The 288,358-nt window shown below is 45.3% G+C and overlaps 7 protein-coding genes, 15 non-coding genes and 1 pseudogene across 25 annotated transcripts; 8 read left to right on the forward strand and 15 right to left on the reverse strand.

The window, feature by feature from the left end:
• The window catches only part of LOC144485743 (uncharacterized), a 1,087-nt pseudogene extending 157 nt beyond the window's left edge, over nucleotides 1-930 (forward strand).
• Nucleotides 931-12,724: 11,794 nt separating this feature from the next.
• LOC144485736 (uncharacterized) lies at nucleotides 12,725-15,346 on the reverse strand. Its single transcript, XM_078203838.1, has 2 exons — nucleotides 13,861-15,346; nucleotides 12,725-13,686 (listed from the first exon to the last, which is right to left on the reverse strand). Exons 1-2 carry the CDS (start codon nucleotides 15,344-15,346, stop codon nucleotides 12,725-12,727), a joined length of 2,448 nt encoding a protein of 815 aa, XP_078059964.1.
• Nucleotides 15,347-30,948: 15,602 nt separating this feature from the next.
• Nucleotides 30,949-34,203, forward strand: LOC144485742 (uncharacterized). Its single transcript, XM_078203847.1, has 2 exons — nucleotides 30,949-31,053; nucleotides 32,347-34,203. The coding sequence occupies exon 2, from the start codon at nucleotides 32,685-32,687 to the stop codon at nucleotides 33,522-33,524; it is 840 nt and encodes a 279-aa protein (XP_078059973.1). The 5' UTR covers nucleotides 30,949-31,053; nucleotides 32,347-32,684; the 3' UTR covers nucleotides 33,525-34,203.
• An 8,282-nt stretch (nucleotides 34,204-42,485) lies between these two features.
• On the reverse strand, nucleotides 42,486-181,031 carry LOC144485737 (uncharacterized). Its single transcript, XM_078203839.1, has 5 exons — nucleotides 180,788-181,031; nucleotides 180,126-180,233; nucleotides 175,658-177,598; nucleotides 99,248-99,565; nucleotides 42,486-43,139 (listed from the first exon to the last, which is right to left on the reverse strand). The coding sequence occupies exon 3, from the start codon at nucleotides 177,247-177,249 to the stop codon at nucleotides 176,044-176,046; it is 1,206 nt and encodes a 401-aa protein (XP_078059965.1). The 5' UTR covers nucleotides 177,250-177,598; nucleotides 180,126-180,233; nucleotides 180,788-181,031; the 3' UTR covers nucleotides 42,486-43,139; nucleotides 99,248-99,565; nucleotides 175,658-176,043.
• LOC144485741 (uncharacterized) lies at nucleotides 64,936-68,885 on the forward strand. Its single transcript, XM_078203846.1, has 2 exons — nucleotides 64,936-65,132; nucleotides 66,832-68,885. Exon 2 carries the CDS (start codon nucleotides 67,191-67,193, stop codon nucleotides 67,944-67,946), a length of 756 nt encoding a protein of 251 aa, XP_078059972.1. The 5' UTR covers nucleotides 64,936-65,132; nucleotides 66,832-67,190; the 3' UTR covers nucleotides 67,947-68,885.
• On the reverse strand, nucleotides 76,335-105,290 carry LOC144485746 (uncharacterized). The gene is made up of 4 exons (XM_078203851.1): nucleotides 105,242-105,290; nucleotides 101,221-101,640; nucleotides 88,503-88,579; nucleotides 76,335-77,120 (listed from the first exon to the last, which is right to left on the reverse strand). Exons 1-4 carry the CDS (start codon nucleotides 105,288-105,290, stop codon nucleotides 76,335-76,337), a joined length of 1,332 nt encoding a protein of 443 aa, XP_078059977.1.
• Nucleotides 148,711-158,209, forward strand: LOC144485740 (uncharacterized). The gene is made up of 3 exons (XM_078203845.1): nucleotides 148,711-148,773; nucleotides 149,875-150,030; nucleotides 156,827-158,209. The coding sequence occupies exon 3, from the start codon at nucleotides 157,178-157,180 to the stop codon at nucleotides 157,850-157,852; it is 675 nt and encodes a 224-aa protein (XP_078059971.1). The 5' UTR covers nucleotides 148,711-148,773; nucleotides 149,875-150,030; nucleotides 156,827-157,177; the 3' UTR covers nucleotides 157,853-158,209.
• A 5,929-nt stretch (nucleotides 181,032-186,960) lies between the features above and the next one.
• Nucleotides 186,961-194,879, reverse strand: LOC144485738 (uncharacterized). Of its 4 annotated transcripts, none has more exons than XM_078203841.1 (4): nucleotides 194,681-194,879; nucleotides 193,931-194,042; nucleotides 193,572-193,724; nucleotides 186,961-188,434 (listed from the first exon to the last, which is right to left on the reverse strand). In XM_078203841.1, the coding sequence occupies exon 4, from the start codon at nucleotides 188,323-188,325 to the stop codon at nucleotides 187,129-187,131; it is 1,197 nt and encodes a 398-aa protein (XP_078059967.1). In that variant the 5' UTR covers nucleotides 188,326-188,434; nucleotides 193,572-193,724; nucleotides 193,931-194,042; nucleotides 194,681-194,879; the 3' UTR covers nucleotides 186,961-187,128. The 4 variants fall into 4 exon arrangements, with proteins under 4 accessions (XP_078059967.1, XP_078059969.1, XP_078059970.1 ...); XM_078203843.1 differs by having other exon boundaries at nucleotides 186,989-188,434; nucleotides 193,931-194,039; nucleotides 194,681-194,868; XM_078203844.1 differs by lacking the exon at nucleotides 193,572-193,724 and having other exon boundaries at nucleotides 187,027-188,432; nucleotides 193,940-194,042; nucleotides 194,681-194,868.
• Nucleotides 194,880-204,180: 9,301 nt separating this feature from the next.
• On the reverse strand, nucleotides 204,181-204,253 carry trnav-aac (transfer RNA valine (anticodon AAC)). Its single transcript has one exon. It is a non-coding gene; the product is annotated as a tRNA-Val (tRNA).
• A 1,149-nt stretch (nucleotides 204,254-205,402) lies between these two features.
• Nucleotides 205,403-205,475, reverse strand: trnav-aac (transfer RNA valine (anticodon AAC)). The gene has a single exon. It is a non-coding gene; the product is annotated as a tRNA-Val (tRNA).
• A 2,612-nt stretch (nucleotides 205,476-208,087) lies between these two features.
• trnav-aac (transfer RNA valine (anticodon AAC)) lies at nucleotides 208,088-208,160 on the reverse strand. The gene has a single exon. It is a non-coding gene; the product is annotated as a tRNA-Val (tRNA).
• A 1,390-nt stretch (nucleotides 208,161-209,550) lies between these two features.
• Nucleotides 209,551-209,623, reverse strand: trnav-aac (transfer RNA valine (anticodon AAC)). Its single transcript has one exon. It is a non-coding gene; the product is annotated as a tRNA-Val (tRNA).
• A 2,341-nt stretch (nucleotides 209,624-211,964) lies between these two features.
• trnav-uac (transfer RNA valine (anticodon UAC)) lies at nucleotides 211,965-212,037 on the reverse strand. Its single transcript has one exon. It is a non-coding gene; the product is annotated as a tRNA-Val (tRNA).
• A 2,790-nt stretch (nucleotides 212,038-214,827) lies between these two features.
• trnal-uag (transfer RNA leucine (anticodon UAG)) lies at nucleotides 214,828-214,909 on the reverse strand. Its single transcript has one exon. It is a non-coding gene; the product is annotated as a tRNA-Leu (tRNA).
• Nucleotides 214,910-226,517: 11,608 nt separating this feature from the next.
• On the reverse strand, nucleotides 226,518-226,591 carry trnan-guu (transfer RNA asparagine (anticodon GUU)). The gene has a single exon. It is a non-coding gene; the product is annotated as a tRNA-Asn (tRNA).
• Nucleotides 226,592-227,843: 1,252 nt separating this feature from the next.
• Nucleotides 227,844-227,916, reverse strand: trnat-ugu (transfer RNA threonine (anticodon UGU)). Its single transcript has one exon. It is a non-coding gene; the product is annotated as a tRNA-Thr (tRNA).
• A 3,930-nt stretch (nucleotides 227,917-231,846) lies between these two features.
• trnak-cuu (transfer RNA lysine (anticodon CUU)) lies at nucleotides 231,847-231,919 on the forward strand. Its single transcript has one exon. It is a non-coding gene; the product is annotated as a tRNA-Lys (tRNA).
• A 2,749-nt stretch (nucleotides 231,920-234,668) lies between these two features.
• trnac-gca (transfer RNA cysteine (anticodon GCA)) lies at nucleotides 234,669-234,740 on the forward strand. Its single transcript has one exon. It is a non-coding gene; the product is annotated as a tRNA-Cys (tRNA).
• A 5,111-nt stretch (nucleotides 234,741-239,851) lies between these two features.
• Nucleotides 239,852-239,925, reverse strand: trnan-guu (transfer RNA asparagine (anticodon GUU)). Its single transcript has one exon. It is a non-coding gene; the product is annotated as a tRNA-Asn (tRNA).
• Nucleotides 239,926-259,007: 19,082 nt separating this feature from the next.
• Nucleotides 259,008-259,097, forward strand: trnap-ugg (transfer RNA proline (anticodon UGG)). Its single transcript is given in 2 exon segments — nucleotides 259,008-259,043; nucleotides 259,062-259,097. It is a non-coding gene; the product is annotated as a tRNA-Pro (tRNA).
• A 16,939-nt stretch (nucleotides 259,098-276,036) lies between these two features.
• trnal-aag (transfer RNA leucine (anticodon AAG)) lies at nucleotides 276,037-276,118 on the reverse strand. The gene has a single exon. It is a non-coding gene; the product is annotated as a tRNA-Leu (tRNA).
• Nucleotides 276,119-284,191: 8,073 nt separating this feature from the next.
• Nucleotides 284,192-284,265, reverse strand: trnan-guu (transfer RNA asparagine (anticodon GUU)). The gene has a single exon. It is a non-coding gene; the product is annotated as a tRNA-Asn (tRNA).
• A 947-nt stretch (nucleotides 284,266-285,212) lies between these two features.
• trnai-uau (transfer RNA isoleucine (anticodon UAU)) lies at nucleotides 285,213-285,307 on the forward strand. The gene is made up of 2 exons: nucleotides 285,213-285,250; nucleotides 285,272-285,307. It is a non-coding gene; the product is annotated as a tRNA-Ile (tRNA).
• The last annotated feature ends 3,051 nt before the right edge of the window (nucleotides 285,308-288,358 follow it).

Genomic DNA, 288,358 nt, shown 5'->3' on the forward strand with positions numbered 1-288,358 from the left:
CCTGCCCCGAGTGTGGGAAGGGATTCACTCGGTCGGCAACCTTGCTGAATCACCGGCGTGTTCACACTGGGGAGAGGCCATTCACCTGCTCTCAGTGTGGGAAGAGATTCACTCAGTCATCCCACCTGCTGACACACCAACGTGATCACACTGGGGAAAAGCCATTCACCTGTTCCGTGTGTAGGAAGGGTTTCACTCGGTCATCCCACCTACAGACGCACCAGCGAGTTCACTCTGGAGAGAGACCATTTACCTGCTCTGAGTGTGGGAAGGGATTCATTCAATTATCCAACCTCTTGGTTCACCGGCAGGTTCACACTGGGGAGAGACCGTTCACCTGCTCCGAGTGTGGGAAGGGATTCACTCAGTCCGGCAGCCTGCATTTACACACAATGACTCACACTGGGGAGAAGCCATTCACCTGCTCCGAGTGTGGGAAGGGATTCGCTCGGCCATCTGACTTGCTGATACACCAGCGAGTTCACACTGACGAGAGACCTTTTAAATGCCCAGACTGTGGGAAGTGCTATAAAAGTTCCAGCCAACTGATGTCCCATCAACGCGTTCACACGGACGAGAGACCATTCAAGTGCACTGACTGCGGGACTGGGTTCAGGAGATCAACAAACCTGACTGTTCACCAATGAATTCACACCGGGGAGAGACCGTTCACCTGCTCCGAGTGCGGGAAGGGATTCACTGATTTATCCACCCTGCTGAAACACCAGCGCACACATACTGGAGAAAGGCCATTCACCTGCCCTAAATGTGGGAAGGGATTCACTCAGTCAGCCAACCTGCAGAAGCACCAGCGAATTCACACTGGGGAGAGGCATTCACCTGTTCCCAGTGTGGGAAAGGATTCATCGAGTTATCCAATCTGCTGAGACACCAGCCAGTTCACGAGTAACTACCACGATTTGGTTTTGCTGTTAACCACATCCATGTTCACTGGGATCTGGGTGTTTTTCTTCCTCCTCTTCCCATTGTACTTGGAATCACCACAAAGCTGCTTCACCATCTCCTCCTGTCAGTCACCATCCCTCTCCCAATCCCCAATCCCACTGTATTTCTGATTCTGTCCACCACATCTTTCCATCTGGTCTTAGACATCCCTCCTCTCCTTCTTCCTGACAGTCCCATGTCCATCACTCCCCTCACCACATTTCCTCCCTCACTCTCCATAACAGGTGTCCAGACCATTTCAATCTCTTCTCCACTACATAGAAACATAAAAACTAGAAGCAGGAGTAGGCCATTCGGCCCTTCGATCCTGCTGCGCCATTCATTATGATCATGGTTGATCATCGAATTCAATATCCTGATCCCTTTAGTCCCAAGAGCTATATCTAATTTCTTCTTGAAATCACACAATGTTTTGGCCTCAACTACTTTCTGTGATTGTAGATTCTTTCTTTTCAAGTTCAGTGATAATTTTCTATCACAGAATATTCCACTGCACATCTTCCAATTACTGCAGCCAGAGCTAATCTGTTTCTTCATTTCCAAATTTCCATCTCCTCCCATCACTGACCCCAGGAACTTGAAGCTACTCATATTCTTCAAGTCTTCCCCCATAATCTTTACACCTTCACTCTGATCCCCTTCCCTAATCTCAATTTGACAGTCCAGAAATTGGATCTTTGGTTCATTAGTGTCCTTGAGGGAGGGAAATCTGCCATTCTTACCTGATCTGTACAGACTTGAAACGTTAACTCTGTTTCTCTTTCCACAGATGCTGCCAAACCTGCTGAGTTTTTCCCAAATTTTCTGTTTTATTTCAGATTTCAAGCATCCACAGTAATTTGGGTTTACTTAATCCAATCTTCTTATTGCATTGACCTTCCTGATATTTTTCTATCATTTGTCTTAAAAAATACCTTTGTGCTCTGTTTCTGCTGATGTTGATAAACTCGATCCCGATCATATGTGTTAATATTCTGGATAAAAGTCAAATAAATCAGCTTTGTGTTGGAACAGCCAGTGTGGTTAATAATTTTAAAACATCCTCGGTATCCCCAGTCTCCTCCATTCTTGCCAAAACAACGAGTGTGAGGAGCTCATGGAATCATAGAATCCCTGCAATGTGGAAGGAGGCCATTCGGCCCATTGAGTCTGCACCAACTCTCCAACAGAGCATATTACCTCGGCCCTATCCCCATGCATCCATCATGGCCAATACGCCCGACCCACATATCTTTAGACACTAAGGGGCAATTTAGCATGGCCAAGCCACCTAACCTGCACATCTTTGGACTGTGGTAGGAAAGCAGAGCACCCGGAGGAAACCCACACAGACTTCAGGAGAACGTGCAAACTGCCCACCTGGTCTGGAATTGAACCTGGGTCTCTGGCGCTGTGAGGCAGCAATGCTACCACTCTGCCTCTGTGCTGCCCCATTGTCACTAAGATTGAGACAATCTGATCAGCTGCCTCTGCTGCTTTCCTCCCGTCCACTACCCCGGAAGTTCAAAATTGTTCTGAAGATCTGCCCAGCCCAGGCCTTAAACTGACTTCTTTCTTTAGTTTCTCTCCATCTCCCCATATCCCTTCAAGAGCTAATCTTGTCCATGAAACCCATCTTCCGTTCTATTCACTCTTTCCCACTAAACTGCCAACCATCCAGAGAGTTCTGGAGGAGGGTAAGTTTATGGAGAATGGAAGATGGGGGATCGGTCAGAAGAGCGTTGGAATAGTCAAATCTGAAAGTAACAAAGGCAAGATGAGAAGTTCAGCAGCAAATGAACTGAGGCAGGATGGATCTAATTGTCTTAGAGGTGGAAACAGTAATATTAGAGACGGTGAGGATATGTCGCCAATAGCTCAGCTCAAGGTCAAATAGGAAAGGAAGATTGCAATTGGTCTGGTTCAGACTGTGGTCAGGGAGGAGGATAGTATCGCTGATGAGGGTGACAAAGTTTGTGGGGTGCACGGTGGGGGAGTTCATGGACCTGAGTATTAACCCTGCACCTGGAAACTAACTTGTGATTCACCTGCCAAGGCACCCAGATTGCTCTGTACCTCAGAGTTCTGTCTGTGATATATATAAATGATTTGGAAGAAGATGTAGCTGGTCTGATTAGTAAGTTTGCGGATGACACAAAGATTGCTGGAGTTGCGGATAGTGATGAACATTGTCAGAGAATATAGCAGGATATAGATAGGCTGGAAAATTGGACGGAGAAATGGCAGATGGAATTTAATCCAGATAAATGCAAAGTGATGCATTTTGGTAGATCTAATGCGGGGGGGAGCTATACAATAAATGGCAGAACCAAGAGGAGTACAGACACACAGAGGGATCTGGGTGTGCAAGTCCACAGAACCTTAAAGGTGGCAGCACAGGTGGAAAAGGTGGTGAAGAAGGCATATGGCATGCTTGCCTTTATTGGACGGGGCATCGAGGGTAAAAGTTAGCATATGATGTTGCAGTTATATAGAACGTTGGTTAGGCCACATTTGGAATACTGCGTCCAGTTCTGGTCGCCACACTACCAGAAGGACGTGGAGGCTTTGGAGAGAGTGCAGAGAAGGTTTACCAGGATGTTGCCTGGTATGGAGGGTATTAGCTATGAGGTAAGATTGAGTAAACTCGGGTTGTTCTCTCTGGAAAGATGGAGGTTGAGGGGCGGCCTAATAGAAGTTTATAAAATTATGAAGGGCATAGATAGGGTGAACAGTTGGAAGCTTTTTCCCAGGTCAGAAATGACAAACACAAGGGGTCACAAGTTCAAGATAAGGGGGGCAAGGTTCAATACAGATATGCGGGGGATGTATTTTACACAGAGGGTGGTGGGGGCCTGGAATGCACTACCAAGCAAGGTGGTTGAGGCAGACACGCTAGGATCATTTAAGACTTATCTAGACAACCACATGAACAGACTGGGAATAGAGGGATACAAACGGATGGTCGAGTTAGGAACACATGATCGGTGCAGGCTTGGAGGGCCGAAGGGCCTGTTCCTGTGCTGTATTGTTCTTTGTTCTGCAATTCATTTAAATAAGCTGCTGCTTTTTCTGTTCTTTCTGTCTGAGTGGACAAGTTCACATTTTCCCATGTTATACTGGATCACCAGTCTAATACCTGGGAAGGTGTTGTGTTATTGGGAACGGTTGAGCCTGTACTCATTGGAGTTTAGAAGAATGAGGGGTAATCTTTTTAAGTTTAAATTTTATTTATTAGTGCCACAAGTAGGCTTACGTTAACACTGCAAAGAAGTGACTGTGAAAATCCCCTAGTCGCCACACTCCAGTGCCTGTTTGGGTACACTGAGGGAGAACTTTGTTTGGCCAGTGCACCTAACCAGCACGTCTTTTGGACTGTGGGAGGAAACTGGAGCATCTGGAAGAAACTCTCACAGACACGGGGGGAATGTGCAGACTCTGCACAGACAGTGACCCAAGCCGGGAATTGAACCTGGGTCCCTGGCGCTGTGAGGCAGCAGTGTTAACCACTGTGCCACCGTGCTGCCCAAGGTAGCTTGACAGATGAAGAGAAGTTATTTCCCCACATGGGCAGAATGCCAAATATAAAGGGTTTCTCATTTTGAATGGAGATGAGGAGAAATTTCTTCCCTCAGGGGGTCTTTGGAATTATTTTCCCCAGGGAGCAGTGGAGGCTGCATCAGGCTGAGTTAGGCAGACTGTTATCCACAAGAGTTATGGCCGACAGGCGGGAACGTGGAGTTAAGGGCACAATCGGATCAACCATCATCTTATTGAATGGAACAGCAGGCTCAATGGGCCGAATGGTCTATTCCTCCTACTTTCCATGATGTTATGGTCTCTGTGTTGAGGACAGGAAGCATTATGTATTGATCTGTCAATCAACATGAATTAGCATCTTCAGGAGTGTTGGAGGGACAGCAGACTGAGAATGGAGGAAAAATAGACAGATTTACAGCTTTGGGGGAATGAGAGGACAGATTGTTCCAGAGAAACTAAAACTGTCTGTTCTGAATTTTTATCCGACACTAATAGTGGTGACTTTTGTGAACTCCTTTTACAGGATATTAGAAGGGGAGAATTTTGAGACAGAAATCTCGAAACAAACATCACGTCAAGATCTGATTCACTCAATTCACTGGGATGTGAAACCATCGGCCATTCTAACATCAGTGTGACTGGAAAATCACCGAGACACACACACACCCGAGTGAGAGTGTTCCAGTGCACTGAGTGTGGAAAGAGCTTTAACCAGTTACACAGCCTGAAACAACATCGCAGCATTCACAGTGAGGAGAAACTGTACACGTGTTCTGTGTGAGATTTAACTGATTGTTTAACCTGGAGAGTCACAAGGACACCCGCACCATGGAGAAACCGTGGAAATGTGGGGACTGTGAGAAGGGATTCAGGTCCCCATCTGAGCTGGAAACTCATCGACGCAGTCACACTGGGGAGAGACCATTCACCTGCTCCAAGTGTGGGAAGGGATTTGCTCAGTCATCCACACTGCTGACACACCAACAGGTTCACAGTCGAGAGGCCATTCACCTGCTCTCAATGTGGGAAGGGATTCACTAATCCATCTCTTCTGCTGAGGCACCAGCGAGTTCACACTGGGGAGAGGCCGTTCATTTGCTCTGACTGTGGGAAGGGATTTAAAGACTCCTCCACCCTGCTGACACACTGGCGAGTTCACACTGGGGAGCGGCCGTTCACCTGCTCAGAGTGTGAGAAGGGATTCAGTGATTTATCCACCCTGCTGACACACCAGCGGGTTCACAGCGGAGAGAGACCATTCAGATGCTCCCAGTGTGGGAAGAGATTCGCTCAGTCTTCAAATCTGCAGAAACACCAGCGGGTTCACTCTGGGCTGAAGCCGTTCACTTGCTTTGAGTGTGGGAAGGGATTCCGTGATTCATCTCACCGACTGAGACACCAGAGAGTTCACACGGGAGAGAGGCCGTTCACCTGCTCAGTGTGTGAGAAGAGATTTACTCACTCATCCACCCTGCTGAAACACCAGCGAGTTCACTCTGGGGAGAGGCCGTTCACCTGCCGTGACTGTGGGAAGGGATTCACTCAATCTTCAAACCTGCTGAAACACCAGCGAGTTCACTGCGGGCAGAAACCATTCACTTGCTCTGGGTGTGGGAAGGGATTCCGTGATTCATCCCTCCTGCTGAGACACCAACGGGTTCACAAGTGATGACAGGGGTTGGATTCTGCTGTTATTGCTGCTGTTAATCACATCCGGGACTGAACCATGTTCATTCTGACAGTGGGTGAAATGGCTTCCGCCAATCGTCTGACCTGTTGAAACACAAGTCACACTGGGCAGAAACTATGGGAATGTGGGAAAGGATTCAGTTACCTGTCAGTGCTGGAAATTCATCGACGCAATCACACTGGGGAGAGGCCATTCCCCTGTCCCGACTATGGGAAGCGATTTGCGAGTTCATCTACCTTGCTGACACACCAGCGAGTTCACACTGGGAAGAGACTTTTTAAATGCCCAGACTGTGAGAAGTGCTTTGGAAGTTTTTGGGACCTGAGGCATCATCAGCTTGTTCACACTGACGAGAGACCGTTCAGATGCTCTCACCATGCGTCACATTCCGATGATTAACCAAACTCACTGCACCAGTGGATTCACACTGGGGAGAGGGCATTAACCTGCTCTCAGGGTGGGGAGGGATTCACTCGGTTTACCCCACTGCAGACACATCAGGAATCTCTCACTGGGGAGAGACCATTCACCTGTTCTGTGAGTGGGAAAGGATTCACTCAGTCATCCACCCTGCTGAATCACCAGCAAGTTCACACTAGGGAAAGGCCGTTCACCTGCCCTGTGTGTGGGAAGGGATTCACTCAGTTATCCAACTTGCGGACACACCAGCAGGCTCAGACTGGGGAGAGGCCATTCACCTGTTCTATGCGGGAGGAGATTTTCTCAGTCATCCACCCTCCTGAGACACCAGCAAGTTCACAAGTAACTACAGTGGTGACTGAACGGAGTTCACTGAGATCTGTTTCAGTTGATATTAATAAATCCCAGCTCTAGTTGGAGTGCTTAATATTCAAAGAATCAGAGAGTCATAGAATTCCTACTGTGCAGAAGGAGGCCATTCGGCCCATCGAGCCTGCACTGACAACAATCCCACCCAGGTCCTATCCCCGTAAATTCATATATTTACCCTGCTAATCCCCCTGACACTAAGGGGCAATTTAGCATGGCCAATCCACCTAATCCACACACCTTTGGACTGTGGGAGGAAACCGGAGCATCCAGAGGAAAGCCACGCAGACACAGGGAGAACGTGTAGATTCCACACAGTCACCCAAGGCCAGAATTGAACTCGGGTCTCTGGTGCTGTGAGGCAGCAGTGCTAACCACTGTGCCATCCCTTTTATTATGGATGAAAGTCAAGTAAATCAACTTTGTGTTAAATGCACAGTGTATTGAATCTTTTGAATATCTCATTTTGAACGGCTCTTCCTCTGTGAGGAGCTCATGGAGCTTCTTTGTCACTAAGATTGAGACAATTTGATCAGCTGCCTCTGCTGCTTCTCTCCCTTCCACTAGTCCACCAGGCCAATCTGTCTCTGACATTCTCCTGTCTTAGATCTGATCTCTCAGCCTTCTCCAGATTCTTTGCAGGGTTTCCTTTTTCTCTCCAGATCGGGTGATTAGTTGAAACCTCGTCCACAGAACACAGACATCAGAGTGAGACTGGGGTGGGGGTGGTGTAAGAGTTGTGGGGGCAGGGCAGAGTTAGTAAGAATTGTGGAAATGCTGGGAGGAACGAGTTGAGAGAGCAGTGAGGGGTGGTGCAGCAGTCAGTTGTTCACTGGTCTTTATGACTGAGGCATTGATGGGGCCTCAGGCCTGAGCCTTCATTCTCTGGACACGTGAACCAGCAGCAAGAACACTTGCATGCAGGTCATGGAGCCTCAAAGCAGGACTGTCCAAACTGAATCTCTGCCCCACAACCACCATTGCTGCCCCAAAGGTCACGACACCAATACCTCAGCCCGTGGCCTCACCAGGAACACAGTTCATGGTTCGGGAGCCCCTGCTGTAAGATCTTGTTAAGATTTTTGTTTGAATTTTCTGTCTGCAAATCCTCACTCTCTAATATCCTGCAAAAGGAAAGGTTGGACAGACTCAGCTTCTCCGAGCTGGAGTTTAGAAATGTAAAAGACAACTTGACAGAGCGGATGTGGAGAGAATGTTGCCTATTGTTGGACAATCTAGAACTAGGAGTCACCATATAAAAATGTAGAGTTTTTTATTTAAGACAGAGATTAGGAGACGTTTTTCTCTCTCAATGGATCGTGAGTCTTTTGGAACTCTATTCCTCAAAAGGCAGTAGACGCAGATTCTTTGCATATTTTCAAAACAGAGGTAGATAGATTCTCGATAATGTCCGGAATTTAATTAATTGTGTTCCTGGCTTCTAAATTAAACATCTGGAGATTGTTAAACATCTGGAGATTGTAACCTTCTTAAGATAGATGTTTCAATGCTTGTTACATTGGTTGCTGCCTGGTAACAAGAGTGGAACCTTCTGGGAGTGTTGGGGGGGGGTCACCAGATCATTTCAAGGGTCAGTGATCAGTACTTCTTGATGCAGCTTCAGGGAGTTTGATAGCCAAGAAATACCACAGAGATAGGCTGAGGTCCCAGTAAAGTTGAGCCTAAAAAGTTGGAGAAAGACTGCGGGGAGCAGACTTTAAGTAAAGAGGGCCATTGGGGCAAAGGTACCCCTTTGGAGCAGAGATGTTCTGCTTGGCACGACAAGAGATCTCAAAATATGTTTGAAAGCTGGTGTTTGAGTGCACTCAGGAATCCAGGGAGAAAGAATTTCAGGAGCTGAGATTGAAACTCTGAGGTGGGCAATTATTAAAAGCATCTGACTGGGTCTAATGTTTAGAGACAATTCCATGGAGAGATATTCAAAGATGCTGTTGGAAAACCCTCATGAGAAAGGTAAAGCTTTTGTGAGATTGGTTGACTCACAGCGGGTCTGATGTCTGGAAAGGTTGTGGAGAAATCCATGGAATTGATTTTGATTGCATCTGTCATTTTATTTTACAGTGTGATGTGTCCGACCACAGTTTGTTAATTCACATGTACCTCATTTACCATGAATGTCAGAGAATAAAATACATATTGTAAATTTGTTACCTCTCCTACCTTGCATAGTAAAGTTTATTTTGTTTGTTCTGAATCTGTGGAATCTTGTGCCTTTATTCATTTGCTAAACATGGGCGGCACGGTGGCACAGTGGTTAGCACTGCTGCCTCACAGTGCCAGGGATCCAGGTTCGATTCCAGCCTTGGGTCACTGTCTGTGTGCAGTTTGCACGTTCTCCCCGTGTCTGCATGGGTTTCCTCTGGGTGTTCTGGTTTCCTCCCATAATCCAAAGATGTGCAGGTTAGGTGGATTGTCCATACTAAATTGCCCCTTCGTGTCAGGGGTCTAGCAGGGCTAGTGGGGTTACGGGGATAAGGCCTGGGTGGGATTGTGATTGGTGTAGACTCGATGGGCCAAATGGCCCCCTTCTGCACTGTAGGGATTCTACTTAAATGTCTTGTCTCAAATAATATCTATTTTAACTGGATTTCTCCTTGTATCCTGTGGTCTGGTCAAGGATCGTAACAATAAATAAGGGGGTGAAAGGATATTGGGGTTGGTGGGTTTATGGAGTTGAGGTTACAATCAGACCAGACATGATCTTATTGAATGGCAGACCAGGCTGAGTGGCCGACTCCTGCTCCTAATTCATATATCCGGATATATGTTTTGACATAGCCATGCAATTGATATATATGTATATCACACAGTAAGTGATCAAATCTCACTGAATTATGACAGAAGTTGTGTCTGAGTTACATTTACACAGACTCACTCACTCAGTAAGTGATCAGATCTCACTAAACTCTGACACAAGCTGTGTCTATCTGAGCTATATTTACACAGACTCACTCAGCAAGTGATCAGATCTCACTTTTAGTTGTAGTGAGCTTTTCACTTAATAAAATGTCCTAAGCAGTTTCACAGAACCATAAGGACATATTGGGACAGATGATCCAAAGTCTTGGTCAAAGAGATCAGTTATAAGGAGAGTCTTTAAGGAGGAAAGTGAAGTGGAAAGATGGAGAGGTTCAGGGAGGAAATTCCAGAGTTTGGGGTCCAGGCAGCTGAAAACACGGCTACCAATGGTGGAGTGATTAAAATTAGGGATAAAGGACACCCAGGAATGTAAATTCATCTTCAGTTTATTGTCATTTTCTCCTTCCTTACTCCAGTTTTTTTTCTATTCTCAAACCTTCAGTTGCAATTCCCAGCTCCTCAAACCTGGCACTGAATTTCCTTTCTCACTGCACTGTGTAATTTCCTGAAATGATCCCTGCTGTCTCTGTTGAATGAATCTATCTCAGTAACGAATGTTGATGTGTTTGCTCCGCACCCACAGGGCTCCATCTGTTTGCTCCGCACCCACAGGGCTCCATCTGTTTGCTCCGCACCCACAGGGCTCCATCTGTTTGCTCCACACCCACAGGGCTCCATCTGTTTGCTCCGCACCCACAGGGCTCCATCTGTTTGCTCCGCACCCACAGGGCTCCATCTGTTTGCTCCGCACCCACAGGGCTCCATCTGTTTGCCCCGCACCCACAGGGCTCCATCTGTTTGCTCCGCACCCACAGGGCTCCATCTGTTTGCTCCGCACCCACAGGGCTCCATCTGTTTGCCCCGCACCCACAGGGCTCCATCTGTTTGCCCCGCACCCACAGGGCTCCATCTGTTTGCCCCGCACCCACAGGGCTCCATCTGTTTGCTCCGCACCCACAGGGCTCCATCTGTTTGAAGCCACAAACAGAAAGGTCCAGTTTTCTCCTGGAGTTTGACACAAAGCAACTTTCACAATGATGCAGAGCTCAGCCCCGCCCCTCATTTACTCTGGTTGGAGGACCAGCCGCTCCCGCTCGGTACTCCAGCCCCGCCCCCTCTTGCTATTGGTCCGGAGCTGCCATCAATCACTCGGGTATTGTGACCTGTCAATGACTGAGCATGCGCCATCCACCCGGCCAGCCTGCGGCAGATAGAACAGTTTCTACAGCGCGGGGGATTGTGGACAATCTGGCTGCCATTACAGATGGACTCTCAGTTAGTCTTTGTTTGAATGTGGGAAAGTGAGGATGAGATCCTACCATAGGTCATCACAGTGGTTAGGACTGCTGTCTCACAGCACCAGGGACCCGTGTTCAATTCAGTCCTTGGGTCATTGTCCGTATGGAGTTTACATATTCTCACCGTGTCTGTGTGCGTTTCCTCTGGATGCTCCGGTTTCCTCCCACAGTCCATAGATGTGCAGGTTAGGTTAATTGGCCATTCTAAATTGAGCCTGGTGTCAGGGGGATTAGCATGGGTAAGTGGGGATAGGGCCTAGTTGGGATTGTGGTCGGTGCAGACTCGATGGGCAGAATGGCCTCCTTCTGCATTGTAGGGATTCTCTGAAAAAGTACATATGCACATACGAATTAGGAGCAGGCCACCCAGCTTTTCGAGGCTATTACATCATTCAATATGATCATGGCTGATCTGATTATAACCCCAACCCCACTTTCCTTCCTCCCCACCCCCTCCCCCTACCTCACTCTGAAAAATTTCACCATAGGGTACAAAGCCCAAGTTCCAGCTCCGACCATTCACACCGTGTGATGATTGTTCATGTCCATCCTGACAATCAACCTCTGTCAATATGTCAGTAACAAACCCACACACCATTGTTTGCTAGTTTCCCATTTCAAATATTTAATAGAGTCAGGGTAACACCTGGAAAGTGAGAACAATCCCAGTTTACGTGGGTAAGTTTGGCGATCAGCAATTTGGGGTTGATGGCCAATTGTTACAGCACAGAGGGTGGCCATTCAGCCCTTTGAGCACACGGTGGGTCTGATGGACAAGATGGGCATGAAGGGATATGAGAGAGAAACTAGGGGAAGATGTGGGTTCAGGGCTCAGACAAGGGGAAACTGTAGAAGCCGTTCAGCCCAATGGGCCAGTGGAAGGGAGGGACGCAGCAGAGGCAGCTGATCAGATTGTCTCAATCTTAGTGACAGAGAAGCTCCATGAGCTCCTCACACTTTTTGTTGGAGGTGAGGATGGAGGAGACAGGGGAGGGGAGAGACCTTCTGACTTGATGTCGGAGATAGTAAAAAGAATACAAGTTTATTTGATGCAAAGTTGACTTATTTGACTTTTAGCAAGAGGATCAGCCCCTATAACTAGGGTGGGGTTTACTAACGTCAGCAGAAACAGACCCCAATTAACATGATTCAATCCTGAACATGATCAACAGCAAAGTCTGATCACTGTAGTTAATTGTGAACTCGCTGGTATCTCAGCACATGGGATAAATAAGCAAATTCCTTCCCACATTCAAGGCAGGTGGAGGCTCTCCGCACTGTGAAATTTCCGGTGTACAGTAAGTTGAAATGATTTCTTGGACGCATCTGCAGTGAAAGCACCTGAACGGTATCTCATCATTATGAACATGTAGATGTTGCAGTTCCCAGGAACATTTATTGTACTTCCCACAGTCCCGGCATTTAAAGGGTTTTGTCCAATGTGAAATTACTGGTGAATCGAAGCAGGCAGGATGACTGAGAGAATCCGTTTTCTCATGTAGAGCAGATGGACAGCACCTCCCTAGTGTGAACTCTCTGGTGTTTCAGCAGACTGGATAACTGAGTGAATCTCTTCCCACACTCAGAGCCACATGGATGGTCTCTCCTCAGTGTGAAGTCGCTGGTGTCTCAGCAAGTCATTTGACTGGGTGAATTCCTTCCCACACTGGGAGCAGGTGAATGGTTTCTCCCCAGTGTGAACTCGTTGGTGTCTTACCAGGTGTGATAACTGAGCGAATCCCTTCTCACACACAGTGCAGGGGAACGGCCTCTCCCCTGAGTGAACTCGCTGGTGTCTCTGGAGATGTGGTAACTGAGTGAATTTCTTCCCACAATTGAGGCAGGTGAACGGCCTCTCTCCAGTGTGAACTCGCTGGTGTCGCAGCATGTTGGTGGAATTAATAAAACCCTTCCCACACTCTGAGCAGAGGAAGGGCCTCTCCCCAGTGTGAACCCGTTGGTGTGTCATCAGGTTGCATAACTCAGTGAATCCCTTCCCACACTCGGAGCAGAGGAATGGCCTCTCTCTAGTGTGGACTCGCTGGTGTCTCAGCAGGTTGGTTGACTGGGTAAATCCCTTCCCACACTCGGGACAAGTGAACTGCCTCTTCACATTGCGACCTTGCTGGCGTGTCAGCAGGTTGGATGACTGAGTGAATCCCTTTCCACACTTGGGGAAAGTGAGGAGCCTTTCCCCAGAGTGAGTGCATTGGTGTTCAGTGAGGTCAGACGATCGCATGAACGCAGCCCCACAGTGAGAGCACCTGAATAGTCTCTCGTCAGTGTGAACACATTGATGGGACACCAATTCCACAGAACTTTGAAAACAAGTCCCACTGTACGGACATTTCAAAGGTCTTTCATCGGTGTCGTCTCGCTCGTCTGTCAGCAGATTAGATAATGGAATGAATCCCTTCCCAGACTCTGTGCAGGTAACTGGACTTTCCTCAGTGCGAACTCTGTGGCATCCCTGCTGGCTGGATGACTGAATGACTCCCTTCCCAGACTCAGAGCAGGTAACTGGACTTCCCTCAATGCAGGTAACTGAACTTCCCTCAGTACAGGTAACTGAACTTCCCTCAATGCAGGTAACTGAACTTTCCTCAGTACAGGTAACTGAACATCCCTCAGTGCAGGTAACTGAACTTTCCTCAGTACAGGTAACTGAACTTTCCTCAGTACAGGTAACTGAACTTCCCTCAGTACAGGTAACTGAACTTCCCTCAGTACAGGTAACTGAACTTCCCTCAGTACAGGTAACTGAACTTCCCTCAGTACAGGTAACTGAACTTTCCTCAGTACAGGTAACTGAACTTTCCTCAGTGCAGGTAACTGAACTTCCCTCAGTGCAGGTAACTGAACTTCCCTCAGTACAGGTAACTGAACTTTCCTCAGTACAGGTAACTGAACTTTCCTCAGTACAGGTAACTGAACTTTCCTCAGTACAGGTAACTGAACTTTCCTCAGTACAGGTAACTGAACTTTCCTCAGTACAGGTAACTGAACTTTCCTCAGTACAGGTAACTGAACTTCCCTCAGTACAGGTAACTGAACTTCCCTCAGTGCAGGTAACTGGACTTTCCTCAACCTGAACTCTCCGGTGTCCCTGCTCCTTGGATGACTGAATGACTCTCTTTCCAGACTCAGTACAGGGAACTGGACTTCCCTCAGTCTGAACTCTCCGGTGTCCTTGCTGGCTGGATGAGATTGTGACTCCCTTCCCAGGCTCGGTGCAGGTCAAAGTTCTTGCTTCAGTGTGAACTCGCTTGTGCCCCTGCCAGCTGGATGAGGTAGTGAATCCCTTCCCACACTCAGAGCAGATAAATGGTCTCTCCCCAGTGTGAATTCTCTGGTGATCCAATAGGTTCGATGACCGAGTGAATCCCTTCCCACACTCAGAGCAGGTAAATGATCTCTCCCCAGTGTGAACTCGATCGTGTCTGAGCAGGTCATTTGATTGAGTGAACCCCTTTCCACACACAGAACAGATGAATGGCTTCTCCCCAGTGTGAAATCGTTTGTGTCTCAGTAGGTCATTTGATTGAGTGAATCCCTTTCCACACTCGGAGCAGGTGAATGGCCTTTCCCCCGTGTGAACTCGCTGGTGTCTTAGCCGGTGAGATAACTGAGTGAATTCCTTCCCACACTGAGAGCAGGTAAATGGCCTCTCCCCAGTGTGAACTCGCTGGTGTCTCTGCAGATGGGATGACTGAGTGAATCCCTTCCCACACACAGAGCAGGTGAACGGAGTATCCCCAGTGTGAACTCGTTGGTGTCTCTGCAGGTTGGATGAATTCATGAATCCTTTGCCACATGCAGGGCAGGTGAAAGGCCTCTCTCCAGTGTGAACCCGCTGGTGTGTCAGCAAATTAGTTGAATTAATGAATCCCTTCCCACATTCCGAGCAGGTGAACAGCCTCTCCCCAGTGTGAGTGTGTTGGTGTGTTAGCAGGCAGGATAACTGAGTGAATCCCTTCCCACACACAGAGCAGGTAAATGGCCTCTCCCCAGTGTGAACTCGCTGGTGTCTGAGAAGGGTAAATGATCGAGTAAATCCTTTCCCACAAACACTGCAAATGAACAGCCTCCCTCCAGTGTGAGCTCGCTGGTGTTTCAAAAGGGCAGATGATTGGCTGAATCTTTGTCCACACACACAACACGTGTACAGTTTCTCTCCACTGTGAATGGTGCTTTTTCCTTCCATGTTGAAAGTCCTATGATATTCAGATTATGACAAATTGGACAATTCTCAGATTCTGGTGTGATGTTTGATTTGAGTTTCCCGATTGCAAATCCTCCTCTTCTACAATCCTGTGATTTAAAACAGAAAAAAGGGAGTGAGAGAGAGTTCACAAAAACACAAAGGCAGGTTGAGAAATTGAGCTGAATGAATGTGGTAATTTGTGGGGCCAGCAGGAGGAAAACGTGATCATGAAAACTGCTCAATATTCACAAAAACCCAACTGGTTCACCAATGCCCTTCAGGGAAGGGAGGTGTGGGTCTACACATGACGATTGGATCTATGGGAGGAGAGAGAAAGATGTTGGAGAGGCAGGAGGTGAAGTATAGGGATTTTATTTACCCATCACTAACCAGAACCTTGACAGAATCTTCCAATCCCTCAAACTCCACCCCCAAGAAGGATCAGAGGAGCTGATCTGTGGAGAGAGAACAGAGCCAACGTTTCAAACTTTGGCTCCAACTCCACAGATGCTGTCTGACCTGTTGAGATTTTCCAGCTTTTTGTTTTTGTTTCATAATTGGTCAATCTTGTTTCTAAAGTTGGTTCTGTGAGCAATGCCTACAATAAAATACTATCAAAATATTGCAGCTGCTGGATATCTGAAATAAACAGAAAAAATGCTGGAAATACTCAGCAGGTCAGACAGTGGGTAAGATTCTCCGGCCTCCCGCAGTGTGTTTCCCGCGGACGGGAAAAGGCGCGATGTTTGCTAGCAGCAGGATTCTCTGGTCCCACTGCTGTCGATGGGAATTCCCATGAACATCACCCCACGCCGGCGGGACACCCATGGGCGGGGGTGTGCTGCCAGCAGGAATGCAGAATCCCACCGGCATGAATGGCCAGAGAATTCTGGTCAGAATCTGTGGAGAGAGAAACAGAGGAAAGGTGGTAGAGGCAGGAAATCTCACAAGTAAAAAGTATGTCATTGAGTCATAGAGGTTTACAGCATGGAAACAGGAATCTAACTCATCCATGCCACCCTTTTTTTAAACCACTAAGCTAGTCCCAATTGCCCACGTTTGGTCCATATCCCTCCACAGCCATCTTATCGACGTAACTGTCTAAACGCTTTTTAACAGACAAAATTGTACCTGTCTCTACTACTACCTCTGGCAGCTTGTTCCAGACACTCACCACCCTCTGAGTGAAACAAATTGTCCCTCTGGACACTTTTGTATCTCTCCCCTCTCACCTTAAACCTATGCCCTCTAGTTTTACCTTTGGGAAAAGATGTTGACTATCTAGCTGATCTATGCCCCTCATTATTTTATAGACCTCTATAAGGTCACCTCTCAGCCTCCGACACTCCAGAGAAAAAAATCCCAGTCTATCCAGCTCTCCTGATAACTCAAACCATTAAGTCCCATTGGAATCCTAGTAAATCTTTTCTGCACTCTTTTTTGTTTAATGATATCCTTTCTATAATAGGGTGACCAGAACTGGACACAGTATTCCAAGTGTGGCCTTACCAATGTCTTGTACAAATTCAACAAGACGTCCCAACTCCTGTATTCAATGTAGACGGCTTTTGAAACACCACAGCACACGAGGCCATGGATCATGTGCTGGAAAATGCGAGCTAGCTGTTTGCTGGCTGGCACAGACAGGATCATTCTTTCTGAGCTGTCAGACGCTGAGCAACGTTCTCTCCTCCTGCTGACAGGGCTGTCCACGCATGCGCACCGCTGCACACTGCCCCCTCTCAAGATGGCGGCTGTTGAACCAGGGTCTGTAACGGCTGGAAGCAGTGTGATTCCGGACAACCGCGGGGCTGGCCTCGAGCTTCTTATTCGGAGTTTAATGCTTTCACTTGGTATTTATAAAGCTTTTCCGATCACCCCCCTGCGCCCTACGATCGCTCGGACACGCCGCTACCTTACCCGTTGCAGAGACAAGAAAGAAGCAACTTCCTTTCCCGAGCACTCCCAATGCGCATGCTCCAGACAAGGGGCAGTACTGCGCCTGCGCAGTGCTCTCGTGTGGATAGGAGACATTCACCGCCGCTAGCGATGCTGGGTAAACACCCCGCCATTGAACAGAACAAATAGTTTTTTGATTTGATTTATTATTCCCACATGTATTAGTATCCAGTGAAAAGTATTGTTTCTTGCGCTATATAGACAAAGCATATCATACATAGAGAAGGAAAGGAGAGGATGCAGAATGTAGTGTTACAGTCATAGCTAGGATGCAGAGAAGGATCAACTTAAGACAAGGTAGGTCTATTCAAAAGTCTGATGGCAGCAGGGAAGAAGCTGTTCTTGAGTCGGTTGGTATGTGACTGCAGACTTTTGTATCTTTTTCCTGACGGAAGAAGGTGGAAGAGAAGAGAATGTTCGGGGTGCGTGGGGCTATTAATTATGCTGGCTGCTTTGCCAGAAGTGTAGACAGAATCAAAGGATGGGAGACTGGTTTGCGTGATGGATTGAGCTTAATTCACGATCTTCGGTAGTTTCTTGTGGTCTTGGGCAGAGCAGGAGCCATGCCAAGTTGTAATGCAACCAGAAAGAATGACTTCCATGGTGCATCTGTAAAAGTTGATGAGAGTCGTAGCTGACATGCCAAATTTCCTTAGTCTTCTGAGAAAGTAGAGGAGTTGGTGGGCTTTCTTCACTATAGTGTTGGACCAGGACAGGTTGGTGATGCGGACACCTAAAAACTTGAAGATCTCAACCCTTGCTACTTCGTCCCTGTTGCTGTAGACAGGGGCATGTTCTCCTCTACACTTTCTGAAGTCAATGACAATCTTCTTCATTTTGTTGACATTGAGGGAGAGATTATTGTTGCCGCACCAGTTCACCAGATTCTCTATCTCAGTCCGGTATTCTGTCTCATCATTGTTTGAGATCCGACCCACCATCCGGTGGTGTCGTCAGCAAACTTGAAAATCGAGTTGGAGGGAAATTTGGCCACACAGTCACAGATGTATCAGAAGTGTAATAGGGGGCTGAGAATACAGCCTTGTGGGGCACCAGTGTTGTGGATGATCTTGGAGGAGGTGTTGTTGCCTATCATTACTAATTGTGGTCTATGGGTTTGGAAGTTCAGGATCCAATCGCAGAGGGAGGAGCCGAGGCCCAGGCCACGGAGTTTGGAGATGGGTTTTGTAGGAATAATGGTGTTGAAGGCTGAGCTGTCAATAAATAGGAGTCTGACATCGGTGTGTTTGTCATCTCGATGTTCCAGGGTTGAGTGCAGGGCCAGGGAGATGGCGTCTGCTGTGGACCTGTTGCGGTGCGAGGCAAACTGTAGTGGATCCAGGCAGTCCGGGAGGCTGGAATTGATTCGTGCCATGACTAACCTTTCAAAGCATTTCATAATGATGGATATCAGAACCACTGGATGATAGTCATTAAGGCATGCTGCTTGGCTTTTCTTTGGCTTTACTGAGGTTCATTAGCAAACTTGAAAATCGAGTTGGAGTGATTTCTCTGTGATTATTGGGTGAAAAACGGCGCTGAAGGACCATTAATAAAATTAGGGAACATAGAAATTAAAATGCAAGGTCTATTATCCAAGTTCAAAGAAGGGGGGTTGGAACTGTCAGAAATCGAGAATCAGCAAAACGGTGGAAATAATTGTAAACATCCATGATAGTCACAAATGAACTCACTAATATTTCGGCAGGTGTGATTAACAAGTGAATCTCTACCTATACATGGGACAGTGGTTAGCACTGCTGCCTGACAGCACCAGGGGCCCAGGTTCAATTGCCAACTTGGGTCGCTGTCTGTGTGGAGTTTGCATGTTCTCCCTGTGTCTGCGTGGGTTTCCTCTGGGTGCTCTGGTTTCTTCCCACAGTCCAAAAGACGTGCTGATTAGGTGCATTGGCCATTCTAAATTCTCCCTCAGTGCACCTGAACAGGCGCTGGAGTGTGGCGACTCGAGGATTTTCACAGTAACTTCATTGCAGTGTTGATGTTAGCCTACTTGTGACACTAATAAACAAACTTTAAACTTGAAACATATAAACAGCGTCTCTCCCATAAGAATATGCTGTCCATGCATGAAAGCCTTTGAATCCTTAATGTGTGAACAGTTGGGAAAATAACAAAACGAGCTCACTAACGTGAAATATGTGAGTGGTCTCTCTCCAACAGCTGTTCTGTCAGTAAATGGGATGATCGAGTGCTTCTCTTCCCACATTCAGCTGCTGAGTGGTCAATCTGCTGTGTGACTGTATCGTCTGTTCTGAGCTCAGACAGGGAATTCAGTCTTTTTCCACAGGATATTACTTGCATTTTTATAGCACCTGAACAATAATCAAAACGTTTCAAAGGAGTGTTAATTGTCCCTATCTTAAAATAGCTGATTGCTGACATTTTGATAGTTGTGTCTCCAATTTAATCCCAAAACATTGCTGTTATTCCCATATAATCAACACAGAAATGCACAGATTTTACCGACATAAATCAATGGCACTGAAAAATGGTGTAAAACATTCCGTAACAGTGTTGATTGTGAAACTGCAGATCCTTTGGCACCCTCAGCTAGGAAAACACAATAAATGCACTTTGTTTGTATATTCCATGTTTATTACATCGCACATGTATTTTAATCATTTTTTTTAGCTAATTGTCTCCAAGACACATTTATTCCAGTACTATTAATGATCGATATTTCATGTCACCCAGTTTTTTATCACTCCAGCAGTCAACCAACCTCAGTCTTGTGTTCATGTGTCCTTTCTCACTGCTGTTTCTCTCACTGCTGTTTCCCCTATTGCTTTCTTCCCTAGACTATTTCTAAATCAATTTCCCATTGGCTTTATGTAGCACCATCCTGATCATACAGACAATGTTCCCAGAGTTGTTAAGGATGTAAGATGTTCCAAGCAGTATGATATATACGTTCTATCTGCGATGTGTCTGCCAGGTTTGCCAATCTCTCTGACCTCCTGAAGTTTGTTACTGTTCTCCTCACTGTTTCCTATATCTCCATTTTCCCCAGTCTCTGTCCTCCTGAAGTTTGTTATTAACCTTTCCATCTATTTTTCCATTTCTTCCAATCTCTCTATGTTCTCCTGAAGTGTTATTATCCTCCTCACTATTTCTCGTATATCTGAGTTTTGAATCCTGTGAAAAAATTGAAGTTCTGTCCTGTGTTCCAAGTCCAGGTATGAATATGTATCAATGAGAGCAATGGTGCCAACACTGAGCCCTGGGGGTCACACTGCTGAAAACTTCCCTCCACTCTGAAAAACAAACTTCTCCTTTCTGGCCCTGAATGTATTTCATATCTTTGGAGGCCTATGACTAGTGGCGTGCCTCAGGGGTCGGTGTTGGGAGCCTTGTTATTCACCCAATACAGCAAGAAGCTATAAAAGGTCGTGAATTAAGCCCAATCCATCACGCAAACCAGCCTCCCATCCATTAACTCTGCCTACACTTCCCGCTGCCTCGGCAAAGCAGCAGCATAATTAAGGACCCCGCGCACCACGGGCATACCCTCTTTGATTTGATTTTGATTTGGTTTGATTTATTATTGTCACATGTATTAACATACAGTGAAAAGTATTGTTTCTTGCACGCTATACAGACAAAGCATACCGTTCATAGAGAAGGAAAGAAGAGGGTGCAGAATGTAGTGTTACAGTCATAGCTAGGGTGTAGAGAAAGATCAACTTAATGCAAGGTAAGTCCATTCAAAAGCCTGACAGCAGCGGGGAAGAAGCTGTTCTTGAGTCAGTTGGTACACGACCTCAGACTTTTGTATCTTTTTCCCAAAGGAAGAAGGTGGAAGAGAGAATGTCCGTGATGCGTGGGGTCCTTAATTATGCTGGCTGCTTTGCCGAGGCAGCGGCAAGTGCAGACAGAGTCAATGGATGGGAGGCTGGTTTGCGTGATGGATTGGGCTACATTCACGACCTTTTGTAGTTCCTTGCGGTGTTGGGCAGAGCAGGAGCCATGCCAAGCTGTGATACAGCAGAAAGAATGCTTTCTATGGTGCATCTGTTAAAGTTGGTGAGAGTCGTAGCTGACATGCCAAATTTCCTTAGTCTTCTGAGAAAGTAGAGGCGCTGGTGGGCTTTCTTAACTATAGTGTCGGCATGGGGGGACCAGGACAGATTGTTGGTGATCTGGACACCTAAAAACTTGAAGTTCTCGACCCTTTCTACTTCATCCCCATTGATGTAGAAAGGAGCATGTTTTCATTTACGCTTCCTGAAGTTGATGACAATCTCCTTTGTTTTGTTGAAATTGAGGGAGAGATTTTTGTTGCCGCACCAGTTCACCAGATTCTCTATCTCATTCCTGTACTCTGTCTTGTCATTGTTTGAGATCTATCCCACTACGGTGGTGTCATCATCAAACTTGAAAATTGAATTGGAGGGGAATTTCTCCGCACAGTCATAGGTGTATCAGGAGTATAGTAGGGGGCTGAGAACACAGCCTTGTGGGGCACCAGTGTTGAAGATGATCGTGGAGTAGGTGCTGTTGCCTATCCTTACTGATTGTGGTCTATGAGTTAGGAAGTTCAGGATCCAGTCGGAGAAGGAGGTGCCGAGGCCCAGGCCACGGAGTTTGGAGATGAGTTTCGTGGGAATAATAGTGTTGAAGGCTGAGCTGTAGTCAATAAATAGGAGTCTGACATAGGTGTCCTTGTTATCTAGGTGTCCCGGGATTGAGTGTAGGGCCAGGGAAATGGCATCTGCTGTGGACCTGTTGCGGTGGTAGGCAAACTGTAGTGGATCCAGGTAGTCCGGGAGGCTGGAATTGATTTGTGCCATGACTAACCTTTCGAAGCACTTGATAATGATGGATGTCAGAGCCACCGGCCGATAGTCATTAAGGCATGCTGCTTGATTTTTCTTAAGTACCGGGATTATGGTCATCTTCTTGAAGCAGATGGGGACCTCAGATTCTTGTAAAGAGAGGTTGAAGATGTCTGTGAATACCTCTGCCAGCTAATCCATGCAGGATCTGAGTGCATTTCCGGGTACCCCACCTGGGTCAGTTGCTTTCCGTGGGTTGACCTTCAAGAAAGCTGCTCTGACATCTGAAGTGGTGACCCCCAGATACAGGTTCATCCAGGGCTTCCAGGGTGGAGGGCATGCTCTCGCTGACCACTTTCTCAAAACGGGCGTAGAATGCATTGAGCTCATCAGGGAGAGGTGCGTTGGAGCCGGCAATTTTACATGCCTTCATCTTGTAGCCTGTTATGTCTTGCAGACCTTGCCATAATTGGGGTCGGTGTGGCTTGCCTGGGACTCTAACTTGGTCTGGTATTGTCTTTTCGCATCTTTGATGGATCTCCTTCGATCGTATCTGGCTTTCTTGTGTAGGTCAGTGTCCACCTTCCACCTTCTTCTGTCGGGAAAAAGATATAAAATCTTGAAGTCACGTACCAACCGACTCAAGAACAGCTTCTTCTCTGCTGCCATCAGACTTTTGAATGGACTTACCTCGCATTAAGTTGATCTTTCTCTACACCCGAGCTATGACTGTAACACTACATTCTGCACTATCTCCTTTCCTTCTGCATGAATGTTATGCTTTGTCTGTATAGTGCGCAAGAAACAATACTTTTCACTGTATATATTTGACAATAAATCCAATCAAATCAAAACAAATTTGGATGTGAATGTACAATGCATGGTTAGTAAGTTTGTGGATGATACTAAGTTAGGAGTATTATTGATAGCGAAGATGTACAATGTCAATGGCACCTGCTAGGTATTGTGCAATACATCTAATCCTATCAGATTAGAGCAGCAAGGATTAGGGCCAAGGGAATATTGGACTGCAGAGTTACAATAACATTAGATTTTGTTTCTCCTTGTAAACTGTCTTAGAATTTCCTTCAATAACGAGACGATCACTATTTCCTTCAACAACTAGATGATCAATATGAGAGGATGAGCATTTCTGTAATTACAAAAGGAAAATGAGTGGCTGCAATTATCCTGAGATATTCTGCATTGTCTACTATCTCCAAATGGGCCTGATAACATAGGGTGGGAACGGAATGTTCAATGTTAGTGTTTGTTGTTGTTTCTGTGCTGAATGTAAGATTCTGTTTCAGAGAAGAAGGTAGAATATTGGATGGTCAAGACTGCTCGTTGTCCTTGGAGGGTCATTTTTCCCGAAATTTCTTGAACTTTGTGGCTTTATCCCGAATATTAGACAGATGGGTGAGCGTTGTCCGCCCCAAAGGACAGTAAGTGTCCCGTGTGTATATTTGTGTGTGAGTAAGTGTATCCATGAGTGTATGTGTGTATCATGGAGTATATCTGCATATATCCTGTGTGCATGTACCTGTTGATATACGTGGGTTTCTGTGCGTTGAGAAGATGTCCGTTTGTGTGTGACTGCGGGAGAGAGTGTGTGGGCCTCTGTGTTTAGCTGTGTGCTGCTTTTCATTAACTGTACTACAAGCCTTCCTCTCCAAACAAACAATGTGGTTCCTGAGAATTCCATGGAGTGATTTGAATGATGCAATTCGGAGATTCTCCATCCAGGGTGAAACCACAGGCTGCCCGTGTGCTGTGTAAAACCTGACATTACACAGGCCTCACTTCACGAGAATAACCTGAAGTGTCTGCTGCTTTTCAGATCCCTTTCTTTCCGCTCATCTGTTTGAAGCCACAAACAGAAAGGTCCAGTTTTCTCCTGGAGTTTGACACAAAGCAGCTTTCACAATGATGCAGAGTTTCAGCCAATGAGGGAGATCCTGGCTCAGCCCCGCCCCTCATTCACTCTGATTGGTTGGAGGACCAGCCGCTCCCCTCATTCACTCTGATTGGTTGGAGGACCAGCCGCTCCCGCTCGGTTCTCCAGTCCCGCCCCTCATTCACTCCGATTGGTTGGAGGACCAGCCACTCCCGCTCGGTCCTCCAGTCTCGCCCCCTCTTCCTATTGGTCCGGCGCTGCCGTCAATCAGTCCCCGGGCATTGTGATGTGGAGCATGCGCAGTGTCATTGCTATCCTTGGTGCTTGTTTGTCCCGGAGAAGCGGAGTCAGCGTTAGGCGGTGGCTGGGAGGATTTGGAAACACTTTGTGGATCCGCAAACCCTTCAGAATCATTGTCAGCTCCCTGGTTTGCAGCTGCGGGGCTTCTCCCTCCCTCCCTCCCTCCCGGGAACAGGCCCAGGTTAACGGCCCCATCCTGGCTCAGCCACTGGAGGATGGTTCACATCAGAGGATGGGGGAGGGGGACAAGAAATAAGAGGTTACACTTTGGCCTCAAATCAATGAGGACTCTGATCTCTGGGAAGGAAGGAAACCCTGGGAGGTGGGCGGGGAGGATTCACAATCACCCGCTGGAGGCCCCAACACCCCCACTAAGACCCATTGGTTTTATTGTCAGTCTGCAGCCAGGAGCTGGAGAACTGAATCCAGACAGAGGAGAGGGAGGGAGAAAACTGGGAGTGGAGGAAAGAAATGGTGAGATGGGTTTGGATTTCAGCCCAGGGAGGAGGGAGAGTGTGTGGGACGGGGATTTACAGATTTTGGGGAACAAGAGAGGAAAAAATGTTCCAGAGAAACTAGAATTGTCTGTTCAGGATTTCTATCCTGGACTGACGCTGATGACTTTTCCAAATTTTTTTTTAAAGGATATTGGAAGTGGAGGATTGGCAGACAGAAAACTCAAACCGAACATCATGACTGGCAAAGTCATTTTGTTCATTAGGAGCTGAATATCATTGGTCTTTGAATGTGGGAGGAGAAATGTTTGACTCTTCTGTCTGTCGGCAAAGATTTTAAACATCAGTGTGACCGGAAAAGCATTGAAACAAACACACACCCGATTGGGAGTGTTCCAGTGAACTGACTGTGGAAAGAGCTTTAACCAGTTACACAGCCTGAAAAAACATCACACAGTTCACAGCAGGGTGAAATTACATGTATGTTGTGTGTGTGGACGAGGTTTCAATTGATCATCCAACCTGGAGAAACACAAGGGCACCAACACCATGGAGAAACCGTGGAAATGTGTGGAGTGCGGGAAAGGATTCCATTTCCCATCACAGCTGGAAGTTCATCGGCGCAGTCACACTGGGGAGAGACCGTTCACCTCCTACGTTTGTGGGAAGGGATTCACCCATTCACACAACCTTCTGACTCACCAAAGGGTTCACACTGGGGAGAGGCCGTTCACCTGCCCTGTGTGTGGGAAGGGATTCACTCGCTCATCCAACATTGTGACACACCAACTTGTTCACACTGATGAGATGTCAGTGTTTACATGTTCTGACTGTGAGAAGAGTTTTAAATGCAAAAAAGATCTGCTGACACACCAACGTATTCACACTGGGGAGAGACCGTTCACCTGCTCTGTGTGTGGGAAAGAATCCATTCAGTCATCCCACCTGCAGACACATCAACTTGTTCACTCTGACAAACTTTTTAATTGTTCTGACTATGAGAAGAGTTTTAAAAACAAAAAGGATCTGTTAATGCACCAATATACTCACACTGGGGAGAGGCCATTCACCTGTTGTGTGTGTGGGAAGGGATTCAGCCGTCCATCTGCCCTATTGAACCACCAGAGAATTCACACTGGGGAGAGGCCCTTCACCTGCTCAGACTGTGGGAAGGGATTCATTAATTCATCCAACCTTCTGATACACCAGCAACTCCACACAGGGCATCGACCGTTCACCTGCTCTGAATGTGGGAAGGGATTCACCCGTTCATACAACCTTCTGACACACCAGCAGGTTCACAGTGAGGAGAGGCCATTCACTTGCTCCATGTGTGGGAAGCGATTCACTCGTTCATCCAACCTATTGAATCACCAGCGAGTTCACACTGGGGAGAGGCCGTTCACCTGCTCCATGTGTGGGAAGGGATTCAGTCAGTCATCTAACCTGCTGACACATCAGAAAATTCACATTTACCTGCTCTGTCTGTGGGAAGGGATTTTCTCATTTCTCTTATCTTCTGAAACACCAGCGAGTTCACACTGGGGAGAGGCTGTTCACCTGTAATGTCTGTGGAAAGGGATTTATTCAGTCATCCCACCTGCTAACACACCAGCGAGTTCACAAGGGACTGCAAGGTTTGGATTCTACACTTATTGATGCTGTTAATCATATCCAGGTCTGAATCATCTTCACTCTGACTTTTTTCTTCTGTTGAGGTTTGATATTCTGAATAAATGTGAAATCGACATTTGATTGAATCATTGTTGTAGATTTTTGTCTTTTCCATTTGAGTGTTTAACGTCACCAGGCTGGAGCTCAGAAAGGGCAATCTGAGGGAGGATCATACAGTAGGAACAGAACTTCATTCTTGACACAGTCCTTCAGGGTCACGCTGAGAGGGACAAACAGCACTTTGGTCTTTTTCGTCACTTTTCACTGACAGCAAAGTCCCCGCGTGGGTGAATCCTGAGGTGTGTAAAAAATGTGTCCCAGTCGTTCTTTTCCATGGTTCCGAGCTCCTAGACACGGAAAAGAAGCTCCTTTACAACTGTGTTTAGAGTCAGGAAGAACAATGGTGAATGCTGGAAACGTGCTGTCAAAGATTGGTGTAAAACTGGGATCTATTCCTGACTGAGAGTGAAACGGCAGGTTTAGGTTTCCAGACTAAAAATGCAAAAAAGTCTAAAACATTTTAATGTGTGTGTGTCAGTCCTGGTTTATTGAACAGAAACTGGCTTAAAATAAATTGGTTGAAGTCTGCATCAAAGTAGCAGCTGGAGACGTTCAAAGGAGCCTGTTAACTGCTGGGACAATTAGACAACAATTTGATTCCCAAATAGAGAAGGAGCTGCAGTGTGTGTCCAAGAATTCTCAGTTTTGTTGTGTGCTTCCCATCCACTATCCTTCTAAATAAACCTCACTCCTATCAGCCTTTAACCATTATAAACAGAACAGAGAGAAGCTGAGCAGCATCAGAGCCCTGACTGATCATTTAAGAATGAGTGATGTGTTCAGCTGAAGTTTCCTGTTGGTAGTTTTCTGGGTGATCTCCTTATTTTGATCATTCTCAGTGACCCCTGGGTGTGAACCTGCTCTCCTCTCTTTCAGACATTCAGTCACTTAACATCTCCTCTCTCTCAGAAACTCAATCGCTCAGCATCTCTCATCTCTCTCACACTCACTGAATTGTCTCTCTCTCTCTCCAGGCATTCACTCACACTTACCTCACCTTCCACCTCTCTTACACTCTAACCTCGCTCCTCTCTCATTTTCACTTAACCTCTCTCCTCTCAGAAACTGTCTTCGTCACTTAATGTCTCTCTATCGTTCTTTCAAACACTCACTCATTTAACCTTCCTATTTCAGATCTGCTTAAACTTATTCATTGTTTTCTCTCTCTCGTTATCTCTCTCTGAAAAAGCACAAACACGCTTCATCTCTCTTCGCTGTCTGAGAAAACAGCTAATTGATGGAGATTCAATCCTCTCTGTTTCTCTCTCCCACTTTCTCTGACAGGCCCTGACTCACTTTAAATCTCCTCTTTTCTAATAACCCTCTTTGGGAAAACTCATTTGTTCTCTAATTCCTCCTCATTTCTCCCAGTGATGACCCTCAGTCCATCTCCCAATTCAGTGAATGTGTTAAAAGTCCAAATAATCTCCTTTATTGTTTAAAATAGGAATGGAGGTGACTGTAATGCTGAGACTGGCAGCAATCTGTGTGGTTGTTCTTGATGCTGTCAGAGTGAGTTCACCCTCACAGACAGGAAGACTGTTCACGGTGATAACATCAAACTGACGCCGGCTGTTTCACTCTCAGGTAACACAACTTCCTGTTTCTCTGCTGCCGGTTCCAAATCTCACATCTCACTTCTGAGCAGAAAATAAATCCAGGGACCACAATCTGGTGAGAACATCTGTCAATGCGACCGATATCTGTCCACAGAGTTAGGGCAGAGTCACACAGATCACATTGTGGTGACATTTACAAATGAGTCAGTTATTTCTGTTCAGAGTTTCCATTTGCAGATAAAACCAGCTGTGTCTGTGGATCAGTTTCTAAATCATAGAAACCCTACAGTGCAGGAGGAGGCCATTCGGCCCATCGAGTCTGCACCGACCACAATCCCACCCAGGCCCGACCCCCATATCCCTACATATATTTACCCGCTAATCCCTCTAACCTACACATCTCAGAACACTAAGGGGCAAATTTAGCATGGCCAATCAGCCTAACCCACACATCTTTGGAGGAAGGAAGGAGCACCCGGAGGAAACCTACGCAGACACGAGGAGAGTGTGCAAACTCCACACAGACAGCGACCCGAGCCGGGAATCGAGCTCAGGTCCCTGGAGCTGTGAAGCAGCAGTGCTAACCGCTGTGCTTCCGTGCCGCCCACTGAGTTCCCTCTGCTCTGATGTGGAGATGCCGACTCTGCTCCCCATAGCTGGGAACTGATAGCCTGCTCCCTTAAATTCTATATCATTCTCTCTATTGCTTGTTTCCTCTGTTTCTCAGCTTTTATCTTCGATTGCTTCCTTTCTACTTTTTAAAATCTTTCTAAATTTTTCTCTCAGTCTTTCTGTCTCTCCCTCTGTACCTCTCTCAGGCTCTGTGTGTTCCTATTTGATCAAGATGTTCAAAATCATGAAGAGTTTCTGATTGATTATAGAAGGAAAAACAGGGAGAAAAGCAGAAAAACCCGGCAGGTCCGGCGGCATCTGTTCAGAGAGAAACAGTTAACATTTTGAGTCCATATAATTCTTCAGGGCAGGAAAAACATGGGTTATCCATCTTAGATTAGGGAATGTGATGGGGCGATTTAATAGAGATGTTTAAAATGACAAATGATTTATTATAGTGTCAATGGAGAGTAATTATCTCCCAGGAGCAGGAAGTCTGTCGATGGAGAGAATCTATTTCCCAGGTGCAGGAGGGTCTGTAAGCAGATGATACAGAGGTTTAACATAACTGACAACAGAACTGGAGGGGGTGATAAGGAGAATTTTTTACACAATAACTTCATATGATCTGGAATGCGCAAACTGACAGGTGCTAGAAGCAGGTTTAATAGTAACTTTCAAAGGGAATTGGATAAATACTTGCAGAAGGTAAATTGGCAGAGTTCTGGTGAATGGGATTAATTGGACAGTTCATTCATCTTTGTGACATTCTGAATGTTTCTCTCCTAAGGTTTTAATGTTTGATCTTTTCGGTCATAATGTGTCTCAAACAGAAGATTAAAATATTGGGTTTGATGATCTGTCAGATCTCTTTCCTGTGTGTCTGTGTAACTTGCGAACTGGAGATAACCATGAGGAGGAACTGATTATTTTCAGTTCCTCCAACAGATACACCTCAGATATCAGAAATCCCTGGAGTTCGCCATGTCCTCATTATTCTCGCCTCGACTATAACAGCTCTCAGTCAGGCCGAGTCAGTCACATGTATCTGTCCTGATGTTTCCACTTCTATTTTATCACTCACCTCCCAGTGACACTCACCACAACACAGACACCCTAAAATATCATTGCTCCCTTACACCTTGTCCTCCTATTGTAATCGAATGTTTGTTGGGCCTCTTGTCTCCCTTGTCAGATTACCTGCAGTTAAAATGACCTCAGAGACACTGAAACCAACCTTTGTGATGATTATACCAGACTCCAATCAGCCCCAGGAGCTGCAGTTGTAAAATACAGTAAGAGTTTTAACAACACCAGGTTAAAGTACAGCAGAAATACAGCAGAATGTAAAATACAGCAGAATTGGAATAACAGACAGGTTATTGTCTGATACTGACAGTGGCAGAGTAACACACACCGGAATCTAAATACATTATATCAATAGACCATGACTCACTCACACTATCAAATGAAACCTAAACTTTGGTTCTGGTGCACTAGATACTGACTGTATTACCATTACATTGGATCTAATGCTGTGTTCGCTAACATACTGCAACGTGACTCTTATTATTTGAACAAACATTGTATTTGTTACACTCAGAGTAAGTCAGTGCTTTGCTGTGTTGTCTCTGTGCTCCATCCCCACTCTGATTGTATTGGAGCCTGTGTGTGTCATTGTTACACTCAGAGTAAGTCAGTGCTTTGCTGTGTTGTCTCTGTGCTCCATCCCCACTCTGATTGTATTGGAGCCTGTGTGTGTCATTGTTACACTCAGAGTAAGTCAGTGCTTTGCTGTGTTGTCTCTGTGCTCCATCCCCACTCTGATTGTATTGGAGCCTGTGTGTGTCATTGTTACACTCAGAGTAAGTCAGTGCTTTGCTGTGTTGTCTCTGTGCTCCATCCCCACTCTGATTGTATTGGAGCCTGTGTGTGTCATTGTTACACTCAGAGTAAGTCAGTGCTTTGCTGTGTTGTCTCTGTGCTCCATCCCCACTCTGATTGTATTGGAGCCTGTGTGTGTCATTGTTACACTCAGAGTAAGTCAGTGCTTTGCTGTGTTGTCTCTGTGCTCCATCCCCACTCTGATTGTATTGGAGCCTGTGTGTGTCATTGTTACACTGAGACTGTCACTGTGATTATTGGACAAGCAGCAAGTCACCGTCACAATGCCCGGCTGATTGACGGCAGCGTGGACCAATGGGAAGAGGGGGCAGAGCTGGAGGACCGATCTGGAGCGGTTGGTCCTCCACCAATAGGAGCGAACGAGGGGCGGGGCCAACTTTGACTCGAGCATGCGCAGTGTGAGTAATGGCGATGGAAAACGGTTTTTATTTTGGGCTCGGAAATCTGTTCGAGGTGATTGGCGGTACGGAGAGAGCAATGGATCGTCCAGGTGGGTGGAAACGCTGCGTAAGCATGTTGTGAGAGTCGCAAAATGCGGAAGAGAACTTCCCGGACCCAGTTTGCACCGAGCAGGGCTGCAGCTCCTCATGTTCGTCCCGGGTTAACGTTCGCCATCTTTATTGGGGGCAATATGCAGCAGTGCGCACGTGCGGCCGCCATGTTTGTAGAGGGCAATGTTGTCAATGAGTGGGAGGAGCTTGTTCCCCAGTGTTCAGAATGGAGACAACTTGTCCATCAAACTGCATCAACCCTCTGAGTCCCAATGTCTTATTGATGAGGCAGAGCGGTGACACAGAAGGAAAAAGAAAGGGAAAGTAAAACAGTAAATGCTGGAAAATCTCAGCAGACCTGACATCATCTGTGGAGAGAGAATAGAACCAATGTTTCGAGACTGGATACGCCATAGTCAGAGCTTGTACACGTGTAAACAGAGCATGTAAACTTTGACACCTCCATGTACCCTTGTACACCTCTATCAATCTACTTTGCTCCAAGGAGAATAACCCCAAGTTATCCAGCCTAACATTGAGGTGTATAAAATTCTGAGGGGCACAGATAGGGGGGACAGGAAGGAACTTTTCTCTTTCGTAGAGGGGTCAATAACCAGGGGCCTGGATTTAAGTTCAGGGGCAGGAGGTTTATAGGAGATGTGAGGGAAAGCTTTTTCACTCAGACGGTGGTGGGAATCTGGAACTCACTGCCTGAAAGGGTGGTAGAGGTGGGAATCATCATCACATTTAAGAAGAAGTTAGATAAGCTCTTGAAATGCCACAGTATGTAAGGTTACACATCACGTGTGGAAAATGGGGTTAGAATAGAACGGTGCTTGATGGCCGGCACAAACACGATGGGCCGAAGGGCCTCTTTCCATGCTGTAAAACTCTATGATCACCCACGTTGGCAGCAAGTTCAATATCATCATCAATCACAACCCCCCTGTATCTTCACTCACTGAAACAATCCATTTAAAACATTCTTAGTCAAGAATATAGCCATATTTCTGTTAGGCTGGCAGCGTGCATGGAGATTTCCAGCTCTCTGTGTCCAGGACAGGAAGCAGTGAGCATGGATCTGTCAATCAGCCTCAATCAGCATCTTCAGGAGAATTGGGAGGGTGAATATTAGATACAGCAGAGTGAGAATGGAGGGAGAGTGTGTGGGATGGAGATTTACAGCTTTTGGGGAATGAGAGAGGAAAGAATGTTCCATAGAAACTAGAATTGTCTGTTCTGAATTTCTGTCCTGTACTGACACTGATGAATTTTGTGAATTGTTTTCACAGGATATTAGAAGAGGAATCACACAGAGAAATCTTCACGATCACATCTCGATCTGACAGAGTCACTCAATTCCTTGGAAACTAAATATCCTCAGCCTCTGAATGGGAAGGAGAAATGTTTGACCGGTCTGTCCACTGCAAGATTTTAAGCAGCAGTGTGACTGGAAAAACACCGGGACACAAACACACACCTGAGTGAGAGTGTTCCAGTGCACTGACAGTGGAAAGAGCTTTAACCAGTTACACAGCCTGACAATACATCGCAGCATTCACAGCAGGGAGAGACCATACCGTGTTCTCTGTGTGGACAAGGCTTCAAATGATACAAGGAGACTGAAAATATGGAAAAACCGTGGAAATGTGAGGACTGTGGGAAGAGATACAAAGCGCCCTCTCTACTGGAAGCTCATCGGCGCAGCCACACTGGGGAAAGGCCGTTCACCTGCTGGGTGTGTGGGAAGGGATTCATTGATTCATCCACTCTGCAGAGACACCAGCAAGTTCACACTGGTGAGAGTGCATTCACCTGCTGTCAGTGTGGGAAAGGATTTACTCAGATATCAAGCCTGCAGACACACCAGCGAGTTCACACTGGGGAGAGGCCATTCACCTGCTCTCAGTGTGGGAAGGGATTCAGTAAGTCATCCAACCTACAGAAACACCAGCGTGTTCACACAGGAGAGAGGCCATTCGGCTGCTCTACATGTGGGAAAAGATTCACTCAGTTATCTCATCTGCAGTCACACCAGCGAGTTCACACTGGGGAGAGACCATTCACCTGCTCTCAGTGTGGGAAGGGATTCACTCAATTGTACAGCCTGCAGACACACCAGCGAGATCACACTGGGGAGAAGCCATACAGTTGCTTTCAGTGTGGGAAGGGATTCATTCATTTATCAAACCTGCAGACACACCAGCGAGTTCACACTGGGGAGAGGCCATTCACCTGCTCTCAGTGTGGAAAGGGATTCACTCAGTTATCTAATCTGCGGAGACACCAGCGAGTTCACTCTGGAGAGAGGCCGTTCACCTGCCCCGTGTGTGGAAAGGGATTCACTCGGTTATCCACCCTGCAATCGCACCAGCGAGTTCACACCGGGGAGAGACTGTTCATCTGCTCTCAGTGTGGGAAGGGGTTCTGTGATTCATCCGCCCTGCTGACACACCAACAAGTTCACTAGTGAATATGGGGATTAGATTCTGCTGTTATTGTTTCTGCTCTCAATTACATCCAGGACTGCATTTTGTTCATTCTCACGTTGGTCAATGGGGAGGGTCGGAGGGTTTCTTTCTGCTGGACTGGCCGGTCTCACAACTTTGCCTCCAGTGGGCTGATGCTCTTTGAGTCTTGTTGCGAATACCTGGTTTTAAATTTCACAAGGATCACAGAGTGACAGGGTGTTGAGAAGTTCAGAGATATTTAGTCAGCATTTATTTTTGAAATGCCCCAAATGCCCATCCAATTTCCTTTGTAATTGTTTATTGTCTCCACTTCCTCCACCCTCGTAGGCAGCGAGTTCCAGGTCATTACCATTCGCTGCATCAAAATATTCTTCCTCACATCCCCCCACTGCATCTCTGACCCAAAACCTTAAATCTGTGTCCCCCCTCGTCCTTGTCCAATCGGCTAATAGGAACAGCTTTTCTTTGTCCACCTTATCTAAACCTGTCAGAATCTTGTCACCTCTATCAAATCTCCCCTCAACCTCCTTTGCTCCAAGGAGAATAACCCCAGCCTGACATTGACAATAAAGAACAAACTAACAGAACATGTTAATACCTGAAATCAAACGGGAATGTTTAATTTCTGTTTTAAAGATACTGTGAAGATATTGTCCTGGACAATAAAGGAATTTGAATAACTCACCTTGAGTGTGGTTAAACATGTTGTGACCCAGGTCAGAAACTCCAAAGTGTTTTACAAAGTCAGCCTAGCCAGAAGTTTTGCACTTTGATTTTGGCATGGGTGAGCATAAATATTTCACTCCAGGTACGATTCAAGTGAGCCACGAGGAAGCTTTTATCAAACAAAGTGTATTTAAGAACACAGTTAAAGTATAAGAAGAAAAATTAGCATAACTTTTACCAATTGCAATAAAAAGCAACCATGATCTTGTATCAACCAGCACAGCTAAGTATACAGTTGCAAATCAAATAATCCCTTCAAACATACACCCCGTTCTAGGTTTTGCCCAGAAAGCAGGTATGCTCACGTGATGCTGGATTTGGCAGCTTTTTAACACCTGTTGTGAATTAGTCCTTTAAATGTTGAATTCAAACTTTGACTTCCCAGTCCTGGAACTTTCAGGACCTTGAGAGAGAGATAGAGAGAGAGAGACTGCTTGCCACTATCTTCCAGCTGGCAACTCGCAGGCAGCAGAATCTTCACTCCACAGAGAGAGATGAGAAACACTGCTCTCAGTCTGCAGTCCAAAGAGCTTGTTACGAAAGAAAACTAAAATCTTTCTCCTGTTTAAAAAAATGTCCAAAGAGAACGCTGACCTTTCAATCAGGCTCCACCCAACAATTCCAAAAGGGTCATAAAACTCCAGGTTACTGTATTAGCCCAGGCTGAAAATAAACAAGATGCCCATTACATTGCTTCATTATATTCATAGAATAGAATCCCGATAGTACAGAAGGAGGCCATTTGGCCCATCAAGCCTGCACTGACAACAATCCCAGCCTATATCCGTAACCCCACATATTTACCCTGCTAATCCCCCAGAAACTAGGGTCAATTTAGCACAGCCAATCAACCTAACCCACACAGCTTTGGACTGCAGGAGGAAACCGGAGCATCCGGAGGAAACTCATGCAGACACGGGGAGAATGTGCAAACTCCACACAGACAGTGACCCAAGCCAGGAATCAAACCTGGATCCCTGGTGCTGTGAGGCAGCAGTGCTAACCACTGCGCCACCATGCCGCCATATTGTTCTTTGTATTAGCGGAGTTGTAAATCAGTGAAGGCCAGCATAATACTTGGTCTGTGAAACACTCCGCCATCCATGAACTTTGTTTTAAAGAAATCTACATTTGAAAGCTCGGTCATTGCATGAAATATCAGACAATAACGGGGAAATAAGAAAGACAGACACTGACTTTGATCCTTTCGTCAGCACATCTGAGAGTTAAGAATGTGTGACATGATTTTGGGACACCGGAGTGAGTGTGCAGATGTGATTTGTTACGTGTGAAAAATAGCAAGCCTAAATTCATGGTGAGATGGAGTGAAGAGCGGGTTCCAAACACACACAGCTACTTGAGACACAGCAGGAGATGAAATGGTTAATGTGGCCAGGGCATTGAGACAACATTGTGACATCATCAAGGCACTGACACTCCAGAGAGAAACTGAGTTCAAAACAATCAGGATCCAATTAAACACACTGCACATGCTCACACAGTAAGGAAAATTACAGTAAAATGAATAATATTATAGATTGGGACAATTAAGGACTTGGGGGAAATAACACAGAGTAAGAACTGTCCACAACTTGGATAGGGGTAAAGAGAGAGCTGGAGAATCTTTTACATCCATGCTTGATATGTTGCTTGAAGCATCTGTCCTTATGTACAAGTAACCTAGAACTCACGGTGCTCCTTCAGGAGAAAAGATCGAGTAGAAAAGTTCGATTCCCAGCTCGGGTCACTGTCTGTGTGGAGTTTGCACATTCTCCTCGTGTCTGCGTGGGTTTCCTCCGGGCGCTCCGGTTTCCTCCCACAATCCAAAGATGTGCGGGTTAGGTTGATTGGCCAGGTTAAAAATTGTCCCTTAGAGTCCTGGGATGCGGAGGTTAGAGGGATTAGCGGGTAAAATATGTGGGGGTAGGGCCTGGGTGGGATTGTGGTCGGTGCAGACTCGATGGGCCGAATGGCCTCCTTCTGCACTGTAGGGTTTCTATGTTTCTAGATGTTTCCCCAGGCGGGACCAGAACAGAACTGGAAAATAACGGAGTGAAGTTGAGTGAGGGATCAGAGAGAGAGCCTGTTTAACAGCTGTCTTGAAAGCCCAGCATGTTAAAGAGCCTGCCAACCCCTCTCACCCACTTTCCCGAAAGTGCATCAATCTCTTCAGGAAATGTCCAGAAAAATCAAATATTTTTACTGATAAAAGTTTATTAATGAAACAGAACATGGTTAAAACAAACAGAAAATGACTTGAGGATCAAAGACAACCAGAGTAAAAGGATGTTCACAATGTTCTGGACACAAATGGTTTCTTTCAGCTCCTCTGTACCCTGTTCCCGTAACTCCCCGCTTTGGACACAGGGACACTGAACCCCGGGGGTCACGTCACCATCAGCCCCAGTCACTCCCTCCCGTGTCCTGATTGATTGGAGGCCCATTTCCCACTCCAGTACCTTCCTGTCTCTCTATTAGTGCGATGCCCAGGGCAGTTTCCCAACTGGGGCACAGGCCTCATTATTCTCAGCTAAATTCAGCCCTCAGCTCCGTCGCCTGGCTGTCATTGACACCAGCAAGAGAGAGACAGAAAGGTGCCTGAGGCTCAAATGGGAAGTCGAAACTTGTGTCTCTAAGCCAACGTTTCAACATTTGTCAGTCAAATCCATGTTATTTACACTGGGGGTTTTTATGATGAGATTAATTGAAGTGTTCGGCTGGTCAGCAAGCTCGAGAAGCACTGATTCCAGATTGTTCAATACTTCTGCCTTGAATCACAAAATCTTCTCACTTTATCCCCTTCCTGAACTGAATTCCATCATCCTGAGCAGCTGTGGGTGTCGCCTCTCTGTGTAAACTCCTGCCCCTTTTTATAAGGCTCTCTCATTCCTGATTGTGGGTCAATTCTTTAATGGTTGAGGATCGCTCTATGATGCAGTGAGTGTTTATCCGGTCAATCAATGTTTCTGATGTCAGTCGGAACGTCCATCGTTACTTTTCACCTGTTTCTTACTCTGTGTTTTATAAAAATAAAGTTTTCAAACTTTTACAGAATGGTCAGCTTTAAGGTTTCTGTAGTTCATGATGAGGTCATCCAAAGGTCAAATCCTCTCTTTTCTCCTTCCCGTTTAACGAAGGGTTGTGTGGAATATTCCATTCAGGGGGAGGTGGTGGGAATGTCTCTGGCCGAGTAATGCAGAGACCCAGCAAAGGATCTGGGGACAGGCAGCCGGTGGGATTTGAATTCAGTGAATCAATCTGGAATTATATAAAGTTAGTCTCAGAAACGGTGACCATGAAACTATCGACTGTTGTAAAAACCCGTCCAGTTCACCCTCTTCATGCTCCCTATCAAAGAACAAAGAACAATACTGTGGTGGACCTCAGTTGTGCCTTTGTCCTATATGGACCACCGTTGTGTGTGTTTGTCATACCTGGACACATCCCCTTCCAGTTTGGTTCCTCCCCTCAGCACCTAGTATAAAGGTGGCTGTCTCCTCCCCCTTGTTCAGTCCAGGTCGGTTAATTGTTGGGATCTGCTCCTGATTCTGTTGTGAATAAAAGCCTACACTTATATTGGCATATCGGTAGTCTTTCGCCTTATTGATAGTGCATCAAATACAGCACAGGAACAGGCCCTTCGGCCCTCCAAGCCCGCGCCGCTCCCCGGTCCAGGATTGAATCCTGAATCCAGGATCCCCGCCCAATTTTCCAGCCTATCTACATACCAATATCCTATCCACCGAGCTGTCCCTCACAGCTACGATGCTTTGTTCATTACAACCTATTAACTTACCCCCACCCCGCCATTCCAGACCATGTGATCTCCAGGGAGAGGCGAAAACCCAGAGTGAAAAACCCCAGGGCCAATATGGGGAAAAAAAAATCTGGGAAATTCCTCTCCGACCCCCTGAGGCGATCGAAACGAGTCCAGGAGATCACAATGGCCCCGATCGGAAAATGCTTCCCAACCCTAGTCATTTCCACTTCCACGAACACCATATGAATTCCCTGCCCCCGAGACAGGTTCCCAACTATCCGCAGTCTCACTCTGTACTGGCACCAGCAAGATGATCATAGAATGAAGCCTTGAAACGAGAAACCAGGAACAATTAGCCCGCGCCGCTCCCTGGTCCAAACTAGACCACTCTTTTGTATCCCTCCATTCCCACTCTGTTCATATAGCTGTCTAGATAAGTCTTAAACGTTCCCAGTGTGTCCGCCTCCACCACCTTGCCCGGCAACACATTCCAGGCCCCCACGACCCTCTGTGTGAAATATGTCCTTCTGATATCTGTGTTAAACCTCCCCCCCTTCACCTTGAACCTATGACCCCTCGTGAACGTCACCACCGACCCGGGGAAAAGCTTCCCACCGTTCACCCTATCTATGCCTTTCATAATTTTATACACCTCTATTAAGTCTCCCCTCATCCTCCGTCTTTCCAAGGAGAACAACCCCAGTTTCCCCAATCTCTCCTCATAACCAAGCCCCTCCATACCAGGCAACATCCTGGTAAACCTCCTCTGTACTCTCTCCAAAGCCTCCACGTCCTTCTGGTAGTGTGGCGACCAGAACTGGACGCAGTATTCCAAATGCGGCCGAACCAACGTTCTATACATCTGCAACATCAGACCCCAACTTTTATACTCTATGCCCCGTCCTATAAAGGCAAGCATGCCATATGCCTTCTTCACCACCTTCTCCACCTGTGACGTCACCTTCAAAGATCTGTGGACTTGCACACCCAGGTCCCTCTGCGTCTCTACACCCTTTATGGTTCTTCCATTTATCGTGTAGCTCCTCCCTACATTATTCCCACCAAAATGCATCACTTCGCATTTATCAGGATTGAACTCCATCTGCCATTTCCTTGCCCAAATTTCCAGCCTATCTATATCCTTCTGTAGCCTCTGACAATGTTCCTCACTATCTGCAAGTCCTGCCAGTTTTGTGTCGTCCGCAAACTTACTGATCACCCCAGTTACTCCTTCTTCCAGATCATTTATATAAATCACAAACAGCAGAGGTCCCAATACAGAGCCCTGCGGTACACCACTAGTCACAGGCCTCCAGCCGGAAAAAGACCCTTCCACTACCACCCTCTGTCTTCTATGACCAAGCCAGTTCTCCACCCATCTAGCCACCTCCCCCTTTATCCCATGGGATCCAACCTTTTTCACTAGCCTACCATGAGGGACTTTGTCAAACGCTTTACTAAAGTCCATATAGACAACATCCACGGCCCTTCCTTCGTCAACCATTTTGGTCACTTCTTCAAAAAACACCACCAGGTTCGTGAGGCATGACCTCCCTCTCACAAAACCATGTTGACTATCGTTAATGAGTTTATTCCTTTCTAAATGCGCATACATCCTATCTTTAAGAATCTTCTCCAACAACTTCCCCACCACGGACGTCAAGCTCACCGGCCTATAATTACCCGGGTTATCCTTCCTACCCTTCTTAAATAACGGGACCACATTGGCTATCCTCCAATCCTCTGGGACCTCACCTGTGTCCAGTGACGAGACAAAGATTTGCGTCAGAGGCCCAACTATTTCACCTCTCGTCTCCCTGAGCAGCCTTGGATAGATTCCATCAGGCCCTGGGGATTTGTCAGTCTTTATATTCTCTAACAAACCTAACACTTCCTCCTTTGTAATGGAGATTTTCTCCAACGGTTCAACACTCCCCTCTGAGACACTCCCAGTCAACACATCCCTCTCCTTAGTGAATACCGACGCAAAGTATTCATTTAGGATCTCCCCTACCTCTTTGGGCTCCAAGCATAAGTCCCCACTTTTGTCCCTGAGAGGTCCGATTTTTTCCCTTACAACCCTTTTGTTCCTAACGTATGAATAAAATGCCTTGGGATTCTCCTTAATCCTGGGAAGGAAATCAGGGAAGGAAATCTGCCATCCTTACCCGGTCTGGCCTACATGTGAATCCAGACCCACACAGCAATGTGGGTGACTCTTAACTGTCCCTCTGAAATGGCTGAGCAAGTCACTCTATTCAGGGGCAATTAGGAGCTGAGCACCGTGTGCTGGGGCTTTGCCAGCAGTGTCCACATCCCAGGAAAGAATAAAGAATATTGCAGGGAAAGTGATGGGTGATTTGAAATGAATTGAAAGTAGGTCAGGAGGTGCTCGTATCGTCCAGAGCTGCTTTTCAATGGATCCCCCTGTTTAAAATAAAAACACATCAGTGTGCCCCTTTCCCAGACACAGTTGACCTTGAAATATCATAATGCCATTTTTAAACAAATCAGTCCTTTAGAATTGTGAAACAGACAGAAATTAAATGTTCCGTTTTTCCTGGGATCCTCCTGTGCCTGGCACCGGTGTCCTGAACAAGGTTATTAACATTCTCTGTGTTAAAGGTTCCTGGTTCTTGCTGTCTGTTGTGTCCTTTGTCACAGTCGGTACCAGGACATTTCTATTGAAAGGTTGTTAAGAAATTCCAGTGAATTCCAGCCCCTTGTGTACATAGAAACATAGAACAGTACAGCACAGAACAGGCCCTTCGGCCCACGATGTTGTGCCGAGTTTTATCTAAAACCAAGATCAAGCTATCCCACTCCCTATCATCCTGGTGTGCTCCATGTGCCTATCCAATATCCGCTTAAATGTTCCTAAAGTGTCTGACTCCACTATCACTGCAGGCAGTCCATTCCACACCCCAACCACTCTCTGCGTAAAGAACCTACCTCTGATATCCTTCCTATATCTCCCACCACGAACCCTATAGTTATGCCCCCTTGTAATAGCTCCATCCACCCGAGGAAATAGTCTTTGAAACGTTGTGTAACGTTCCATTTGGTGTGCGTCAGATTCAGAGATGTCCACGTGTGTGTGAAAAGGGTTCTGGGTAAGGGTTTTAACCCTTCTTTCCCCGTTAGTAACAATGAGCCCTGTATTCAATTCTAAAGTATAAAGTCCTCATTAGATATCAATTCTACCTGTTATCTACATTTCACCAACCAGTCTATATTTTCATCACAGGACTGCAGTGGGAGCACCGTCAACATCTTACTAACTGGATTGATTTTATCGAGGAGATGATGAAGGTGATCGATGAGGATAGAGCAGTGGATGTTGTGAACATGGATTTTAGTGAGGCTTTCAATAAGGTCCCTCATTGTCGGCTCATCCAGAAGATTGAGATGCATGGGATTCACGGTCACTTGGCCACTTGGATTCAGAATTGACTTGCCCATAGAAGTCAGAGAATAGTGGTGGAGGGTATTTTTCTGGCTGGAGGTCTGTGACCCGTGGTGTTCCACAGGGATCCGTACTGGGACCTGCGCTATTTGTGATATATATAAATAACTTGGATGAAAACGTGGATGGGTGGGTTAGTAAGCTTGCAGACGACACAAAGCTAGATGGAGTTGTAGATAGCGTGGAAGGTTGTCAAAGGATGCAGTGGGATATAGATCAGCTGTAGATATGAGCGGAGAAATGTCAGATGGATTTTAATCCAGACATGTGTGAGGTGCTGCACTTTGGGAGATCAAATGTTAAGGGTAAGTATACAGTTAATGGCAGGCCGCTGAACAGCACTGATGTACAGTGGGATCTTGGGGTTCAAGTCAATAGCTCACTGAAATTGGCCACACAAGTAGACAGGGTGGTAAAGGAGGCATATGGCATGCTTGCCTTTGAGCACAAGAATCAGGATGTCAAGTTGAAAGATTATTTACTCTGACTTGGAAATATATCGCCATTCCTTCCCAGTCGCTGGGTCAAAATCCTGGAATTCCCTCCCCAATGGCATTGTGGATCAACCCACAGAACACAGACTGCAGCGTTTCAAGAAGGCAGCTCACCATCACATTCTCAAGGGCAACTAGGGATGGACAATAATGGACAATGGCCAACCAGCAACACCCATGTCCCATGAACTAATATTAGTGTCACAAGTAGGCTTACTTTAACACTGAAATAAAGCTATTCTGAAAATCCCCTAGTCTCCACACTCCAGTGTCTGTTCCGGTCACACTCCGGCACCTGTTCGGGTTACACTGATGGAGAATTTAGCATGGTCAATGCGCCTAACCAGCACGTCTTTCAGACTGTGGGAGGAAACCGGAGCACCTGGAGGAAACCCACGCAGACATGGGGAGAACATGCAGATTCCGCACAGACAGTGACCTAAGCCAGGAATCGAACCCAGGTCCCTGGCGCTGTGAAGCAGCAGTGCTAACCACTGTGCTACCGTGCTGCTTTATGTTGCAACTTTTATAAAGTTAGGTTAGGCCGCACTTAGAATATTGCATTCAATTCTGGTCACCACATTACAGGAAGAATGTAGAGGATTTGGAGAGGGTACAGAAGAGGTTTACCAGGATGCTGCCTGGATTAGAGGGCATGAGATATAAGGAGAGGCTGGACAAACTAGGGTTGTTTTGTCTGGAGTGACGAAGGCGGAGGGGAAACCTGATAGAAGTCTATAAAATTATGAGACACATAGGGTTGACAGTCAGAATCTTTTTCCCAGACTTGAAATGTGTAATACTAGGGGGCATGCACTTCAGGTGAGAGGGGGAATGTTCAAAGGAGATGGGAGGGGCAAGTTATTTACGCAGTGAGTGGTATGTGTCTGGAATGCACTACCAGTGGTGGTGGTGGAGGCAGAGACGATAGGGATGTTTAAGGGGCTTTTAGATAAGCACATGAATATGTGAGGAATAGAGGGATATGGATGAACGACAGGCAGAAGGGATTAGTTTAAGTTGGTATCATGTTCGACACAACATCATGAGCCGAAGGGTCTGTTCCTGAGCTGTACCGTTCTATGTTCTATTTGTGATCTCCATTTAGAAAAAGGAAACAGAGGCACTGGAGAAGGGGCAAGAAAGATTCACAAGAATAATCCCAGAACTGTCATCAGTTGTGAACTCACCGGTGTTTCACCAAGTTTGCTGACTGAGTGAATCCAGAGCAGAGCAGGTGAACGGTCTCTCCCCAGTGTGAACTCCCAGTTCCCGAGATCTTTTGAAGCCACTCCCACAGTCAGAGCACTAAAAGGGTCTCTCCTGGCTGTGAGTGACTTTGTGTCTGCGCAGGCTGGATAACCAAGGAAATCCTTTCCCACACACAGAGCAGGTGAATAGTCTCTCCCCAGTGTGAACTCACTGGTGTTTCAGCTGAAGATATTCTAAACGTCTTTGTGCAGTGAGAGCAGCTGAACAGTCTCTCCTCAGTGTGAATGCCCTGGCGGGACACCAGTTAGTCAGAGCTTTTGGAGCCATGCCCACAGTCAGAGCAGCTGAACGGCCTCTCCCCTGTGAATGCGCTGCTGGATCATCAGTTCCTGAGAGCTTTTGAGTCCAGCCTCTCAGTCAGAGCATTTAAAGAGTCTGTCCTTGGTGTGAGTGGCTTTGTGTTTCAGCAGCTGGATGTCCGAGTGAAGGTGAATGGTCTCTCCCTGGTGTGTACTCACTGGTACATCAGCAGGCAGGATGACTGAGTGAAACCTATCCCATACACAGAGCAGGTGAATGGTCCATCCCGAGTGTGAACTCGATGGTGTGCCCGCAGACTGGATGAATCACTGAACCCTTTCCCACACACGGAGCAGCTGAGCGGCCCCTCCTCAGTGTGAATGCGCTGGTGGATCATCAGTTTCCAAGAGCTTTTGAAGCCACTCCCACAGTCAGAATGTTTAAAGGGTCTCTAATTGGCGTGAGTGGCTTTGTGTGTCAGCAGGTTGGATGAATAAGTGAATCTCTTCCCACACACGGAGCAGGTGAATGGTCTCTCCCCAGTGTGAACTCCCTGGTGTTCCCACAGGGTGGATGACCTTCTAAATCTCTTTGTGCAGTGAGAGCAGCTGAATGGTCTCTCCTCAGTGTGAATGCGCTGGTGTGTCAGCAGGGAGTACGACGTTTTAAATCTCTTTAAGCAGTGAGAGCAGCTGAACAGTCTCTCCTCAGTGTGAATGCGCTGGTGTCTCATCAGATACTGAGAGCTTTTGAAACCACTCCCACATTCAGAGCATTTAAAGGGTCTGTCCTGGGTGTGAGTGAGATTGTGATTGTGCAGACCGGCTGAAGTAGTGAATCCCTTCCCACACACAGGACAGGTGAACGGCCTCTCCCCAGTGTGAATGCGCTGGTGTTTCACCAGTTCCCAAGAGCTTTTGAAGCCACTCCCACAGTCAGAGCATTTAAACGGTCTCTCATTGGTGTGAGTGAGATTGTGTGTCAGCAAGTGGGATAACCGAGTAAATCCCTTCTCACACACAGAGCAGGTGAACGGTCTCTCCCCAGTGTGATTGTAATGGTGTGTTTCCAGCTCACATGGGAACCTGAATCCCTTCCCACAATCAGAGCAGGTGAATGGTCTCTCCCCGGTGTGACTGCGTCGATGAGTTTCCAGCAGAGATGGGAACCTGAATCTCTTCCCACAGTCCCCACATTTCCATGGTTTCTCCATGCTACGGGTGTCCTTGTAACTCTCCAGGTTAAACAATCAGTTAAACCTCACACAGAACACGGGTACAGTCTCTCCCCGCTGTGAATGCTGCGATGTACTTTCAGGCTGTGTAACTGGTTGAAGCCCTGATGCACCCCAATGAGCACCCGGAAACAAGGCTTTATAACTGAAGGCTTTAATCAGATAACAACGAAACTGCTAACACTAATACAACCGTTCAGACTGAAGGGGTCCTGCCGGAGCAGGGGGTCTTATACCCTGCCACCGGAGGCGGGGCCCCACTGGAGTGTGCCAAGACAGCACTTAGAACAGGTAAACACCCTAACCCAACAACATAGTACAACCCCCATAACAACAACAACACCCTAGCCCAACAGTAACATAATAACAACCCCAGTGGTGAACCAACGATGGTTCACCACATTCACCCCTCCTTTAGGAACCAAAGGTGGCGGGGTGAATGAGAACAGATAATGACAAAAAAAAAATAATAAATAACAGGATTCACAAGTCCAGACGGCCTGGAGGACCACACCGACGCTGCGATCGTCTCAACACCGGTTGCGAAACCGGAGCAGGTGCTTGCGGTGGCTCTCTCAAAGCAACATCTGGCTGTCCCCTCAAAGACTCCCGGGCCGGCCGGCCCTGATGAGGCGATGGTGCAGGGGATCCTGGAACGATTGGTGGTGCTGGTGGTGGTGATGATGGTGGCGCCGATCTCCGAGTCTCAGGCAAGCTGTACATGGGAGTAAAAGTGTTATGCACTGGTCCCGGTGCTGACCGCGCCACGTCTGGGGAAGTAATGAGGAGTAGTGGATCTGTGACTGGGGGAATAGGAGCGACAGGAGTTGCTACGTCCCCTGCGGGCGCCAGGTCTCTGATGGAGACAGTGTCCTCTCGCCCGTCAGGATATGCCACATAGGCATACTGAGGGTTGGCGTGGAGGAGTTGGACCGGTTCGACCAAGGGGTCGGACTTGCGAGCCCTCACATGGCGCCGCAGAAGGACGGGTCCTGGGTACGTCAACCAGGCTGGCAATGAGGTCCCCGAGGACGACTTCCGAGGGAATGAGAACATCCTCTCGTGGGGAGTAGCATTGGTTGCCGTACACAGGAGGGAGCGGATAGAATGGAGCGCATTTGGAAGGACCTCCTGCCACCGGGAGACTGGAAGGCCCTTGGATTTTAGTGCCAGTAGGACAGCCTTCCAGACTGTAGCATTCTCCCTTTCCACCTGTCCGTTACCCCTAGGGTTGTAGCTCGTGGTTCTACTAGAGGCAATCCCGAATGAGAGCAGGAATTGCCTCAAGTCGTTGCTCATGAACGACGAGCCCCTGTCGCTATGAATATAGCAGGGGTACCCGAACAGGGTAAAAAGCTCACTGAATGCCTTGATGACGGTGGCAGTCGACGTGTCCGCACAGGGGAAAACAAACGGAAACCGGGAAAATTCGTCTATTATGTTAAGGAAATAGACATTCCGATCCGTTGAGGGAAGGGGGCCCTTAAAATCTACACTCAGCCTCTCAAAAGGGCGAGTGGCCTTGACCAAATGTGCCCAGTCTGGTCGATAAAAGTGTGGTTTGCATTCTGCGCAAGTCCTACAACTTCTCGTAACTGACCTGACCTCCTCCACCGAGTAGGGTAGGTTGCGGGCTTTTATAAAGTGGTAGAGTCTGGTGACTCCAGGATGACATAGATCATTGTGGAGAGCCTTCAAGCGGTCCTCCTGCATGATGGCGCATGTTCCGCGCGAGAGGGCATCCGAGGGCTCATTGAGTTTCCCTGGACGATACATAATATCGTAATTATAGGTGGAGAGCTCAATTCTCCACCGCAAGATCTTATCGTTCTTGATCTTGCCCCTCTGCGTGTTACTAAACATAAACGCCACGGATCGTTGATCCGTGATCAGGGTGAACCGCTTACCTGCCAGGTAATGGCGCCAGTGTCTGACTGCCTCCACAATGGCCTGAGCCTCCTTTTCCACCGCTGAGTGCCGAATTTCGGGGCCTTGAAGGGTGCGGGAAAAAAACGCGACGGGCCTGCCTGCCTGGTTTAGTGTGGCGGCTAGGGCGAAATCAGATGCATCACTCTCCACCTGGAAGGGGATGGATTCATCCACCGCGTGCATCGTGGCTTTCGCAATGTCGCTTTTCAAAGCCTTGAAGGCCAATTGGGCCTCCGGCGTAAGTGGGAAGGTCGTGGACTTAATGAGCGGACGAGCTTTGTCCGCATAGTTGGGGACCCACTGTGCATAGTACGAAAAGAAGCCGAGGCATCTCCTCAGTGCTTTCGTGCTAGCGGGCAAGGGAAGTTCAGTAAGGGGGCGCATACGGTCTGGATCAGGGCCGATGACCCCGTTTTCCACCACGTATCCAAGGATAGCTAACCTGCGCGTACGGAATACACACTTCTCCCTGTTATAGGTCAGATTCAGGTGAGATGCAGTGCGCAGAAAGTGTTGGAGATTCGTGTCATGGTCCTGCTGGTCATGGCCGCAGATGGTGACGTTATCCAGGTACGGGAAGGTAGCCCGCAACCCGTTCTGGTCCACCATTCGGTCCATAGCACGCTGGAAGACCGAGACCCCATTGGTGACACCAAATGGAACCCTGAGGAATTGGTATAGACGACCATCCGCCTCAAAAGCCGTATATTGTCGGTCCTCTGGGCGGATGGGGAGTTGATGGTAGGCGGACTTAAGGTCTATGGTAGAAAACACTCGGTACTGCGCAATCTGATTGACCATATCAGAAATGCGCGGGAGAGGATACGCATCCAGCTGCGTATAACGATTAATGGTCTGACTATAGTCGATGACCATCCGAGGTTTGTTCCCGCTTTTGACTACCACGACCTGCGCTCTCCACGGACTAGCACTGGCCTGTATGATCCCTTCCTTGAGGAGCCGCTGAACCTCAGATCTAATAAAGATCCGGTCCTCAGCGCTGTAACGCCTACTTTTAGTAGCGATGGGCTTGCAGCCAGGTACCACATTCTTAAAGAGGGATGGTGTAGTGATTTTCAGGGTGGATAGATTGCATGCGGGGCGCTTTGGGCAATTTGGAGGCTGCGGCTGATTCCCTACTGCCAGTGAAGGGAGTGGCCCACCGTACTGTAGGATCACACTCCTCATGTGGGCCATAAAGTTTAGTCCGAGGAGAATTGGCGCGCAAAGGTGAGGTAACACAAGGAGCCTGTATTGCTCGTAAATTGTGCCCTGTACCTCAAGAGTTACCATACATCGTCCTTGGATCGGTACAGACCGGGACTGTGATGCCATGGAAATTGTCTGTTTGGCAGGGAGAATCCGGAGTCCACACCTTTTAGCAGTTTCAGGGTGTATGAAACTTTCGGTGCTTCCGCTGTCAAACAGACAATTCACAGTTCTGCCACTAACCTTTACCTCCATCATAGAATGTTCCAGCCTGAAATGCCTGGTCTGATCCAGAGAGATCGACGCCACCGTTGGCCCCTGGGCATCACTGCATGCTGCCGATGTGGATGCTGAGGACCCCTGCTGGTCGCTGCTGCATGCTGCCGATGTGGATGCTGAGGACCCCTGCTGGTCGCTCCTAGTCGTCGTGGACCATGATGGCCGCCCCCATGGATAGCATGTGGCCGAGGGCACCAAGCGCAGCGACTCCTGGTGGTCTTCCTGCTCCTCTGTTTGCCACGATGGCGCCGTCCTGAGATCGCACGTGGTCGGACCTCGTGGGTACTGCGGCGTCGAAAGAGACGGTCTCCGTTCTGGAGGGTTACAAGCTGCACTGCCGTTTTTAGGTTTGGACCTGCAGACTTTGCCGTAGTGGCCTTTTTTACCGCACTGGCTGCAGATTGCCGTTCTTGCCGGGCACTGTTGCCGTGGATGCTTGGCCCCACCGCAAAAATAGCATCGCTGGCCACCTGGAGCTGCCGCCGTCATCGAATCGATCTGGGAGCGCGTGTTCGCGGGGCGAGGAGGGAGCAGAGATTGTTCCAACCACGTTGACTGCACGTGGTCCTCGGGGTACAGCGCCAAGCTCTTCGACGCCGCCTCCAACCTCACGGCCATCCCCATTGCCTGGGTCAAATTGAGTTTCCCCTTTTCTAATAATTTTAATCTAATGTATGAGGACCCTACCCCTGCTACGAACGCGTCTCGGGCGAGGTCGTGCATGTACTGCTCGGCGGAGACGTCCTTACAGTCACAAGCCCTGGCAAGCTGCAGGAGTTCATTGGCGTAGTCTTCTATGGTCTCGCCCGACTGCCGACGTCGTGTAGCGAGGAGATAACGAGCGTGAATCTCGTTGGGTGGCGTAATGTACCTATTCTTTAGGAGCTCGACGGCACCCTGGTAAGTGGAAGCTGCACGAATGGCTAGGTAAATCGTGTCGCTTACCCTAGCGTGGAGGACTTGGAGTCTATCACTGTCCGTAGTGATAGCTACCGAGGCTGCCAGGTAGTCCTCGAAGCACTTCCACCAATGTTCGAACGTGTTAGCTGCACCGACCGCACGTGGGTCCAGTGTCAGACGATCCGGTTTTAGAATCTGTTCCATGTTCTAAGTTATCTGATTAAATTGATGCACCCCAATGAGCACCCGGAAACAAGGCTTTATAACTGAAGGCTTTAATCAGATAACAACGAAACTGCTAACACTAATACAACCGTTCAGACTGAAGGGGTCCTGCCGGAGCAGGGGGTCTTATACCCTGCCACCGGAGGCGGGGCCCCACTGGAGTGTGCCAAGACAGCACTTAGAACAGGTAAACACCCTAACCCAACAACATAGTACAACCCCCATAACAACAACAACACCCTAGCCCAACAGTAACATAATAACAACCCCAGTGGTGAACCAACGATGGTTCACCACAAGCCCTTTCCATACTCAGTGCACTGGAACACTCTCACTTGGGTGTGTGTGTGTGTCTCAGTGCTTTTCCAGTCAAACTGATGTTTAAAATCTTCTGAAGCAGAAAGAACATGGAAACATTTCTCCTTCTAGAATCAAATGTGGCTAATATTCAGGTCCCGATATATTGAATGGCTCCGTCAGATGTTGATGTGATGTTAGTTTTGAGTTTTTGTCTTTAAATCCTCACCTTTTGATATTCTGTAAAAGGAATTTACAAAAGTAATTATTGTAAAAATTATTGTAAAAATTCATCAATGTCAGCACAGCATAGAAATTCAGAACAGACAGTTCCAGTTTCTATGGAACATTCTTTTCTCTCTCATTCCCCAAAAGCTGTGAATCTCCATCCCACACACTCTCCCTCCATTCTCACTCTGCTGTATCTAATATTCACCCTCCCAATTCTCCTGAAGGTGCTGATTGAGGCTGATTGACAGATCCATGCTCACTGCTTCCTGTCCAACACAGAATCGCTAAGCAGAGACTGAGAGCCAAGTTCCGCACACAAGGATGGCCTCAACCGGGATCTTGGGTTCATGTCACACTATCTGTGACCCCCACGACTTCCCTGGGCTTGCAAAATCTCACTAACTGTCCTGTCTGGAGACAATACACATTTCTTTAACCTGTGCTAACCCTCTCTCCACTCACATTGTCTGTACCTTTAAGACTTGATGACCTGTAAAGACTCGCATTCCAACCATTATTTTGTAAATTGAGTTTGTGTCTTTATATGCCCTGTTTGTGAACAGAACTCCCACTCACCTGATGAAGGGGCAGCGCTCCGAAAGCTAGTGGCTTGTGCTACCAAATAAACCTGTTGGACTTTAACCTGGTGTTGTGAGACTTCTTACTGTCCTGTCCTGGACACAGAGAGCTGGAAATCTCCATGCAGGCTGCCAGACAGATATATGTCTATCTGACTGGACTAACAATTTGTGGAATATACAAACTGGATTCACTTCCTTTCCCTTCAGTTGCTGCAAGTCCCCAATTTCCCCCAGAATGAGAAAAGAAATGGAAAGGGGGAGAAAATAAAGTGTTTTACTCACAGGAGGAAGTTTTACTCTGTCCACTCCCCCAAGGCCCGGGGCTGCGCATATCCAAGGGAGAGGGGAAGCTGCGCATGTGCGGTGGAGTGCCCACCCCCTGGTCCTTATGCTGAGGTGTTGACCAATGGGGGAGTTGGAGGACCGGAAGGACTCTGGTCCTCCAGCCAATCAGAGCTCCCCATTGCCTGAATGCGGAAGTGGACAATGAGCTTGTTCAGCTGCTCATTCCTGCCCAGCAAAGCTGCTGCTGCTCTCTCTCTGAATGAAGATTGAGCTTCAGACAGACTCAAACTTCCTCCTGTCTCCTACATCTGTGAGTAAAACACTTTCTTTTCTCCCCCTTTCCATTTCTTTTCTCATTCTGGAGTTGAATTTTTAACTTCCAGGTCACCACTCGCTGCTTCAATAAAGATCCTCCTCACATTCTTCATGTTTCTCTAACCAGGTGATACAGTGCATTACACACATCATCAATCTGCTCATTTATGTCCAAATGTAAAGCTTTAACGTGACTGTCAGCTTGGAGATTTCCAGCTGTGTGTGTCCAGGACAGGAAGCAGTGAGCATGGATCTGTCAATCAGCCTCAATCAGCACCTTCAGGAGAATTGGGAGGGTGAATATTAGATACAGCAGAGTGAGAATGGAGGGACAGTGTGTGGGATGGAGATTTACAGCTTTTGGGGGAATGAGAGAGGAAAGAATGTTCCATAGAAATTGTCTGTTCTGAATTTCTATCCTGTACTGACACTGATGGCTTTTGTAAACTCCTTTTACAGGATATTAGAGGGTGAGGATTTAGACAGTGTTCCAGTGTGCTGAGTGTGGAAAGAGCTTTAACCAGTTACACAGCCTGAAAAAAAACATCTCAGCATTCACAGTGGGGAGAGACTGTACCCGTGTTCTGTGTGTGGATGAGGCCTCAACTGATAGCCAAACCTGGAGAGTCACGAGGGCACCCGCACCATGGAGAAACCGTGGAAATGTGGGGACTGTGGGAAGGGATTCAGGTTCCCATCTCGGCTTGAAGTTCATCGACACATTCATACTGGGGAGAGACCATTCACCTGTTGCGTGTGTGGGAAGGGATTCATTCAGTCATCTGACTTGCTGACACACCAGCAAGTTCATACCGGGGAGAGGCCGTTCACCTGCAGCATGTGTGGGAAGGGATTCATTCGCTCATCCCACCTGCTGAGTCACAATCTCTCTCACACCAGTGAGAAACCCTTCAACTGCTCTGACTGTGGGAGTGACTTCAAAAGTTCTTGGGAACTGGTGTCCCATCAACGCGTTCACACTGAGGAGAGACCGTTCAGCTGCTCTCACTGCACAAAGAGATTTAAAAGGTCATCCAACCTGCGGGTACATCAGCGAGTTCACACTGGAGAGAAACCATTCACCTGCGCCATGTGTGGCAAGGGATTCACTGCTTCATCCAGCCTCATGAAACACAAAGGTACTCACAGCAATGAGAGACCTTTTAAATGTGCTGACTGTGGGAGCGGCTTCAATAGTGCTGCAGTTCTTCGAGACCATGAGCGCATTCACACTGAGGAGAGACCGTTCAGCTGCTCACAATGTTCAGTGAGGTTTAAAAGGTCATCCACGCTGCAGAGACACCAGCGAGTTCACACTGGAGAGAGGCCCTTCACCTGCTCTCAGTGTGGGAAGAGATTCACTCGGTCATCCGACCTGCGGAAACACCAGCGAGTTCACACTGGGGACAGACCGTTAAGCTGCTCTGTGTAGAAAGTATTAACTTGGTTATCCAGCTTGCTGAAACCCAAAGTCACTCACACCAAGTAGAGACCCTTTCAATGCTCTGAATGGGGGAGTGACTGTGCACAGTTCTGGTCACCCGATTATAGAAAAGATATTATTAAACTAGAAAGAGTGCAGAAAAGATTTACTCGGAGGCTACCAGGACTTGATGGTTTAGAGTTATAAGGAGAGGCTGGATAGACTGGGACTTGTTTCTCTGGAGCGCAGGGGGCTGAGGGGTGAACTTATAGAGGTCTAGAAAATAATAAGGGACGTTGATAAGGTAGATAGTCAATATCTTTTCCCAAAGGTAGAGGAGTCTAAAACTAGAGGGTATAGGTTTAAGGTGAGAGGGGAGAGATACAAAAGGGTCCAGAGGGGCAACCTTTTCACACAGAGGGTAGTGAGTGTCTGGAACAAGATGCCAGAGGTAGTAGTAGAGGCAGGTACAATTTTGTCTTTTAAAAAGCATTTCGACAGTTACATGGGTAAGATGGGTAGAAAGGGTTATGGGCCCAATGCGGGCAATTGGGACTAGCTTAGGGCTTTTTAAAAAAAAAGGGGCGGCATGGACAAGTTGGGCCAAAGGACCTGTTTCCATGCTGGAAAGCTCTATGACTTCACAAGGTCTGCAGAACTGATGTCCCCCCCAGTTCAGTCTCACGGAGGAGAGAGCATTCAGGTGTTCTCACTGCACAGAGGTTTTAAAGCTCATCAAACCTGTGGATTCACCAGTGAGTTCACACTGGGGAGAGACCATTCACCTGCTTTGTGTGGGAAAGGATTCACTCAATTATCCACTCTGCTGACACCCCAGCGAGTTCACATCTTTCCTAAAGTGTGGGGCCCATATATAGGGTTCCATTCCAGAGGGATATAATTGAAAACCAGCGAGGTTATGGCCAACTTGTTTAGAACCAGGGTTAGAGTAAACTGGGCACCCTGTAAAAATTAGTGATCTGCATTTAGAAGAAGGAAAGAGAGGCACTGGAGATGGAGCAATGTAGATTGACAAGAATAATCCCAGAACTGAGAGCTTTTAACCCTCAGGAAAGTCTGAGGCTGCTTTTCCCTGGAAAAGAGAATACTGAAGGGTGACCGAAATGTAATGGAGGACATGCCTTTGTCTACATCAAAGGTGATGAAGTGGAGATGGTTTGAGAGCTTCAAGTTTCTAGGTGTTCAGATCATCAACAACCTGTTCTGGTCCCTCCATGCCGATGCTATAGTTAAGAAAGCCCACCGATGCCTCTCCTTTCTCAGAAGACTAAGGAAATTTGGCATGTCAGCTACGACTCTCTCCAACTTCGACAGGTGCATCATAGAAAGCATTCTTTCTGGATGCATCACAGCTTGGTATGGCTTCAGCTCTGACCAAGACCGCAAGAAACAAAGGGTTGTGAACGTAGTTCAGTCATCACGTAAACCAGCTTCCCGTCTATTGACTCCGTCTACACTTCCTGCTGCCTCGGAAAAGCAGCCAGCGTAATTAAGGACCCCACGCACCCCGGACCTCCTCTCTTCCATTGGGAAAAGGATACAAAAGTCTGAGATCACGTACCAACAGACTCAAGAACAGCTTCTTCCCTGCTGCTGTCAGAATTTTAAATGGTCCTATTACACATTAAGCTGATCTTTCCCTTCACCCTATCGGTAACTGTAACACTATTCTGCACCCTCTACTTTCCTTCTCCCCTATGTACTCTGAACGGTGTGTTTTGTCTGCAACGGCTTGCAAGAAACAATATTTTTCACTGTATCCCAATGTACCCATTGGTAAGAGGGACAGGGGCCAAACGCAGGCAATTGGGACTCGCTTAGTGGTAAAAACTGGGTGGTTTGGACAAGTTGGGTCGAAGGGTTTGTTTCCATGCTGTAAACCTCGATGACTCGAATGTGACAATAATGAATCAATCACTCTGAATGGTTGAAGTGAAGAGCGTGAATACATTGAAAGGGAAGCTGGATAGAATCACAGAATCCTACAGTGCAGAAGGAGGCCATTTGGCCTATAAAGTCTGCACCGACCACAATCCAACTCAGGCTATCCCCATAACCCCATGCATTTATCCTAGCTAGTCCCCCTGACACTAAGGGGCAATTTTAGCATAGCCAATCAACCTAACCTGCACATCTTTGGACTGTGGGAGGAAACCGGAGCACCCGGAGGAAACCCACGCAGACACGGGGAGAATGTGCAAACTCCAGACAGACTGTGACCCAACCCGGGTCCCAGGCGCTGTGAGGCAGCAGTGCTAACCACTGTACCGCCGTGTCGCCAACAGATAGTAAAATAAGGGAGTACAATTTTTAAAAATCCATTTCCTATCTCTGTCACTGAAAGCCGATTCAGTGCACCACAGTTTGGAACATATTCCAATGCACTAAATCTATATTTGAGATGAAGCTGAAATCATGCTGTTTGAACTTTCCCAACATACTGTATATTATCCAACATTTATATAAAACATCTACTCAGTTTCACTATACTCCATTAAATCCTCAATATGAAGGAAACAGATAGTTTTTATCTAGAAATCAAATCTTTCTCTTCAATAATATCAAACCAGGGAGGATTAATGATTCTAATTGGAATTTAATGGAACCCGGTCAACTGGAAAAATATTTAGGTGCTCGATTCGCCCCTTGGTTAGGTTGAAAGGATACAGTTTGGGAAGACCTATTAAAAACATGGACAGTAATCTGAAGCGTAACCCTCAGAGAAATTTCATATTTTAAAGACTTATTTTATTCCCTGGTTTTATTATCATCTCATTTTAAATGAAACCTCACAAAATAGACGTATTTCATTGCAGAATGTTATTAGGAAGGCGGCAAAAGAGATTTTACATCTGCCTAACCATATTGCTGATGACATTTGATGTGCCAAGACTAGAGATGGAGGTTCAGCCTTACCGAAATTGGAGAGGGTGGTGCCAATTGCAGTTTTTAAGAAATGATTTACTTTTAAAACTAGAAATGAATCAGTGGTGTTGGCATCATTCCAATTTAGCGGTACAGATTTAGATACCAAGTGTAACCAGTTGAGAAGTCTCCGGGTCATCAGGGAAGTCGAGGATAGAGAGGATCTTGTCAAACAGCATTACGGTTTGGTACGGCAGTTGTTCCATTTCTGACCAGAAAGCTCTGCAGCGGGTAGTCAAAACTGCCCAATCCATCATCGGCATCCAGGACATTTATCACAAATGCTGTCTGTGGAGATATCTCCGCATCACTAGAGATTCCAGTCAGAGACTGTTTGTTCCCCTGCCATCTGGGAGGCGCTACAGATGTATTTGAGCCTGTATGACCAGTTACAGGAACAGCTTCTTCCCCAGCGCTGTTACCCAGCTGAACTCCGTCCTTTAACATATCCTCAGGCGATGGGTATTGTGCAATACACATGTATACACTTAATGTTTGAGGGCAAATCAACATCTGGCACGTGGGAGGCTTTCAAGTGTAAGTTGATAGGGATTCAGGACCGGCACATTCCTGTAAGGATGAAGGATAAGTATGGCAAGTTTTGGAACCTTGGATAACGAGAGATATTGTGAACCTAGTCAAAGAGAAAAAGGAAGCATTTGTCAAAGCTAGGAGGCTGGGAACACACGAAGCAAGTGTGGAATACAAGGAAAGTAGAAAGAAACTTAAGCAAGAAGTAAGGAGGGCTAAAAGGGGTCACAAAAAAGCATTGGCCAGCAGGATTAAGGAAACTCCCAAGGCTTTTTATACATATATAAAGAGCAAGAGGGTAGCCAGGGAGAGGGTTGGCCCACTCAAGGACAAGGGAGGGAATCTATGCATGGAGCCAGAGGAAATGGGCGAGGTATTAAATGAGTACTTTGTGTCAGTATTCACCAAAGAGAAGGACTTGGTGGATGTTGAGTCTGGGAAAGGGTGTGTAGATAGTTTGAGTCATGTTGAGGTCAAAAAGGAGGAGGTATTGGGGTTCTTGAGAAACATTAAGGGAGACAAGTCCCCAGGGCCTGATGGGATATACTCCAGAATACTGAGAGAGGCAAGGGAGGAAATTGCTGGAGCCTTGAGAGAAATCTTTGTATCCTCACTGGCTACAGGGGAGGTCCCAGAGGGTTGGAGAATAGCCAATGTTGTTCCTTTGTTTAAGAAGGGTAGCAAGGATAATCCAGATAATTACAGGCCGGTGAGCCAAACATCAGTGGTAGGGAAATTATTGGAGAGGATTCTTCGAGACAGGATTTATTCCCACTTGGAAATAGGTGGACGTAATAGTGAGAGGCAACATGGTTTTGTGAAGGGGAGGTCTTGTCCCACGAACTTGATCGAGTTTTTCGAGGAAGTGACGAAGATGATTGAGGGCAGGGCAGTGGATGTTGTCTACATGGACTTCAGTAAAGCCTTTGACAAGGTCCCTCATGGCAGATTGGTGCAGAAGGTGAAGTCACATGGGATCAGAGGTGAGCTGGCAAGGTGGATACAAAACTGGCTCGGTCAAAGAACACTAAGAAGTCTCACAACACCAGGTTAAAGTCCAACAGGTTTACTTGGCAGCACTAGCTTTCGGAGCCCCAAGCTCCTTCCTCAGGTGACTCACTCACCTGAGGAAGGAGCTTGGGGCTCCAAAAGCCAGTGCTGCCAAATAAATCTGTTGGACTTTAACCTGGTGTTGTGAGACTTCTTACGTGCTTCCCCCAGTCCAACACCGGCATCTCCACATCATCGGTCAAAGAAGACTGAGGGTAGCAGTGGAAGGGTGCATTTCTGAATGGAGGGCTGTGACAAGTGGCGTTCCTCAGGGATCAGTGCTGGGACCTTTGCTGTTTGTAATATATATAAATGATTTGGAGGAAAATGTGACTGGTTTGATTCGTAAGTTTGCGGACGACACAAAGATGGATTTGTGGATAGCGATGAGGACCATCAGAGGATACAGCAGGATATAGATCAGTTGGAGACTTGGTCAGAGAGATGGCAGATGGAGTTTAATTTGGACAAACATGAGGTCATGCATTTTGGAAGGTCTTATACAGATAGGAAATGTACAGTAAATGGCAGAACCCTTAAGAGTATTGATAGGCAAAGGGATCAGGGTGTACAGGTACACAAGTCACTGAAAGTGGCAATGCAGGTGGAGAAGGTAGTCAAGAAGGCATACAGCATGCTTACCTTCATCAGCCGGGGCACTGGGTTTAAAAATTGGCAAGTCATGTTGCAGCTTTATAGAACCTTAGTTAGGCCACACTTGGAATATTGTGTTCAATTCTGGTTGCCACACTATCAAAAGAATATGGAGGCTTTCGAGAGAGTACAGAAAAGATTTACCAGGATGTTGCCTGGTATGGAGGGCATTAGCTATGAGGAGAGGTTGGAGAAACTTGGTTTGTTCTCACTGGAACGACGGAAGTTGAGGGCCGACCTGATTGAAGTCTACAAGATTATGAGAGGCATGGACAGAGTGGATAGTCAGAAGCTTTTTCCCAGGGTGGAAGAGTCAATTACTAGGGGGCATAGGTTTAAGGTGTGAGGGGCAAGGTTTAAAGGAGATGTACGAGGCAGATTTTTTACACAGAGGGTGGTGGCTGCCTGGAACTTGTCGCCGAGGCAGGTAGTGGAAGCGGATATGGTAGTGACTTTTAAGGGGCGTCTTGACAAATACATGAATAGGATGGGAATAGAGGGATATGGTCCACAGAAGGGTAGGGGGTTTTAGTTCAGACAGGCAGCATGGTTGGTGCAGGCTTGAAGGGCCTGTTCCTGTGCTATAATTTTCTTTTAGAACCATAGAACCATAGAAAATTACAGCTCAGAAACAGGCCTCTTGGCCCTTCTTGTCTGTGCCGAACCATTTTATGCCTAGTCCCACTGACCTGCACTTGGACCATATCCCTCCACACCCCTCTCATCCATGAACCCGTCCAAGTTTTTCTTAAATGTTAAAACTGACCCCGCATTTACCACTTTATCCGGCAGCTCATTCCACAGTCCCACCATTCTCTGCGTGAAGAAGCCCCCCCTAATATTCCCTTTAAACTTTTCTCCTTTCACCCTTAACCCATGCCCTCTGGTTTTTTTCTCCCCTAGCCTCAGCGGAAAAAGCCCGCTTGCATTCACTCTATCTATACCCATCAAATTTCTTTGACTATTTCTTTGACTATTGGCATGATTTTATAATGACGACTTGCATTTGCTTTTTTCTTTGTATCTTGGAGCCTGCAAGCTCTCTTTCCGTTGTATTTGTGCACTATACAATGACAAAATTGAAGTGATTTGGACCCGCCAAATGCTTTCCATCAAAAAGCAGGTCATGAAGAAAGTCCAATTTTGGGTTGGCATCAATTTTAAGCTCACAAATGGTCCACCTTAAATTACCAAGGAATTGGCATTTCCTACTTCCTCGACCTGGTTTCTAATCACTGGCTGAACTTTAACTTTTGTAAAAGCACAACCTCAGAATTAAGGGACAATCCTTTAAAACAGAGATGAGGAGGAATTTCTTCAGCCAGAGAGTGGTGAATCTGAGGAACTCTTTGCTGCAGAAGGCTGTGGAGGCCGGGTCATTGAGTATCTTTAAGACAGAGATAGATAGGTTCTTGATTAACAAGGGGATCGGGGGTGATGGGGAAAAGGCAGGAGAATGGGGATGAGAAAAAATCAGCCATGATTGAATGGCGAAGCAGACTCGATGGGCCGAGTGGCCTAATTCTGCTCCTATGTCTTATGGTCTTAAGGAGTCAAATTTTATTAATACTCTGATTAGAAGTAATGCATACCCGGCAAGAATTTTTTTAGCATTTGGAAAATCCGGAGGTCGTGAATTATGCTGAAGTTGCAACTCCGTGAATGAAACGATTGGACATATTTGAGGCTCTTGTCCTTTTGCCAAAAATGCCAGAATCCTCAGACACAATAAGATCTTGCATCAATTGGAGGAGTATGCACACACACATCATTTTAAAGTTATTTCAGGACCCCCAATAAGAACGGCCGATAAAACAACTGTATAAACCTGACATGCTGATCACCAATGGGAAAGAAGTTGCGGCTGTTGATATCACAACAAGATTGAAGATAACATGAATTCTCTGGAAAAAGCATGGGATGAAAAGGTTAAGAAGTATCAACATCCAACTAAAGAGATGAAACAACTGACAAGTGGTTCTGCTGTGAAGTTTTTTGGGTTTATTATAGGTGCCAGGGAAAATGATAAACACAAAATGACCTGATGTTGAAATTCCTCAATATCCAGAAATTTAAATCGTTTGTGGAACAAATCTGCTGACTGGCATTGTTACAGACGGTAAAAATGTTACAGATTTTTACAGACAAATGATGTTGCCTTATTGTTAACCACTTTTAATTCTTTTTTTCTTTTTGTATGTTTTGACATTTTATATGCTGATTTGTATATCTTGATCTTGTTTCTTTTCTTTTTTTAATTCATATTTTATTGAATAAAGTTTACTCTGTAATTTTATAATATATGCAACATCAAAACACACATGAAATGATGAGGGATTTATACCATTGTCAAGAGGCGTGTCTCATTAGCTCTGCATTACCCCGATTGGTTTTATTCTGCAGTTACAAAGGCACTAATTTAATATTTACAATTTTATTTTTTTAGCCCTGGATGGGTCGCCGGCATCGGAGCATCGGGACCCTCCCGATGCATCCTCTGTCAGAACACCGACATGCCCTGCCCCTGAACGACCCTCCCCCCCACCCCCTTGGCAGAGATTCCCCCCCCTGCCCAAGCCAATCACACCACCCCCCCATACAGAGCTCCCCTCTTGACAAGCACCCCCCTTGCAAAAGCCCCCCCATCATGTTAAATACCTCTCCAGGCCCCACCACCACACATGCCCCACCCCCTTGGCACCGTCCATGGTGCACTTAGGGCACGCAACCAGGCACTGCTACGATGCCAGGTGGGCATGCCAGTGTGGCATTGCCCAATTTGCACTGCCCAGATATTCCCCCAAATCACCTGGTGGTTTCTTTGGCCTCTGATTCCACCGCCCCCCCCCCCCTCCCCTCCCCTCCACCCCCCCCCCCTCCCCCCTCCCCACCAGCGTGGTCCAAGCACCTGGTCCCCGCTGGTGAAGACCAGCAGTGATTCTCGTTGGTGTGATGTCTCAACCGTACCGAACCGAACCCAACAATCATATTGCAATGTGAGCAACTCTATGCAATTAGCCTTCACCCTCTTTCTGGTCACAAAACCATTCACGCCGGCAAAACAGGGCCAGGAAGATAGCAATACTTTCGTCTCGCAAGCCTATCTTCCCAGCTCACCGCGCTGATCGAGCGGCAAGTCAAGCCGGTAAGATCACCCCCTGTATCTTTCTTTCACACTCAGACTGAACCAATCAGCCTTATTCTTGAGGCAGATTTGACAGAATATAACGTCTTCTGGCTGATCAAAAGGAAAGAAGAAATTCTTAGTTTAAACAGTTGCTGCTCGCTACACAGATTCCACAAGCGTTTAGGTGAATACAGTATTCATTTTGAAATAAAGGTCCAGTCACGATAGAGTTGTGGAACACCTCCGCTCAGTCCACAAGCATGACCCTGACCTTCCGCTTGCTTGCCATTAGAATTCACCACCTTGCTCTCACACTCACATTTCTGTCCTCGGCCTGCTGCAATGTTCCGGAGAAGCCCAACACAAGCTGGACAAACAGCCCCTCATCTTCCGATGAGGCACTTTACAGCCTTCTGGATTCAACACTGAGTTCAACAACTTCACATCCTGAACTCTCTCCTCCATTTTGATTTGTTGTTTTTTGCCGAGTGCCAGTCTGCATCTTGTTTTTGTTTTTTTGCTTCCAGACAGAGCTGTCCTTTATCCTGCCATTAACACTTACTCTGGACCAATGCTTTGTTTCTTTACTATAACCATTACCTCTCCCTTTGCCTTTTGTTCCGGGACATTTTTGTCATTTAATCTCACCCGCCCTCTCACCAATCCCTGACTTTCCCTTTTGTTCTACCTGCCCCTCCCCCCTTTCTCAGCAGCATCAAACCCATCACATTTCTCCCTCTCTTTCGTTTTGAAGTAGAGCTGCATTGGACATAAAAAGTTATCTTTGTTTCTCTCTCCACAGATACTGCCAGAGCTGCTGTGATTTTCCAGTTCTTTCTGTGTTTATTTCAGAGCTAACTGTAGCAGTGGGAAAAACACTATTTATTATGCAGATAAAATAAATGTCCTTCATCAGCTTTTGTGGATCATTTCAGTGGAAATGTGCTCTCCCAGGCACAAAGAGCTTCAGCCCACTGGAAGCAAAGTCATGAGACTGTCCAGTCCAGCAGAAAGAAACCCCCCGACCCTCCCACTTCACCAACTGTCAGAATGAACATGGTTCAGTCCTGGGTGTGATTAACAGCAGCAATACCAGCAGAATCCAACCCCCGTCATCACTTGTGAACTCGCTGGTGTTTCAGCAGGTGAGATGACTGAATGAATCCCTTCCCACACACACAGCAGGTGAATGGTCTCTCCCCAGTGTGAACTCGCTGGTGTGAGAGCAGATAGTATGAATCACTGAATCCCTTCCCACACAGAGAGCAGCTGAACGGTCGCTCCTCAGTGTGAATGCGTTGGTGGGACATCAGTGCCCAAGAACTTTTGAAACCACTTCCACAGTCAGAATATTTAAAAGGTCTCTCCTGGGTGTGGGTGACTTTGTGTTTCAGCAGGCTGGATGACTGAGTGAATCCCTTCCCACACACAGAGCAGGTAAATGGCCTCTCCCCGGTGTGAACTCGCTGGTGTTCCCGCAGGCTGTCTGACCATTTAAACTTCTTTGAGCAGTGCGAGCAGCTGAACGGTCTCTCCTCAGTGTGAATGCGCTGGTGGGCCTTCAGATTCTCAGCACGTTTGAAGCCACTCCCACAGTCAGGGCATTTAAAGGGTTTCTCATTGCTGTGAGTGAGATTGTGTTTCATCAGGCTGTGTGACCGAGTGAATCCCTTCCCACACACAGAGCAGGTGAACGGCCTCTCCCCAGTGTGAGCTCGCTGTGTAGCTGCAGTGCGGATAACTGAGTGAATCCCTTTCCACACTGAGCGCAGGTGAACGGTCTGTCCTCAGTGTGAATGCGCTGGTGGACCATCAGTTCTCTAGACCTTTTGAAGTCGCTCCCACAGTCAGAGCATTTAAAGGGTCTGTCCCGGGTGTGAGTGACTTTGTGTCTTAGCAGGTAGGATGAAGCAGTGAATCCCATCCCACACTCAGAGCAGGTAAACGGTCTCTCCCTGGAGTGAACTCGCTGGTGCACTCGCAGGTTGGATGATGTTTTAAATCTCTTTGTGCAGTGAGAGCAGCTGAATGGTCTCTCCTCGGTGTGAATGTGCTGGTGGGACACCAGTTTTCCAGAGCTTTTGAATTCACTCCCACAGTCAGAGCATTTAAAGGGTCTCTCCAGGGTGTGAGTGACTTTGTGCCTCAGCAGGTGGGATGAATGAATGAATCCCTTCCCCACACAGAGCAGGTGAATGGCTTCTCCCCAGTGTGACTGCGTCGATGAATTTCCAGCTCAGATGGGAACATGAATCCCTTTCCACAATCCCCACATTTCCATGGTTTCTCCATGGTGTGGGTCTCCTTGTATCTTTCCTCATGTATTGATACAACACGGGTACAATCTCTCCCCGCTGTGAATGCTGCGATGTATTTTCAGGCTGTGTAACTGGATAAAGTTGGTTCCACACTCAGTGCACTGGAACACTCTCACTCGGGTATGTTTATGTGTGTCGGTGCTTTTCCAGCCACACTGATGTTTAAAATCTTCTGACGCAGACAGAACAGAGAAACATTTCTCCTTCTAGATTCAAAGGCTGATGATATTCAGGTCCGGATGAATTGAGTGACTCTGTCAGATATTGATGTGAAGTTTGATTTAAGATTTCTGTCTGTAAACCCTCATCTTCTGATATCCTGTAAAAGAAGTTTACAAAATTCACCACTGTCAGTGCAGGACAGAAATTCAGAACAGACAATTCTAGTTTCTATGGAACATTCTTTCCTCCCTCATTCCCCAAAAGCTGTGAATCTCCATCCCACACACTCTCCCTCCATTCTCACTCTGCTGTATCTAATATTCACCCTCCCAATTCTCCTGAAGGTCCTGATTGAAGCTGATTGACAGATCCATGCTCACGGCTTCCTGTCCTAGATTGAGCGAAAAACCGCACCGACCTCCTCAGAAGACAAACACGGGACACGGTGGACAGAGTACCCTTCGTCGTTCAGTACTTCCCCGGAGTGGAGAAGCTACGGCATCTCCTCCGGAGCCTTCAACATGTCATTGATGAAGACGAACATCTCGCCAAGGCCATCCCCACACCCCCACTTCTTGCCTTCAAACAACCGCACAACCTCAAACAGCCATTGTCCGCTGCAAACTACCCAGCCTTCAGGAGAACAGTGACCACGACACCACATAACCCTGCCACAGCAACCTCTGCAAGACGTGCCGGATCATCGACACGGATGCCATCATCTCACGTGAGAACACCATCCACCAGGTACACGGTACATACTCTTGCAACTCGGCCAACGTTGTTTACCTGATACGCTGCAGGAAAGGATGTCTCGAGGCATGGTACATTGGGGAAACTATGCAGACGCTCCGACAACGGATGAATGAACACCGCTCGACAATCACCAGGCAAGACTGTTCTCTTCCTTTTGGGGAGCACTTCAGCGGTCACGGGCATTCGGCCTCTGATATTCGGGTAAGTGTTCTCCAAGGCAGCCTTCACGACACACGACGGCGCAGAGTCGCTGAGCAGAAACTGATAGCCAAGTTCCGCACACACGAGGACGGCCTCAACCGGGATATTGGGTTCATGTCACACTATCTGTTAACCCCCACAGTTGCCTGGACCTGCCGAGTTTCACTGGCTGTCTTGTCTGGAGACAATACACATCTTTTTAGCCTGTCTTGATGCTCTCTCCACTCACATTGTTTTGTTTCTTAAAGACTTGATTAGCTGTAAGTATTCGCATTCCAACCATTATTCATGTAAATTGAGTCTGTGTCTTTATAAACTCTGTTTGTGAACAGAATTCCCACTCACCTGAAGAAGGGGCTTGGAGCTCCGAAAGCTTGTGTGGCTTTTGCTACCAAATAAACCTGTTGGACTTTAACCTGGTGGTGTTAAACTTCTAACTGTCCTGTCCTGGACACAGCTGGAAATCCCCTTGCAGGCGGCCAGACAGATATATGTCTATCTGACTGGACTAACAATGTGTGGAATGTACAGACTGGGGGAACAATGGGTGGGGGCGGGGCTCCCGGGTCCGCGCGCCTGAACCTGGAGACGTCGCCGCGGAGCAGAGCGATTGCTATTGGCTGATTCAGGCAGGGCTCCATTGTGCCGTCACAATGACTCAGGGGGGCGTCCCCAGCCCATAGTGTCCCATTGGCAGCAATGTCACTGGTTCCAGAAACAAAACACTGCGGATTGGACACCAGCTCAGCGCGGCTGGCGGTCAAAGCCCCGCCCACCCCCACGTGGGCTCGGGTTCGTCTACATGAGGCAGATTGACCAATGACAACGCGTGGAGGACCGGATGGGCATTGGTCCTCCAGCCAATCAGAGTCGGGGTCTTGTGTCAATTCCTGCACGGAGCTTCCTCCATTGTTGCCCAGCAAAGCTGCTACTGTTCTCTCTCTGAGTGAAGATTGAGCTTCAGACAGACTAAAATTTCTTCTATCATCAACATCTGTGAGTTAAACGCTTTCTTCCCCCCGCCCCTTTCCATTTCTTTTCTCATTCTGGGGAAAAATTGGGGCCTTGGAGCAACTGAAGGGAAAGGAAGTGAATCCAGGGAGGCTGCAGACTCTGGAAAGGTTGGCCCAGGTTTCTCTCTCTCTTAAAGACATTGACATCCTTTGCTCCCTCAGCTTGACACATTTATTTGTCTGGTTAAAAGGATGGTCTGTTTCCTAATGTTGACAATGAAAGGGCTGTTTTCCCCAGGTGATGTCTGACTTTTAAGGGAAGAGTAAATTAATATTGTACACATTAATCATAGAATCCCTACAGTGCAGAAGGAGGCCATTCGGCCCATCAAGTCTGCACTGACTACAATCCCAGGCTCTCTTCCCGGAACCCCTCAGATTACCCTGATAATCCCCCTGACACGAGAGTCAATTTAGCACGGCCAATCAACCTAACCCACACATCTTTGGACTGTGGGAGGAAACCGGAGCACCCGGAGGAAACTCACGCAGACACGGGGAGAATGTGCAAACTCCACACAGACAGTGAACCGAGGCCGGAATTGAACCCAAGTCCCTGGCACTGTGATGCAGCAATGCTGTATCTAATATTGTAAGAAGTCTCACAACACCAGGTTAAAGTCCAACAGGTTTATTTGGTAGCAAATACCATAAGCTTTCGGAGCACAGCTCCTTCGTCAGATGGAGTGGATATGTGTTCTCAAACAGTGCAAACAGACACAAAAATCAAGTTACAGAATACTGATTAGAATGCAAATCTCTATAGCCAGCCAGGTCTTAAATGTACAGACAATGTGGGTGGAGGGAGCATTCAACACAGGTTAAAGAGATGTGTATTGTCTCCAGACAGAACAGCTAGTGAGATTCTGCAAGTCCAGGAGGCAAGCTGTGGGGGTTTCACAGATGTGATAAATAATGAGGAGCAAAGCCTCAGATTACAACAGGATGCAAATGGGTTGGTTCGATGAACAGAGCAATGGCAAATTCAATTTAACCCTGGAAAGTATGAGGTAATTCATTTTGGGAGAACTAACAAGATAAGGGAACATACAATGAATGGTTGGTCCCCAGGAAGTACAGAGGACCGGAAGAATCTTGGGGTGCATTTCCATCAGACCCTGAAGACAGCAGGATAGATTAATGAAATGGTTCAGAAGGGATTTTGGATACTTCCCTTTGTTAGCCGAGGCATCGAATATAAGAGAAGGAGGTTATGATGGAGTTATGCACAATGCACACAGCTAGAGTACTGCGTGCAAATCTGGTCACCACACAAGAACAAGGACATGATTGGGTCCTGGCGACTTGTCCACCCTGAGCCACTGAATGGGAAAGAAGTGAATCCAGTCTGTACATTCCACACATTGTTAGTCCAGTCATATAGACATAGATCTGTCTGGCAGCCTGCATGGAGATTTCCAGCTCTCTGTGTCTGGGACAGGAAGCAGTTCGCATAAATCTGTCAATCAGTCTGAATCAGAATGTTCAGGAGAATTGGGGGGGGGGGGGGGGAGGTGAGTATTAGATACAGCAGTGTGAGAATGGAGGGAGAGTGTGTGGGATGGAGATTTATAGCTTTTGGGGAATGAGTGAGGAAAGAATGTTCCATAGAAACTAGAATTGTCTGTTCTAAATTTCTATCCTGTACTTACAATAATTACTTTTGTAAATTCCTTTTACAGGATATCAGAAGGTGAGGATTTACAGACAAATACCCAGAACAAACATCACACCAACATCTAACAGAGTCACTCAATTTATCGGGACCTGAATATTATCGACCTTTGATTCGAGAAGGAGAAATGTTTCACTGTTCTTTCTGCTTCAAAAGATTTTATAGATCAGTGTGACTGGAAAAGCACCGAGACACACACACACCCCCAAGTGAGAGTGTTCCAGAACACTGAGTGTGGAAAGAGCTTTAACCAGTTACACAACCTGAAAATACATCGCAGCATTCACAGCGGGAGAGACTGTACCTGTGGTCTGTGTGAGATTTAACTGATTGTTTAACCTGGAGAGTCACAAGGACACCCGCACCATGGAGAAACCGTGGAAATGTGGGGACTGTGGGAAGGGATTCAAAGCTCCATCTGATCTGGAAACTCATCGACGCAGTCACACTGGGGAGAGACCGTTCACCTGCTATGTGTGTGGGAAGGGATTCAGTCACTCATCCAGTCTGCAGAGACACCAGCGAGTTCACACCGGGGAGAGACCGTTCACCTGCTCTGTGTGTGAGAAGGAATTCACTCACTCATCCGACCTGCAGACACACCACCGAGTTCACACTGGGGAGAAACCGTTCACCTGCTCGCAATGTGGGGAGGGATTCACTCGGTTATCCAATCTGCGGACACACCAGCGAGTTCACACTGGGGAGAGACCGTTCATCTGCTCTCAATGTGGGGAGGGATTCACTCAGTTATCCCACTTGCAGACACACCAGCGAGTTCACACTGGGGAGAGGCCATACAGCTGCCCTCAGTGTGGGAAGGGATTCAGTCATTCATCCACCCTGCGGACACACGAGCGACTTCACACTGGGGAGAGACCGTTCACCTGCTCTCAGTGTGGGAAAAGATTCGCTCAGTTATCCACCCAGCTGGCACACCAGCGCATTCACACTGGGGAGAGGCCCTTTACCTGCTCTCAGTGTGGGAAGGGATTCAGAGTTTCATCCCACCTGCTGAGACACCAGCGAGTTCACATTGGAGAGAGGCCGTTCACCTCTCAGTGTGGGAAGGGATTCAGAGCTTCATTTGCCCTGCTGAGACACCAACACGTTCATGAATGATATTCGGGGTTGAATTTTGCTGTTGTTGTCTCTGCTCTCAATTACATCCAGGACTGCGTTTTGTTCATTCTCACAGTTGGTCAATGGGGAGGGTCAGAGGGTTTCTTTCTGCTGGACTGGCCGGTCTCACGACTTTGCCTGCAGTGGACTGATGCTCTCTGAGTCTTGTTGCGAATACCTGGTTTTAAATTTCACAAGGGTAACAGAGTTCAAAGAATCAAAGAAACCCGACGGTGCAGAAGGAGGCCATTCGGCCCATTGACTCTGCACCGACCACAATCCCACCCAGGCCCTATCCCCATAACCCCATGCATTTAGCTTAGCTGGCCCCCCTGATACTAAGAGGCAATTTAGCATGGCCAATCCACCTAACCTGCACATCTTTGGACTGTGGGAGGAAACCGGAGCACCCGGAGGAAACCCATGCAGACACGATGGGAATGTGCAAACTCCACAAAGAAGTGACCCAAGCCAGGAATCGAACCCAGGCTGGAAGTTGAGAGATATTTAGTCAGAATTTCTGTTTGAAAGCCCCCAAATGCTCATCCAATTTCCTTTGTAATTGTTTATTGTCTCCACTTCCTCCACCCTCGTAGGCAGCGAGTTCCAGATCATTACCATTCGCTGCATCAAAATATTCTTCCTCACATCCCCCTCCTGCATCTCTGAGCCAAAATCTGCGTCCCCCTCGTCCTTGTCCCATCAGCGAATGGGAACAGCTTTTCTTTGTCCACCTTATCTAAACCTGTCAGAATCTCGTCCACCTCTATCCAATCTCCCCTCAACCTCCTTTGCTCCAAGAGGAACAATCCCAGCCTGACATTGACAATAAAGAACAAACTAACAGAATATGTTAATACCTGAAATTACCTCAATGTTTAATTTCTGTTTTAAAGATATTGTGAATATATTGTCCTGGACAATAAAGGAATTGGAATAACTCACCTTGGGTGTGGTTGAATGGAATATATCAATCTGGAATCCACCTACAGTCTAGTGAAAGTCTGGAATGTGTAGCTAGAAATCCCTCCCTAACAGCACTGTGGGTGTACTTACACCTCAGGCATTATAACAGTTCAAGAAGGCAGTGTTGGCGCTGATCGTGGCCGAAGCAGCTACATACAGCCACATATTCTGTTATAATTGAAGGACAGCAGATTGAATGTGAGGCATTATGGGACTGGACTATCTTGACCACATTCCTGTGACTGCTCAGTTTCTGCAATCACGGACCATTAAAACTGCTTAGCAGGGCCCCGACAGAGGACCTGGTGAGAATATTTACTCAGAATGAGTTAGAGTTAAACTTATTCCAGGACTGGCTGGTTTCAGCTGGTGAGATACCTGAATCTGTAAAAAGGGGGTCTGACCAATCAACAAACGATGATAGGTAGTTGGTTCTCAGGCATTATTTAAATTATTTTATCATAAATTTGTGACCCGGTAGTTGGTGAAGTGACGGTATACTCCAAGCAGCACTGGAGTGAAAAGCAGACCTCTGAGCGTACATTCTAATTGTTACAATCGTATCCAAGCATGGATAGGATTATAACCAGAGCTCGAGTGGGGACCGGACAGGTCTCTTACCTGCTATTTGGAAACTAAGAACAAGAAACTTATCGATACAATGATAAGAGAATAGAGCCAACGTTTTGAGTCTGGATTATACTTCAGAAGAGCTCTTATGAAGGGTGATCCAGACTCGAAACATTGGCTCTATTCTCTTTCCACAGATACTGTCAGACCTGCTGAGACTTTCCAGCAATTTCTGTTTTGTTTCAGATTCCAGCATCCGCAGTATTTCACTTTTATGATGAAATGATTAGTTCTGATTGGAATCCCCACGACCCTCCCACTAAACAGAGGGAGTGGTGGCAAAGGGAGAAAAAGGATAAGGATGATAAAGTCTGGGTTCTGATTCTCGAGCCCATGTAGAATTAACAAAATGAGTGAACCAGTTTATAAAGAACAGAAGTTACCCATCCCTAACAAAAACTGATCAAATTAAAATAATTAGGTTGAGGAATATAACAAAAAAAATGACGTTTAAAAAAGTTTGTTTTGTTGTTACTGAACTGTATTGTTGTCATTTTGTTGTTACCACACTGTATTCACCTCAATGTTTGTGGAATCTGTGTAGCGAGCAGGAATTGTTTAAACTAAGAATTTCTTCTTTGATTTTGATCAGCGAGAGGACATTATATTCTGTGAAATCTGCCTCAAGAATAAGGCTGATTGTTCAGTCTGAGTGTGAAAGAAAGATACAGGAGGCGATCTTACCGGCTCGACTCGCCGCTCGATTAGACCGGTGAGCCAGGAAGATAGCGTGCGAGACTAAAGGATTGCTATCTTCCCGGCCCGTGTTTTGCCGGCTTCATTCCCAGAAAGGGAGTGAAGGCTATTTGCACAGAGTTGCCTACATTACAATGTGATTGGTGGGTTCAGCATGGCTGCTTCCCCCACTCGCTGGCGAGACGTCACATCGCCGAGAACCACTACTGGTCTTCACCAGCAGGGACCAGGTGCTTGGGCCACACTGGGGGTGTGGGATCGGAGGCCATTGAAGCCACCATGGTGGTCAGGGGCAGTGCCCATTGGGCAATGCCACATTCAGTACCCTCCTGGCACCCTGGCAGTGCCCAGTTGAGCACCATAAGTGTACCATGGGCAGTGCCAAGGGGATGGGTGGGGCTTAGTGGAGGGGTATTTATAATGACTGGGGGCTTATGCAAGGAGGGTGGACGCCAAGCGGCGAGCTTTGCATGGGGGAGGGTGATCGGGTGGTTGAGGTGAATCTCTGCCAAGGGGAGTGGATGTGCACGGGGGGGCATTCAGGAATTGGCCACGGAGGGGGCATCATGGTGATTGAATGAGAAGTGACCTTAATTGAGGTACAATTAATGAATCAGTCGTTATAGGAAAAGACTGAGTTTTTATTTGCTGTTAAAATGTAAAATCTTAATTGCTGTGTATGTAACGAATGTGCAATGAAGATACATTTTTAAAGTTTATTTATTTGTGTCACAAGTAGGCTCACATTAACACTGAAATGAAGTTACTGTGAAAATCCCCTAGTCACCACACTCCGGCGCCTGTTCGAGTTACATGGAGGGAGAATTTAGCGCGGCCAATGCACCCTAACCAGCACATCTTTCAGACTGGGGAAGGAAACAGGAGCAGCTGGAGGAAACCCAGGCAGACACGGGGAGAACATGCCGACACCACATGGACAGTGACCCAAGCCGAGAATCGAAACCAGATCCCTGGCGCTGTGAGGCAGCAATGCCAACCACTGTGCCACCGTGCCGCAGCTGGCGTAGTGTACTGGCGAGAGAGATCTTCAAACTCTGATTAGCCTCAACATTTGAAACTGTGTGAATAAGGGGATTGTATAGAATCAGATAAAGGGATAGTATGAACCAGTTCTCTTGTATTCCTGTCTAAGATAATGAGAGAAAGTGGTGTCAGTAATTGAGGATCCAATTCAATTAATCTGGTGACTAAATTGACCAATTGTCATGTTACAACAGGCCCAACTCTGACGTGTGGTAACGGTCACTTTGGGGATAAAAGTAGAGGTTCTGAAGGTTTTCCTTGTGAACCAAATTCTGAAGCCTCCCAAGGCCGAGTTCCAAGGAAATTACTGTCAGAGAAGGAGCCAGAGAGGGTTACTCTTCTACAAAGTTTATTTATTAGTTACAAGTAGGCTTACATTCACGCTGCAATGAAGTTACTGTGAAATTCCCCGAGTTGCCACACTCTGGCGCCTGTTCAGGTACACTGAATGAGAATTTAGCATGGCCAATCCACCTAACCTGCGCATCATTGGGCTGTGGGAGGAAACCGGAGGATGCGGAGGAAACCCATGCAGACATGGGGAGAATGTGCAGACTCCACACAGACAGTGACCTAAGCCAGGAATTGAACCCGGGTCCCTGGCGCTGAGAGGCAGCAGTAACCACTGTGCCACCATGCTCAGTTGTTCAGTCAACCTTTTTCATTCAATAAACTTCTTTTTAAATTTACTGTCCAGAGAATTCTGCCTTTACCACAAAGAGGTCAGAGAACAGATAAAGAGAAACCATTTGTGTCCAGAACATTGTGAACATCCTTTTACTCTGGTTGTCTTTGATCCTCAAGTCATTTTCTGTTTGTTTTAACCATGTTCTGTTTCATTAATAAACTTTTATCAGTAAAAATATTTGATTTTTCTGGATTTTTCCTGATGAGATTGATGCACTTTAGGGAAAGTGGGTGAGAGGGGTTGGCAGGCTCTTTAACAGAAAGTGAGTCCCTCTAAGGTAATTGCCAAAGGAGCCAGAGGGGGAGATGAGATTTTATTTTATTTTTTGACACAGCGAGTTGTTCTGACCTGCCTGAAAGCAGATTCAATAGAATCTTTCCAAAGGGTAAAGACTTGAAAGGGAAGAATTTGCAGGGCTGTGGGGAAAGAACAGAGCAGTTGGATGAATCAGAGAGTCCTTTCAAAGAGATAGCAGAACATGATGGGCTGAATGGACTCCTCCTGCAGCCTGTCAATCTCAGCCTCCTGCTTTTGTGCAGGTTAGAAGAGCAGATTTCAGTGCAGCCTCTTCCCTGTATCTGTATTTAAAGAGACAGGTTTCTCTTTTGTTCTCAGTGACTGATATAACAATTGGTTGGAGGCCCATTTCCCACTCAGTCCTCCAGCACCTTCCTGTCTCTCTATTAGTGCGATGCCCAGGGCAGTTTCCCAACTGGGGCGTAGGCCCCATTATTCTCAGCTAAATTCAGCCCTCAGCTCCGTCGCCTGGCTGTCATTGACACCAGCAATAGAGAGACCGAAAGGTGCCACAGGCTCTAATCGGAAGTCGAAACGTGCGGCTTTAAATGAACTGTTAGGATCTCTGATGATCAACAATTTTTAAAAATGAATTCTGAACCCAGTAAACAAATTAAAGATTCACACAACAAAACTTCAAGTTTTCTGATGTTTACTCCAACAAACTGGAGGCAACAATGATTAAACACTTTTTTATAGGGAACATAGCCCTTAAACTGTAAAATTAAACTTTGCCCTTTTACTCTTAACACCATTAAATATCCCCTCAATGGATATATTTTACCCTGCCTTGGAATGTTGACACTCTTTCTCCAAAAACCAGCCCAAAGTGATTCTTTACTCCTCAAGGGTTTATTTCCATTGTTTTCCTTTTCCAGTCTGGCAACCTTTAATCCCAGAACTTCATTCACAGTGATGGTTCTCCTGGACATTTTCCCACTAACACAAGCAAGGCGAATCTTCCAGCCTTGTTTCACAATTCTCAGGAATTTGTGACCAACATTCAACATCGGAGCAGAAGTCGGCCATTTGGCCCTTTGAGTCTGCTCCCCCATTTATTTAGATCATGGCTGATCTGTTTGTGTTGAGTTCCACATTCCCGTTCTACACCCGATATTTTTGATTCCCTTATCCAACAAGAATTGGTATAAAGGCAAAATTCTGCTGTTGTTGGAATCTGAAACAAAAACAGAAAATGCTGGACAATCTCAGCAAGTCTGACAGCATCTGTAGAGAGAGAATAGAGACAACATTTTGAGTCAGGATTACTCTTTGTCAGAGGTGAAGACAAGGAAAGTCGGACAAAATTGGGAAGCAATCTATTAAACCTCCTCTGAACCACTTTCAATGCATTTGTATCATTTCTTAAATAGGAGACAAAGCTGCACCGAGTGTTCAAGATGCAGTCTCAGCAACGCCCTGTATAACTGAAGCAGAACATCTTTACTCCTGTGGTCAATTTCTCTCATAATAAAGGATAACATTCCATTTGTCAGAACTTTGATTTATTTGAACTAAGATTTATGGGGGTTCTCTTGTTTACAAAAACCTCCCTCATCGTAAATCACACCAGGTTCCAGTGTCTTGACCATGTGGCAAGAAAGAACACTTTAAATGGTGAATTCAGAAAGTTTATTAATCATTAAAAATGTAACAAGTCAGAAAGATAAAAAAACAGAGCGTCGATTAACAGTTAATAGAGAAAGTTTAACATTAACAATTGAACAGACTTCTCTCCATCCCTCTCAGACCAGGACATGAAGTGACCGCTCCAAAAACATGGATAACTTGTAAAACCAACAGGTCTCAACACCTCTCTGGAAACATCTCTCCCTCCACCTCTTTCTACCAAATTGCCTTCTCAAGACCACTTTTTTATACTTTAAAAATGTCAAAAGACCATCTTAGCCAATTCCCATAAATCTTCAATTATGAACTAAAATATACACGAGTTTTCAGGTGATTGAAAAACAAATGAACTGTCTGCTGAAAGGGTTAACTTTTCTACAGAACCTAAAGGGATGGGGAGTGAGCAGCAAAAACTTGGCACACAATTACATCACTTTACACAAGTTTAAAACAAAACAAATCATTTTAAACTTCATCTCTTAAATTTTTTGTTATATTCCTCAACCTAATTATTTTTATTTGATCAGTTTTTGTTAGGGATGGGTAACATCTGTTCTTTATAAACTGATTCACTCATTTTGTTTATTCTACATGGGCTCAGAGAATCAGAACCCAGACTTTATCATCCTTATCCTTTTTCTCCTTCTGCCACCACTCCCTCTGTTTTGCGGGAGGGTCGTAGGGATTCCAATCAGAACTAATCATTTTATCATAAAAGTAAAATACTGCGGATGCTGGAATCTGAAACAACAACAGAAAATACTGGAAAATCTCCGCAGGTCTGACAGCATCTGTGGAGAGAGAATAGAGCCAATGTTTCGAGTCTGGATGACCCTTTATAAGAGCTCTTATGAAGTGTCATCCAGACTCGAAAGATTGGCTCTATTCTCTAATCATTTTAATCGATAAGTTTCTTGTTCTTAGTTTCTAAATGGCAGGTAAGAGACCTGTCCAGTCCCCACTCGAGCTCTGATTTTTCACTGGCCATGCTTGGGTAACCATTAGAATCAAGTTTTGATTAGTCAGACCCCATTTTTAGAATCCAGGTTTCTCAGCTGCTGAACACCAGCCGGTCCTGCAATAATCTCATAGAATCTCTACAGTGCAGAAGGAGGCCATTTAGTCCATCAAGTCTGCACCAACCACAATCCCACTGACCCTATCCCCATAACCCCACGCATTTACCCTGGCTAGTCCCCCTGACATGAAGGGGCAATTTAGCATGGCCAATCCACCTAACCCACACATCTTTGGACTGTGGGAGGAAACCGGAGCACCCGGAGGAAACCTACACAGACACGGGGAGAATGTGCAAACTCCACACAGACAGTGATCCAAGCTGGGAATCGAACCCGGATCCCTGGACCTGTGAGGCAGCAGTGCGAACCACTGTGCCACCCCAGTTTAATTCGAACTCATTCTGAGTAAATATTTTCACCAGGTCCTCTGTCGGGGCCCTGCTAAGCAGCTTTAATGGTCCATGATTGCAGAAACTGAGCAGTCACAGGAATGTGGTCAAGGTAGTCCAGTCCCATAATGCCTCACATTCAATCTGCAGTCCTTCAATTATAACAGAATATGTGGCTGTATGTAGCTGCCTCGGCCATGGTCAACCCCAACACTGCCTTCTTTCACTGCTATTATGCCTGAGGTGTAGGTACATCCACAGTGCTGTGAGGGAGTGATTTCCAGCTACACATTCCAGACTTTCACTGGACTGTAGGTGGATATCAGATTGATATATTCCATTCAACCACACCCAAGGTGAGTTATTCCAATTCCTTTATTGTCCAGGACAATATATTCACAATATCTTTAAAACAGATATTAAACATTCCCATTTGATTTCAGGTATTAACATATTCTGTTAGTTTGTTCTTTATTGTCGATGTCAGGCTGGGGTTGTTCCTCTTGGAGCAAAACATGTTGAAGGGAGATTTGATAGAGGTGGACAAGATTCTGGCAGTTTTAGAAAAGGTGGACAAAGAAAAGCTGTTCCCGTTAGCTGAAGGGACAAGGACGAGGGGGACACAGATTTATGGTTTTGGGTCAGAGATGCAGGGAGGGATGGGAGGAAGAATATTTTGATGCAGCGAATGGTAATGACCTGGAACTCGCTGCCTACGAGGGTGGAGGAAGTGGAGACAATGAACAATTACAAAGGAAATTGGATGGGCGTTTGGGGGGTTTCAAACAGAAATAGTGATTCCTAACTTCCTAACACCCTGTCACTCTGTGATCCTTGAGAAATTTGAAACCATGTATTCGCAACAGACTCAAAGAGCATCAGCCCACTGGAGGCAAAGTCATGAGACCAGCCAGTCCAGCAGAAAGAAACCCTCCGACCCTCCCCATTGACCAACTGTGAGAATGAACAAAATGCAGTCCTGGATGTAATTGAGAGCAGAAACAATAACAGCAGAATCCAACCCCTGGAATCACCCGTGAACTTGTTGGTGTCTCAGCAGGTGGGATGAAAGACTGAATCTCTTCTCACACTGAGAGCAGGTGAACGGCCTCTCCCCAGTGTGAACTCGCTGGTGTATCTGCAGGTTGGATGAATCACAGAATCCCTTCCCACACTGAGAGCAGGTGAACGGCCTCTCCCCAGTGTGAACTCGCTGGTGTGTCCGCAGGTTGGAAGACTGACTGAATCTCTTCCCACACTGAGAGCAGGTGAACGGTCTCTCCCCGGTGTGAACTCGTTGGTGTTTCCGCAGGTTGGAAGACTGAGTGAATCTCTTCCCACACTGAGAGCAGGTGAACGGCCTCTCCCCAGTGTGAATGCGCTCATGGACCGGCAGGTCGGAAGATCGAGTGAATCCCTCCCCACACTGAGAACACGTGAATGGCCTTTCCCCAGTGTGAACTCGCTGGTGTTTCTGCAGGTTAGATAATTGACTGAATCCCTTCCCACACTGAGAGCAGGTGAACGGCCTCTCCCCAGTGTGAACTCGCTGGTGTCTCCGCAGGGTGGATAAATCAGTGAATCCCTTCTCACACTGAGAGCAGGTGAACGGTCTCTCCCCAGTGTGAACACGCAGGTGTGTCTGCAGCTTAGATAATTGACTGAATCCCTTCCCATACTGAGAGCAGGTGAACGGCCTCTCCCCAGTGTGAACTCGCTGGTGTATCTGCAGGCTGGATGACTCAGTGAATCCCTTCCCACACTGAAAGCATATGAATGGTCTCTCCCCAGTGTGGCTGCGCCGATGAGCTTCCAGCTGAGATGGGGCTCTGTATCTCTTGCCACAGTCCGCACATTTCCATGGTTTCTCCATGGTGCAGGTGTCCTTGCCGCTCTCGAGTGGACAATTAGTTGAAACTTCGTCCACACACAGAACAAGATTACAGTCTCTCCCCGCTGTGAATGGTGTGATATTTATTCAGACTGTGTAACTGGTTAAAGCTCTTTAGTCAGTGCATTGGAACACTCTCACTCAAGTGTGGCAGTGTGTCGATGCTTTTTCACTCACACTGACATTTCAAATCTTTTCAAATTGACAGACTGGACAATCATTTCTCCTTCTGGATTCAAAGTCCGATGATATTGAGGTCCCAAGGAATATGATTCTGTCACGTCAAGACGTGACATTTGAGATTTCGGCCTGTGATTCCTCTTTCAATATCCTGTAAAATGAGTTTCCAAAAGTTATCAGTGTCAGTATAGGATATAAATTCAGTGCAGACAATTCTAGTTTCTATGGAACATTCTTTCCTATTTCAGTCCCAAAAAGTTGTAAATCTCCATCCATATCTGTGGATTCTATTTACAAATGAAAGTGGATGGGCACTTGAACGAAATAAACTTTCAGGAGAATGGGATATAGAGTGGGAATGGGACTGGAATATTATACAGAGAGTCAGCATGGACTCGAGTTACCGAATGGATTCCTTCTGTGCTGTAATGACTTTATGATTGGAAATGTATAACATCGCTACAGCATTATATTACAATGCAAGAAATAATAAATGTATTTTATTACAGAAATATAAATAATGTGTCTAATCTGGGTACCATATAATAACACTAGACATATCTCTGTCCTATATTAATGTACTGTCCCCTTAAATGTCAGCCATCTCCTGGGGAAAGCTGCCCTTTAATTATGAACATTAGGAAAGAGACCATCCTTTTAGACAGACAAATAAATGTGTCAAGCTGAGGGAGCAAAGGATGTTTACCAGGCTGATTCAGGGAATCGCGGGACTGATGTAGGAGGAGAGACTGACGAGGTTAGGATTGTTTTCGTTGGAGTTCAGATGAATGAGGGGGGAGTCTCAAAGAGACTTATAAAATTCTAACAGGTCGAGGCAGGATAGATGCAGGGAGGATGTTCCCGATGGAGTCCAGAACCAGGGGGCACAGTCTGAGGATTCAGGGCAGACCATTTAGGACGGAGGTGAGGAGACATTTCTTCACCCAAAGAGTGGTGAAGCTGTCGAATTTATTACCACAGGAAGTAGTTGATGCCAAAACATTGAATGTATTGAAGAGGTGGCTGGATAAAGCACTTGGGGCGAATGGGATCACAGGTTATGGGAAAAAGCAGGATTAGTTGGATGATCAGCCATGATCGTAATGAATGGCGGAGCAGGCTCGAAGGGCCAAATGGCCTCCTCCTGCTCCTATCTTCTATGTTTCTATATCAAAGAACAAAGAACAAAGAACAGTACAGCACAGGAAACAGGCCCTTCGACCCTCCAAGCCGTTTGTATCCCTCCATTCCCAGGCTGCTCATGTGACTATCCAGGTAAGTCTTAAACGATGTCAGCGTGTCTGCCTCCACCACCCTACTTGGCAGCGCATTCCAGGCTCCCACCACCCTCTGTGTAAAAAACATCCCTCTAATATCTGAGTTATACTTTGCCCCTCTCACCTTGAGCCCGTGACCCCTCGTGATCGTCACTTCTGATCTGGGAAAAAGCTTCCCACCGTTCACCCTATCTATCCCCTTCATAACCTTGTACACCTCTATTAGATCTCCACTCATTCTCCGTCTTTCCAGGGAGAACAACCCCAGTTTACCCAATCTCTCCTCATAGCTAAGACCCTCCATACCAGGCAACATCCTAGTAAACCTTCTCTGCACTCTCTCTAACGCCTCCATGTCCTTCTGGTAGTGCGGCGACCAGAACTGGACACAGTACTCCAAATGTGGCCTAACCAGCGTTCTATACAGCTGCATCATCAGACTCCAGCTTTTATACTCTATACCCCATCCTATAAAGGCAAGAATACCATATGCCTTCTTCACCACCTTCTCCAACTGTGTTGCCACCTTCAAGGATTTGTGGACTTGCACACCTAGGTCCCTGTGTTTCTATACTCTGGATGGCTCTGCCATTTATTGTATAACTCCTCCCGACATTATTTCTTCCAAAATGCATCACTTCGCATTTATCCAGATTAAATTCCATCTGCCACCTCTCCGCCCAATTTTCCAGCCTATCTATATCCTGCTGTATTGCCCGACAATGCTCATCGCTATCCGCAAGTCCAGCCACCTTCGTGTCATCCGCAAACTTGCTGATAACACCAGTTACACCTCCTTCCAAATCATTTATATATATCACAAATAGCAGAGGTCCCAGTACAGAGCCCTGCGGAACACCACTAGTCACAGACCTCCAGCCAGAAAAAGACCCTTCGACCACTACCCTCTGTCTCCTATGGCCAAGCCAGTTCTCCACCCATCTAGCCACTTCTCCTTGCATCCCATGAGCCTTAACCTTCTTAACCAACCTGCCATGTGGGATTTTGTCAAATGCCTTACTGAAATCCATATCGACAACATCCACGGCCTTTCCTTCGTCAACCATTTTTATCACTTCCTCAAAAAACTCCACCAAATTTGTAAGGCACGACCTCCCTCTTACAAAACCATGATGTCTGTCACTAATGAGATTGTTCCGTGTCTTTATCAATGTCTTTAAGAGAGAGACCTGGACCAACCTTTCCAGAGTCTGCAGCCTCCCTGGATTCACTTCCTTTCCCTTCAGTTGCTGCACGTCCCCAATTTCCCGCAGAATGAGAAAAGAAACTCACAGATGTTGGCCTCTTTTAGGTCAAACTCCCAGATGTGGATTTCTTTTTGTTTATTACAAATACATTAATACAAAACAATTACAAATACACAAAGAACAAATGTGAAAAAAATACATTACCAATGGCTAACGCCATCCATTTATCAGTTACTACCTTCCATTTCGGAAGGGTTCATCGTCAATTACAGTTTTCCAGGGCATTGCCCTCAAAATACACCTCCATTTACAAATCATAATCTACAAATCTACAAACATTAACAACACTACAACTGTACACAACAAAAAATAAACACTGAAGCATAAGGGCACCGTCCCCTGGGTTTGTCCACCTGCCGGGGGATGCAACCCTCCAGTGGTACTCATATCCGGGGGTTACACCTTACGGATGTTCAGCCGGAGGGGGGAAATGGGGAAACCACCCCGCCTACTCAATCCGGACTGCCTTCCGGAATTTCAGCCGGGGCGGTGGGAGAGTCTCTCCAGGGTACTCAGTTCGGGCCTGCCTTCCCAATTTTTCTCCCGGAGAATAAAAATCCCTCTGGTGTTACTATGTCCGGGGCTTCACCACCCAGAACTTTCCCCAAGTGGATGTCACACCCCCCGGGGGTGACTTTATCCAGGGGGGGATGCCCCCCAGGCCACAAATAACGCAAGAAAATAGACGGGGGCCGGAACAAACCACCAACTACCATAACAGGAAAACCACATATTACAATAACAAACAATCCATGAACAACCATACAATTGTGAAACATTTCGGAGGCATCGCCTTCCAGAGCTTCGCCCATCAACATTCCACCGTCCGAAGTCGACAACTCTCAACTACAGTCCTCCAAAGTCCACCACTCCGGGCCAGAACTTCCAAAATCACACCCACTGGGGCTGCACCGTCTGGGGTCACACCTTCCGCGGCTGAACCTTCCGAAACCATAGTTCCCAAATGGCTCCTCCCTGGCTTGGGTCTTCCGTGATTGCATCTACCTGGGCCACGCCTTTCAAGGCACAGGAATCCCAGCGAGAGCAGCATTCAACAAGCCCCAGCCGAAACAAAAAGTTCCCGCACAAGTCACGAACCCAAGCACTTGAAACAGAAACTTCACGCCGACCAAGGCGTTCCTCCCAGCGGCCACATTTCCAAAAGCTCACCGCAAGGCGCGCATTAAGCCCGCCTTGAACTCCTTATCCTCTGCCCGCCCCCTGCCTAGAGCACACTATACTGGCCAACACGCAAAGCGAACGGCCAATATGGTGGACTGGCTGGACAATCCAATCTTTCCCACTCACAGATGTTGGAGACAGGAGGGAGTTTCAGTCTGTCTGAAGATCAATCTTCATTCACACAAAGCCCGCGCTCTGATTGGCTGGAAGACCAGAGTCCTTCTGGTCCTCCAACTCTTCCCATTGGTCAACACCTCAGCATGAAGATCAGAGGGTGGGTTCTCCCCCGCACATGCACAGCTTCCCCTCTCCCTTAGACATGCGCAGTCCCGGGCCGGGAGGAGGGGGAGATCACCGAGTGGCTTCTCACTCTGGCTGGAGCCGGCAGCCGGTTGCCTGGAAACCTTGGCTCGATGTGGTGTGCAGCGAGGGGAACAATGGGTGGGGGCGGGGCTCCCGGGTCCGCACGCCCGGGCCTGCGCACTGGAACCCGGAGACGTCAACACGGAGCAGAGTTATTCCTATTGGCTGATTCAGGCACGGCTCTATCGTGGTGTCACAATGCGGACATTGGCCAATGAGCTTCAGAGTGAAACTCCCTCCTCTGGGCAACATCTGGGAGGAAATCAATGTTTCCCCCTTTCCATTTCTTTCCTCATTCTGGGGGAAATTGTGGACTTGCAGCAACTGAAGGGAATGAAGTGAATTCGGTCTGTATATTCCACACATTTTTACTCCAGTAATGTAGACATTTATCTGTCTGGCAGCCTGCATGGAAATTTTCAGCTCTCTGCATCCAGGGCAGGAAGCAGTGAGCATGGATCTGTCAATCACACATGAGGACGGCCTCAACCGGGACCTTGGGTTCATGTCACACTATCTGTAACCCCCACGACTTGCCTGGGCTTGCAAAATCTCACGAACTGTCCTGGCTGGAGACAATACACATCTCTTTAACCTGTGCTTAACCCTCTCTCCACTCACATTGTCTGTTCCTTTAAGACTTGATTACCTGTAAAGACTCGCATTCCAAACATTATTTTGTAAATTGAGTTTGTGTCTTTATATGCCCTGTTTGTGAACAGAACTCCCACTCACCTGATGAAGGGGCAGCGCTCCGAAAGCCTGTGGCTTATGCTACCAAATTAACCAGTTGGATTTTAACCTGGTGTTGTGAGACTTCTTACTGTGCTTACCCCAGTCCAACGCCGGCATCTCCACACTCTGAGTGGAAACAGAGAGAAGTAGGAGAGGCTGGAGGTGAGGAGAGAGATTTTATACATCGACAACTCAACAGGAACTTTGACAGAATTTCCAAACCCTGTGAACACCATCAGCTCCAAGTTCCTCTCCAACTCACACACCATCCTGACTTGTCTGACATCCAGTACTGAAAGAACAGAAATTTATTTCATTTAAATACTGGGAAGACTGAACCCATTGTGTTCAGTCCCCACGACAAACTCCACTCCCTCGCCAACAACTTTATCTCTCCTCCTGGCAACTGTCTGAGGCTGAACCAGGCTGTTCACAACCAGGGTGAAATAGTTCATCCCAAGATGAGCTTCCAGCCACATGTCCACATCACCATCAAGACCACCTTCATTCATAGATGCATTAATAGTAATTAATAAGAACATAAGAACATAAGAAATAGGAGCAGGAGTAGGCCATCTAGCCCCTCGAGCCTGATAATAATGAATAATAAAATACAGTGTAGGAGGAGGCCATTCAAACCATCGAGCCTGCACCGACAACAATCCCATCCAGGCCCTTTCCACATATTTACCTGTTAATCCCCCTGATACCAAGTGACAATTTATCATGGCCAATCCGTCTAACCGGCACATCTTTGGACTGTGGAAGGAAACCGGAACACCCGGAGGAAACCCACACAGACACGGGGAGAATGTAGAAACTCTGCACAGACAGTGACCCGAGGCTGGAATTGAACCCGGGTCCCTGGCGCTGTTAGGCAGCTGCACTAACCACTGTGCCACCGGGCCACATGTCAGTGCCATCGCCCGACTCCAGCCCAGTCTCAGCTCATCTGGAACCCTCACCCATTCCATTGTGACGTCACACCCTCACCCATTCCATTGTGACGTCACACCCGCACCCATTCCATTGTGACGTCACACTCTCACCCATTCCATTGTGACGTCACACCCTCACCCATCCATTGTGATGTCACACCCTCACCCATTCCATTGTGACATCACACCCTCACCCATTCCATTGTGATGTCACACCCTCACCCATTCCATTGTGACGTCACACCCTCACCCATTCCATTGTGACGTCACACCCTCACCCATTCCATTGTGACGTCACACCCTCACCGATTCCATTGTGACGTCACACTCTCACCCATTCCATTGTGACGTCACACTCTCACCCATTCCATTGTGACGTCAGGGCTCCACTCTCCAATCACAATCCCTGCCGGCCTCCCACATGCAGCCTCAATGGCGGCAGTCAGCCCGGGTCTAACACTACAAGCTGCAGCTCCATTTGGTACAAAGGGGGGGACCGGGAAGTTCATTTCCGGGTTTGGGTTTGAACAACATGTTTACAAAGTCTATCCACCCACCCGCCACATTTATCATTCCCCGCGCGCCGCCCTCTACCTCGTATTGATCTCGCTTCCAAACTAAAACCGTCCGTCCGTCGCCATTACCCGCACTGCGCATGCTTCAGGTCCCGCCCCTCATTCACTCCGATTGGTTGGAGGACCAGCCGCTCCCGCTCGGTCCTCCAGCCCCGCCCCCATTCCCTATTGGTCCGGAGCTGCCGTCAATCAATCCCTGGGCATTGTGATTGGAGCATGCGCAGTGTCATTGCTGTCCTTGGCGCTTGTTTGTCCCGGAGAAGCGGAGCCAGCGTTAGGCGGTGGCTGGGAGGATTTGGAAACACTTTGTGGATCCGCAAACCCTTCAGAATCATTGTCAGCTCCCTGGTTTGCAGCTGCGGGGCTTCTCCCTCCCTCCCTCCCGGGAACAGGCCCAGGTTAACGGCCCCATCCTGGCTCAGCCACTGGAGGATGGTTCACATCAGAGGATGGGGGAGGGGGACAATAAATAAGAGGTTACACTTTGGCCTCAAATCAATGAGGACTCTGATCTCTGGGAAGGAAGGAAACCCTGGGAGGTGGGTGGGGAGGATTCACAAACACCCGCTGGAGGCCCCAACACCCCCAGTAAAAAGCTACAGCTCCCGGGTTTGCAGCATTTTCCCGGGAGGGAGTTGGGGAAGTTTTGTGGAGACAATTCCCGGCTGGTTCAGTTAGTGGTTCCTGGAGCTCAGAAACCCTGAGTTAGAATCCTGAACCCCACACTGGATGGTTGTTTTATTAAATACTTTTTATTTATTAATGATCTGTTGAAGAAAATATTAATTTGTTTTGAAAAATCATTTTATAGCATTTGTGAAAATACCCATTAAAACAGCAATTCTCCCAATGTATTTCATAGGATCCCTACAGTGCTGAAGGAGGTTATTCGGCCTGTCGAGTCTGCACTGACAACAATCCCACCTCGGCCGTATTCCCAGAACCCCACATATGTAACCTGCTAATCCCTCTAACCTACTCATCCCAGGACACTCAGGGGCAATTTAGCATGGCCAATGCACCTAACTGGCATATCTTTGGACGATGGGAGGAAACTGGAGCATCTGGAGAAAACCCACGCAGACATGGGGAGAACGGGCAGACTCCACACGGACAGTGACCCAAGTTGGGAATCGAACCCAGGTCCCTGGAGCTGTGAGGCAGCAGTGCGAACCACTGTGCCGCCTACATTGCTGACGAGAATTTTAATTTACTGACTTGGGAATTAATTCTCGGGAATAGTCATTCTGAAAATGACCATTAAAATGTGTTTTAATATACCCCATAATTGCAGATTTCAGTTTGCATTTCAAAATTGAATTGAGAATGTCTGAGAGCAAATGGTAAAATGAGGTTTGAAACACCAGCTGCAATTATTTTCTGTGACTGATGATACCTTTGTGCCTGTGCAGGAGGTAATTCCCCTGGTGCTGTGGCACAAATAAAATGGAGCCTTTCCTCAGAACCGGCCCATGTTAATGGTCACCGCGGTGTTTCATTGGTGAGCAGAGCACAGGTGCCTATTGTGGTAACAACAGAGTCAGTGGGGCTGCACGTCCCCTGACTTGGAAGGAAAATAATTGACTCCTTGATTGTACTCTCAATCTGTACATGGTCTGGAGGACTGAATCCAGCTGGAGGGAGAGGGAGCTGGGCTCAGAGTGGAGATGGGGCAATGAGTTTGATTTCAGCTCAGGGACAAGAGAGAGTGTGTGGGATGGGGATTACAGCTCAAGATAAATGAGATAGAGAAATGTTTTGTGGAAACTGAAATTGTCAGTTCTGAAGTAGTTTTTTAAAACTCTTTTTGCAGGGAATTAGATGAGGAGGATTCACAGACAGGAAACTCAAACTAAACTTCAGATCAAAGTCTGACAGAGCCATTCGATTCATCATGACCTGAATATGATTGCTTTTGACAGTGGAGGGAGAAATCATTCCCTGTTTTGTCAGTGGGAGAAAATTTCAAATTCAATGTGACAGAAAAAGAACTGAGACACACACACACACACACACTCCAGTGAACTGACTGTGAATCGAGCTTTAAACAGTAACACAGCCTGAAAAACATCACACCATTCACAGTGGGGAGAAACCATACACATGGTCTGTATGTGGGTGAGGCTTCAACTAATCATCCAACCTGGAGAGACAGAAGGATACCAGCACCATGGACAAACCGTGGAAATGTGAGGATTGTGGTAAAGGATTCAATCATCCATCCCGGTTGGAAACCCATCGACACGGTCACATTGGGGCTGGGAAAATGGAGAAACCATGGAAATGTGATGATTGTGGTAAAGGATTCAATTATCCGTACTTGCTGGAAAACCATAGACACAGTCACACTGGAGAGAGGCCATTCATCTGTTCTGTGTGTGGGAAAGGACTCACTACCTCATCCCACCTGCTGTTACACCAGCGAACTCACACTGAGGAGAGGCCGTTCAGCTCCTCCACCTGTGGAAAGGGGTTCTCATGTTCATCCAACCTCAGTGCACATCAGCGAGTTCACACTGGGGAGAGATCGTTCACCTGCTCCTTGTGTGGGAAGGATTTCGCTGGGCCATCCGGTCTTTGGTCACACCAGCGAATTCACACAGGAGAGAAGCCATTCACCTGTTCTGTGTGTGGTAAGAGATTCACTCTGTCATCTAACCTGCTGTCACACCAGCGAGTTCACACAGAGGAGAGACTGTTCAGCTGCACTTCCTGTGGAAAGAGGTTCAGGTCTTCATCCAACCTCAGTGCACACAAGCGAGTTCACACTGGGGAAAGGCCGTTCACCTGTTCCACGTGTGGGAGGGAATTCACCAATTCATCCGGCCTCCTGTCACATCAGCGAATTCATACTGAGGAGAAGCCATTTATTTGCACATACTGTGGAAAGAGTTTCAGGCAGTTATCAATCCTCACTGCACATCAACGCACTCACACTGGGGAGAGACCATTCACTTGCTCCATGTGTGGAAAGGGATTCACTCAGTCTGGCAGCCTGCATTTACATGAGCTCACCCACACTGGGGAGAGGCCATTCACCTGCTCTGTGTGTGGGAAGGGATACACTCGGTCATCCCACTTGCTGACACATCTGTAAGTTCACAATTGTCAGCAGGAGTTGGATTTTGCAGTTACTGCAGCTGTTAATCACATCCAGGATTGATAGTCTGACAATATTTGGTTTGTTTTTGCTGACATTAACAATCGCTACAACTGGCTGAAGTTTAATATTCTGAAATGTCACTGATTTTCAGGGCTGCTGTGTCCCTTTTTGAAAGCACCATCTGTGATTTTTGTTCAATTCAGAAACTCTCGACAGGAACTTGTTTATAATAAGTTTATGAACTTTTCCTGCATTCTTAAATTGATGTTTGGTGCAAACTGTACAATTCAGTGTCTGAAAGGTTCCACTTCTTAATATTTCGACTTAGAAAATGCTGACAATTCTTACTGACTTGCACATTATTCACAGTGACACTTCCCCAATCACATTTAATTATCAAGGAACATAAAACAATGCACAGATACTTGTTCAGATACCTGAACTTGAATATTGCTGAAAAGAGAGACCTGTTGCTGAATCTCTAAATCATGCACTCATCAGGACAAACAGAAGAATGCCAAATTTCAAATGATCACAATTGGTGAACCCTCATTGACTTGACGCATCACCATGGAGAAATCAATAGAAGACTGTAGGTTTCTCAAGCTTCTGGGAAATTCAAAAAAGGTGCAAGGCTTGGAAATTCTCCTTTTGTTTGCAGGGAAAGGATCGCTGCGTATAAATGTAGGTTGCTTCTCAGAACCGTATTATGAACTCGACTGATTATCTTCAGTTGATTATGAGTGTGGCTATTGGCACACTCAGGATTGTTCAGCAAGTGCTGCCCAATCTGTAATCACAGTAAACATTGTATTTTTGGTTTTGTGAGTGTGGGCTGCTAAAAAAATCACGACCTATTCTGACAAATCAAGCAACATGCTGTTTTATTCTATCAGCCACTCACTGGGATGTACAGCCTAGTACCCGGCACTGCACTGGCAAAGATATTCATACCCAGTCTTGCTCATTTGTGTGGGAGGCTGAATGCCTTTTTGGTGCTGGCAGCTAAGTGGAAAGTATCACTCGTGTAACCACAACATAGATCTGCTGAGATTTTCCAGTATTTTCTGATTTTTGTTTGAATTGAGAAGAAGCCAGGTAGGACGATGCAAATGATAGAGGATAAGCAGGGAGAAACTGAGGAACATTTTGAGGTAATTCAGCCTTTCAAGCCTGTTCTGCCAGTCCATTAGGTCATGACTCCTCAACTCAATTTTCAGACATTTGATTTCATTCCCAATGTTTTCAAACTCTCCAGGGTTTCGCATCCTCCCATCTTTGTAACCTGCAATCTTCAACATAATTCTAATTTTGACTGCTCTCACATCTTAATCGCTCCACTATTGGTGGGTGTCTTTGGTCACCAAGACCCTAAACTCTGAAATTCCTCTCCTAAACATGTTCCTCGTTTCATCTTAATATGTTCCTTAAAACCTTCCTCCACCCTAATATCCCCATATGTGGATTACTGTTAAAGGTTTTTTGATATTTAATAGATCGAGGCCGACTCAATGTGGCTTGATCCAACAGTAAAGAATAATATATACAACAAGGTCAGATTACATTACAATGCGGCGGCTCTACTCGACTTCCTGGGTTCTACTGTGAGTCTCCCTGCAACCCATGGTACCTGCACTCCTGCCGGTTGGCTCAACTTCTTGCCAAGATGATCCACAGGTTCCTCACCAAAAACGTGGCCTTGGAAACGTCTCCCTTAAAGGTCCACGCTACTACATTCCTTCTCCCTAAATACTGAAGTGCTCCTACGAAGAAGGAAAAAACAGGTTTAGTAAAAAACAGAAAACACTCAGAAAATGTAAAAAGGGTATCAGGAAGAACCACTGGAAAACAAAGGTTTAGTCGATCTGGAGACTTTTAGGCTCTGGCAGGAAGGTTGGCTAAAGCTACTGGGAGAGTTTAAACCAGATAGGTTGGGGGGAGGGGATCAAAATGAGGTGACTGAGAGTGAGGAAGGTAGCTCGCAAACAGAAGGGTTATAGGCAGTGCAAGAGGGCGGATGAACAGGGAATAGAGAAGGGGAGAGCTCAGACCAAAGGATTGAGATGTGTTTACTTTAATGCCAGGAGTATAGTGAATAAAGGGGATGAGCTCAGAGCGTGGATCGATGCCTGGAAGTGTGATGTGGTGGCCATTACGGAGACTTGGATGTCTCAGGGACAGGACTGGATACTCCAGGTGCCAGGATTCAGATGTTTCAGGAAGGACAGGGAGGGAGGCAAGAGAGGGGGTGGAGTGGCACTGTTGATCAGGGATAGTGTCACAGCTGTAGAGAAGGTGTATGCTGTGGAGGGATTGTCCACCGAGTCTCTGTGGGTGGAAGTTCAGAGTGGGAAGGGGCCGGTCACTTTGCTGGGAGTTTTGTATAGGCCGCCCAATAGTAACAGGGAGGTGGAGGAGCAGATAGGAAAACAGATCCTGGAGAGATGCAGTAACAGCAGAGTTGTTGTGATGGGAGACTTTAATTTCCCAAACATAGATTGGAATATCCCTAGGGTAAGGGGATTGGATGGGGAAGAGTTCGTTAGGTGTGTTCAGGAGGGTCTCCTGACACAGAATGTGGACAAGCCTACAAGAGGAGAGGCTGTACTTGATCTGATACTGACCAATGAACCTGGACAGGTGTCAGATCTCTCAGTGGGAGAGCATCTTGGTGATAGCGATCATAACTCTATCTCCTTTATGCTTGCATTGGAAAAAGAGAGGATGAGGCAAGCTAGGAAAGTGTTTATATGGAGTAAGGGGAAATATGAAGACATTAGACAGCAAATTAGAGGAATAAATTGGAAGGAGGTATTCTCGGGGAAATGTACTGAAGAGAGGTGGCAGTTTTTCAAGGAATGTCTGTCTAGAGTTCTACAGGACAACGTTCCGAGCAGACAGGGAGGTGTTGGTCGATTAAAGGAACCATGGTGCATGAAAGCTGTGCGGGACCTAGTCGAGAAGAAAAGGAAAGCGTACAAAAGGCTCAGAGAGCTTGGCGAAGATAGGGATTTAGAAGGGTATACGGCTTGTAGGAAGGGACTAAAGAAAGAAATTAGGAGAGCCAGAAGGGGTCACGAGAAGGCCCTGGCAGGTAGGATTAAAGAGAGCCCTAAGGTGTTCTATAAATATGTGAAGAGTAGAAGGATGAGACGTGACGGAATAGGGCCTATAAAAGATGAAGGCGGGAAAGTCTGTACGGAACCAGTAGAAATGGCAGAGGTGCTCAATGAGCATTTTGCCTCGGTTTTCACAGAGGAGAAGGACCTGGGTGGATGTACTGCGGGCTTGTGGTGGACTGAAAGGATTGAGTATGTGGATTTTAAGAAAGAGGTTGTGCTGGAATCTTTGAATGGCATCAAGATAGATAGGTCGCCGGGTCCGGATGGGATGTACCCCAGGTTACTGTGGGAGGCGAGGGAAGAGATTGCAGAGCCTCTGGCGATGATCTTTGCGTTGTCGATGGAGATGGGAGAGGTGCCAGAGGATTGGAGGATTGTGGATGTGGTTCCTATTTTCAAGAAGGGGAATAGGGATAGCCCAGGTAATTACCGACCGGTGAGTCTAACCTCAGTGGTTGGTAAACTGATGGAGAAGATCCTGGGGGACAGGATATATGAGCATTTAGAGAGGTTTAGTATGCTCAAGAATGGTCAGCATGGCTTTGTCAAAAGCAGATCATGCCTTACGAACCTGGTGGAGTTCTTCGAAAATGTGATGAAACACATTGACGAAGGGAAGGCGGTAGATGTGGTTTATATGTATTTTAGCAAGGCGTTCGATAAGGTCACCCATGCAAGGCTTCTAGAAAAAGTGAGAGGGCATGGGATCCAAGGGGCTGCTGCCCGGTGGATCCAGAACTGGCTTGCCCAAAGGAGGCAGAGAGTGGGTATAAATGGGTCTTTTTCTAAATGGAGGCCGGTCACCAGTGGTGTGCCCCAGGGATCTGTTCTGGGACCCTTGCTGTTTGTCATTTTCATAAATGACCTGGATGAGGAAGCGGAGTGATGGGTTGGTAAGTTTGCCGATAACACGAAGGTTGGTGGGGTTGTGGATAGTCTGGAGGGATGTCAGAAGTTACAGAGGGACATAGATAGGATGCAAGACTGGGCGGACAAGTGGCAGATGGACTTCAACCCAGTTAAATGCGTTGTGGTCCATTTTGGTAGGTCAAATGGGATGAAGGAGTACAATATAAAGGGAAAGACTCTTAGTACTGTGCACGGCGGCACGGTAGCACAGTGGTTAGCACTGCTGCTTCACAGCTCCAGGGTCCCAGGTTCGATTTCCGGCTCAGGTCACTGTCTGTGTGGAGTTTACACATTCTCCTCGTGTCTGCGTGGGTTTCCTCCGGGTGCTCCGGTTTCCTTCCACAGTCCAAAGGGTTAGCTTGATTGGTCAGGTTAAAAATTGCCCCTTAGAGTCCTGGGATGCGTAGGTTCGAGGGATTAGCGGGTAAACATGTGGGGGTAGGGCCTGGATGGGATTGTGGTCGGTGCAGGCTCGATGGGCCGAATGGCCTCCTTCTGCACTGCAGGGTTTCTATGATTTCTATGAGGATCAGAAGGACCTTGCGGTCCGGGTCCATAGGACTCTGAAATTGGCCCCGCAGGTGGAGGAGGTGGTTAAGAAGGTGTATAGTGTGCTGGTCTTTATCAATCGAGGGATTGAGATTAGGAGTCCTGGGATAATAATGCAGCTATATAAGACCCTCGTCAGACCCCACTTGGAGTACTGTGCTCAGTTCTGGTCGCCTCACTATAGGAAGGATGTGGAAAAGATTGAAAGGGTGCAGAGGAGATTTACAAGGATGTTGCCTGGATTGAGTGGCATGCCTTATGAGGATAGGCTGAGGGAGCTCTGTCGTTTCTCCTTGGAGAGACGAAGGATGAGAGGAGACCTAATAGAGGTGTATAAGATGTTGAGAGGCATAGATCGGGTGGACTCTCAAAGGTTTTTTCCCAGGGTGGAAATGTCTGCTCCGAGAGGACACGGGTTTAGGGTGCTGGGGGGTAGATACAGGGGAGATGTTAGGGGTAAGTTTTTCACACAGAGGGTGGTGGGCGAGTGGAATCGGCTGCCGTCAGTGCTGGTGGAGGCGAACTCAATAGGGTATTTTAAGAGACTCCTGGATGAGTACATGGAGCGTAATAGGATGGAGGGTTATAGGTAGGTCTAGAAGGTAGGGATGTGTTCGGCACAACTTGTGGGCCGAAGGGCCTGTTTGTGCTGTAATTTTTCTATGTTCTATGTTCTATGACCTGCCCTTCATGATCCATGGTGTGCCTTCTGAATGGGGCAAATTATATCCAGATGTCTCGCTATCTCTTCTTTGATGTTAGATTCAAGCATTTTCCTGACTACAGGAGTTAGGCTCGCCGACCTATAGTTACCCACCTTTTGTCTACCTCCTTTTTTTTCAAACAGTGGCGTCACATTTGCTATCTTCCAATTTGCCACCACAGTATCCACCGAATTTTGGTACATTGCCATTTGGGCATTTGCTATTTACGCCGCCATCGCTTTTCGCAACCTGGGATGCATTCCATCCTCATTTCCAAATATTACATCCCCCTTCGCATCCTCCAAAGGACCAATGCTTGCTTCTGAAGGAAAGCGATATGGAGTCAGGACGTTAACCATCATTCTCTATCAACAAATGCATCCAGTTCTGCAGACATTTTTCAAAATGTTCTGTTTTCGTTTCAGATTTCCAATATTTTGCTTTTCATTAACAGGTGGTGCCCAGTCACTGAACCAGATCGAATGTTGGACACCGTTTTCCGAGTTTTGTGAACACGATCTGATGGGGTGCATTCAGAAATTTACGTATTGTGTGAGACTGAAGGGCAATCCTAATTGATGCGATCTGCCAGTCATTGCAAAGAATGAGAGAAGAGTGAGGGAGAGAGAGAAAGAGAGAGAGAGAGAGGGAGATGAACTGACAGTGCAAATAATGGAGGGGTGCCATCTCTTCCGAGGCACAGAGAAAACAACGCAAATAATATAACATAGACCAGCATCAAGTTGAAATCAGTACATCTTGCATCCCGTGGAAAAAATATGGTTGCAATCAGACAAGAGTAAAATGGGCTCCACTTCACAGATCCCTGAGGAGCAGTTCTGCTGCAGACGATTCACGTGAGTAGCAATTGGACAGATCAGTGTAGACCAAACGGCCAGGTCAACACATCAATCAATTAGTTCTCTTGCCTAACCTTGCAATCAACTTCTAGGTCTGTAAAGTGCAACTGCGGCGTGTAGCTCCAATTTGCATTCACTCGGAAATCACCTCTCCGCAGATTTGTCTCCTCTCTGTTGTCGCCCCTAGTAGCGAAAGGCATTGTGACTGCTGCCCAAAGCTGGTTGCATCATTTATTTATGCAAGTAACCTTTGATTTAAGGCAGTTATAATTGTAGTTTGTGGGGGTTCAGAATAAGATATGACTTTAAATTTAAGTTTATTTTCATTTCTGTATTTATGCATTAACAAAGAGGCAATCAAAATTTGGTTTTATTTCAACAGGTGTTTCTATTTGAATGACGGCAAAATTATCTTGTTAGCTGTCGTCAAGGGGCTCACATTTATAGCGAAAGCAGTTTTCGTTCAGGTGGAAGCAGCATTCCACAACAAATGCAATGTCATGAAAAGAGACTGAAAAGGAAGTTCCAAACAAAAACATTTGGTTTAAAAAATCAGGGGTGTACAGGGACAGTGCAGGAAAAAAGAAAGAACAAGACCTTAACCCAGTACTTTTCAGTGATGATAAGAGTGATTAACAGAGGGAAGCTTCAATTTTAAAATCACAATGAATCAGAAAACTGTCTCATAGAAAACCTGTGAAGCAGTGATGTTCTGTTGAAGGACAGGTTGAAATGCTAGAAGTTGGACTATGGTGAATACATCCGATTGAAAGTGTCATTTAGCAGACGATAGTCTTCGAGATTTGAGATTGGACACGCACATGTGGAAGATACAGTGTGACAAGCATCTGGGGGAGTTAATGATACAGTGTAGACCTTATTTTGCGTGGCATCTGCCACGTAATTTCAGAACGCAATGTGCCTGATCACATAGAGCCTACTGGTTTGGATAACTGTAAGAGAGTGTGACAGTTGGTGTCTCAGTGTGGGAGTGCTGCTCGGGCTGCAGTAGAGTGTGACAGTTGGTGTCTCAGTGTGGGAGTGCTGCTCGGGCTGCAGTAGAGTGTGACAGTTGGTGTCTCAGTGTGGGAGTGCTGCTCGGGCTGCAGTAGAGTGTGACAGTTGGTGTCTCAGTGTGGGAGTGCTGCTCGGGCTGCAGTAGAGTGTGACAGTTGGTGTCTCACTGTGGGAGTGCTGCTCGGGCTGCAGTAGAGTGTGACAGTTGCTGTCTCAGTGAGGGAGTGCTGCTCGGGCTGCAGTAGAGTGTGACAGTTGGTGTCTCAGTGAGGGAGTGTTGCTCGGGCTGCAGTGGAGAGTGACAGTTGGGGAAGTGTGGGGAAGTTTTTTGTTTTCTTTTTTTCTTGCTGGTAATGGCTTCAGGGATGGCAGTTCAGGCAGTATGCTGCATCTCCTGTGGGATGTATGTGGTGAGGAAATCCAGTAGTGTTTCAGGAGATTTTAGTTGTAAGAAGTGCATTAGATTGCAGCTTCTGGAGGAGCGTGTAAAGGAGCTGGAGGGGGAGGTAGAGGAACTCCGCATAATTCGGGAGGCGGAGGTGGAAGTTGATAGGAGTTATAGAGAAATAGTAACTCCTAGAAATGAGGCTTGGGTCAATGCCAGGAGGAGGGGTAAGAAGCAATCGGGAAGACAATCCCCTGGGGCGGTTCCCCTCCATAATAGGTTTTCGGTGCTGGAGGCTACAGTTGAGGAGGAATCAACTGAGCATAGAGAGCAGATCTCTGGGGGTGAGCCGAGTGAGAAAGCTCAGGTGGTTAGGGGCTGTAAAAGACTGGGCCTTGTGATTGGGGACTCCACAATTAAGGGGACAGATAGGAGGGTCGGAACTAAAGGTAGGGACTCAGGGTTGGTGTGTTGCCTACCAGGGGCTGGGGTCCGGGATGTGTCTGACAGGGTATTCAGGACTCTTAGGGGGGAGGGAGATAAACCACAAGTTATTGTACATGTGGGGACACACGACATAGGGAGGATAGGGGAAGGGGATATTAGGCAGGGATTTATGGAGTTGGGGTGGAAACTAAAGGCCAAGACTGACAGAGTGGTTATCTCTGGACTCTTGCCTGTACCACGGGATAGTTTAGAGAGGAATAGGGAGAGGGAAGGTTTGAATTCATGGCTGAGGGGATGGTGCAGGAGGGAGGGGTTCAGGTACTTAAGCAATTGGGGCTCGTACTGGGGAAGGTGTGACCTCTATGAGAAGGATGGTCTACACCTTAATCAGAAGGGGACCAATATCCTGGGGGGTAAATTTGCTAAGGCCATGCAGGGAGGTTTAAACTGATTCGGGGGGGGGGAGGGATCCTGAGTAGTGGGGCTGAAAGTGAGGGATGCATGGATGGGGACTGCAATGCACGGCATTGCAGAGGTGGGGTGGAGCAGGGTTTGAAATGTGTATACTTCAATGCCAGGAGTATTCGCAATAAAGTGGGTGAACTTGCAGCGTGGATCAGTACCTGGGACTTCGATGTTGTGGCTATTTCAGAGACATGGATAGAGCAGGGGCAGGAATGGATGCTGCAGGTCCCGGGGTTCAAATGTTTTAGTCGAAGTAGGGAAGGAGGTAGAAGAGGGGGAGGGGTAGCATTATTGGTCAGAGATTGTATCACAGTGTCAGAGAGGAGGTTTGATGAGGACTTATCTGTTGAGGTAGTATGGGCGGAGATTAGAAATAGGAGAGGAGAGGTCACCCTGTTGGGAGTCTTTTATAGACCTCCTAAAAGTTCTAGAGAGGTTGAGGAAAGGATTGCGGAGTCAATCCTGCTTAGGAGTGAAAGTAATAGGGCAATTGTTATGGGGGATTTTAACTTGACTAATATTGACTGGAATTGTTATAGCTCTAGCTCGTTAGAGGGGTCAGTTTTTGTTCAAAGCGTGCAGGAAGGTTTTTTGACTCAGTATGTAGACAGGCCAACTAGAGGTGAGGCTATATTGGATCTGGTGCTGGGAAATGAGCCAGACCAGGTGCTAGACTTGGAAGTTGGTGTGCATTTTGGTGATAGTGACCACAATTCGGTTACGTTCACCTTAGTGATGGAAAGGGATAGGCATGAACCTCGGGCCAGTGGTTTTAGCTGGGGGAAGGGTAATTATGAGGCTATTAGGAGAGAATTAGGAAACATAGGTTGGACTAGGAGATTACAGGGACTGGGAACGTCCGACATGTGGAGTTTTTTCAAGGAGCAGCTACTGCGAGTCTGTGATAGGTATGTCCCTGTCAGGCAAGGAGGAATTGGTAGGGCTAGGGAACCGTGGTGCACCAAAAAAGTTTCTTTGTTGGTTAAAAAGAAAAAGGAGGCTTATGTTCGGATGAGACGTGAGCACTCGGGTAGTGCACTAGAAAGCTTTAGATTGGCTAAGAGGGAGTTGAAGAGCGAGCTTAGAAGGGCTAAAAGGGGACATGAGAAGACTTTGGCGGATAGGGTTAAAGAGAATCCTAAGGCGTTCTATAGGTATGTCAAGAACAGAAGGTTGGTTAGGGCAAGTTTAGGGCCAGTTATAGATGGCAGAGGGAAGTTATGTGTGGAACCGGAGGAGATTGGTGAAGCATTGAACCAATATTTCTCTTCGGTGTTCACGCAAGGGGACATGAATATAGCTGAGGAGGACACTGGGTTGCAAGGGAGTAGAATAGACAGTATTACAGTTGATAAGGAGGATGTGCAGGATATTCTGGAGGGTCTGAAAATAGATAAATCCCCTGGTCCGGATGGGATTTATCCAAGGATTCTCTGGGAGGCAAGAGAAGTGATTGCAGAGCCTCTGGCTCTGATCTTCAGGTCGTCGTTGGCCTCTGGTATAGTACCAGAAGATTGGAGGTTAGCGAATGTTGTCCCATTGTTTAAGAAGGGGAACAGAGACTTCCCCGGGAATTATAGACCGGTGAGTCTCACTTCTGTTGTCGGCAAGATGTTGGAAAAAATTATAAGGGATAGGATTTATAGTTATTTGGAGAGTAATGAATTGATAGGTGATAGTCAGCATGGTTTTGTGGCAGGTAGGTCGTGCCTTACTAACCTTATTGAGTTTTTTGAGAAAGTGACCAAGGAGGTGGATGGGGGCAAGGCAGTGGACGTGGTATATATGGATTTTAGTAAGGCGTTTGATAAGGTTCACCATGGTAGGCTTCTGCAGAAAATGCAGATGTATGGGATTGGGGGTGATCTAGGAAATTGGATCAGGAATTGGCTAGCGGATAGGAAACAGAGGGTGGTGGTTGATAGTAAATATTCATCATGGAGTGCGGTTACAAGTGGTGTACCTCAGGGATCTGTTTTGGGGCCACTGCTGTTTGTAATATTTATTAATGATCTGGATGAGGGTATAGTTGGGTGGATTAGCAAATTTGCTGATGACACCAAAGTCGGTGGTGTGGTAGACAGTGAGGAAGGGTGTCGTAGTCTGCAGGAAGACTTAGACAGGTTGCAAAGTTGGGCCGAGAGGTGGCGGATGGAGTTTAATGCGGAGAAGTGTGAGGTAATTCACTTTGGTAGGAATAACAGATGTGTTGAGTATAGGGCTAACGGGAGGACTTTGAATAGTGTGGAGGAGCAGAGGGATCTAGGTGTATGTGTGCATAGATCCCTGAAAGTTGGGAATCAAGTAGATAAGGTTGTTAAGAAGGCATATGGTGTCTTGGCGTTTATTGGTAGGGGGATTGAATTTAGGAGTCGTAGCGTTATGTTGCAACTGTACACAACTCTGGTGCGGCCGCACTTGGAGTACTGTGTGCAGTTCTGGTCCCCACATTACAGGAAGGATGTGGAGGCTTTGGAGAGGGTGCAGAGGAGGTTTACCAGGATGTTGCCTGGTATGGAGGGGAGATCCTATGAGGAGAGGCTGAGGGATTTGGGATTGTTTTCGCTGGAAAGGCGGCGGCTAAGAGGGGATCTTATTGAAACATATAAGATGATTAGAGGTTTAGATAGGGTGGATAGTGATAGCCTTTTTCCTCTGATGGAGAAATCCAGCACGAGGGGGCATGGCTTTAAATTGAGGGGGGGTAGTTATAGAACCGATGTCAGGGGTAGGTTCTTTACCCAGAGGGTGGTGAGGGATTGGAATGCCCTGCCAGCATCAGTAGTAAATGCGCCTAGTTTGGGGGCGTTTAAGAGATCCGTAGATAGGTTCATGGACGAAAAGAAATTGGTTTAGGTTGGAGGGTCACAGTTTTTTTTTTTAACTGGTCGGTGCAACATCGTGGGCCGAAGGGCCTGTTCTGCGCTGTAATGTTCTATGTTCTATGTTCTATATTAGAGTACAAATTGGATTTTATAACCTGTATTAACCTTACAATTCGGTTGATATCTGAAAAGGCGTGGTTCCGTAAAGGTGAAGTGCATTATGTTTAATCTTTTCTTCTTGAATATTTTATTGAAAAAGCTTATCAAAAGACTCTGTCACATAGATCAATGTTAGCATCCATCAAGCCAGATTCTAGACAGTGATCTGTGTCCAGTTTAACATCAATAGGGATTGTGACAGTGTTTAGTGGTCACCAAGTCCACTGATCCTCCGATGAGTATGCAGCAACCTCTGCAGGAAATTCTGACCGTCAGCAAAGCCTCTCAAAATCATTCCATGTCATTCCAAGAACAGAAAACAAAAAAATCAGAATTGCGTTGGCTGCAATTGCGGTGTCGCACGCGTTATGGAGCAAATCCAGATCCATGCATTGGTTGTTTGCAGTGTGATGTACATTTACGTCACCCGGACACTCACCTTCCAAATCTGCAATACTGGAAAACGATTTGTGTCGGCGAGATAGCATATTTGTAATCATTCCAGGACACAAAAAGATGCATCACTGCTTCCAGCTCTTTACAAACTGAACGCCGTATCATCCATGCAGGAAGCAGCTGGCTGTACAATCAGATACATCTAATGTAAATACTAAGAATCATTTTTGCCCTTTCCTCCCTTGTCACCAAACATCTCGAGAACGGGAGAATATCTTGCCTCATTCCTTGGATGTATTGTAAAAGAATTAATGCAGAATGATTGTTGTTATGAGTCACCATATTTCTTGCTGCACCATGAGGCTATCGAGATTAGAAAAGTAAATTAAAGCATCGTCGAGAGTGGAGATAACATTCTCATTGCATTTGACATATTTTAGTAAAGAGTTTGCTTATTAATAATTTTAAATGGCATACTTTTATTCTCTTAATGGTAGAATGTTTCATACCATGAATGTAGAACATTTAGTACTAATTGGTCAATGGAAGGATTAGAAGATGAACTAAAAGCAGAAAGATCTGGAAAAATAAACATTTCATAGAAATCATAGAAACCCTACAGTGCAGAAGGAGGCCATTCGGCCCATCGAGTCTGCACCGACCACAATCCCACCCAGGCCCTATCCCCACATATTTACCCACTAATCCCTCTAACCTCCGCATCCCAGGACTCTAAGGGGCAATTTTTAACCGGGCCAATCAACCTAACCCGCACATCTTTGGACTGTGGGAGGAAACCGGAGCACCCGGAGGAAACCCACGCAGACACGAGGAGAATGTGCAAACTCCACACAGACAGTGACCCGGGCTGGGAATCGAACCCAGGACCCTGGAGCTGTGAAGCAGCAGTGCTAACCACTGTGCTACCGTGCCGCCCGTCTTTCTGATTACATCTTTCGAGGTTAAAGTCTAACAAGTTTTTTTGGCAGCACAAGCTTTCGGAGCACTGCCCTTTCAGACTCACCTGATGAAGGGCATTCCTCCGAAAGCTTGTGCTGCCAAATAAACCTGTTGGACTTTGACCTGGTGTCGTGAGACTTCTTACTGAGCTTACTCCAGTCCAACGCCGGCATCTCCACATTAAATCTTTCGAGACAGAAACAGAGTTCATCTTTCGATCCCATATGTTCTTTCAACAGAATAAGAAGGGTCATATGGACTCGGAATGATAACCCTCATTCATGCTCGAACGCTTCTGTCAGACCTGCTGTGTTCATGTAGCGTTTTCTGTTTGTGTTTCAGATTTTCAGAATCTGCAGTATTTTAATTTTATTAGGAAGGCGGAGTAGAATTTCTTTGTTTTCGTGCATTTACGGGTCCATTCCTCTCTTTGTTTGTAAACCCAGAAACGTGGGCGTGGGACGGTGCCTTCTGAGCAGAAGACAAAGTGTGAGGGCAGTAGTTAATTCAATTTCAGTGCGTATGCACCATCTAGGCCTACATAATAGTCATGCAGGATATTGATATCCCTTCATTAAACTGGTAAATCAATAGCTGGTAATGGTCGGACTCTCTCTCTCTCTGAACGTGAGCATGGAGTAACTCCGGGGGTCTCGGAGCTTCCTAGAAAATGCCTGACGGGAGTCAGTTCAAACAATGGATTGGGAATAATTAATAACAGGTTAGACAGCATGTGAATTATTATTTCAATTAACGCACATAGACACAGAACATTTATTTCTCATATGGATCTGGGAGGATATCCGTTGCATCACATAGTTAGGAAGATCAAAAGTTGATTTTGACATGAAATTTACGTTGGTTTATAGTGAATTGATTAATGAAACAAACGCAAAAAATTGTGGATGCTGGAATCTGAAACAAAAACAGAAAAATGCCGAAACGTTTCAGCAGGTTTGTCAGCATCTGTGGGGAGAGAATAGAGCCAACTTTTCGATTTTCGAGTTTCATGTCCCTTCCTCAGCGACTCGAAGCGTTGGCTGTATTCTGCCCCACAGATGCTGTCAGACATACTGAGATTTTCCAGCATTTTCTGAATAATTAAACAATTTGCCAATTAGTGTCAGGGGATACTTCACCCCATTCTTTATCTCATTTCTAAATCGACTCTGGGTCCCTGCATAAATAAAGGGATTGATGCAGGAACTCAGAAGCTGAAGCATAGTTCCACTTTCATCCAAAATAAATATTGAATTACTGGAATCAGAACCTGAGGAATAAGTAACATTCGCAAGTTGTACATAGAGAATTGTTATAAAAAATAATAAGTACAACAGGATGAAACTCCCCGAGATGCAAAAGAGTAAAACAATGGACTTCCTCCGTTTCTTCATCTCTGGGTCACTTTGATTCTCTCCACTGCTCTGGGCCCGGAGTCTCCTGCGGGCTCTATTGGCTGCTAAAATGTGTCTGACAGTCTGAGCATTGAGCAGTAAGATCAGAATGAATGGGAGACAAGGGGTTAAAATGACTAGAATCCAGTCAAATGCCGCCCATATAGGTGACGTATAACATACAGATTTTCCACTGCAAAACCAAGGAATACCGTTCAGGATAAACAAAGGCTCATATGCAAAGTACCAGGGGCTGTTTACAACACAACTCAGAACACAAACAGTGCCTATTACCGTCGTTGCCGTTTTCTTGCTGCAGTATTTTGTTTTCAATTTCTGGCAACAAATAGCGATGAATCGATCAAAGGTAAAGGCGACTGTTGTCCAAACAGAACAATCTCTGGCTCCATAAATGATCACAAAGCTGAGACTACAGACCGGAGTGACAGAGAGGAAGCTGAATGGGAAATAGATACGGGCAATCCGGTTTAATATCACAGCTGTAATAATGACCAGGAAATCTGTCACCGCCATAGATACCAAATAGTAAGTGATACATCCAGAGAGACCACATCTTCCACGGGCGAGGATGACAAACACTGCCAAGTTTGCTGTGTTGTAGACAAAATAAACTGTGAATAAGGGGCGTAGAAAGAGAATGAAAGATCAAATGCTTAAAAGATTGAATGACTAAAAAGCTAATGTTAGGAGAAACCAGAATTGGCAATCCTAGTTGATGACCTTTCTTTTCCACTGGAGAGGAATCCTTCCTAAATTGCAACATTTCCCAAATACGGTACTGAACTGTGAGGAAAACTTCCTGGATATTTTTCTCGCTACTTGATGACTCAGCTACAGGAAATACAGTCAGTTGGTATCTTGTTCAACGTGTAGAGAAGAGAGAAGACATGGCCAATTCATTGTCAAATCCAACGAACACTAACATGAAAACAATTTGGCTGAAATGCAAGATATGAAATTGAATGTCCAGGAATGCCAAGTGCCTCATAGGGCGAGAAGAAAATTGGAATATAAAGGCAAAATACTGCGGATGCTGGAATCTGAAACAAGAAAGATAAATGCTGGAGGAACTCAGCAGGTCCGACAGCATCTGTGGAGAGAGGATGGAGTGAATATTTCGGGTCTAGATGACGCTTCATCAGAGTCGGGGAACTTATTTCACTCAAAATGTGAGAAAGTATTTGGAATTGAAAATTATCCGGGAATCCACATTGATAATTAATTGAAACAATTGAAAGCAAATGTTTCGCGGTAGCGGATACAACAAAATCTACCTGCAATGCTTAAGCCATGATTTAGTTAATAAAACCTCAATGTCTGAGTCATATGGTTGTGAGTTGAAGATCTATTCCAGGAGTTTTGCACAAATGGAGGTTTGAAGTGCCAGTGTATTCATCTTCTGGCTTAGTACAATAAGCTGAGTCCCTGTCTAAATAAGACGCGGAAACAAAATCAACACCAACTTAACAAAGGGAGGTTGTTCACGTTGCCCAAAAAACAAATTAAACGTGCACGTCAGGTAAGAGTGTGATCATTCACTAACAGTTTTTAAAACATAACAGAGCGCTATTAACAGTGAAATAATCTCCCCACAGTCACAGTGGCAAATCACAACATAACTTAATTTAAACGATGATATTGGTTTCAAAGTGAAGCCACAGTGAGCGCATCAACAATCAAATGAAATAGCACTTGCAACATGAGTTGGGAACAGTACGTAGGGGAACATGTAAGCTTGAAGTGATGAATTTGTACTGATCAAGGCAAATAGTATATTGTTAAAAAGGAGAAATTATGTAGGCAATGTGTAGTCGCCATGCCAGTAAGAGAAAGAAAGAACGCATTGCTATGAAAGTTTCAATTCATAAAAAGTCTCAGATCACTATTTTCTACATGCAAATTTTTTCTTTAAATAATAGACATTTCCAGTATTGCTGCCTCCATGTGATAACTTTGCCATTATCATTTGGTAGCTTGCTGCTCAGCTCCCACAATATTAGATCTCCTTGGGTTTCCAAGGATTTCAGCTTGTCTTCTCTCTTCTCCACACGTTCAATGAAAGCATGCAGACTTATTTCCTGCAATGGTGGAAAATATATACTTGCCATGAGGAGTAATTATTTCAGGGAAAGTGAAAAACGTAGATAGATAAAATGAAGCACTTCAACTGTTAAACTGCAGAAAGAGTAGCTCAATTATACTGGAGAAATCACAGCAAGTAAAACGAAGATTTTCAACATAATTGGGAGAAATTATCCAAGGATATCGGTACAATAGTTAAGCTTGTGTGTTAAATATGAATGGCAAGAGGAATAAGCAGTGATTCCCATAATGAATAACTAATCAGTAAACCTTACCAGGAATTCCGATAGCAGCAAGGGCAGGATAGTAAATGGCAAACAGCAGACCTTTCGGTGATGAGTGCATTTCTATCAAAATCTCCAAATGTGTTCTCCACTGCACTCAGAGATTGTGACATTTATTCTTGACGTCTGACTCCAGGGAGATAATTAAAACATCTTTTTTTTTTACATGAATTGCATTATTTCAACAAACACACTGGCGAAAATGCTGTGCATCACGTGTTTAAATTTTGATATTTTTCTCATGGGCGCTGATGTACAGAGAAACACTCAGAATGCATATTATGCTCCCATCAAAATAATGAGAATTTAAACAGTGGACGGCTTGAATAGTGAAACTGGGCATTGTGCAAAAGCAATGAATGGGATTAATCTATTAATGCTGAGGTACTAAAGTAATGTAAAGTTTAAGGTTTTTTTGTCACAAGTAAGGCTTGCATTAACATTGCAATGAAGTTTTGCGAATTATCTGCGCCATTTATAAATGAACAGTGATATTCAAATGAAAACACTGACAATTGCTCCCTGTTGTTCAGTGTTCAGTCCATATGATCACGAGGCAGGTTCATCCCGGTGGAAAATCTCTGAGACGGCGAAATCACTTTAATACATTTGTCTATGCATTCATTGTGGAAATAGACTGATCAGCACACTTGCACACCATAAGCCAGATTCTGCTAGAGCGTTTAAATTAAATACTGTCTGGTCCATTTCAGCATAGTTGCATTCGTTGTGTACATGTTCAGATAAGCACACTTACGCTCAGAATAGACAGATTCAATCTAGCAAGTTTGAGTACAGCAGCAAGAACAGAGAAAATGGGGAAAAAAACTCAGCACTTCTGCCAGCATTTTTCAGGAGAGAAACACGGTTATTCTTTTGACTCTTGACACTTCGTCAGGAGTAACTCGAAAACGTTACTGTGTTTCACCCCTGATGCTTGCCATGAGGTGGAGATGCCGGTGTTGGACTGTGATGGATATGATAGCAGGCCACACGAGCCCAGGTTGGAGTCCAACATGTTCATTTGAAATCACAATCTTTTGGAGTGCTGCTCCTTCAGCGTTTCGAAAGCTTGTAATTGCAAATAAATCTGTTGGACTACAACCTGATTTCGTTTGAGCTCTCATCTAACAGATAGTGACAGACCTGCTGAGTTCTTCCAGCTTCCTCTAGTCTTGTTTCAGATTCCTGTGTCCACTATATTTTTCTTATTTTTGGTTGGAACCCGGGTGGGCCAGGTCCACATCAACATGCATGAATTTGTGTAAACATGTCGAACACACTGAAGTCATTTTCAGCACTGATCCATCGAACTCCCGCCCAAGGTGGTGATAGTCAGAAAGAACGATTTAGTTCAGCATGGTTAATATCAGAGTAGACCAATCCACTTGAACAAACGGGAAATTGCCCAGAATTCTGGACTTCCTCATTTGGATGGGCAGGACAAGTTCATGACAGTACATTCAGTTCAGTTCGGTCCAGCAAAGTTACTTTCAGAGTATACAGGTTCAGATCAGCATTGCTAGTCACACAATCTCTGTGCCCCGCCATCAGCCGCCAGGGCTTTTTGAGGGCTCTTGTTGAATTGAATGAAGACACATCTCTCACCAGACTGTATCACCCGACTGAACGGGCTTCCGTAATGAACAGGATATTTAACTCCACTCGTTTCTTTCAAATGAAAGTGATTGCTTTGTACAGAGGCAGCGGTTCCAGCTGTGTTTGATTTTTCTGGGAAAATGAATCTTTGATGCCCCAGTCCTACCCAGGGTGCTACATTCAACTCTTCACCCAACATATAGATGGCGGTATCCGTGTCGATTCCTGCTCACTGACTAGAACTTACTTCTTTCCAATTTAAACTCTGCACTTCCGATGGTTTTCATTTGCTCCATATTGATTATTTCTATTCCTTTATTTTACTTTGATGTGTACATATCTGAGGATAATCTCTTGCCCAATATAGAGTGTAAACTCATTAACTCAAACAGTGGTCTCGAGCATAATGTACACCCTCCTTTACTACAAGGGCTCCATTCAATTCTTCATAATTTTCCCCATTTATTTTGCAACTGCTCAATTAGTTCAATAATACAGATTGGCGGTTTCGATATTTATTTTGGTAATCTGCACCCCTCTGTTGTTGACAGCACAATGGCAGTTAACGTCACCAGAATGCTACTCTCACCTCATTGTCCCTCCCAAAAACAGGATAGAGTTCCACTTTTCCTCACCTTGCAAGCACCAAACCACAATCATTGGATCATCTTCTGCATTCCAGGCAGACCAGTGTGACACCGCAACCAAGCTTATCTAACTGTTCTCTTCATTGCCATTTTCAGCATCCAAGGCATAAACAAACATGAGCTTAAGATGAAGCAGTGATTTCCTGTAATGCCTTTCCAATGGATATTTTGTTCTTGGATCATGGTATAGTCCACTCTGCACGTTGGAGATGAGGCATTGAAAAAAAGAAACATAGAAAATGGAAGGAGAAGGCCGCTCAGCCCTTCGACTCTGGTCAGGAATTCATTTTGATCATGTTGGCCTCAACTACTCTCTGTGGTAGCGACTTCCACGGATTCACCTGTCTCGAGGCAAGACATTTCTCAGGCTCAAATCAACTCAGTCGTAAATGATTTACCCCTCATCCTCAAACTATGACAGTTAGTTCTGTACTCCCCCACCATTGGGAAAATTCTTTCTGAATCTACCCTGGCTAATCCTGTTAGATTTACTGAATATTTTGCAGTATACCTCGAATCAATCCACAAGTGTGAACCTGAGGTTCTGATCATTTGTCACTTTCTATTGCTATTTGGCTCCAATTTTACTTCTCTGTGTTCGGCATCCTGCAATGATCCATATAAACTCGAAATGAGCTGGAAGAATTACACCTCGTTTTTTTTTTCGTTTAAACATTTTGCGAATGTCTTGACTGAATAAGAAGTTTTAAAAAATAACCATTGGCTCCTTCTCTTTCCTTTTCTTCTTTTTATCTCCTTTGATTGCTTTTTGATATATGTTGGTGACAATTCCGGGATTAATATTGATATATTACCAGACATCTGTGTTGCATCTTCATTGTTCCAGTCTCACATTATTTTGTTTTTCACCATCACCACTTCAGACATGTATTTTTTCCAGCTTTCTAATTAATCACAAACATACGCTTCTGTACTTGCAGCACTTCAATAAAGCACCACTCCTCCACGCCACCCTATACACAAAAACAAAGATAAACACACACGGGCGGTTGATGGAGGAGAACCGGTGGATGCGGTGTTTTTGGATTTCCAAAAGGCGTTTGATAAGGTGCCCCATAAAAGGCTGCTGAAGAAGATTAGGGCACACGGAGTTGGGGGTAGTGTGTTAAAGTGGATTGGGGACTGGCTATCCGACAGGAAGCAAAGAGTCGGAATAAATGGGTGTTTTTCCGGTTGGAGGAAGGTAACTAGTGGCGTGCCGCAGGGATCGGTACTCGGGCCGCAACTGTTTACCATTTATATAGATGATCTGGAGGAGGGGACGGAGTGTAGGGTAACGAAGTTTGCAGACGACACAAAGATAAGTGGAAAAGTGAATCGTGTGGAGGACGGAGAAGATCTGCAGAGAGATTTGGACAGGCTGAGTGAGTGGGCGAGGATATGGCAAATGGAGTATAACGTTGATAAATGCGAGGTTATACACTTTGGAGGAAATAATAACAAATGGGATTACTATCTCAATGGAAACAAATTAAAACATGCTACCGTGCAAAGGGACCTGGGGGTCCTTGTGCATGAGACGCAAAAGCCCAGTCTGCAGGTACAACAGGTGATCAAGAAGGCAAATGGGATGTTGGCCTATATTGCGAGGGGGATAGAATATAAAAGCAGGGATGTCTTGATGCACCTGTACAGGGCATTGGTGAGGCCGCAGCTGGAATACTGTGTGCAGTATTGGTCCCCTTATATGAGGAAGGATATATTGGCATTGGAGGGAGTGCAGAGAAGGTTCACCAGGTTGATACCGGAGATGAGGGGTTTGGATTATGAGGAGAGGCTGAGGAGATTGGGTTTGTACTCGTTGGAGTTTAGAAGGATGAGGGGGGATCTTATGGAGACTTATAAGATAATGCGGGGGCTGGATAGGGTGGAGGCGGAGAGATTCTTTCCACTTAGTAAGGAAGTTAAAACTAGAGGACACAGCCTCAAAATAAAGGGGGGTCGGTTTAAGACAGAGTTGAGGAGGAACTTCTTCTCCCAGAGGGTGGTGAATCTCTGGAATTCTCTGCCCACTGAGGTGGTGGAGGCTACCTCGCTGAATATGTTTAAAGCGCGGATGGATGGATTCCTGAGCGGTAAGGGAATTAAGGGTTATGGGGATCAGGCGGGTAAGTGGTACTGATCCACGTCAGATCAGCCATGATCTTATTGAATGGCGGGGCAGGCTCGAGGGGCTAGGTGGCCTACTCCTGCTCCTATTTCTTATGTTCTTATGTTCTAAATGAACACATGGGCGCACAGACAGGCACACACACACATACGCACGCACACGCACGTGCGCACACACGCACACACACGCGCATAAAACATAGAACATAGAACATTACAGCGCAGTACAGGCCCTTTGGCCCTCGATGTTGCACCGACCAGTGGAACCAATCTAAAGCCCTCTAATCTACACTATTCCAATATCATCCATATGTTTATCCAATAACCATTTGAATGCTCTGAATGTTGACGAGTCCACTACTGCTGCAGGCAGGGCATTCCACGCCCTTACTACTCTCTGAGTAAAGAACCTACCTCTAACATCTGTCCTATATCTCTCACCCCTCAATTTAAAGCTATGTCCCCTCGTGCTAGCCATCACCATCCGAGGAAAAAGGCTTTCACTATCCATCCTATCTAATCCTCTGATCATCTTGTATGCCTCTATTAAGTCACCTCTTAACCTTCTTCTCTCTAACGAAAGCAACCTCAAGCCCCTCAGCCTTTCCTCATAAGATTTTCCCACCATACCAGGCAACATCCTGGTAAATCTCCTCTGCACCCTTTCCAACACTTCCACATCTTTCCTATAATATGGCGACCAGAACTGTACACAATACTCCAAATGCGGCCGCACCAGAGTTTTGTACAGCTGCAGCATGACCTCCTGGCTCCGAAACTCAATCCCTCTACCAATAAAAGCTAACACACCGTACGCCTTCTTAACAACCCTATCAACCTGGGTGCCAACTTTCAGGGATCTATGCACATGGACACCCAGATCCCTCTGTTCATTGACACTACCAAGTATCTTACCATTAGCCCAGTACTCTGTATTCCTGTTACTCCTTCCAAAGTGAATCACCTCACACTTTTCCACATTAAACTCAATTTGCTACCTCTCAGCCCAGCTCTGTTGCTTACCTATGTCCCTCTGTAACCTGCCACTTCCCTCCGCACTGTCTGCAACTCCACCGACTTTAGTGTCATCCACAAATTTACTAATCCATCCTGCCACGCCCTCATCCAGGTCATTAATAAAAATGACAAACAGCAGTGGCCCCAAAACAGATCCTTGCGGTACACCACTAGTAACTGAACTCCAGGATGAATGTTTCCCATCAGCTAGCCAATTCCTGATCCAAACCACTAAATCACCCTCAATCCTATGTGTCCGTATTTTCTGCAAAAGCTTACCATGGGGAACCTTATCAAACGCTTTGCTGAAATCCATATACACCACATCAACTGCTTTACCCTCATCCACCTCTTTGGTCACCTTCTCAAAGAACTCAATAAGGTTTGTGAGGCACGACCTATCCTTCACAAAACCATGCTGACTATCCCACACACACACACACAAAATACACATGAGCAAGGACAAACATACACATAAGCACATGCAGACGCCCACATAAACACAGGCACCTCTAAATGCACACAAACACGTTCATGCACACAATAACACACGCACCCATGCATTGATAATGATACAAACACAGCTAAAGACACACAGAGGAACACACACACACATGACTTTGCACTCAAATGCACAAGCAATCACATGGGCACACACGTAAAGACACGCACACAAACACACATATACACCAACAAATAAACCCACACAAATACACGGATTCATTAACGCACACGCAACCACACATAATCAAACATTAAACAAACAAAAACACACATACACTCGCAAGAAAAAAACACATAGAAACACACACAAAACACATGCACGGCAAAACGCACGCAGACACATATACACGTTCACAAATATATGCAGAAAAATAAGCACACGTACACACATAAATTTACACACAACCATGCACTCAGACACTATGCTTTCTTAAATACTGTCCCATTACCATCGTACAAAGTCACAAAACACAAGGTTAAAATCCAGCAGGTTTATCTGAAAAATCACGAGCTTTCGAAGCGCTGCTCCTTCATCAGTTGAGTGATGAAGGAGCAGCGCTCCAAAAGCACTTGATTCCAGGTAAACCTGTTGGACTTTAACCTGGTGTTGTGAGACTTCTTACTGTGCGAACCCGAGTCCAATGCAAGCATCTCCACATCATAAATACTCAGCATTTCTCGTTTGGATGTAAGGTTACCCTGTTGCAACATACACTGGAAGCGTGTTTCTCTTCACAGAGACTGCCTGATATATTGAGTATTTCCATTCTATTTATTTTCATTCTATTCATCACGGACACACTCAGCGTGGAAATGCCCCGTTTAGTGTCATTTCAGGGTGCACAGATCCAGTTCTGCACAGTAACTTTCAGTATGGGGCAGTCGAATTTAGTTTCCTTCAACATGAACATGTCAGCCCCGAAATGGGAAATGTGCAACCTGTTCACTCCTTGTGTGGCAAGATGCATTTCAGCATGCCTGAGCTCAGTGCTTCATGTCTAAACTCAGTGCAATGATATTCACTGAAGATAGGGTCCAATTGAGCATGATTGCATTAATTGCTACAACTCCAGTTGTGAACATGTTTCAATGCAGCCGGTTACACTTACTGATGATCGGGAAAGCAGATCAATTTTCAGTTTGCAGAGCCAAATCAGGCAAATTATTTTCAATTGGGTCAATTCAAATGATGCATAATTGTTCTCATTATATGGCGATCCACTTCAGTTCTGCTTCATTGACGGTGTACAAGTCCTATTCTGTGGGATTACCTTCAATGTGGACGGGTAAAATCAAGCAATACACTTTTTACAGAGTCCCAGTTTTCACGGTGTGGATGTTATTTGTTCAAAATGGTTGGTTGCAAAGTAAGTTGCTCAGTGTGCCTGCCTTCGATGGAGCCTGGGCCAGTTGAGTCCAGCTGTAATCAGTGTGGATTGCTGCCTGTCTGTGTGGTGATGATCGGTCCAACCATACCAACTTTTTCGGAATTATTCAGAGTGCATTTGTTCATTTGTGCACAGATAAGTTCCGTGCAGGCTGCTCCTATGCGAGCCTGTTGTATTTATCGCGTACAGGCCAAGATCAGCATTGTTACTGTCATTGTGCACCAACCTAATTTGGTACGGGTTAGTTCGCACATGTCTCATTCAGAACGGTTGAATTCAGTGCACATAGGTTCAGTTCTGCAGCATGTCTTTCAGTGAGATCGGGTCTCGCTCAGGAGGCTCTTATCTATGTTTGAAACCACTATGAAATTAATAGCGGCAGATTCGGAAAATCATAATCAAATCAAGAAGAATTAGCATGGCTTTATCTAAGTGAAATTGTATCTGAATAATTAATTAGATTTACACGACGATGTCTCAACCAAAGTGGATAGAAGGAAACCAGTAGATGTGTTGCATTTGGACTTCCAAAAGGTAATCGACGAAGTACCTCACAAATGTTTAAGACAAAGGTAAGAGCCCATGGTGCTGGTGGTAGCATATTTGCATTGTTAGCAGATTGGTTAATGAGTAGCAAACATTTCGTGGAAATAAAGGGTTTTTTGAGGTTGGCAACCTGTAGCCAGTGGGATTCCACAGGGATCAGTCCTGGGAACACGTCTGTTCACAATATATATTTGTGACTTGGAGGAAAGAAGCGAAAGTACATTTGCCACTTTCGCAGACGACATAAGGATAGATGGGAAGACAAGTTGCGTGTGTGAAACACACAATTTACAAAGATATACTGATAGATTAAGTAAGTGGGAAAAATGTTGGCAAATGGAGTATAATGTAGGAAAATGTGAAGTTATTCATTTTGGAAGGGGGAGCACATGAATAAAATATTATTTAATAGGGAAAAATGCAAAAAACTGCTCCAGCAAGGGACCTGCGGGTGCTTGTGCGTGAAAACCGGAAAGTTAGCACATAGATCCAGCAAGTAATCAGAAAGGCGAATTGATTGTTGGCTCTTATTGAAAATGGGTTGGAGTAAAAGAACAGGGGAGCATCGCTGCAACTGTACAAGATGCTGGTGAGACAATAGTTCGAGGACTGTGAGCAGCTTGAGACCCCTTATTTAAAGAAATATGCTATTTGTTCAGAGAATGTTCACGAGGATGATCCCTAGTATGTTGGGATTGTGTGATGAGGAACGGTTAAATTTGGGCCTCTACTCATTGGAATTTAGAAGATTAAGAGGTGATTTCATGAAAATATAGAAGGCTCTGAAGGGATGTGACAGGGTAAATATTGAGAGGATGTTTTCGTTCACACGAGTGCCTCGCATGAAAGGGCATAGTCCCAGAATAATTGGGGCAGAGGGGAGGGGATGGGTATGGGGTGGCAGGGTGATATAAGACTGAGGTGAGGAAGATTTTTTTCTCTGTTCTTCGTTTTTGGAACTCCACGTCGAGCTGTGGGGGTAGAGTCCTTGTGTATATTTAAGACTCAACTCGATAGATTTTAATCAGTGAGGGAATGAAGTGTTGTGAGGAAAGGACAGCAAGATGGACTTGGGGATTATCGGATCAGCCATCATCCTATTTAATGGCGGTGCAGACTCGAGTGGTCGAACGGCCGGCTAATGTTCCTATTTCTTACGATCCTACGGCCCAGTTTCACACTGTTGTATTGAACCATAATCCTATCCAGAGGAGTACATCATATTCAAGAACTTTGCAGCAGGCAATCAAAATCACCAACACAAGGGAGTCAGGCATCTCCCACTGACATTTTATGACATTGAAGCCGCTGAGTGCCCCCACCGACAAGATTCTGGGGAGGGCGAGTGATGAGTGAGGTTGAGCAATCAACAGAATTGGTGAACCGCGCCAATGACATAATTTCTATCTCGCAGTGCAGACTAGATACAATGTATTTACAGCCAGCTTTTTTTACTATTAACTTCCCAAACCTTTGCCACAATCTGCAAGGTACAAGCCAGTAATATGCTGGCATATTCATTCTTATTGGGGTCAGCACCAACAAAACGCAATAAACGAGATAAAACAAACCACCCAGTATGTTAAAAGTCCAGTCCCTGCACGAGGGGTCATCCTGGCTGCAGATGTGCCATCTACCAGATGTGAATCAGTACATCAGCATGCATTCCGCCTGACTGTCATTTCGTAGCTCACACTTCTGCCGACGAGGTAAAGACTGCTCTTTCCAGGAAGTGACATTAACTGCAATATCAATATTGCTGGACAGTGAAGCAAAGTGCGCCAGAATCTGGACGCCACATCCAACCTTCTGTTGTAAACAGCAAAATACGCCAAGCTGCATAATGTTGTTAGCCACCCTACAGATGGAATTCCGTAGTCGATCAAAGAGCTAAGGCTTCTCCACGATGGAGAAACATAGAAAGTAGCAGCAGTAGGAGGCTGTTAGTCCATCCGAACCTGCTCCGCCATTCATTGTGATCATGGATGGTCATCAAATTCAATATCCTCATTCCCTCTTCTCCTATATCTCTTGATATCTTCAGCCCGAAGAGCTATATCTAATTCCAGCTTGAAATTTTAAAAAAACGGTTTGGGTCTGAACGACTTTCTGTTGAAGTGAATAGCATACAATCGCCATTCTCTGAATGAAGAAATTTATCCTTACCTCTGTCCTAAAAGGTTTATCCCTTATCCTCAAACTATAACATCCAATTCTGGACACAGCACACATTCTTTCTGAATCTAATCTGCCGGTCCTGCTGGAAAGTTTTAAATTTGTATGAGATCCTATTTCACTATTCAAAACTCCAGCAAATATAGTCCAAACCGACGAAATATCTCCGCATGTCTCAAGAATCAGCTTGGCAAACCTTCCTCTCTGATAAGGACGGCCTTCCTCAGATAATGACACCAAATCTGCACACAATTTTCCAGTGTGGCCTCACCAACGCCCCATAAAATTGTAGTAAAACATCGCTTTCCCGAGACTCAAATCCTCCCCCTCTGAGGGCTAACATATCATTTGTCTTCTTTACAGCCTGCTGCACCTGTGTGCTTACATTCAGCGACTGATGCGTGAGGACACCATGATCTCGCTGACTGTCCACGTATTTCAATTCGACAAATAAGAAAACCTGCTTATTTGTCAAGTTTTACTCCTTTGCCTTCAATTCTCCAGAATTAACACAGTGCAGTGTTGTGATTCTACAACAGCTGGGCATTTTATATATGAGAGCAATGTGCAGCCATGTACCAACGGCCTGCACTTTGCATGTATAGGGGACAAACACGATTTTGTTTCAATAGCTTTCCTATTTTTGCTACTGAAGTGGATGAACTCACATTTATCCACATTACAATGCATGCCATGCATATGCCCACTCACGTAGTCTGTCCAAATCATGCTGAAGCAGCTCTGCCTCGTCCTCGCAGATCACCCACCCACCCAACTTGACATCACCTGCAAATTCGGAAAGAATGCACATCTTTAACATATAATGAGTGCAGTTGGGGGTCTTTGCACACATCCTGGCTGAACCCTACTAGCCACTGCTTTCTAATCGGAAAAAACCCCATTTATGACAACTACGTGCTTCCTGTCTGCTAATCAGCTTTCTAGCCATCTTCAGAAACTGCACACAATCACATGTGCTTTAAATTTACATAGTTGTCCACGATATGACACCTTGTCGAAAGCCTTCCGAAAGTCTAAGTAAATCAAAACTACCTCTTCTCCTTGGTCAACTATATTACTTACATTCTCAAAGATTTCCAATGGATTCGTCAAGCATGAATTTCCTTTTCTAACTGTCTGCTCAATTTTTCTGACTTTTTCACTGCTGTGCAAATGCAGTGCTGTGAAATTCTTGAAAATGCCCTCTCGCAACTTCCCCAGTAAGAAGAGTTGGATCACTGGACTACAGTTCCCTGTGTTATCTGCACCTCTTTTTTTCGAATGGCGGGCTTATATTAGCTCAGGGTGCTCGGTGTCCTCCCACAGAGCAAAGGTGTGCAGTCTGGGTTGATTGGCCATATTACATTGCTACTCAGTGTCTGGGGGACGTGCAGGGTAAATGCGTGTGTTTATGAGGATAGGGTCTGGGCAGGTTTGTTGTCAGTGCAGGCTCAATGGGCTTAATGGCCTCTTTCTGAACTGTAGGGATTCTATTATTCTCTGAAACCTGCTTATTTGTCAAGTTTTACTCCTTTGCCTTCAATTCTCCAGAAGTAACGCAGTGCAATGATGCGATTCTACAACAGCTAGACATTTTATATATGGCAGCAATGTGCGGCCACGTATGCATGTATCGGGGACAAACACACCCAGATTTCCTCTGAGGTTTGAGGCTGCTGCTACGGAGGATCCTGCTTCCAACTGTTGCCACGAGGAAGAACAACTGATCACTTAATACTGAAAATAAAAAGACTCTTGTTTTCATATTGCTGCTTGCCCCTGATGAAGATTGTAAATAATATGTGAATTAGCCCACGGAATATAAAACATTCTTACTGTTCCTTCTCAATCAATCGCTCATACACATCACAAAGACCAGTTAGTAATGTTCGATAATTATACATTATTGTGATTGTTGATACCCATACTGGCCATATGGAGACAGGAATCAAACTCCCTCATGTACTGACATTTTTATATTGTTTTATATTCATTTGTGGGATGTGGGAACTCTTGCTAGGCCAACATTAAGTCTGCATTCCGAATTGGCCTGTTGAATGTTCTGGTGAGCTATCTACTTAAAGCGTTGCCATTCCTTTACTGCAGGTACACCTACAATGGCGTTAAAGAGGGTGTTCAAGAATTTTCAACAAGCGACTGTGAAGGAACCGTGACAAATTTCCAAGTCAGAGTGCCGTGTGACCTGGAGTGGAACATCCACGAGCTGCTGGCATCTTTATATTTCTGCTGCTCTGTCCTTCTAGATGGCAGCGATAGGTTTGGAAGGTGCTGTCAAAGGAACCTTCATGTGTTCCTATAGTGAATCTGGCAGATGGTATACACTGCTGCCACCCTTTGTCTGTGCCAGAAGGAGGGGTTTTAGCAGAATGTCAACCAATCAAGCAGGCTGCTATTTTCTCGGATAATGTCGAGCTGTTTGAGTTGTTTGAGCTGCACTCATCCAGTCATGTGGACAATATTACATTACACACCTGATTTTGGTTTTTAGCTGGTAGACATGCTCAGTGGCGAATTAACTACCACCGGACCCCTCGGCTGAGCTTTAGCAAGGCCTCCTGACCTTGCCCCCTGCCCCACCCTTCGTTGAATAGAATAAAGTGACGTTAAGTGACGTTAGATAACTTATATCGTTGTACTATGTATAATGTACTACATGTATACTATCATAACGTTATATGAATCAATTACAGCCCTTTTATTCATTTACTTTTCATTTTCTTTACATTTATACTTTTAAAAACTTCCGTGTTTTTTGGTTTACAAAAGTGTCGATAACAGCATGTAAATCAGCAGATCGAAGCATGTCTGATTCAATGTGCATGAGTGCCAGATGACTAAGTTTCTCATCGCTCATTGTTGAGTGCAAATAGATTTTGATCCTCTTCAGTGCCGAAAATGAACGCTCACCTGAAGAGTTAGTGATTTTATTTGCTCTCGGGCCCCCCTCCCTTCCGGGCCGCCTGGCTTAAGCCTACTCACATGTTTTGTGGAGTCAGGAAGTGTGTTAGTCACCCCAACATGCCTAACCTCTGACCTGTTTTTGTAGTCACGGTAGTAATTGTCTCGTCAGATAAAGTTTCTGGTCATTGGTAACCCCCGGATTTGGATATTTCGGGGCTTATCAATGGTAATATCACTGAATGGGGTGATTTTAAAAAAAAATTCTCTTGCTGGAGATAGTGCTGTCCAGATTGTCAGCGTTTTTCTGCCAAACTGTTGTCCACAGACAGATGTGACATTCTGGCGTGACCACTCTGTTTGTCCTCATGCTGTAATAATTGGATATTCTACATGCAGAGTGTAAATTTACTGAGTGTGATTAATTTAATTTAATTCACATACGTGGTAAACAAGGTAGTTTGACTTTACTTTCAACTGGACATTTTTACTCTGATTGTAACCTTGCTTCAGTGAATCTGTTCAAATGTTGAAATGACAGTGCCCACGTTGAATATAACACAATGGCCCGGCCATTTCACTGCATGCAATCATGAACTGGACTGTGCACACTGAATGCAACTGCACTTAACCGGGTCGGTGCAACATCCAGATGCATCTGTTGTGCTAAAGTAGTTGCGGAGTCTCAGAGAGCATGGGGATGGCGTAGGAGATTATTAGTAATCACACTGTTGTTTTAATTATCAGGACTGAGAATTTGGCTGCATTTTCCTTCTACAATTTCTGCTTCTCCGTGTGGACAGCAATGAATTGCGTTATATTGGCCTATCCCAAAGATCAATGCCAATATTATCATTCTGATGAAGCAATGAAGCAACATTCATTCTCTTGCCTCTTGAGAGAAGATTCAGATTCTATGAAAGAAAATCCAACCCATCAAAACAAAAGCAGAAGTGCAGCTGTTGCAATAATCTGTTTGTTCTAATAAATTTGCTTAAGGTGAAAGAACAATCGAATTTTCTCCCCGGAGAATATCACTTATAAATATGACATTATTTTCAGTGTAGTGCAGACTGCGATCAGAGCTTTTGATAGAAATGCACGTAATACCAAAGGATGTGGTGTTTGCCATTTATTATCCAGTCATAGCAGCTGTCGGAGTTCCAGGTAAAACCTCTGTTATTTATTTTCTGTGTTCGTCATTTTTTAGCAGCATCGACTATCCCATTATATCAAGAAGGCATTTTCAAGATATGTCGTTCCTTCCCTGCTTTTGTTGAACCTGTTCTTCCCCGTCAAAGTTTTGCTTTCTTGGATTTAACTGGTATATCTGCTTCTCTACAACAACACGTTTCTACTTCAACTGAATTATTTTTTTTAACTGAACGTTATTATTTATTCTATTTGCTGCAAAATTCTTGATGCTATTGGAAAAATACAATCTCCCAGTTTAGCAGTGTAACTTCACCCCCTCACCGCCAGATTTTCTTCGCAAATTTTGCAGAATCTAAGCACCTTATCATAGTATAAGGTTCCTTGCTGTGGCAGGAACCATTTAATAATTTTAATGATAATACCTATCATTTTTACCACTAACATCTCACGACGTCAATTCAGTTTCATTATGTTTTTCATTCAGTCAGTTTAAGTGATTTCTCAAGCTGGTATAATGGTTGAAGTGAAGTTCAGATCACTTCATCAGATTTATTTAAAATGATGTTGAGGGTTATTACAACAAATTATTATGGTCCGATTGTAGTTGCATTGACCATGCTCTTCTGCCTAAATTCCTAAAATGTTATCGCAGTGTAAATTGAATCCGAGTGTCACTTGCAATGTTAATGATGGTGAAGTTTATTATTATTACTGTTATAACGTGAGCCTGTTGAGCTGCTAACATTCAAATAAACGAAATCGTTGCAAAATGACCGAATAGATGTACTAAATGCTTCAATATAATAATTAAGAGCGGATATGTCGACAGATTAGGTGAGCAATGCAAACAGCTGTCATTTCGTGAATGATTGGCATTCATCCCTTTCTCAGAGGAAAGTGTGCCTGTTCTTAGCCACTAACACTTAATGTTTCAACCAGGCTGTCCTGTTTCACATCCACTGCTGCTGATGGTTCTAATGGCATGACTGGTGATTCTTGAATTCCATTCTACTCCCAGAATCCAGATACTTTTTAGAATGCTCCTATCTCCATAATGAAAGAAGCCTCATATTTGGTGGAATGTATCGAATTTAAAGTTGTTTTTTTTAATTACCTAAGTTCCCAGGTGTTTATCAAGGAAAGTAAAAGTTGGTCTTGTCACTGTGTCCAACTCCAAATGCCCGCAGAGCCAGTTCAACGTTAAAGGTCCACTTATTTGTCATTGAGGTTTATTTTGAAAAAGTTCACTGCCTACTTTTCGAACAGTGAATAGTATTGTCCAAAGGAAAGGGTGAAACTCAGCACTGTTTTGTACCAACTAGTTTTGCCACCATTCAGTGGATGGAGCTACACGGGATTCCTATTAGCATATAATCTGTGAATATATTATCTCCGATACTTATTGTTGGCTGTTTTTCAATATACCAACTCCAATGCTTGCATAATTATTTGTTTATTTGTCATTCCAATAGTCAATCTAGCTCTTCTGTCTTAGTTTGGATGTACTTTCGATTTTCTTTCAACTCTGACCCGCCGAATTTGAATAGCAATTATATTGTGGTGAGGAACACTTCACTTCTCACCCTCTCTCATTGACAAATTACTATTATTTCTCTCTCTCTCCCTTTATTGCAGCGAACATCGCAGTGATTGTGACCCTGTTCCGAAGAAGTTGTGGTCTCTCCTCATGTACAACGCATTACCTGTTGTCCATGGCAGCGACAGATCTCCTGTTCATAATCACCGCTGTAATAGTAAATCGGATTCCTGGAATCTTTTTTCCGTCCAGTTTCCTGTCAATCACACCACTTTGCAGTGCCCGCACAGTTGGTATTTCTGCTGCTATGGACAGCTCTGCCTGGCTAACGGTCACTTTCACGTTTGATAGATTCGTGGCCATTTGTTGCCAGAGGCTCAAAATAAAATATTGCACCGAGAATGTGGCAAAGTGGGTCATCGGAATCGTGCTCACACTGAGTTGCGTAAAAAATATATTTTTGTATTTTATTTTTGAGCCCATGTACATAATTAGCAATGTGCCCTGGTTCTGCAGTGTAAAGTTAATATTTTACACGTCCTCATTCTGGGTTGCTTATGACTGGATGCGTTGCATTGTGAACCCTATCCTTCCATTCATTCTGATTTTACTGTTGAACGCTCTAACTGTAAGACATATTCTAATTGCCAATAGAGCCCGCAGGAGACTCTGGGACCACAACACTGCAGAAAACCAGAGTGATGAAGAAATGAAGAAACGGAAAAAGTCTATTATTTTACTCTTTGCCATTTCGGGAAATTTCATCCTGTTATATTTGTTATTTTTCATAACTATAGCCTATGTCCGAATTGAGAAAGTTACTTATTACTCGGGTACTGGTTTAGGTGAATTAGCATTCATACTTGAAGAAAATGGATATATGCTTGTGCTACTGTCATCCTGCATTAACCCGTTTATTTATGCTGGGACCCAGAGTAAAATCAGAGCCGAGTTAAGGAATGGCGTGAAATATCCGCTGTACAAAATTGATATGTTTTTTCTTAAGTTTTGTGAATAGGATCAGTAGCATGAATGTTCTGTCCATTCTTCTATCTATCTATCTATCTATCTATCTATCTATCTATCTATCTATCTATCTATCTATCTATCTATCTATCTATCTATCTATCTATCTATCTATCTATCTATCTATCTATCTATCTATCTATCTATCTATCTATCTATCTATTTATCTATCTATCTATCTATCTATCTATCTATCTATCTATCTATCTATCTATCTATCTATCTATCTATCTATCTATCTATCTATCTATCGTAGTAATTTCAGGACTACTACAGTTGCCACGTGCTAGTTGGAGTAGGAACAGGAAGATTAGGCAGATGAATGCGTCGCTTGGGAGCTGGTGCAGGGGGCAGGGATTTAGATTTTTGGATCATTGGGAAACGTTCTGGGGAAGGGCTGACCTGTTCAAGAGGGACGGGTTACACCGAACTGGAGGGGGACTAACATCCCAGCAGAGAGATTTGCTAGAGCCACTCCGGAGGGTTTGAACTAGTTTGGCAGGTGGGGTGGGATCCAAAGCAGTCGGGAGACAGAAGAGAAGTTTGAGGACAGCACAGAAGTTAAAGAGAGCACATTAAGCAGTAAAGGCAGTGTCAGGAATCCTAGTACCAGACAGATCAGGCAAAAGCAAGACAAAGAGCAAGGGAAGTCCAGATTAAACTGCATTTATTTCAATGCAAGAGGCCTGACGGGCAAGGCAGATGAACTCAGGGCATGGATGGTTATGTGGGACTGGGATATTATAGCAATTACAGAAACATGGCTAAGGGAGGGACAGGACTGGCAGCTCAATGGTCCAGGGTACAGATGCTATAGGAAAGGTAGAACAGGAGGTAAGAGAGGAGGGGGAGTTGCACTTCTGATTGGGGAAAACATCACAGTTGTACTGAGAGGGGAGAGATCCGAGGGTTCGGCCACTGAGTCTATATGGGTAGAACTGAGAAACAGGAAATGGAAATCATTTTGATAGGGTTGTACTGTAGGCCCCCATATAGTTGGCAGGAAATTGAGGAGCAAGTATGGAAGGAGATTACAGATAGCTCCAAGAAAAATAGGGTGGTAATAGTCGGAGATTTTAACTTTCCCAACATTGACTGGGACTACCATAGTATTAGAGGGTTGGATGGAGAGAAATTTGTTGAGTGTATTCAGGAGGAATTTCTCATTCAGTATGTGGATGGCCCGACTAGAGAGGGGGAAAAACGTGGCCTCCTGTTGGGAAATAAGGAAGGGCAGGTGACAGAAGTGTTAGTGAGGGATCACTTTGGGACCAGTGACCAGAATTCTATTAGTTTTAAGATAACTATGGAGAATGATAGGTCTGGCCCAAAAGTTAAAATTCTAAATTGGGGCAAGGCCAATTTTGATGGTATCAGACAGGAACTTTCAAAAGTTAAATGGCAGTGTCTGTGGGAAGGCAAAGGGACGTCTGGTAAGTGGCATGCTTTCAAAGTTGTGTTAACCAGGGTTCAGGGTAAAAACATTCCTCTTAGAGTGAAGATCAAGGCTGGCAGAAGTAGGGAACCCTGGATGACTCCAGATATTGAGGCCCTGGTCAAGAAGAAGAAAGAGGCACGTAACATGCATAGGCATCTGGGATCAAGTGAATTCCTTGAAGAGTATAGGCGGTGTAGCAGTAGAGTTAAGAGAGGAATCAGGAGGGCAAAAAGGGGACGCGAGATTGTTTTGGCAGGTAAGGCAAAGGAGAGTGCAAAGAGTTTCTACAAATACATAAAGGGCAAAAGAGTAACAAGGGAGAGAGTAGGGACTCTTAAGATCAACAAGGTCATCTGTGTACGGATCCACAAGAGATGGGTGAGATCCTAAATGAATATTTCTCATCAGTATTTACGATTGAGAAAAGCATGGATGTTAGGGAACTTGGGGAAATAAATAGTGATGTATTGAGGAGTGTACATATTACAGAGAAGGAGGTGCTGGAAGTCTTAAAGCGCATCAAGGTAGATAAATCCCCGGGACCTGATGAAGTGTGTCCCAGGACATTGTGGGAGACGAGGGAAGAAATTGTGGGTCCCCTAGCCTAGATATTTGAATCATCGATAGTCACGGGTGAGGTGCCTGAAGATTGGAGAGTGCCAACTGTTGTGCCTTTGTTTAAAAAGGGCTGCAGGGAAAAGCCTGGGAACAACAGGCCAGTGAGCCTCACATTTGTGGTGGGTAAGTTGTTGGAAGGTATTTTGAGAGACAGGACCTACAGGCATTTAGAGAAGAAAGGACTGATTAGGGACAGTCAGCATGGCTTTGTGAGTGGAAAATCATGTCTCACAAATTTGTTTGAGTTTTTTGAAGGGGTAACCAAGAAGGTAGATGAGGGGAATGCAGTTGATGTTGTCTACATGGACTTCAGCAAGGCCTTTGACAAGGTACCACATGGAAGTTGTTGCATAAAGTTACATTTCACGGAATCCAGGGTGAGATATCTAAATGGATACAAAATTGGCTTCTTGACAGATGGTTGTAGTGGGTTGTTTTTCATTCTGGAGGCCTGTGACAAGCGGTGCGCCTCAGGGATCAGTGCTGGCTCCACTGTTATTCGTCATTCACATTAATAGTTTGGATGAGAATATAGGAGGCATGGTTAGTAAGTTTGCAAATGAAACCATGATTGGTGGCATAATGGACAGTGAAGAAAGTTATCTTTGATTGCAACGGGATCTTGATCAATTGGGCCAGTGGATTGACGAATGGCAGATGGAGTTTAATTTAGACAAATGCGAGGTGATGCATTTTGGTAGATTGAACCAGGGGAGGACTTACTCAGTTCATGGTAGGGCGTTGGGAAGAGTTACAGAACAAAGAGATATAGGGGTACATGTTCATAGCTCTTTGAAAGTGGAGTCACAGCTGGACAAAGTGGTGAAGAAGGCATTTGGCATGCTTGGTTTCATCGCTCAGAACATTGAATCCAGGAGTTGGGACATCTTGTTGAAGTTGTACAAGACATTGGTAAGGCCACACTTGGAATACTGTGTGCCGTTCTGGTCACCCTATTATAGAAAGGATATTATTAAACTAGAAAGTGTGCAGAAAAGATTTACGAGAATGCTACCGGGATTTGATGGTTTGAGTTACAAGGAGAGGCTGGATAGAATGGGACTTTTTTCTGTGGAGCGTAGGTGACGGAGGTCTAACCTTATAGAAGTCTATAAAATCATGAGGGGCATAGATAAAGTAGATAGTCAATATATTTTCCCAAAGGCAGGGGAGTCTAAAACTGGAGGGCATAGGTTTAAGGTGAGAGGGGAGAGATACAAAAGTGTCCAGGGGGGCAATATTTTCACAAAGAGGGTGGTGAGCGTATGGAACAAGGTGCCAGAGGTACTAGTAGAGGCGGGTACAATTTTCTCTTTTAAAAAGCATTTAGATAGTTACATGGATAAGATGGGTGTAGAGGGATATGGGCCAAATGCGGGCAATTGGGATCAGTTGAGGGTTTTTTAAAAATGGCGGCATGGACAAGTTGGACCGACGGGCCTGTTTCCATGCTGTAAACCTCTATGACTCTATCTATCTATCTATCTATCTATCTATCTATCTATCTATCTATCTATCTATCTATCTATCTATCTATCTATCTATCTATCTATCTATCTATCTATCTATCTATCTATCTGTTTATCTATCTATCTGTCTGTCTGTCTGTCTGTCTATCTATCTATCTATCTATCTATCTATCTATCTATCTATCTATCTATCTATCTATCTATCTATCTATCTATCTGTTTATCTGTCTATCTGTCTGTCTATCTATCTCTCTAAGTATCTAGCTAGCTAGCTATCTCACTGTCTATCTATCTAGCTATCTATCTTTCTGTCTCTCTCTCTCTCTCTCTCTCTCCGTCTCTCTATGTGTGTTGTGTGTGTGTGTGTGCGTGTGCGTGTGTGTGCCTGCCAATCTCTCAATCTCTCTCTCTCTTTCTCTATCTCTCTCTCTGTGCCGATCTCTCTATCTAACTGTTGGTACATAGGAACGATCCTGGTTGATGTGATAACTGGACGGGAAGATCCCAAACCCTAGGCGTGGCTCAGAAGACGGTGACTTTTCTTTTCCAAACGCGAAGGAAAGGAATCACCTGACCGGAAATTCTTTTTAACAAGAAAATACTGTTTATTAAGAGCGAACAATGGATGATTATGCATTACTTCTTGCCACTCCTTTCTTTTAACCAATGCACTCACGTTTGATTATTAACAACAATGAATAATTCCACGTGTAGCCAGAATGGTCTCTTTGGCACAGAAAGTTAGTGCTTGCGGATTTTTCCTCAGAATCTACCCAGCCATTTCCAAAACACATTTCATAATGGTCTCTCATAGCAATGCAGCATTTAGCAATCCACATTTCGAAATCCAGCTCACGCTTTTTGAAGGACGCATTTAACCAAACACTCTGGCTCCACTTTTTCCAGTAAGTCCGTGCCACGATAAACCCTTTTTGCTTTTCTGGACTTGATTTCACCGTTTCAAACGGCCAAATTGCTTTAACATTCAAGTCCTAGATTCTCTGTAAAATTATTTCAATCTTTTCAATGACCTCAAGTAGTCTGCTTCCTCCTTTAGATCTAATTGAAAATAATCGCCTCATTAACTCAGAACACTTGGTTCCGTCTTCCATGAGTTCTTCTGAATCACAACTTTGCCTCACTTGATTTAACTTTACTTTTCCGAAATCATCATTCTGTCACAGTTGCCCGGATATCTAGACTGCCCATTACTCCCTTGTGGTGAACCATCGTTGGTTCCCACTCGATAGTACTGAGCCAGGGTCTGGCCAGTACTACAAGTATGTATATATGTTGCTGTTGGGGTTAGGGATGGGTTGTTCTACTTGTTGCTGTTGGGGTTAGGGTTGGGCTGTTACACCTGTATTATAGTTATTATGGTACATCCCAGTCGGGCTCCGCCTCCTGGGAGAGGTATAAAGGTCACTGCTCTGTCTGGGACCCCTCAGTCTGGGATCGTGTACTATACATGGTAGCTTCGTTGTAACAGTAAATAAAAGCCTTTATTTCCTGAGCATCTCAAGCCTCGTGTGTGATAACGCGCATCATCCCTCTGGAGCAGTTGTTCTGGTATATTACTCACAACAACACAAGAACATAAGAACTAGGAGCAGGAGTAGGCCATCTGGCCCCTTGAGCCTGTTCCACTATTCAATAAGATCATGGCTGATCTTTTCATGGATTCAGCTCCACTGACCCGCCTGCTCACCATAATTCCTTTACTGTTCAAAAATGGATCTATCCTTGCTTCAAAGCATTCAATGAGGTAGCCTCAACTGCTTCACTGGGCAGGGAATTCGACAGATTCACAACCCTTTGTGTGAAGATGTTCCTCCTCAACTCAGTCCTAAATCTGCTTCCGCTTATTTTGAGGCCATGCCCCCGAGTTCTAGTTTCACCTGTCAGTGGAAACAACTTACCGGCTTCTATCTTATCTATTCCCTTCATAATCTTACATGTTTCTATAAAATCTCCCCTCATTCTTCCAATGAGTATAGCCCCAGTCTACTCAGTCTCTCTTCATAAGCCAACACTCTCAACTCCGGAATCAACCGAGTGAATCTCCTCTGCACCCCCTCCAGTACCAGTATATCCCTTCTCAAGTAAGGAGACTAAAACTCTACACAGTACTCCAGGTGTGGCCTCACCAGCACCTTATACAGCTGCAACATAACCTCGCTATTTTTAAACGCCATCCCTCTCGCAATGAAGGACAAAATTCAATTTGCCTTCTTAATTACCTGCTGCACCTGCAAATCAACTCCTTGAGATCCTTGCACAAGGACACCCAGGTCCCTCTGCACAGCAGCATCCTGCAAATTTTTACCATTTAATTAATAGTCCAATAATACTCCATTGTAAAGATTTTGAATCTTCGCGAAGAGTTAAGAGCTGCCTTTTGACACTTTCCCAATCAATACCTGTTTGGAACTGCCGCTAATTATCAGCTGAAGCTAAAGAAAATACAAACCTGCCTTCCAACCATCGGGCTCTCCCTTTGCCAATCAACTGTTTGCCTTTCACGCCACAGCTTTGTAAATGCAACAGTATCTCAACTGATATTGAAACTAACCCCAAGAAAGACGAACATCTTTGTCAAGCATAAAAATTACCCACTGCTCCCTTTCTGAAACAGAAGCATAAAATTAAACCTGACTAAAAATTTACCTGAATTCTACTGTTTACCAGTCGAAATATAGATTTCTTAAATCTCCCTATCCACAGAGACTGGGAAAGTGAAATAAACTGAAGCAAATATGCAGTAGCTAAGAGAGGTAGATAGTGACAGACAATGGGCTAGACGCCCTCAACCCATGAATGAATATCAGTAAACACTGCCGTCTGCCTGAACGCACAAACATGTAGCCATCTGACTTGGTGAATAGCAATAAAGTTAACATCGACAAGCATAATGCCCTCCTGAAAATGCTCTGCTTTTCCTGCAAGTGTGTTGCGCTGATAAATTCCCTGAAGCTTGTCCTCAGTTTCTCAAAACAAACAGTGAAACCCAATGCCACCGTATCTATGGCAAGGAAATTAAATAAAACGAGGAGCCGAGGCCTCTCACAGATTCTCTGACGACAACATCCAAAATAAGGGTCATTCCCTTTGACCAACGAGCTGCTGTTCAGTAGATGACTCAGCTAAAAGATGCCGTCATTGTCTTCTGCAATGTAAGGTGAAAATGCTGGACCAACCTAGGCTGTCCACCAGTGTGTGTGCACAGGGAAGCAAAGCTCATCTTTCACCCCCATGAACTTTCCTTACAAGTGGGAAAGGTTGAAAATGTAACAAAGTTTATACAGAGATTGTCGGAGAGATGAAACATAATAACAGGAAAGTTTTCTGATAGGGTGGATAGGAGACATTAAATGGGAAAACTATTGCATGGTCTGTGCCCTCAGAGTGAGATAAACAAAGAATCTCAGCAATATTACAACACAGAGCGAGACTATTCCGCAGTCATTTCAAGGTCACACGTGCTGTGAGCAAAGGGGATCCAGTGGAAGTACTGAAGTTAGATTTCTAGAAGATATTTGATAAAGTGCCACATCAAAACTTGTTGCTGAAATAAGTAGTTTGTGATGTAGGGCAACGTATCGGCATGTACTGAAGATTGGCTGGAATTGCTGATTTTCTGGTCGGCCGGATTTGGCGTGTGATGTGCCACAGGGATCAGTGCTGGGATGACAACATTTTACATAAATTAGTTGGATGAAGGGACTGAATATATGGTTGCTAAATTTGTCAATGACATAAAGATACGTAGGAAAGTAAACTTGATGAGAGGACGTAAACAAGGCTAATGGGGCATAGATGGGTTAAGGTGAGAGGGACAAAGGTTTGGCAAACAGAGTATAATTTGAGCAAATGTCAAATTGCCCATTTTAGAAGGAAGGATACAGAAAGTTGTTATATAAATTATGAGAAATCACAGAGCTCTGAGATGTAGAGGGATCTGTGTGTCCAGTGCATGAATCACAAAAGGCAATAGCAGCAAGTAATCAGAAAAGCCAATGGAATATTGTTGTTTATTGCGAGTGTAATTGATTATGAAAGTAGGCCGGTTATATTTCAGATTATTAACTGAATTTAGATTAAATCAGATACACTAAGATTTTTTATGACTGGGGACAATGCATCAGCCTCAATTTATCCAAACATTATTACCAATAAAAAACAACCTTGATCGCAAACCTTCGGGTAACACAGTTTGAATTGTTAAAAATGGAGAACAGATCCGTATTGCCTCACTGGAGTCGTTTTCCTCCTCTCTGCATCTCTGACTTTTTCAGCTCAGATCAAAGATCGTCCAGGTAGACGATTGAACGTGTGTCTCCATCCACAGATGCTGCCCGACCTGGTTTCATTTACAGTGAGGAATTTCTGTTCATTATGACAGTCCACTCAATGGTCAGACGGAGTTGGTCTCTGGTCGGCAATTGACCCTGAGCCACAGTAGTTAAAGCACTGAATTCTAAACAATAGACTACCACGGGGCATGCGATCGAATCGCTCAATCATCACTTTACCAATTGCACTTCAGAGCACGTACGAAACAGCCAACATAGGCTCTTCCAGTATTTTCTAAACAAGGGGAGGTGCCAGAGGTGCAAAATTGCAAATGTTCCACCCTTACTAAAAAACGATTATAAACATGGCTGCAGCAATTGCAAGCCAGACCGTTTAACAAAAGTAGCGGGCGGGATTCTAGAAATAGTTGTTCGGGGTTGAATTAATAGCTACATTGAAGAAAATGTGAGTTGGTTAGAAAAAGCCAGCACGGATTTCTAAAGTGGAAATCTTCTCTCACTAACTTGTTGCGGATATTTGTGGCGATCACAGGAAGGGTCGATGTGGGTAATGCTGTTGATGTGGTGCATATAGACTTTCAGGTCACAATCAATATAGTGCCATACATCAGGCTTGCGAGAAAAAGTTATAGCTCATGGCACAAGAGCAACTTTAGTAACATCGAGATAAAATTGCCTGAATAGTGGGAAGTGGAGAGTAAGTGTCAATTGAATTTTTTTGGACAGGGGGAAGGTTTGTTCTGGTGTTGCACAAATGTCACTTGCTTTCTCTGATAAACTTCAACGATCTAGATCTTGTTGTGCAGCGGAAAGTTCAAAGTTTATGGATGAAGCAAAACTTTAAAATATTGTAAACGGGAGAGAGGACATTCTGGAACGTCAACAGTACATATACATGTTGCACATTAAGTTCAAAGTGGAAAAGTGTGACTTCATACATGTTGTTGGAGGAATACGTAAAGGCAATAGAAATAATGGTTAAATTATATTAGGGCTGCATGAGTGAAGGGGCTGACGAGAATGGGCGCAGCATTGTATAAGTAACCGTTCCTACAAGTGGAGCACATTTACAACCAGAAAATGCGGGGAAAACTCAACAGTTCAGGCAGATCTGCTTAGCGACAAACATTAAACTTTCGGGTCTATGATATTGTATCAGAATTGCAATGAGTTCCGAACGAAACACGTTTTGAATCAAACCAATGACAGGGAAATGGGGAGGGGAGGAATGATTCAATGGAAAGGTTATGACAAGGTAGATGTCAGGAGAGATCAAACAATAAAATAAAGGATTGTGGTGAAAGGCGGAAAGAAATGCTAATGAAACAACTAAAAAAAAGAGGTGGCTGCGTCATATATCCCAAACGTCTCTCTGTTCTGGGATTATTTTCTGTGATCGTTAACCCAGATAACCTTTGTCCCACGCTGAATACTTTCAGTCCTTCCCCTCCGTTACCTGGAATAAATATTTCATTGATCAATCCCTCACAAGTCAAACAGAAAGACAAATCTTCATTTGGACTTAAATGATGTTCTGGAGGAGTTCCTCATTTCTTTCGTGTAATCTTATGAATCAGGTAATTCTGATGTGGATCCTGTTTGACGTGGATACAGGGCTACTTGTCCCTCAGGAAGTGACCATTTACATGCAGTGACTGACAGTTGTGTTGGTTCAGCCGCAAGAATGAATCTTGACACCTTTTAAGCGTCTTCGTTCATTTCATTAGACCGATAAACCTGTCTTTCACATGCAATGTTAACAAAGCAGGAAGGAGGGAGATTCAGTTTGAGCGGTGATACTGACTACAGCTGATGGTGCATTTTGTGCATCCCTTGACAAAATGTCTCTTGAATGCACTGATCGGAAGGTCGAGTGAGAAAGCAGCGAAAGGATGTTGTGTTCAGTAACTAAGTACGGCGACTGGGACCAAAAGGTCCCCACCCGAGGTCAGTAACATTTTGCTATTGTGTCAAGTTTTACAGCTGTCATGCGATGGCGCTCTCGGCTGCTGCAAAATCCATCTTGGTGCAGCAATCCGACTCTGATCGCCACTTGACGGAAGTTCAGGCCCACTGCATTATGGTCAGTGTGTTCTTATTCCTCCCACTCATATTTTTCTGAGGCTCTTTGGTTAATTCCTTATGACTAGATTTAACAATGATTACTCTGCAACTTATATTATCTTAATTCACTTTTTCTTCTTTATCTCCCTCTTACGTTCAACCATTCACACCGGGTGAAAATTCCCGATGGTAATCACAATGCTCTTTGCTTTTGGTGTTGATTATGAGGAGAGACTGAGCAGATTGGGTTTGTACTCGTTGGAATTTAGAAGGCTGAGGGGGGATCTTATGGAGACCTATTAGATAATGAAGGGGCTGGATAGGGTAGAAGTGGAGAGATTCTTTCCACTTAGAAAGGAAGCTAGAACTCGAGGGCACAGCCTCAAATAAAGGGGGGTCAGTTTAGGACAGAGTTGAGGAGGAACTTCTTCTCTCAGAGGGTGGTGAATCTCTGGAATTCTCTGCCCACTGAAGTGGTGGAGGCTACCTCGTTGAATATGTTTAAATCACGGATAGATGGATTCCTGATCGGTAAGGAAATTAGGGGTTATAGGGATCAGGCGGTAAGTGGAACTGATCCACTTCAGATCAGCCATGATCTTATTGAATGGCGGGGCAGGTTCGAGGGGCTAGATGGCCTACTCCTGCTCCTATTTCTTATGCTCTTTTGTTCTTATGTATGTTTGCAGAATCATAGAGTCATAGAGGTTTACAGCATGGAAACAGGCCCTTCGACCCAACTTGTTCATGCCACCCCTTTTTTAAAAACTCCTAAGCTTGTCCCAATTGCCCGCATTTGACCCATATCCCCTATACCCATCGTACCCATGTAACTATCTAAATGCTGTTTAAAAGACAAAATTCCACCCGCCTCTACTACTACCTCTGGAAGTTTGTTCCAGGCACTTACCACTCTCTGTGTGAAAAAATTGCCCCTCTGGACACTTTTGTATCTCTCCCCTCTCACCTCGAACATATGCCCCCTAGTTTTAGACTTCCTACCTTTGGGAAAATATACTGACCAGCGAGCTGATCTATGCCCCTCATTGTTTTATAGACCTCTGTAAGGTCACCCCTCAGCCTCCTACGCTCCAGAGAAAAGAAGAGCCAGTCTATCCAGCCTCTCCTTATAACTCAATCCATCAAGTCCCGGTAGCATCATGGTAAATCTTTTCTGCCCTATTTCTAGTTTAATAATATCCTTTCTATAATCGGGTGAGCATAACTGCACACAGTATTCCAAGTGTGGCCTTACCAATGTCTTGTACAACTTCAACAAAACGTTCCAACTCCTGTATTCAATGTTCTGACCGATCGATGAATGATGTCGCAGGAAAGCAATAAGCTGATTGGCTGATGTGTAACTGACATTAATTACTGCGTTTATGTAGCTGAAGCTGAAAGAAACGTCTGAATTATTGGGATTTTTTTTATTAGCTCTAACTACATTCGGTTTCTTACAAGGCATTAATTGTACATTTAAGACATGTTAAGTGAGGATGCCGAGTGGAATGTGTGGTTTGTCACATGTGGGGAGTCTTGGACGCTGGCAGTGTCCTAAAAGATCACTTGTGCAGGAAGTGTTCTCAGTTGCATTACATCGCGTAGCACGTTTCGGAGCTTCAGAAGTGGCTGGAAACTGTGGCACATCCGCCAAGCTGAGAGTTACGAGCAAAGCACGTTCAGAGAGGTAGTCACAGCACAGCTCAAGGACGAGAGGAAAGGAGGGAATGGGTGACGATCAGACAGTCCAGAAAGAACAGACAGGGAGGGCAGTAGTCCCCTGGGGTCCTGTTCACTCAACGATATTCCATTCTGGAAGCTGATGAGGGTGCCGATACCTTGGAATATTAGTCAGTGCCACGGTTTGACACCACAAGCGACTTGACTATACTGGGGAGGGAGGAGAAAGAAATAGTTATTGTAATAGGGGTAACTATAGTCAGGGGAGCAGAGAGGTGTTTCTGCGGTTGAAGACGTGATTCTCGGATGGTGCGTTGCCTCCCTGTCGGTCAAGAGTTGATGCATGTTGGGCGGGTTTTAGATTCCTGGATCACTGGGACCGTTTCTTGGGAAAGTGGGTCATGTGCAAACTGGAAAGTGTGCACCTGAGCCACATTTGGGCCAAAGTCCTTGCAGTTTGGTTTGCTGTTGGGAGGAGCTTAAACTATGCTGGCGCTGGAGGGGACAAAGGATATTTGTCAACTAGAGACACATCATGCAACAGCAAAGGAAACGACTCACAATGTGCTCATTTATATTGAGTGTCAAGAAAGTAAGGCAAGACAGGATGGTCTTTACTTTAATACTAGGAGTGTAATCGGTAAAACGGATGAGTTGAAGCCGTGGATTGACAGATGGAAGTGTGATATTGTTGCAATGACAGGAGTATGATTATGGAAAGGCCAGGACTGGCAACACAATATTCTGGGATATAGGATATTGAGGTGAGACAGAGGAGGTTGTAAAAAAGGAGAGAGTATAAAATTACTAATTATAGAGTCAATTACTGCAGTTCGGAGAGATAATATGTTGGAAGTTTTCAAACGAGGCTTTTGGGCGAAACGTAGGAATGTTAAGGGAGACAGCCACATAACTGTGAGGAAATAGACTAATAGAGGAACAAATATGCAGACAGCTCACAAAAATGTGTCTGAGCAATAATCGGATAATTATACTTGGAAATGTCAACATTCCCAACTTAAATTGGGATAGTCATAGTGTTAAAAGTTCAGAGGGGACGGATTTCTTGAAATGTATCCACTGTTTTCTTTTTGCATCACTATGTAGAAGACCCTACAACGGACTGTGCATTGTTGGATCTGTCTCTGGGAAATTAAGCTGGACAAGTGTTCAAAGTGGCATTGGGGGAGCACTTTAGCAGCAGTGACCACAACACGGTACGGTTCAATTTTGTGATGGATAAGGAGAAAGATGGCACGCAAAAGACGATTTTGGACGAGAGAAGGCAGATTTTATTAAAATAAGACAGCACCTGGCCAAATTTGACTGGCAGTAGCTCATTGCGGGCAAGTCTACAGTGGAGGAGGGACCGTATTCAAATAGGAACTGGGGAGAGTACAGGATCAAAATGTACCCTTTAGAGACAAATACAAGAGCAATAAGTTCAAGAAATACTGGATGTCTAGGACAATTCAGGACTGGGGTGGGAAGAAGGAAAGAAAAAGGTTTTAGCAAGTCCAAAGAGAGAAATTCAGCCGCAGCGCAAGAGGAAAATAAGAAGTACGAGCGAGAACTTAAGAAAGCAATGAGAAGAACAAAAAAGGGCGAATGAGAAAGATCTTGTGAAAAGGATTGAGGATAATCCCAATATATCTTTAAGTACATTGAAGTTAAATCAAGGAAAGGGTAGGGCCCATGAGAGGCCAAGGGCAATCTGTGTGTGGCACCACAAGACAGTGAAGGGTGTTAATGAATAATTCACCTTGGTCTTCACTCTGGAAAAAGACAACGTAGGTACATAATTCAGGAAAAGGGGCGATGAGGAACGTACACAGTTGATATAGGAATTAGGGAAGGTTTGGATGTTCTGACAGGCTTAAAATGCAGAAATCCCTTGATCTGGAGGAGTTGGTTTCCAGGTTGCTGTGGGAGGTGAGGGAGGCAATTGCAGGGGTCCTGACACATTTGGTCAGAAGTGCCAAAAGACTGGAGGACAGCAAATGTGGTTTCACTTTTCAAGAAGATTGGTAGAGATGAATCAGGAAATCACAGATCAGTACTCTCATATTGGTACGGAAGCTACTGGAAAGAATTCTGAAGGAGAGAATCTATATCCACTCGCAAAGGCATGGGTTAAATAGGGTTAGCAGCATGAATTTGCCAAATGGGAGGTCATGCCTACCAAATTTGTTGCAGTTATGAAAATGTGATCAAGTATGTCATTGAGGAAATTTCGGTTTTTACAGTGACCCACATTGGCGACTGTTTGAGAAGGTTGTAGCACATGGAATTTATGCCAACTTGGTGAGATGGATCAGAAACTGGTTTAGTAACAGGACTCCAATGGTAGTGGGAGAAGGCTGTTTACGTGAGTAGAGGCCGGGGTCCCACTGTGTATCTCGAGGATCAGTGCTGGGACCATCATTGTTTGTTATAGACAGAGACAGAGAGAGAGAGAGAAAGAGAGAGAGAGCGAGAGAGAGAAAGAGAGAGAGATGAAGATGTGGGGGGAATGCGAAGCAAGTTTGCCGACCACATCAAGATTATTCGGGTTGGCAATAGTGATGAAGATGGTTTTGGTTACAGGAAGATAGAGATGGGTTGGTGAGATGGTCAGAGCAGTGGCAGACGTTATTTAACTCTGATCATTGGGAATTGATGTATTTTGCAAGAAACAAAACAACATCAGGGATTTTTTTCATGAATGTCAGGATACTTGGCAGCTCAGGGGAACAGAGGGATCTTGGGGTAATTATTCACAGATTCATGAAGTCGGCAGAGCAGGTGAATAGGACAGTTAAGAAAGCACATTTGTCGTTTGATTTCATCAGTCATGGTACAGAGTTCAAGAACAAGGCGGTGATCTTGGAGTTGTACAGAGGGTTTTTAGGGCATAGCTGCAGTACCGTGTGCAGTTCTGATCATCACAGGTAACAGATGTGACGGCCCTAGATGGGTTACATATTATGGAAGAGGACATCAGAAGAAGTTATGATGCCGCCGGAAAAATAATGAAGGGAATGTTGACACATAGGATGAAGAAGTCCGAGGTAAAGTATAATTGCCACTTTTTCTCGAGTTCTGTGCTATTGGCAAACAAAAGTGGAATACTGCAAAACGAAGGCAGCCAAAATATCAAAAGGTTTCATAAGGTTCTGATAAATAAAGATAAGTGCAGTCCTCAAGTTAAGGTGTGAAAATGGGGGAAGGCTAATTACAACAATATTAGGCAGGAACTGAAGTGCAGATTGGGGGCAGATGTTTGAGGGCAAATCAATATCTGGAATGTGGGAGGCTTTCAAGTGTAGGTTGATAGGGATTCAGGGCTGGCACACTCCTGTAAGAATGAAGGATAAATATAGTAAGTTTTGTGGACCTTGGATAACGAGAGAAATTGCGAACCTAGTCAGAGAGAAAAAGGAAGCATTTGTCAAGGCTAGGATGTTGGTAAGCAAGTGTAGAATTCATGGAAAGTAGAAAGAAACTAAAGCAAGGAGTAAGGAGGGCTAAAAGGGGTCACGAAAAATCATTGGCCAGCAGCATCAAGGCAAATCCCAAGGATCTTTATACATAAATAAAGAGCAAAAAGGTAGCCAGGGAGAGGGTTGGCCCACTCAAAGTCAGCTGTGACTATCGATGATTCAAATATCTCTGCTAGGGGACCCGCAATTTCCAGCCTAGCCTCCCACAATGTCCTGGGATACACTTCATCGGGTCCCGGGGATTTATCTACCTTGATGCACTTTCAGACTTCCAGCACCTCCTTCTCTGGTTATATGTGCACTCCTCAGGACATCACTATTTATTTCCCCAAGTTCCCTAACATCCATGCTTTTCTCACCAACGGATTTCTCAAAGGATTGTGAATGAAGCCCAGTCCATTGCGCAAACCCGCCTCCCATCCATTGACTCTGTGTACACATCCGGCTGCCTCGGAAAAGCAGCCAGCATAATCAACCCTCACACCCCGGACATTCACACTTCCACCTTTTTCCGTTGGGGAAATGAAACAAAAGTCTGAGCTCATGTACCAACCAACTCAAGAACAGCTTGTTCCCTGTTGCCGTCAAACTTTTGAATGGACCTACCCCGCACTAAGTTGATCTTTCTGTCCACCTTAGCTATGACTGTAACACTACATCCTGCACTCTCTCCTTTCCTTCTCTATGAACTATATGCCTTGTCTTGATAGTGTGCAAGAAACAATTATTTTCACTGTATACTAGTACATGTGACAATAATAAATCTAATCAAGTGCATCCTCTGATCTTGTGGAAGGGTGGGGAAGAAATTGCAGAGGGCCTTGCAGAGATATTTGCTTCATCCCTTTCCACTGGCGAAGTTCTGGAAGACTAGAGTGTGGCTAATGTTGTTCCATTGTTTAAGAAGGGCAGCAAAGAGAAGCCTGGTAATTACAGGCCGATGAGCCTGACAACAGTGGTGGGTACGTTACTGGAGAGGATTCTGACCAGCCTTTGGATCGTCAAGGTCCGGTTAGGGATAGTTGTCAGAGATCCTAGGCATTCTTAGTCGACTTGAGTACAAACAGCACTGGACACCACGCATAATCCAATGTGGGGCCTTTAATAACTTGTGCACAAGGAGAAACCCTGTGCAGCTGTCCCGCAAGTGGTTCTGATGTTACAGAAAAATAACTTGGCAATAATCGTCAATTACAGCAAATCAGAAACCAGGAATGTTTCTAATCCTTCATTGACGGACATATTCGCCAATTAAATCCGAGCTTTTTGCCCTTTCGCATTCGATGAAAAATTGACTTCTGCTAATCCTTTATTTGCATAACATATCCCCATATCTCGCCTTTGGTATTTGTTATGGAGAAATCTGGTCTTGCTCACCCTCTGGTGAATGCCGAAAAGCAGAATGTTATGGGGTCTATGTAGGTGAAGATTAGCCTGTTCATGCTGAAATAGCAGACACTGACTCCTTTGAAGGTCTGCAAGCCGAGAAATATTTTCACTCGCTGTTAAAGAGAAGGCAGGAAACTTTAATCTGAGCATTTCCACATAGTCAGCCCTGCTTCGTGCATGTGTTAGAGTGGGCCAAGGCTGAGGCAGCTGTCCTATATATATTTATAGAGAGAGAATAGACTAACATTTCGAGTCTGGATGACCCTTTGTCAGAGCTCTGATGAAGGGTCATAAGAACATAAGAACAGAAGAAACAGGAGCAGGAGTAGGCCATCTAGCCCCTCGAGCCTGCCCCGCCATTCAATAAGATCATCGCTGATCTGATAGTGGTTTAGTTCCACTTACCCGCCCGCTCCCCATAACCCTTAATTCCCTTATTGATCAGAAATCTATCTTCCTGTGACTTAAACATATTTAACGAGGTAGCCTCCACTGCTTCAATGGGCAGAGAATTCCAGAGATTCATTACCCTCTGAGAGAAGTTCCTCCTCAACTCTGTCCTAAACTGACTCCCCCTTATTTTGAGGCCGTGTCCTCTAGTTCTTGTTTCCTTTCTAATTGGAAAGAATCTCTCTGCCTCTACCCTGTTTAGCCCCTTCATTATCTTATATGTCTCTGTAAGATCTCCCCTCAGTCTTCTAAACTCCAACGAGTACAGGCCCAATCTCCTCAATCTCTCCTCATCAGCTAACCCCCTCATCTCCGGTATCAACCTGGTGAACCTTCTCTCTACTCCCTCCAAGGCCAATACATCCTTCCGCAAATACGGGGACCAAAATTGCACACAGTACTCCAGTTGCGGCCTCAACAGTACCTTGTACAGTTGCAGCAAGACCTCCCTGCTTTTATACTCCATCCCCTTTGCGATAAAGGCCAACATTCCACTTGCCTTCTTGATCACCTGCTGCACCTGCAAACTGAGTTTTTGCGATTCAGGCACAAGGACCCCCAGGTCCCTCTGCACAGTAGCACGTTGTAATTTTTCACCATTTAAATAATAGTCCATTTTACTATTATTCCTTCCAAAGTGGATAACCTCACACTTGTCAACGTTATACTCCATCTGCCAGATCCTCGCCCATTCACTTAGCCTATCCAAATCTCTCTGCAGACTTTCCGCATCCTCCACGCAATTCGCTTTCCCACTCATCTTTGTATCATCCGCAAACTTTGTCACCCTACACTCGGTCCCCTCCTCCAGATCGTCTATGCATATGGTAAACAGTTGAGGCCCCAGCACTGATCCCTGCGGCACGCCGCTAGTCACCAACTGCCAACCAGAAAAGTACCCATTTATCCCAACTCTCTGCTTCCTGTTAGAAAGCCAATCCTCAATCCATGCTAACACTTTAACCCCAACTCCGTGTACCCTAATCTTCTGCAGCAACCTTTTGTGAGGCACCTTATCGAACGCCTTCTGGAAATCCAAGAACACCACATCCACTGGTTCCCCTCTGTCATCCGCACTCATTACATCTTCATAAAAATCCAGTAAATTCGTCAAACACGACTTTCCCTTCATGAATCCATTCTGCGTCTGCTTGATCGAACCATTTTTTTCCAGATGTCCTGCTATTTCTTCTTTAATGATGGATTCCAGCAATTTCCCAACTATGGACGTTAAGCTAACCGGCCTGTAGTTACCCGCCTTTTGTCTACCTCCTTTTATAAACAGTGGCGTCACATTAGCTGTTTTCCAATCAGCCGGCACTTCCCCAGAGACCAGCGAATGTTGATCAATTACAACCAACGCATCTGCGATTACTTCCGCCATTTCTTTCAGTACCCTGAGATGCATTCCATCCGGGCCCGGGGACTTGTCTACCTTTAGTCCCATTAGCCTACCAAGCACTACCTCTTTAGTAATAGTAATCATTTTAAGGACCTCACCCCCTACAGTACCACGACCATCAATTTTCAGGAAGCTATTGGTGTCCTCTATCGTGAAGACCGACACAAAAAACTTGTTTAAGGCCTCGGCCATTTCCTCATTTCCCATTATTAAATCCCCCTTCTCGTCTTCTAAGGGTCCAACATTTACTTTAGTTACTCTTTTCCTTTTTAAAAGCTTTCCAGAAAGCTTTTAAACCACTTTCTGCAGTGAGAGCAGCTGAACGGTCTCTCCTCAGTGTGACACCTGGTGGGACACTGGTTCTCCAGAGGTTTTGAAGCCAATCCTACAGTCAGAGCATTTAAAGGGTCCTTCATTGGTGTGAGTGAGATTGTGGCTCTGCAGGCTGGATAACTGAGTGAATCCCTTCCCACACACAGAGCAGGTGAATGGCGGCTCCCCAGTGTGACTGTGTTGATGAGATTCCAGCCGTGATGGGACCCTGAATAGCCTCCCACAGTCCCCACATTTCCACGGTTTCCCCCTGGTGCGGGAGTCCTTGTGACTCTCCAGGTTAAACAATGAGTTAAATCTCACACAGAACACGGGTACAGTCTCTCCCCGCTGTGAATGCTGCGGTGCATTTTCAGGCTGTCTAACTGGTTAAATCTCTTTCCACACAGTACACTGGAACACACTCACTCGGGTGTATCTGTGTCTCAGTGATTTTTCAGTTACATTTATGTTAGAAAAGAATTCTGAAGCAGACAGAACAGAAAAAGATTTCTCCTTTTAGATTCAAAGGCCAATGATATTCAGGTCCTGATCAAATTAATAACTCTGTCAGGTCTTGATGTGTTGTTTGATTTGAGATTTCTGCCTGTAAATCCTCACCTTCTGCAAATCTATCCTGTAAAAGGAGTTTATAAAATTCATCAGTGTCAGTACAGGATAGAAATTCAGAACAGACAATTCTAGTTTCTATGGAACATGCTTTCCTCTCTCATTCCTCAAAAGCTGTAGATCTCCATCCCACACACTTTCCCTCCATTCTCACTCTGCTGTATCTAATATTCACCCTGCCAATTCTTCGAAAGGTGCTGATTCAGGCTGATTGACAGATCCATGCTCACTGCTTCCTGTCCTGGATGTGGAGATGTCGGCGTTGGACTGGGGTAGCCACAGTAAGAAGTCTCACAACACCCAGGTTAAAGTCCAACAGGTTTATTAGTAGCACGAGCTTTCGGAGCGCTGCTCCTTCATCAGGTTTGTGCAGGATTTGGTTCACAAACAGGGCACATATAGACACAAACTCCATTACAAGATACTGGTTGGAATGCGAGTCTTAACAGGTAATCAAGACTTTACAGGTACAATGGAAGTGGAGAGAGGGTTAAACACAGGTTAAAGAGGTGTGAATTGTCTCCAGCCAGGACAGTTGGTGAGATTTTGAAAGTCTAGGCAAGTTGTGGTGGTTACAGATAGTGTGACATGAACCCAATATCCCGGTTGAGGCCGTCCTCATGTGTGCGGAATTTGGCTACCAGTTTCTGCTCAGCGATTCTGTGTTATCGTGTATCTTGAAGGCCACCTTGGAGGACACTTACCCAAAGATCAAGGGCATTCTGCCTCTGATCTTCGGGTAAGTGTCCGCCAAGGCGGTTTATAGTTTAGTTTTGATTGTTTATTAATTAGTGTCACAAGGAGGCTTAATTAACACTGCAATGAAGTCACTTGAAAATCATGAAAAAAGTGCAAAAAAACTATGAAGTTACTGTGAGAGTCAGCATGGACTCGAGTTGTCCAATGGACTCCTTCTGTGCTGTAATGACTCTATAACTGGAAATATATAACGTAGCTACAGTACAATATGACAAGATTAGAATGATAAATGCATTTATTGCAGGACCAGGAATAAACCTGGCTGATATAACAACACTGGACATATGTCTGTCCTATATTAATTTACTGTCCCCTTAAATGTAAGCCATCTCCTGGGGAAACCAGCCCTTTAATTATGAACATTAGGAAAGAGACCATCCTTTTAGCCAGACAAATAAATGTGTCAAGCTGAGGGAGCAAAGGATGTCAATGTCTTTAAGAGAGAGAGAGACCTGGGCCAACCTTTCCAGAGTCTGCAGCCTCCTTGGATTCACTTCCTTTCCCTTCAGTTGCTGCAAGTCCCCAATTTCCCCCAGAATGAGAAAAGAAATGGAAAGGGGGAGAAAAGAAAGTGTTTTACTCACAGATGTTGGAGACAGGAGGAAGTTTCAGGCTGTCTGAAGCTCAATCTTCGTTCATGCAAAGCCGGCGCTCTGATCAGCTGGAGGACCAGTGTCCTTCTGGTCCTCCAACTCTTCCTATTTGTCAACACCTCAGAACACCCGGGCCGGGGGTCGGGGGAGATCACCGAGCGGCTTCTCGCTCTGGCCGGAGCCGTCAGCCGGTTGCCTGGAAACCTTGGCTCGATGTGGTGCAGGGGGAGGGGAACAATGGGTGGGGGTGGGGCTCCCGGGTCCGCGCGCCCGGGCCTGCGCGCTGGAACCCGGAGACGTCACCGCGGAGCAGAGTGATTCCTATTGGCTGATTCAAGGATGGCTCCACTGTGACATCACAAAGGGGAAGTTGGCCAATGATGATGTAATTTAAACAATGCCTGAGATCACTTCACTTCTTGGTCAGACCCCCTTTCCAGTCCAGTGCTACTTGGAGTTTACCGTCAATTCAACAACTATTGGGTTACAAGTCCCTCACAGTTCTGATCACAAATTTATGATAAAATAATTCAAATAATGCATGAGAACGCTTCTTAACTAACTACCTACCACTGTTTGTTGATTGGTCAGACCCCCTTTTTACAGATTCAGGAATCTCAGCCACTGAACACCAGCCGGTCCTGGAATAAGTTTAATTCTAACTCATTCTGAGTAAATATTCTCACCAGGTCCTCTGTCGGGGCTGCGAAGCAGCTTTAATGGTTCATGATTGCAGAAACTGAGCAGTCACAGGAATGTGGTCAAGATAGTCATGTCCCACAATGCCTCACATTCAATCTGCAGTCCTTCAATTATAACAGAATATGTGGCTGTATGTAGCTGCCTCGGCCACGATCAGCGCCAACACTGCCTTCTTGAACTGCCACAATGCCTGAGGTGTAAGTACACCCACAGTGCTGTTAGGGAGGGATTTCCAGCGACACATTCCACACTTCCTCTCGACTGTGGGTGGATACGAGATTGATACATTTCATTCAACTGCACCCAAGCTGAGTTATTCAAATCCCTTTATTCTACGTGACAATATATTCATGATTTCTTTAAATCAGAAATTAAACATTCCCATTTGATTTCAGACAGTAACATATTCTGTTAGTTTGTTCTTTATCGTCAACGTCAGGCTGGGGTTGTTCCCCTTGGAGCAACGGAGGTTAAGGGGAGATTTGATAGAGGTGGACAAGATTCTGACAGGTTTAGATAAGGTGGACAAAGAAAAGCTGTTCCCATTAGCTGACGGGACAAGGACGAGGGGGACACAGATTTATGGTTTTGGGTCAGAGATGCAGGAGGGGTGTGAGGAAGAATATTTTGATGCAGCGAATGGTAATGACCTGGAACTCGCTGCCTACGAGGGTGGAGGAAGTGGAGACAATAAACAATTACAAAGGAAATTGGATGGGCATCTGGGGGAGTTTCAAACAGAAATAGTGACTCTGAACTTCCTAACACCCTGTCACTCTGTGATCCGTGTGAAATCTGAAACCAGGTATTCGCAACAAGACTCAAAGAGCATCAGCCCACTGGAGACAAAGTCATGAGACCGGCCAGTCCAGCAGAAAGAAACCCTCTGACCCTCCCCATTGACCAACTGTGAGAATGAACAAAATGCAGTCCTGGATGTAATTGAGAGCAGAAACAACAACAGCAGAATCCAACCCCTGGAATCACTCGTGAACTTTTTGGTGTCTCAACAGATGGGATGAAAGACTGAATATCTTCTCACACACAGAGCAGGAGAACGGTCTCTCCCCAGTGTGAACTCGCTGGTGTCTCAGCAGCCGGGATGAAACTTTGAATCCCTTCCCACACTGAGAGCAGGTGAACGGCCTCTCCCCAGTGTGAACTCGCTGGTGTATCTGCAGGTCAGATAATTGACTGAACCCCTTCCCACACTGAGAGCAGGTGAACGGCCTCTCCCCAGTGTGAACTCGCTGGTGTCTACGCAGGGTGGATAAATTAGTGAATCCCTTCCCACACTGAGAGCAGGTGAACGGCCTCTCCCCAGTGTGAACTCGCTGGTGTGCCTGCAGGCCAGATAACTGACTGAATTCCTTCTCACACTGAGAGCAGGTGAACAGTCTCTCCCCAGTGTGAACACGCTGGTGTCTCTGCAGGTTGGATAACTGACTGAATCCCTTCTCACACTGAGAGCAGGTGAATGGCTTCTCCCCAGTGTGGCTGCGCCGATGAACTTCCAGCTCTGAAGGGGCTCCGTATCCCTTCCCACAGTCCCCACATTTCCATGGTTTCTCCATGGTGCAGGTGTCCTTGCCTCTCCCTTGGGTGGACAATCAGTTGAAGCCTTGTCCACACACAGAACACGTGTCCAGTCTCTCCCCGCTGTGAATGGTGTGATATTTATTCAGTCTGTGTAACTGGTTAAAGCTCTTGAGTCTGTGAACTGGAACACTCTGACTCGAGTGTGGCAGTGTGTTGGTGCTTTTCCAGTCACACTGATGTTTGAAATCTTTTCAAACTGACAGACCAGACAACAATTTCTCCTTCAAGATACAAAGGCCGATGATATTCAGGTCCCAAGGAATATGACTCTGTCAGATCTAGATGTGACGTTTGAGATTTCAGCCTGTGATTCCTCTTTCAGTATCCTGTAAAACAAGTTTACAGAGGTCATCAGTGTCAGTGCAGGATAGAAATTCAGAACACACAATTCTCGTTTCTAAGGAACATTCTTTCCTCTCTCCAGACTCGAAACATTGGCTCTATTCTCTCTCTATCTGGGGGATAGCGCGGGAAATGATGCTGCGGTAGATCAGCCAATTCTCAATGAATGGTTGAGGCAGTTCGATGGGCTGAATGGCCAACTGCAGCTCCTGTTATGATTTCTGAGTCGTGGACAGGAAGCAGTGAGCATGGATCTGTCAATCAGCCTCAATCAGCACCTTCAGGAGAATTGGGAGGGTGAATATTAGATACAGCAGAGTGAGAATGGAGGGAGAGTGTGTGGGATGGAGATTTACAGCTTTTGGGAATGAGAGGGGAAAAAATGTTCATGAGAATCATAGAATTAATACATCTTATCAACTGTCCCTGAGCCTTCACAATGAATCTCTCTTCTCAAGACACTCTTATCTCTGACTTGTCTGTGCTGCTCGCAGTCTCACAAAGCAGCTGCCTGTGTGTTGACACAAGGGGCCCTGCGAGGCAAGTTTAATGCTCCATGACTGTGTCTTTAATGACTGAATAACTATAGGAATATGGTCAAGTCAGCTAAATCACATGATGCTTTATATTTCGGTTAGTAACTGCCCATTTTGTTAACATAGCACATTTGGATATATAAATATATATAAAAGCAAAATATTGTGGATGCTGGAATCTGAAACAAAAACAGAAAATGCTGGAAAATGTCAGCAGGTCTGACAGCATCTGTGGAGAGAGAATAGAGCCAACATTTAAAGTCTGGATGACCCTTCATCAGAGTTCTGACAAAGGGTCATCCAGACTCGAAATGTTAGTCTATTCTCTCTCTATAAGTATATATACGACAGCTGCCTCAGCCTTGGCCCACTCTAACACATGCACGAAGCAGGGCTGACTATGTGGAAATGCTCAGATTAAAGTTTCCTGCCTTCTCTTTAACAGCGAGTGAAAATGTTTATCGGCTTGCAGACCTTCAAAGGAGTCAGTGTCTGCTATTTCAGCATGAACAGGCTAATCTTCACCGACGTAGGCCCCAGAACATTCTGCTTTTCGGCCTACACCAGAGGGTGAGCAAGACCAGATTTCTCCATAACAAATACCAAAGGCGAGATATGGGGATATGCTAAGCAAATAAAAGATTAGCAGAAGTCAATTTTGAACGCGAAAGGACGAAAAGCTAGGATTTAATTGGCGAATATGTCCGTCAATGAAGGATTAGAAAAATTCCTGGTTTCTGATTTGCTGTAATTGACTATTATTGCCAAGTTATTTTTCTGTAACATCAGAACCACTTGCGGGACAGCTGCACAGGGTTTTTCCTTGTGCACGAGTCATTAAAGGCCCCACATTGGATTGTGCGTGGTGTCCAGTGCTGTTTGTACTCAAGTCGACTAAGAGTGCCTAAAGTTGCTGGTACCCAGGATCTCTGACAACTCTCCCTAACCGGACCTTGATTATCCAAAGGTTGGCCAGAATCCTCTCCAGTAACTTACCCGCCACTGTTGTCAGGTTCACCGGCTTGTAATTACCAGGCTTCTCTTTGCAACCCTTCTTAAACAATGGAACAACATTAGTCACACTCTATTCTTCCAGAACTTTGCCAGTGGAAAGGGATGAAGCAAATACCTCTGCAAGGCCCTCTGCAATTTCATCCCCAAGTTCCCCAAACTCCCACAAGATCCAAGGATGCACTTGATTTGATTTATTATTGTCACATGTATTAGTATACAGTGAAAAGAATTGTTTCTTGCACACTATCAAGACAAAGCATACAGTTCATAGAGAAGGAAAGGAGAGAGTGAAGGATGTAGTGTTACAGTCATAGCTCAGGTGGACAGAAAGATCAACTTAGTGCGGGGTAGGTCCATTCAAAAGTCTGACGGCAACAGGGAAGAAGCTGTTCTTGAGTTGGTTGGCACGTGAGCTCAGACTTTTGTTTCATTTCCCCAACGGAAATAGGTGGAAGAGTGGACGTCCGGGGTGTGAGGGTTGATTATGCTGGCAGCTTTTCCGAGGCAGCCGGATGTGTACACAGAGTCAATGGATGGGAGGCAGGTTTGCGCAATGGACTGGACTTCATTCACAACCCTTTGAGAAATCCGTTGTTGAGAAAAGCATGGATGTTAGGGAACTTGGGGAAATGAATAGTGATGTCTTGAGGAGTGCACATATAACAGAGAAGGAGGTGCTGGAAGTCTTAAAGTGCATCAAGGGAGATAAATCCCTGGGACCTGATGAAGTGTATCCCAGGACATTGTGGGAGGCCAGGGTGGAAATTGTGGGTCCTCTAGCCGAGATATTTGAATCATCGATAGTCACAGGTGAGGTGCCTGAAGATTGGAGGGTGGCAAATGTTGTGCCTTTGTTTAAGAAGGGCTGCAGGGAAAAGCCTGGGAACTAGAGGCCAGTGGGTGAGCCTCACATCTGTAGTGGCTAAGTTGCTCGAAGGTATTTTGAGAGACAGGATCTACAGGCATTTAGAGACGCAAGGACTGATTAGGGACAGCATAGCTTTGTGAGTGGAAAATCATGTCTCACAAATTTGATTGAGTTTTTTAGAACGTAGAGTTTCAGGTCATTACCATTCGCTGCATCAGAATATTAGTATTGTTTCTGAAAATTTCATGCATTCCCTCTTGACTTGACCGGACAGCCTCATCTATTCATTACCAACTTGAGTTTCGCTAAATCCCTGTCTCAGTTGATGTTTCTAGAACTTTCATTCATTCCTTTATTTTCTTTAGACTTGACTGTCAGTGTCCCTCATTTAACCCATGAAAAACTTTGGTGTATATAAACCCCTGTCCTCTGCATCAAGTCCCACACACTCACCCATCACCATGTCCTCACCATGGGACTGCAGTGGTTAGCACTGCTGCCTCACAGTGGGTTCAATTCATGGCTTGGGTGACTGTGTGTGTGGAGTCTGCACGTTCTCCCCATGTCTGCATGGGTTTCCTCCCACAGTCAGAAAGGCTTGCTGGTTAGGTGCATTGACCCGAACAAGTGCCGGAGTGTGGCAACTAGGGGAATTTTACAGCAACTTGCAGTGTTAATGTAGGCTAAGCCTACTTGTGACACTAATAAATAAACTTTAAAACACTGACCCACACAGGCTCCTGGTTAAACAACTCAATTTAAAACATTGCATCTTTTTTTGCAAATCCTTCCATGACATTATCGTTCCCTGTTTCCAGCCACACAGATGTTTGAATCTTTTTCTACAGACACACTTACAATCAGGTTCTGATGAATGGAGTGACTCTGTCAGGTTTTGAACTGATGTCTGGTTTGAGTTTCCCTTCAAATTTTGTCATCAAATTTCCTGTAAAAAAAGATCATCACTGTCAGTCAAGAATAGAAATTAAGCGAGAAACATTTCTCTTGGGTTGAGTTTTCTGTGTGTAAATCCTCCCCTTCTAACTCCCTGTAAAAGGAGTTTCCAAAGTCCATCCCTGTCAGTCCCGGAGAGAAATTCACAACTTTCTCTCCTCCTGCTGACAGGGAGCAGCGCGCAAGCGCACTATTGCCCATCTCCCCGAGAAAGATGGCCTCCGTTAACTCGGGGCCTCCAAATCAGGCATCTGCGGTCGCGGCCCCGAATTGTACGAACGCGACACCGAGCAGTTATTATTCGGGTTTTCCTGTCTCCACTGGGTGCTTATGAAGCCTCTCCACCCACCCCGCCGCCTCCATTACCCTCCAGAGTAAGCCGTTTCCCTGGAAACCCGGAGCCGATATAACCCCCTTGCTGCTCCTGCAGCAGCAACATACATTGCGCATGCGCAAAATCTGTTGAGCGGCTGGATCATATTCTGAATCACTGTGAATGCTGGGTAAGATAGCCACCATTGAAGTATGTTATTGCATTTTTAAAAATCATGTTTTGTGATTCACTTACGACTGAAGCCAAAGCACCAAGGTATAAAATGGTGCAGTGGTTAGCACTGCTGCTTCACAGCTCCAGGGTCCCGGGTTCGATTCCCAGCTTGGGTCACTGTCTGTGTGGAGTTTGCACATTCTCCTCGTGTCTGCGTGAGTTTCCTCTGGGTGCTCTGGTTTCCTCCCACAGTCCAAAGATATGCGGGTTAAGTGGATTGGCCATGCTAAAAATTGTCAAGGGGACTAGCTAGGGTTAATGCATGGGGTTATGGGGATAGGGCGTGGGTGGGATTGTGGTCAGTCCAGACTCGATGGGCTGAATGGCCTTCTTCTGCACTGTAGGATTTTTGTTCCTTGAAAAGGTACAAAATCGACTGCATAACTGCAAATAGTTTTATTTCCAAAACTGTATGAGAATTCCCACCTGACTCTTCATGTTATTGAGTCAAAGAAACTTTGTTAATTTTTAAAATGTCCATGAATACTGCAGAGGCTTCTGCAACTCTTCCGATGTTGTTTTTTGTTAACTCAGATTTTTCATAAAGAGAATTGAGCAATCATTTGAAAGGAGAAATAATGCATGTTTTTATGATGGGGAATGATATTAGGACTAATTGTACAACTGTTTGAAAATAAGCTAGCACAGACATGATGTGTCTGTGGGTAGAGATGTGTATTGTCTCCAGACAGGACAGCCACATCTCTTTAACCTGTGCTTAATGCTCCTTCCACCCACATTGTCTGTATCTTTAAGACCTGGTTGGCTGTAGGGATTCGCATTCTAATCAGTATTCTGTAACTTGATTTTGTGTCTCTGTGCCCTGTTTGAGAGCACATTTCCACTCCATCTGACGAAGGAGCAGTGCTCCGAAAGCGAATGGTATTTGCTACCAAATTAAACCTGTTGGACTTTAACCTGGTGTTGTTAAAACTCTTACTGGGTTCAGTTCTCCAGCTCCTGTCTGCAGACTGACAATAAAACCAATGGGTCTTATTGGGGGTGTTGGGGCCTCCAGCTGGTGTTTGTGAATCCTCCCCGCCCACCTCCCAGGGTTTCCTTCCTTCCCAGAGATCAGAGTCCTCATTGATTTGAGGCCAAAGTGTAACCTCTTATTTATTGTCCCCCTCCCCCATCCTCTGATGTGAACCATCCTCCAGTGGCTGAGCCAGGATGGGGCCGTTAACCTGGGCCTGTTCCCGGGAGGGAGGGAGGGAGAGAGAAGCCCCGCAGCTGCAAACCAGGGAGCTGACAATGATTCTGAAGGGTTTGCGGATCCACAAAGTGTTTCCAAATCCTCCCAGCCACCGCCTAACGCTGACTCCGCTTCTCCGGGACAAACAAGCGCCAAGGCCAGCAATGACACTGCGCATGCTCCACATCACAATGACCGGGGACTGATTGACGGCAGCTCCGGACCAATAGGAAGAGGGGGCGGGGCTGGGGGACCGACCAGGAGCGGCTGGTCCTCCAACCAATCGGAGTGAATGAGGGGCGGGACCTGAAGCATGCGCAGTGCGGGTAATGGCGACGGACGGACGGTTTTAACTTGAAAGCGAGATCAATACGAGGTAGAGGGCGGCGTGCGGGGAATGATAAATATGGCGGGTGGGTGGAGAGACTTTGTAAACATGTTGTTCAAACCCAATCCCCGGAAATTAACTTCCCGGTCCCCCCCTTTGTACAAAAGACCCGGGCTGACTGCCGCCATTGAGGCTGCATGTGGGAGGCCGGCAGGGATTGTGATCGGAGAGTGAAGCCCTGACGTCACAATGGAATGGGTGAGAGTGTGACGTCACAATGGAATGGGTGAGGGTGTGACATCACAATGGAATGGGTGAGAGTGTGAGGTCACAATGGAATGGGTGAGGGTGTGACGTCACAATGGAATGGGTGAGGGTGTGATGTCACAATGGAATGGGTGACGGTTCCAGATGAGCTGAGACTGGGCTGGAGTCGGGCGATGGCATTGACATGTGGCCCGGTGGCACAGTGGTTAGTGCAGCTGCCTGACAGCGCCAGGGACCCGCGTTCAATTCCAGCCTCGGGTCACTGTCTGTGCAGAGTTTCTACATTCTCCCTGTGTCTGTGTGGGTTTCCTCCGGGTGTTCCGGTTTCCTTCCACAGTCCAAAGATGTGCCGGTTAGACAGATTGGCCATGATAAATTGCCACTTGGTATCAGGGGATTAACAGGTAAATATGTGGATAGGGCCTGGATGGGATTGTGGTCGGTGCAGGCACGATGGGCTGAATGGCCTCCTTCTACACTGTATTTTATTCTTCATTATTATTAATTAATTACTATTAATGCTTCTATGAATGAAGGTGGTCTTGATGATGATGTGGACATGTGGCTGGAAGCTCATCTTGGGATGAACTATTTCACCCTGGTTGTGAACAGCCTGGTTCAGCCTCAGACAGTTGCCTGGAGGAGAGATAAAGTTGTTGGTGAGGGAGTGGAGTTTGTAGTGGGGACTGAACACAATGGGTTCAGTCTTCCCAGTATTTATAAGAAATAACTTTCTGTTCTTTCAGTGCTGGATGTCAGACAAGTCAGGATGGTGTGTGGGTTGGAGAGGAACTTGGAGCTGATGGTGTTCACAGGGTTTGGAAATTCTGTCAAAGTTCCTGTTGAGTTGTCGATGTATAAAATCTCTCTCCTCACCTCCAGCCTCTCCTACTGCTCTCTGTTTCCACTCAGAGTGTGGAGATGCCGGCGTTGGACTGGGGTAAGCACCGTAAGAAGTCTCACAACACCAGGTTAAAGTCCAACAGGATAATTTGGTAGCACAAGCCACTAGCTTCCGGAGCGCTGCTTCTTCATCAGGTGAGTGGGAGTTCTGTTCACAAACAGGGCATATAAAGACACAAACTCAATTTACAAGATAATGGTTGGAATGCGAGTCTTTACAGGTAATCAAGTCTTAAAGGTACAGACAATGTGAGTGGAGAGAGGGTTAAGCACAGGTTAAAGAGATGTGTATTGTCTCCAGCCAGGACAGTTAGTGAGATTTTGCAAGCCCAGGCAAGTCATGGGGGTTACAGATAGTGTGTCATGAACCCAAGATCCCGGTTGAGGCCTTCCTCATGTGTGATTGACAGATCCATGCTCACTGCTTCCTGCCCTGGAGGCAGAGAGCTGAGAATTTCCATGCAGGCTGCCAGACTGATAAATGTCTACATTACTGGAGTAAAAATGTGTGGAATACACAGACCGAATTCACTTCGTTCCCTTCAGTTGCTGCAAGTCCCCAATTTCCCACAGAATGAGAAATGAAATGGAAAGGGGGAAACATTGATTTCCTCCCAGATGTTGCCCAGAGGAGGGAGTTTCACTCTGAAGCTCATTGGCCAACTTCCGCATTGTGACGCCACAATAGAGTCCTGCCTGAATCAGCCAATAGGAATCACCCTGCTCCGCGGTGACGTCCCCGGGTTCCAGTGCGCAGGCCCGGGCGCGCGGACCCGGGAGCCCCGCCCCCACCCATTGTTCCCCTCCCCCTGCACCACATCGAGCCAAGGTTTCCAGGCACCGGCTGGCCGCTCCGGCCAGAGCGAGAAGCTGCTCAGTGATCTCCCCCTCCCCCGGGCCCAGGACTGCGCATGTCCAAGGGAGGGGGAAGCTGCGCATGTGCAGGGGAGAACCCACCCTCTGATCTTCATGCTGAGGTGTTGACCAATGGGAAGAGTTGGAGGACCGGAAGGACTCTGGTCTTCCAGCCAATGAGAGCGCGGGCTTTGTGTGAATGAAGATTGATCTTCAGACAGACTCAAACCTCCTCCTGTCTCAAACATCTGTGAGTAAAACATTTTCTTTTCAACCCCCTTTCCATTTCTTTTCTCATTCTGGGGGAAATTGGGGACTTGCAGCAACTGAAGGGAAAGGAAGTGAATCCAGGGAGGGTGCAGACTCTGGAAAGGTTGCCCCAGGTTTCTCTCTCTCTTAAACCAGAAAATGATCCATTTCTGCCCACTGTTTGCTGTTAGCCAATCTTCTATCCACGCCAATATGTTATCCCCGCAGCAGGAATTTTTATTTGCTGCAATTTACTTTTGTAGTAGTATTTTTCTTAAGTTTAAAGTGAAAACTGGAAGTGGGCTGCTAAGGAGTCTGGGAAGGGTTTTTTAAGCGCGCGAAGTATAAAAGGTAGGCTGCAGTATACAGCGGGCAGCGTCGGAAGCGGGCAGTGGAGTGTGTGGGAAGCAGAGTGTGAGCTATAAGGCTTTGGCTCACAGGGTTTAGGCAGAAAGGGCGAGCAGGGGTGAGTTTAATTCATTTTTGCTGTTTGTACCTGGTACTGGCAAGGTATCTAGAGGGGATGGGTGTGCAGGCAGTGCAATGTTCCTCTTGCACTATGTTTGAGGTGAGGGATGACGACAGTGTCCCTGCTGATTACACCTGTGGGAAGTGCACCCATCTGCAGCTCCTCCAAAACCGTGTTAGGGAACTGGAGCTGGAGTTGGATGAACTTAGGATCATTAGGGACGCAGAGGTGGCCATAGACAGAAGCTTTAGGAATACAGTTACTCCGAGGAATGAAAACAGATGGGTGACGGTGAGAGGGGCTGGGTGGAAGCAGTCCGTGCAGGGATCCCCGGTGGTCGTTCCCCTTAGCAACAAGTATTCCGCTTTGAATACGGTTGAGGGGGACGACATACCAGTGGTGAGCCGCAGTGAGAGGATCTCCAGCACTGTGTCCGTCTCTGTGGCTCGGGAGGGTAAGGGGCAGAGCGGGAGGGCAATAGTTATTGGGGACTCGTTAGTTAGAGGGATAGATAGGAGGTTCTGTGGCAGCAAAAGAGACTCACGGATGGTATGTTGCCTACCGGATGCCAGGGTCCGTGACGACTCGGACCGTGTTTTCCGGATTCTTAAGGGGGAGGGGAAACAGTCACAAGTCGTGGTGCACATTGGTACCAATGACATAGGTAAGAGAAGGGACGGGGATTTAAAGCAGGAATTTCGGGAGCTGGGCTGGAAGCTAAGAGCCAAGACAAAACATGTGGTCATCTCTGGTACGTTGCCGGTACCACGTGATAGCGAGTTGAGGAACAGGGAGAGAGTGCAGTTAAACATGTGGTTGCAGGGATGGTGTAGGAGGGAGGGTTTCAGATAAGTGGATAATTGGAACACATTCTGAGGAAGGTGGGGACCTGTACAAACAGGACGGGGTGCACCTGAACCAGAGGGGCACCAATATCCTCGGAGGGAAATTTGATAAGGCTCTTCAGGGGGGTTTAAACTAATTTGTCAGGGGAGTGGGAAAAGGAGTTGTAGTCCAGAGGTCAGTGAGGGTGGTGAGGTATTGGGGAAGGTATCAGGGTCAAGGGTGGGTATCGGTAGACAGGAAGGTGGGTTGAAGTGTGTCTACTGCAATGCAAGGAGCATCCGAAACAAGGTAGATGAACTTGGGGCGTGGATTGGTACTTGGGACTACGATGTTGTGGCCATTACGGAGACGTGGGTAGAACAAGGACAGGAATGGTTGTTGGACGTTCCGGGGTATAGATGTTTCACTAAGTGTAGGGAAGCTGGTAAAAGAGGTGGAGGAGTGGCATTGTTAATCAAGGATAGTTTAACGGCTGCGGAAAGGTACTTCGAGGGGGATCTGCACACTGAGGTAATATGGGCTGAGGTTAGAAATAGGAAAGGAGCGGTCACGTTGTTAGGAGTTGACTATAGGCCCCCAAATAGTAATAGAGATGTGGAGGAAGAAATTGCTAAGCAGATTATGGATATGTGTGGGGGTCACAGGGTAGTTGTCACGGGGGACTTTAACTTTCCAAATATTGATTGGAACCTTTGTAGATCAAATAGTTCGGATGGGGCAGTTTTTGTGCAGTGTGTGCAGGAGGGTTTCCTGACACAATATGTGGATAGGCCAACAAGAGGTGAGGCCACATTGGATTTGGTACTGGGAAATGAACCGGGCCAAGTGTTAGATTTGGTTGTGGCAGAGCACTTTGGAGATAGTGACCACAATTCGGTGTCTTTTATTATTGCAATGGAGAGGGATAGGGCCGTACGGCAGGGCAAGGTTTACAATTGGGGGAGAGGTAATTATGATGTGGTTAGGCAAGAATTAGGGGGCATAAGTTGGGAACAGAAACTGTCAGGGAAGGAACTAATGAAAAGTGGAACTTTTTCAAGGAACAAATACTGGATGTCCTTGATAGGTATGTCCCTGTCAGGCAGGGAGGAAATGGCCGAGTGAGGGAACCATGGTTCACGAAAGACGTGGAATGTCTTGTGAAAAGGAAGAGGGAAGCTTATGTAGGGATGAGGAAACAAGGTTCAGATGGCTCGATTGAGGGTTACAAGTTAGCAAGGAATGAGCTGAAGAAGGGGCTTAGGAGAGCTAGGAGGGGACGTGAGAAGTCCTTGGCGGGTCGGATCAAGGAAAACCCCAAGGCTTTTTACTCTTATGTGAGGAATAAAAGAATGACCAGGGTGAGGTTAGGGCCGGTCAAGGACAGTAGTGGGAACTTGTGTATGGAGTCAGTGGAGATAGGTGAGGTGATGAATGAATACTTTTCTTCAGTGTTCACCAAGGAGAGGGGCCATGTTTTTGAGGAAGAGAAGGTGTTACAGGCTAATAGGCTGGAGGAAATAGATGTTCGGAGGGAGGATGTCCTGGCAGTTTTGAATAAACTGAAGGTCGATAAGTCCCCTGGGCCTGATGAAATATATCCTAGGATTCTTTGGGAGGCAAGGGATGAGATTGCAGAGCCTTTGGCTTTGATCTTTGGGTCCTCGCTGTCCACGGGGATGGTGCCAGAGGACTGGAGAATGGCGAATGTTGTTCCTCTGTTTAAGAAAGGGAATAGAAATGACCCTGGTAATTATAGACCGGTTAGTCTTACTTCGGTGGTTGGTAAATTGATGGAAAAGGTCCTTAGGGATGGGATTTACGACCATTTAGAAAGATGCGGATTAATCTGGGATAGTCAGCACGGATTCGTGAAGGGCAAGTCGTGCCTCACAAATTTGATCGAATTTTTTGAGGAGGTAACTAAGCGTGTTGATGAAGGTAGGGCAGTTGATGTCATATACATGGATTTTAGTAAGGCGTTTGATAAGGTCCCCCATGGTCGGCTTATGATGAAAGTGAGGAGTGTGGGATAGAGGGAAAGTTGGCCAATTGGATAGGTAACTGGCTGTCTGATCGAAGACAGAGGGTGGTGGTGGATGTAAAATTTTCGGATTGGAGGCAGGTTGCGAGCGGAGTGCCACAGGGATCAGTGCTTGGTCCTCTGCTCTTTGTGATTTTTATTAATGACTTCGAGGAGGGGGCTGAAGGGTGGATCAGTAAATTTGCTGATGACACCAAGATTGGTGGAGTAGTGGATGAGGTGGAGGGCTGTTGTAGGCTGCAAAGAGACATAGAGAGGATGCAAAGCTGGGCTGAAAAATGGGAAATGGAGTTTAACCCTGATAAATGTGAGGTGATTCATTTTGGTAGGACTAATTTAAATGTGGATTACAGGGTCAAAGGTAGGGTTCTGAAGACTGTGGAGGAACAGAGAGATCTTGGGGTCCATATCCACAGATCTCTAAAGGTTGCCACTCAAGTGGATAGAGCTGTGAAGAAGCTTTTATTAACAGGGGGTTGGAGTTTAAGAGCCGTGGGGATATGCTGCAACTGTACAGGACCTTGGTGAGACCACATTTGGAATATTGTGTGCAGTTCTGGTCACCTCACTATAAGAAGGATGTGGAAGCGCTGGAAAGAGTGCAGAGGAGATTTACCAGGATGCTGCCTGGTTTGGTGGGTAGGTCTTATGAGGAAAGGTTGAGGGAGCTAGGGCTGTTCTCTCTGGAGCGGAAGAGGCTGAGGGGAGACTTAATAGAGGTTTATAAAATGATGGAGGGGATAGATAGAGTGAATGTTCAAAGACTATTTCCTCGGGTGGATGGAGCTATTACAAGGGGGCATAACAATAGGGTTCATGGTGGGAGAAATAGGAAGGATACCAGAGGTAGGTTTTTTACTCAGAGAGTGGTTGGGGTGTGGAATGGACTGCCTGCAGTGATAGTGGAGTCAGACACTTTAGGAACATTTAAGCGGTTATTGGATAGGCACATGGAGCACACCAGGATGATAGGGAGTGGGATAGCTTGATCTTGGTTTCAGATAAAGCTCGGCACAACATCGTGGGCCGAGGGGCCTGTTCTGTGCTGTACTGTCCTATGTTCAATAACCTTTGATGTGGCACCTCATCAAATGTCTTCTGGAAATCTAAGTACAGCGCATCCACCGGTTTCCCTTTATCCAATTCCCGATGGGGAATTTTAGAAAATTGAACAACACACCAACTATCTCACTCTGTTAAGACCCGAGAATGAAGCCCAGCAGGACCCGAGGACTCATCAGCCCACAGCTCCAACAGTTTGCTGAGGACCACTTCCCTGGGAATTGTGCTTTTTCAGAGTTCATCCCACACTTCTGTTTTCTGATTTCCAGCTGTTTCTGAGTTTTAACTGTATCCTCTATTGTGAACACCGAGGCAAAATACTTGTTCAATTCATCTCCCAACTCCTTATTTTTCATTATCAATTCCTGGACTCACTTTCTATTAGACAGTAAAGAAATGAGGTCAAGCAAGTGACTGAAGTGTCAGTCAGGGAGCACTATTGGGAGCACCAATAGTTTCAAAATAGTTCTGGAAAAAGATAGGACAGGTCCACAGGTCAAGGCCCTAAACTGGAGCAGGGCCACTTTTGTGGGCATTAGGCAGGATCCAGCAGATGTCAATTAGGTGAGTTTGAAGGGAAAGGAATGACTGGCAAATGGGAGGTTTTAAAAGTGTGATATCAAGAGTCCAGGGGCAGTATATTCCTGTTAAGATGCAGGGAAAGAATGGTAAATTTAGGGATCTCTGGCAGACAAGGGACATTGAGGCTCTGGTCAGGTAAAAGAAGGAAGCATACATTGGGTTTAGGCAATCGGGGACAAGTGAATCACTCTGACTATAAAAAGTGTAAGAAAATACTGAAGATGGAAATCAGGAGGACAAAAAGAGGGTATGATATGGATCTGGCAGGTAAGATTAAAGAAAATTCCAAGAGGTTCTATAGCTATATTAAGAGTAAAAGGGTGGCTAGAGAGAGAATAGATCCCCTTAAAAATCAGTATGGCCATCTGTGTGTGGAGCCACAGGAGATGGGTGAGATTTTTAATGAATACTTCTCCTCTGTGTTTACTGCGGAGAGCACCATGGGTGCGAAAGAAATAAGGGAAACAAGTGGTGATGTCTTGGGCACACGCATGTTACCTGGGAGGAGGTATCTGCAGCCTTATAAAAGCAAATTACTGCGGATGCTGGAATCTGAAACCAAGAGAGAAAATGCTGGAAAATCTCAGCAGGTCTGGCAGCATCTGTAAGGAGAGAAAAGAGCTGATGTTTCTTGTCTCGATGACCCTTTGTCAAAGCTCTGAAACATCAGTTCTTTTCTCTCCATCCAGATGCTGCCAGACCTGCTGAGAATGGGGAGAGAGTGTGTGGGATGGAGATTTACAGCTTTTGGGGAATGAGAGAGGAAAGAATGTTCCATAGAAATTGTCTGTTCTGAATTTCTATCCTGTACTGACACTGATGACTTTTGGAAACTTATTTTCCAGGATATTGAAAGAGGAATCACAGGCCGAAATCTCAAACATCACGTCTCGATCTGACAGAGTCATATTCCTTGGGACCTCAATATCATCGGACTTTGAATCCAGAATGAGAAATGATTGTCCAGTCTGTCGATTTGAAAAGATTTGAAATGTCAGTGTGAGTGAAAAAGCATCGACACACTGCCACACTTGAGTGAGAGTGTTCCAATGCACTGACTAAAGAGCTTTAACCAGTTACACAGTCTGAATAAATATCACACCATTCACAGCGGGTAGAGACTGTAATCTTGTTCTGTGTGTGGACGAAATTTCAACTAATTGTCCACCCAAGAGAGAGGCAAGGACGCCTGCACCATGGAGAAACCATGGAAATGTGTGGACTGTGGGAAAAGATACAGAGCCCCATCTCTGCTGGCAGCTCATCGACGCAGCCACACTGGGGAGAGACCATTCACCTGCTCTCAGTGTGAGAAGGGATTCATTCGGTTATCTACCCTGCAGACACACGAGCGAGTTCACACTGGGGAGAGGCCATTCACCTGCTCTCAATGTGGGAAGGAATTCACTCAGTTATCCAGCCTGCAGACACACCAGCGAGTTCACACTGGGGATAGGCTGTTCACCTGCTCTCAGTGTGGGAAGGGATTCACTTGTTCATCTAACTTGCGGACACACCAGCGCGTTCACACTGGGGAGAGGCCATTCACCTGCTCTCAGTGTGGGAAGGGATTCACTCAGTTATCCGCCCTGCGGAGACACCAGCAAGTTCACACAGGGGAGAGACCGTTCACCTGCTCTCAGTGTGAGAAGGGATTCACTCAGTTATCCAGCCTGCAGAGACACCAGCGAGTTCACACTGGGGAGAGGCCGTTCACCTGCTCTCAGTGTGGGAAGGGATTCACTCAGTTATCCAGCCTGCAGACACACCAGCGAGTTCACACTGGGGAGAGACCATTCACCTGCTCTCAGTGTGGGAAGGGTTTCCGAGTTTCATCCCAGCTGCTGAGACACCAGCAAGTTCACGAGTGATGACAGGGGTTGGATTCTGCTGTTATTGTTTCTGCTCTCAGCTGCATCCAGGACTGCATTTTGTTCATTCTCACAGTTGGTCAATGGGAAGGGTCAGAGGGTTTCTTTCTACTGGACTGGCCGGTCTCAGCCTCCAGTGGGCTGATGCTCTTTGAACCTTTTTGTGAATACCTGGTTTCAAATGTGACAAGGATCACAGAGTGACAGGGTGTTCGGAAGTTTAGAGATATTTCGTCAGAAGAAAATGGAGGTTGGCATTGCAAAGGTACCTTTCTGAATGGAGGGCTGTGACAAGTGACATTCCTCAGGGATCAGTGCTGGGACTTTTGCTGTTTGTAATATATATAAATGATTTGGAAGAAAATGTAACTGGTTTGATTGGTAAGTTTGTGGATGACACAAAGGTTGGTGGAATTGCGGATAGCAATGGGGATTTGTGAGAGGGAGGTCATGCCTCACTAACCAGGTGGAGTTTTTTGAAGAAGTGACTAGAATGGTTGACGAAGGAAGGGCCGTGGATGTCGTCTTTATGGACTTTAGTAAAGCGTTTGACAAAGTCCCTCATGGTAGGTTGGTGCCAAAGGTTGGATCTCATGGGATAAAGGGGGAGGTGGCTAGCTGGGTGGAGAACTGGCTTGGTCACAGAAGACAGAGGGTGGTAGTGGAAGGGTCTTTTTCCGGCTGGATGCCTGTGACTAGTGGTGTTCCGCAGGGCTCTGTAATGGGACCTCTGCTGTTTGTGATTTATACAAACGATCTGGAAGAAGGTGTAACTGGGGTGATCAGTAAGTTTGCGGACGACACAAAAATGGCTGGACTTGCAGATAGTGAGGAGCATTGTCAGAGGCTACAGAAGGATATAGATAGGCTGGAAATTTGGGAAAAGAAATGGCAGATGGAGTTCAATCCAGATGAATGCGAAGTGATGCATTTTGGTAGAACTAACGTAGGGGGGGAGCTATGCGATAAATGGCAGAACCATAAAGGGTGTAGATACGCAGAGGGACCTGGATGTGCAAGTCCACAGATCCTTGAAGGTGACGGCACAGGTGGAGAAGGTGGTGAAGAAGGCATATGGCATGCTTGCCTTTATAGGACGGGGCATAGAGTATAAAAGTTGGGGTCTGATGTTGCAGTTGTATAGAACGTTGGTTCGGCCGCATTTGGAATACTGCGCCCAGTTGTGGTTGCCACACTACCAGAAGGACGTGGAGGCTTTTGAGAGAGTGCAGAGGAGGTTTACCAGGATGCTGCCTGGTATGGAAGGGCTTAGTTATGAGGAGAGATTGGGAAAACTGGGGTTGTTCTCACTGGAAAGACGGAGGATGAGGGGTGACCTAATAGAGGTGTATAAAATTATGAAAGGCATAGGTAGGTTGAACGATGGGAATCTTTTTCCCAGGTCGGTGGTGACGTTCACGAGGGGTCATAGGTTCAAGGTGAGGCGGGGGGGAGGTTTAACACAGATATCAGAAGGACGTATTTTACACAGAGGGTGGTGGGGGCCTGGAATGCACTGCCGGGCAAGGTGGTGGAGGCGGACACACTGGGAACGTTTAAGACTTATCGAGATAGCCACATGAACGGAGTGGGAATGGAGGGATACAAAAGAATGGTCTAGTTTGGGCTTGGAGGGCTGAAGGGCCTGTTCCTGTGCTGCATTGTTCTTTGTTTCTTTGTTTTGTTTCTTTGGGACTGGCAGAGGATACAGCAGGATATAGATCAGTTGGAGACTTGGGTGGAGAGTTGGCAGATGAAGTTTAATCCAGACAAATGTGAGGTAATGCATTTTGGAAGGTCTAATACAGATGGGAAATATACAGTAAATGGCAGAACCCTTAAGAGTATTCATAGGCAGAGGGATCTGGGTGTACAGGTACACAGGTCATTGAAAGTGGCAATGCAGGTGGAGAAGATAATCAAGAAGGCATACGGCATGCTTGCCTTCATCGGCCAGGGCATTGAGTTTAAAAATTGGCAAGTCTGTTGCAGCTTTATAGAACCTTAGTCAGACCGCACTTGGAATATAGTGTTCAATTCTGGTGACCACACTACCAGAAGGATGTGGGGGCTTTGGAGAGGGTCCGGAAAATATTTATCAGGATGTTGTCTGGTGTGGAGGGCATTAGCTATGAGGAGAGGTTGGAGAAACTTGGTTTGTTCTCACTGGAACGACGGAGGTTGAGTGGGGCGACCTGATAGAAGTCTACAAGATTATGAGGGGCATGGACAGAGTGGATAATCAGAAGCTTTTTCCCAGGGTGGAAGAGTCAATTACTCGGGGCATAAGTTTAAGGTGCGAGGGGCAAGGTTTAAAGGAGATGTACAAGGCACGTTTTTTATACAGAGGGTGGTGGGTGCCTGGAACTCGTTGCCGGGGAAGGTAGTGGACGCAGATACGATAGTGACTTTTCAGATGCGTCTTGACAAATATATGAATAGCATAGGAATAGAGGGATATGGTCCCCGGAAAGGTAGGGGGTTTTAGTTCAGACGGGCAGCATGGTTGCTCCAGGCTTGGAGGGCCAAAGGGCTTGTTTCTGTGCTGTAATTTTCTTTGTTCTTCGTTCTGTTTGGAACATCCCAAATGCCCATCCAATTTCCTTTTTAATTGTTCATTGTCTCTCCTTCCTCCACCCTCGTAGGCAGCGAGTTTCAGGTCATTACCATTCGCTGCATCAGAATATTCTTCCTCACATCTCAACCCCCCCCTCCCGACCCTTGCATCTCTGACCCAAAACAAGAAATCTGTGTCCCCCCTCGTCCTTGTCCCTTCAGCTAATGGGAACAGCTTTTCTTTGTCCACCTTATCTAAACCTGTCAGAAACTTGTCCACCTCCATCAAATCTCCCCTCAACCTCCTTTGCTCCAAGGAGAACAGCCCCAGCCTGACATCGACAATAAAGAACAAACTAACAGAATATGTTACTGTCTGAAATCAAATGGGAATGTTTAATTTCTGTTTTAAAGATATTGTGAATATATTGTCCTGGACAATAAAGGAATTGGAATAACTCACCTTGGGAGTGGTTGAATGGAATATATCAATCTGATATCCACCTACAGTCTCGTGAAAGTCTGGAATATGCAGCTGGAAGTCCCTTCCTAACAGCACTGTGGGTGGACGTATACCTCAGGCATTGCAGCAGTTCAAGAAGGGGTTGGGGTTGACCATGGCCAAGGCAGCTACATACAGTCACATATTCTGTTATAATTGAAGGGGCGGCACGGTAGTACAGTGGTTAGCACTGCTGCTTCACAGCTCCAGGGACCCGGGTTTGATTCCCAGCTTGGGTCACTGTCTGTGTGGCGATTGCACATTCTCCTCATGTCCCCTCGTGTCTGGGTGCTCCGGTTTCCTCCCACAGTCCAAAGATGTGTGGGTTAGGTTGATTGGCTATGCTAAAATTGCCCCTTAGTGTCCTGGGATGCATAGATTGGAGGGATTAGCGGGTAAAATATGTAGGGATATGGGGGTAGGGCCTGGGTGGGATTGTGGTTGGTGCAGACTCGATGGGCCGAATGGCCTCTTTCTGTACTGTAGGGTTTCTATGACTGCAGATTGAATGTGAGGCATTGTGGGACTGGACTATCTTGACCATATTCCTGTGACTGCCCGGAAACTCGTGTCTATTTTAGTTTATAATTGAGGATTTCTGGGAATAAGTTAAATGTGGAAATATTAAGCATAGCCTGGAGGAATTTGGAATAACTGAGCATTTTATCCCCAGATAAAGAACAAAGATTTTGCCGGTGTTTGGGTGTAACGTGTTTGGGATTTTAAATCAACAAACATGTTGCCTCTAAAATCAGTCCTTGTAAGTTGGCTTAAAAAAGGTTAAGTTACAATGAAGGATCTTGTATCTTATTTTAATCAAGGAGTTGTGAGCTTGTAGTGCTCTGTCACTTTAAGAAGCTATAGCTGGGAGAGAGAATGCTGAGGATTCTTTGTTTGAAATTTACGAGCTGTGAGAATCTGTGTGTTTTGTTTGTTTCATGTGGATGTTTGTAGACGTGTTTTATCATTGTTTTGGGCTACATTTGTTAAGGTTTATCTTTCTGGGAAATTAACCTGATCTTGAGTCTTTAATTGAAGGCATTTTTGGAAGTTTAAAAACAGGATCACAAGAACGCTTAAGTAATTTTGATTATATTGTTGTAAAGCACATACTAAGTTTCTCTGTTTGTGTGTGGATGATATTTGTGGGTTGAACGCTTCAAGCTTTGAGGTTTTCTGTCTGTGATTTAAATCAAACAGATTTTTAAAAAAGGAAGTGTGATTCATAAAACTTTTTTTGTTCAGAAGTTATGAACCTGGAGCCATATTTACTGTAAGAAGTTTAACAACACCAGGTTAAAGTCCAACAGGTTTATTTGGTAGCAAAAGCCACACAAGCTTTCGGAGCTGCAAGCCCCTTCTTCAGGTGAGTGGGAATTCTGTTCACAAACAGAGCATATAAAGACACAAACTCAATTTACATGAATAATGGTTGGAATGCGAATACTTACAACTAATCAAGTCTTTAAGAAACAAAACAGCATGAGTGGAGAGAGCATCAAGACAGGCTAAAAAGATGTGTATTGTCTCCAGACAAGACAGCCAGTGAAACTCTGGGGGGGGTTACAAATAGTGGGACATGAACCCAATATCCCGGTTGAGGCCATCCTCGTGTGTGTGGAACTTGGCTATCAGTTTCTGCTAAGCGACTCTGCGCCGTCGTGTGTCGCGAAGGCCGCCTTGAGAACGCTTACCCGAATATCAGAGGCCGAATGCCCGTGACCGCTGAAGTGCTCCCCAACAGGAAGAGAACAGTCTTGCCTGGTGATTGTCGAGCGGTGTTCATTCATCCGTTGTCGCAGCGTCTGCATAGTTTCCCCAATATACCATGCCTCGGGACATCCTTTCTTGCAGCGTATCAGGTAGACAACGTTGGCCGAGTTGCAAGAGTATGTACCGTGTACCTGGTGGATGGTGTTCTCACGTGAGATGATGGCATCTGTGTCGATGATCCGGCACGTCTTGCAGAGGTTGCTGTGGCAGGGTTGTGTGGTGTCATGGTCACTGTTCTCCTGAAGGCTGGGTAGTTTGCTGCGGACAATGGTCTGTTTGAGGTTGTGCGGTTGTTTGAAGGCAAGAAGTGGGGATGGCCTTGGCGAGATATTCGTCTTCATCAATGACATGTTGAAGGCTCCGGAGGAGATGCCGTAGCTTCTCCGCTCCGGGGAAGTACTGGACGACGAAGGGTACTCTGTCCACTGTGTCCCGTGTTTGTCTTCTGAGGAGGTCGGTGCGGTTTTTCGCTGTGGCGCGTTGGAACTGTTGATCAATGAGTCGAGCGCCATATCCTGTTCTTATGAGGGCATCTTTCAGCGTCTGGAGGTGTCTGTTGCGATCCTCCTCATCCGAGCAGATCCTGTGTATACGGAGGGCTTGTCCGTAGGGAATGGCTTCTTTAACGTGTTTAGGGTGGAAGCTGGAGAAGTGGAGCATCGTGAGGTTATCCGTGGGCTTGCGGTACAGTGAGGTGCTGAGGTGACCGTCCTTAATGAAGATGCGTGTGTCCAAGAATGCAACCGATTCCGGAGAGTAGTCTATGGTGAGTCTGATGGTGGGATGGAACTTGTTGATGTCATCATATAGTTGTTTCAGTGATTGTTCACCACGAGTCCAAAGGAAGAAAATGTCATCTATGTATCTAGTGTATGCTATACACCGATGCTATACACTCGATACATCGAACAAAGCTCTCAAGATTTTTGTTCCAGTTTCGCATCACACCACAATCCACAACCGGACTCTCTCCTGCGGAATTTTTAGGTAGAAGGTTGACGTCTCATCTGGATCTGCTTCACCCAGATCTCAGAGCAAAAGTGAGCAGGAGACAAGAGAAGCAGAAGGAGGGACACGACTATCGCGCCATAGAGAGGCAGTTCAAACTGGGTGATCAGGTTTACATCAGAAACTTTGGGAGTAACCAAAGGTGGTTACCGGGCATACTTTTAAACCAAAGTGGTCCAGTATCTTGGGTGGTGAGACTGTAAAACGGAAGAGTTGTTCGCAGACACCAAGACCATATTCGCTTGCGGTGTGACCCCGAGTCAGGAACAGTTTCAGAGTCAGCAACCATTACTGAGAACATGTCAGAGGGTCATGCTGCTGTGGATGTTCACCAGGAAATGGTTCCAGCTTTGCCAGTTGACTCTGCTGTGGGAGTGGAAGAGGAATGTTCATGTACAGATTCTCAAATTACCTCTTCACCTCCCATTCCAGAAACACCATTACAAGATTTACCAGTGGTATTGTACAGGTCGCAATGCAACCACAAAGCTCCTGACAGACTTCCGTATTGTTAAAGACATTACTTTGTTGTATTTCTGTCCTGATGGGGGATTGAAATTTAAGGGGAGGAGAAGTGTTACAGAGTGTTCTTCCAAACCTTTCTCCCTTCTGAACACGTGCGGGCTTTGGGTGGGGTTTCAGTCTGCAAGTCCAGGCTGGTTCCAATGCTCCTGTTTCCTTTTGTTTGCCAATGATTTTTAAACTTTGTTATTTATTTATATAAAGAACATCCTGCTTTTAACAATGCATTTGACTACCTTATTTGTGACTGAAGCTCCCACAATTGTAAAGCAGGAGATTAGTTCAATGGACAGCCTGAATTGAGAGACAATTAAAGAATAAATGATTCATTAATACAGATGTAAATTTGAACACAAAAGTTTATAACGTTTAGAATTATAAAGATATAAAGAATGTTTAAAATGCTGTGGGAATTATAAAATGTTCCCTTCTGAGGCGAACAGAATAGAAAAAAACAGATAACAAGACTTGTTAGCGTGGCACGGTGCCACAGTGGTTAGCACTGCTGCCTCACAGTACAAGGGACCTGGGTTCGATTCCCGGCTTTGGTGACTATGCGGAGTCTGCACATTCTCCCCGTGTCTGCGTGGGTTTCCTCCGGGTGCTCCAGTTTCCTCCCACAGTCCGAAAAACGTGCTGGTTAGGTGCATTAGCCATGTTAAATTCTCAATCAGTGTAACCGATCAGTCGCCAGAGTGCGGCAACTAAGGGATTTTCACAGTAACTTCATTGCAGTGTTAACGTAAGCCGATTGGTGACACTAATAAATAAACTTTAATACTTTGTTAACCTTGACTGGAGGGAATGAATCAGTTCCTGTTCAAGATGTCTCAACATTGAATGATTGATGTTAACCAATTATTGGTCAACACCCCAAACGCGATGGGCCGAAGGGCCTCTTTCCATGCTGTAAAACTCTATGATCACCCACGTTGGCAGCACGTTCAAGATCATCATCAGTCACAACCCCCTGTATATTCACTAACTGAAACAGTCCATTTAAAACATTCTTAGTCGAGGAATGTAGCCATATTTCTGTTAGACTGGCAGCCTGCATGGAGATTTCCAGCTCTCTGTGTCCAGGACAGGAAGCAGTGAGCATGAATCTGTCAATCAGCCTCAATCAGCACCTTCAGGAGAATTGGGAGGGTGAATATTAGATACAGCAGAGTGAGAATGGAGGGAGAGTGTGTGGGATGGAGATTCACAGCTTTTGGGGAATGAGAGAGGAAAGAATGTTCCATAAAAACTAGAATAGTCTGTTCTGAATTTCTATCCTGTGCTGACAGTGATGAATTTTGTAAATTGTTTTTACAGGATATTAGAAGAGGAATCACACCGATAAATCTTAACTATCACATCTCGATCTGACAGAGTCACTCGATTCCTTGGATACTAAATATCCTCAGCCTCTGAATGGGAAGGAGAAATGTTTGACCGGTCTGTCCACTGCAAGATTTTAAGCAGCAGTGTGACTGGAAAAACACCGGGACACAAACACACACCCGAGTGAGAGTGTTCCAGTGCACTGACAGTGGAAAGAGCTTTAACCAGTTACACAGCCTGAAAAAAACATTGCTGCATTCACAGTGGGGAGAGACTGTACCCGTGTTCTCTGTGTGGACAAGGCTTCAAATGATACAAGGAGACTGAAAATATGGAAAAACCGTGGAAATGTGAGGACTGTGGGAAGAGATACAAAGCGCCCTCTCTACTGGAAGCTCATCGGCACAGCCACACTGGGGAGAGGCCGTTCACCTGCTGGGTGTGTGGGAAGGGATTCACTGATTCATCCACTCTGCAGAGACACCAGCAAGTTCACACTGGTGAGAGTGCATTCACCTGCTGTCAGTGTGGGAAGGGATTTACTCAGAAATCAAGCCTGCAGACACACCAGCGAGTTCACACTGGGGAGAGGCCATTCACCTGCTCTCAGTGTGGGAACGGATTCAGTAAGTCATCCAACCTACAGAAACACCAGCGTGTTCACACAGGAGAGAGGCCATTCGGCTGCTCTGCATGTGGGAAAAGATTCACTCAGTTATCTCACCTGCGGGCACACCAGCGGGTTCACACTGGGGAGAGACCGTTCACCTGCTCTCAGTGGGTGAATCCCTTCCCACAGTTATCCCACCTGCAGACACACCAGCGAGATCACACTGGGGAGAGGCCATTCACCTGCCCTGTGTGTGGGAAGGGATTCACTCGGTTATCCACCCTGCAGTCACACCAGCGAGTTCACACCGGGGAGAGGCCATTCACCTGCTCTCCGTGTGGAAAGGGATTCACTCAGTTATCTAATCTGCGGAGACACCAGCGAGTTCACTCTCAAGAGAGGCCATTCACCTGCCCTGTGTGTGGGAAGGGATTCACTCGGTTATCCACCCTGCAATCACACCAGCGAGTTCACACCGAGGAGAGACCATTCACCTGCTCTCAGTGTGGGAAGGAGTTCTGTGATTCATCCACCCTGCTGACACACCAGCGAGTTCACAAGTGAATATGGGCATTAGATTCTGCTGTTATTGTTTCTGCTCTCAATTACATCCGGGACTGCATTTTGTTCATTCTCACAGTTGGTCAATGGGGAGGGTCGGAGGGTTTCTTTCTGCTGGACTGGCCGGTCTCATGACTTTGCCTCCAGTGAGCTGATGCTCTTTGAGTCTTGTTGCGAATACCTGGTTTTAAATTTCACAAGGATCACAGAGTGACAGGGTGTTAGGAAGTTCAGTGATATTTCGTCAGCATTTCTGTTTGAAATCCCCCAAATGCCCATCCAATTTCCTTTGTAATTGTTTATTGTCTCCACTTCCTCCACCCTCGTAGGCAGCGAGTTCCAGGTCATTACCATTCGCTGCATCAAAATATTCTTCCTCACATCCCCCCCTACATCTCTGACCCAAAACCTTCAATCTGTGTCCCCCCTCGTCCTTGTCCCATCAGCTAATGGGAACAGCTTTTCTTTGTCCACCTTATCTAAACCTGTCAGAATCTTGTCCACCTCTATCAAATCTCCCCTCAACCTCCTTTGCTCCAAGGGGAACAACCCCAGCCTGACATCGACAATAAAGAACAAACGAACAGAATATGTTCATACTTGAAATCAAATGTGGAGGTCGAATTTCTGTTTTAAAAATATTGCAAACATATTGTCCTGGACAATAAAGGAATTTGAATAACTCACCTTGGGTGTGGGTGAAATGTGTTATGATCCAGGTCAGAAATCCAAGGTGTTTTACAAAATCAGCCTAGCCATAAGATTTGCACTTGAGTGAGTGTCAGATGTTTCACTCCAGGTACGATTCAAGTGACCCACTAGGAAGCTTTTATCAAACAAAGTTAATTTATGAACACAGTTAAAATTTAATTAGAAAAAATAGCATAACTTTTACCAATTGCAATAAAAAGCAACCATGATCTTTCTTATATCAACCAGTGCAGCTTAGTGTTCCAAATCAAATAATCCCTACAAACATACACCCCATTCTAGGTTCTGCACAGAAAGCAGGTATGCTCACGTGATGCTGGATTTGGCAGCTTTTTAACACCTGCTGTGAATTCGCCCTTAAAATGTTGAATTCAAACTCTGCCTTCCCTGTCCTGGAACGTCCAAAACCTCGAGAAAGAGAGAGAGAGAGAGAGAGACTGCTTGCTTCTATCTTCCAGCTGGCAACTCTCAGGCAGCAGAATCTTCATTCGAGAGAGAGACGACAAACACTGCTTTCAGTTTGCAGTCCAGACAGCTTGTGACAAAATGAAACGAAAACTTTCTCCTGTTAAAAAACTGTGCAAAGACAGCACTGACCTTTCAATCAGGTTCCACCCAAAAATTCCAAAAGGATCATAAAACTCCAGGTCACTGTATTCGCCCAGGCTGAAAATCAACAAGATGCCCATTATATTAGCTTCATTATATTCATAGAATAGAATCCCAAAGTGCAGAAGGAGGCCATTCAGCCCATCAAGCCTGCACTGACAATAATCCCAGCCTTTCTCCGTAACCCCACCTGTTCACCCTGCTAATCCTCCAGAAACTAGGGTCAATTTCGCATGGCCAATTAACCCAACCCACACATCTTTGGACTGTGGGAGGAAACCGGAGCATCTGGAGAAAACTCACGCAGACACAGGGAGAATGTGCAAACTCCACACAGACAGTGACCCAAGCCAGGAATCAAACCTGGATCCCTGGTGCTGTAAGGCAGCAGTGCTAACCACTGTGCCACTGTACTGCCATGTTGTTCTTTGTATTAGCCGAGTTGTAAATCAGTGAAGGCCAGTATAATATTTGGTCTGTGAAACACTCCGACATCCATGAACTTTGTTTTAAAGAAATCTACATTTGAAAGCCTGGTCACTGCATGAAATATCAGACCATAACTAACAGGGAGATAAGAAAGACAGACACTCACTTTGATCCTTTCGTCAGCACATCTGAGAGTTAACAATGTGTGACATGATTTTGGGATCGCGGAGTGAGTGTGCAGATGTGATTTGTTACATGTGAAAAATAACAAGCCTAAATTCACATAGAAGAACACATCGAAACCCTACAGTGCAGAAGGAGGCCATTCGGCCCATCGAGTCTGCACCGACCACAATCCCACCCAGGCCCTAACCTCACACATTTACCCACTAATCCCTCTAACCTACGCATCTCAGGACTCTAAGGGGAAATTTTTAACCTGGCCAATCAACCTAATCCACACATCTTTGGACTGTGGGAGGAAACCGGAGCACCCGGAGGAAACCCATGCAGACACGAGGAGAATGTGCAAACTCCACACAGACAGTGACCCGAGCCGGGAATCGAACCCGGGACCCTGGAGCTGTGAAGCAGCAGTGCTAACCACTGTGCTACCATGCCGCCCAATTCATGGTGAGATGGAGTGAAGAGTGGGTCCCAAACACACACAGCTACTTGAGACACTGCAGGAGATGAAATAGTTAATGTGACAGGGGATTGAGACAACATTGTGACACCATCAAGGCATTGACACACACTCCAGAGAGAAACTGAGTTCAAAACAATCAGGATCCAATTAAACGCACTGCACATGCTCACAAAGTGAGGAAAATTAAAGTAAAATGGATAGTATTATAGATTGGGAAAATTAAGGGCTTGGAAGAAATAATACTGAGTAAGAACTGTCCACAAGTTGGATAGGGGTAAAGAGAGAGCTGGAGAATCTTTTACATCCATGCTTGATCTGTTGCCTGAAGCATCTGTCCTTATGTACAAGTAACCTAGAACTCACGGTGCTCCTTCAGAAGAGAAGATCGAGTAGATGTTACCCCAGGCGGGGCCAGAACAGAACTGGAAAATAACGGAGTGAAATTGAGTGAGGAGTCAGCGACATAATTTTCCTCCCCTTCAAGGTGTAGACTTTAAGAATCCTGGGAGATCCCCTACTTGGGATTTTCTTGCTAATTCGTGAATTATATGACTGGCTGTGCATTGATTTTGAATTTGATTGTGACACTTCTCCTGTTTTTATTCCTGTTGTGATTACACTCTGGGTAAGGATGGTTGACAGGTGACAGGATGGGAAATTGTGGTTTGGGTCATTGACCAAATGTTTTATTGATCCAAAAGGTGTAAAAGGGGCCAAACTTCAGCAGAAATCCAGCAGAGCTGAGAACAGACGACTTGCTCTGTGGGAGCAGGGAGATAAACAACTCCCAGAGGACAGAGAAAACAATAGGGCCTTGAATCCTAGATGACACCAGGGTGTGAAGGCCACCATGTTTTCACTACTTGGCATGGGAATGCTGACTCCCTGTACCAGGGACGCAGCGTGGGAAGACAATTGTTTGAGAGTTTGACATGGCTTGGGCGGATACAGATGGTTCAGTGACTGGTTTTGTAATTGGTCCGTTCAAATGTTAGCTGAGCAATGATTGGGTTAAATCAGTCTCCATAGACTTTGTGATGTAAAAAAGTATAAGGAGGGATTCCCCGAGCACAGAGATTAGTCGAGGTTTTACTTATTGCATTGACTGGTGCCATGGCATCTGGGGCAGAGCAGGGAGCATTTCCGTGGAGATGCTGCTTCTACCCAGAGTGTAATGGTAATGCTGCTGCACTTTGATACGACTGCTCAGACATTAGCCTGTGTCAGCTCTTATTGATACTGAATAAAATCTAACCACTGTCACCAATAAGGGTTATCACTGGGAATCATTTCAGAGTTTGGGAAAAGGGAGAAAGGGTTAATTGATTCCCTGAACCTCATTTTCTAACATCGCTGAGTCAAAAATAAAATCTCATCTCCCCCTCTGGCTCCTTTGCCAATTACCTTAGAGGGACTCACTTTCTGTTAAAGAGCCTGCCAACCCCTCTCACCCACTTTCCCTAAAGTGCATCAATCTCATCAGGAAAAGTCCAGAAAATTCAAATAATTTTATTGAAAGAAGTTTATTGATGAAATAGAACATGGTTAAAACAAACAGAAAATGACTTGAGGATCAAAGACAACCAGAGTAAAAGGATGTTCACAATTTTCTGGACACAACTGGATTCTCTTCAGCTGCTCTGTCCCCTGTTCCCGTGACTCCACGCTTTGGACACAGGGACACTGAACCCGGGGGTCACATCACCATCAGCCCTGGTCACCTCCTCCGGTGCCCTGATTGGTTGGAGGCCCATTTCCCAGTCAGTTCTCCAGCAGCTTCCTGTCTCTCTATTAGTGCAACGCCCAGGGCAGTTTCCCAACTGGGGCGCAGGCCTGTTATTCTCAGCTAAATTCAGCCCTCAGCTCCGTCGCCTGGCTGTCACTGACACGAGCAACAGAGAGACAGAAAGGTGCCCCAGGCTCAAATGGGAAGTCAAAACTTGTGGGTCTAAATCAACACTTCAACATTTGTCAGTCAAATCCATCTGATTTACACTGGGGGTTTTTATGATGAGATTAATTGAAGTGTTCGGCTAGTCAGCAAGCTCGAGAAGCACTGATTCCAGATTGTTCAATACTTCTGCCTTGAATCGCGAAAGCTTCTCACTTTATCCCCTTCCTGAACTGAATTCCATCATCCTGAGCAGCTGTGGGTGTCACCTCTCTGTGTAAACTCCTGCCCCTTTTTATAAGGCTCTCTCATTCCTGATTGTGGGTCAATTCTTTAATGGTTGAGGATCGCTCTGTGATGTAGTGAGTGTTTATCCGGTCAGTCACTGTTTCTGATGTCAGTCGGAACGTCCATCGTTACTTTTCACCTGTTTCTCACTCTGTGTTTTATAAAAATAAAGTTTTTAAACTTTTACAGAATGGTCAGCTTTAAGGTTTCTGTAGTTGGTGATGAGGTCAACCAAAGGTCAAATCTTTCTCTTTTCTCCTTCCTGTTTAACTAAGGGTTGTGTGAAATATTCCATTCAGGGGGAGGTGGTGGGAATGTCACTGGCCGAGTAATGCAGAGACCCAGCAAAGGATCTGGGGACAGGCAGCTGGTGGGATTTGAATTCAAGTGAATCAATCTGGAATTATATAAAGTTAGTGTCAGAAACGGTGACCATGAAACTATCGACTGTTGTAAAAACCCATCCAGTTCACCCTCTTCATGCTCCCTATTAGGGAAGGAAATCTGCCATCCTTACCCGGTCTGGCCTACATGTGAATCCAGACCCACACAGCGATGTGGGTGACTCTTAACTGCCCCTCTGAAATGGCTGAGCAAGTCACTCCGTTCAGGGGCAATTAGGAGATGAGCAACGTGTGCTGGGGCTTTGCCAGCAGTGTCCACATCCCAGGAAAGAATAAAGAATATTCCAGGGAAAGTGATGGGTGATTTGAAATGAATTGAAAGTAGGTCAGGAGGTGCTCGTATCGTCCAGAGCTGCTTTTCAATGGATCCTGTTTAAAATAAAAACACATCAGTGTGCCCCTTTCCCAGACACAGTTGACCTTGGAATATCACAATGCTGTTTTTAAACATTCCTTTGTTAAAGAATCAGACATTTAGAATTGTGAAACAGACAGAAATTAAATGTTCCGTTTTTCCTGGGATCCTCCTGTGCCTGGCACCGGTGTCCTGAACAAGGTTATTAACATTCTCTGGGTTAAAGGTTCCTCCTGGTTCTTGCTGTCTGTTGTGTCCTTTGTCACAGTCGGTACCAGGACATTTCTATTGAAAGGTTGTTAAGAAATTCCAGTGAATTTCCAGTGAAGGGAAATACAGTGTCATCAGGGAGGAAATTAGACGGGTAAATTGGAAGGAGGCATTCTTGGGGAAAAGTACCGAAGGAAAGTGGAGGATTTTCAAGGAATGTTTGTCTGGAGCTCTGCATGACAACGTTCCGATGAGACAGGGGGGTGTTGGTAGGGTACGGGAACCGTGGTGCACGAAGGTTGTGATGAACCTGGTAAATAAGAAAAGAGAGGCGTACAGAAGGTTCAGAGAGCTAGGAGGTGTTAAGGATTTAGAGGAGTATACGCGATGTAGGAAGGAGCTTAAGAAGGAAATTAGGAGAGCGAGAAGGGGTCATGAGAAGACCTTGGCGGGTAAGATTAAGGAGAATCCCAAGGCTTTCTACAAATATGTCAAGAGTAAAAGGATGAGATGTGAAGGCATAGGACCCTTAAAAGGTGAAGGGGGAAAAGTTTGTGCGGAACCGTTAGAAATGGCGGAGGTGCTTAATGAATACTTTACCTCGGTATTCACGGTGGAAAGGGATCTGGGTGGTTGTACTGCTGGATTGCGGAGGACAGAAAGGATCGAGCATGTGGACATAAAGAAAGAGGATGTGTTGGAACTATTGAATGGCATCAAGGTTGGTAAGTCGCCGGGACCGGATGGGATGTACCCCAGGTTACTGTGGGAGGCGAGGGAGGAGATTGCGGAGCCTTTGGCGATGATCTTTGCATCGTCGATGGAGACGGGAGAGGTTCCGGAGGATTGGAGGATTGCGGATGTGGTCCCTATATTCAAGAAAGGGAACAGGGACAGCCCGGGAAATTACCGACCGGTGAGTCTAACCTCAGTGGTTGGTAAGTTGATGGAGAGGATCCTGAGAGACAGGATTTATGATCATCTAGAGAAGTTTAGTATGATCAAAAGTAGTCAGCACGGCTTTGTCAGGGGCAGGTCGTGCCTTACGAGCCTGGTTGAGTTCTTTGAAAATGTGACCAAGCACATTGACGAAGGAAGAGCGGTGGATGTGGTCTATATGGACTTCAGCAAAGCGTTCGATAAGGTCCCCCATGCAAGACTTCTTGAGAAAGTGAGAGGGCATGGGATCCAAGGGGCTGTTGCCTTGTGGATCCAGAACTGGCTTGCCTGCAGAAGGCAGAGAGTGGCTGTGGAGGGGTCTTTCTCTGCATGGAGGTCAGTGACCAGTGGAGTGCCCCAGGGATCTGTTCTGGGACCCTTGCTGTTTGTCATTTTCATAAATGACCTGGATGAGGAAGTGGAGGGATGGGTTGGTAAGTTTGCTGACGACACCAAGGTAGGTGGTGTTGTGGATAGTTTGGAGGGATGTCAGAAGTTGCAGCGAGACATAGATAGAATGCAAGACTGGGCGGAGAAGTGGCAGATGGACTTCAACCCGGATAAGTGTGTAGTGATCCATTTTGGCAGATCCAATGGGATGGAGCAGCAGTATAAAATGAAGGGTACCATTCTTAGCAGTGTAGAGGATCAGAAGGACCTTGGGGTCCGGGTCCATAGGACTCTTAAATCGGCCTCGCAGGTGGAGGATGCGGTCAAGAAGGCGTATGGCGTACTAGCCTTCATTAATCGAGGGATTGAGTTTAGGAGTCGGGAGATAATGCTGCAGCTTTATAGGACCCTGGTTAGACCCCACTTGGAGTACTGCGCGCAGTTCTGGTCACCTCATTACAGGAAAGATGTTGAAGCCATTGAAAGGGTGCAGAGGAGATTTACAAGGATGTTGCCTGGATTGGGGGGCATGCCTTATGAGGATAGGTTGAGGGAGCTTGGTCTCTTCTCCCTGGAGAGACGAAGGATGAGAGGTGACCTGATAGAGGTTTACAAGATGTTGAGGGGTCTGGATAGGGTGGACTCTCAGAGGCTATTTCCAAGGGCTGAAATGGTTGCTACGAGAGGACACAGGTTTAAGGTGCTGGGGGGTAGGTACAGGGGGGATGTCAGGGGTAAGTTTTTCACTCAGAGGGTGGTGGGTGAGTGGAATCGGCTGACGTCGGTGGTGGTGGAGGCAAACTCGTTGGGGTCTTTTAAGAGACTTCTGGATGAGTACATGGGATTTAATGGGATTGAGGGCTATAGATAGGCCTAGAGGTGGGGATGTGATCGGCGCAACTTGTGGGCCGAAGGGCCTGTTTGTGCTGTGACTTTCTATGTTCTATGTTCTATGAATTCCAGCCCCTTGTGTAACGTTCCATTTGGTGTGCGTCAGATTCAGAGATGTCCACGTGTGTGTGAAAAGGGTTCTGGGTAAGGGTTTTAACCCTTCTTTCCCCGTTAGTAACAATGAGCCCTGTATTCAATTCTAAAGTATAAAGTCCTCATTAGATATCAATTCTACCTGTTATCTACATTTCACCAACCAGTCTATATTTTCATCACAGGACTGCAGTGGGAGCACCGTCAACATCTTACTGACTTGATTGATTTTATCGAGGAGGTGACGAAGGTGATCGATGAGGGTAGAGCAGTGGATGTTGTGAACATGGATTTTAGTAAGGCTTTCGACAAGGTCCCTCATGGTCGGCCCATCCAGAAGATTAAGATGCATGGGATTCACGGTGACTTGGCCACTTGGATTCAGAATTGACTTGCCCATAGAAGTCAGAGAGTAGTGGTGGAGGGTGTTTTTCTGACTGGAGGTCCATTCCCAGTGGTGTTCCACAGGGATCCGTACTGGGACCTGCGCTATTTGTGATATATATAAATGACTTGGATGAAAACGTGGATGGGTGGGTTAGCAAGCTTGCAGATGACACAAAACTAGATGGAGTTGGAGATAGTGTAGAACGTTGTCAAAGGATACAGTGGGATGTAGATCAGCTGCAGATATGAGCAGAGAAATGGCAGATGGATTTTAATCCAGACATGTGTGAGGTGCTGCACTTTGGAAGATCAACTATTAAGGATAAGTAGACAGTTAATGTCCAGAGGGATCGTGGGGTTCAAGAAAGTTCAAAGGAGATGTGAGAGGTAAGTTTTTGTACACAGAGAGTGGTAGGTGTCTGGAACACACTGCTAGGAGTGGTGGTGGAGGCAGATACGATAGGGGCGTTTAAGGGGGTTTTAAATAAGCACATGAATATGCAAGGAATAGAGGAATATGGACCAAGGGCAGGCAGAAAGGAATAGTTTAATTTGGCATCATGTTCGACACAACATGGTGGGCTGAAGGGACTGTTCCTGTGCTGTACTGTTCTACGTTCTATTTGTGATCTCCATTTAGAAAAAGGAAACAGAGGCACTGGAGAAGAGGCAAGAAAGATTCACAAGAATAATCCCAGAACTGTCATCACTTGTGAACTCACTGGTGTTTCACCAAGTTTGCTGACTGAGTGAATCCCTTCCCAGTCAGAGCAGGTGACCAGCCTCTGCCCAGTGTGAACTCACTGGTGGGACATTAGTTCCCGAGAGCTTTTGAAGCCACGCCCACATTTAAAGTGTCTCTCCTGGGTGTGATGATGTTGTGTCTGGGCAGGCTGGATAACTGAGTAAATCCTTTCGCACACACCGAGCAGGTGAATGGTTTCTCCCCGGTGCGAACTCACTGGTGTTTCAGCAGTGTTGATGATATTCTAAACCTCCTTGAACAGTGAGAGCAGCTGAACGGCCTCTCCCCGGTGTGAATGTGCTCGGGGATCATCAGTTCCTGAGAGCTTCTGAAGCCGGCCTCTCAGGCAGAGCATTTAAAGGGGCTCTCCTTGGAGTGAGTGGCTTTGTGTCTCAGCAGGCTGGATGAAGCAGTGAATCCCTTCCCACACACAGAGCAGGTGAATGGTCTCTCCCCGGTGTGAACTCGCTGGTGTATCCGCAGGTTGGATGACGTTTTAAACCTCTTTGAGCAGTGAGAGCAGCTGAACGGTCTGTCCTCAGTGTGAATGCGCTGGTGGGACACCAGATCCTGAGAGCTTCTGAATCCGCTCCCACAGTCAGAGCATTTAAACGGTCTCTCATTGGTGTGAGTGAGATTGTGTGTGCGCAGGTGGAATGACTGAATGAATCCCTTCCCACACACCGAGCAGGTGAATGGCCTTTTCCCAGTGTGAACTCGCTGGTGTATCCGCAGGTGGTATGATGTTCTAAACCTCTTTGTGCAGTGAGAGCAGCTGAACGGTCTCTCTTCAGTGTGAATGCGCTGGTGGGATACCAGTTCTCCAGAGCTTTTTAAACCTCCCCCACAGTCAGAGCAGTTAAAGGGTCTCTCCTGGGTGTGAGTAATTTTGTGTTTCAGCAGGGTGGATAATTGAGTGAATCCCTTCCCACACACAGAGCAGGTGAATGGCCTCTCCCCAGTGTGAACTCGCTCGTGTGTCTGCAGGTTGGATGAAGTTCTAAACCTCTTTGTGCAGTGAGAGCAGCTGAACGGTCTCTCCTCAGTGTGAATGCGCTGGTGGGACACGAGATCCTGAGAGCTTTTGAATCCGCTCCCACAGTCAGAGCATTTAAACGGTCTCTCATTGCTGTGAGTGACTCGGTGTGTCTTCAGGGTGGATGACTGAGTGAATCCCTTCCCACACACAGAGCAGGGGAACGGCCTTTCCCCAGTGTGAACTCGCTGGTGTCTCCGCAGGTGGTATGATGTTCTAAACCTCTTTGAGCAGTGAGAGCAGCTGAACGGTCTCTCCTCACTGTGAATGCGCTGGTGGGACACCAGTCCCTGAGAGCGTTTGAATCTGCTCCCACAGTCAGAACATTTAAAAGGTCTCTCCTGGGTATGAGTGACCTTGTGTTTCTGCAGGCTGCCTAAATGAATGAATCCCTTCCCACACACAGAGCAGGTGAATGGTCTCTCCCCAGTATGACTGCGTTGATGAATTTCCAGCTCAGATGGGGCTCTGTATCTCTTCCCACAGTCCCCACATTTGCACGGTTTCTCCATGGTGCGGGTGTCCTTGTGACTCTCCAGGTTAAACAATCAGTTAAATCTCACACAGAACACGGGTACAGTCTCTCCCGCTGTGAATGCTGCGATGTATTTTCAGGCTGTGTAACTGGTTAAAGCTCTTTCCACTCTCAGTGCCCTGGAACACTCTCACTCGGGTGTGTGTATCTCAGTGCATTCCTAGTCACAGTGATGTTTACAATCTTTTGAAGCCAAGAGGCCAAACAAACATTTCTCCTGCTAGGTTCAAAGGCCGATGATATTCAGGTCCCAAGAAATCGAGTCACTCTGTCAGATCTCGATGTGATGTTGGAGATTTCTGTCTGATTTCTCCTTGTCTAATATCCTGTAAGTCAATTTAGAAAAAAAACATCGCAATTTAGAATATGATCGAAATTCAAATCTACATTTCTAGTTTCTATGGAGCATTCATTAAAGACACAGTCATGGAGCATTAAACTTGCCGAGCAGGGCCTCCCGTATCAGCACACAGGCAGCTGCTTTGTGAGACTGCCAGCAGTACAGACAAGTCAGAGATAAGGGTGTCCTCAGAAGTGGGATTCATTGTGAAAGCTCAGGGATGGTTGATAAGATGTAGCAATTCTATGATTCTAATGAACATTCTTTCCTCTCTCATTCCCCAAAAGCTGTGAATCTCCATCCCACACACTCTCCCTCCATTCTCACTCTGCTGTATCTAATATTCACCCTCCCAATTCTCCTGAAGGTGCTGATTGAGGCTGATTGACAGATCCATGCTCACTGCTTCCTGTCCAGCACAGAAATCAGAACAAATAGGAGCTGCAGTCAGCATTCGGCCCATCGAGTCTGCTCAACCATTCATTGAGATTCTTGGTTGATCTACCTCTGCATTATTTTCCCCACACTGTCCCCCACATCCATCGATATCTTCAATATCTAGAAACCTATCAATCCCTCTCTTGAAAATTCTTGATGGCTGAGGCTCTATAGTCCTCTGGGGTAGAGAATCCAAAACATCACCACATCCTTCAGTGATGAAATCCTTCCTCATCTGAGCTTTCTCTCCATTTTCCAGCCTGTTCCCAATAGTTATTGACTCCCTTGTCATTCAAAAACTGTCTAACTCATCCTTGAATATATTCAATCCCTCCACTGGTCCCTATGGAAGAGAAATCTAGATACTCACAATTCTCTGAGGGAAGAGATTGTTGGAAATATATAATATAGCTGCAGTCCAAAATTACACAGCCAGGTATAATAAGTGTATTTTATTACAGAGCTATAAATAATATATCTAATCTGTACCATATAACAACAGGGGAGCTGAAAGCCTCGTGGTATTATCGCTAGACTATTAATCCAGAAACTCAGCTGATGTTCTGGGGACCCGGGTTCGAATCCCACCACGGCAGATGGTGGAATTTGAATTTAAAAACAAAATCTAGAATTAAGAATCTACTGATGACCATGAAACCATTGTCGATTGACCAAAAAACCCATTTGGTTCATTAATGTGCTTTTGGGAAGGAAATCTGCCGTCCTTACCCAGTCTGGCCTACATGTGACTCCAGAGCCACAGCAATGTGGTTGACTCTCAACCAGCCTCTGAAATGGCCGAGCGAGCCATTCAGTTCAAGGGGAATTCGGGATGGGTGGTAAATGCTGGCCCAGCCGGCAATGCCCGTGTCCCAAGGATGAATAAAAAAAAACATCAGACACGTCTCTGTCCGATATTAGTTTACTGTCCTCTTTAATATATTACACTACCCAATTCTCCTGAAGGTGCTCATTAATGCTGATCGACACTCACCATTTCATGTTCCTGACAGATCATAAGAAATAGTTAGAAATTCAGCCCACCAAGCTGCTCAGTTGAATTTTTTAAATTAATTCATGGGACATGGATGTTGCTGGCTGGCCAGCAATTATTACCCATCCCTCGTTGCCCTTGAAGGGCAGTTGAGAGTCAACCACATTGTGGTGGCTTTGGAGTCACATGAAGGCCAGACCAGTTAAGGATGGCAGATTTCATTCCCTGAAGGACATTAGTGAACCAGATAGGTTTTTCCGACAATCGACAAGGGTTTCATGGTCATCAGTAATTTCTTAATTCCAGATATTTTTAATTGAATTCAAATTCCACCAGCTGCTATGGGGTGGGATTGTTGTCGGTGCAGACTCGATGGGCTGAATGGCCTCCTTCTGTACTGTCGGATTTCTATGATTCTATAGCAGGATTCAAACCCGGGTCCCCAGAACATTCGCTGAGTTTCTGAATTAATAGTTCAGCAATAATACCACAAGACCATCACCTCCCCATCAAGATCATGGCTGATCTGATTGTGATCTTAACTCCAGTTTTCTTCCTGTCACCCTTGACTCCCTTTTCGATCAAAAATCTCTGTGTTTTGAGTATATTTAATGATGCAGCCTCCACTGCTCTCTGGGGAAGAGAATTGCAAAGACTAACGGCCCTCTGAGGGAAGACATTTCTCCTCCTCACCATCAGAAATGGGGGACCCTTTATTTTGACAATCTGCCGACTAATTCTGGAATCCCCAACATTGGAAACATCCTCTCTTCATCTATACTAATCATTACCTCACAATCTGATGTCAATACTATGATCACCACTAAACTCCAGTCAGTACAGGCCCAAACTTTCCTCCCAAAACAACACCTTCATCCCAGGTATCAGCCTGCAGATCCTTCTCTGAACTGACAATGACAGAGAGGTGATCAGGGAGGGCAGAGGTGAAACAAAGCAATGGATGGACATGGATTCAGATCCACAGTAACGGAGTCACACCAGCCCAGAGACGTGGAACCAGAGAACAGATAACAGAGCACAGCACGAAAATTCAAAATTATAGGTAAATGTTCAATAATACTCGCCTCTGAAACAATTTCACTGTTTTCTAATTTAAAACCTGCAGCTGGAAAGATGTCAGAAGCACTGGAATCAGAGAAAAATTGCAATCTTCAAATATTCTAACTCCCTGCAAAAGGAGATTACAAGAGTCATGTGTTAATTGTGGCTTGAAATTAAGAGATACACATTTTTGGGGGCTTTGAGATTGCTGTAAAAATCCTCTTCTTCTAACCATCTGTAAAAGGAGATTCCAAAATCACAGAATCTCTGCAGTGCAGAAGGAGGCCTTTTAGCCCATCGAGTCTGCACCAAGTTTCTAACAGAGCACCTTTACTCAGGCCCTATCCCTGTAACCTGATGTACGTACATCACTAATCCTTTCCTTCCCCCTCATCTTGGGACACAAAGGGACAATATAGCATAGTCGATCAACCCACTCTTTGGAGTGTGGGAGGAAACCAGAGCACCCAGAGGAAACCCACACAGACAGAGGGAGAATGTGCAAACTCCATACAGACAATCACCCGAGGCTGGAATTGAACCGTGTCTCTGGCGCTATGAGACAGAAGCGCTAACCAGTGTGTCACCCCCAACAGTCATTTGTCAGACCTGAATATAAATATATAGCATTCTCCCCTCCTGTTTTCTAGCATAAGATTACTTAAGATGGAATATACTTACATTGGAAGCAATTCAGACAAGGTTCATGAGCTGATTTCGGTCATGAAGGGGTCTGTTTTATGAGGAAAGGTTAGGCAGGGTGCATCTGTGCTCATTGGATTTTAGATAAATGAGATGTGATTGTTGGAGTGAAATTAAGACTGTGACCTTTGAAAGTTAATGCGTACGTGACTACAGGGACCGGCTGCACCCAGCACTTATCCTGTGGTTAACAAAGATCATTCTGTTGCTGAGTAAATAACGAACTAACAAAGAACAATGCAGCACAGGAACAGGCCCTTCAGCCCTCCAAGCCCGCGCCGCCCCCTGGTCCAAACTAGACCATTCTTTTGTATCCCTCCATTCCCACTCCGTTCATATGGCTGTGTAGATAAGTCTTAAACGTTCCCAGTGTGTCCGCCTCCACCACCTTGCCTGGCAGCGCATTCCAGGCCCCCACCACCCTCTGTGTAAAATATGTCCGCCTGATATCTGTGTTAAACCTCCCCCCCTTCACCTTGAACCTATGACCCCTCGTGAACGTCACCACTGACCTGGGGAAAAGATTCCCACCGTTCACCCTATCTATACCTTTCATAATTTTATACACCTCTATTAAGTCTCCTCTCATCCTCCGTCTTTCCAGGGAGAACAACCCCAGTTTACCCAATCTCTCCTCATAACTAAGCCCCTCCATACCAGGTAACATCCTGGTAAACCTCCTCTGTACTCTCTCCAAAGCCTCCGCGTCCTTCTGGTAGTGTGGTGACCAGAACTGGACGCAGTATTCCAGATGCGGCCGAACCAACGTTCTATACATCTGCAACATCAGACTCCAACTTTTATACTCTATGCCCCGTCCTATAAAGGCAAGCATGCCATATGCCTTCTTCACCACCTTCTCCACCTGTGACGTCACTTTCAAGGATCTGTGGACTTGCACACCCAGGTCCCTCTGCGTATCTACACCCTTTATGGTTCTGCCATTTATCATATAACTCCTCCCTACATTATTTCTACCAAAATGCATCACTTCACATTTATCAGGATTGAACTCCATCTGCCATTTCTTTGCCCAAATTTCCAGCCTATCTATATCCTTCTGTAGCTTCTGACAATGCTCCTCACTATCTGCAAGTCCTGCCAATTTTGTGTCGTCTGCAAACTTACTGATCACCCCAGTTACACCTTCTTCCAGATCATTTATATAAATCACAAACAGCAGAGGTCCCAATACAGAGCCCTGCGGAACACCACTAGTCACAGGCCTCCAGCCGGAAAAAGACCCTTCCACTACCACCCTCTGTCTTCTGTGACCAAGCCAGTTCTCCACCCATCTAGCCACCTCCCCCTTTATCCCATGAGATCCAACCTTTTTCACCAGCCTACCATGAGGGACTTTGTCAAACGCTTTACTAAAGTCCATATAGACGACATCCACGGCCCTTCCCTCGTCAACCATTCTGGTCACTTCTTCAAAAAACTCCACCAGGTTAGTGAGGCATGACCTCCCTCTCACAAAACCATGCTGACTATCGTTAATGAGTTTATTCCTTTCTAAATGCGCATACATCCTATCTCTAAGAATCTTCTCCAACAACTTCCCCACCACGGACGTCAAGCTCACCGGCCTATAATTACTCGGGTTATCCTTCCTACCCTTCTTAAATAACGGGACCACATTAGCTATCCTCCAATCCTCTGGGACCTCACCTGCGTCCAGTGACGAGACAAAGATTTGCGTCAGAGGCCCATCGATTTCATCTCTCGTCTCCCTGAGCAGCCTTGGATAGATTCCATCAGGCCCTGGGGATTTGTCAGTCTTTAAATTCTCTAACAAACCTAACACTTCCTCCTTTGTAATGGAGATTTTCTCCAACGGTTCAACACTCCCCTCCGAGACACTCCCAGTCAACACATCCCTCTCCTTTGTGAATACTGACGCAAAGTATTCATTTAGGATCTCCCCTACTTCTTTGGGCTCCAAGCATAATTCCCCACTTTTGTCCCTGAGAGGTCCGATTTTTTCCCTGACGTATGAATAAAATGCCTTGGGATTCTCCTTAATCCTGTCTGCCAAGAACATTTCGTGACCCCTTTTTGCTCTTCTAATTCCCCGTTTGAGTTCTTTCCTACTTTCTTTGTACTCCTCCAGAGCTCCCTCCGTTTTTAGCTGCCTGGACCTACCATACGCCTCTCTTTTCTTTTTGACCAGTCCCTCAATTTCCCTGGTTATCCACGGTTCTCGAATCCTACCCTTCCTATCCTTCTTTTTAACAGGCACATGCCTGTCCTGTAGCCCTAACAACTGTTCCTTAAAAGACTCCCACATGCCAGATGTGGATTTACCCTCAAACAGCCTCTTCCAATCAAGAGCTGCCAATTTCTGCCTAATCCCACTAAAGTTAGCCTTCCCCCAATCCAACACCTTACCCTTGGGACACCACTCATCCTTTTCCATCACTATCCTAAAGCTAACAGAATTGTGGTCACTATTTGCCACATGTTCCCCTACCGAAACTTTGAAGACCTGACCGGGCTCATTCCCCAGTACGAGGTCCAGTATAGCCCCCTCTCTAGTCGGGCTATCTACATATTGTTCCAAAGAACCCTCCTGTACGCATTTTACAAATTCCTCCCCATTCAGAGTCCCTGCTTTCAGCGATTTCCAGTCTATACCAGGGAAATTGAAGTCTCCCACTACAACAACCCTATTTTTCCTGCACCTATCCAGTATTTCCTGACATATCCGTTCTTCCACTTCCCTTGGGCTGTTGGGGGGCCTGTAGTACACCCCCAACATAGTGACTGCGCCCTTCCTGTTTCTAAGCTCCACCCAGAGTGACTCGTTACACGACCCCTCTGAATTGTCCTCCCTCTGCACCGCTGTAATATGCTCTCCAACTAATACTGCTACTCCCCCACCTCTTTTGGCCCCTCCTCTGTCTCGCCTAAAACACTTGTACCCCGGAATATTCAGCTGCCAGTCCTGTCCCTCTTTCAACCAAGTCTCTGTCACCGCAACCACATCCAAATTCCTCGCATTAAGGCCCTAAGTTCATCTGTCTTACCTGCTACGCTCCTTGCATTGAAGTATAAGCACTCCAGACCTCCAGGCCCAGTGAGGTCATCCTCCCCCAGAGTGCTCTTCTTCTTTGCCAGCCTTGTCCCAGCCCCAAGCTCGTCCCCAGCCTCTACACTTGTAGACCTAATATTTTGATCCCCTCCCCCCGCCATACTAGTTTAAACCCCCCCGAACTGCACTAGCAAAACTCCCAGCCAGGATATTCGTGCCAAAGAATCAAATGCCCTCATGGGCTTGTCCGGGATTTGAACCCGGGACCTCTCGCATGTTAATGGACAGCGATACCCTAAGCGAGAATCATACCCCTAGATCAACGAGCCTGTACTCGTTTGAGCTACATCCTGTTATTGTATAAAAAATAGGGAACAGACATAAAAAACCAGACCACGAGGTCCAGATGGTCAGCTTAGCTTCAGATAAAGTGGAACCGAAACTTGTGGGTTTTTGTTAACGGTTGTTTTTGAAGGAATGCGATTGGAGGTCAATTGTTGCTGGGGGAGCCCAATTGTCTAAATACAGGTAACCACCCAAAGCTAACTACGAAGTACCGCTAATGTCTGTATGATTAAAGTGTATAAAAGACGGCGAGCCGCCACTCCAAATTGAGACGGTGAAAGGCAGCATCCATTAACCCGGCCTGTCAGTCAATGACTCAAACATTGTCTCTTCTGGTCACCCAAATCCTGAAGCTCCGCCCACTGGCCGCGCATGCGCTCCGCTCCCTGCTAAACAAAGATGGCGGCCGCGGCACTGGGCCTGATCCCGGATAAAATCCCCGCAGCTGCAAACCCGGGACCGGAAGGCTCTTATTCAGGCCTTGCAACCTACAGCAGATGTTTATGAAGCCTCTGTTCCCTCCCCACCCCGACTCCCGGCTCCATTCCTCCCTCCGCCCCACCGATTCTCACCCCTTGAAATAAGCATCTCCACACTCGCAGGGCTCCGAGCAAAGTGGCACTGCGCATGCCCCAGATACAACGTTGCGCCTGCGTACTGGGCTCCTGTGGAGTGAATAGGGCACTTTCACACCCGCAAAGGATGCTGGGTAATAACCGCCATTGAAACCTCATACAGTTAATTCAAAATAACATTGTTAGCATTTGAGGTAAATTAATGAAATATTGAGAATTGGTGATCTGCTGTGCTCCATTTCTCAAAGTTCTGCTGCAGGACCATGCAATGGTTTCAAAGCTTTTATACCGTTTCCCCTCTCACTCCTTTTATGGCACTGATTCTGGTTGGGTTCAATCGCACAGTCACTGGTTCTTCTCTCTGTCCCTGATACTGAATATTCACTCTTTTCGAGAATGATACAGCGCAAATAGAAACCATTTGGCCCATTATGTCTCTGCTGGCTCTCTGGAAGATCTATTCAATTAATTCCACAGCCCAGCTGGTAGAGTCAGAACAATGCATATCTGCTGTAGTAATCTGAGACCTTAATGGAAAAGGGTTTCCACAGTTAAGCATATCAGGTGCCTGGTAGAATTTAGTTGAATGTTTCTGCAGATCCCATATACTGCAGTGACATTATCCGAAATGGCCAAGGGAGTATTCCAGTGTGTTAACCAGAATACTCTAGGGCACAACCTCAGGCGAAAGAGGGCACAACCTCAGGCTAAAGGGACGATCCTTTAAACAGAGATTAGGAGGAATTTCTTCAGCCAGAGATTGGTGAATCTGTGGAACTCTTTGCCACAGAAGGCTGTGGAGGCCAGGTCATTGAGTGTCTTTAAGACAGAGATAGATAGGTTCTTGATTAATAAGGGGATCAGGGGTTATGTGGAAAAGGCAGGAGAATAGGGATGAGAAAAGTATCAGCCATGATTAAATGGCGGAGCAGACTCGATGGGACGAGTGGCCTAATTCTGCTCCTATGTCTCATGGTCTTATGGTTAAGAGTGGATGAATTTGGAATTACAAAGAAAAGGCATTCATATCCTGAATTTTCATAATTATCACTTGTCTGGGATGTTTCAGTCTGAAAGAATCCCATGTACTTGTCAGGTGAGAGGTCGTGTCCAAATGACCTGAGAAAGACAAATCACTGTTAGATTGCACTGGGGTTTATGTGATCAGGTTTTGGTTTTATGAACAAGGTCTGTATCAGACTGGAGCTGTGTCTTTGATTCTCCACAACAGTTGTAGTATCCTTACTAAATATCCACCACAACCACAACAGTCCGGAAGACTGAGGTTATTGTGATCACAGCCCTTCAAATTGGATGCACAAATTCTTTCCCACATGGAGCAGGTGAATGGCCTTTTCCCTCTGTGTGTACATTGAGGAGGCAGTGGCATAGTGATATTGTCACTGGAGCAGTAACCCAGAGACCCAGGGCAATGTTCTGACCATGAAACCATTGCTGATTGCTCACTAACATCCTCTGGGGAAGGAAATCTGCTGTCCCTCTCCCCACCCTATACCCGTAATCCCATACATTTAGCATGGCCATTCCACCTCGCCTGCACATCTTTGGAGTGTGGAAGAAACCGGAGCACACGGAGGAAATCCACACAGACACAGAAAGAATATGCTTGCTCCACACAGGTTGAAATTGAACTCAGATGTCTGGATCTGTGAGGCAGCAGTGCGAACCACCATGCCACCTTGCTGCCCAAGTAGGAGACCAAAAGTCTCCTTGGGAGACACCAAGTTCAAAGACTTTGGAGAGGAAAGGGAGGCTGGAGATGGGGCCATAATTTGCAAGCAAAGTGGGATCAAAAGGGTATTTTTTCAGAAAGGGTGATATTTGTGTATTTAAAAGTGAGAGGAACAAAACCAGAAGAGAGGGAGAGAATCATTAACAATATCAGCCAATATGGGGAAGTTGGATGGTCAGCAATTTAGTGGAAATAGAGTCAGGGCAAAACAGGAAAGAAACTGTTGAAAGATGTGGGTTCGGGGCTCAGACAGGGAAAGGCTTTAGACACATTAGTTTGGCTCAGTGGGAGGGTGGAAGAGAGGGAAGCAGCAGGGGCAGCTGAATGGGTTGGCTCAATCCTAGTAACAAAGAAGCTCCATGACTTCATCACACTTTTTGTTGGGGGTCAGGATGGAGGAGACAGGGGAGAGGGAGAGCCATTTAAAAGGAACAAACTTGAGAGAATAAAAAGTTTCAACAGATTGTTTGTTTAACATAAAAGCAGATTGATTTGACTTTCATCCAGGACATTAGTATTTATTTGCGGGCTCAAATTTATTTACATCAGAGGCGAATGACCACAATCAACATGTTTGTGATTTGTGATAAACAGCAGAATCAAACTCCAGCAGTCACTTGTCAACTCGCTGATGGCTCAACAGGTTGTATTTCTGAGTGAATCCCTTTCCACATTTGGAGCAGGTGAACGGCCTCTCCCCAGTGTGAATTCGCTGGTGGACAGTGAGTTGGGATGGTCGCCTGAACCCAGTCCCGCAGTGAGTGCACTTGAACGGTCTCTCATCAGTGTGGCCACGTTGATGAGACATCAGATCGCTGCAGCTTTTATAGCATTTCCCGCAGTCTGGACATTTAAAAGGTCTCTCCTCACTGTGAACACGTTGATGGGACACTAGATTGCTGGAACTTTTACAGCACTTCCAACAATCTGGACATTTGAACGGTCTCTCATCGGTGTGAACTTGCTGATGTGCCATGAGGTGTGATGTCCGAGTGAATCCCTTCCCACAGTCAGTGCAGGTGAACGCCCTCTCCCCAGTGTGAATTCGCTGGTGTTCAGTGAGTTGAGATGACCACCTGAACCCAGTCCCACAGTGAGAGCACCTGAACGGTCTCTCATCAGTGTGAACACGTTGATGGAACATTAGTTCCCTGGAACCTCTATAGCACTTCTCGCAGTCTGGGCATTTAAATGGTCTCTCCTCAGTGTGAACACGCTGATGGAACATCACTTCCTTTAAACTTTTATAGCACTTGTCACATTCTGGGCATTTAAATGGTCTTTCCTCTGTGTGAACTCGCTGGTGTGTCTGCAGGGTAGATGATTGAGTGAATCCCTTCCCACACTCGGAGCAGGTGAATGGCCTCTCTCCCTTGTGAACCCGCTGGTGTCTCAGCAGGTTGAATGACTGAGTGAATCGCATCCCACATTCAGAGCAGGTGAATGGTTTCTCCCGAGTGTGAGTGCGCTGGTGTGTCAGCAGGTTAGATGATTGAGTGAATCCCTTTCCACACTCGGAGCAGATAAATGGCCTCTCTCCAGTGTGAACTCGCTGGTGTGTCAGCAGGGTGGATGACTGAGTGAATCCTCTCCCACACTCAGAGCAGGTGAACAGCCTCTCCCCAGTGTTACTGTATTGGTGAATTTCCAGCTCAGACAGGTCTCTGAATCCTTCCCCACATTTCCACGGTTTCTCCTCAGTGTGACTGCACTTGTGTCCTGACAGGCCAGATGATTGTCTAAATCCTTGTCCACACACAGAACACGTGTACAGTTTCACCCCACTGTGAACGGTGCTTTTTCCTTCCATGCTCAAGGTTCAGTTATATTCAGGTTACGATAAATTGGGCGACTCAGTCAGATCCTGATTTGATGTTTGGTTTGAGTTTCCTGACTGCAAATCCTCCCCTTCTAAAACTCTGTGAAATTGATTCAAAACAGAAAAGAGGGAGTGAGAGAGATCCCACAAAAACACAAAGGCAGGTTGTCAAATTGAGCTGAATGAATCTGGTCATTTGTGGGGCCGGCACCAGGAAAAAGTTACCATGGAAACTGCTGGATTGTCACAAAAACCCAACTGGTTCACTAATGCCTTTCAGGGAAGGGAATCTGCCATCCAGTCTGGGTCTACACAAGGCTCTGGCCTCAATGGATGGAGAGAGAGGTGGGGGCAAAGGAGGGACTTTATGTATCTACAACTCAACCAGAGATTTGAACCTTAAAACCGTTAACCTGCCCACCGAGAAGGATCAGGGTAAGAGGTGTATGTGAACACCATCATCTCCAAATTCCCTCCAATTTCATACACCATCCTCCCTTGTCTGACATCCAGGACTGGATGAGCAGTAATTGCCTTTGTTAAATATTGGAAGATGAAGGCTATCATCTTCAGCCCTGCAACAAATTCCACTTCCTAACCACTGACTCCATCTGTCCCCATTGCGACTGTCTGAGGCTGAACCGGAGTATTCACAACCTCAGTGACATGTTTCACTTCAAACTGAGCTTCCAAACATATCCTCATAGAATCTACAGCACGGAGACAGGCCCTTCGGCCCAAACTGGTCCATGCCCACCAAAAATGCCCATGTGAGCGAACTCCATTTGGCCCATAACCCTCTAAACCTTTCCTATCCATGTATCTGTCCAAATGCCTTTTAAATGTTGACAATGTCCCTGCCTCAACCACTTCCTCCGGCCGCTCATTCCACATACGTACCACCTCTGTGTAAAAAAGCTGCTCCTCAGGTTCCCATTCATTCTTTCTCCTCTTTACTTAAGCTTATGCCCTCTAATTCTTAATTCCCCAACCCTGGGAAAAAGACTGAGTGCATTCAACCTATCCATGCCTCTCATGATCTTACACACCTCTATAAGATCACCCCTCAGTCTCCTACGCTCCAAAGAAAAAAGTCCTAACTCATCCAATCTCTCCCTACAACTTGAGTCCTGGCAACATCCTTGTAAATCTCTTCTGCACTCTCTCCAGTTTAGTAACATCTTTCCAAATCAAGGTGACCAAAACTGAACACAATATTCCAGGTGCAGCCTCACCAAAGTCCTGTACAACTGCAACATAACTTCCCAACTTCTATACTCAATGCCCTGACTGATAAAGGCCAGCATGTCAAAAGCCTTCTTCACTGCCCTATCTACACGTGACGCCATCTTAAGAGAACCGTGCACCTGAACTCCAAGGTCCCTCTGTTCCATGATACTCTCTGAGGTCCTCCCATTCACCGTGAAAGTTCTACCTTGATTTGACTTCCCATGATGCAACACCTCACACTGATCTGTATTTAACTCTATTTGCCACATCACCACCTACACTACCTATTTCCACCTCAGTGACATGGCCCCACTTTGTCCTGGCCTCAGATCATCTGCTGCTGAAACCAGGTGGAGGAAGAAATTGCGAAGAAGATTATGGATAGGTGCGGGGGTCACAGGGTAGTTGTCATGGGGGACTTTAACTTTCCAAATATTGATTGGTACCTTTGTAGTTTGGATAGTTCGGATGGTGCAGTTTTTGTGCAGTGTGTGCAGGAGGGTTTCCTGACACAATATGTGGATAGGCCGACAAGAGGTGGGGCCACATTGGATTTGGTACTGGGAAATGAACCGGGCCAAGTGTTAGATTTGGTTGTGGGAGAGCACTTTGGAGATAGTGACCACAATTCGGTGTCTTTTGTTCTTGCAATGGAGAAGGATAGGGCCATGCGGCAGGGCAAGGATTACAATTGGGGGAGAGGTAATTATGATGCGATTAGGCACGAATTAGGGGGCATAAGATGGGAACAGAAACTGTCAGGGGAAGGAACTAATGAAAAGTGGAACTTCTTCAAGGAACAAATACTGTGTGTCCTTGATAGGTATGTTCCTGTCAGGCAGGGAGGAAATGGCCGAGTGAGGGAACCATGGTTCACAAAAGAGGTGGAATGTCTTGCAAAAAGGAAGAGGGAAGCTTCTGTAGGGATGAGGAAACAAGGTTCAGATGGCTCGATTGAGGGTTACAAGTTAGCAAGGAATGAGCTGAAAAAGGGGCTTAGGAGAGCTAGAGGGGACATGAGAAGTCCTTGGCGGGTCGGATCAAGGAAAACCCCAAGGCTTTTTACTCTTATGTGAGGAATAAAAGAATGACCAGGGTGAGGCTGGGGCCGGTCAAGGACGGCAGTGGGAACTTGTGTATGGAGTCAGTAGAGATAGGAGAGGTGATGAATGAATACTTTTCTTAAGTGTTCAACAAGGAGAGGGGCCATGTTTTTGAGGAAGAGAAGGTGTTACAGGCTAATCGGCTGGAGGAAGTAGATGTTCGGAGGGAGGATGTACTGGCAGTTTTGAATAAACTGAAGGTCGATAAGTCCCCTGGGCCTGATGAAATATATCCTAGGATTCTTTGGGAGGCAAGGGATGAGATTGCAGAGCCTTTGGCTTTGATCTTTGGGTCCTCACTGTCCACGGGGATGGTGCCAGAGGACTGGAGAGTGGCGGGTGTTGTTCCTCTGTTTAAGAAAGGGAATAGAAATGACCCTGGTAATTATTGGCCGGTTAGTCTTACTTCGGTGGTTGGTAAGTTGATGGAAAAGGTCCTGAGGGATGGGATTTACGACCATTTAGAAAGATGCGGATTAATCCGGGATAGTCAGCACGGATTCGTGAAGGGCATGTCATGCCTCACAAATTTGATAGAATTTTTTGAGGAGGTAACTAAGTGTGTTGATGAAGGTAGGGCAGTTGATGTCATATACATGGATTTTAGTAAGGCGTTTGATAAGGTCCCCCATAGTCGGCTTATGATGAAAGTGAGGAGGTGTGGGATAGAGGGAAAGTTGGCCGATTGGATAGGTAGCTGGCTATCTGATCGAAGACAGAGGGTGGTTGTGGATGGAAAATTTTCGGATTGGAGGCAGGTTGCTAGCGGAGTGCCACACGGATCAGTGCTTGGTCCTCTGCTATTTGTGATTTTTATGAATGACTAGAGGAGGGGGCTGAAGGGTGGATCAGTAAATTTGCTGATGACACCAAGATTGGTGGAGTAGTGGATGAGGTGGAGGGCTGTTGTACACTGCAAAGAGACATAGATAGGATGCAAAGCTGGGCTGAAAAATGGCAGATGGAGTTTAACCCTGATAAATGTGAGGTGATTCATTTTGGTACGACAAATTTAAATGTGGATTACAACGTCAAAGGTAGGGTTCTGAAGACTGTGGAGGAACAGAGAGATCTTGGGGTCCATATCCACAGATCTCTGAAGGTTGCCACTCAAGTGGATAGAGCTGTGAAGAAGGCCTATAGTGTGTTAGCTTTTATTAACAGGGGGTTGGAGTTTAAGAGCCGTGGGGTTATGCTGCAACTGTACAGGACCTTGGTGAGACCACATTTGGAATATTGTGTGCAGTTCTGGTCACCTCACTATAAGGAGGACGTGGAAGCGCTGGAAAGAGTGCAGAGGAGATTTACCAGGATGCTGCCTGGTTTGGAGGGTAGGTCTTATGAGGAAAGGGTAAGGGAGCTAGGGCTGTTCTCTCTGGAGCGGAGGAGGCTGAGGGGAGACTTAATAGAGGTTTATAAAATTATGAAGGGGATAGATAGAGTGAACGTTCAAAGACTATTTCCTCGGGTGGCTGGAGCTATTACAAGGGGGCATAACTATAGGGTTCATGGTGGGAGATATAGGAAGGATGTCCGAGGTAGGTTCTTTACTCAGAGAGTGGCTGGGATGTGGAATGGACTGCCTGCAGTGATAGTGGAGTCAGACACTTGAGGAACATTTAAGCGGTTATTGGATAGGCACATGGAGCACACCAGGATGATAGGGAGTGGGATAGCTTGATCTTGGTTTCGGATGAAGCTCGGCACAACATCGTGGGCCGAAGGGCCTGTTCTGTGCTGTACTGTTCTATGTTCTATGTATGACTTACTCAGTTAATGGGAGGCGTTGGGGAGAGTTACAGAACAAAGAGATTGAAGGGTACATGTTCATAGCTCCTTGAAAGTGGAGTCACAGGTGGACAGAGTGGTGAAGAAGACATTCGGCATGCTTGGTTTCATTGGTCAGAACATTGAATACAGGAGTTGGGACATCTTGTTGAAGTTGTCCAAGACATTGGTAAGGCAACACTTGGAATACTGTGTACAGTTCTGGTCACCCTATTATAGAAAGGATATTATTAAACTAGAAAGAGTGCAGAAGAGATTTACTAGGATGCTACCGGACTTGATGGTTTGAGTAATAAGGAGAGGCTGGATAGACTGGAACTTTTTTCTCTGGAGCTGAGGAGGCTGAGGATGATGTTCTAGAGGCCTATAAAATAATGAGGGGCATAGGTCAGCTCGATAGTCAATATCTTTTCCCAAAGGTAGGGGAATCTAAAACTAGAGGGCATAGGTTTAAGGTAAGAGGGGAGAGTTAGAAAAGTGTCCAGAGGGGCAATTGTTTCGCACAGAGGGTGATGAGTGTCTGGAAGAATCTGCCAGAGGTAGTAGTAGAGGGGGGTACAATTTTGTATTTTAAAAAGCATTTAGACAGTTACATGGGTAAAATGGGTATAGAGGGATATAGGCGAAATGCAGACAATTGGGACTAGCTCAGGGGTTTTAAAAAAAGGGTGGCATGGACAAGTTGGGCCGAAGGGTCTGTTTCCATGCTGTAAACCTCTATGCCTGTTTGCCCTGGATCAAAGTGACACCCAGGAACTCCCAAATGCTGCAGCTTGATTGTGTACTAATAAACTGTTTCTTTTATCCAATGATAATTTATTTTTGTTTTTAAGTATTTTATTAACCTTACCACCTGTTGCTATACTATTTTGATCCTTAGGAACAGAATAAATTTTAGTTACTGAGCAGATACTCACCAAAAATCTAGCTTCTTCTCCTGTAGAAGAGTAAGATCACTTCCCAAAGGCTGAGAAAGTTAGAAAGCAAAAGGGCACCCCTTTCCCTTCCTTCCCTAACTCCCTTAATTACCCAACTCCCAGAATTATATTCTAAGCTGCACTCAAGTAATGCCGGTTCAGAGCTGTTTCTGAGCTGTCGATTCAATACAATACTCACTTGCAGACATGGACATCAAGGCCTGTATGGGTCTCCAGGCCATCATGCACACATCATGATAGGGAGGATGGAGATTGTGTTGCCAGTCATTTACATGATGAACAGATTCATGGGCAGCTGTTTCAATGGGCCCAAGGCGATGTCCCAGCAGCGCTGAAAACAGAAAGTGAGCAGGGTATCAGTAAAGGGAGCCGGTTAGGGGAGGCCATATACTGATCTTATACCCAGGCCTGGAAGTAAGGATGACGATTAACCCTTTATCACACAGGCTGCTGTGGTTCACCAAGGTACTTGACCACCGTGGACAAACCAGGGGCGTTGTCAGCCACCCACTAAAGACACATTCAAATCCAACTTACTTTCTCAACCAGGATCCGGTCTGTTTCTTGGACGCGGATGTCCGGTAGCTGTTTGTCCGAATATGCGACTGGGCACATGGAGTCTCTCTGGCCACACTGTTGATCACGGCTCCTGTGAGAAACAGAAAACACAAATTGGTCACCCTTTCAAGACCTTCTTTAAAGAAGGAGTCTCTCTGTTGAGGACCCCAACGTGGTGGCAATAGTGCCAGCATGAACTAAAGCTTGGGCAAACCTCAGACACACACTGCTATTGTGTGTACCAAACTGCCAGGGGAATGGAGAGATGCAGAAGTGGATTTAGTGTGAATTGATAATCAGGGTGCCAATCCGCTTGCCCTCCATTTAGGGACAAAGCGACAAATCACCAGATGTACCAAATTGTATCTTGAAAACAAACTGAAGGTTATTGAGAGAGATCCAGTTCAGCACCCGGCCCTGGAAACGAGCAATCGTTCCTCCAACCACCACCGCAGTTGGCACCTGATCAGGTGGAGGGGCTGAAACCAAGATGGCATCTCAGGGTCATGACCTGGGGAAAAGATGCCAAGTGGGGTCTGAGTGATTTCTGGGGGATTTGAAGGGCTGCTTTGTGCTGAGGAGCTCGGTGAGGGGTAAAAGAGACGTGAAAAACCTGGGGTTGGGAAGTTTTGAGTTGGTGCCACATCCCCAGGTCGCCTCCGCTGGAGAGGCGGACTGACCCGGCTTGCCGCGTACTCGAGCCCCCGGCTCCCCGCGCGGCCTCCGCACCTGCTGCTGCTGTCACTCAGGTTGAGCTCGAGGGTCCAATTCTGCCAGCGCGCGCTGTTGGCGAGCCCCGCCCCTGCCGCCATGGCAACGCCTGCCACCGTTAACCGTCCCCCCCTTTCAAATCTGATTCCGATCCGGAGAAGAACCCGCGCGCTTCCGTCAACAAAACACTCCCGCTGCAATGCGCATGTGCGATCCCAACCTCCTCCCCGTTCTGCGTACACTGCCCATTGCCCCGCCCCCCACATCGCCGCCATCTTTGTTAAGGGCACATTGGTTCTTCATCTTCCGTCCAAACGGAGGACGTCTGCCCCACACAAAGATGGACATCACTTAATATCAGAGATATTTAAAATATTGCTTTTATCGCTTCAACCGTAACGCCGCATAAAACGTCAATAAAACCGAAAGGACCTTGTCTCCTCATTCAGCAACCAAAATCATAAGAATCCATTGTTAATAGGTTTCTCCACAGATGTCGCCAGGTCTGCTGAGTTTATCCAGTATTTTCAGTTTAAATTTCCCAATTCCAACATCCGCAGTATTTTACTTTTATTTCCCTTCCCATTCTACCTCCAGTGCAACTGGATATCATGAGTAAAGCTACCACCAGGCTGATCCTTCCGGGTGGAACAGTGGTTAGCATTGCTGCCTTACATTACAGTGCTTGAGACCTGGATTTGATTCTTGCCTTGGGTTACTGTGCGGAGTCCACCCACTATGGTTGACAGGGCTCCTGACTGTGTCCAACTCATCCCCCAGGCCACTGCTCGCACCCCCTCCTCTCCCTCCCAGAAAGAGGACAGGGTTCCCCTTGTCCACTTGTCCGTCCTTTTGCAATGTTCCAGTGAACCCCAACGCAAACTGGAGCAACAGCACCTCATCTTCCAATTGGGCACTTTACAGCCTTCTGGACTAAACATTGAGTTCAACAACTTCAGAGCATGACTCTCCCCTCCACCTTTATCCCCTTTCCATTTATTTTATTTCATTCTGTTTCTTCTTTTTTATCATACCTCTTTCTCACTTCCATTTTACCATTTCTTCATTCCTGCTCTCCTTCTTGCCTCTCCCCCCCCCCCCCCCCCTCACTCCTCTTTCAGGGCAACTGCCTTAACCACCTTTACCTCTGCTCTGCTATTCTGATCGCTTAATGGACATTTTTAGCATCTCTCTGCGCTGTCTTTATCCTCATTTGCATTCCCTTTGTCCAATCACAGCACCCCACTTCCACCCTCATAATTTAACTTTTTTCTGCTTTTCTTTGCTCTTAGCTCTGACGAAGGGTCATCCAGACTTGAATCGTTGGCTAGTTACTCAATATTTGTTTTGTTATTCGCTATTAAATATTAATACATGTATTTAATACATACGTCTTCATTCTGAATTGAATATCTCGGGAATATGCAACATTGAATTGCAAACATGACTGACCAATAAAAGAAATCGAGTCACTGGGTAATACACATCCCATTTGAGACAGTCAGCTTTTAAACAATATCAAATATCTTTAAAGGGAAAAGATTTAATAATGATTTGCGAGTTATACTTGATCCCTCTTTATTCTGCATGTGAAACATTCTGGCGCCTAAATCCCGTTCATCTATAGGAAAGTCCAGCAGATCTACACTGAGTTTCGATTTACTCATCTGCCTGAGTGATGTTTTCCCATTTCTTTATTATGAAGAACAATTTTAAAAATATGCGCCATTTCCTCTAGTTCAGTTACAGTTTCAGTTGTGTCTGTCTTTATGAGCACAGACTACTGTTACACATGTTTCAGATGGTGATTAACTATGTTAGTCTGCATTTATAAATCCATTAAATTCTGTTATGGACTGAACAAGTTGCTAATATGCGCACGGTGTCAAAGTACAAACATTTATTTCCTCATTGCGTCTTAAAATACAGCATTTCTGATTTTGCCCTCTTTTTAGGTCAAACCAAATAAACAAACTCAGATTAAGCTGATTTTGCTGAAAGCATTTGTGGCTGAGTTCAGAGCAAAGATAACATGGCTGCAACATGGAGAATCGCAACACGTTCAGCAACAACGACCATGCAAAACTTCCCTCACATTAAATTAAGAACTCTAATGAATGTTGCTGCCCAATTTCGAACCGGGGGCTTTTCGCGTGTGGGGCGAACATGATAACCACTACACTACAGAAACAACTGAGAGCATAGTACCACCAATTGGCCTGGCCACAATGTTGAACTCCACTGTGTTGCTGCAGGTTCTAATGGTTATACTGAGAGCCCATGTCACTGAATACAAGACAAAAGCCGTTTCTTTCAACCTGATTTCTCAACTTATCTTGAACTTCAACCTTTAAAAGCGGTCGTCTGGCAAATATCGAAGGAAGCAATGATTTCTGCTCAATCATTAATGCATTATTCTCATCTTCCTTCGAATAATTTCAACCAGTTCTACCCAGTATTTGTTCGTTGTTCAATGTTTAATATTAATATATTTTTATTAATTACATATCTCCTCATTCTGAATGAAATATCTCCGAAATAGGCAACATTGAATTGCAAACATGACTGACCAACGAAAGGAATCGAATCACTGGGTAATACACATGTCACGGTGCTTCATTGAGATTGACCACAATCAGCTTTTGCACAAAATCAAATATCTCTAAAGGGAATAGATTTAAGAATGACTTGTTAGTTATACTTGACGCCTCTTTATTCTGTGTGTGAAACACTCAGGCATCAAAATCCCGTTCAGCTGTAGGAAAGTCCAGTACATCCGCACTGATTCTCGATTTCCTCAACTGTCTGAGTGGTTATCCCTATTTCTTTACTCTGAAGAATGATGTTAAAATAATGGTTCCGCGCAATGTGCGTCATTTCCTCTAGTTCAGTTACAGTTTCACTTGTGTCTGCCTTTTTGAGCACACAATCCTATTAGACATGGTTCAGATGATGATTAACTTTGTTAGTCTGCATCAACAAAGCCATTAAATTCTGTTGTGGACTGAATGAGTTGCTGATATGTCCACGGTGTCAAAACAGGAACATCTATTTCCTCTCATTGCGTCATAAAAATACAAGATCTCTGATTTTGCTGAAAGATTTTGAGGCCGAGGTCAGAGCAAAAATAACATGTCTTTAATATTGAGTTTCGGATAATGTTCAGCAACAAATTTCAATCATGTAAACTTCCCTCCCTAACAAATGTTAATAATATTTCGGCATGGTTTTGAACGAGGGACTTTTGTGTGTGAGGCGAATGCAACCACCATTACACTACAGAAACTGCTGGCGTCTGTAGGACCCAATGGAACTCTCTTGAAATGTTGCAACACTCATTGGGACTGCTGTAGACATATTGATCCAAGAATGACTTTGATTTGATTTGATTTATTATTGTCACATGTATTAACATACAGTGAAAAGTATTGTTTCTTGCGCGCTATACAGGCAAAACATACCGTTCATAGAGAAGGAAATGAGAGTGTGCAGAATGTAGTGTTACAGTCATAGCTAGGGTGCAGAGAAAGATCAACTTAATGCAAGGTAAGTCCTTTCAAACGTCTGACAGCAGCAGGGAAGAAGCTATTCTTGAGTCGGTTGGTATGTGACCTCAGACTTTTGTATCTTTTTCCCGAAGGAAGAAGCTGAAAGAGAGAATGCCCGGGGACATGGAGTCCTTAATTATGCTGGCCGCTTTGCCGAGGCAGCGGAAGTGTAGACAGATTCAATGGATGGGAGGCTGGTTTGTGTGATGTATTGGGCACATTCACGACCTTTTGTAGTTCCTTGCAGTCTTGAGCAGAGCAGGAGCAATGCCAAGCTGTGACACAGCCAGAAAGAATGCTTTCTATGGTACATCTGTAAAAGGTGGTGAGAGTCGTAGTTGACATGCCAAATTTCCTTAGTCTTCTGAGGAAGTAGAGGCGTTGGTGGGCTTTCTTAACTATAGTGTCAGCATTGGGGAAGGGGGGGGCGGAGGAACCAGGACAGATAGTTGGTGGTCTGGACACCTAAAAACTTGAAGCTCTCGACCCTTTCTACTTCGTCCCCGTTGATGTAGACAGGGGCATGTTCTCCTTTACGCTTCCTGAAGTCGATGACAATCTCCTTCGTTTTGTTGGCATGGCAGGAGAGATTATTGTTGCTGCACCAATTCACCAGATTCTCTACCTCATTCCTGTACTCTGTCTCATCATTGTTTGAGATCCGACCCACTATAGTGGTGTCGTCAGCAAACTTGAAAATCGAATTGGAGCGGAATTTGGTCACACAGTCATAGGTGAATAAGGAGTATAGTAGGGGGCTGAGAGCACAGCATTGTTGGGTACTGGTGTTGAGGATGATTGTGGAGGAGGTGTTGTTGTCTATCCTTACAGATTGTGGTCTGTGAGTTAGGAAGTTCAGGATCCAGTCACAGAGGAGGTGCAGAGGCCCAGGCCCAGTTTGGAGATGAGTTTCGTGGGAATAATAGTTTTGAAGGCTGAGCTGTAGTCAATAAATAGGAGTCTGTCTTTGTTATCTCGGTGATCCAGGGTTGAGTGCAAGGCCAGGGAAATGCCGTCTGCTGTGGACCTGTTGCGGCAACTGTAGTGGATCCAGGTAGTCCGGGAGGCTGGAATTGATTCGTGCCATGACAAACCTTTCAAAGCACTTCATAATGATGGATGTCAGAGCCACCGGCCGATAGTTATTAAGGCACGCTGCTTGATTTTTCTTAGGTAGCGGGATGATGGTCGTCTTCTTGAAGCAGATAGGGATGATGGTCGTCTTCTTGAAGCAGATAGGGACCTCAGATTGTTGTAATGATTGAAAATGGTTGGCAATGGCAAAGAACAATAAGAGGCCCTTCGACCCACCATACCTATGCCAGCTGTTTTATGATGAGCTACCAAACTGACGTGTCGGTGCTGGCTTGGTGGGCCGAAGGGCCTGTTCCTGTGCTGCACTGTTCTTTGTTCTCATTTCAATTTCCTCGTCTCATTCCATGAAGCTGATTTTTCTCCCTTTCAAGTCATTGTCCAATCCCCATTTGAAGAAGGAGTTTCTGTGGAATCCATGTACAGTTTGCTTTAGGTAACAACGTTTCACTGACCCAATGGCATGAAGTATTGGATATAGCTTCCCAATGTAGTTTTCAATCTAAACATATATTTATTTATGCAATTGATTTCAAATCGAATTTAGAAAACGGGTTTAATCGGATCAAGCATCTCCTCATTATTTCTGAATTATGTATAATATTAACTCCACAACTTTCCACAGAGTATGGAATATAACAGAGGAGAATTAATCACCTATACCTGAAGCAGTCTCCTTGTGTTGTCCTCCTGTGTCCCGAACATCCGATCTGGCAACCTCGAAAATGGGTGGGGAATCTGTCTTACCTACACCGACCTCACACGGGGTGGCACGGTCCAAAGGTGTGCGGGTTAGGTTGATTGGCCATGCTAAAGTTGCCCCTTAGTGTCCTGAGATGCGTAGGTTAGAGGCATTAGTGGGTGGCATATGGGGTAGGACCTGGGTGGGATTGTGGTCGGTGCAGACTCGATGGGTTTCTATGATTCGATGATTTTATGGTGGCACAGTGGCACACTGCTGCCTCACAGCGCCAGGCACTCGGGTTCGATTCCTGGCTTGGGTCTGAGTGGAGTTTGCACGTTCTTCCTGTGTCTGTGTGGATTTGATGCAGTTTCCTCCCACAGTCTGAACGACGTGCTGGTTAGGTGCATTGCCATGGTAAATTTATCTCTTAGTGTACCCGAACAGGCGGCGGAGTATGGCGACGAGGGGATTTTCACAGTAACTTTATTGCAGTATTAATATAATCCTACTTGTGACATTAATAAATAAACTTTAAACATGATATGGACACATCCAGAATGTGTTTGGCTGTAAAAATAAATACATCCATTATTGCTTATTCTCCAAAAGTGTCCACTGTTGAGTCATCAATTAATGATCACCATTGATAAGAAATTGATTTCTGGCTGTTCTTGTTGTTAAAATGGACAGTTCCATCGCAATGAATATCTAACACGGTATTGCCGCACTGACACGACCCCAGGGAATTCCAGTTCAGAAAGTTACTCTGGAGCTAGTACGTTTTTGAGATTGTCAATGAGTGCACTTCTCTTCAGTGTGTCAGTGGCTGTGTTAATCTGATTGTTTATCTTCCTCAGTGAGTGTCTGTGTGTCTATGTTTGAGTCGATCAGTTTGAGAATCGATCACTGTGTTTACTTGTCCCTGTGTCCATGCTTTTGTTGATTCTGTGCGGTACACGAGGCTTCTAGTGAACACGGAGTTGGAGTTATTCATGTATTTTCATAGTTAGCAACTCAGACTAATGTGTCAGAAATCTACAGAATAATTCTGGATTTATAACGAGGGACGTTAGAATTGATGTCAGTGCCTGGGCATATATCTATATGGTTATATATCCTTACACATGTTGGTCTTTGCACGTGGCCGTGTGTGTATCTGCTTTCCCCGTGTCTGCGTGGGTTTCCTTGGGTGCTCCGGTTTCCTCCCACGGTCCAAAGATGTGCAGGTTAGTTTGATTGGCCATGCTAAATTGACCCTAGTGTCAGGGGGATTGGCAGAGTAAATGTATGAGGTTACGGGAATAGGGCCTGGGAGGCTTGCGATCGGTACATATCGGTGGGCCGAATGGCATTTTTCTGTACTGTACAAATTCTATGATTCTATGATTCCATTACCTGGATATGTGTCAGTCTTTGCAGGTGGCCGTGTGTGTATCTGTTTCCAATGTGCGGCATTGCCGTCCACGGGAGAGCGCTCTCTGATCACTTATGAAAAATCACGATTCCCTTCTCGAGGAAGCGAATGTTTGAAAATGTAAAAATGGAAGGAGAGACCTCATAACAGTCCACTGACTGTTTCAACTTCTCCATTTCCAGGTGTTATGCAGACATTGGTCACTATCTCTGTTTCTGGTGTTCAGACTGGAACTATGGGGCTGCTGTCTGTCTCTGGTTATTGTCCTGATTACAGTAAGAGTTTTAACAACACCAGGTTAAAGTCCAGCAGGTTTATTTGGTAGCAAATACCATTAGCTTTCGGAGTGCTGCTCCTTCGTCAGATGGAGTGGAAATGTGCTCTCAAACAGGGCACAGAGATACAAAATCAAGTTACAGAATACTGATTAGAATGCGAATCCCTACAGCCAACCAGATCTTAAAGATACAGACAATGTGGGTGGAGGAAGCATTAAACACAGGTTCAAGAGATGTGTATTGTCTCCAGACAGGACAGCCTGCAAGTCCAGGAGGTAAGCTGTGGGGGTTACTGATAATGTGACATAAATCCAACATCCCGGTTTAGGCCGTCCTCATGTGTGCGGAACTTGGCTATCAGTTTCTGCTCAGTGACTCTGCGCTGTTGTGTGTCGTGAAGGCCGCCTTGGAGAACGCTTACCTGAAGATCAGAGGCTGAATGCCCATTACTGCTGAAGTGCTCCCCCACAGGAAGAGAACAGACTTGCCTGTTGATTGTCGAGCGGTGTTCATTCACCCGTTGTCGGAGCGTCTGCATGGTTTCCCCAATGTACCATGCCTCGGGACATCCTTTCCTGCAGCGTATCAGGTAGACAACATTGGCCGAGTTGCAAGAGTAGGTACCGTGTACCTGGTGGATGGTGTTCTCACGTGAGATGATGGCATCCGTGTCGATGATCCGGCACGTCTTGCAGAGGTTGCTGTGGCAGGGTGTGTGGTGTCGTGGTCACTGTTCTCCTGAAGGCTGGGTAGTTTGCTGTGGACAATGGTCTGTTTGAGGTTGCGCGGTTGTTTGAAGGCAAGAAGTGGGGGTGTGCGGATGGCCTTGCCGAGATGTTCGTCTTCATCAATGACATGTTGAAGGCTCTGGAGGAGATGCCGTAGCTTCTTCGCTCCGGGGAAGTACTGGACGACGAAGGGTACTCTGTCCACCATGTCCTGTGTTTGTCTTCTGAGGAGGTCGGTGCGGTTTTTTGCTGTGCCGGGTCGGAACTGTTGATCGATGAGTCGAGCGCCATCTGCTGTTCTTATGAGGCAATTTTACAACTCATCTGCCTCATCCTGGACCACAATGTCTTCACCTTCAACAACCAGTTCTTCATCCAGACACACGGAACAGCCATGGGGACCAAGTCTGCCTGTCTGCAATGTTCAACTACGCTGTGTTGCTGCAGGGTCCGATGGTGAGACTGAGAGCCCATGTCACTGAATTCAGGAAGATAATCGTTACTTTCAATCTGATTGTACGACTTATCCCGAACATCAAAATTCAAAATCCTTCTTCTGCCAAATATCTAAGGGAGCAATGATTTCTACCCATTCGTTAATGCATCATCTTCATCTTTCTTCGAATCATCTCAATCAATTGTACTCAGTAATAAAAGCAAATTACTGCGGATGAGAAAAGAGAAAATGCTGCAAAATCTCCCAATGTCTGGCAGCACCTGTAAGGAGTGAAAAGGGCGGACGTTTCGAGTCCAGATGACACTTTATCAAAGCTTATTGTACAATTGTACTCAGTATTTGTTTCAATATTTAATATCAATGCGTTATTTAACACATATGTCTTCATTATGAATTGAATATCTCTGAAATTGAACATCACTGAATTGCAAACAAAACTGCCCAACAGAACGAATCGAATCACCGGGTAATACAGATCGCAAATTTGAGATTGACTTTCGTCAGCTTTTAAACAAAGTCAACTGCATTTAAATGGAGTAAAATCAAGAATTATCTGTTCGTGACACTTGAGGCTTTTTAATTATGGGCCTGAAACATTTAGGAGCATAACTTCCGGACCTTTACCGGAAAGTCCAGTAGATCCGCACTGAGCCATGATTCCCTCATCTGTCTGAGTGGCTTTTCCTGTTTCTCAGTGATGAAAAACGATTTAAAAATAGATCTTGTGTGAAATGTGCGCCATTTCCTCTAGTTCACTTGCAGTATGACTTGTATCTGTCTTTTTGAGCACACACTACTGTCAGATATTTCAGATGCTGATTAACCATATTAGTCTGCACCTATAGACCCATTAAATTCTGCTGTAGACTGAACGAGATGCGAATAAGTGCTGGTGTCAAAATCGAAATTTCCTGTCAGTGCGTCAAAAAAAGCGTTTCTTATTTCACAGAAAGCATTTGAGGGTGATGCCAGCATGTCTTTCAGACTGTGGGAGGAGACCGGCGCACCCGGAGGAAACCCATGCAGGCACGGGGAGAAGATGCAGAATCCGCGCAGACAGTGATCGAAACTGGGAATCGAAACTGGGACCCTGGCGCCTTGAGGCAGCAGTCTTAACTGCTGTGCCACTGTGCTGCCCTATGTTTCTGCCTGGTTGCGAACCGGCGACTTTCCGCGTGTTAGGCGAATGTGATAACTACAACACCACAGAAACAGCATAATGATAACATGCCTTTCACATCGAGGCTCGGATAATGATGAGCAACGAACTGAAAACAAGCAATTTTCCCTTCCACGACATGAGGAAGCTTAATGAATGTTTCTGCCTGGTTTCGAACCAGGGACCTTTCGCGGGTTCGACGAACGTGATAACCACTACACTACAGAAACAGCGTGATTAGTAGTGGAGCTAATCTGCCTCTCTGCAATGTCCAACTACGCTGTGATGCTGCAGGTTCCAATGTTGAGACGGAGAGCCCATTGTCACTGAATTCAGGAAGATAACCGTTACTTTCAATCTGATTGTGCGACTTATCCCGAACATCAAAATTCAAAATCGTTCTTCTGGCAAATATCTAAGGGAGCAATGATTTCTGCCCATTCGTTAATGCATCATTTTCATTTTTCTTCGAATCATCTCAATCAATTGTACTCAGTAATAAAAGCAAATTACTGCGGATGACAAAAGAGAAAATGCTGCAAAATCTCCCAATGTCTGGCAGCACCTGTAAGGAATGAAAAGGGCGGATGTTTCGAATCCAGATGGCACTTTATCAAAGCTCATTGTACAATTGTACACAGTATTTGTTTCAATATTTAATATCGATGCATTATTTAACACATATGTCTTCATTATGAATTGAATATCTCTGAAACTGAGCATCACTGAATTGCAAACATAACTGACCAACAGGACGAAGCGAATCACCGGGTAATACAGATCGCAAATTTGAGATTGACTCTGGTCAGCTTTTAAACAAAGTCAACTGCATTTAAATGGAGGAGAATCAAGAATGATCTGTTCGTGACAGTTGAGCCTTTTTTATTACGGGCGTGAAACATTCAGGCGCATAAATTCCGGCCGATTACAGGAAAGTCCAGTAGATCCGCACTGAGTCTCGATTCCCTCATCTGTCTGAGTGGCTTTTCCTATTTCTCAGTGATGAAAACGATTTTTAAAAGATTCTTCTGTGAAATGTGCTCCATTTCCTCGAGTTCACTTACAGTATGACTTGTATCTGTCTTTTTGAGCACACACTATTGTCAGATATTTCAGACGGCGATTAACCATATTAGTCTGCACCTATAAGCCCATTAAATTCTGTTGCAGACTGAACGAGATGCGAATAAGTGTTCGGTGTCAAAATCGAACTTTCCTGTCAGTGCGTCAAAAAAAAGCGTTTCTTATTTCACAGAAAGCATTTGAGGGTGACGTCAGAGCAATGATAACATGCCGTTAACATCGAGGCCCGGATAATGATTAGGAACAAACAAAAAACAATCAATTTTCCCTTACGCGACATGAGGAAGCTCAATGAATGCTTCTGCCTGGTTTCGAACCAGGGACCATTCGCGTGTTAGGCGAATGTGATAACCACTACCCTACAGAAACAGCTGTAATTGCACTGGAGCAAATCTGCCTGTCTGCAATGTTCAACTACGCTGTGATGCTGCAGGTTCCGATGGTGAGACTGAGAGCCCATGTCACTGAATTCAGGAAGATAACCGTTCCTTTCAATCTGATTGTACGACTTATCCCGAACATCAAAATTCAAAACCGTTCTTCTGGCAAATATCTAAGTGAGCAATGATTTCTGCCCATTCGTTAATGCATCATCTTCATCTTTCTTCGAATCATCTCAATCAATTGTACTCAGTAATAAAAGCAAATTACTGCGGATGAGGAAAGAGAAAATGCTGCAAAATCTCCCAATGTCGGACAGCACCTGTAAGGAGTGAAAAGGGCGGACGTTTCGAGTCCAGATGACACTTTATCAAAGCTTATTGTACAATTGTACTCAGTATTTGTTTCAATATTTAATATCAATGCGTTATTTAACACATATGTCTTCATTATGAATTGAATATCTCTGAAATTGAACATCACTGAATTGCAAACAAAACTGCCCAACAGAACGAATCGAATCACCGGGTAATACAGATCGCAAATTTGAGATTGACTATCGTCAGCTTTTAAACAAAGTCAACTGCATTTAAATGGAGAAAAATCAAGAATTATCTGTTCGTGACACTTGAGCCTTTTTAATTATGGGCCTGAAACATTTAGGCGCATAACTTCCGGACCTTTACCGGAAAGTCCAGTAGATCCGCACTGAGCCACGATTCCCTCATCTGTCTGAGTGGCCTTTCCTGTTTCTCAGTGATGAAAAACGATTTAAAAATAGATCTTGTGTGAAATGTGCGCCATTTCCTCTAGTTCACTTGCAGTATGACTTGTATCTGTCTTTTTGAGCACACACTACTGTCAGATATTTCAGATGCTGATTAACCATATTAGTCTGCACCTATAGACCCATTAAATTCTGCTGTAGACTGAACGAGATGCGAATAAGTGCTGGTGTCAAAATCGAAATTTCCTGTCAGTGCGTCAAAAAAAGCGTTTCTTATTTCACAGAAAGCATTTGAGGGTGATGCCAGCATGTCTTTCAGACTGTGGGAGGAGACCGGCGCACCCGGAGGAAACCCATGCAGACACGGGGAGAAGATGCAGACTCCACGCAGACAGTAATCCAAACCGGGAATCGAACCTGGGACCCTGGCGCCTTGAGGCAGCAGTCTTAACTGCTGTGCCACTGCGCTGCCCTATTTTTCTGCATGGTTTCGAACCAGCGACTTTCCACGTGTTAGGCGAATGTGATAAGCACTACACCACAGAAAGAGCTCAATGATAACGTGCCTTTCACATCGAGGCTCGGATGATGTTGAGCAACGAACTGAAAACAAGCAATTTTCCCTTCCACGACATGAGGAAGCTTAATGAATGCTTCTGCCCTGCTTCGAACCGGGGACTTTTTGCGTGTTAGGCGAACGTGATAACCACTACACTACAGAAACAGCTTGAATAGCAGTGGAGCAAATCTGCCTGTCTGCAATGTTCAACTACGCTGTGTTGCTGCAGGTTCCGATGGTTAGACTGAGAGCCCATTGTCACTGAATTCAGGAAGATAACCGTCACTTTCAATCTGATTCTGCGACTTATCCCGAACATCAAAATTCAAAACCGTTCTTCTGGCAAATATCTAAGGGAGCAATGATTTCTGCCCATTCGTTAATGCATCATTTTCATTTTTCTTCCAATCATCTCAGTCAATTCTACTCAGTAATAAAAGCAAACTACTGCGGATGACAAAAGAGAAAATGCTGCAAAATCTCCCAATGTCTGGCAGCACCTGTAAGGAGTGAAAAGGGCGGATGTTTCGAATCCAGATGGCACTTTATCAAAGCTCATTGTCCAATTGTACACAGTATTTGTTTCAATATTTAATATCGATGCATTATTTAACACATATGTCTTCATTATGAATTGAATATCTCTGAAACTGAGCATCACTGAATTGCAAACATAATTGACCAACAGGACGAAGCGAATCACCGGGTAATACAGATCGCAAATTTGAGATTGACTCTGGTCAGCTTTTAAACAAAGTCAACTGCATTTAAATGGAGGAGAATCAAGAATGATCTGTTCGTGACAGTTGAGCCTTTTTTATTACGGGCGTGAAACATTCAGGCGCATAAATTCCGGCCGATTACAGGAAAGTCCAGTAGATCCGCACTGAGTCTCGATTCCCTCATCTGTCTGAGTGGCTTTTCCTATTTCTCAGTGATGAAAACGATTTTTAAAAGATTCTTCTGTGAAATGTGCTCCATTTCCTCGAGTTCACTTACAGTATGACTTGTATCTGTCTTTTTGAGCACACACTATTGTCAGATATTTCAGACGGCGATTAACCATATTAGTCTGCACCGATAAACCCATTAAATTCTGTTGTAGACTGAACGAGGTGCGAATAAGTGTTCGGTGTCAAAATCGAACTTTCCTGTCAGTGCGTCAAAAAAAAACGTTTCTTATTTCACAGAAAGCATTTGAGGGTGACGTCAGAGCAATGATAACATGCCGTTAAAATCGAGGCTCGGATGATGATGAGGAACAAACAAAAATCAATCAATTTTCCCTAACGCGACATGAGGAAGCTCAATGAGTGTTTCTGCCTGGTTTCGAACCAGGGACCTTTCGCGTGTTAGGCGAATGTGATAACCACTACACTACAGAAACAGCTGCAATTGCACTGGAGCAAATCTGCCTGTCTGCAATGTTCAACTACGCTGTGATGCTGCAGGTTCCGATGGTGAGACTGAGAGCCCATGTCACTGAATTCAGGAAGATAACCGTTACTTTCAATCTGATTGTACGACTTATCCCGAACATCAAAATTCAAAACCGTTCTTCTGGCAAATATCTAAGGGAGCAATGATTTCTGCCCATTCGTTAATGCATCATCTTCATCTTTCTTCGAATCATCTCAATCAATTGTACTCAGTAATAAAAGCAAATTACTGCGGATGAGAAAAGAGAAAATGCTGCAAAATCTCCCCATGTCTGGCAGCACCTGTAAGGAATGAAAAGGGCGGACGTTTCGAGTCCAGATGACACTTTATCAAAGCTCATTGTACAATTGTACTCAGTATTTGTTTCAATATTTAATATCAATGCGTTATTTAACACATATGTCTTCATTATGAATTGAATATCTCTGAAATTGAACATCACTGAATTGCAAACAAAACTGCCCAACAGAACGAATCGAATCACCGGGAAATACAGATCGCAAATTTGAGATTGACTTTCGTCAGCTTTTAAACAAAGTCAACTGCATTTAAATGGAGTAAAATCAAGAATTATCTGTTCGTGACACTTGAGCCTTTTTAATTATGGGCCTGAAACATTTAGGCGCATAACTTCCGGACCTTTACCGGAAAGTCCAGTAGATCCGCACTGAGCCTCGATTCCCTCATCTGTCTGAGTGGCTTTTCCTGTTTCTCAGTGATGAAAAACGATTTAAAAATAGATCTTGTGTGAAATGTGCGTCATTTCCTCTAGTTCACTTGCAGTATGACTTGTATCTGTCTTTTTGAGCACACACTACTGTCAGATATTTCAGATGCTGATTAACCATATTAGTCTGCACCTATAAACCCATTAACTTCTGCTGTAGACTGAACGAGATGCGAATAAGTGCTGGTGTCAAAATAGAAATTTCCTGTCAGTGCGTCAAAAAAAGCGTTTCTTATTTCACAGAAAGCATTTGAGGGTGATGCCAGCATGTCTTTCAGACTGTGGGAGGAGACCGGCGCACCCGGAGGAAACCCATGCAGACACGGGGAGAAGATGCAGACTCCGCGCAGACAGTGATCCAAACTGGGAATCGAACCTGGGACCCTGGCGCCTTGAGGCAGCAGTCTTAACTGCTGTGCCACTGTGCTACCCTATGTTTCTGCCTGGTTTCGAACCGGTGACTTTCCACGTGTTAGGCGAATGTGATAACCACGACACCACAGAAACAGCTTAATGATAACATGCCTTTCACATCGAGGCTCGGATGATGTTGAGCAACGAACTGAAAACAAGCAATTCTCCCTTCCACGACATGAGGAAGCTTAATGAATGTTTCTGCCTGGTTTCGAACCAGGGACCTTTCGCGTGTTAGGCGAACGTGATAACCACTACACTACAGAGACAGCTGGAATAGCAGTGGAGCAAATCTGCCTGTCTGCAATGTCCAACTACGCTGTGTTGCTGCAGGTTCCGATGGTTCGACAGAGAGCCCATTGTCACTGAATTCAGGAAGATCACCGTCACTTTCAATCTGATTCTGCGACTTATCCCGAACATCAAAATTCAAAACCGTTCTTCGGCAAATATCTAAGGGAGCAATGATTTCTGCCCATTCGTTAATGCATCCTTTTCATTTTTCTTCGAATCATCTCAATCAATTGTACTCAGTAATAAAAGCAAATTACTGCGGATGACAAAAGAGAAAATGCTGCAAAATCTCCCAATGTCTGGCAGCACCTGTAAGGAGTGAAAAGGGCGGATGTTTCGAATCCAGATGGCACTTTATCAAAGCTCATTGTACAATTGTACACAGTATTTCTTTCAATATTTAATATCCATGCCTTATTTAACACATATGTCTTCATTATGAATTGAATATCTCTGAAACTGAACATCACTGAATTGCGAACATAACTGCCCAACAGGACGAAGCGAATCACCGGGTAATACAGATCGCAAATTTGAGATTGACTCTGGTCAGCTTTTCAACAAAGTCAACTGCATTTAAATGGAGGAGAATCAAGAATGATCTGTTCGTGACAGTTGAGCCTTTTTTGTTACGGGCGTGGAACATTCATGCGCATAACTTATGGACGTTTACCGGAAAGTCCAGTAGATCCGCGCTGAGTCTCGATTCCCTCATCTGTCTGAGTGGCTTTTCCTGTTTCTCAGTGATGAAAACGATTTTTAAAAGATTCTTCTGTGAAATGTGCGCCATTTCCTCTAGTTCACTTACAGTATGACTTGTATCTGTCTTTTTGAGCACACACTACTGTCAGAAATTTCAGATGGTGACGAACCGTATTAGTCTGCACCTATAAACCCATTAAATTCTGTTGTAGATTGAACGAGATGCGAATATGTGCTCAGTGTCAAAATCGTAATTTCCAGTCAGTGCGTCAAAAATCCGTTTCTTATTTCACAGAAAGCATTTGAGGGTGATGTCAGAGCAATGATAACATGCCTTTAACATCGAGGCTCGGATAATGATGAGCAACAAACTGAAAACAAGCAATTTTCCCTGACACGACATAAGGAAGCTTAATGAATGCTTCTGCCTAGTTTCCCACCGGGGACCTAACAGGCGAACGGGATAGCCACTACACTACAGAAACAGCTCGTCACGCAGTTGAGAAAATCTGCCTATCCGCAAAGTTCAACTACGCTGTGATGCTGCAGGTTCCGATGGTGAGACTGAGAGCCCATGTCACTGAATTCAGGAAGATAACCGTGACTTTCAATCTGATTCTGCGACATATCCCAAACATCAAAATTTCAAATCGTTCGTCTGGCAAATATCTAAGGGAGCAATGATTTCTGCCCATTCGTTAATGCATCATCTTCATCTTTCTTCGAATAATCGCAATCAATTGTACTCAGTAATAAAAGCAAATTACTGCGGATGAGAAAAGAGAAAATGCTGCAAAATCTCACAATGTCTGGCAGCACCTGTAAGGAGTGAAAAGGGCGGACGTTTCGAGTCCAGATGAACCTTTATCAAAGCTCATTGTACAATTGTACTCAGCATTTGTTTCACTATTTAGTCTCAATGCGTTATTTAACACATATGACTTCATTATGAATTGAATATCTCTGAAATTGAACATCACTGAATTGCAAACATAACTGACCAACAGAACGAAGCGAATCACCGGGTAATACAGATCGCACATTTGAGCTTGATTATGGTCAGCTTTTAAACAAAGTCAACTCCATTTAAATGGAGGAGAATCAGGAATTATCTGTTCGTGACCCTTGAGCCTTTTTTATTATGAGCTTGAAACATTCAGGCTCATAAATTCCGGCCCTTTACAGGAAAGTCCAGTAGATCCACACCGAGTCTCGATTCCCTCATCTGTCTGAGTGGCTTTTCCTGTTTCTCAGTGATGAAAAATGATTTTAAAAAAGATTCTTCTTCTAGTTCACTTACAGTGTCACTTGTATCTGTCTTTTTGAGCACACACTACTATCAGATATTTCAGATGGTGATTAACCATATTAGTCTGCACCTATAAACCCATTAAATTCTGTTGTCGACTGAACGAGATGCGAATAAGTGCTGTGTCAAAATCGAACTTTCCTGTCAGTGCGTCAAAAAAAAAGCGTTACTTATTTCACAGAAAGCATTTGAGGGTGATGCCAGAGTACTGATGACATGCCTTTAACATCGAGGCTCTGATCATGATGAGCAACAAAATGCAATCAAACAATTTTCTCTTACATGACTTGAGGAAGCTTAAAGAATGCTTCTGCCTGGTTTCGAACCAGGGACCTTCCGCGTGTAAGGCGAACGTGATAACCACTACACTACAGAAACAGCTTGAGGCACAACGCAGCAAATCTGCCTCTCTGCAATGTTCAACTACGCTGTGATGCTGCATGTTCCAATGGTGAGACTGAGAGCCCATTGTCACTGAATTCAGGAAGATAACCGTTACTTTCAATCTGATTCTGCGACTTATCCTGAACATCAAAATTCAAAATCGTTCTTCTGGCAAATATCTAAGGGAGCAATGATTTCTGCCCATTCGTTAATGCATCATTTTCAACTTTCTTCGAATAATCTCAGTCAATTGTACTCAGTAATGAAATCAAATTACTGCGGATGAGAAAACAGACAATGCTGCAAAATCTCACAATGTCTGACAGCGCCTGTAAGGTGTGAAAAGAGCGGACGTTTCGAGTCCAGATGAAACTTTTTCAAAGGTCATTGTACAATTGTTTCACTATTTACTTTCAGTGCATTATTTAACACTTATGTCTTCATAAAGTTGGGATCTGATGTTGCAGTTGTATAGAACGTTGATTCGGCCGCATTTGGAATACTGCGTCCACTTCTTGTCGCCACACGACCAGTAGGGCGTGGACGCTATAGAGAGAGTGCAGAGGAGGTTTACCAGGATGTTGCCTGGTATGGAAGGGCTTAGTTATGAGGAGAGATTGGGTAAACTGGGGTTGTTCTCACTGGAAAGACGGAGGATGAGGGGTGACTTAATAGAGGTGTATAAAATTATGAAAGGCATTGATATGGTGAACGGAGGGAAGCTTTTTCCCAAGTCGGTGGTGACGTTCACGAGGGGTCATAGGTTCAAGGTGAGGGGGGGGGGGGCGGGTGGAGTTTTAACACGGATATCAGAAGGGCGCATTTTACACAGAGGGTGGTGGGGGCCTGGAATGCCCTGCCGGGCAAGGCGTTGGAGGCGGACACACTGGGAACGTTTAAGACTTATCGAGGTAGCCACATGAACGAAGTGGGAATGGAGGGATACAAAAGAATGGTCTAGTTTGCACCAGGGAGCGGCGCGGGCTTGGAGCTCCGAAGGGCCTGTTCCTGTGCTGTATTGTTCTTTGTTCCTTATTATGAATTGTATATCTCAGAAATTGAACATCACTGAATTGCAAACATAACTGCCCAACAGAACGAAGCGAATCACTGGGTAATACAGATCGTAATTTTGAGGTTGAATATCGTCAGATTTTAAACAAAGTCAACTCCATTTAAATGGAGAAAAATCAAGAATTACCTGTTCGTGACACTTGAGCCTTTTTTTTTAAGGGCGTGAAACATTCAGGCGCATAACTTCCAGACCTTTACCGGAAAGTCCAGTCGATCCGCACAGAGTCTCGATTCCCTCATCTGTCTGAGTGGCTTTTCCTGTTTCTCAGTGATGAAAAACGATTTAAAAATAGATATTCTGTGAAATGTGCGCCACTTCCTCTAGTTCACTTACAGTATCACTTGTATCTGCCTTTCTGAGCACACACTACTGTTCGATATTACAGATGGTGATTAACCATATTAGTCTGCATCTATCAACTCATTTAATTTTGTTGTAGACTGAACGAGATGCGAATATGTGCTCAGCGTCAAAATCGAACATTCCTCTCAGTGCGCCACTTAATAGAAGAACAAATCTGTTACTTTCAACCTGATTTCTCAACTTATCTTGAACTTCTTCTGTTGTCGTAGCGTCTGCATAGTCTCGGCGATGTACCATGCTTCGGGATATCCTTTCCTGCAGCGTATGAGGGACAGTAAGAAGTTTAACAACACCAGGTTAAAGTCCAACAGGTTTATTTGGTAGCAAAAGCCACACAAGCTTTCGAGGCTCTGAGCCCCTTCTTCAGGTGAGTGGGAATTCTGTTCACAAACAGAACTTATAAGACACAGACTCAATTTACATGAATAATGGTTGGAATGCGAATACTTACAACTAATCCAGTCTTTAAGAAACAAAACAATGGGAGTGGAGAGAGCATCAAGACAGGCTAAAAAGATGTGTATTGTCTCCAGACAAGACAGCCAGTGAAACTCTGCAGGTCCACGCAACTGTGGGAGTTACAAATAGTGTGACATAAATTCTGATTCTAGGATCGCATGATAAAGACTCAGGAGGAAAAAAGCAGAAATATTTATGTGAAATAGTGTGACATAAACCCAATATCCCGGTTGAGGCCGTCCTTGTGTGTGCGGAACCTGGCTATCAGTTTCTGCTCCGCGACTCTGCGCTGTCGTGTGTCGCGAAGGCCGCCTTGGAGAACGAGGGAGACAACGTTGGCCGAGTTGCATGTGTATGTATCGTCTACCTGGTGGATTCTGTTCTCACGTGTGATGATGGCATCCGGGTCGATGATCCAACACATCTTGCAGAGGTTGCTGTGGCAGGGTTGTGTGGTGTCGTGGTCGCTGTTCTCTTGCAGGCTGGGTAGTTTTCTGCGAACAATGGTCTGCTTGAGGTTGTTCTGTTTTTTGAAGGCAAGTAGTGGGGGCGTGGAGATGGCCTTCGCGCGATATTCGTCTTCATCGATTGTACGCTGAAGGCTCCGAAGAAGATGTCATAGTTTCTCCACTCCGAAGACGTCTTGGCTTCTGCACTCTGGGGACGTACTGGAGGAGGAAGGGCACTCTGAGGGCTGTGTCCCGTACTTGTCTTCTGAGGAGGTCGGTGCGCTTTTTTGCTGTGGCGTGTCGGAACTGTCCATCCATGAGTCAAGCGCAATATCCTGTTCTTCCAAGGCCGTCTGTCAAAAACGACACCGCTCAGACTCCTGCGTTCAACCCGAGCTGTTGGACTTCAGCTCCAAGGACAAAAACTTCCGTCAACTCTGGCAGCGGTGGGATGCGAACCCACGCCTCGAGAGAGACTGGAGCCTAAATCCAGCGCCTTAGACCGCTCGGCCACGCTACCACACGGAAAGACTTGATAATCATGTAATTTCATTGCATTAATACTGAAATATATCAAAATCCGTGGAGTTGGGATGGGCCCTGACTAAATCGTAACCGAATCAGATGATCCTGAAATGCGTAGCAAACAAAAATCATCTCCAGTCAGAAACACAATGAGCTGCAGTGAAGGGCCGGCTCCTTTTAAACTGTCCTTAACCTCGTTTAGCTCCCAGAAAGGACAATATGGCTTCCTGTTGAATTTTCTCAGGGTCTTCACTTGAGAAAGGACAGGACACAAGGCGAGACTGGGATTTGTGCGTTCTGCCGGGAAATAACTGATATTTGTTCTCACGCATTGGAGGAGAGCAATAAATCTTCATTTCCTGACCTGCAATCAAAACAGCAGTGAAAGTTTCAAACTCTAACCAGCAGACCAACAGATTACAGCGCGTTTTACAATTTGCTTTGCCCACGATCCTTTTGTTATTTTAGTTTCCACGCCAGACCACTTGCACCAGAAACTTCTCCTGCAAAATGGCACCTTCCGTTTCAACACCAGAGAAGTGTTCAGCCAATTACAGGAATAATTCCACGACAGTTATCGCGTCCGCCTCCCACGGCGTGAAACTGGTAGAATTTGTTTTCCAAATCATTTTCACTGCAGACTGAGGGAAAAGTTATATTATTCATATATTTGCAAATTTTAACGAGTCTGATGGGTTTCCCCTGCATTTTCTAGTTGTGAAGTCAGGGGTCACTCCTTGAAAAGGGCAGAAGGTAAGGTTCGGCACAGAAAACGAGGGAGGATGTATTATTTGACACAAGGAATGATAGACAAGGCAACATTGAGCTGGTGATGGCGGAACTCGGGTGTTCCAATGGTGCAAAGTCAACGTCTTCACGGCCATGGTCTCGATGGCAGGTGACAAATGTGGAAATAAGTTGAGTATTTTTTTAAATGAGAAACCCGTCGATTGTGTGACGGAAGAGGAGGAAGAGAATGGCTAAAATGACGATGATCCGCTGATTGGGGAAGTCACTGTCAGCTTCCCTGCTGGTCGAGTGGTTTGGATTCGGCACGTTCATCACTGTGGACTGGATTCAATCCCCAGCCAGAGGGTAACTCGTTTGTATTGCTGTGTGAACTGACACCATGAAAAGGAATTCCGCATTGAATGAAACCAGATCTGGCAGCGTCCGTGGAGAGAGAAACAAAGTTAATCTTCCAGCTGGATCTTTCATCAAAGCTGGAAAAGTCGGAAATGTAACAGATGGAAAACAACTGCTTGGCTATGATTCCAAAATATTGTGAGGGGCTTGAGGGGCTAAATGTTCTATCCAAAATCTCAATCATATTCTAACCCATTGCCGGTATTACTCCGAGCAATAGTTACCTTCGACTGTTAGCGGAGCCGCATGGTCTTAATTACTAAATTTAAGTTTCAATATCTGAATTGCTGTGGATTCAAATCCCACCACTGCCAAAAAGTGCAGCTCGTTTGTCTTTTCAGCGAATGACATTCTGTAAGAACGAAAAAGGAGGGATGAAAGGTGCAGCGTGACCTTCTAGAACAGAAGGTTCTCGACAGCAACTTTTGTTGCTGTTACTATTCAATGATTTAATATGAGTAACACGAACACATTGACACCGGTTGCAGTGGTGGCCAAGCGGCTCAGGCGGTGGATTTGAAATTATTGTTTTCTCACGGAGATTTGAACCTCACCCAATGCGCTGCTCAGCATTCATTCCTTTCGATGACTGCAGAATTATTATTCTTTCAATGGAATCAAAATCTTTCAAATATTCCCATCTGTTTTTCCTGCTTCACTTCGCATTCCTTCATTTCTGTTCATCAGCTAGAAATCACCAAAACCCCAGCCAGAAATGGAACAAAACTGAACCCAGTTAGTGACATCATTGATCTATGGGTGTTTGTGTCTTGTCAGCCCTCTGTGACTCTCGGTGTCTGTGTGTGTTCCTCTGTGTATCAATGTGATTCAGTTCCCAGAGGGGGTGAAGACATTTTTTAACATCACAAACTGAGTTCACTTATTGATATACGTCAGTGGCAAATGGTAGAGAATAACAACATGTTTGAAAGTTGCGAGAAAGATCGACTGGTACAGGCTTTTTTTGACTGGCTATTGCTTATTGACTCAGTCGCCGTGTGTTGCACAGCAGAGGATGATTGAAATTTTCACTGATCAACATTTAAACAGACAGTGGATTCACTCGGTGTGATGTTGCATTCCAGTTCTATATCTATAACTACAGCATCAATTTCTACCAGTTACTGTGAATCCCATATTTCTAATCGATTGGAAATATACAACAGCATGAGGGGGTAGAGGGGGTCTATTTGGGGGCAGGGCGGGGAGAGGGTCGGTGGAAACAAGCTCTCAGCATGTACACTGTCAAACAGTCTCGTCTGTTAGAGGGGTTCTATTTGGCGCAGGATGCTCTCAAACCTCCTCCCTTTCAGTTGGCAGCAACTTTCCTGAACAATTTTCCAACAGAAATCCTGCGGCAGTTTAAATTCAGCGTTTCACTGCCTGGATCCAATTCAATTCCCATTCTCGATGCTGTGCTAATTGCTGTAACTCGCAATCAGTTACTGGTTTGCAAAGAGTCATATTGGACTCGGAAACTTAATTCTATATCTTGCTCCACATTTGTTGCAGGCCCTGTTGAGAACTTACAGCACTTTCTGCTTTTATTATAAAATGAATAATAGGAGAAGAAGCAGACCACTCAGTCCATCGGGATTGTTCCGCTATTCAATACCATCTTGATCGATCTTGGGCTACAACTCAGTTTTTCCACCATCTCCCCTTATCGCTGAATTCCCCAAGAGACCAGAAACTTGTTCATCCAACCTTAAATGTACTCGATGATGGGGCGTACATAACTGTCAGGTACAGAGAATGCCAAAGATTCTCAGCCCTTTGAGTAAAGTAATTTCTCCTTATCTTAGCCCGAAATGATCAGCCCCTTATCTGTTCCACAGTGGGTTAGATTCCCCGACCAGCAGAAAAAAAACAATCTCCCATCAAACCTACTCAGAGCTGTGTCGCTTTAATGAGATCGCCTCTTATTCTTCTAAACTCCAGAGAATTTCATCACAGGACAACTCCCTCACCCCAGGGAGCAATCTGGTGAATCTTCTCTTTACCGTTTCCAATGCAAGCACGTCCCTTTGACTATCACACCTGCACAGAATATTCAACATGTGGTCCCAACCAGCCCTGTGCAACAGCAGAAACACCTCGTTATTCTTGGACTCCAGTCTGCCGGCAATAAAGACCAAAATGTAATTCCACTTCCAATTACCTGCTGCACCTACATGCGAGCTGAATGCATTCCTTGTACCAACGAATCTATTCTATTCTTAATATCAACATTTACATTTTCAACTCATCAAATATATCCTGCTCTTTCTATTTTTTTATGAAGAAGAATAACTTCTCGTTTTTCAAGTTTGCACCTGATCTGCTCCTTCACTCAGAAAGGCTCTCTGTTTCATCTCGCAGTCTGTTGGATTCCACCCCACAGCTTCTATCAACTAAGCTTGGTCGACAGCGAGAGTTGAAGGCACGATCCCTGGTTGACCAAGACCAGGGCTCTATCCACTCAGCTACGGAGCCAAGCGCTGCAAGTTTTATACATTGCGTGTAGTATTATCAGTGGATTGAGGAGCAGCATAGGGATTGAGGTCGGAGATTTTTAATCTGGTGGAGATTTTGATTTGGTGGAGAGCAGGAAATTAAAAGAGGCAACTTGAAAATGACATGATTTGACATGTGTGCTCTGTGTGTATCTGACATGTATGTTGTGCTTGTTATGTGATTCTTCTTCAGAGTTTATCGTTAGTGTTACATGGATTCATAGAGTCATAGAGTCATAGAGGTTTACAGCATGGAAATAGACCCTTTGGCCCAACTTGTCCTTGCCGCCTTTTTTTTAAACCCCTAACCTAATCCCAATTGCCCGCATTTGGCCCATATCCCTCGATACCAATCGTACCCATGTGACCATCTAAATGCCTTTTAAAATACAAAATTGTACCCGCCTCTCCTACTGCATCTGGCAGCTTGTTCCAGACACTCACCACCCTCTGTATGAAAAAATTGGCCCACTGGAGGCTTTTGTATCTCTCCCCTTTCACCTTAAACCTATGCCCTCTAGTTTTAGACTCCCCTACCTTTGGGAAAATATATTGACTATCTAGTTGATCTGTGCCCCTCATTATTTTATAGACCTCTATAAGATCACCCCTCAGCCTCCTATGCTCCAGAGAAAAAAGTCGCAGTCTATCCAGCCTCTCCTTATAACTTAATCCATCAAGTCCCGGTAGCATCCTGGACTTGCATCTCTTACTTTTCCAACTCCGATGCAAGTTCATCCAGCTGGAAGATTTAGATATTGCTCCCTTCACAAACGCTATGAGGCGGGTTTTCATTAAATGAAGAATTGGACAAAAAGTTATTCACTCTGTGACTGGGAATTGAAACGACGTCACGGCGCCGATTCTGGTCACTAGACCCTCAGAGACGCTGATGTGAGAGATTTGCAATGAGTTGATCATCTCTGTACCCATTGCTTCATTTCCAATAACTTTCAATAAAAATACGGAATGACGGGAGGCGTCCATGACAGGATTTGAGCCTCAGTTAGAAAATCCCAATCTACCCCTGGGCCGGGACTGCAGTCTCAATGTTTGCAATCCTGTGGTTATATCGGCAGACAGCCATTCAGCCTGTGTTCCCGTTTGTATTCTCTGTCGGAGCAACTCAATTCCTTCCAGTCTTGACAAAGGGTGATCTGGACTCGAAACGTCAGCTTTCTTTTCTCATAACTGATGCTGCCAGACTTACTGACATTTTCCAGCATTTTCCCTTTTTGTTTCCGATTCCAGCATCGACAATAATTTGTTCCACTCCTTCCACATGCGCTTCTTTACCTCAACAACTGTTTACATTGGTCCGTGTCTCCGCTTTCTTCCTGCCAAAAACGACACGGCACAAACTCCTGCATTCAATCTGAACTGCTGGATTTCAGCTGCAGGGACCAAAACTCAAACCCACTCGAGCAATGGCGGGATTTGAACTCACAGCTTATACAGAAACTGGACCTAACTACGGGTTTAAACTGCTCCGCCACGCTACCCCGTAACCATTCTGCTCTTTACTGAAAGCGTTACTGAAATTCAGTAGCAGCAAAGGAGCTGAGAAAGGCCATCAGTCGGTTTGAGCCTGCTCCTTCAATGCATCAATTCATCCTGAACTGTGTAACAAACAGAAATCACATCCAGTCAGAAACAGAATCAGCTGCAGTGAAGGACCGGCACCATTTAAACTGCCTTAACCTTGTCTGATTCCCAATATCCTGCCAGATATGACATGAAAACCTCCTGTTGAATTTGCTCAGTCTTCACCTCAGGACACGAGGAAAGATTGTGTTTTATATGTTCCACCAGGCAATACCTGACATTTGTTTTTATGGTTTGGATGAGAGCAACAAATCTTCATTTCCTGACCTGTAATCTGAAAAGCAGTGAAAGTGTCAAACTCTAACCATCAGACCAACCTATTTTACAGTTTTTTCTTATCCACGCTGCTTTTGTTATTTTAATTTTCGCGCCAGATCACATTCACCACAAGCAAGTCTCTGCCGCAAAATGGCACCTTCTGTTTGCACCACAGTGATATATTCAGTCCATTACAACAGACAACAGGCATTCCACGCACAGTTATTACTTTCGCTTCCGACGGTTCAAAACTGGACAGAAACCTTTTCAAATATTGTCGTTGCAGAGTGAGGGAAAGGTTTAATAATTCAGTGTGAACGCTAAAATCTGACCGATTTACTATCCAGATGTTAGCTTACATCACCATCTCTATCGTCAGCGCTTTGCAGCGTATCACTATCTTTCTGCTACTATATTTGTTCTTGACCTGTTGCAAATGTGACCTTTCCAGCTGTGATGTAGACATGCAAACCTCACTCGCTTGATTTTAGGAGATCTGCTTTTATTTTTAATAGTTTGCCGAGAGCAAAATATAATCGTTTCCTGAGCGGGAATTGAAACCAAACAACACTGGGGTGGTACTGAACACAACCCACTGGACATCCAGGGTCACGGGTGAAATGTGTTTTTCAAATTGACTTACGATACATCTCTTAATATGTCCAGTTTGGATGGAACATGGACTGCTTCAGCTAATGATAACACCGATTGAGTTCGCTGGGACATGAATTCGACAGTGAGGTAAAATAGTCCCACAACATGCTGAAGTGATCGGGGTATATAAAATTCTAAAATAATTGATAGATTGAACGTTGACGAAATGTTTCTTCTCATGGGGCAATGGAGAACAACAGGTCAAATATATAGGTTGAGAGGCGGTAGATTTAAAACTGAGATGAGGAGGAACTGCTTCTCGCAGAGGGTCGTGAATTTGTTGAATTCATTGCCCCATAGCGCGGTGGAGTCTGAATCATTAAATGATTTCAAGAAAGCGACAGATATATTCCTAATAATAACAGGGATGAGGGGATATTGGAACAGGTAGGGAGGTGGATTTGAGAACAGGGAGAGATCAGTCATGAACTGATTGCATGACGGTTCAGGCTCGAAGCACTGAATTTGCCCACTTCTGCTCCTAATTCTATTTCCTAAGTGTAACTTTCAATTTTCAAAACCCACCAACTCATCACTGTGGCTCCAATGTAATCTACGTACATCACATCCACAGGTTCCCCTTCATCCACAACGCAACTGCGTCCTGTAAAGGACTTGGGAATGGCCCCATTCTGTGGTGTAATTACTTTATAATTCTTTTTTTCCCTCATTTAAGCTCTCCTGATTTACACCCGGCCAGAGGTCTCCCCTCTTGTTATGCTGCTGGATAACACTTGTTTAAAACCTTCTAATTTCTTACCATGCCCCGTAGTAATCAAAGATTATGGAGCTAAAATATGAGATTTGTTTTCCTATGTACTCAAGCTGTCTGACTTTCTGAGTTTTTCGAGCATTTTCACCTTTCACTGCAGAAATCTGTGCAGCTTTGAATGGCAATGGAAATATTTTCATTGAACAACTTCGCCAGCAGCGGCTCGTTGGACGAGGGGTATGATTCGGGCTGAGGGTGTTAACATCACCAACATGCGAGATATCCCGGGTTCAAAGGCCGAGCGAGAGTTCTCAATCAGCTGTCGTTTCGTATTGGACAAGTCAAAGGTTTTGTAAATGCATTTGCAGTGCAAACGGTGGGATTGGTTTTCGTGGGATTTGGTTTGAGAACCTGAGCACACAGTGCAGGCAATCTATCAACACAACACCCACACAAGGAAATCAAGACATTAAAAGGTGAATATGCTTGTGGCCACTCACTTGATCTCTGGTCATCAGTTTAGAGGACCCCATGTTTGTTGGTTCAGGCAGCTGGCTGTGTGTATATTGTTATTCATTCATGGGTTGTTGATGTGTACCTCATTCGCTATTTCTGTTTTTCATTGTCTCTATATATCTCCCCCAGAATCTGTCAGTGTCTCTGACTGTGTTTTTATTACGTTGACCGATTTTGATCCTTGCTCTCTTCATTCATTCGCTGTCTCTGTGCATCCGAGGTTCACTGAATTGATTTCTGCGTTTCTCCTGGGAGGAGAGATTCAGTGGGATGAGTCTGTTCGCTCTGGAGTTTAGAATAATCAGAGGTGATCTTATTGAAAAGTCTGAAAGTAGGAAACAGTTTGACAGTGTACATGCTGAGAGGCTGTTCCCCCCACCCCTGGCTAGTTAATTATGAACAAAAAAATGTGAATTTTGTAAGAGGAGTTTGGAATGTTTGGGAGAGGTGAAGCTGAGCATTGGAAGATGTGAATGATGTAATTGATGATTGAGAGGAAGGGATAGGAACCTTGGGGATTCTGCAGGTCGATTCATTGTAAACTTTGAAATCAGAGCAAGCATAGACACCAGTTGGAAAAACAATATTTGTCTCCATGCATTTTAGTTTATGGAAACCAACCTGACCCATGTACCTGGCGAGCTCAGTCGGTAGAGCATAAGACTCTTAATCACAGGACCGTGGGTTCGAGCCCCACGTTGGGCGTCATCGTTTTAAACTTTGCCCCATTCTTGGGTGAATTCCCGATCTCTGTTCCTCGAGAAGCATCACCGCTCAAACTGAGTCTTTCTCCTTTCTGCGTTGTTTATCTCAGAGTTGTGGGTTTGTGACTGAAAACTGCCTGCAGTTCACTGGAAGGCGGGAGTTCAGCGCAGAACTCAGCGAGAGGTTTTGTTCTCATTTATTGTGAGATTCAAACCCAGATCGGCGCGATTGTGTCAGCGGGAACAATAATCATCTCCATTGTAATTCAATCACTCCGGCCTTCCATCCTATCAAAAGACCGTTTGTCCTTTCCTCCTCTCCCTCTCTATTCTCCTTGATTCTGTACTTGTTTGAAAACCATTAAATGACAAATTTCTTCCAGTTAGGGTCAAAGGTCAGCAACCTGAATCATTCACTCTCTTTCCCTCTCCACAGAAGCTGTTGAAGCTGATGAGTGCTTCTAACATTTTCTGTTTTGAGGTGGGATTTGCAGTAACTACAATACCTTGTTTGGGATCACAGTGGATCACTTTTCTCTGACTGAATCTTACCTGTTTGAACAGTTAAAGGGCTGCGGTTTTAAATAATGAGACACCAGAATATGTCACCCTATTTGACATGAAATGAAATAAAATGAGAATTAATCATTTCATAAAATGCTGCGAATGCAATATATATTTCATTATCAATGCCAGCATTTGTTGTCCACCCCTATTTCCCACTGAACTGAGTATTTTGCTGGGCCATTTCAGAGGGCAGTTAAGAGTCAATCACATTGCCTTGGGTTTGGAGTCCAATGGATGAAAGGGGAAGAATGGCAGATTTCCTTCTGCAAAAGGTCCAGATGAGTTTTCATGACAATCAGAAAACAAGCTTCATTACTGAGACTAACTTTCACTTCCGTTTCAGTTCTAGACTGTGGTGGGATCGGGACCTGTGAGCCTGAGCCACGGGATTCATGCTCCACTGATTTTACCACTACGTCACCATCATCCCCGAAGGGTATAAGTGTAAATCCTTCACATGGAACAAACAGCTTAATTTCACATTGAAAAAATAAGATTTAAAGCAGTGTACTGTGGAAATCATTGTCAGAGACTCAGGATACCGGGGAATTGATGAGATATCGATTGCGTTCATTGAAAGACAGAAAATGTGGTGAATGCTCAGTGTGTGTGATGAAGGAGCTGCGCTCCGAAAGCTAGAGATTCCAAATAAACCAGCTGCACTTTTAGCTGGAGAGAATTCTTACCGGGCACTGAAGGGCATTTGATTTACAATTCGCAAAAAGATGATTTTTATAAAATTAACAGCTTTCAGCAAATCGCACCGCAATCACATTGCAGAAGGTGCAGTGGGTTACTCTCCTGGCCTCATTGCATCAGCTCCAGAGAACGATTGCTCAAGAACCCAAAAAGCTCAGCGATAAAGAGGTCGACGGCTTCATTCATCAGCGGTTACCCGAGAGCACAAGACCTTTCTCCTAAACCACACACGCACGCACGCACCCGCACGCACCCACCCACCCACACACGCACACACACATGCACACGCACGCACGCACACTTGCTCAATAATGCTCAGGACACCTCAAATTCCTTGTTGGTCGAGTCGTTAGAATTCGCCGCCTTCAATGCCATGGTCTGGGTTCGATTCCCAGTTAGAGAATGATGATTCATTGCTCTCGTGCAACACATGAATTAAGGAGAGTGGGTATTGCTCCCTGGTCGAAAACGGGAGAGATACTTGTGGCAGGTTGAACAGGAAGAAGGAAAAATCTGCCCCATTCCACAATCCTGTCAATTACCCACAACAATTAATATTTCCATTAAGAAGTCTCACAACACCGGGTCGATTTGGAATCAAGAGCTTTCGGGGCGCTGATAAAATAAAGCAAATTTATTTTATTATCGGAGCAATTGAACCAGTTGGACTTTAACATGATGCTGTGAGTCTTCTTATTGTGCCCACCCCAGTCCAACGCCCGTATCTCGACATCATATTTACATTGCAATTGCTGGCACCTCCTGTCAAAATGAGTGAGCTATCTTTGGCTGCATTAAATTTCACTGTAGCTCACCACATTCAAAGAGTAATGTTTCTTATAAACCTTATTGTAGTTAATCTGTTGAAAAGGTTCAGCTTATCACAGCTCCGCTTTTATCACACTGGAAGCGAATGTGAAAATATGAACAGTTTCAAAGCTGAACAACGTGCACAAGATTGGAAGGTGAGTGCAACCGTGAGTAATTGGCACTGTGCATATTCCTGTACTCAGTTTCTGGGAGAATCAGGAAGATGAAATTCTGGTGGTCCAGTGCTTAGGATTCGGCGCTTTCAGAGTCATAGATCGGCTTCGATATGCTAAGATTTAAAGTTTTTCATAATCCGTTCAACAAACCTGAATTGCTTCCTGATCGAAAACAGCTCTGTCAGAAGCAGTGCAGTTAGATCTATAATTCTGTGTTTGAATTGGAAATGTCACATGGGCAACAGTTGAAGAATAAACACAGATAGTGAAAGGCCGTGATAGGCTGCAAAGCGCTGCCAATAGAGATGGGGATACAAATCTGTATGACAATGGGGTAGATTTTATCGATTAGGTTGACACAAATATCTCCTCGACCTGGATCCAAATCTCAGCCAAATCACAAGAAAACATCTCGCTAACTTAAACACTAAGCTCTCCGACTTCACTCAGAAACCAGTAACTCTGAGACAAAGCGGGATGCAGTCTGACCACTCGATCCCCCTCCACACTTAATAAGAATATGCTGGATCCCGTGAACCAGCTGGCGACTGAGGGGGTGTAGCTCAGCGGTAGAGCATTTGACGGCAGATCAAGAGGTCCTCAGTTCAAATCCTGAATGCCCCCTTCCTTGTCCAGCTGACAATTTTTTTCAATTGGAACTGTCTTCCATTGGCTGCACAGAGCGTTGTGACGTCCAGCAACCGGGAAAGGCGCGACATAAATACAAGTCGGCCTTTCATTAATTATCTTTAATCCCAATCCTTTGGTTACTGACCCTCGTCAGTGGAAACAGTGTGTCCCTATCTGCTCTATCAAACAGCCCTTTTCCATGTGAACTATCTGTTCTCAATCTCAGGACTTTGCAATTATAAAAACAGCATTCTGGTGAAAGTTTAACTCAGTCCTCATTCCACTGATCTTTGCCGACTTGCTGTGTATTTTCCTTATTGAACACATTTCAGGTTGCGACAGACGGATTCCTGAGAAATCTGAGAAAGAAGGGGAGTGTGCAGGAAAATGGAAACCCAAGATCAAACATGGGTTAAAGTTTCGAGTTCAGTTATTGAGTTTAATAATATTTGAAATATATAAATTGTTACAAATAATATGTTAGAGATAAATGTTCAATAAACTAACGTCAGCTAACAGTAGAGGCAGAAACACACGATAAGTTTTTTTTTAGTGTTGCCCAAGGACTCAGTGACACTCAAAAACCGAGAGACAATGAAAGCAGATGGAGAGGGAAAAAAAGTGAAAGCCCCGTCGCTGGATGGTCTCGAACCATCAACCTTTCGGTTAACAGCCGAACGCGCTAACCAATTGCGCCACAGAGACTGACGAAAATGGAGCTTACATGGCATCCTAAATCAGGGTGACAGCGTGTTGGCTGCAAGTTAGACGCCAATTCAATTTTCACCAAACCTGACACAGAAAGACCAAATGATGGCATCGTTTACAAATCTAAACATGTATATTTTATTATTTTACCCCGCAGTGTTGTTGTGGTGTAATGGTTCATCCCTTCTAACATGGAAAACGGCCGTTTGATAGAGCAGGGAGGGACAGACTGTTCCCACTGACTGGGCTCAGTAACAGAGGACGAGGATTGAAGATCATGAAATATTTGCATTTATATAGAACCTATCCCGACCAGCGGACGTCACAAAGCACTTTCCAGTCAATGAAGGGCAGTACCTTAATTAACATGTTTTACTTGTTTCCTTAAAGTTCTTGGTTATTTGAATAAAATAGCTTGTTATGGCTGATCTTGGGGTACAACTCAGTTTTTCACCAGCTCCCCATATCCCTGAATTCCCCGAGAGGCCAGAAACCTGTCTATCCCAACCTTAAATGTATTCGATGATGGAGCTTCCATAACTGTCTGGCAGAGGGAATTTCAAAGATTCACAACCACTTCAGTGAAGTAATTTCGCCTGATCTTAGGCCGAAATGATCAGCCCATTTTCCTGAGACTGTACTGCCGTGGGTTAGATTTCCCGACAAGCAGAAGAAATCTCTCAGCCTCCACCCTGTCAAACCCAATCAGACTTGTGTAGGTTTAATGAAATCGCCTCTCATTCCTCCAAACTCCAGAGACTTTCAGCCCAATTTACTCAGCCTCTCATCATACGACAACTCCCTCATCCCAGGGATCATCTGCTGAACCTTATCTGCACCGTTTCCAATGCAAATAAACCCTTTATTCAATGTGAATATCATATCTGCACAGAATATTCAACATGTGGTCTCAACAAAACTCTGTACAACTGCAGCAACACCTCGTTATACTTGGACTCCAGTCTGCCGTCAATAAAGACTAAAATGCAAGTTTCCTTCCAATCATTGCCTGCACCTACATGCCAGCTTTATGCATTCCTTGTACAAATGCATCTATTCTATTCTCAATATCGACGCTAACCTATTTTAGCTCTTCAAATATGTCCTGCTCTTTCGATTTTTTTACGAAGAAGGACATATCTATTCGCTTTCCAAAATCACACCCGATCTGAACCTCGACTTATCTCTTGTTTGACTTTTAGACTCTCTTCCCTTTTCCTACAGCTTCTATCAGCTAAATTTTGCCCGTAGGCTCCAGCGAGAATTGAACTCACGACCCCTGGTTTACAAGACCAGTGCTCTAACCACTGAGCTATGGAGCCAAACGCTGCAAGGCGCTGCCACTAAGTGCAGCATTATCCGTGGATTGAGGACCAGGATGGGGTTTGAGGACGGAGATTTTTGATGAATGTGGAAATGTCTGAGGTGGAGAGCCGGAAGTTAAAAGACAGAAGTTGAAAGTGACATGATTTGACATGTGTATTGTGTATGTACTTGACATGTATGTTGTGTGTGACTCTTCTTCAGAGTTTATCGTTAATGTTACATCTCTGATTTTTCCAGCTCTGATACAAGTTCATCCAGCTGGAAGATTTAGCTTGTTGTTCCCTTCACGGACGCTGTTTTTATTGAATGAAGAAATGAACAAAAATTTATTCACTCCGAGACTGGGAATCGAAACCGCGTCACGGCGCCGACGCTGATCACTGGACCCTCAGTGACGCTGATGTGACAAATATGGAGTGAGTTGATCATCTCTACACCCATTGCTTCATTTCCAATAACTTTCAATTAAAAAAAAGTCACAATGAGGAATGACGGGAAGCGCACATGATAGGATTTGAACCTCAGTTAGAAAATCCCAATCCATCCCCTGGGCCGGGACTGCAGTCTCAATGTTTGCAATCCTGCTGTTTATTTCGACAGACAGCCATTCAACCGGTGTTCCCGTTTGTATTCTCCATCGGAGCAGCTCCACTCCTCCCAGCTTTGACAAAGGGTCATCTGGTCTCGAAATGTCAGCTTTCTTCACTCCTTACAGATGCTGCCAGACCTGGTGAGATTTTCCAGCATTTTCTCTTTTTGTTTCCGATTCCAGAATCCACGATAATTTGCTCCAGTCCTTCCACACTCGTTCCTTTACCTCAACACCTGTTTACATTGCTCTGTCGCTCCTCTTTCTTCATGCCAAAAACGACACGGCACAAACTTTTGCATTCAATCTGAAATGCTGGACTTCAACTGCAGGGACCAAAACTCAAACCCATTCTGGCAGTGGCTGCAGTCGAACACAACAACTCCGTAGAGACTGGACCTTCAGCCACTGGCTTAGATTACTCGGCTACGTTACCACGTAAGCAGCTGTGTCCTTTACTTGTATCGTTATTGAAATTAGCAGCAATGGAGCTGCGACAGTCCATCAGTCGGCTTGAGCCTGCTCCTTTACTGAATCAATTGATCCTGAACTCTGTAACAAGCAGGAATCACATCCAGTCAGAAACAGAATGAGCTGCAGTGAAGGACCAGCATCATTTAAACTGCCCTTAACCTTGTCTGGTTCCCACTATCCTGCCAGAAATGACAAGAAAAAACCTCCTGTTGAATTTGCTCAGTCTTCACTTCAGGACATGAGGCGAGATTGTGTTTTATATGTTCCACAAGGCAATAACTGACTTTTGTTTTTACGGTTTGGATGAGAGCAACAAATGTCCATTACCTGACCACCAATCCAAACAGCAGTGAAAGTGTCAAACTCTGACCACCAGACCAGCTGCTTTTCGCCTGTTTTACAACTTGCTTTACACACACTGCATGTATTGCTTTATTTTTCGCGCCAGGCCAGACTACATTCACCACAAGCAAGTCTCTGTTGCAATATGGCACCTTCTGTTTCCATCCCAGTGATACATTCAATCAGTGACAACATACAACAGACATTCCACTTACAGTTATTAATTCCACTTTCGACTGTTTGAAACGAGAGAGAACCTTTTCCAAATATTTTCGTCGCAGAGTGAGGGGAAAGGTGAATAATTCAGTGTGAACGCCAAAATCTGACCTTTTTACCATCCAAATGTTACCTTCCATCACCATCTCAATTGTCAGCGCTTTGCAGACTATCACTATCTTTCTGCTACTGTGTTTGTTCTTGACTGTTGCACATGTGACATTTCCAGCTGTGATGTAGACTTGCAAAACTCACTCGGCTCATATTAGTAGATCTGCTTTCGATCAGATAGTCAATCAGGTTATTTTTTAATAGTTTGCTGAGACCTATAAATGATCGTTTCCTGAGCGGGAATTGAAAACAAACAACACTGGGGAGTACTGAATACAACCCACTGGACTCCCAGGGTCACGGGTGAACTGTGTTTTTCAAAATGACTTACCATATATCCCTTAATGTGCCCAGTTTGGGTGGAACATAAGTGACTGCTTCAGCGAATGACAACACCAATTGTGCTTGCTGGGACATGAAATCGACAGTGAGGTGAAATAGTCCCACAATATGCTGAAGTGATCGTGGTATATAAAATTCTAAATAGGATTGAAGAAAGTAAAATCTTTTTTCTTATGCGCAATCGGGAACACCATGTCAAATGTATAGGTTGAGAGGTGGTAGATTTAAAACTGAGATGAGGAGGAACTGCTTCTCACTGAGGGTCATGAATTTGTGGAATGCATTGCCCCATAGCACGGTTGAGTCTGAATCATTAAATGATTTCAAGAAAGAGACAGATATATTCCTGATAAGTCAAGGGATGAGGGGATATTGGAACAGGTAGGGAGGTGGATTTGAGAACAGGGAGAGATCAATCATGAACTGATTGCATGACGGTTCAGGCTCGAAGGGGTGAATTTGCCCACTTCTGCTCCTAATTCTATGTTCCTAAGTGTAACTTTCAATTTTCAAAACCCACCAACTCATCACTGTGGCTCCAATGTAATCTACGTACATTACATCCACAGGTTCCCCTTCATCCTCACCACAACTGCGTCCTGTAAGGGACTGAGGAATGGCCCCATTCTGTGGTTTAATTACTTTAAAATTCTTTGTTTCCCTCATTTAATCTCTCCTGATTTACACCCGCAAGAGGCCTCAAACCCTCTTGTAATGCTGCTGGATAACACTTGTTTAAAACTTCTTACATTTCTAGAAATTCCCAGTTCTTCCCAATGAAAGGTTATGGTGCTAAAATATAAGATTTGTTTTCCTGTGCACACAAGCTGTCTGGCTTTCTGAGTTTTTCCAGCATTTTCACCTTTCACTGCAGAAGTCTGAGCAGCTTTGGATGTCAATGGAAATATTTTTATTGAACAACATCTTCAGCAGCGGCTCGTTGGACGAGGGGTATTACTCGGGCCTGGGGAGTAAACAACCACAAACGTGTGAGCGATCTCGGGTTCACAAGTCGGGCTAGATCCCTCAATCAGCTGTTGTTTCGTATTGGACAAGTCATAGGTTTTATAAATGTATTTGCAGTGCAAACGTTGGGATTGGTTTAGGTGGGATTTGGTTTGAGAACCTGATCACACAGTGCAGGCAATCTATCAACACAACACTCACACAAGAAAATCAATACATTAAAAGGTTAATATGCTTGTGGCCATTCACTTTATCTCTGGTCACCAGTTTAGAGGACCCCATGTTTGTTGGTTGAGACAGCTGGCTGTGTGTCTATTGTTATTCATTCGTGGGTTGTGGATGTGTACCGCACTCGCTATTTCTGGTTTTCATTGTCTCTATATATCTCCCTCAGACTCTCTGTCTATGTTTTTATTACGTTGACATCTTTTGCTCCTTGCTCTGTCCATTATTTAGCTGTCTGTGTGTAACCGAGGTTCACTGGATTGATTTCTCCGTTTCTCCTGGGAGGAGAGAATCAGTGGGATGAGTCTGTTCGCTCTGGAGTTTAGAATTATCAGAGTTGATCTTACTGAAACGTCGGAAACTGGGAAACAGTTTAACAGTGTAAATGTTGAGTTCCCCCCACCCCTGGCTAAATTATTAAGAACAAAGAATAATAAGGTGAATGATGTAAGAGGAGTTTGGAATATTTGGGAGAGGTGAAGCTAAGAATTGGAAGATGTGAATAATGTAATTAATGATTGAGAGGAGTGGATAGGAACTTTGGGGATTCTTTCGGTGGATTCATTGTAAACTTTGAAATCAGAACAAGCTGACACACCAGATGAAAAATCCATAGTTGTCTCCATGCATTTTAGGTTATGGAAATGATTTGAATGCATGTGCCCGGCTAGCTCAGTCGGTAGAGCATGAGACTCTTAATCTCAGGGTCGTGGGTTCGAGCCCCACGTTGGGCGACATTGGTTTCAAACTTTGCCTCATTCATGGGTGAATTCACGATCTCCGTTCCTCCTGAAGTGTCACCGCTCAAACTGAGTCTTTCTGCGTTGTTTATCTCACAGTTGTGGGTTTGTGACTGAAAACTGCCTCCGGTTCACTGGAAGGCGGGGAGTTTAGCGCTGAACTCCGAGCGAGGTTTTGTTCTCATTTATTATGAGATTCAAACCCAGATCTGCGAGATTGTCAGTGGTAACAATAATCATCTCCATTGTAATTCAATCACTCCAGCCTTCCATCCGATCAAAATACCGTTTGTTCTTTCCTCCTCTCCCTCTCTATTTTCCTTGACTCTGTACTTGTTTGAAAATCATTAAATCACTACTTTTTTCCAGTTAGGGTCAAAGGTCAGCAACCTGAATCATTCACTCTCTTTCCCTCTCCACAGAAGCTCTTGAAGCCGATGAGTCCTTCCAACATTTTCTGTTTTGAGGTGGGATACGGAGCAACTACAAAACCTAGGTTTGGATCACAGTGGTTCACTTTTCTCTGACTGAATCTTACCTGTTTGAACTGTTGAAAGGTTGAGGTTTTAAATAATAAGACACTGGAATATATCACCCTGTTTCACATGAAATGAAACAAAATGAGAATTAATCATTTCATAAAATGCTGCTAATGCAATATATATTTTGTTGTCAATGCCAGCATTTGTTTTCCATCCCTATTTCCCTCTGAACTGGGTATTTTGGGCCATTTCAGAGGGCAGTTAAGAGTCAATCACATTGCCTTTCCTCTGGAGTCCCATGGAGGCCAGAAAGGAGAAGGATGGCAGATTTCCTTCTGCAAGATGTGTTTTCATGACAATCAGAAAACAAAGCTTCATTACGGAGACTAGCTTTCAATTCCGTTTCAGTTCGAGACTGCGGTGGGATCGTGACCTGTGAGACTGGGCCACGGGATTCATACTCCACTGATTTTACCACTATGTCACCATCTTCCCGGAAGAGTGTTAATTTAAATGCTTCACATGGAATCAAACTACTTAATTTCACATTGAAAGCAAACATTTAAAGCAGTGTACTGTGGAAATCAGTGTCGTACACTCAGGATACCGGGGAATTGACGCGATATCTATTGCTTTCATTCAAAGACAGAAAAATGTGGTGAATCCTCAGCGTGAGTGATGAAGGAGCTGTGCTCCGAAAGCTCGTGATTTCAAACAAACCTGTTGCACTTTAACTTGGTGTTGTGCGAATTCTTACCGGGTACTGAAGGGCATTTCATTTGCAATTCGCAAAAAGATTATTTTTATAAAATTAACAGCTTTCAGCAAACCGCACCGCAATCACATTGCAGACGGTGCAGTGAGTTACTCTCCTGGCCTCATTGCATCAGACCCAGAGGACGATTGCTCAAGAACACAAAAAGCTCAGCGATAACGAGGTCGGTGGCTTCATTCATCAGGGATTACCTGAGAGCACGTGACCTTTCTCCCAAATCACACACGCACACACACGCCCACAATTGCTCAATAATGCTCAGGTCACTTCAATTTCCGTGTTGGTTTCGTCGCTAGAATTCGCTGCTTTCACTGCCACGGTTTGGGTTCGATTCGCGGGTAGGGAATGATGATTCATTGCTCTCGTGCAACACATGAATTAAGGAGAGTGGATGATGCTTCCTGGTCGAAAACGGGAGAGATACTTGTGGCAGGTTGAACAGGAAGAAGGAAAAATCTGCCCCATTCCACAACCCTGTCCATTACCCACAACAATTCATATTTACATTAGGAAGTCTTACAACACCAGGTCTATTTGGATTCAGGAGCTTTCGGGGCGCTGATCAAATAAAGCAAATTGATTTTATTATCGAAGCAAATGAACGTGTTGGACTTTAACATGATGCTGTGAGACTTCTTATTGTGCCCACCCCAGTCCAACGCCGGTATCTCGACATCATATTTACATTGCAATTGCTGGTACCAACTATCAGAATGAGTGAGTTACCTTCTACTGCATTAAATTTCACTGTAGCTCACCACATTCAAAGAGTAATGTTTGTTATAAACCTTATTGTGGTAAATCTGTTGAAAAACTTCAGCTCATCACTGATCTGCTTTCATCACACTGGAAGCTAATGTGAAAAGATGAATACTTTCAAAGCTGAACAACGTGTACAAGACTGGAAGGAGAATGCGACTGTGAATAATTGGCACTGTGGAATTCCTGTATTCAGTCTATGGGAGAACCAGGAGAATGAAATCCTCGTGGTCCAGTGCTTCGGATTTGGCGCTTTCAGGGTCATTGATCGGCTTCAATATGCTAAGATTTAAAGTTTTTGATAATCCATGTAAGAGACCTGAGTTGTTTCCTGATCGAAAACAGCTCTGTCAGAAGCAGTGGAGTTAGATCTATATTTGTGTCCGAATTGGAAATGTCACATGGGCAACAGTTCAAGAACAAACACAGATTGTGAAGGACAGTGATAGGCTGCAAAGCGCTGCCAATAGAGATGGGGATACAAGTTCAAATCTGCATGACAAATGGGGTTGATTTTATCGATTAGATTGACACAAACATCTCCTAGTCCTGGATCCAAATCTCAGCCAAATCACAAGAAAACATCTCGCTAACTTAAACGCTGAGCTCTCCGACTTCACTCAGAAACCAGTAACTCTGAGACAAAGCGTGATGCAGTCTGACCACTGGAACCCCCTCCACCACTTAATAAGACTATGCTGGATCCCGAGCATCAGTTCACAGCTGAGGGGGTGTAGCTCAGTGGTAGAGCATTTGACTGCAGATCAAACGGCCCTCGGTTAAAATCCGAGTGCCCCCTTCCTTGTCTTTGTTTCAATTGTGGTTTTCTTTCTTTGGCTGCAAAGCGCATTGTGACGTCCACCAACCGGGAAAGGCGTCGCATAAATACAATTCGGTCTTTCATAAATTATCTTCAGTCCCAATTTTTTGTTACTGACAATCGTCAATAGAAACAGTTTGTCCCTTTCTGCTCTATCAAACGGCCCTTTCCCATGTTGGGAGAAGCGGGAAACCCCTAAATCGCTGCAACACTGTGGGGGGTAAAGTAGTCAAAGGGGTTTGCATAGTATTGTAAACGATGTGGTCATGTTGTAGTTCTCGACTATGTTTTTAAAAAAGAGAATTGGTGTTGGATATATAACAGCACTTGCTGACACCCTAATATAGTGTGTCTTCGTCTTAATTGCGGAATTCGTTATTGCGTTCGACTTTAAACAAATGTTTGGTGGCTCAGTACCAAGTTTAACAACACCAGGTGTTAACCTGGTGTTGTTAAACTTCTTACTGTGTTTACCCCAGTCCAACGCCGGCATCTCCACATCATGGCTCAGTACCATCCAGAGGCGGTGGTTGTACTTTCATTTTCCCCATAAGCATTCATTGTCGCGCAGTTCCGGCTTGTGAACAGAGGCAACAATAAAAATATTTCTCAAGTGTTGCCGCTCGACTGTTGTCAGGTGTTGTCAACATTATTTATTTAATGAATATTCATATCATCCATATCACATGGTATAATATATATTCATTTCAAATATGCAATTAAAGTTAAGAACTAGAGTCTTGGCTGGATGTGTTTGTGTGTCAGTTCTCCGATGAGTCCTCATCTGAGACTGGGAAACAATCTCTCAGTATTCTGTAGGTTCAATAAAATTGCCTCTCAGTCTTCTAAACTCCAGGGAATTTCAGCCCAATTTACACAGCCTCTCATCCCAGGAGAACTCTCTCATCACAGGAACCTACCCAGTGGACCGTCTCCATTGGAAGGATAGCCTTCTTCTAAAATAAAAAGCATTGTGGATATCAGAACTGCACCGAATATTTCACACTTGCTCCCAACAAAACCCTGTATAAATGTAAATTGGTGTTTTTATTCTTATACAGCAATCTGTTGGCAATAAAAACCAAAATGCTATTCCCTTCCTATCGTTTGCTGCACTACCATGCTATCTTCCTGCGTTCCTTGTACAAACACACCCAAATCTCTCAAGACAAACGCTTATATTAGGAAAGACGATGGCCTGGTGATTTTATCGCGAGATTATTTATCCAGAAACTCATCCAATTTTATGGGGCCCCGCTTTTGAATCCTGCCACGGCACGTTGTAGAATTGTTTTTCAATAAAAACTATCTGGAATTAAGAATCTACTGATGACCATGAAACTATTGTCGATTGTCGGAAAAACAAACATTGAGTTCGGTAATGTGCTTTAGGGAAAGAAACCTGCCGTCCCTTATCCGGCCTGGCCGACACTGACTCCAGAGCTGCAGCAAAGTGTTTGATCCTAACTGTCCCAGGGCAACCAGGATGGGCAATAAATGCTGGCCGGCAGCGACACCCATTTCTAATCAATTAAAAAAGAACTAGGTCATCTTTACAAACATTGTCTGCTTTTTCTCCGTTTATGAACAAGATAAGATCTTTCTGGGCAACATGGTGGCACTGATGCCTCACAGCGCCAGGGGCCCGGTTTCAATTCCCGGCATTGGTTACTGTCTGTGCAGAGTCTGCATGCTTTCCCCGTGTTGCGTGGGTTTCCTGCGGGTGCCCCTTCTTATTCCCACAGAGTGAAAGATGTGCTGGTTAGGTACATTGGCCATGCTAAATTAGCTGTCAATTAACCGAGAAGGTGCCGGTTCTGCCGATGACGTAATTGTCACAGAAACTTCATTGCGGTGTTAAAGTAAGCTTAATTGTGGCACTAATAAATAAACTCTAAACTGTCCAACTGATGCAACCACTGAGCTATGGAGCCAATTCCTGCGCCCAGCGTGGAGTTGGTGTATCATCATCAGTGGAGCGAAGAAGAGATTGAATTTTCAGGTGGGTGATATTTGATGGAAGTGGAAATATCCGAGGTGGAGAACAAGGAGTCAATCGATGAGACTTGAAAGAGGAAGAATTTGACATGTGTGTCAGTTGTTTTTGTGATAAATGTCTGCCGTGTCATTCTTCTTCAGAGTTTGTATTGTTACATCTCTGATTTTTCCGGCTCTAATACAATTCATACAGCTGAAGATTGATTTTGTTTCTCCCTTAACAGACACTGTGAGGCGTGCTTTCGTTTAATGAAGAGTTAAATAAGAAGTTATTCGCTACTTGCCTGGTACTCCAACGTGGAACATGGCAATGAAACCTGACCACGGCATGCCAGGAAAGCTAATATTAGAGACTTGAAATTCTTTGATAACCATCTCTGTCTCCACCGCTTCATTTCAAGTCACTTTTGCTACTGACATTGTCACACAGTCATTCTAACATCTTATGACCAACTGAAGCAAATTATGCCTTCTTCCTTTTTGTTCAGGTACTTTCATCTCCAGAAATTCAGTCCGTGCTGAGCAAAGTGCTCTGTTTAGTTAACAGTTTATCATCACTTCCGGGCCAGAGCTATGGAAACATTGACTCTGAACCACTAGACCACCCAGGCTCCACCATCACTTCCTCGATGTTGTCTTTTCCACCATTCATGGTGTCATGTAATCCATCCTGCTTTGTGCCCTATCACAAAAATCCTTTTTTTTTCCCTTTCGCTCAGTGATTCCTCACTTTACAATCAGAAAATACTGGGAATACTCAGTCGGTCAGTTCATGCTTAGTGACAAACGCGCAAATAATTCCAGTAGTCGAATCCCTCTGAAATTATAAGCTTTTGTTTTTTTTTTGTGAAGGCAAAATACTGCGGATGATGGAACCTGAAACAAAAATAGAAAAATGCTGGAAAATCTTAGCAGGTCTGACAGCAGCTGTCGAGAGAGAATAGAGCCATCGTTTCGAGTCCGGAGCTCTGACGAAGGGCCATCCAGACTTGAAAGTTTTGCTCTTTCCTCTCTCCACAGATGCTGTCATGTCTCTTTAGACCTTCCAACCTTTTCTGTTTATGATGAAAGTATTTCTGCCGCGATCAAACCAGGGATCTTTCGTGTGTAAGGCGAATGTGACAACCACTACACCACAGAAACATTGCGATGCAATGATTCAAGGAAACTGGTTCCACAAACCCATCAATTGCAAACAATAATTTACATTTGCGTTCCATTGGAATTTGTGCGATAACAAAGGTATTTCATAAAGTTAAGGAACTGGACATATAACGGTGATGAGATTCGATCACACGCTTCAACTACTATCACTGCCCTGTCAGTAGTCTCACAGCACCAGGTTAAAGTCCAACAGGTTTATTTGGTAGCACGAGCTTTCGGAGCACTGTCCGAATCAGGTGACTCACGTGATGAAGAGGCTTGCTTCGAAAGCTTGTGCTACCAAATGAACCTGTGGACTTTAACCTGGTGCTGTGAGATTATTTACTGTGCCTACCCCAGTCCAGCGCCGGCAACTCCACATCATTACTGCCCTGAGCTCATCAATGGTACCAGCAGAACCTATTGATGCCGTATCTGGTATTGCCAATGAACAGCATCAATGGAGTAGAATAGGGTCACATGAACCATTGAGCCTCCTCCATGACAGAATCAAGTCAGATCCACAGCCTCAACCCCAATTTCCCAGCTTATACCAACAGCCCTCCATTCACTTAGATTCCAACAACTCTCCACCTCAACCTTCAATGTCTTCATCAGCTGAAGATTCACAGACCTCTATGCCGCCATAGAATTGATGCAAGATGGCGCCCGAGCGAGGCGACCTCTTGGAAGCAGTGACCAGTATACCTTCTAACTCTATCTTTTCGTCTTGCTCTATGCTTCTAAAACTTCATTCTAAATCTTTTAAACTCTCTAAGAATGCTTTAATTCAATTTCGGGGAAAATTAAAAAAATAATAATATTTTCGATTATGTTTCAACCTTATTTTGAATCGTGGAGCCAATGAAGTGAACATGTTAACTCCTACAAAACTCTGCTCATGACCAATGTGACCGGCCTAGAATAGCAAGCCGTACAGTCTGATTGCAATTTAAATCCTTGTTTTGTAGAATTATAATTCGGTTGAAAACCTTAGCCATGTGGCAGAGTCATTGATCTAACATAAGATTCAGAAAATAACATTTGTCCTGAATTGTATCGCTTTCTCCATGACGGCAGTTGCAGAATATTATTCAAGCATTGGGGAAGTGTAAATACCACATGGCTGTGAGATAATGTGATTCCTTAAGATTTAATAACACTTAGAGATGGGACAGCTGTTTTGAAAAGGTTTTGTCAGTTATTTCGAACACAGTAATCAGTACACTGCAGAAACACAGGTGACACATGGAAGAGTTTAGAATTCGATGCGTGTCCACAGATTCTGCCAAACCTGCTGAAAATTTCCATAATCTAATGCTTGTATTATAAATACAGGTTTTATCAGAACATAAAACACACCGCAAGACGGCAATGATAAATGAAATAGTCCCACAAGCTGTTCACGTGTAAATTTCAATTTCCAAAATCCACCAATTTCATCATTGCTGATCCATTGAAACGCACCTTGTAAAACACGGCAGGCATTCATCTCTCAAAGAACTGAAACGCCTCAAATGTGAACTACCTGCACTCAATCTCATGACTTTGCAATTATAAAAACAGCATTCTGGTGAAAGTTTAACTCAGTCCTCATTCCACTGATCTTTGCCGATTTGCTGTGTATTTCCCTCAATGAACACATTTTAGGTTGGGATAGACAGATTCCTGATCTATCTGAGAAAGAAGGGAAATGTGCAGGAAAATGGCAACTCAAGATCAAACATGGGTTAAAGTTTTGAGTTCAGTCATTGAATTTAATAATATTTGAAATATATAAATTGTTACAAATAATATGTTAGAGATAAATGTTCAATAAACTGACGGCGGCTAACACTAGAGGCAGAAACACACGATACGTTTTTTCTTGTGTTGCCCACGGACCTCAGTGACACTCAAAAACCGAGAGACAATGAAAGCAGATGGAGAGGGTAAAAATAGCAAAAACCCGTCCCTGGATGGGATCGAACCACCACCCTTTCGGTTAACAGCCGAACGCGCTAACCAATTGCGCCACAGAGACTGAGACAACTACAGCCCACATGGTATCCTAAATCAGGGTGTCAGCTTGTTGGCTGCAAATTCGAAGCCAATTCAATTTTCACCAAACCTGACACAGAAAAACCAAATGATGGTATCGTTTACAAATCTAAACATGTACATTTAACTGTTTTACCCCACAGTGTTGCTGTGGTGACATGGTTAATCCCTTCTCCTAACATGGGCAAAGGGCCGTTTGATAGAGCAGGGAGGGACAGACTGTTCCCACTGACTGGGCTCAGTAACAGAGGAGTGGGATTGAAGATCATGAAATGTTTGCATTTATTTCGAACCTCTCCCGACCAGCGGACGTCAGAAAGCGCTTTCCAGTCAATGAAGGGCAGTTTTTAATTGTAAAACAAATATCAGTTAAGCGTGGAAGGAGGCATCAGATTTGAATGCAGGAACTTCTTAACCTGCAGTCAAATGCTCCACCCTTCAGCTATTCCGTTGATACCAAGCCTCCGTTTTGTCGGTCCATCGTCTTCTGTCTCGCGTGGTCTATGCTTATGCTTGTTCCTCTGTGTTTACGTACCCGAAGGGAGTGAACAGTGGTGGATTAACTACCACCCGGACCCCTAGGCTGAGCTTTGTTAAGGCCTCCTGACCTTGCCCCCTGCCCCCTGTCTCACCCTTCGTTGAATAGAATAAAGTGACGTTAAGTGATGTTAGATAACTTATATCGTTGCACGATGATGGCGCGCAAACGAAAGTCTGTTTTGATGTTTTCACAGGCGGTAAATGCGCTCAACAACAGTTTTGATGATGGATTTTGCAGTGATGATAGTGAGAGTGATTTACATGTCGAGGATTTTGAAGTTGATATTGGTGAATTATCAGATGATGATCGTGAATTTGATGATACATTGATAGCACTGGAGGCAGTGGTGACAGTCATCGTGCTGTGGTGTGGGACTAGTATTATGTAAGGGTGAATGTTGAAAAAGTACTATATGTAACTAAGTATGCACTAAAATAAGTATGTATACATGTTATAGCATGACAATAAACTCTTTGTTGCATTTATTTTGTATTTATTTGCATGTAGCACAAGTCCGGGGGTGAAGCTTCTCTATTTATAGGTATTTGTAATATTAATTCATCCACGGGGTCTAGTTATGAAAATTTGTTCACCCTTAAAAGGGTTAAACCAATTTTTTTTTTGCTTTCGGGCCCCCCTCCCTTCCGGGCCCCTAAGCTTAAACCTACTCAGCCTAATGGTTAATCCGCCACTGGGAGGGAACGCATTTTTATTTAACCATCACACAGTCTGTTTACTTACTTTATAAATCTTTTTTTTTAGGAACCCTGCAGTGCAGAAGGAGGCCATTTGGCCCATCGAGTCTGCACCGACCACAATCCCACCCAGGCCCTATCCCCACATATTTACCCACGAATCCCTCTAACCTACGCATCGCAGGACTCTAAGGGACAATTGTTAACCTGGCCTTTCAACCTAACCCGCACATCTTTGGACTGTGGGAGAAAACCGGAGCACCAGGAGGAAACCCACGCAGACACGAGGGGAATGTGCAAACTCCACACAGACAGTGACCCGAGCCGGGAATCGAACCCGGGACGCTGGAGCTGTGAAGCAGCACTGCTAACCACTGTACTACCGTGGAGCTGTGAAGCAGCAGTGCTAAACACTGTGCTACCGTGCCGCCCCATGATTAATGTACAGAAGATGGTAAAGGCTTAAAGTTGCGAGATGAAATTGACCCTTTCTGTTATTTGTGAGTGGAGACAGCTTATTGTCTGAGCTCCCGTACTTTCCAATGTGGAAGATGGTCAAAAATTTTCTTTGGTCAACATTTAACGAGACAGCGGATTCACTCAGTGTGATGGTGGGTTCCAGTTCTATATCTGCGATCACAACATCAATTCATGTCACTTCTTGTGAACCCAATATTTCGAATAGGTTGGATGCCCCAATATTTCTCATACGTTTGATATTTAATCTAATTTCCTTCATTTTACATTTCATTATTTTCATGTCAGATCTATTTCCACAAGAGGCAAGTCTCTCTTTCAAAATGTTCTGTTCAGGTAGAACATAAGTGACTCCTTTATCCAATGGCAACAACGATTACTGTTCGTTGCAGTATGAAAGGGGCAATGAGGTGAAACAGTCACACAAGCTGCTCATGTGTTACTTTCAATTACCAAAATCTATCAAACTCATCACTGCGGCTCCTGTGTCATCACTATACAGTACACCCACCTGTTCCCTATTATCCACAGCACACCTGACTGCTTCAAAGATCTTGTGAATGGTCTCATTCTGTGGTATAAATATTATGTGATATTCTGCTTTCCTCACGCTCAGGCCATGGACCGCAAAGTGCAGGCTCATTTATCTCTCCTGAATTGTACCCGATCACAGCCCTTTCCTGTTGTTGTGTTTCCTAGCTCCTCGATTTCACTTGTTTAAAACTTCCGACATTTCCAAACATCCATTTAAATGAAAGGTTATGGAGGTGTAAAAAGAGAAACCTTTCCCTGTGCGCTCATGCTGCCTGGCTTCCTGAGTGTTTCCAGCGCTTTCAGACTGATCAGATTTAGATGACAATATAAGTATCTGTATTGGAACAGCTTTCGCAACCGCAGCTCGTTGGTTTGGGGGTTTGATTCTCGCTTTATTTGTCGGGATTCGCAAGGCTGCGAGAAAGCCCGGGTTCGAATTCCGGGCGAGTCCTGTTGTTGTTTGCGATGGCCAAGTTTTGTTCATTTCTTTGCCGTGCACACGGCAGGATGCGGTTTGGTTTGAGAACCTGACAATGCAGGCAATCCAACAACCCAACGCACTCACAACTAATTCAAGACGTTTTCAAATGTTCACTACTCTTGTGGACATTCTCTTTATACCTAGTCAACGATTCAGAGGACCCAATGCTTGTGGGTTCCGGCCCCTGGTTGTTCATTCGTGTGTTATGGCTGACTACTCAACTCTCTGTCTCTTTATGTTTCCCCTTGCTTCTGTGTATCGACCTCAGTCTCTTTCACTCTCCTAATCTCTCTGTGCCTCCATCTCCTTTCCCTATTATGCTCTTATTTCTCTCTAAGCTCTCGCTGTTTGTGTAACCAAAGTTCACTGGATTGATTGCTGTGATGAGGCAGTTGCCCTTGGAGGAGGGATTCAGTGGGATGACTATGTTCTCTCTAGGGTTTGGAATAATGAGAAATGATCTCATTGAAAAGTCTGGAACTGCCAGTGAGTTTGACAGTGTACATGCTGAGAGATTGCACACCCTCCCCGCCTCCCCCACCCCACCCCGGCGCCATCCGCCCCCCCCCCCCCACCCCCCGCCCCGCCTCTCTCCCCCGCCCCCCAACCACCGGTTTCCCGGGTGGAGTGTCGAGAACAGGACTTACATTTTCCTACTGGTGTGTCAGACATTTAGGACCGAGGTAAGGAGCCAGTTCTTCGCTCCAAGGCTTGTGAATCATTGGAATTCTGTTGCCCAGGGGTTTGTGGATCCTCAACCAATGAGAATGTTGAAGGCTGAGATGGCGAGATTTTTGAACTCTCAGGGAATAAAATGAAGTCGGGACGAGGTGGGAAATTGGTGTTGAGCTGGCGATCCAACACGAGGTTATTATGTGGTAGAGGAGGTGCAAAGGGAAATATGACCCACTCCAACACCATCGATTCTGTTCACTGCCAAAAGCAACCGAATGTATTTCCCTACTGGTAAAGTTGAGGAGTTGTCCGAGGGAATGAATTGAGGTTTTGTGGAGGCTTGGGATCCAATCTCATTGCTGTAGAAATTTCAATTGTTTTAGTTTAAACGTCATGAAATACCTTCCCTCGATCATATCATGGCTCAGAGTTAATGTATAGAATGCATCATTATTCATTTTGACAAAATGAACCAGCAGAGGCAATGGAATATAAATTGTTGGGGGCAATTGATAGGATTGCGGAGCGAGACAGAGATTTGATTCTTGTTTTGCAAACCGGCATGAGTATCACTCATGATTTCGATCAGGAAGTAGAGACGTAATTCCAGATAGTGTGGATAGTATGTCCACATATGCGCATCTGTATCTGGAAGCAATTCCAGCTCCTGTCCATTCATGTGCTGCACGAGAACAATGGAGCTGCATCCCGGACTGGGGATTGAACGCGGGCCGCGACAGTAGAAGCATCGAATCAGGGAAGGCGTCTGTCTGCACTTTAATCTCACCGATCTGTGCTACTTTTGCGCTTCAGCTCCATTCCAGTATTTTTTAATACCAGAGACTGACAAAATGCCATGTTTCGATGGAACAGGAGTGGCTCCTTCCGCCAGTAACAGCGGTTGCTGTTACCCGGTACATGAAATAGACAGCGAGGTGAAACAATCCCATAAGCTGCTCATGTGTATCTTCCAAATTCCAAAATCCTCCAAACTCATCACTCTCGCTCCAGTGAAACATACAAGGCAACACAGAGCAGACAGGGCATTTAAATGCTCATCGGATAAACATATGGATGAAGTTGGAATAGTATAGGTTAGATGGGCTTTAGATTGGTTTCACAGTTCGGCGCAACATCGAGGGCCGAAGGGCCTGTGCTGCGCTGTCATGTTCTATGTTCTATGGCAGTGAAAGGAACTGACGCACGATTAGTTTAAATTCACTACTTTCTATCTCAGAATTTTACGGTGCTAAATATGTCAGTCTGGTGAATGTTTAACCCTGTCCTCAATCTACTGATCATTGCCGACTTGCTGTGTGTGATATGTAACAAAAAAACCGAGAACAAAAATATAAACAGCAGACGTTGTAAGTTCTCAGTCGGTTTGGCACCATCTGTGGTCACATCACTGTGCGCTTCTATCTCCGATGATGTCCCTGTATCGCTGTGTGCGTCCCTGAATCTGTGTAAGCCCCTGTATCCGTGTAAGCCCCACTATCTTTGTGTGCATGCCCCTGATTGTTTGTATGCCCCAGTGTCTATGTATGCTCCACATCTCTGTGCGTATGCCCCTGATTCTGTTTGTGCCCTTGTATCTGTGCATGCCTCAGTATCTCTGTGAGTATGCCCCAGTATCTCTGTGTGTATGCCCCTGATTCTGTGTGCGCCCCTTGTAGCTGTGTATGCCCCAGTATCTCTGTGTGTATGCCCTGATTCTGTATGTGCCCTTGTATCTGTGTATGCCCCAGTATCTGTGTGTGTGCGCCTGCACCTGCATGTGCCCTGAGTCTGTGTTTGCCCCACTTACGCTGTGCATGCCCCTGAATCTGTGTGTGCCCCCGGATCTCTGTATGCCCCAGTTTCTGAGTCTGTGTGTGTGTGCTCCTGTATCTGTGTGCCCCGCTATCCGTGAGTGCCCCTGAATCTGTGTGTGCCCCTGAATCTGTACGAACCGCGTTATCTTTGTGTGTGTGTGTGTGTGTGTGTGTGTATGCGATTGTGTGCATTTGTGTGTGTGGGATTGTGTGCGCGTATGCGCGTGTGTCTGTGTGTGTGTGCGTGTGTGATTGTGTGCGTGTATGTGTGCCTGTGTGATTGTTCGTGTGATTGTGTGCGTGTATGTGTGTCCGTGTGTTTGTATGTGTGATTATGTGTTTGTGTGTGTTTGCGATTGAGTGCGTGTATATGTGTCTGTGTGTGATTGTGTGCGATTGTGTGCGTGTGATTGTGCGTGTGATTGTGTGCGTGATTTTGTGTGTGTGTGATTCTGTGTGTGTGATTTAGTGTGTGTGTGTGTGTGTGATTGTGTGTGATTGTGTGTGTGCGTGTGTTATTGTGTGCGTGTGTAATGGTGTGTGCGCACCTGAGAGAGAGAGAGAGAGAGAGAGAGAGTGTGTGTGTGTGTGTGTGTGTGTGTGTTTTGGGAGAAAGTCCTCGTGCCATCGGCAGAGTCCTTTCAGTTTCATGTTATAAAGTTTACTCTGGGCATTGAATTCAGTAATGTGAGTTGGAATTTCAGAGGAGCGACTATTCTCACCGTCCCACCTCTTCTTTAAATTGGGACAGATGAGTGAGTGAGGGGCACCTATAGGTGGACCCTCTGCCCATTGTGGCGTCTCTGCCTGTGAAAGCTTTGCTTTCTTGTGCAGTCGTTCGATGGGTATGATGCAATAACACCAGGAGAGTCATTCGCTGCATCGTCTGCAATGTGATTTCGGTGGGATTTGCTGAGATTTCCTCAGAGTTTAAAATTCCACTTTCTGAGAATTTTAAATAAAATGTCCTTTAGCAAACCAATCGCCGGCTTTAGCAAAACAAATTTCCACCGAGGTTTGAACTCGGCACGCTGGATTCGAAGTCCAGAGTGCTCATCATTACACCAGTGAAGCCAGAACCCAGAAGCCCGCTGCAAATGGTCACTCAAAGCATTTGACGTTTTCCATTCAATGTGGCAGCAACAGCAAGTGTGAGAACAATGTGTTGTTATGCGCTGACATTAATATGCTAAAAACTCAGAAGACACTGCCCCCAAATCAACAGCATTTCATTACATCCAAAGCCGTATTAGCAGAAATAGTCATGTTTCACAGGGGCACGCTTGGTGGATTAGCCATGGTAAATTGGACCCCATTGTCCCAAGATTTACCATGTGTGCGGTTTCTGGGTTCCGGCGGGGCGACACAGAAACGGCTGTTCAGCCGGTCGCGTATTTTGACATTGCTGAGCTGTCAATTACGGCGTTCATATAATCATAGTAGCCAGACAGAGCAAAGGGAGGGCACTGGTCCCATTGAGGCTGCGCCGACTTTGACAGAGCATCTTTTCAATGCAACAACTCCCTGACAGAGCCCTCGCCCCGCCGGAACCCAGAAACCGCACACATGGTAAATCTTGGGACAATGGGGTCCAATTTACCATGGCTAATCCACCAAGCGTGTACGTCTTTGTGTGAGGAAACCGGAGCACCCGGAGGAAACCCACGCAGAGACGGGGGGAACGTGCAAGCTTACTGCTGTAACATTACTGGCCAACGAAACAACCATCCAACCAGAAAATCTGACTGCGAGTGAGATGAACTTCCATAACCGCCTGGAAATGCTTCCAATTTATTGGGAGGTTGCTCACCCAGTCTTGCATTAATCGAAGAAACGTCATTATGCATTGAAACACATATAAAATCAACCGCTCCCTAAGATTAAAAAATAATAATTTTTAGTATTTCACTTGATTTCGTGCCTAATATCCATTAATATTCCACTCATTGTGAGTCTGCCCAGCCGCACGTAGAGCTCAGCTACATGTCACATACCCTCCAGTTATTGTACGAGTATTGAACAGGTTGGTATCGCTGTGAGAGTCAGTGCGCAGTAGTACATGGCTGTATCAGAGAGCCGCAGTTTGGAGACGGTTAAGGTAAAGATTCCACTCGAACTGTCCAGCCCAGAGGAGAAACGGCTTCGAGCAAAATCCGCTTTAATTTCGTAACCAGCCGAAAATCTGCGATTTAGTATTTGAGGTTCTCTCCCAAGGAATTGTCGGACCCAGAATAAACTGAAGGAATTTTCTGTCATAAAGTAGATGCAGTTTAAAGTTGTAATGTCTCCTTCTGTCCTAATCACTTTTGGACGGCGTTGGGTAACAGAGAATTCCTGACTAAAACCTGGATGAAATGGGAAACAAAGTTCTATCCGTAGTGAGGCTCGGTGTCTCCTCCTGTTCCCGCTCATATGTCATAACATTCAGTGTTTTTCGTCGGGGACAGCCGCCAGTCTCCTGGCAATCGGACAGTAACTGATCCAATCGCACAAACTGCAAAGATTGAAATTTCAAACGGGATAATGATATTCAGAAGGAAGTAACATTTATCATTCAATGGCATCAATGTACAATGCTGCGATTCACACACTGAGTGTGTGTGAACGCACAGTAATCACTGACACTGCTGAAGGTTCGAATTGCTTTAATTTAACAGCAATATATTAGAATTCACATGTACGACATAGCGAACACAGAATGTGACACACATTGATAAAGTGCAGGGAATATATGATAAATAACGGATCTTTTATGAATGTTTAGTTCATGCAGGACTTTTAGAATCCGGGATTAAGATTTCACAAATTCAAAGGGATTTATAAGTTTATAGTTTCACTTATGGACAATTCTGTTAAACTTTCAGTTAGCACTTATTCAGCAGATTTTTTTTTACCTTACGTCCTCGCTGTGACCATAACTTGCAAAATCAGTCGTCCAATTAATGAAATGCTCACTTTGTCACCTTTACCCGAATGAAGATTCCTTGAGAAAAGAAAGTGCACCGTTGTCAGTTTAACCGCTAACGTTATTATAAAGCGAGCTCGGGAGGTGGAGCTTCTCGCTGCTGCCATCACCTGAGATTGGCAGTTGCGGTCCCAGTTACCTCAGTCAGATTCAGGTGCACATCCGGTTCTAACGGCATTTTCTCATCTACATGTAACTCCTGATAGAAACAGTGACCGAATGTAAGGATGTGTAATTCTCTGCTGAAGATGATTCATAGAAAAATGTTCAGCTCCTGCAAATGCTACTGAGACCACAGATTTCCGCTCCAAGTTCATTCTGATGATCAAATTATTAAATTCAATTTGAAGCAATTGAAAATTAAAGTGGAGTAATGAAGATCAGAACAGAGAAGGGGAATTGTTTTAATAGGGCATATGAAACACCAACACGTTGTGTAACGTCAGAGTTAGAGACTAAGATAAACCTTCAGCGCTTTATAGTGTTCATTATCAGCAGCAAATTCCTCAGATAAATCATTGAAAGTTTAGCCATTCTGGAGAATTGGAAACTGGAAACAAATAAATTTCAGCACCACCAGTTATCCTAAAGCATGTGACAGCCAATGCGGTACTTTCACAATGCAGTCATTGTTGCAATGTCTGGAAAATAACATCCCTTACAGAGGAAACAGTGGGTACGTGACAATGTCACCGCTAATTAGTCAGAGGGCCATGTCAATCTTCCACACCAATTGATTCAATTCTAACATTTGAAACTGGTAAACGTTATATTAACACAGTCTGTGATTTAAAATTAATATCAATAATGGTGACCGTGAATTTCCATCGTTTGACATGGAAAATTAATTTACTCAGCAATGTCCTTCAGGGCGTCAGGGGAGGACATCGCCATCTCCCCTTAACCTGACCGACATGCGACTCCAGATTGACTCTTAACTACTCTCTGAACCCAGTAGCAAGCCATTTACTTTCAGGACAATTGAAGGATCCATGGAATGCATGCGATTCCTGCAGTGCAGATGGTGGCCACTTGGCCCATCGCGTCTGCGCACATTCTCCGAAAGAGCGTGTTAACAAATCTACCACGCGGTCATGCCACAGACCACCTCGAATTGTTAGCTTTTGTACGAGTGTTAAGGCTCGATGTAACGTGGTGCTTCATCGCCGCGCAGTAATACATGGCTGAGTCAGAAAGCTGAGTGTCTGTGATGTTCAAAAGGATGTTTGTGTTCATTTTCTCCTGGACAGCAGAAAACCGCTTTCCAAATGTAGGCGCGTCCTCTTCATTACCAGCAGTATGTGTGATCAGCATGTACTGAAGGCCCTGTCCCGAGTACTCTACGTACAAGATAGGTAAGCTGTTGTGTATGTGGTGGGGTAGTGACAGGACAACACCAGAGGACCCCCTTCACTCACTGCTACTACTGTGGGCTTTTGGAAGAGTTTATCCAGCTGGCTCTGCGCTGGAAAAAAATAACAGAATGTGATAAACATAACTTTTAGATGTTTTTTTGATTTAAAATGAAATACGTTTTGAGCACAATTTTTTACTCTCTCGAACGCATACACTCTTACAGTCAAAAATACACACATTATCTCGCTCTTTCTGTCACATACAATCACAAAAAGATATTCTTTCTTTCGCCACACAGGTTCCCTCTTACAGACAAAAAGAGGTACGGTTACACACAGAAACTCACAAAACGCAGGGACACAAACAAAGACACACAGACATCCACACATAGTCAGGCACGCGCAGACATACAGCCAAAAACATATACACAGACTGACAGACAGACACATATACACACACACACACGGAAAAACACACTTACACAGATATACAAATAATAACGCGGGCTCTTATTCACTAATCTACTGAAATTTAGCGATGGACTGCATTCCGTGAGTAAAATTAAAATGGGGGAATGTTCAGAGATTATTTCCTTAGCGAACTGGCCCCAGGCTATCAACATTGCAATTTTCTTCTGGGTATATTCATCAGCGAAGGCTGCTCTTCTCGGAGAAGCAAAACCCCTCCCCCAGACCGGCCGTTCTGACTGAGATAGTTCAGTTTGATTTTCCATTAAATGGACTCGGGGCATTCATTGGTCCAAGAGCAAAACTCGAGGAGCCAGGTTTCCCCAATGAGGGGAATAAATATGAGAGGAAAATCGAAAAAACATCAGTGAAAGAAAACGGTGATAATCGCCCGAAATACTCACTCGTTTGAAGGATCCTGAGCAAAAGTAATAGGTTGGCGGATATTGTTCTGGGCCAGCAATCACAATGAGGATCAGAAGGAGTGTTTGTGCTGAATATTACGTCCAAATTCTATACTGTATGGAAATGTACGCTGCACATTCAATTAATTTGATACGTCCTATTACCGCATTTGCCAGCACATGACCATGAATCCCATAACAATATGCAAACTGCGATTGCCAGCTAACTTTTCTGACGTGTCCAGGCAGCCAATTGATGCGGTGTTGCGGCTTTGTGTGTGTGTGTGTGTGTGTGAGAGAGAGAGAGAGATTGGGCGGGGGGTAGATCCGGGCGTGGAACGGTGGGAGCAAGAGGGATGGGTTAAGTGTAGTCATGGCAGGAGAGCTTGCACCTATGACTGTTCGATATGGCAAAAGTGCAAGTTTCAGGTGTCACTAGTGAAGATGTGTTCAGGAAGTGTGTCCAAACGTAGCTACTGGCCAACCACATTTCGAAGCTGAGGCTCAGGAGATTCAATGTGGGGCATACCCATGGCTGAGCAAGTCGTCGATAACACGTTCCGAAAGTGACCACACCGCAGGTGAAGTTTGAAAAGGCAGAAAGCCCATGGGTGACCATTAGGTGGAGTAGAGGAAGGAAGGTAGTTCAGGAGTGGCCTGTGGGCATCTAGCAGATATAACGTTTTGGCCACTGTTTCTTTCGTGGGGGGATGGGGGAGGGGGGCTGCTCTACTGGTTCTTTCGCGGTGGAGCGGGAAGGGGGCTGACTGTGCCGGGGAAAGCAGTGAAAGTCAACGTCGTGGCAACATGCATGGGTCTGCTGCACAATAGGGGAGGAGGACAATGGCATTGCTATAGAGGGAGGGATTCAATTCTAAGGGGAAAAGTGTTAACATTTCTGGGATGGTGTGCTGCCTCCCTCGTGCCAGGGTCAGAATGTCAGTAAACGGCTGCAACTTTTTCTGAAGGTGGAGGGGGTGGGGGAGGGGGGAGGGGGTGGAGATGGCTACAGAAACCGTGGTAAATATTGATTTTAACTAAATAATAGAACAAGCGAGGAAATCCTGCAAGCAGAGTTCAGGGAGCCAAGAAGTAGATCAAATTTAAAAAAACAGAAGTTCGCAATCTCTGGATTACTCCCGTGCCACGTGTCAGTGAGTTTAGAAATAGGCGGTTAGTTCAGAAGAATGCACGTCTGGAGAATAGGTGCAGGAGTGAGGACTTCAGACTTCCAGGACTCTGGAACTGTTCTGGGAGACGGCAGGACCTGTGCAAGGAAGTCGGTTTGCAACTGAACCGAAATTGGAATGGCTACCAATATATTGGTTTCAATAGTGTAAAATTCCCTCGATGCAGAAATAGTTCTGGTGGATTGAAAATATGCAAAGACAACGTCCTAACTCTTTAAACTCGGTTTGACTGACATCATCAAATCTGAAAATGTTTATCTCACTCACGAGTGCAGCTTATTTTGTTCAAGTCAGAACCCAAATGCATTTATTTTTCTCAATTAAAGGAGCTTCTGATTATAAATCCACACCAGACTGGAGAGTAAAACTGTGAATCTCATGTCCCCAGCAGTTCAGACTTGGCCCTGTGAAGAGAGAAACAGATGATCAAGTGAAAGCTCTCTGACCTTTCATCTGAACTGAAAGAGAAATGTAATACTTTATTACCAAATGAAAAGGGGACACGTTAAAGCCAGGAGAAATCAAAATTGAGTTCAACATTTGATATATTAATCTCTGTCTTATTTTCTTTCGCTCTTCTTTCCCCATTCATTTGTCTCTCACTTTATGTTGCTTGAATCCCTTCCCGCAATCCCCGCATGATCACAGTTTCTCCTCAGTTTGGTTGTGCCTTTTGTTTCCTTGTTAGGTCGGATTATCAGCAGAGGCGTTGGTCACTGACAGAGGACATGATGCATTTCTCCTCACTGTGAACTGTGCTTAGTCATAGAGTCGTACGGCGCAGCAGAGACGGTTTGGCCCATCGAGTGTGCAACGACAATAACTGCCACTAACATCGCGCGAATCCCATTTTCTAGCACGTGTCCCATATCCTTGAATGCTATTATTTTTCAAGTGTTCATTCCGACACTTTTTAAAGTTTGTAATTTTTCCGGCCTCCAATACCTTCCCAGGCGCTGTACTGCACATTCCCAACAACCTCTTCGTGAAAGAAATACCTGCCGAATCTCGAGCCCCTTAACTTAAAACTATGCCCCGTCGTGATTAACATCTCAACAAAGGGGAAGAGCTGCTTTCCCTTCACCCTGTCCATGAACCTCAAACTTATATGCCACAATCAGTCCCCGCACTCCCTCAGCCTTCTCTGCTCAAAGGAAAATATTCCAACACTATCCACTTCCCCCTTTTCGCTCAAATGTTCCGTCCCAGGAAAAATCTTGGTGAATCTGCTCTGTTCCCCTGTTAGTATAATCACATCCTTCCTATAGTGAGCTGGCCAGAACTGTGCACAGTACTCCAGCTCTGGCCTAACCACCACTCTGTACAATTCCAATGTTAACTCCTTGCCCTTATATTCTATGCCACGACTGATAAAAACAAGGTGCCCCTTATGCCGTCGTAACTATCCTATTCAACTGCTCTGCCACCTTCAGGGATCTGTTTATAAGTATTCCTAATCCACATGTTCCTCTGAGCTTCCTAATGTCCTGCGATTCATTAAATATTCACCTGTGTTATTATTTCTTCCAAAGTGCATCACCTCGCACTTATCCCGTTTATACACCATCTGCCACTGTTCGTTCCATCTGACCAACCTATCGAAATCATCCTTGAACGTAGGGCTTTCGTCTTCAATATTAACCACGTCAACAATCTTTGTACCAGCTGCAAACTTGCTTATAATTCCCTTCAAATTATCATCTATATTATTTATGCATGTAACAAACAAAAAGCGTCTCAGCACTGAAACCTCTAGTAGGCCACTTTGCTCTAACCTCCATTCATTCGAACAGACTTCTACCACTACCCTATGTGTCCTATTATGAAGACATTTTCCGATCCATCTCACCCAGTTTCCTGAATTCCAAGTGCTTCTATATTCTCAATCAGTCTCCCTTGTGGGACCTTCTCAGTGCTTTGCTCGAACAAAACAACTAGATCAACTGCACTTCCCTCAGTTACAGGGGAAGGAAGTTAAAATATGCAACTTGAAAGTGTATCATCTGACTCTTCTTCAGAGTTTATTGTCAAAGTTACACCTTTGATTTGTCCAGCTCTGATACAAGTTCATCCAGCTGGAAGATTAACCTTGTTTCTCCCTTCACAGGCGCTGTGAGTCGTGTTTTCAGTAAATGAAGAATTGAACAAAAGATGATTGACTCCATGACCGGGAATTGAACGTGGGGCCACTGCGCCGAATCCTGATCATTGTGCTCTCAGGGAAGCTGATGTGACACATCGGTAATGAGATGACCATCTCCGTACCCATTGCTTTAATTCAAATAACTTTCCCTAAAAACATAGTCACAATGAGGAATGATGGGAAGCGGACATGACAGGATTTGAACTTCACTTGGAAAATCTAAATTCATCACATTTGTCCCTGGAACCAAATCAGAAAATGTTGGAAAACCTCAGCAGGTCAGGTGGAGCATCTGTAAGGAGAGAAAAGAGCTGGAGCTTCGAATCCAGATGACTCCTTTTCAGAGATTCCAGCATCCGCAGTAATTTGCTTTTATCCAGAGCTTAACCCCTGGGCCGGGAATACAGTCTCACTGTTTGCAACACTGTTGCTTATATCGGCAGCCAGTCATTCAGCCGGTGTTTCCGTGTGTGCTCCCTGTCGGAGCAACTGCACTCCTTCCACACTCTCTCCTTTCCCCCAACAACTGTTTAATTGGCACTGTTCCTCCTCTTTTTTCCTACCAGGAACGACACCACCCACACTTCTACATTCAATCTGAACTGTTTATCTTCAGCTGCAAGGGCCAAAGCAAACAACAATTCTGTCAACTATCGAATTCGAAGAAACTTTTTTGCAGAAACTGGAGTATTATTTCCAGCGCCGTAGATCACTCGGCCACGCTAAACAACATGGTAAGCGTGTTATTTACTGTTATTGTTACTGAAATACATTAGAAGCAACGGAGCTGGGAAAGGCCATCAGAAGGCTTGAATCTGCTCCTTCGCTGAATCTGGTAATCCTGAACTGTGTAACAAATAGATTCCATCTCCAGTCTGAAACAAAATGAGCTGCAGTGAAGGGTCGGCACCATTTAAACTACCTTAACCTTGCCTGTTTCCCAATCTCCTGCGAAATTAAAATAAAACTTCCTGTTGAATTTGATCACGGTCTTCACTTCAGACAGGACGGACACGAAGCGAGACTGAGATTTCTCTGTTCTTCCAGGAAATATCCGATATTTATTTTCACGGTTAGGACGAGAGCAATAAATCTTCATTTTCTGACCTGCAATTAAAACAGCAGTGAAAGTATCAAACTCTAACCCCCAGACAAGCATCTTGTAGCGTGTTTTACAATTTGATTCATCCACATTCTATTTGTTATTTTGTCATCATCCATAATTGAATGTGTTCAGATAATGACAACAAACGCTCCACTGCAGTTATCACGTTTGGTTCCGAGGGTGCGAAACCGGACATAAATATTTCCAAAGATTGTTCATTACAGAGTGAGATAATTTTCAAAGTTTTACAATTCAGTGTCAGTATAAACGGTGAAATCTGATCCATTCTCTTCCAGATTTTACCTTGCTTCACCATCGCTGTCCTCAGCGATTTGTAATCTATCACTTTTAGAAGTCTCACAACAACCAGGTTAAAGACCAACAGGTTTATTTGGAATCACCAGCTGAGGGAGCGCTGCTTCTTTGAACTATTTATTCCGAATAAAGCTATTGGACTTTCAGTTGGTGTTATTAGATTTATTTCTGTGCCCACCGCACAATGCCAGCAGCTCCACCTCATCACATTCTCTCACTGTTCTTCTCTTCCAAAAATAGTGGAGAAACAAGTGATTGGGAAAAATTTAAGAAACAACAAAGAGAGACTAAGAAAGCGATAAAGAAAGGAAGGATAGACTATGAAGCTAGGCTAGCAATTAATATAAAAAATGATAGTAAAAGTTTTTATAAATATATAAAAAGGAATAGAGTGGCTAGAGTGAATGTTGGACCCTTGGAGGACGAGAGGGGGGAGTTAATAGTGGGAAATGAGGATATGGCTGAGTCTTTAAATAAGTTTTTTGTGTCGGTCTTCACGGTGGAGGACACAAATAGTTTGCCAAATATTAACGATAGAGGGTTGGCAGCAGGAGAAATACTTAATACAATTAATGTAACCAGAGAGGCAGTGCTGGGTAGACTAATGGGACTGAAGGTGGACAAGTCCCCGGGTCCGGATGGAATGCATCCCAGGGTATTGAAAGAAATGTCAGAGGTAATAGTGGATGCGTTAGTGATTATTTATCAAAACTCGTTGCATTCTGGGGTAGTGCCGGTTGATTGGAAAACGGCTAATGTTACGCCGCTGTTTAAAAAAGGAAGGAGACAAAAGGCGGGTAACTATAGGCCGGTCAGCTTAACGTCTGTAGTAGGGAAAATGCTGGAATCCATTATTAAAGAGGAGATAGCAGGACATCTGGATAGAAATGGTTCGATCAATCAGACGCAGCATGGATTCATGAGGGGAAAGTCGTGCTTGACGAACATGTTGGATTTTTATGAAGATGTGACTAGGGCGGTTGATGGAGGAGAACCGGTGGATGCGGTGTTTTTGGATTTCCAAAAGGCGTTTGATAAGGTGCCCCATAAAAGGCTACTGAAGAAGATTAGGGCACACGGAGTTGGGGGTAGTGTGTTAAAGTGGATTGGGGACTGGCTATCCGACAGGAAGCAAAGAGTCGGAATAAATGGGTGTTTTTCCGGTTGGAGGAAGGTAACTAGTGGCGTGCCGCAGGGATCGGTACTCGGGCCGCAACTATTTACCATTTATATAGATGATCTGGAGGAGGGGACGGAGTGTAGGGTAACGAAGTTTGCAGACGACACAAAGATAAGTGGAAAAGTGAATCGTGTGGAGGACGGAGAAGATCTGCAGAGAGATTTGGACAGGCTGAGTGAGTGGGCGAGGATATGGCAAATGGAGTATAACGTTGATAAATGCGAGGTTATACACTTTGGAGGAAATAATAACAAATGGGATTACTATCTCAATGGAAACAAATTAAAACATGCTACCGTGCAAAGGGACCTGGGGGTCCTTGTGCATGAGACGCAAAAGCCCAGTCTGCAGGTACAACAGGTGATCAAGAAGGCAAATGGGATGTTGGCCTATATTGCGAAGGGGATAGAATATAAAAGCAGGGATGTCTTGATGCACCTGTACAGGGCATTGGTGAGGCCGCAGCTGGAATACTGTGTGCAGTATTGGTCCCCTTATATGAGGAAGGATATATTGGCATTGGAGGGAGTGCAGAGAAGGTTCACCAGGTTGATACCGGAGATGAGGGGTTTGGATTATGAGGAGAGGCTGAGGAGATTGGGTTTGTACTCGTTGGAGTTTAGAAGGATGAGGGGGGATCTTATGGAGACTTATAAGATAATGCGGGGGCTGGATAGGGTGGAGGCGGAGAGATTCTTTCCACTTAGTAAGGAAGTTAAAACTAGAGGACACAGCCTCAAAATAAAGGGGGGTCGGTTTAAGACAGAGTTGAGGAGGAACTTCTTCTCCCAGAGGGTGGTGAATCTCTGGAATTCTCTGCCCACTGAGGTGGTGGAGGCTACCTCGCTGAATATGTTTAAAGCGCGGATGGATGGATTCCTGATCGGTAAGGGAATTAAGGGTTATGGGGATCAGGCGGGTAAGTGGTACTGATCCACGTCAGATCAGCCATGATCTTATTGAATGGCGGGGCAGGCTCGAGGGGCTAGATGGCCTACTCCTGCTCCTATTTCTTATGTTCTTATGTTCTTATGTTCTTTCTGAGTTTGTTCTTGACATTTCCAGCTCTGACGTAAACTTGCAAACTTCACTCTGCTGATTCTACTGATCTGCTTTACATCAGAGTTTAAATCAGATTACTTTTAACCGTTTGCTGAGAGCAACGATTAACTTCGCAACCAACGGGAAGAGGTGCTTTCCGTTCACCCTGTCCATGAACCTCAAAATTGGAAACGGCAAATGATTCTTCTTTTCCTGAGCGGGAATTGAAAGCAAACATAACCTGGGGTGGGGGTGAGGGTGGGGGGGGGGGGGGAGGGGGGGGCGGGGGTTACTTACACAAACCACTGGACTCCAAGGGTAACGGGTGAACTGTATTTTTAAACTGACGTACCCTATGGGACGGTGGTGTAGCGTTTGGTACTGTTACCTCACAGTGCGAAAGACAAGCATTCGATACTTGGCTTGGATCATTGTCTGTGTGGAGTCTGCACGTTCTTCGTGTTTCTGTGTGGGTTTCCTGCGAATGCTCTGGTTTCTTCCCAGAGTCCAAAGATGCTCACGGTATTTGGATTGGCTATGCTAATTCTTCTGCTAATTACCTAAACAGGTAGCCAAGAGTGGTGACCAGCGGATTTTCACAGCAACTTCATTGAAATGTTAATGCAAGCCTTCTTGTCACACGACTAAATAAACTTTAAAATACATCTCTTTGCTTATTATTTTCATCTCAGATCATTTTCATCAGCGACAAGTATTTCCTTCAGAATATCCTGTTTAGATGGGACATAATTGGTTCCTTCAGCGAATGACAACACCCACTGTGTTTGCCAGGACATGAAGTCGACAGCGAGCTGAAATAGTCTCACAAGTTGCTGAAGTTATCGAGGTGTACAAAAGTCTAAAGGGAACTAATGGAATAAACGTCGACCAAATGATTCCTCTATGGGGCAATGTAGAACAAGAAGACGCAGGTATAGGTTGAGAGGCGGTGGATTTAAACCTGAAATGAGGAGGAAGTACTTCTCGCAGAGAGTGTTCTCGCAGATTGGTGAATCTCTGGAACTCGCTGCCCCAGAGCGTGGTGGGTTCTGAAAGATTGAATGGTTTCAAAAGGAGATAGATATATTTCTGATGTTTCAAAAAATGTTTAAAGGGGAAAGAAGAACAGATGGGAAAGTAGACTTGAGACCAGGGAGAGATCAGCCATGATCTGATTGAATGACGAAGCAGGTTCGAAGGGCTGAATTTGCCGACTTGAGCTCCTGATTCCTTTGTTTCTATATTACTGAGTGGAACTTTCAAAACTCAAGACCCACCAACCTCATCAATGTGGCTCCAGTGTAATCTATGTACATTACATCCACCGGTTCCCCTTTATCCACAGCACATGTGTGTCCTGGAAAGAACTTCGGAACGGCCTCATTATGTGGTTAATCGCTTTGTGATTCTCTGTTTCCGTCATCTCACCTCTCCTGACTTCCACCCAACAGGATGTTATGTTTCCTCCCTCCTGCATCTCATTTGCGCAAAACGTTCTACATTTTTAAACATCCCCAGTTTCAGTGAAAGGGTAGAGAGATGAAAGAAAAGCTTTGTTTCTCTGTGCACACACGCTCTCTGACTTTCTGAGCTATTCCAGCATTTTCAACTTTCAATGCAGATATATGATCTATTTTGGATGACAATGAAAATATAATTATTTAGCAGATCTCTGCAACGGAGGCTCGTTGGTCTAGGGGTATGATTCTCGCTTTGGGTGTTGAAATTCACAAGCTTGCGAGAGGTCCCGGGTTCAAATCCCGGACGAGCCCACATTTTGCTGCTGTTGCATATTGGACAAGGTACTGGTTCTGTAAATTTATTTTCCTTGCACACGGCGGGATTGCTTCACATGGGCTTTGGGTTGAGAACCTGAGCACAATCTAACACCATAGCAGGCTCACAAGTAAATCGAAACATTTTCAATGGTTGACTCTGCTGGCAGACACGAATTGAGAGGACCTCATTCCTTCAGACGACCTCCCACGTTATGGGAGGCTCGGGGGAAATAGCAGGACCCCTTGCAGAGATATCTGAATCATCGAAAGCCCAGGTGATCTGCTTGAATACTGGAGGGTGGGAAATGTCGTGCTTCTGTTTAAAAAGGGTTGCAGGGAGAAGCGTGGGAGCTACAGGCCGCTGAGCCTCACATCTGTAGTGGGTAAGTTGTTCGAAGGCAGTCTGAGAAACAGGATCCCGAGGCATTTAGAGAGGCAAGGACTGATCAGAATGGCTCTGTGAGTGGAAAATCATGTCTCACGAATTTTTATTGAGTTTTTTGAAAGGGTAACCAAGAAGGTCGATGAGGGCAGTGTAATTCATGTTGTCTACATGGACTTTAGTAGGCATTTGACAAGATACCGCATGGCAGGTTGTTGCATCAAGTTAAATCTTACGGTATTCCGCGTGAGGTAGCCAAATGGATGTAAAATTGGCTTGATGACAGAAGACAGAGGCTGGTTGTAGAGAGTTGCTTTCAAATTGGAGGCCTGTCACCAGCGGTGCGCCTCAGGGTCGGTTCTGGTTCCACTGTTAGTTGTCATTTATTTTAATGATTTTGATGAGCATTTAGCAGGCATGGTTAGTAAGTTTGCAGATGACACCAAGATTGGAGGCATTGTGCACAGTGAAGAAGGTTATCGAGGATTGCAGCGGGATCTTGGTCAACTGGGCTAGTGGGCTGATGAATGGCAAATGGAGTTTGTTTTAGATGAATGCGAGGTGATGCATTTTGGTAGATCGAACCAGGACAGGACTTGCTCAATTAATGGACGGGCGTTGGTGAGAGTTTTAGAAAAAAAGATATCTCGGGGTACAGTTCATCGCTCCTTCAAAGTTTAGTCACAGGTGGAAAGAGTGGGAGAGAAGGCATTCAGCATGCTTGGTTTCATTGGCCAGAACATTGAACACAGCAGTTGGGACGTCTTGTTGAAGTTGTACAAGACATTGGTAAGGCCACACTTGGAATACTGTGTACAACTCTGGCCACCCTATTATAGAAAGGATATTATTAAACGAGAAGGAATGCAGAAAAGATTTACTCGGATGATGCCGGGACTGATATTTTGAGTTATAAGGAGAGGATGGATAGCCTTGGACTTTTTTCTCTGGAGCATCATAGAATCCCTACAGTACAGAAAGAGGCCATTCGGCCCATCGAGTCTGCACCGACAACAATCCCACCCAGGCCCTACCCCCATATCCACCCACTAATCCCTCCAACCTACGCATCTCAGGACACTAAGGGCAATTTTTAGCATGGCCAATCAACCTAACCCGCCCATCTTTGGACTGTGGGAGGAAACCAGAGCACCCGGAGGAAACCCACGCAAACACGAGGAGAATGTGCAAACTCCACACAGGTCCCGTTATTTAAGAAGGGTAGGAAGGATAACCCGGGTAATTATAGGCCGGTGAGCTTGACGTCCGTGGTGGGGAAGTTATTGGAGAAGATTGTTAGAGATAGGATGTATGCGCATTTAGAAAGGAATAAACTCATTAACGATAGTCAGCATGGTTTTGTGAGAGGGAGGTCATGCCTCACTAACCTGGTGGAGTTTTTTGAAGAAGTGACCAAAATGGTTGACGAGGGAAGGGCCGTGGATGTCGTCTATATGGACTTTAGTAAAGCGTTTGACAAAGTCCCTCATGGTAGGCTGGTGAAAAAGGTTGGATCTCATGGGATAAAGGGGGAGGTGGCTAGATGGGTGGAGAACTGGCTTGGTCACAGAAGACAGAGGGTGGTAGTGGAAGGGTCTTTTTCCAGCTGGAGGCCTGTGACTAGTGGTGTTCCGCAGGGCTCTGTATTGGGACCTCTGCTGTTTGTGATTTATATAAATGGTCTGGAAGAAGGTGTAACTGGGGTGATCAGTAAGTTTGCGGACGACACAAAATTGGCAGGACTTGCAGATAGTGAGGAGCATTGTCAGAAGCTACAGAAGGATATAGATAGGCTGGGAATTTGGGCAAAGTAACGGCAGATGGAGTTCAATCCTGATGAATGCGAAGTGATGCATTTTGGTATAAATAATGTAGGGAGGAGCTATATGATAAATGGCAGAACCATAAAGGGTGTAGATACGCAGAGGGACCTGGGTGTGCAAGTCCACAGATCTTTGAAGGTGACGTCACAGGTGGAGAAGGTGGTGAAGAAGGCATATGGCATGCTTGCCTTTATAGGACGGGGCATAGAGTATAAAAGTTGGGGTCTGATGTTGCAGATGTATAGAACGTTGGTTCGGCCGCATCTGGAATACTGCGTCCAGTTCTGGTCACCACACTACCAGAAGGACGTGGAGGCTTTGGAGAGAGTACAGAGGAGGTTTACCAGGATGTTACCTGGTATGGAGGGGCTTAGTTATGAGGAGAAATTGGGTAAACTGGGGTTGTTCTCCCTGGAAAGACGGAGGATGAGGGGAGACTTAATAGTGGTGTATAAAATTATGAAAGGCATAGATAGGGTGAACGGTGGGAAGCTTTTCCCCAGGTCGGTGGTGACGTTCACGAGGGGTCATAGGTTCAAGGTGAGGGGGGGAAGGTTTAACACAGATATCAGACGGACATATTTTACACAGAGGGTGGTGGGGACCTGGACCTGGACCTGGCAGAGGAAAGGTGGTGGAGGCGGACACACTGGGAACGTTTAAGACTTATCCAGACAGCCATATGAACGGAGTGGGAATGGAGGGATACAAGAGAATGGTCCAGTTTGGACCAGCGCGGGCTTGGAGGGCCTATTCCTGTGCTGTATTGTTCTTTGTACAGTGACCCAAGCCGGGAATCGAACCCAGGTCGCAGGAGCTGTGAAGCAGCAGTGCTAACCACTGTGCTACCGTGCCACCCTAGTTGAAGACTGAGGTTGTTCAGAGGTCTATAAAATAATGAGGGGCATAGATCAGCTGGATAGTCAATATTTTCCCCAAAGGCAGGGGAGTCTAAAACTGGAGGGCATAGGTTTAAGGTGAGAGGGGAGAGATACAAAGTGCCCAGATGGGCAATTTTTTCACACGGAGGATGGTGAGTGTCTGGACCAAGCTGCCAGATGTCGTAGGAGAGGGGGGTACAGGTTTGTCTTTTATAAAATGTTTAGACAGTTAAATGGGTAAGATGGTTATAGAGGAATATGGGCCCAACACAGGCAATTGGGACTAGTTTAGTGTTTAAAAAAGTGGCGGCATGGACAATGTGGGGCGAAGGGCCTGTTTCCATGCTGTAAACCTCCATGACTCTATGCTTGTAATTCGGACAGCTGGCTGTGTGTTTATTATTGTTCATTCGTGGGTTGTGTGTCCAACCCAATCTCTGTCACTATCTGTCTCACTTTGTCTCGATGTTTCCTCCGGGTGCTCCGGTTTCCCCCCACAGTCCAAAGATGTGCGCGTTAGGTTGATTGGCCAAGCTAAAAAGTTGCCCTTAGTCTCCTGGGATGCGTCGGTTAGAGGGATTAGTGGGTAAAATATGTAGGGATATGGGGGTAGAGCCTGGATGGGATTGTGGTCGGTGCAGACTCGATGGGCCGAATGGCCTCTTTCTGTGCTGTCGGGATTCTAAGATTCTAAGATTCTAACTGTCCCATTGTTTTCTCCCCTCAGTCTCTCTGTCTGTGCATCTATCACAGTTCATTTTTTGCTGTTTTTTCCTGCTGTGTCTGTGTGAGCTAAATTCCCTGGATTGATTTCTGTGATGAGGCAGTTGTCCAGGGAGGACACAGTCAGTGGGATGAGTCTGTTCGTCCTATAGTTCAGAATAACCAGAAGTAATCTGATTAAAAATTCTGAAACTGGGAGACAGTTTTACAGTGTACATACCGAGATGCTGATTCCACCTAGCCGGGGTACTTGGAACAAAAATATTAAGGCGAAACATGTAAGAGGAGTTTGCCATGTTAGGATGGAGATGAAACTAAGAAGTGGAGGATGTGAATGAAATTATTGATGATTGAGAGGAATAGATTGAAACCTTGGGGATTATGTCGGTCGATTAATTGTAAACTTTTTAATCAGAATAAACTGAGACAACAAATGGACAAAAAACAGGCTAGTCTTCACATATTTTAGGATATGGAGTGCCGCTTCTTCCATGTTCCTGGCTAGCTCAGTCGGTAAAACATGAAGCTTTAATTTCAGGGTTTGAGCCCCAGTTAGGTGTCATTACTTTTAAACGTTGCTGCTTTCCTGGGTGAACTCCAGCTCCACTTTCCCCCGGCAGTGTCAACGCTCAAACTGAGACTTTCTCCATCCCACTTTGTTCACATCACATTTATTGCTTTCTGCTTTAAAGTTATCTCTGTTTCCCTGCAAGTCGACGAGTTTAGTGCTTTATTCAGCGAGAAGGATTCTTCTAATTTTGCGCCAAATTTGAAAGCAAATCTAGGATATTGTGTCAGTGGAAACAATAATGATTCCCGATGTCATTCAATCACTCCAGCCTTACATTTTATCGAAAGGACGTTTGATCTTTCCTCCTCTCATCCTCTGTTGTCCTTGACTCTGTATTTGTTGTAAACCATTAAATCTCTAATTTCTTCCAGTTTAATCCCACATTGTATCCGTTTCTCCGCATCTCCGTCGGTTACACGACCACAACTTTTTTTCCAAGTATTCTATTTTCAAAACCAGTGGAGGGTTCTCCCTCATCACAGCTCAGGCTGTGAGTCCCATAAGCCACCGTCTGGGTGAAATGCATTACTGAACCACTCCCTCTAATCCTGCCATTAATTCTGTTACATTGAATAGTTTAATTTCCTGTGACTCTGTTGGTAACGATTTTGGAATGTCATTAGGCCAAATTGCATTACTGCGACTTGAACACAACAATATAGGTTAAAACTCCCGCAATAACAGAGATTGCTGCACTGACGGATATTTTAAACTGATGTCCCCTCTGTCCCATCAGATGTTGGTGGAATATCCCATAAAGGAATATTTGTTCGGCTGCAATGATTTTCCATTTACTCCCAGTGAAGTTGGGGGGGGGGGGGGGGGGGGGGGTGGGTGGGGGGGGGCAGTTTTCAGTGACAGCTTCAGTGGATTGATAAACAGAGCCAATCGAGTTGTGCAGAGACACAATGCAATTCCAATGAAAGGACATAGACTGGAAATATAAACAATGTTTCGCTCTTCACAGACGCACTCAGATTGCATGAAAGTTCCAGGATTTACTGCTTTTATTGCAATGTAAATCATCTGCAGCAGGATAACTGTGTTTAATTGGTGAGTTCCCGCAATAGTGAATTATTGCAAAGAAAGCTCTGAGATCCCCCTGTGAGCTGAAAACTGATCGGTAAAATCAAAGTGTGAATAAGGTCATTAGCAGCTGAAAGTGAAAACGGATTCACTCGGTCATCCCATTCACTGATACAATAGCAGAGTCACACTGGAGAGGGACCATTCAAATACTTCACGGTTGTGATCCGATTCACACCAGGGCTGGTTCTGACCCGGGATTTCTTAGAATCATCGAATAATACAGCGCAGAGGAGGCTCTTTGGCCGATCGAGTCCACACCAACACATCAGAAACACCCGAACTGCCACCTAATCCCATCTGCCAGCATTGGACCATAGCCCTGAATGTTATGGTGTGTCAAGTGCTCATCCAGATACTTCTTAAAGGATGTGAAGCAATCCGCCTCTACAGCCTCCCATGTAGCGGATTTCAAACCGTCACCACCCTCTGGTTAAGAAAGGAAATCCTCAGATCCCCCCTAAGCCTCATCTTAACCCCGTGTCCTCTTGTGGCTGAACATTCAGCTCAGAGGAACAGCTGTTCTTTGTCCACTGTTTCCATGTCCCCCTTTCCATGTCCCCCATAACTATAAAGACCATGGCGAGAGTACACAGGAATCAACTTTTCCATTTGGTGGAGAGACCAATGACTAGGAGTGAAGATTTAATGTAATTGGCACGAGGTTTAGTGGGGATGCGAGGAAAACAACTTTTCCCCCAGAGGGTGATGGGAGGCTGGAAATCGCGAGCTGAAAGGATGGCGGGGCAGAGACCTTCTTAACATTGAAGGCATATTCCGATATGCACTGTGAAGCTAAAGCACATACGGCACTGGACCAAGTGCTGGAACATGGGATTAGAATTGAGAGACGATTTTGACTGGTGGGGACGTGATGGGCCGAAGGGACTTTTCTGTGTGATTTATGACTGGGCATTTGCCCCTGTGAAAAATGACTGTTTCTGGACACTGAAGCCAACGATCTGAGTTCAAATCTTGGTGAAACCTTGCTTTTCTTTGCTGAAGCCGATGACCGGTTTGCTGAAGGACATTTTATTTCAAAGGCTCAGAAAGTGGAATTCGGAACATTGAAATGTTTTCATCAAGTTCCACCGCAAATACATTGCAGACGATGCAGTGAATGTGTCTCCTGGCGCCATTGCATCAGCCCCAGAGGACGATTGCTCAAGAATACAAAGGGCTCAGAGGCAGAGGTGCCACAGAAAACAGGGGGTCCACCTACAGATGTTATTGACTCACTCATCTGTCCCAATTTACATAAGAGATGGGACGGCGACAGTCCAGAGTGCTAACCGTTACACCATGGAAACGACAGGGCGGCACGGTAGAACAGTGGTTAGCATTGCTGCTTCACAGCTCCAGGGACCTGGGTTCGATTCCTGGCTTGGGTCACTGTCTGTGTGGAGTTTGCACATTCTCCTCGTGTCTGCGTGGGTTTTCTCCGGGTGCTCCGGTTTCCTCCCACCGTCCAAAGATGTGCAGGTTAGGTTGATTGGCCATGCTAAACAATTGCCCCTTCGAGTCCTGAGATGTCTAGGTTAGAGGGATTAGTGGGTGGGATATGGGGATAGGGCCTGGGTGGGATTGTGGTCGGTGCAGACTCGATGGGCCGAAGGGCCTCTTTCTGCACTGTAGGGTATCGATCTATCTATCTATCTATCTATCTATCTATCTATCTATCTGTCTGTCTGTCTATCTGTCTATCTATCTATCTATCACTCTGACCTAAAACACTAGACCATTCTTCCAACTCACACACGCACACACACACACACACTTGCACAATAATTGTCTGTCTCCAGTTGAATAGTTGTTGTTATGTGACATCAGCTGCTCCTTTCTTTGAACAGACGAGTTAAAGAGAAAATACTTTAAAAAACACTGATGTTGCAGGCATCTGTCGCCAGAGGCTCAGCAATGTGCAATGTAATAGAAGTTAAACTGGCTGACAATTTGTCCTCTTGCTTCGTACTTGGTGAAAAATTTAAACGAAATTTCCTTCAGTAAACCAATCATCAGCTTTTGCAAAGAAATCAAGAATCCGCCTCTGGATCCAGAGTGCTCACCATTCGACCAGAGCACATAGAACAGAGCAGCCAGCTGCTAATTCTCACTCAAAGCATTTCACCCACTTGGTTTTGCTGCCATATTGAATGAAAGAGGTCACATGCTTTGAGTGATCATTTGCAGCTGACTGCTGTCCTCCTGGATCTATGGTGTAATGGCGAGCACCCTGGACTCTGAATCCAGCGATCCGAATTTAGATCTCGGTGTAACCTTGCTTTTCTTTACCAAAGCCGATGATGGGTTTGCTGAAGGGCATTTTATTTAAAATTCTCAGAAAGTGGTATTTTAAACACTGAAGAAATTTCAGAAAATTCCACCGCAATCACATTGCAGACGATGCAGCGAATGACTCTGCTGGTGTCATTGCCTCAACCCCAGAGAAAGATTGCTCAAGAATACAACACGCTCAGACACAGAATCATTGAATCCCTACTGTGCAGACGGGAGCCATTCAGTCCATCGAGCCTGTACCGACAACAATTCCACCCAGGCTCTATCTCTGTAACCCCGCGTATTTGCCCTGTTAGTCCCTCTGATGCTGTGGACAATTTAGTATGGCCAATCACCCGAAGCCGCACATCATTGGATTGTCCGCCGGGTGCTCGGTTTCCTTCCACACGGGGAGAAAGTGCAAACTGCACAAAGATAGACACCCGAAGACAGAACTGAACCCCGCTTCCTGGCACTGTGACGCAGCAGTGCTAACCACTGTGCCACCGTGCCAGAAAAGCCACATAAGTCAGGGTTCCCCTACCGATACCATTCATTGAATCACTTGTCCCAAGTTAAACAAGAGTTGGGATGATGAGCATACTGGTTCCCCCGAGATTCAAACTCGGATTGCTGGATTCAAAAACCAGAGTGCTAACTGTTACACCATGAAAGCAACAGGGCAGCAACAGGGCGCATGTTGAAGGCAGGAAACCTTTCACCCAGATCTCTCACTTGCACACTCTTGCTCAATAATTACAAGACTACTTTCGAAGGATTGTTGTTGTTTGGCACCAACTGCTCCTTTGTTTCGACAAAGCGTTAAAGAGTAGCGAAGAGTAAGGGAGAAAACACAGATGTTGCAAGCACCTGGCGCCAGAGGATCAACAATGTGCATTGAAATAGCAGTTGAACTGGCTGACAAATTGTCCTCTCGATTCACACTTTGTGAAAAATTTAAATGAAATGCCCTTTCGCAAAGCAATCATCATTATTGGCAAAGAAATGGAAGGCCCCGCAGAGGTTTGAACGCAGATCGTTGGATTCAAAGTGTAAAGTGCCCACCATTACACCACGGAACCCAGGATACAACAAAGCGCTGCAAATGACCTGTGAAACAAGACTATTTATTCTGATATCTCCCCATACGGCTTGCGAAGGAAATGACTTGATGTCGATCTGGGGGACTGTGTCTTCGCATAGTGAGGCGTTTCTGTTGCACTTGCTGTTGCTGCCACATCGAATGAAAGTGGTCAAATTCTTCGAGTGACCATTTGCAGGTTGTGGGCGCGTTTTGTGCTCCGTGGTTTACCGGTGAGGACTCTGAACCTTGAATCCAACAATCCGAGTTCAATCCCGCCAGCGCATTCCTTTTTTTTTGCTGAAGGCCATTTTATTTCAAAATCTCAGACAGTGGAAGTCTAACTACTGAGGAAATCTCAGCAAATTCCACCGCAATCCCATTGCAGACGATACAGCGAATGACTCTCCTGGCGTCATTGCCTCAGCTCCAAAGGACTTTTCCCTCAAGAATACAAAGCTCTGAGAGACACGGAAGCCACAGTGGGCAGGGGGTCCACCTTCATGTGTCGTGTCATTCACTCACACATCTGTCCCAACTTAAACCAGACTTCGGAGGCGACAGGCCAGAGTGCGATCCGTTACACCATGGAATTGACAGCACTCTGAGCGAAGACACTATACTTTTCTCCCAAAACACACACACACACCTACACACACACACACATTCTCTCTTTCAAACACACACACACGCACACTTGCTCAATAATTACCAGACTCCAGTCGCACTGTTATTTTGTGACACCAACTGCTTCTTACTTCCAACAGATGATTTAAACTTTAGATAAAAGATGAAAAGCACTGACATTGCAGGCATCTGGCGCCAGCGGCTCAGCAATGTTCACTGTCTTAGCAATTGAACTGGCTGACAGATTGTTCTCTCGATTCTGATTTTGTGTGAAAATTAAGCGAAATGCTTTTTAACCTATCAATCATCTGCGTTGACAAATTAAAGCAAGGTTCCGCCGAGATTTGAACTTGGATCGCTGGATTCAGAGCGCTTACCATTACACCACGGAACCAAGCACATGGCACTCTGACAATGTTCGTTCAATGCCTGTGCCAATTTGAACAGCAGGGAGAAATATCAGTCCCACTCACAATCCCACCAATTCCCAAAGCAATCCATATTCACAGTGCCCTTGCTGGTTCATTCTGTCAAAATGTGTAAGCTACCTTCAACTGCATTAAATTTCACTGCAGCTCACCACATTCAAAGAACAATGTTAGCATCGAACTGATATGAACCTTACTGCGGTAAATGTACTGAACAACATCAGCTTATCACAGCTCTGCTTTCGTCACAATGGAAGCCAATGTGAAAATATAAACAATTTCGCATCTTAACAGACAGGAAGGAGTTTGTGCCTGCGGATAATTGGCGCTGTGCACGTTGCTGTAATCAGTATCGGGGAGAATCAGGCAGATGAGATCCTGGTGGTCTCGTGGTTCGGATTCGGCCCTTTCAGGGTCGCAGACTGCCTTCGATATATTCAGATTTTTAAAAATAAGCAAGCCAGCAATACTTCCTGTTCCAAAATACCTCTGCCAGAATCAGTGCATTGAGATTTGTAGTTTTGCTTCAGAGTTGGAAATGTTACATGGGTGACAGGCTGAGATCAAACACAGATAGTCAAAGGCAGTGATAGGCTGCAAAGCGCTGACGATGGAGGTAGTGATACAAGCTAAATTCCGGGTGGTAATAGGGCAGATTTAACCGTTTACATTGACAGAAATATCACTTATTTCTGGATAAAAATCTCGGGCTAATTGACTTCTGGAAAACTTCTCTCTGAATGCAACAGTAAGCTATTTGACTTCTACTGATTTCAAACAGTTTTTATTCAGAAATCCGTAATTGTGAGATGAACAACGCGGGATGGAGAAAGTCTCAGTTTGAGTGGTGTCACTGCCGGAGGAATGGAGAGCTGGAATTTAACCAGGAAATCAGCAGAGTATAAAAACTATGGCGCCTAACGTGGAACTTGAACCCAAGACTCTGCAATTACATCTGCCATGCAACCGACTAAGATAGCCAGGGTACTGCTGTGATAACCCTTGTCCGACTCTTAATATGCATGAACCCAAATGTTGTTCGAATCTGGTGTCTCAGTTTGTTCTGATTACAACGTTTACAATTAACGGACCAACAGCAACCCCAAGGTTACCAAAACAGAAAATGCTGGAAAATCCCAGCAGGTCTGCCAGAATCTGTAAGGAGAGAAAGGAGCTGATGTTTCGGGTCCTGATGACACTTTTCCAAAGCTCAATTAGAAATGTCAGCTTTGAAATGGGCCATCTGGACTCGAAACGTCAGCTCTTTTCTCTCCTTACAGATGTTGCCAGACCTGCTGAGATTTTCCAGCATTTCCCCTTTTGGTTTCAGATTCCAGCATCCGCAGCAATTTGCTTTTATCCCCAAGGTTACAATGCGTTCCTCTCAATCATCAATAACATCATTCAAATCGTCTACTTCTTAGCTGCAGTTCCTTCAAACATTACAAACTCCTCTTACATCTTTCATTCTGATCTTTTCTCTGTAACATTTCAAGATTCAACTTTTGAACGAATATGAATCATTTTGTGACGGTAACAAGCTGTTCGTTCCCATCGGGAACTGAAGCACATTGAGACACAGAGAAAACGAAGCAAATACACACACCTGAGAGACAGGGGCCTAAGGAGAGACAAACACAATGAAAACAAGCCTGACACTAACATGGTTCTGATGGTGTTCCAGTTCCGGCTGCAGCATCCGTGAATGTTTCTGTGAATTAACGGAAATGGGAACACGTCTGAGTTTTTGCATGGATTTGATTTAATTCACTCTGTAGACATGCAATTAAAAGCAGGAATAATGAAAAGCGGGAAACCCCAATGGATTTTAATTCGATCACGTTAATCACTCGGACACGATTACTAGTTTCTAAGCTATTAAGCCAGCCGCAGGTCCAATGTAACAGTTACTCCACAGTTTACTTGAAACGTCATTACTTTTAACGTCATTATTCGAACATGTAATCACTAAAAATTCATGCAGTAGAATGTAGCATTATTCATTTTGACAGGAGGAACGAGCAGAGACAATGCAAATATGAATTGCTGTGGGCAATTGATAGGCTTGTGGAACCAGCTTCGTTCCTCCTCCAGCAAAGTAGATCCGCTAGTTCAAAACCCGTCATCGTGTATGTGCAGTGTAGTGGTTATCAAATTCGCCTCACACGCGAAAATTTCTGTTTCGAAACCCGACAGGAGCACTTCCAATGCTTCAGTTTCAGAATAGCTCCGATTTCAGTATGATTTGCATTCGTCATTAAGCATCAATTGCGTTGCTGCGCGTAATCAGCATTTTCTGCTTTCAGTCAGTGTCTGTGAAGTGCAAAACAAGACTCACCTTCTAGCTGGGTATCTTGTATCAGACTTGGAAAAGTCAGAGATGCAACAACAACAACAAGCGCAGAAGATAAATCACATGGCCCAAACATTGTTCACTCAAGGATCTGATACATGCCCAAATCTGCCGCTCTCAAGTCTCAACTCCCTGTTCTACATCTCAGACATTTCCACACTCATCAAATATCAACCAACAAAAATTCAGCCTGCTCCTCGCTCCACAGTTTGTGGTAAACTTACTGTCGATCTTCGCAAGTAGTTGGCTTCATTACAGCACTGTTTTTTTGTAAACCAATGGTCGCGAGTCAAATTCTCGCTGGAGCCTGTGGTTACGTTTGAGATTCCGGTAACAAGTTAAATGGTGAAGTAAGTTGTGGGGAGGAGACAGACATTTTAGATTAATGAGCAAGAAGATTTAGTTACGGAGGGAGAGAAGTAGAAAGAACAGAACCTACTTGAAAAAGTTGAGGAAGTTATGTGTTGATGCTCAAAGTGGTGAATGGGTATTTTGGTCTTCATTATCAGGGGAATGAAATGCAAGAATCAAGAAGTCTGCCACAATTGTAACCTGGTTCTTGTGAGACCACAGCTGCAACACTCTGTGCAGTTTTGATCCCCACGATGGAGAACTGATAGACTTGCATTGGAGGTTGTAGCGGGAATGCTCGAAAGATTGGATCCTGAGATGAGGGAGTTGTCCAATGATGAAAGGCTGAGTAAATTGGGCGTTTATTCTCTGGAGTCAGACGAAAGAGAGGAGATTGTTTCCGTTGGTCAGAGAATCTAAAGGACGGGGACACCGTCTCAGGATGTGGGGCTGATCATTTAGAACTGGGTCAGCTGCTATATCAGAGATTTGGTTCAGAATTGGTGGGCCGCATGTCCTGATTCTGCATTGCAGGGACACAATGATAGGAATAGATTTAGCAATGTCGAATTCAAATAAAATTAGACAAATTATTTTAGTCCTGCACATATTATCAAACCTACTGTCATTCTCAGTAACCGATAGAAATTGATGCTGTGATTGTAGATATAGAACTGTAACGCACCATCACACCGAGTAAATCTACTGCCCGTTTAAATGTTAATCAGTGAAATTTTAATCAGCTTCCGCTATGAAAACATGCGGGAACTGACTCAATAAAGTCTCCATTCAAAAAAAAGTGTCATTTCCTCTTACAACTTCAAAGCTTCTGTTATTTTTTGCACCATTTAGCGTGAAGATTTATACAATAATTGAACAGAGATTTGATGCTAAAAATATGTCGACATGTTCCCTCCGGGTACATAACCACAGTGACGCACACAGAGTAGCAAACGTAAACATAGACGGTGAGCGTGACAGACGCTTGAGGACGACAAAGGCAGAGGCTTGACGCTCAGTTGTCGAGCATTTGACTGCATATCTAGAGGTTCCTTGTTCAATTCGGCATGTCCTCTTCAGTATTTAACTGGATTTTTTTGTAATCCTGACAGTCCTTCAGTGGTTGGAAAGTTCTTTATGACGTCAGCTGGTCGGAAGAGGCTCCATATAAATGCAAGTCTGACTGTATTTAACGATATTCAATCCCAGCCCTCTGTTTATCGACTCAAGTCAATGGAAATAGTTACAGTCACAGCTAGGGTGTAGAGAAAGATCAACTTAATACAAGGTAGGTCGTGCATGTTAACACGTGAATTCCATGCAGTAGAATGTATCGTTAAACATTTCACCAGGAGGTACCAGTGGACACAATGCAAATATAAATTGCTCTGGGCAATTGACGTGTTTGTGGAGCCAGATTCCTTACATCGTTGCACCGCAGCGTTTCTGGTAGTTATCACGTTCGCCGTACACATGTAAGTTTCCTGGTTCAATCCTGGGCCGAAACGTATTAAACAGGAACAGAAAATGTTGGAAAATCTCAGCAGAACTGACGGCATCTGTGGGGAAACCAAAGTTTCAAATCTGGATGACCCTTCATCAGATTTCCTGATTCGACACACTGGCTCTGTTCTCTCTTCACAGATGCTGCCAGACCTGCTGAGATTTTCCAGTATTCTTTTTGTGTGTTTCAGGTTCCAGCATCAGCAGTTTTTCATCTTTACAGAAACATTTCCAAATGTTTTCAATTTCAGAGTAACTCAGCTTTCAGAAATAATCACGCATTTGCCACGAATCATTAACTGCCGAGTATTTCCAACATTTTCTGATGGTAACGTCATGAATCAGCCTGTGAAAAGAACAGAAGGAATGTTCTGTGATAGAAAGCAAGGGAGGATGATTAAATGAAATAAGGACTGATGGATAAGGCAACATTGAGCTGGCGATCGTGGAGGCCGGGTGGTCAAGTCGTTCAGAGTCAATCCATTCACCACCAAGGCCCAGAATTGATGATAAACTGTCAACTAAACAGCACATTTTACTGAGCATGTAATCAGTTTCTGGAGGTGAAAGTATCTGAAAGCAAAGGAAGAGTATATCATTTGCTGCAGAAGGTAGAATGACTGTGTGACTATATCTGTAGCGGCAGTGACCTGGAATGAAGCAATGGAGACAGCAATGATGAACAATGAGATACAAATCTCTGATATCACAGCAGAGCTGTGATCAGCTAGTGTTGTTCAGCAGGTTTCCCACAAGAAGCTATCGAAGAGGCAGAGGTTACGAATGATCTGTGAATGTGGTGAGCTGCAGTGAAATTTAGTGGGGTAGAATGCATTATTATTCATTTTGACAGGAGGAAGCAGCAAGGGGAATGTAATGAAAAGTTGCCGGGGACAATTGACGGGATTGTGCAAGTGGGTTTATTTTGTTTCTCCAGGGAGTTCAAACTGGCACAATGATCACTCCTGTTTTCGATCAGGAAGTAATTTCAGCCCCTCCTCAATCATGTGCAGCAATAAAATCGACATTCCCTGACCAGGAATCGAACCCGGGCCGCGGCGGTGAAAGTGCCAACCCCTAACCACTAGACCAGGGGAAGATGCAAGCAAGCATTTTAATCTGACCGATACATTGCAGAGTTTTTCAAATACTCGAGAAAGGTTTGGGGGGAAAAAAAACCTCATGTTTGGATCGAACACGAATGACCCCTTCAGTCAACAGCAAATTAGTGCAGATTCTGGAACTTGAAATAAAAACCTAAAATGCTCGAAAATCTCAACAGGCATGGCGGCATCTCTGGAGAGAGAATAGACCCAACATTTTAAATCTGTATGGTCAGTCATGAAAGCTGAAGACAGGAAAAGAGGACGAGATTGATACTTTAAGTGTGAGAGATGCGGGGGGTGAGGGTGGAAGCCGTGGTTAAGAGTTGACAAAGTTGTGATGGAAAAAAAATCAAAGGGAATGTAAATGGTGGCGGTAAAAGCAAAATACTGCGGATGCTGGAATCTGAAACAAAAACAGACAATGCTAGAGCATCTCAGCAGCGGTAGCACACTGGTTAGCACTGCTGCTTCACAGCTCGAGAGACCTGGTTTCGATTCCCAGCTTGGGTCAATGTCTGTGCGGAGTTTGCGCATTCTCCTCATGTCTGCGTGGGTTCCCTCCTGGTGCTCCGGTTTCCTACCACAGTCCAAAAATGAGTGGGTTAGGTTGATTGGCCAAGCTAAAATTGTCCTGGGATGCGTAGGTTAGAGGGATTAGTGGGTAAATATGTAGGGATAATGGGGGTAGGGCCTGGGTGCCATTGTGGGCGGTGCGGACTCGATGGGCCGAATGGCCTCTTTCTTCACTGTAGGATTTCTATGAAGAGAGATTTTTTTGGAATCTGTGGAAATTAAGTGCCATCAGGATACGTTTGGAAATTGATGTTGATTCCTGGGATTCATCATGATCTCCTTAAATTGTGGAGGAGACTCCATGGGACATGTGAGCCAATCCTACTCCATTAATTCCGTTCCCTGCAGCACCACATCTGATAGGGATCACCTCTGTTAAAAGCGTCGGTGAGTGTTCTGAGGCATTGAATTCTAGGCAGCAGCATTTGTGGGGGAAAGTGATCAAATGTTGCAAATGTCAGGTGTTCAGTTGATTTGCTTTAAACATCATGAATACTTTTTCTCGAACATGTTATTACGAAACCTTAATGCAGAGGAAGTATCATTATTCATTTTGACAGGAGGAATCAGCAGAGACAATGTAATATCAATTGCTTTGGGCAAAAGATGGGCTTCTGGAGCCAGTCTAGTTGTTTCTCCAGTAAACCGGATCTGCTTGCCCAGAGGTCATCACCGTGTTTCTGTAATTCGGTGGTGATCACAAGAGCCAGGTTAATTCTGAAAATATCTGGTTAGAACGAGGAATGATGGGAAGTGTACATGATAGGATTTGAACTGCAGTTAGAAAATTCAAGTCCATCACCTTATTTCCTGGGCAGGGAATACAGTCTCACTGTTTGTAATCCTGTTATTTATATCATGATGCAAAGATGCCGGCATTGGACTGGAGTGGGTACAGTAAGAATTCTCACAACACCAAGTTAAAGTCCAACAAGTTTATTTGTAATTGAAGGCTTTCAGAAGCATTGCTCCTTCATCAGGTTGTTTAACTCGGCAGTCAGAAATTCAGCCTGTGTGTGCTCTCGAAAGGAGCCACTTGCACACACGCTGCTTTACCCCAGCAACTTTTTAAGTTAGTAATGTCTCTGCTCGTTGTTCCTGACGAAAACGACACCGCACGCACTCCTGCACTCAATCCGAGCTGTTCGACAAAAACTTAAATCCAGTCTGGCAGCGGTGGGATTCGAACCCACGCCTCCGCAGAGACTGGAGCCTTAATCCAGCGCCTTAGACCGCTCGGCCACGCTACCACATTAACGCACCTCGCAAGCATGTTATTTACTGATAATGTTACTGAAATTCATTAAAAGCAATGGAGTTTGGAAAGGCCAACAGGAGGCATGAGCCTGCTCCTTCACTGATTCAGGTAAGTAACAAACAGAAATCATCTCACGTCAGCAACACAATGAGCTGCAGTGAAGGGCCGGCATCATTTAAACTGTCCTTAAGCTCGTTGCTTCCCAATTTCCTGCCAGAAATGACAAGAGAACCTCCTGTTGAATGTAGGGAGGAATGTAGGGAGGAGTTATACAATAAATGGCAGAGTCATCAGGAGTATAGAAACACAGAGGGACCTCGGAGTGCAAGTCCACAAATCCTTGAAGGTGGCAACACAGGTGGAGAAGGTGGTGAAGAAGGCATATGGTATGCTTGCCTTTATAGGACGGGGTATAGAGTATAAAAGCTGGAGTCTGATGATGCAGCTGTATAGAACGCTGGTTAGGCCACATTTGGAGTACTGCGTCCAGTTCTGGTCGCCGCACTACCAGAAGGACGTGGAGGCATTGGAGAAAGTGCAGAAAAGGTTTACCAGGATGTTGCCTGGTATGGAGGGTCTTAGCTATGAGGAGAGATTGGGTAGACTGGGGTTGTTCTCCTTGGAAAGACGGAGAATGAGGGGAGATCTAATAGAGGTATACAAGATTATGAAGGGTATAGATAGGGTGAACAGTGGAAGCTTTTTCCCAGGTCGGAGGTGACGATCACGAGGGGTCACGGGCTCAAGCTGAGAGGGGCGAAGTATAACTCAGACATCAGAGGGACCTTTTTTACACAGAGGGTGGTGGGGGCCTGGAATGCGCTGCCAAGTAGGGTGGTGGAGGCAGGCACGCTGACATCGTTTAAGACTTACCTGGATAGTCACATGAGCAGCCTGGGAATGGAGGGATACAAACGATTGGTCCAGTTGGACCAAGGAGCGGCACAGGCTTGGAGGGCTGAAGGGCCTGTTTCCTGTGCTGTACTGTTCTTTGTTCTTTGAATTTGCTCAGGGTCTGCACTTAAGCACCATATTATGTTTTGTATCTTCATCCAGGCAATAACTCACATTTGTTTTCAGAGTTTGGATAGGAGCAATAAATCTTCCATTCCAGACCAGTAATCTAAACAGCAGAGAAAGAGTCAAAATCTAACCACCAGACCAGCAGCTTACAGGGTGTTTTAGAATTTAATTTACCCCCGCTGCTTTTCTTCCTTTAATTTTCACGCCAGACCACTTTCACCACAAACAGCTTTCTCCTGCAAAACGGCACCTTCTGCTTCAACACCATGATGTGTTCAGCTAATGACAACATACCACGAACACAAGTGCAATTATCACTTTCGCTTCCGACGGTTCGAAACCGGACAGAAACATTTCCAAATGCTTTTCAATGGAGAGTGAGGGAAAAGTTTCATTATTCAGTGTCAATATAAACAGCAAAATCTGACCCATTACCAGACAGATTTTACCTTGCATCAACATCTCAATCGTTTGCATTTTGCAGCCTATCACTGTCCTTTTTCTGTGTTTGTTCTTGAACTGTTGCACATGTGAAATTTCCAGCTCTGATATAAACTTGCTCGGCTGATTCTAATAGATCTGTTTTCGATCAGAGAGAAAATCAGATCATTATTCATGGTTTGCTGAGAGCAAATACTCTTATTTTCCTCAGCGGGAATTGAAACCAGACATCACTGGGGGAGTGCTGAACATGAACCATTGAACTGCCAGGGAAACCGGTGAACTGTGTTTTTCAAACTGACTTAACATATATCCCTTTGCTAAACTATTTTCATCTCAGATCTTTTTCACTTGTGACACGTTTCTCCTTCAAAATGTCCTGTTTGGATGGAACATGATTGCCTCCTTCAGCCAGTGACAACACGGATTGAGCTGGGTCATGGAATTGACTCGTCAACATTAAGAGCATTCAAATGGTTATTGGATAAACATATGGATGATATTGGAATAGTGTAGATTAGAGGGGCTTTAGATTGGTTTCACTGGTCGGCGCAACATCGAGGGCCGAAGGGCCTGTACTGCGCTGTAATGTTCTATGTTCTATGTTCTTACAGGTGGGGAGGTGGATTTCAGATCAAGGAGATGTCAACCATGATCTGATTGAATGCAGAGCAGGACCAAAGGGCTGAATTTGCCTACATCTGCTCCCAATTCCCATGTTCCTATGTTTCTATGTGTAAGGTTCAATTTTCAAGCCCACCAACCTCATTACTGCGGTTCTGTTGAAATATATGTACAGTACGTCCTCTGGTTTCCCCTTCACCCACAACGCACGTGAGTTGTGCAAGTAACTTTGTAATCATCTCATTCTGTGGTGTAATCATTCTGTCATTGTCTGTTGCCCTCATTTATTTTCTCCTAGCTTCCACCACACCAGATGTTGTTATGTTTCCTCCCTGCTGGATTTCACTTGTTTTAAACGTCCTACATTTCTAAACATTCCCAATATTAATGAAAGATCATGGAGGTGAAAGTTTATCTTTGTTTCCCTTTGCACACACGCTGGCTGACTTCCTGAGTTTTTCCAACATTATCACTTTTCAGTGCAGATGTCTGATCCGCTTTTAGATAGTAATGAAAATATATTTAGTTGATGCGTGTTTTCCAACGATGGTTGGTCTAAGGTACGATTCCCGCTTCGGGTGTTAAAATCTGCATGACTGTGAAAGGCCTCCCCGGTTCAAACCCCAGGCAACCTCTTGCTTTGTAATGGATAAGTCGTGGAGTTTGTTCGTTTATTTCCCGTGACATGGCGCAATTGGCTCACATGGGATATGATTTGAGAATCTGAGCACACACTGTAAGTCTTCTGTTAGCACAACAAACTCACAGAGAATCCAGATATTTTCAAAACGTGACAATACTTGCGGACATTCACTTAATCCATATTCACCCATTCAGAGGACCCCGTGCTTGTGGGTTCAGATATCCATTGTATGTATATTGGGTTGTAGGTGTCTGCCCCACTCTCTGTCCGGCTCTGTCTCTTTTTGTCACTGGAGACCTTTCTCAGACTCTTTCACTCCTCAGTCTCTCTGTCCGTGCATCGAACACTGTTCCCTTTTTTGCTCTTTGCTCCCTCTATTCCCTCGCTGTCTGTGTTTCATCAAGGTTCACTGGATTTAATCCTGTGATGAGGCAGTTGTCCTGGGAGGAGAGATTCAGTGGGACGCGTCTGTTTTCTCTGTAGATTAGAATAATGCTCACCATTAGAGCAGGGAACTACAACATAGCAGCCAGCTGCAAATGGTCACTCAAAGCATTTGAGACACTTGCTGTTGCTGCCGCATAGAATGAAAAAGGTCACATGCTTTGAGTGATCATTTGCATCTGGCGGCTCTGTGGTGTGATTTGAGAATCTGAGCACACTCTGCAAGTCTTCTGTAAGCACAACACACTCACAGAGAATCCAGACATTTTCAAAAAGTGACAGTGCTTGCGGACATTCACTTAATCCTTATTCACCCATCCAGATGACCCCATGCTTGTGGGTTCAGACAGCTATTTTGCGTATATTGGGTTTTGGGTGTCTGCCCCACTTTCTGTCCCTCTCTGTCTCTTTTTGTCGCTGGAGACCTGCCTCAGACTCTATCACTCTCTCAGTCTCTCTATCTGTGCATCGATCACTGTTCCCTCTTTTGCTCTTTGCTCCCTAGATTCTCTCGCTGTCTATGTTTAACCAAGGTTCACTGGATTTAATCCTAAGATGAGGCGGTTGTCCTGGGAGGAGAGATTAAGTGGAATGAATTTATTTTCTCTGTATATTAGAAGAATGCTCGCCATGAGACAAGAGAACCTACAACATAGCAGCCGGCTGCAAATGGTCACCCAAAGCATTTTACCCACTTGCCGTTACTGGCACATTGAATGAGAAAGGCCACGTGCTTTGAGTGACCATTTGCACCTGACGGCTCTGTTGCTGGTTCTGTGATGTGACGGTGAGCACTCTGGACTCTGAATGCAGCAATTGGAGTTCAGAACTCGGTGAAGGATTGTTGTTTTTTGCTCAAGCCGATGATGGGTTTTCTGAAGAGCATTTAATTTTAAATTCTCAGAACGTGGAAATATAAACATTGAGGAAATTTCAGCAAATTCCACCGCAATCAATTGCAGATGTTGCAGCGAAAGACTCTCCTGGCATCATTGCATCAGCCCCAGAGAACGATTGCTAAGAATACGAAGCGCTGAGAGGCAGGGAAGCCACAGTGAGCATGGGGTCCACCGACAGGAGACATTCACTCAGTTATTTGTCCCAATTTAAACAAAAAGAGATCGGAGGCGAGAGGCCAGAGTGCGAACCGTTACACCTTGGAATCAACAGCATTCTGACCGAAGACACTAGATTTTTCTCCCAAAACACACACACGTATCGAGTCTCTCTCTCTCTCTCTCTCTCTCAGACACACACACACACACACATTTGCTCAATAATTCGCAGACTCCAGTCGAATTGTTATTGTGTGACACCAACTGCTTCTTCCTTTCAACAGAGGAGTTAAAGAGTTGTCGAAAAGATGAAAAACACTGACATTGCAGGCATCTGGCGCCAGAGGCTCAGCAATGTGCATTGTAATCGCAGTTCGTACATCGTGAGAAAATTAAGCGAAACGCCCTTCAGCAAATCAATCACCAGCATTTGGCAAAGAAAGGCGAAGCCCCGCCGAGATTTGAATTCGGATCGCTGGATTCAGAGTCCAGAGTGCTCACCGTTACACCACGGGACCCACCACACGACAGCAGTTTGGAAATGCTCGCCCAATACTTGTGCCAATTTGAACAGGAGGGAGAAATATCAGTCCCATTACACAATCCCGTCAATTACCCACAACAATTCATATTTACAGTGCCCTAGCTGGTTCCTCCTGGACAAATGGGTAAACTACCTTCAACTGCATTAAATTCCACTGTAGCTCACCACATTCAAAGAGCAATGTTAGCATCGAACTGATATGAACCTTACTGCGGTAAATGTACTGAACAACATCAGCTTATCACAGCTCTGTTTCCCTCACAATGGAAGCCAGTGTGAAAATATAAACAATTTCAAATCTTAACAGACAGGAAGGAGTTTGTGCCTGCGGATAATTGGTACTGCGCACGTTGCTGCAATCAGTGTCTGGGAGAATAAGGCAAATGAGATATTGGTGGTCCAGCTTTCAGGGTCGCAGACTGCCTTCGATATATTAACATTTAATATTTTTTATAAACAGCCCAGCGCTTTGTCCAAAGCAGCTCTGCGAGAATCAGTGGAGTGAGATTTGCAGTTTTGCTTCCGAATGGAAAATGTCACATAGAGAACAAGTCAAGAACAAGCACAGAAAGTGAAAGGAACTGATAGGATGCAAAGCGCAGCCGATAGAGATGGTGATACAAGGTAAATTCTGGGTGGCAATGGGTCAGATTTAATCGTTTGCATTGAGAGAAATATCACTCATTTCGGGATAAAATTCTCGGGCGAAATGACAAGAAAACTTCTCACTGAATGAAAGACTAATCAATTTGACTTCGACTGATTGCAAACAGTTTTCATTCAGAAAGCCGTAACTGTGAGATTAGCAAAGCGGGATGGAGAAGGACTCAGTTTGAGTGGTGACACTGCCAGAGGAATGGAGAGCTGGAGTTCACCCAGAAAAGCAGCAAAGATTCAAAATAATGGGAAGCAACCAATGTTGCCCTTGTCCATTATTCCTTGTGCCAGTTAATCCATCCTGTCTTGCTCGCTATCACAGACTTTCCCTTTTATATTCTTTACCAGAGATTCCCGTGTTAAATGCTGTTAAAAAAAACTCAACAGCTCAATTAATGTTTCATGAGAAACGGGAATAATTCTGAAATCTGAATCACTTTGAAATGAAATCATTTGGAAATGTTTCGGCCCGATCTTGAACTGGGGATTTTCCGCGTGTGAAATGAACGTGAGAACCACTACACGACATAGCCATGTGCGCACTTGAAGCAGTTCCCGTTTACTGGTGGAGCAACTAAACTCGTCCGCCAAGCCAATCAGTTGCTCACTTTAATCAAAAGGGAAAATCTCAATGGGTCTGGCAGCATCTGTAAGGAGAGAAAAGAGCTAACGTTTCGAGTTTAGATGACCCTTTGTCAAAGCCTGAACGCAGGGTTGTCACATTCCCTGACCGGGAATCGAAACCAGGCCACGGTGGTGAAAGGGCCGAATCTGAACGACTGGACCATCAGGGAGGCTGATGCATGTCCCTTAAAACATTAATTTATCCATGAACCATCTGTCTTCTATTTTTATTTCAGACTTTTTATTCACCAAAAACAAGTTTCTCCTTGAAATTGTCATGTTTAGATCGAACACAAGTGAGTGCATCAGCCAATGAGAAGAGCGATTCCTGTTCGCTGGAGCATGAAATCGACAGTGAGGTGAAATAGTCCCGCAAGCTGCTCATGTGGCACTTTCAGTTTCCAAAACCCACCAAACTCATCACTGTGGCTCCTGTGAAGCTTACAAGTTAACACACGGCAGGCATTCATCACTGAGAGCAACTGGCACAAGTCATTTGCTAAACACTATCATGTCGCTTCTCTTCCTGTTTCTGTCGCTGCTTCTCATCCAGCTCCCTCTGGCCGGTCAGCTCCCAGGGTCAATTAGCTGCTTGATACAGACACAGACAGTTGGTGACAACGAGTTTTACCTGGAAAACAGAGTGTAAGACACAGGGTATTGAGAGGAGATGGAGTTTAGAGATGACAGTATAAAGAGACACAGAAACATCATCTTCCTGATCCTCCCAGTTACTGATTACAGGAATGTACATAGTGCCAATTATCCACTGTCACCCTCTCCTTCCAGCCTTCAGCAGGGAGTTAAGTTTTGAAGTGTTTGAAGTCTTGCTACAGTTGTTCAGGGTTTTGTTGAGACCACATTTGGAATAGTGTGTGCAGTTTGGGTCTCTACATTTAAGACAGAATAAAAGCAAAATAATGAGGATGCTGGAAACTGAATCAAAAACAGAAAATGCCGCAAAATAACAACAGGTTTTACAGCATCTGTGGAGAGAGGATAAAGTCAACGTTTTGAATGACGATGACACTTCGTCAGTGTAGGCTATACATTTATCGGAGACGGTACCGCGAAGGTTCACTAGATTCTTCTCTGGGATGAGGGCGTTTCCCTGTGATGACAGGCTGACGGAATTAAACTGAAATTCTCCGGATTTCGCAGAATAAGAGGAGATCTCAATGAAACCCACACAATATTGACTGAATGTCGCATTGCTGCCTCACAGCGGCAGGGACCCGAGTTCAATTCCGGCCTCGTCTGACTGTCTGTGTGAAGTTTGCACGTTTTCCCCTTGTCTGTGTGCATTTACTTCTGGCTCCCCTTTCCTCCCACGGTCCAAAGATGTGTGGGTTCGGTGGATTGGCCATGCTAAATTGCCTCTCAGTGTCAGAGGGACGAGCAAGGTGAATGTGTGGTTTGGCGGGGATATAGTGTTGGTTGGATTGTTATTGGTACAGGCTTGGTGTACCGAATGGCCTCCTTATGTACTGCAGGGATTCTCTGATTCTACGAGTTTGAATGGTGGATGCTGAGATAATATTCTCCTTGGTCCGGGAATCTAAAACACGGGATACAATCTCAGGATAAGGCGCTGATGATTTAGGTCTGAGGTGAGGAGAAATTGCATCACTCAAACGATAGCGAATCTTCGGAATTCTCTACGCCAGAGGTTTGTAGATGTTCCATTATTGAACACATTTCAGTCTGGGTTCGGCAGATTTCTGATCTATCCAACAATGACTGGGAACAGGAATATGGAATTGGAACAAATGCTCAGCCACAAATTAATGTTTCTATTCTAATTGTTAAGCTTAACAGTATAATGGCTGCACGCATATAATGTTATATGTAATATATTTGAAATCGATAGTCATTAAATAACGTTGGCAACACCAGATAACAGCACAGCCGGTAGCACTTCAGAGATATTTTTATTGCCGCCCACGGACCCATTGCCAACCCCACAACTGCTTGCGTTTGAATGCTGATGTGAGAAAACGCTAAGAGCTCCGTCCCTGGGTGGTCTCGAACCACAAACCTTTCGGTTAACATCCGAACGCGCTGACCAATTGCGCCACAGAGACTGAGACACCAACTTTGCATGATATTCGAAACCAGGGTGTCAATAACCACACTTATATTTCTGCTGAATCTGTTCCAGAACTACAGCACGACCGCATCGTTTACAATCCTATATAAGTCGCTTTGGTTATTTTGATCCCGTAGTATTGCTGTGATGCAGCGGGTATTCCCTTTCTCCTATGAACGTGCAGGTAAAATGTATCCATGTCTCTTATCACAAGAGTTCAACGGGAGAGAAGGGAACTGACCACCAGAAGCCCAAGGAACCAATACTTTCCACTCAATCATCAATAACACCATTCACAGCTGCACCTCCATCCAAATATTGTGATCCATTTCCGTCAGAATTTGTTCAAAGATTTAATATTTACTGTTTTTTCCCCTCATTTTGAAATGAGATTCACTTCAATATACAACACAAATGGAATTGCAAACCTGACGGGCAAACAGTGGGAAACAAGTCACTGGGTAACAAAAATCCCATTGTGCTCATTCCCAGATTCACAACACTCAGCTTTTCACTCAAATGGAGGAATTTATCAGTGAAAAGTTTTGGAAAGTTGGTCTGAATATTGTTTATGGCTCACTCGTGTATTGTGTAAATGCTGCTCGAAGGTTCAGTGAGCGGGATTTAAGCTGCCTTTGTTTCCCTGAGCCTGTGCTCGGTGTATTAGGAGGTTTGAACCAAGTCGGATCTTGTGTCCCAGAGATGTGCAGTAACCCACTGGTTGAAGCTGCAGTCGCCGCCCTCTGCTGGCAGCGGATGGGTGACTGGGAAGTGCGGGGTGAAATGCTGCTGCTTGTCCCTGTCTCACTCACTGTGGATACGTGGAAGAGAGAATCATTGATGGGGTTGTTTCCCCGACTGAAATGCGGTTTTGTGTGTCTGTTAACGGAGGTGTCGCTGGTGGAGCCATTAATAATATGACGCAAAGCAGCAACGAATACTGCTCCAGTGGCGCAATCGGTTAGCGCGTGGTACTTATACAGCAGTACAACCAGCGGGCGATGCCACGGTTGTGAGTTCGAGCTTCACCTGGAGCAGATGCTTTAGGTGAGACGTTGGCCACGCGGTATCATCGCTCGTCCAGCGAAGATTCTGGGGGGACCACCACGACAGCTGGTGGAATTTGAATACAGTAAAGACGATGGGAAGTGAGAATCCACTGATGACCATGCAACCAGTGTCCATTGACCGATGATTCACTAATGTCCGTGAGTGAAGGAAATCTGCTGTTCGTAGTTGGTCTGGCTGACACGTGACTCCAGAACCACAGCAAAGTGGTTGCCTCTCAACTTGGGACGGGCAAATAAATACTGGTCGACGACGCTTATGTTCAACGAACGAAAGAAAGAATCTGAATATGCAGGTTTGAGAGAAGCTTTCTGAACCGTCAGAGTTGGAAACGGGAGTCAGGGAAATATATTGTGTTTGAGTGTGCGCAGAACTATAGAGGGATGGGGAAGTGTGAAATACTGTATTCGGTTAATTGTTAACAATAAATTATTGATCCTCCCTCCAAGTTTAAAACAACGTACAGATGCAACTGCAGTCGCGACTTTCTGCTGTCAGCAGGTGATTGGAGAGTGTGGGGTAAAATCCTGATGCTTGTCCCTGTCTCACTCACTGTGGAGCTGGAGCCGGGAGAATCATTGTTGGGTTTGTTTCCCCATCTGAAATGTGGCTTCGAGCCACTATTATTAACGAATGTGGTGCTGCAGGAGCCTTTAATAATCTGACACAGAGGAACAGAATCAGCCGGAATGTGCAGGTTTGAGGGAAGCTTTCTCAACCGTCAGAGCTGGAAATGGGAGTCAGTGAATGATATTCTGTCGGGTTTGAATGTGTACAGAACTATGAAGGGGAAGGCTAAATGTAACAGAGTGTAAGACACGGTATTCTGTCGATATTCAACAATAAACGTGAATTATTGCTCTTTTCCTCACTCTGTGATTAAAAGTATGTACACATGTTTTCGAAACGTGAACCTTTCGTGTGTAGATGAATGTGACGATCACTACACTACGAATGCGATGTTTTATAACCCTGGGTCCAGCTGGAATGTCGAACCGTGCAGTCTGATTGTACTTCAGAGCCATGTTTTATCTGTTTCTGAAGTGTGGTGTTTAATACTTTCACCTAACGTGCGAAAGGTTCCCTGTTTGAAATAGGACAACAACAGTCTTCAAACTTACCCATCTCTCAGTGTAAGGAAAATACACCTCTCCCCATCCGTTTGTTCTTAAGCATTGACAGAAAACATTATCTTACAACCTAATTACATTTACTCTTACCTAAGTATTAAATGACATTCTGCAAAATGATCAGTTTTGTCGATAGAGACAAAATTGGCACAAATTTAACTTTATGATTCAAATGCGAGAGGCGAAGCGGTGTTAGGAGAGGCAGTGACTTTGCAATGTATCAATAACACAACATTTACTCCCTGAAAAGAACATTCTGAAAAAATCAATTAAGTCGCATTAGTACCATCTTGCTTCTCAGCAAAATAAATTAAATTAGTCTGTTAATCCCTGGCACTATTCGGATTGATAACTTCCCCAATTTCTCCGAAGACTTGGCGTTCTCTCGACTTCGTCGTCTCCAGGATTTGAACAGAGAACTCCAGCAATGATTTCCGCAGGTTTCGCATCGTTTTCCCAAATACATATCAACAGTAACAAAATCAGTATCTAAAGAGCTCCAATTTAGATATCTGGGCAGCATTTTTGTCTTGGTTATTTATTACAGTAAATCCTGAATAAACTCAACAGGAAAATCCGAACGTGCAATGAAAAGCATTTGCCGACAGACGGCGCCAAATTCAAGCCCCAGCGTCACAAACTGAAATCTGGATGTATGGTCGGCTTGTGATGTCACAGCAGTAGAGTCACCGCCCCCCCCCCCGCCCCCTCCCCCCTCCACCCCCCCCTCCCCCCCCCGCCCTCTCCCCCCCCCACCCCCCCCCCCCGCCCTCTCCCCCCCCCGCCCCCCCACCCCCCACCCCCCCCCCGCCCTCTCCCCCCCCCACCCCCCACTCCCCCCCACCCTCTCCCCCCCCCCACCCCCCCCGCCCTCTCCCCCCACCCCCCACCCCCCCGCCCTCTCCCCCCCCACCCCCCACCCCCCCCCCACCCTCTCCTCCCCCACCCCCACCCCCCCCGCCCTCTTCCCCCCCCACCCCCCACCCCCCACCCCCCCCACCCTCTCCCCCCCCACCCACCCCCACCCCACCCCACCCCACCCCACCTCACCTCACCCCCCCACAGACACACACACACACTGCAATCAGCTGAACAGAGCCCGGGTTCCCCCTCTCCTTCTCAATCTCTGACTCGTTCCATTCCGACTTACTGAGGGGGTTCAGTGAGACATGTTTATGATCTTATTGGCGACGCTCTTGCACAGTAAGTACTGGAAAAAGTTCATCAAGCCAGATAAACATATTGATACACACAGATGGCAGCTTAATTAACAATCTGAAATATTCATAGAATGGAGAATCATCGAATCCCTACAGTGCAGGAGGAGGCCATTCGGCCCATCACGTCTGCAACGACCACAATCTCACCAAGGCCCCATCTCCATAACCCCACCTATTTATCCTGCTAATTCCCCTGACACTAAGGGGCAATTTAGCGTGGCCAATCTACCTAACCCGCAGATCTTTCGATTGTGGGAGGGAACCGGAGCACCCGGAGAAAACCCACGCAGACACGGGGAGAATGTACAAACTCCATACAGTGACCCGAGGCTAGAATTGAACCGGGTCCCTGGCGCTGTGAGGCAGCAGTGCTAACAACTATGTCACCGTGCCGCCCAATGTGATGCGTAGAATGGAGGTTCCACAAACTATCACAGACACAAACACATCTACATTAACTCTTGATATTTCATTCTTCTGCCTTTACAGCCGGACTGTGCGCAGATCCAGTAACTCAGTCACGGGTGACAATAACTGCATCAGAAGAGGATTCTGATTGTAACTATGGAGACAAGGGTATGAACTACATGCAGTGGTATCAGCAGAAACAGGCACAGCCACTGAGGTGGATTATTTCCAAAATATTAAGAATGAAGGAAGATGAAGTTTC

The sequence above is a fragment of the Mustelus asterias genome, unplaced genomic scaffold (genome assembly GCF_964213995.1).
Source record: "Mustelus asterias unplaced genomic scaffold, sMusAst1.hap1.1 HAP1_SCAFFOLD_216, whole genome shotgun sequence".
NCBI lineage: Eukaryota > Metazoa > Chordata > Chondrichthyes > Carcharhiniformes > Triakidae > Mustelus > Mustelus asterias.

Coding starts and splice junctions, on each gene's coding strand:
- LOC144485736 (XM_078203838.1), bottom strand. CDS start 15,346: ATGGAAGGAAAAAGCACCATTCACAGTGGAGAGAAACTGTACACGTGT. Junction 13,687..13,860: donor AGTTACCTGTACTGAGGGAA/GTTCAGTTACCT, acceptor AGGGAAGTTCAG/TTACCTGCATTGAGGGAAGT.
- LOC144485742 (XM_078203847.1), top strand. CDS start 32,685: ATGGAAAAACCGTGGAAATGTGAGGACTGTGGGAAGAGATACAAAGCG.
- LOC144485741 (XM_078203846.1), top strand. CDS start 67,191: ATGGAGAAACCGTGGAAATGTGGGGACTGTGGGAAGGGATTCAAAGCT.
- LOC144485746 (XM_078203851.1), bottom strand. CDS start 105,290: ATGGAGCAAATGAAAACCATCGGAAGTGCAGAGTTTAAATTGGAAAGA. Junction 101,641..105,241: donor AGAGTTTAAATTGGAAAGAA/GTAAGTTCTAGT, acceptor CCTTATTCACAG/TTTATTTTGTCTACAACACA. Junction 77,121..88,502: donor TTTCCAAGGCCACGTTTTTG/GTGAGGAACCTG, acceptor GCCCCATCTCAG/CTGGAAGCTCATCGGCGCAG.
- LOC144485740 (XM_078203845.1), top strand. CDS start 157,178: ATGGAGAAACCATGGAAATGTGTGGACTGTGGGAAAAGATACAGAGCC.
- LOC144485737 (XM_078203839.1), bottom strand. CDS start 177,249: ATGGAGAAACCGTGCAAATGTGGGGACTGTGGGAAGAGATACAGAGCC.
- LOC144485738 (XM_078203841.1), bottom strand. CDS start 188,325: ATGGAAGGAAAAAGCACCGTTCACAGTGGGGTGAAACTGTACACGTGT.